The sequence below is a fragment of the Schistocerca cancellata genome, chromosome 1 (assembly GCF_023864275.1).
Source record: "Schistocerca cancellata isolate TAMUIC-IGC-003103 chromosome 1, iqSchCanc2.1, whole genome shotgun sequence".
Taxonomy (NCBI): domain Eukaryota; kingdom Metazoa; phylum Arthropoda; class Insecta; order Orthoptera; family Acrididae; genus Schistocerca; species Schistocerca cancellata.
Genome location: NC_064626.1, coordinates 104274043 through 104562400, shown reverse-complemented (window position 1 = coordinate 104562400; position 288358 = coordinate 104274043). Strand labels below are relative to the sequence as shown.

Here is a 288358-nt window from a genome sequence, read left to right as displayed (position 1 = left end):
CCTCATACTGTATTGACTTAAGAAATATGGGAGGTACATCATGTTGTTTATGTACATTTACATTGTTCGCTCAGTTATTACATATAGCTTTTCTTTATGCACAAAAGCCGCGCAATTTGCATACCACAGAACACGTATCCACTTATACTACAGTGCTATATTATTTGTTTCGTTCAGGAAAATCAAGAGCTGCTGGATGAGATGAGTAAATTACGTGCAGAACTGCATGCAGTACAAGAAAGTGCTATGAACCTAGAAGCTATATTGACTCCTAGTGGGCAGCAAACACTTACTGTGCCCTTGAAAGCAACTGTTCGGAAAGCTGTCACTACGTCACAGGAAATAAGCAGTCTCTACCAGCCACTGCTTGAGGTAATTATGATGAAAATTTTAAGGCAGTCAAATGAAAACGAGGCAGACGGGGAAAAAGTAATCGTCATAACTGTTCATTGTGTGGCGACGATAGCAGAGCGATTGACCGCCAAAAGCATGACTATTGCATAAAGTGTATTATCCGTTCTGTTTTGTTTTCTTTCAATACTGAAGTATGGACGCTCTGTTATGCAGACGTCTCTTGGGTTGTGTTTTCTATATCAGTGTATTTGGTGAGTGATAAAAGTGTCTCACTCTCTATATTGTTGCGAGTGTACTTCGAATGAATAATACACTTCAAGTACCCAAAAGTGCTGACATCAAGCTGAACAGCTTAACTTCAATGCAAAGTCTGATCACACGTCTATGGAGTCCATCGTCCATGATAAAGAAAAGCCTCAGACCTCACAATAGGGATCAACTCCAGCGGCAGCCGTCGAAAACAGTACTCATGTGGGAATCAGGAATATAAAAATTCCACCTTCCTGTCCACCCAACACATAATTGTTGTTAACTCCAGTTGCTGCCATTTTTTCGCTTCCACAGTGTCGATTCAGACATGAAGAAATTTGCTATGGTGATTTCGCAACTGGATCTTAGAGTTAGTGTGCAACTGGTGGATGTGTTTGGCAAACAATCTTTTACTGTTCTTCAGGAAGCTATCTTGGAACTTTTGTACCGCACCCACAATCGTACTCAAAACTCATGGAGAGTGAGAAGTAACTGGTACTTCCCCTCCCAAGTCCTTCACTCCCTTTGCTTGTTGGCAAGACAAGGTCTGCTCTCTAAAGAATCACTGAAGCTTTTTTGGTTGCGACGTTTGCCTCGGCATGTTCGGGCAATATTGTTAGCTTTTCCCTGTTCTTCCCACTGATGAACTAGCACCTAAAGTAGACTTCGTGGCGCTTGCTTATGCAGATCCAAGTTTACATGAAGTGAAATCTGAGGTTCCAAACCAAGCTCTACAGCCTTTATTGTTTAAAAGTGCACTGTTTTTCCACCGGCATCCATTCTGACGCCACAGCCGTCTATGGGCCATCTCATCACTGAACTTGCCCACCTTAATACCAAGTTTCACCGGCATGAAGATGGCGCTCGCCCGTCTTCTAATAAGAGCCAGACGTGTAGATGGAGCTGGTTTCATAAACATTTTGGCAAAGTAGTGTAACGTTATATCAAAGCATATGTCTAGCCAAACTTCCCAGACAAGTGCCAGTAGGAACACATACTTGTCACGGTCAGCAGAAGTGCCTCCAAGCCATACACAACGAAACTGTGGTGATAAAATCACACAGGCTTTTCCTAACAGATAGGGACACTGGAGGCATTTTCTTAGTGTAGTCAGAATCTGGGATTAGTGTTTACTTTAAGTCACAAAAACTGTGCGCTTTTCTAGTGAACAAGTGCCCATCCTCACAGCAGCTAATGGCTTCCACATTGCCAGATTGGGAGCAGTGCATCTGACTTGGGATGTCGGTGGTTAGCTGTAATCCACCTGGATTTGGTTGCTAATGTCAAAGGTGCAATCTTAGACACTCATTCTTTGTGACATTTTTCTGTCATGCTGGATCTAGTGCATCAAATCTTCACAAAGTGCCATGCTCTCCTCATACCTGTAGTGCATCAGGTCATGTTATGAGTGATGCCACCGGGCTCCATCACTCCAAGATGTTTGCGATGACCATGGCAGCCATATCGCAACAGTATTCGTTACCATGTGGAACGCACATACGTGTGGCACACAAGAAAATGCTGACTTATTCTTCCACTGAGATAATAAAACTCAAGGATACTTGTCACTTACCTGTGACATAAATATGTGAAAGACGAGCCCACAGGAATGTTGCACAGGAGTACCTGTGCTAGGTTGTGTGAGAGCAATGGAGCATTACACCAAAAAGTGTCCACTGTGACTGAAGTCTTTGGGACTGCATGCACCACAATTTCTGACCTTCATGGTGCGGGCACTACAAGAGACCCTTGCCCCGTTCTCCCCACCCTCTCCCTCGTCCGCCACTGCACTGGAGGCCGACGACCTCGCATACAGCTGTTACATGAGTATCCTGCACTTACTGACCCAGCACTGGCCCATAAAAACCGCTGCCATGTACACGACATTCCATTCACACGATTGTTGGGCATCCAGTGCCTGCAAAACCACAGTGCCTACCTCCTGATAGAAAGCAAAGCTCAGTCTCAGTGTACTAAAATACTATCAGATAGTTCAGTACCTAGATCTTACATCTCATGGGCTTCTCCTTTGCATATGATCAAGAAGAAAAATGGAGCATGGTGCTTGCGTGATGGCTGTTGGAGTCTCAAGGGCTGTACAATTCGAGATAGATACCCAGTTCCGAATGAAATGGACTCTAACTCAAATGTGGTGGGCTCATGTACCTTCAGTGTTATTGAGTGTGCAAAAGCCTTCTCACAGATACCAGTAGCAAGGAGCATGAAACTTCCATGGGCTCAACGAAATCAATACGATGCCTTTCTACCTCCACAACACAGCACAAACACCAAAGCATTTTATGCCTGAGGTCTTGCAAGACTTGCCATTTACATTTTGTTATTTGCACGATATTCTAATTTTTTCCCAAAGCTTCACACACTGTCGTCATCATGTACAACAGGTTTTCGATAGATTGCAGAGCTGAATCGTGATAAATCTGGAGAAATTCTTTTTTGGCAAGATTACAAGGTCTCAAAAGCTTGAATCACACTCTTTCCAGAAAAATGTAATCCAAGTACTTTCTCTGACACAAGCGTTTAAAGAACTGTGTCCTCAGTTATTACAGGCATGAGATTTTGCATTTAGCAGCACTTCAAGAATTACTCTATCTTTTGCTTGTTTGTAATCACATGTCCGGAGATTGATATGTTCCTTGGACTGTAGCAGGGTTTCGTCCTGTAACTCTATGAAATTGCCACTCGCTAATGCCACCTTACTGGTACATCCTAACCAAGGGGAACCTATGGTTTTAATGTTTTATGCGGATTTCATTGTGCAGTTCACCACCGACGTCCAGCACATTGCTGGCCATGCCAACATTGTAGTTGACTGCCTGTCATGGGATTGTGCATTGCTTACCGCTATCAATTGGACTGCCGTGGCCACCGACCAAGAATCACACATTCTGCCCAGAATGTATACAGGATCCATCATCCATGGTATTGCATCTGGGCCTCCTCCCTCTGCAAGGTTCGAAATGAAAAGTTTGATGTGATACATCTTGCAAGAAGGTAGGCCCCCTCACCCATATTCGATGGCGTCGCCAAATTTCCAGCTTTTACCATGACCTAGCTCATCTGGGCATCAAAGCTACTAAAAAATTGCTTGCTGATAAAGTAGTCTGGCACAGTTGGGAGCATCATTGTCGCCAATGGGCGAGATGTTGTCGAAGCTGCTATGCTACAAAAATATTTGTCTCCTCTTATCCTGTCCCTTCAGGTCATTTTGTTCATATCCACTTGGATAATGCAGTCCCTCCTCCTGCTTCACAGAGTTTCCCTTACAACATAACTGTTATTAGTAGGTTACCACATTGGCCTGAAGCTATCCCAGTTTCGGACATTTCTGCTTCTTCCATTGCTCAGGCTTTGATCATTACATGGTTTTCATGTTTCAGCTTCCCTCACACTATTACTGCAGACCAGGGAAAGCAATTTGAAAGCCAAGTATTTGCAGACTTATTGTGTTTGTGTGGGTGTGACCATGTCTACAGTAAAAGCTACCATCCCAAAAGTAATGGGATAGTAAAGCACCTACACCGCAGTTTAATGGGGGCCCTGGCTTGTCACTATGAATCGTGGTCTGACACCGTCCCCATGATTCTGCAGGCCTACATATTAAAGGAAGATGTTGGTTGCTCCCCCATTTAATTTGTTTATAGCGAAACTCTGAAAGTTCCAGATGATTTATTTTCTCCTTCCTCATCGTCTTTGGCATCTTTGAATTTTTCCTACACAAATTACAATCATATAAGAACGCACATGCGCCTCCACACCCTGTGCGTCATGGTTCAAAGCCCATCATCTGTTACAAAGAGTTGTGTTCATGCTCTTTTGTCTGGGTTTGCGAAGGTTCAATTAAGCCACTGCTCTCCCCTGCATGCAAGGGTCCATTTAAAGTACTGAATCACTCAGACAAAACCTTTGTCTTTCACATTCATGGATGCAAGGAAACAGTTTCCACTGTTTAAAGCCAGCATACGTGAAGGATTTCTCAATTAACAGCGCGAACCCTAAGCAGTCACGAATACAATAGCCTGTTACAGTACCTTCTCCAGCGCCTATCTTCCTTCCAGCAGTCATACTTTCACGAACCAGTAGGCAGATTAAGTGCCACATTTCTCATATCAAAGGACGTACAGCGCATCGACTTGTTTTATGAGTGCTATACCCCCTTCAATCGAAACACATGGTGAGGGGGCCTTCAATCGAAACACATGGTGATGAGGGGGTGGGGGGGGGGGGGGGAGGAGACGATAGTGATGCGATCGACCGCCGAAAGCACGACTATTCCATAAAGTGTATTATCTTTTCTGTTTTTTATTCTTTCGATATTGGAGTATGGACGCTCTGTTACACGAATGTCTCTTGTGTGGTGTTTTCTATATCAGCATAATTAGTGAGTCATAAAAGTGCGTCAGTCTCTATATTGTTATGTGTGTACTTTGTATGACTAGTATACCTCAATATCCATAATACTATGAAACACAATAGTCAATGCCCAACACTGTTGCTTCAGAACCGTGGCTGTACCCGGACATGCACCTCTACATCCAAAGTAAACTGATCGCCAGAAATGTTCCTTCAGGGCTTCAAATACGGAAATCGCGCAGGGAGAGATCGGGACTGTATGGATGATATGTAAGGGCTTCCCAGAAAAACCTTCGCAGCTTAATCGAAGCAATCTTGGTAATATATTGGCCCATTGAATGTTGACAACACTAGCCACTTCTCTTCTATCAGTTCATTTATTATTATACTTAATCAGCTCTATATTACTGCGATCAGCTAACCGCACATCTATTTCCCTTTTTATACCCGGCTTGTATTAGTTTATATCTTTTGAAGTAGGTAATGAAATCTAGATTAGTATCTTGTTTGGAGTATTCGCCTCTTATTTTAATATGATATCTTGATCCCTTCTGTTAATCCACTTGTTTGTTTTTTAAGATAGCGAAACATATTTGTTTCTTGGGAAACGCAATTTAAAATATGCTTAGGTCCTAAGTGTGGCCATAAACTTTTCTTATTTTTCATTGGTATCATTACAGCTACCACATTTTCAGTTTCAAAATTCCTTACAACGTGTCTCATTCCATGGACCATTTAGTCTCCTGTAGTACTCCTACACACGTAGCAATTTATCAGCCGACCGTGTGCAATGGCTTCCCAGCAATTTTTCTTGAATGATGATTTCTTTGTGTATGACTAGATACCGCCATCCGACAGTTAACCCCCCTCCCCCTCCCACAGGCATCGACACTTCACCCCGCAAAATGTGACGTGTGTTGCCTGTCTGACCAATTATCCGAGTGACGATCATCTGCTGTCTGTGCACACGAAAGTAGATGCTGCTTAAAATAACCATTGTGGCAGACAGCGAGTGTGATGTCAGAGTTTCTAGAGAGGCATTTTCTGTTTCTTTCATTATCATTATTTATTACGGCTATGTGAGATAATAAAGTTAACTTGGATATCAGTCATTTTATTTTTCAATCTATTTTGAATTACTTCGACATATATCCCCATGTCATTGCAAATAAATTGTCCTGCTGGAGGAACATCCGAAATAATTGTGCTGATACAACAGCACTGAATCTGAGATTCTCTTAACATCTTCCAGTGGCTAAAAATCGTAAAATAGCTAACAGCCTCTTGTCATACACTACACTCTCTCTTATGACTGCGTTCCTTTTTGTTAAGAACGATTTCACGATGTCTAGCAGCTCTGAAAAACAATTTTCATCGATTCTTAAAAATTAAGAAAATCTTCAGTTCACACCTACAATAATAGAGTGTAGGTGAATATCTTCTCATTGTGTAAACCACTTCTCTTCCCACAGCTTTCTCTCGTCTTCTCTCGGCCTAGTTACCTCTAAAACAGCCAAGACAAATCCCACTTTTTGTTTCTGTGTCACAAAGAGCGACATCTCATACAACATCACCTCAATGAGTTTACTATAACCAATTCGTCGCCAGCGGTAGGAGCAGGTCAGCACTGCAATCTAATAAACTGTACATCGGATGCACGTTCTATTACTTTCAAAATCTCATCCTTAAAATTTGCACACACTTTATTTTTATTAATATTCACATTTTTTCGAGTAGCCACATTAACTCGTACTTTTACGCTGTTTGCCATTTTGAACTACATATTTCTTGAGCATCTCATTTGTCCTTCATGACTGTGAATAGTGAGTGTCTTTTTTTCATTAGGCCTTCTCTGTTATAAGTATTCATTGTAAAAACGTAAACGTTTGTTCTGTTTACTTACAGCTGGTAAAATTACAGATGCTCTTCCAAAATCTCAAAATCCCGGTACACTAGCTTTTATTATTTTTCATTATTGGTAGCAATACTCTGGTTTTTTCAGTTTAGAATGTGGCCTAGAAGTCTGTGCATTCCTTCGACCATAAATATAATAGACTGGCCCTGACGTCATTTTCGTGGCTCCAACATCTCTGGGCTGAAGTCACGTGTATGTCGGCAAAATATGGTTGTTTCGTGTTGAGCTTATGGCTGTACGCAGCGTTTTGTTGGGGAAATGGCATTACATTTCACGTGTAAGTGTTTCTATGATAGTGCAGATGCGTTTATTGAAATCTGCTGAAGTGACTTTTATATGTTTTTTACACTTGAAATAGAGTATCACGTAAATTAAAGTGTTGAAAGTGATGCCTGTAAAGTCAGACTCATATTGCATTTTGGAAAGTATCTGTGATAATTCGGTTACAGAAGTAAGTATAATCGTTTCTCGTTCCTACTCGTAGGTTCCGTAAGGATGAAAACCGAAGGCAGCTTTGGATACAGGCCCTGAAACGGAAAAACTTTAAGCCATTTGCTCGAAGCACTTCGCGGAGAAGTGTTTTGATAGGTTAGTTATTATTTACAATGTATATCCATAATTTGTATTTACAGTGTCTGCCATTTTTAAACCTAGGCTCCAAAATTATTTTCTGAAACTGCAAAGTCTCACCTTTCATCTAAAATATCATTTTTTTTAAACTGATAGTTTAAACTTTTGTAAAAATAGTGGGAACTTAACCTTTGAAGTGCACCTAAAATTGATACTCTAAAATGGACCTGCTCCTAAGTAAACAATTTTGACACCTATAGTTGACATAATTCCCATAGCCCATTTTCTTTTATAAGTGACTAGAGCTCGAAACGTGGCGAATACAATGTTTAAAGTTTTGACACGAGCCCACTGTTACTGTTTAAAAGAATTTTAACGACATTTTACTATAATTGATAGTTTACAGCAATTTCGTCCCGCTGCCCACCAGAGTGGCGTTCGATGTATTTGTTAGATTTTATAAATGGTACTTTGAATAAATCCAGGTCAAATGTAGTTCTGGCATAATTTTTCACAAATAAAAAAGTAGTTTTTGTTGGAAGCGTTTGGCAGTCAATTGAGAAATGTGGGGAAAATCCGATACAAACATAGGATGGCAGACCGCTGATTTGAAATCCCGCCACGTTTTGCCAACAGTCACGTGGTTTATGTTGGAGCCACACTAGCCCCATAGCTTCTGCACAACAAGGCCAGTCTACTAGTATCTATGGTCGAAGGTGCATTCACAGTTTCATCACTTTATCAATCACTTACATTGTGACCAGTAGACAGTAAAGAATAACTGACATCACACAAAGAGTTGAGAGTCATAACAATTTTCATAAAAATTCTTTTAGTAGAAATCCTGCCAAAAAATGGGAAGCAAGTGTTAAATATAAATTTAACCTTCGGAAATATAAACGATATTTTAAAGGAATATTAACAGCACTGCAACAGGAAAGAAATATCAGTTCACCAGGAATGGAAACAGTACTGGTAATGGATGGAGCAGAGCTGGGATCCACAAAATTTAAAAACACACACACACACACACACACAAATGAATATCTATTGTTTAAAAAGGACTAATGGTAAACTGCAGGGATTATCCCGATATAGAGTTTGGACTAGTTTTGGCCTTCTTCCAGCGCCTGTTCACCTCGGCAATTTTCGTTCTTATGTCGTTTTTCTAAAGACAAATGAATATTTACAAACTCTCGGAGCCAGAGATTCAATCATGTTTCTTTCTCTTTGAATACATGTCACACAGGCTTCCTTCGCACCTACTTCACTGGACAGTCAAATAGCTGTCTCTCATTGCTTAATTACGTTACAGAAATAGTATTTTAATGAGATGCAATCGTACTGAACAACTATTCATGACTTCTCATTTCATGTTGCAGGAGCGCGATACTGCTATAGCACTACTCAAGGAGCGTTTGTACACACTAATGAAACAAGTTTCTGCTGATGAAAGAGCTTCATACATAAAAGAGATGAAGAGACGAAAGACTTTATTTTTCTAGTGGTTCGTGTGATGCAGTGAAGAACTGTAATTTGCTATTGTAAAGAGGCTGTTATCAGTCTGTTACTAATCCACTGAGATCACTTATGGAAGGTAACCTTAACCTTTTATAAATAATATATTATGCAGAAACCTTAAGGAAGAATATATCAAATATTTTACACAGAACATTTTTCTTAATTTGGGTACTACTATGAAAGTGCTGGCGTAACTCCATTTCAGTCAGGATATTTTAGTATCTCTGTGACGCTTTCCCATGGGCCAGGAAAACCTCTGACCATTCATGCAGCTCTTCTCTGTATACATTCGATATCCCAAGTTAGTCTCATTTGGTATTGCTCCCATAGAGTAGAGACATGCTCTGAGATGTGTCACGTGGCTGTTTTGTAAGTAAGATTCACTGTCTTCCTCTAGTATTCTAGTAACAAACCAAAGACTGCTTCTTATTTTACCTACTGGTAGGGTCCGTTTCATCCATTTCATATCCCCCACGAACTGTTACGCCCAGGTGTTAATATGAGTTGAATTCTGTTTGGTTCCTGTTAATTTAATTTTGTACAAAGGTTGTACTGTAATGAACTGGGTAGTTACATTTAAAGTGCAGTTACTCACGGAGGTCTGGTGTGGGCTGTAATTGTCGTATGACAGCGAAATTCGGTAGATATGCTAATGCGTTAAAACAGAACGGATTGACGCTGGAAATTAGTTCCAGTTGTGGTCATTAGTTGCAAATCTGGCGTTGTACACTGTTTGTATAACTGTATGTCATGTGACAACCTACAGCGTGAGTAAAGAGTATGGCTATCAAGAAGAGAGGCCGTGCACTGATAGTGAACGTTATGTTATGTAAACGGCAGCAATTACAGCACTGCATTGCGAGCATATCACCAACTGAAAGGTCTGAGGAGAGGCTCCATGTCAATAAATGCTTTAAAGAAGATGATAATGAAATTTTAAAACACCGGTCAGCTTGGTGTGATGCCTGGAGGAGGAAGGGATCCTATCCTGATGGAAGACATTGATGAAGTTGCTGTTGCTGTAACTGATCATGCAGTGTTAGTGTTAGTGCTCGTGCAGTTTTACGAGATTTGTCCGTCTCACAGTCAATAATACAGAAAATTTTGCGGTTTATTTTACGTTGCTACCTGTACAAGATCTAGACGGTGTGGTTACTAAAACCTTATGATCTGCAGCAACATTCTGAATTTGGTATCGGTTTCTGGTACAGATTGAAGTTGATGACATGAGGTTGGGTAATATTCTATGGAGTGACGAAGCACATTTTACCCTACAGTGTGCAGTGAATACACAGAACTGTTGAATTTGTTTTCCTGTTAAACAGTTTGTTGTTCATAAAGAGCTATTGTACTCCTCATATGTTACTGTGTGGTGTGGATTCACGAGCAGCTTTGTTCTCGTTCTATTTTTTACTGAAGATTATACACCCAGAGGGTCTCTCATCATGTGATTCCTGTTGTGGTAGAGCACGAGTGTGTGGAAACTACTGGTTTCATTCGAGATGGAGCAACACCTCATGTTTCTCTTTCACTGAGGGATCTGTTTAATGCAACCTCCCAGGTGCATGGCCTGCTAGATCACCTGATATGAAGCCATTTAACCTTTGGCTCTGGTGATATTTAAAAGATCGCATATACCAGGGACACATTCATTCTATACTTCATCTGAAGGTTAGTATACAGGAACACATTGCTCAGATTCCATAGAAACTGCTGTGGGCAACTATTGATCACATTGTTTTACGGTTGCAGCATCTCATCGACATCTCTGGTATTCATATTGAACAAATAATGTAAGTGGGGTTAACAATAAAATCAATCCTCACTTCTCTGACCTTTTGTGACCACTCCTCATTCTTAATCCATTACATGTGAAAACAGTTGGTTCTGCATTAATACTCTATAATATCTACCAAGTATCACTCCCATATGCTAATTGCAGCCTCTGTGAGTGGGTGTACATTAATTGTAACTGATCAGTAGAACAAGACAATTAATACAGTACTACATGGGCAAATGTATAAGAAAAATAAAAGATATTGCGAACAATATAAAAACAAGACACACACTATGACATACAAGGTTTCAATAAAACTACAATACAGCAGAGAATATAAATACAGGTATAAGGTATGCAATATTACACACACTAACATACAAAGTACCCCAGTTACAATACAGATATAATACATCTTTTACAAAACCAATAGCTCCAAAAATTCATTCAAATTACATTTTGTCTGGTTATGAGAAATTATTTCAATTCCTTCTTGAATACATGGGGTTGTCAATGTCCTATTTTGTATTCACTCAAAGCTTACTGTAAATTCTTACTTCAGCGTGGATGACTCCTTTTTTGTAGTATTTGAGAGCTAGTAAGTATATGTAAAGGCTTTGCTTCTACCTTGTGCCGTGTTTCTGAATATCACAGTTAGTTTGGAATAGTTTTTTGTTGTTGGTTACAAATATCATCAAGTGGATGTACTGACTTGTGAGTGTCAATATCCCAAGCATTTTGAATAGGTGATACACGATCCAAGTTCAGTGACTCCAACTGTGACTCACTGATATTGCAGTCATATGATACCACATCTTTTTCATTCTGTGAAGTGCAAAATTTTACATTTCTGAACATTTTAAGGAGGTGGCTTGTCTTTGTATTACATCTGATCAAGACCTGACTGAATATCTGTGGAACTTTCTCAGACAATTTTGCATCGTATATAAGCAGATCATCTGCAAAATTTGATGTTAGTATTAACATTGTATGCAAGTTTATTAATATAAAACTTAACATTAAGGATCTCAACGCACTACCCTGGGAACACCTGAAGTTATTTTTACATCTGTTGATGATTTTCCCTCCTAGGTACCATGCTGTGCCCTTCCTGCTAAGAAATTATCAATCAAGTCACAAACTTCATTTGATACTCCATACAGTCGTACTTTCGATAATAAGTGCAAGTGTGGTACCCAATCACCTATTTTTCAGAGGTAAAGAGCTTTTGCATTTTCCTACCTGCTTGGATCCCTTGTTTTCAGGATATCTTCTGATAAAAGCACAAGTTTATTTCACATTACCAACATTTTCAGAATCCATGCTGCTTAGCGTGGCGGTGGTTATTCCATTCAAGATACCTTGTTACAACTGAGCTCAGAATGAATTCTAAGATTTTGTAACAGGTGGTTGTCAAGGATATTAGATGGTAGATTTTCGGAACACTCCTGCTACTTTTCTTGTTGACAGGTATGATTTATGGATGGTCAACTACTGCTTTATACTTGAACCACAGTTCTTCTACATGCTCCCACCGAAAGTTAAATTTTTCAATTTCCTCCTTGAAATAAAACGCTACAGCTTCTTTACCTAGTTTGTGAACAAACAAATCTTTATGCTTGGTTTAGTTGCCATTTTTTACTTTATCAACCATTGTTGCTACATTGTCTAATATTCACAGACACCAGTTTCAATGTGAACATTCTCAGGTAGGTCAGATCTGTTTGTTGTCATTACATCCAACATATTTCCATCATGAGTGGGCTTCCAGAAATTTGTTACAGGTAGTTTTCAGAAAGGGCTTTTACTATTGTTGTGCAGGATGTATTGTCACACCAACCATTTACAAAACTGTGTTTATCCCAATCAATTATTGGATGACTAAAGTCCCCACCAATGATAAAAGTGTGACTGGTAAACATATGTGCTAGAAAACTAAAGGTTTCTCTAAAGTTTTCGGTTACATGTGGGGATGAGTTGCTTGGTAAACAGAAAGATGCAATTATAATCTTATGCCTATCCTTGATACTTGTGAGTCTTGTCCATACAATCTAGCATGAAGCTTCATTTTCTGTCTCAATGGAATTGTGTTTATTGTCTGCAGAAACAAATCACCAACTCCATTACCCACTAGCCTATTCCTCGCCCAAATACCTCATAGCTCCATTTTAATTTTGCTATCAAAACATAAGAAGCTTGTTAAATAAGAAATGAGCTTCACCTGTCAATGTGGGACATTTAAAATCTACGGTATTTCTACAGATATGCTATTTATAAAATAGAAAAGTAATGTCTTATGGCATGACTGGCTGGAAGATACCAAAGGATAGATACAGCTGTCTTACTGGAAAGGTTTTTACCTGTCCTTTACAGCTGCAGGTGCCTTTCCTACACAAGGTATGAGAACTGAGTTTGTAAGAGTATGTCTTAAGTGTAGTTGAGCATATGGGTGTGAGTTTTATATGCTTTATATTACAGAACAGCATATGGAAATCATAGGAATTGAATAGATTCACCTAGATGTAATATAACAGTATGTGAAATATGAGGAAAGGGAAAGTTGAAATATCACAAGAAGTGGAATAAAGTCCCAGGCCGTAGACCTCACAACCAGTGAACATTGCATCGAATACTTTGAGTGCTGCACTTTATGAACAGACTGAATAACACAGGATAGCAGTTTTTATATCCTACAGGTTCCCAACAAGAAATTTTTGAACTTCATTATGCAATTATAGGGTTACAAGCAAGATTTAATAGAAATACCTGGGAATTGTTTGTAAGTGGAGAATTCAACATAGACATCATCTCAGATAGTTTGATGAAGAGCACGTTACTAACATCTAGCTTTAATTTTACCAGCACAGCAAACATTCCCGATAAGAACAGAAGCACATAGAGCAACAATGATTATAATTTTTTTCTAAATCCAATTGTCTTTAATTAAACAGATACAAGTCTCATAATAAATGGTTTATCTGACAGTGATGGTCAAGTGGTAGCAATAAAACATTCCCATCAATCAGGCTAAACTAAGAAAGGAAAAGGAAAATTGTACTAAATTGTAAATGTAGCCTCAGTTACAGTATTCAGAGAGAATTTATAGGGCAAAGATTGGGAAGAAGTTTACCAGAAACAGAGAAATGTAATTCTTTCATAAAAAATATCACTGCAACACAATTTTCCTTGACAGCATGTTAGAGGAAGCGTCAGCTGAGAAAATGGAGTCTAACATTTGGATCAAGATCCACATCTATTCTGGAAACCAGCGTTAAGTGCAAGGCAGATGCTATGTCTCATTGTACCAGCTATTAGAGCTTATTCTGATTCCATTAATGTTGGACTGGGGGAAGAATGGTTGCTTAAATCCTTCTGTGCTTGCTGTAAGTAGTCTAATCTTATCTTCATAATACCTATTGGAACAATGCATAATGGTTGTAGTATTTTTTTATATTCATCACTTAAAGTTAGTTCTACAAACTTTCAAAGTAGGCTTCCTTCGGATATATTTTCAGAAGGTGGCACCCCACAGCTCATAAATAGTTGAAGATTGTCCTGATTACTGCCAAGAGTTGCTCATAAAATTTCTCTGTTTAAGAACCAATTTCGTTCTGTACATCATCATCAGGTTCATAAAAGCATTTACAACACATATTAGGTGTTGTAATATCATCGGAGTCAGATAATAAAATAAAATCCATGAATTCCTTACTGTTGCCATGTCATAATATAAGTTACATTGTCAATTATAAACTGTGCCAGACAGTGCTCTAATTCATGCTACATCAACTGTCAGCATTATCACTGGAGAGTAGGACTGAAGATATTCTACATGGAATTACTGTGATTCCTTGGTAGGCAGCAGTTCTGTCGCTTTTCTCCAGTCAAGATGAATGCAAACCAGGGATCTAGTTAGGCTGGTACCTACAGGCACCCAATACTAGTAGATACAGAATTCCCAAAATAGAGTGCCAGAAGTTCTAAAACCTGCAACTCTATGGTGGTATGGACCAGCTCTTAAAATACCAAGTCTAGATTTATTAATAATTTCATACATTCACTGAATCTTTCAGGTAATGGAAAACAATCTCATACAATACACTTAATAATGAATGAGACGAACATTGAAGAAAGATATTTCTTTTTTCTGCATATTACAGTGGACTAGAAAAAAATGTGCTTCAACAATGAGTTAGTTCATCTGACATTAACCGCTGTCGTCTTCTTGCTCCTATCCAAGTTAAATTTAAATGATAGCTTTCTGCTTAACACTGAAACAAAGTTTTAATTTGTGTTTTATGATAAGGAGACTAACTGCACCTGTAATTAGATTATGTCTGAAACAGAATTTCGACTGCGATACCATTAGTTACTGTGACTTGCTAGGAAGAAGACATTATGTATCCTGGGCATACATTTCAGAAAGAAAATGCCTGCCCACACATTGTGAGAGTTTCTACACTTGTCTTTGTGCTTGCCGAATTCTGCTTTGGCCAGAAAGGTCGTTTGATCTCTCAGCAACGTAGAACGTTTGGAAGATTGAGGGCAGGTCCTTTCAACCATATCGGGATTTTGAGCGTTTAAAGCACCAATTGGACATAAGTTGACATGATATCGTTCAGGAGTACAACCAACAACTGTATCAATCAATGTTAGGCTGAATAAGTGCTTGTGTAATGGTTGGAGGAGGACTGATCTGTTACTGACTTGCTCAATTTGTGTACCTCTTTCTCCTATATAAACCATCAATTTTTTTCTGAAATGTAATCATTTCTTTCTCTGTACCCATACATCGCATCTACTTATTCCTCTCCCATTCAGATAATTTCTCTATGGTACATCATTCATTTTTTTGTCTTAGTGTTTATGTTCAGAAGCAAATTTTATTCCTAACAATCCTCAGGGCTTCACATTTGGATGAATGGGTGCACTGAAAGATATATTGCTATGGATGTGAGAAAAAATAAAATAATAATAAGAATAAGAAAATTAGTGAACATAAATCACGTAAATCACAGATACCTGCATCAGAAACAGTAGAATTAAGCAAAAAGCAATAATTAGAACAAGGGCTTACAAAAGTCCAATATATTAGAGCCCTTACACTGATATCCCAGTTGATATAGTTTTCTGTGGATGGCACTGACAACTGTCAAACTGTTTTTAGATATGATTGAACTGGTAATTGGAACATATTTTAATTTTACTACTGCCCTTCTTTAAAAAAACTTAACTTCTTTGTAATGAGTGAAGAATATTTAAAGTAATGCCTTATATGTTTTTGATGTGATGGTGCACCAACAATGATAAGCAGAAACAATGGTGTTGGGGAACAACTTAAACATTTTTTTCTCTCTATTATAATATGGGGTTGCAGCAAACAGAAACTATAGCTAGCTGTTAATGATTTCATCAGAGAAGTCCATGGAATAAATTACTTCCAAATTTGTGTAGAAAAACTGTATGCTTTATACAATTAGTCTCCTAAGAACCCAAGGGAACTAATCACCTATGCAAAAGTTTTGGAGCAATGCATGTTGCATATTGACAAAATTTTCACAATTTTTTAAAAGCTGTTTGGGAATAATTTTCACATGATTGAGAATAATGTTATGAGAAAGAGCCGGATATTCTGATTTACAGACATATTTAGGAAGTGCAGAGTTTGTAGAAGGTATAGGTACAGTGTTGAACGCTTTTATAGAATTAGCTGAGCTTCCATGCGACCTTCAAAAGGGGGAATTAAAACTACAAACAGCAGATAAACTGATAAAAAGAACTGTTAGAGTGTTTCAGTCAAAATTCTGGCCATAATGCCAAAGTAACTAACAGTATAACTAAATTAAGTAAATTCAAACCTGTGCTCTGTCAAGATCAAATGAAATACAAACCATTCATGCAGAACAGTTTTTCAGGCGTCTTGCTGACAATTTAGAATCAAGATCGTTAGCTACTCTGTCTTCTTACAGTGGAATGAATAAGATTTTTCAGAATAGTTGTGGCTATGACGATCTCCTCTGTGAGCTAACAACGTCCATTTGCATGGCCTGAGAAGCTAGATATAATGTATGAAGAAGAAAGTATAATTAATTTTTAGAACAATTTAGAATCTCAAATAATAGGAAAATTGTAAGAGCTTTCAGGACATAAAAGGAAGATGAAAATATTGAAAGGAAGCCTTGTGATATAAGGCCACTGCTTTGTGCTTCAAACACTATCGCTATATCAATAGTGGAGTGTGAACACTTACTTCGTTCCATGAATGAGATTGTAACCCCTTTATGAAATGCCCATTTGGTGGACCATGTGCCAGATTTCATGTTCATTACTGTAACTGAACCTCCTCCTTCTGAATTCAACTCACTGCCACATGTGAAATCATGGCTGGCAACTGGGAGGAGATCAGCAGACTGTTTCCTGTCATAAAAGGAAAATGACTACAGAGCAGCATACCTTCACGCCTGTCTGGAAAAGTATGAAGGATTAGGTAAGTACCAGAAGTTATAATTTTCCGAACAAAGGGCTGATGCAAGCCTTACAGGACAGTGCCAAAATAATGTCTTCAATCTTTTTCTCTGTCACTTCTTCATTCAGGCCCTACCATGTTATAGAAAGGAGCAACATGGCGACAGATTCTGTCGACAGTTTGCAAAACGTCATAAACATGGCAGCAGCAGATGTATAAATCATCTGTTCCTGATTGTTCTAAGGACACCTTTGCTGCAAAATGGAATCACAACAGTAGTTTTGTCATTTGCTGCAGACAAAGAAAACCCATGACAGCTTTCTGATTCTACATTCAATCTTACATAACAGAACTATGTGTTGTAGTACTGATATATTATAGGGGTGTACATTTATACTTAACCTATTACCTCAAGCAAATTAGCCAAAAAAATGAAATACGCTATCATATCAAAAGTATCTAGACACCTATTACTGGATATTAAATGCCATGACCCTACAGTGATGATGTAGCTGGAGAAGACGTGATACTCCTATGTGGAAGACCTAGCTGATAAACAGGGGAGTCCTCACTGGCTAACTGGTGTGCTTGAACAAAATGAAATAGCTCTATAGGATCATACATACTCTCTACAGTTAACAACCGAAATCGTAAATTGGGGCTTGTTCAAACTAATATTAATTACTTTTGAAAGTCAAAAATAGAAAGGCCTTTTAGCAAAAAATACCACCATCCTGAACAAAAGGACAGACAGCGAGGAATCAGAGCATCTGTAATCACTCAAATGCACACTGACACACAAAAAGAAGATTCAACATAAGCAAAGAAAAAACATAGCAACACACAAATAACTTCTCTATTTAGGAATGCAAAACTGAAGATTTTCTTACATGAATTAAACAAACAAAAAATTTAAATAGCATGGCTCTGAAAAAATGAGAAACATAATAGAAGACATTTCAAATCACAAAGATACAGATTAATAATGGGAAACCAGAATAGAGGGTCATGAAGCAATGTCCCCAATTTAACAGGATGTGTGGTGAATACAAAAATAATAAATTCAATAATTGAATGTCAAGCAATGTCACCAAGAAATGCAACTCGAAATTTTAAAACAATGGATGAAAGTTACACAAAAATAAATGCTCATCATCGTATGAATGAAAAAATTTATGACAAAAGCAAAGGAAGAAGTAAATAAATTTTGGGACCTTCTTGATCACACTGGGACCAGAATAAACAAAAAGTATGCAAAAACCTTATTGAGAGGCTCAGTGCCCAGATGGGAAAAAGAAAGGAAATATAAAGATATAATTGAAAAACGGCGTCAACATAACTTTACAAATAACAATGGATTTTAAACTCTGCAAAGGACACAACTTGATGTCTGAATCAACATCCTTGAAGAGGAAGCCAAATAAGCTTAAAAACTGGAAACATCCATATTGGAGGATAGAAGGCTGGCAGTTACACCATGCCTATATAGACAAAAATGTTCATAAGGGATTTACAACGTTATAAAGTACTGAGAGAAATAGAAACAGCCTTATGCCACTACAGATTTAACATTAAAATCACATTCACTTTGTTTCAGAAAAACAGTGCAAAAACCAGCAAATCAAATAGGAGCTTTGACCCACATCAGCTAATTAGAAACAAAAATATCAACGAATAATACATCATTTAATAAATGATCAAGAAGAAATGGTACCAAATCTCACAAAACAATCAAGAACCAAGCTCTGTTGAACCTACACAGAAAATATACATGATAGACACTGAAATGTTACAAATTTCATGAAGAAAGACACCAAGCATGGTTAAAGACACAAACACACAAAACAGAAGAAAATGCCAACAACTTCAAAATTAAAGGAAAAAATATGCATGAAAAATTACGAAAATCAAGAAAGGATTAAATACATATGTTATAAACTCCGTAGACAATTACCACAAAACCAGTTCCAGTAACCACAAAGAAATCTTTGAGAAACAGCTAAAACAGTATGAGCCCATTACACTAAAACTTAAAAATGAAGATGGAAGAATGGTACACAGTGAAAAAGAAGGTGCTTAAATCATGGCAAAAGCAGCTAATAAAATTCTGAACTGCAAATAACCCAAAGAATCGATTTAAATACACCAATAAAAATAAAAACAAACAAGAGCCTCCAACTTCTGTGGAGGTGGAAAAAGCACTCAGACTACAAACAATTATAAGGCAGGTAGAGAAGATCAGGTGTTTGTTGAAATGTGGAAACATTCAAGAACTTCTTACACATGATATCAAAAAAATCTAGATAACTGAACAATTTCTTGAATTTTGGACCATTCACATATCCATCCACTACATGAGAAGGGGGTAGAAGCAATGCAGAGTACACTCTCCTAGACTGTACATACACGATTTTACCCAAGATTATATGTGGAAGAATCAAGGAACAACTAGAACAGGAGTTAGGGGAACACAAGGAAAGTTTCAAAGCATAGAGAAGCTACGCATATTAGATCAGTAGTTAGAAATGCTTTACGACATACTACAGGAAATATAACAAATATCTGGCATCAACATATGTAGACCTCAAGAGGGCATGTAATTGTATTCACAGACCCTCAGCATAAAAAATTCTAAGGAATCTAGGACATCATCAAAACTAATTTAACTAATAGAACTAACTCTAACCAAAACCAAATCAAAAGTAAAGTTGAGAGAAAAAAATTCTAAACCATTCCTCATAAATAGAGGTTCAGGACAATGTGAGTACTGTCACCCCTTCTATTCAGTTGTAGAATGGGATATATAATGAGAGAATGGTACAAGGATAACCCAAAGAACATAAGAAATGCAACTGTGAAAAATAATATGAGTTTAAACTTCTTGGGATTTGCTAATGACCTCACTCTCCTAGCCAACAATGTTCGAGAAACCAGACAATGAGATAAATCACTACAAGAAATAGCACAGAAAACCGACCTTAGAATATCATTTGAAAAAACAGTGGTTGCTTAACTGATCCACCGCTAGTAAACAAAATTACAATATAAGTACAGAGAATCGAAACTGTTGATAAATTTAAATTTTTATGTATAATATTAATATACAACTTAAACAAGAAATTAATATGGCGAAACAGAAAAAATTAAACACAGCAAATAACACTACCAAAATCACATGCAACAATAAAAGCCTATCGACAGCTACAAAATTAAAACTTTATAAAACAGTTACAAAGTTACAAACAGCATTTGTAGTTGAAACTTTTTTCAGAACAACTATTACAGCAGAAACAGACTGAATACTAAAGAGATAAAGAAAAAGAATTACAAGTGTAAGTAACCTATATCAAAGTAATGGGTCTGGAGAATGGTTTCAAATGAAACAGAATATAGAAATAGAACCAGTAATGAGCATGATCAGGAAGAAACACATCTGACACTTTGGGCATCTGATGAGAACACTAGACAACAGACAAAAAAAAGAATAATCCAAAAATTGTGGGCTAGTAACACAAACACTAAATGGGTTATAGAAGTTAAGGAAAATATATGAATAAGAGAAATATAAGAGAACTCAACACAAAAAAAATCAGGCAAACAAAATCCTACAAGACACAAAAACTGGACTACTAACGAAGGTCAATAAAAGAACTACAGGATGGGATGTAATGTAGCACAGCAGGGCAGCATATAATGAACAGAACACTACCATGTGTTTAGGAGATTGTGATGCTATTATGCAATCTTTACAAGAAGTTATGTTCATGCAGAACTTTCAGTTGGATTTCCTTACACTTACTTCATCTATGAAAACTAATAATTTAACAATGAAATTCGGAGCTTGATATACAAATCAAATCGATTTTGGAAGGACTGTCTTGCAAACTCTAAACATGTTACACTAAATGTAAACACACATTCTGGCTATTATTTGTATGAAAAAGAGACTATAAAGCAGTAGTAATGATGAAAGAACTCAATGCAAAAATCATGTCACTATCAAAAGTCATGTTGTTATTATGAAGTAATTAAGAGATGCAGTCGATCTACTGTTAACAGTGCATATTTCATAAAATTTCGAAATTAAAACCAATTGATTTCAATATAATTGTTATATCAAACTTGTTGCCATCAACTATCAAATGAAATTCTGTAATCAGTATTATGAAAATAAAATAATCCCAATTGTTGGTTTAATTATGTACTTCAAACAGTACATAGAAACTTGTTGAATGTAAGCATCACTTACAACAGCTATGTTACATCAGTCTTGGATCAGTTTTACATCAGTCCTGGATGAGATTTTGTGATGAGGTATCTATATTTTGTTGTAGAAATAAATATTAATAGAAGTAGGGAGAAAATTAAGGTAAAAGGGTACATCATTAAACCAGAAAAGAGTAAATTTGCTGTGAAAGAGACAAAATTTCGTGGCAACAATGTCACTAAGGATGGAATTTTGTGTGATACTGATGTGACATTAGGCATAGCAAAGTTCCCCGCCCCTGAGTCAGAGAAAAAGTTAAAAACATATTTTGGGCTACTTAATTTTTATAGAAAATACATAAGAAAATCCAATCACAAAGAAAGCAGGTGTTGACAGGTGTGAAAATTACCAAACTATCAGTTTAATAAGTCATAGCTGCAAAATACTGACAAGAATTCTTTACAGACGAATGGAAAAACTGGTAGCAGCTGACATCAGGGAAGATCAGTTTGGATTCCGTAGAGATATTGGAACATTTGAGCCAATACTGGCCCTACGACTTATCTTAGAAAATAGATTAAGGAAAGGCAAACCTACATTTGTAGCATTTGCAGACTTACAGAAACCTTTTGGCAATGTTGACGGGAATACTCTCTTTTAAATTCTGAAGGTGGCAGGGATAAAATACAGGGAGCGAAAGGCTATTTACAATTTGGACAGAAACCAGATGGCAGTTATAAGATTTGAGGGGCATGAAAGGGAAGCAGTGGTTGGGAATGGAGTAAGACAGGGTTGTAGCCTATCCCCGATGTTATTCAATCTGTATATTGAGCAAGCAATAAAGGAAACAAAAGGAAAGTTTGGAGTAGGTATTAAAATCCATGGAGAAGAAATAAAGACTTATGACATTGGTATTCTGTCAGAGACAGCAAAGGACTTGGAAGAGCAGTTGAACGGAATGGACAGTGTCTTGAAAGGAGTGTATAAGATGAACATCAACAAAATCAAAATGAGGATAATGGAATGTAGTCGAACTAAGTCGGGGGATGCTGAGGGAATTAGATTAGGAAAGGAGACACTTAAAGTAGTAAAAGAGTTTTGCTATTTGGGGAGCAAAATAACTGATGATGGTCGAAGTAGAGAGGTTATAAAATGTAGACTTGCAATGGCAAGGAAAGCGTTTCTGAAGAAGAGAAATTTGTTAACATCGAGTATAGATTTAAGTGTCATGAAGTCGTTTCTGAAAGTATTTGTATGGAGTGTAGCCATGTATGGAAGTGAAACATTGACGATAAATAGTTTAGACAAGAAGAGAATAGAAGCATTCGAAATGTGGTGCTACAGAAGAATGCTGAAGATTAGATGGGTAGATCACATAACTAATGAGGAGGTATTGAATAGGATTGGGGAGAAGAGGTGTTAGTGGCACAACTTGGTTAGAAGAAGGGATCGGTTGGTAGGATGTGTTCTGAGGCATCAAGAGATCACCCATTTAGTACTGCAGAGCAGCGTGGAGGGGGACCAAGAGATGAATACACTAAGCAGATTCAGAAGGATGTAGGTTGCAGAAGGTACTGGGAGATGAAGAAGCTTGCACAGGACAGAGTAGTATGTAGAGCTGCATCACGCCAGTCTCAGGACTGAAGACCACAACAAGACCAACAACAGAAGAAAACACAGGCATTGAATGCACAATCTTTTAGAGGAGGATGTATTATGAATATGGTGTAATGAGCAGCAAAAAGCTTTTGATAAAGTAAAAAGACAGTTTATTTTATTTTATTTTTATTTATTTACGTCCTGAATCTTTGTGGTACATATACCATACCTTAGATGGTGGACAAAATGATATTACATTAATATACTGTTACACTGGTGTATACATTACATTTATAAATTGTTACATTTTTATATTGCTATATTGTTACATTACATTTTATATTGTTACAACCAACTTATTTTTCAAGATACTGTGTTACTGAGTAAAAACAGTTTTCCAAGAGATATGATGTTACAGATTTTTTAAAGCTATGGATTTTGTTTATTGCCTTTAGGTTACTTGTCAGCTTATTGAACAAATGTGAACCTGAGTGATATACACCTTTCTTGCACAGTGTGGTATAACAGTGATGTCTGTGTATGTCACTATTTGCCCTTGTATGGTGTTCATGTACAGATTTATTTTGAATAAATACATTTCCATTTTTAGCATGTTTTTTTAGGAATATTACAACTTCTAGTATATAGATACATGGTAGGGGTAGAATCCCCAGTTCTTTAAAGAATGGTTTGCATGATTTTCGGGTGTTGGCATTTTTCATTACCCTCACAATCTTTTTTTGCTTCATGAATGTGGTTATGCAATGAGGAGAATTTCCCCAGAATATGATGCCATATCTTAATAGGGAGTGTATGCAAGTGTAATACACTGCTCTAACTGTTTCAGGACTTGTGTTGTTCCATATAATCCTCATTGCATAAGTCATTTTGGATAGTTTAGAATTTAATGAAGTGATGTAGGAATTCCATTTAAGATTGTCTTGTAAGTGGATGCCAAGAAATTTTGCTTCAGTGACACTGTTAATTCTTTGGTTTTCCATTGACATGTTTGGTTTTAATGGGTTTTTATTTCGTTGTGTATGGAAGTGTAAGACGACTGTTTTTTGAGGGTTTATCAGTAATTTATTCCTCATAAACCACTCTGAGACATTTTCACTTGTGACTTAAGCATTTAAACTTAGAGCCATTTCATTTTCACCTTCAATTAATATGCTTGTGTCATCTGCAAATAGCACTGGTTCGGAGTGTTGAACGTGTAGGGGGAAGTCATTTATGAAAATTAGGAAGAGAAAGGGACCTAAAATTGAGCCTTGTGGTACACCGTGGGTTAATGTGGAAGGTTTCGATTGATAAGCTTGGAGTTCGTTTTTTCCCATGTGTTTTACCTGAGAGCGATTTTCTAGGTAGGATTTCAATCACTCGTGTGGCAGGCCTCTTACACCATACCACTCTAACTTTCTTAGGAGAATTTCATGGTCTATTAGATCAACTGCTTTTGTTAAATCCAGGAAAATCCCCGAAACATTTTTGTGATTATCCACTGAATTTAAAATACGATTTATGAGGCTAAAAGTGGCTGTTTCAGTACTGCACTGAGGCCTGAAGCCATGCTGACATCCTGAAATCATATTTTTTTGTTAAAGAAATCAGTTAGTTGTAGCAGAACTAGTTTTTCAATGATTTTTGAAAAACTTGATAGGAGTGACACAGGCCTATAGTTGACCATCTGCTGCCGATCGCCCTTTTTGTAAAGGGGTACAACTTTTGCAGTTTTTAACTGTTGTGGGAAAATACCTCTTGATAGTGAAGAATTGCATATATCTAGCAGTGGTGCGAGTATCTGTTCAGCTGATTCTTTTATAATATAGTCTGGCACATCGTCGACTCCGGCTGAATATTTATTTTTTAATGACTTTATACTGTTTAACAGTTCTTCCCTACTTATTGGACGGAGGAACATGGACGTATTTGTTACGCTATTTCCAGAAATTTCCTGTAATATTTTGTTTGATGTTTTTCCCATTTGTTCCTTCGCTAACTCACGAGCAATATTGGTGTAGTAAGAATTGAAGCGGTTAGCAATTAATTTTGGATCAGTGATCTTGCTGCCCGCCTGTGACAATACAATATTTTTGTGTGTTTCCACCTTTCCAGTAAGTCTCTGTACCATATTCCACATTGTCTTAGCTGTGTTTGATGATTCCATAATAAGTTTGTCATTTTCCTTTAATTTTGCTTCCCTTATTACACGACTCAGAGTTAACTTGTATTTTTTGAAGTGGTGAGCAAATTCAGGGCTGCTATCTGTTTTTGATAGTGCAAAAAGTTCTCTTTTTCTTCTACATGATACTTTGATCCCTGATGTAATCCAAGTTTTGGGTTTGCTGGGGCCTTTACAAATTATTTTCTTTTTTGGAAATGCAATTCCGAAACAATGTCTGTAAATTTCCATGAAATTATCCAGCTTTTCATCTGTGTTGTAACTATTGTAGATTTTATTCCACGAGTGGGTACTTAGCATATGTTTGAAGTGCTCAATATTTTCCATGCTGAATTTTCTCTTGTAGATAACACATCCATTCCTAGACAAATCAACACTTCCGCATATGGCAAGTAGCTGTGCATTGTGGTCACTGTAGCTGGTATTAGAGTTTTCTGAGGTGTGCATGTCAGTGTTTACAAAGATAGTTGCGTGATAGCAGAATTTTGCAAGAACATATCTGGCACTACCATTTTGTTTTATGGCCAAAAGTAGTAATAGTGGAATGGGAGATCATTTATCTCAAGAGAAAATAGTACAGGGTAGAATAGAACTTCATTCTACAGCATTTGCATGCAGAACACTAGAAAAACAGGAAAAGGATTATTCAGTGACTTGAGAAGAAGCTTTTAACAGTACATTGGGCTGTTGCCAAGTTCAGAAATTGTTTACTGGGACACAAAATCATTGTATATTCTGATCACAAAGCTTTAAGTTATCTGCTGTAATGTATGTTGTATCACTATTGAATCACAAGATGGACATTTCTCTTGAAACAGTTTGATTATTTAATTAAATACGTAAATGGGGAGTAAAATTTTAATGCAGATACGTTATCTAGATTACCAATGGAGGGGGGGGGGGATGTGAAGAGAGTAGGAATCAAGGAGAGAGAGATTTCAGAATTATATGTATGAAAGGGATAAAAAATGAAAAAGAGATTAGGAGAATTTGTAACACAATAAGGAGAAACCAAAACCATGATGAGAATTCGAAGCTTGTAAGAAATTATTTTTCAGAAAGTAAGGAAAATAACCCCCCCATGAACCATGGACCTTGCCATTGGTGGGGCGGCTTGCATACCTTAACTATACAGATAGCCGTACCGTAGGTGCAGCCAAAGTGGAGGGGTATCTGTTGAGAGGCCAGACAAACATGTGGTTCCTGAAGAGGGGCAGCAGCCTTTTCAGTAGTTGCAGGGGCAACAGTCTGGATGATTGACTGATCTGGTCTTGTAACACTAACCAATATAGCTTTGCTGTTCTGGTACTGAAAACAGCTGAAAGCAATGGGAAACTACAGCTGTAATTTTTCCCGAGGGCATGCAGCTTTACTGTACGATTAAATGATGATGGCATCCTCTTGGGTAAAATATTCTGGAGGTAAAATAGTCCCCCATTCGGATCTCTGGGCGGGGACTACTCAAGAGGACGTCATTATCAGAAGAAAGAAAACTGGCATTCTGCGGATTGGAGTGTGGAATGTCAGATTCCTTAATCGAGCAAGTAGGTTAGAAAATTTAAAAAGGGAAATGGATAGGTAGAAGTTAGATATAGTGGGAATTAGTGAAGTTCAGTGGCAGGAGGAACAAGACTTTTGGTCAGGTGAATACAGGGTTATAAATAGGGGCAATGCAGGGCTAGGTTTAATAATGAATAAAAAAATAGGAGTGTGCATTAGCTACTACAAACAGCACAGTGAACGCATTATTGTGGCCAAGATAGACACGAAGCCCACACCTAATACAGTAGTACAAGTTTATATGCCAACTAGCTCTGCATACGACGAAGAAATTGATGAAATGTATGATGAGATAAAAGCAATTATTCAGGTAGTGAAGAGAGACGAAAATTTAATAGTCATGGGTGACTGGAATTCGACAGTAGGAAAAGCTAGAGAAGGAAATGTAGTAGGTGAATATGGATTGGGGCTAAGAAATGAAAGAGGAAGCCACCTGGTAGAATTTTGCACAGAGCATAACTTAATCATAGCTAACACTTGGTTCAAGAATCATGAAAGAAGGTTGTATACATGGAATAACCCTGGAGATACTAGAAGGTTTCAAATAGATTATATAATGAAAAGACAGAGATTTAGAAACCAGGTTTTAAATTGTAAGACATTTCCAGGGGCAGATGTGGACTCTGACCACAATCTATTGTTTATGAACTGTAGATTAAAACTAAAGAAACTGCAAAAAGGTGGGAATTTAAGGAGATGGGACCTGGATAAACTGAAAGAACCAGAGGTTGTACAGAGTTTCAGGGAGAGCATAAGGGAACAATTGACAGGAATGGAGGAAAGAAATACAGTAGAAGAAGAATGGGTAGCTTTGAAGGATGAAATAGTGAAGGCAGCAGAGGATCAAATAGGTAAAAAGAAGAGGGGTAGTAGAAACCCTTGGGTAACAGAAGATATACTGAATTTAATTGATGAAAGGAGAAAATATAAAAATGCAGTAAATGAAGTAGGCAAAAAGGAATACAAACATCTCAAAAATGAGATCGACAGGAAGTGCAAAATGGCTAAGCAGGGATGGCTAGAGCACAAATGTAAGGATGTAGAGGCTTATCTCACAAGGGGTAAGATATATACTGCCTACAGGAAAATTAAAGAGACCTTTGGAGAAAGGAGAACAACTTGCATGAATATCAAGAGCTTTGATGGAAACACAGTTCTAAGCAAAGAAGGGAAATGAGAAAGGTGGAAAGAGTGTATAGAGGGTCTATACAAGGGCGATGTACTTGAGGTCAATATTATGGAAATGGAAGAGGATGTAGATGAAGATGAAATGGGAGATATGATACTGCATGAAGAGTTTGACAGAGCACTGAATGACCTGAGTGGAAACAAGGCCCCCGGAGTAGACAACATTCCTTTGGAACTACCGACAGCCTTGGTAGAGCCAGTCTTGACAAAACTCTACCGTCTGGTGAGCAAGGTGTATGAGACAGGTGAAATACCCTCAGACCTCAAAAGAATATAATAATTCCAAACCCAAAGAAAGCAGGTGTTGACAGATGTGAAAATTACCGAACTATCAGTTTAATAAGTCACTTCTGCAAAATACTAACAAGAATTATTTACAGACGAATGGAAAAACTGATAGAAGCTGACCTTGGCGAAGATCAGTTTGGATTCCGTAGGAATGTTGGAACACGTGAGGCAATACTGACCTTACGACTTATCTTAGAAGAAAGATTAAGGAAAGGCAAACCTACGTTTCTAGCAATTGTAGACTTAGAGAAAGCTTTTGACAATGTTGATTGGAATACTCTCTTTCAAATTCTGAAGGTGGCAGGGGTAAAATACAGGGAGCGAAAGGCTATTTACAATTTGTACAGAAACCAGATGTCAGTTATAAGAGTCGAGGGGTATGAAAGGGTAGCAGTAGTTGGGAAGGGAGTGAGATAGGGTTGTAGCTTTAACGAAATTTTTTACTGTGTATAATTTCGTTAAAGAATTTTTATTTTTATTTTAAGTTAATTTTCTTTACCTTACTTTCTTTGCGTGCGAACTTTGTTGTAGAACCTCTCTCTTATTTACGTGTGGTAATAAAAATTTTCACTTTCAAAAGAATTACGTACATTTACAAATTACGTGAACTCATATTAACTGATTAAGAATATTTGGTTGAAAATTAAATTCTTTACATCATTCGGCCTTGGCACACATTTTCTAAATGCAGTGGATTTTTTTTTTGTTTGTTAAAATATTTTTTACTGATTTCTTTCCCGGCGTTAGCTTTTGAACACAAGATTATCACTATTAGCAGAAAATGGTTAATTATTACCAAGCCAACATTTAATTATCACTGATCAAACCTACTTTGCTATACATTAAAGTTATTTGAAAGAACCAAAATTGTTAAATTTCAATGTTAACTATCCGTCTAAGAATGCACAAATGTGTAACTACTTTTTTTTTTAAATCTCAGTCAGTCTCTGGATCGCTGTAAAAGAAGAACATTCTCTTAGTTCACTGTTAATGTTTATCTATCTGTTCCCGATTTACGGGTTTGGCTGATTTTTCCTTTAGCGGAACAATTTTTTAAATGTGCCGCCGCTGCAAATCGACCGGTCGCGGCACAGCCCAGCAACACCGCTAAACAATGCTGAAAACTCTTTAAAGACATATTATAGATGACATGGGCAAGCTAATTTACATTAATAAGACACACTTTTTATAAATACTGATATATTTAGATCAAGCAATAATTCAACTCACATTAGTTCGCAATTTCTCCTTCAATGGCGGCTAAATCTAGATACAGACAAATGACGTCTACCCAATCACCAAATACATCGATACAGCTTCCTACCGCTTTCAGCTCTAAACGAGGAAGACCAAAGAATACATAGTGCATTGTGCTTTTATAGTATTGCTGACTATTAACATTTCTTTGTAATTTCACGACATTATTTCCCTCTGGCTGAATTTCACATCTCTGTTATCTCAGATATTGACACATTATTACATATTTACACATTTAATATAGAAATATTACCATCCTAAATACAGAGAGAATATTACTACAAAAAATATTACAATAATAACAAATGTCTTTTACGTAAAATTCAATAATATTTTTTGTTAAATAATTACATTATATACAAATTGCTCAGAGTGGCGTATATGGTACAAATAAATTTCAGTTTGTTAATGTGTGAGTTTGCCAGGGAACGTTACATTGCCCCCTGGCAGCATTTGGCAAAGAGTTTCTATACTTTGACACAATGGTGCCAGTAACGTTCTTAACAATTATGTATTTTTATGGAATGGCTCTTTTAATTAGTCCCAGGGTTATATATGTTCATGGCTCCCCCATTTGGGCGAAGGCAGACAGAAAACCTGGGCAAAACTGTGCCGGAGCCCAGCCATCCCAGTTGGTTCATGATTAATCTTGTCTCTTTAGCAGTCATTCTTTTGAACTGATTTAACAGTTTGTCATCAACGGTTACATAATATCACTGTCACATACAGTTCAACGATATACCGCAAGGTCACTTGTCCTAGGATATATCACTTAGTTTTTTGAAATCATTTAGCACAGCATCGCTTTTTATAATGTTCCCACTACCTACATGTCACAAATCCATCTCCTACACTTGTTAGTGTTCATTTTCTCTTATCAGTTCACAGGTATACATAATAAATGTTCAATGTTTATCAAAAATGGAGTCATTGATATGTTATGCAGTTTGTGTAAATATTTTGAAAAATGACAACAATTCTGTAGTCGGTGAGCGGTGTGGAATGATTGTTGAGCGGCGCTCGGCGCGGCGCGTCGGCTCCGTGTAGGTCACCGCCCCCGGTGTTGACAGCTACGACGCGGAGGGGCGTGGCTGTCTGGTCTGCTACGGGCTGCTGCGGCCGCTGCATGGCTGATGTAGCCGGATGCGCGTTGGATATCAGCTCGCCCGTGTGACGTCTTCTTGCAGTGCTCCAGCAAACATGCAACAAGTTCACAAACAGTGTACTATCCTTATGGGCATTATTCCTGCTGTGGGAAAGAACGCACACAGTTATTGGCAGTTATTATTCAGTAGGCCTTCACTAGTCTGGTTTGCACAATGTTTCGTTGTCACAGTAACACGTTTTATGGGCACACAATATTTTTCACCATGTCATGACTTGTCATTAGTCACACGCAAGTTTGACCTTAGGACAAAATGTATCTCTGTAGTCAATGCGCTTTTCTGGCGTCCCTTGACACACAAAGAATTAAAGTTTGACACTAACTTGGTCCACCGTCCGTTATCGGCTCACTGTTCGTGTCGTGCTAGTTCCTTGTCCACTTGCACACACGGCGATAATACAGTTTTTTATTACTTATACACAACAACTTCGTGACGTATTGCTGCAGGTTTAACAGTCACTGTCTGTCTCTGCCACACAATACTGCACTTTTGTTTAAGTTCCTTTATTTTTATTTACAATGTCCGCTGTGCAATTTTTGTAACAGCACATTCGTAACTCTTTACCAAGGTGTGTGATATTTGCGTACATGGTAACAAATATTAAAATTTCGTATTAGTTTGCCCAAAAATCATCTATATTCGTGTTCGAGTAGATTTTATTTGTGCATTCCAGTCGGATTCAGGCATATTGTTCAATAACTCCTTTGAAATCATGTCACACTTTACTATCAAGGTCCTATGTAACTACAGTGTAGTCTCTGTAGGTTAAAATTGACTTGGACTGTATCTGGCTAGTTCCCTTTCTTTTTTCTTACTGATTGAATCTGCACATGCTTCAATTGAAGCTTCTCTGTGCGTAACTTTGCGTTACTTAAATTTGCAATAAGTTTGCCTCCCATGGTGCCCTCGGGTCACTACTGGGTGCATTATTCTCTCTGATAACATTGGTTAGATAATAAAGTTCTCAGGGCCTCATATTATTGATATTATTCTGGGTTCGAATCTGTCAATCTGAGAGCTACACATATATACATACATACATATATAATAGAAAAGATTGTGCCAAGAAATAATTCAATTGTGACACACATATAGAAAATTATGCAGTACACTAACTAATCATTACTAAAATGTTCCTCTTGACTGAACTCTGTCATAGCTTAACACTACAAATAATTGCACTAATCAGATTATCTGTGCAGACATTTAGAGCATGTTTTAGATAACACAAATTAAAAGAAGACATAACACAAATATTCATACACACATGAGAAAGTCAATCATATTCTTATAACTAAATACTTCTACACTAGTACATTGTGTCTACAGATCACACATCATTAATGTTCATTATTTACAAAAGAATGGTGTCCTCATAGGACTATTAGTCTTTTACTGTATGAATATTTTTACATCCTTACGCGGATACAGTCCTCGTACTCTCCCTGAGTGGGGGTCTGCTAAGAGACAGCTACACTCATGTGGCACACTTACTACTCTAAAAGGTCCATTGTACACCAATTGCCACTTGCTATTCTGTTTCAAGGATGCCGAGGACTTAGGATGATTGCATAAGAGTACCAAGTCCCCAACACTAAATTTTTGGTTATTCGTCACATGTCGATTATATTTTTCTTTCCTGTTCTGAGCGCACCTGGTAAGGTTGCACCCTGCTTTTCTTATCTTCTCTTCCTTAGGCTCAGGAATGACTGGGACCTTAGGCAAAGGTGCCAGCCACTCATTCAGAACTCTATTATTATTCATTATAATCTCGTTTGGTGGATACCCCGTAGAAGCATGCGGGGTTGCGTTGTGAATTTCCACAAATTTAGGTATCAGATCTGGCCATCTTGTGTGCTTATATGCAATGTATAACCTGAAAAATTTATTTAACTCTCCAAATGTTCTCTCTACTAAACTTGCTTGTGGGTGAAAACGGGAAATTAGTATGTGCTTTATATCTTGTTCATGTAAATAGTTTTTCCAGGTATGGCCTGTAAAATAGGAAGCATTATCCGATATTATCGCTTCAGGCTTACCCACTTGTGTAAAATATTCTTTCCCTAACCATTTAACTATTCCACGAGCAGTGGCTGATTTAAGGCAGTATATTTTTAAGTATTTAGAGAAAAGGTCATACACCGCTAAAATGTACTTTAATCCACCCCTGGCTCGTGGGTAGGGTCCTGCTATGTCTATAGATACTAACTGAAGTGGCCGATGAGACACTATAGGGTGCAGTTCAAACCTTGTGGACTTATTTTGAAACTTAGCTTTTTGGCACAGAGGACAAGTCCTGATAATGGTGCGAGTCTTCTGGCTTATTCCCTTAAAGTAACAGAATCTGGATAAAATCCTTAATTTTGCCTATCCCAGCGTGACCCCATGCTAAATGCGTGTGCCACACTACAGCTGGGATAGCCTGTTGCGGTATACACACGACTCCATGGTCATTTGACACACCCGTTTTATAATACAGAATATCATCTATTATTTTGAAATTCTGAACACTTTTAAGATTGGTTCCTTCTTTAATGTTGCTAATGATATCTCGCCAAATCGGATCAGTTTCCTGCAATATAGACATATTCTTACACATATGTAAAAAGTCCCTCCTATGTACCTTATCTTGTACTAAGAGTATTCGATATTCCTCCGATTGTTCCAAAATCTTAGACATTGAGGATTGCCCTAGTGGAAGCCTCGACAAGGCGTCGGCTACAACATTATCTTGTCCTTTTAGGCACATAATCTTAATTTTATATTCCTGCAATGCTAACCTCCATCTTAGCAAGCGGGTATGGTATAATTTGCAAGACATTAAATAGCTCAGAACCTGGTGGTCACTGAATACTTTGACTTCTTTACCATAGATGTAATAATTGAATTTCTTTACCTCCCAAACCACTGCAAGAGCCTCTAATTCGGTAGCGGAATATGCTCTCTCACAGCTGTTTAGTGTGCGGCTGGCACATTGATTGTTGTGGGGTCGTTGCTCCCGTCCCACTGAAATAGACAAGCACCCAGACCGTATGAACACGAATCTGTCGCCATGCAAAAATCTTTTGTCATGTCTGGGTGTCGCAGTATGTTTGCATTCACCAAGGCGTTTTTGATAGCGTCAAATGCGCGTTGACATTCTTCTGTCCACACCCAGTGCGCATTTTTACGCAACAGGCTCAATAAAGATTCGTTATTCCTTAATTGGTTTGGAACAAACCGTCTAAAAAAGGATGAAAGACCTATATACGCCTTGAGTTGTCTCTTAGTTCTCGGACTAGGAAACCCACGAATTGCGTCAAGTTTTTTGCTGTCAGGTTTGATGCCTTGTGGTGTTATTATGTGACCTAGAAATTTAATCTGATTACGTCCTAATTTGGATTTCTCAAGATTCGCTGTTACTCCCGCTTGCTTAAAGCTTTCTAAGACTCTACTCAGTAGTTCTACGTGCTCCTCCCAGGTGGCAGTAGCAATCACCAGATCGTCTACATACACTGTTACCCTTTGCAGCAAATCCGGGCCTAAAACCGCGTCGAGGGCTGTTATGAAAACTCCTGCACTTACATTTAAGCCGAAAGGTAGTACCCTAAATTGGTAGCTCCTTCCCCCAAATATAAATGCAGTATACACTCGACTCGGGTGTGAGCAGGATTTGCCAGAATGAACTTTTCATATCAATAGATGTCAAATATTGCACTCCATGGAATTTTTGAATTTGCTCATCTAAGTTTTCCGGATGAGTCCTGACAGGTACAATAATTTCGTTTATGTCTCTCGCATCTAATACTAACCGTGCCTGTCCGTCTGCTTTTGCTACCGCCACCAAAGGACTACTATAAGGGGACAGAGACGGTTCTATTATTCCCCACTCGATCAGTTTTCATATCTCTTTAGCTACTACTTCCTTCTTGGACCAAGGAATGGAGTATGAGGCTCGACAGTAGGTTTTGTGAGGTTTCACCTCGATATTGTACTGATATCCCTTAACAATTCCTGGTCGTTCTGAAAATACATCTGCATATTTAGATAATAACTGTACCAAATCCTGCTGTTGCATTGAATTCAAATTTTCGGACTGTGATACTTTATTCACAAGTGCGTCCACATTTGCTTTTAATTGATCACTTTGTACGTCTGGATAATAGAGATTTTGTCCTATAGAATGATTGTCTAAATGTAGTATCCACTTATTCCTACATTTTATGTTAATAGTATTACAATTAGGCACAGGTACCTCTTCAGATCTGAGCATGGACAATTCTATCCTCCTACCAGCGTTCATCAAACTTAATTTTCCCCGAGAAAGGTCGATTACTGCGTCCCTTTCTCTCAAAAAATCTACCCCCAAAATGCAGGCTACCTTTTCCCTTTACTACCAGGAATGAGCACGCTATGGCTTCTTCCCCTAAATACATCTCTACCCGCACTTGGAGTTTAATTATTTGTCGCTGTGCACTTATGGCTCCAGTGACTTTACAATTATTCACGGGAAAAGTCAGCATACGCTTTTCTTTCCCCAGTACTCTGAATAAGTCCATACTCATGACACTGACAGTAGCATCTGTATCTACGATTGCTTGCACATCAATATTGTCAATTTTGATCTCTATTATCGCTTGTACTTTGTCTTTGTGCTCCTTTATGCACGTGGATGGTTCAGTTATCAATTCATGTCCCATCTGTACCCCGTCATTATACCTAAGGATACAGATTCCCGATGTTTTGTTCTGTGTCGTGCTGCTCTCACTCCAAACCTCAGCCGACGATGGAGAGCGTATCTCGGCTGAATCTAGTTTGTTGGATTATTGCTGGTGGATAGGTGTGGCTGCTCTGTGTCACTGACCTCTACTATGTGTAAGTTGTGTTGCGTAGGCCGCCACGGTTGCGCAATTGGCGCATTTTGTGGTGGCGGTCGGTTATTGTCATATCTTTCACTGTTTTGCCGGTCCGGACTGGGCCTCTGGTTCTGTGGCCAAGTTCGGTTTGCATCATTATAAGTATTAGTGTTCCACGGCCGCCTGGCATTTTTCCATCTACTATTGCTTGGTGGGCCTGTTTCATATCGGTCATCTGACCTCCTTTTCCGGTCATTATTCACCGGCGGACTATTGCCGTTCCGGTCTCTACCTCTATTCCCGTTTTGTACATAATCTTGTCTCCTATTGTTACCTCCGCCGTTTCCATTACTTGGTGGAGGCGTGTTATTTCGACCATTTCTGTAACCGTTTCCGTTACTTCTAGCCTGTTCAGAGGCTGCCTTAACATCCTCCTGAATCAGGTCAATTGAGTCCAGAACAGACAAGAAATGTTCCATATCGTTTTCGGGCACGTGTATAAGTTTTTCCTTTACGTGTATCGGCAAGTGTGATCTCAAAAGTCTGATCAAATCCCGGGATGAAATCTGCTCATCCCAATAACGGGTCTTATTAATGTACTTCTCAAAATATTTTCGCAAATTGCCTAATCGTGGAGAATACGGCTCTGGATTATATACCTCCTTCCATAATCTCTCCTGAATACATGTTGACCAATATTTGGCCAAGAATGCCTTTTCAAATTGCTCATATGTATCGCAACTGTCAGCTGCTTCGGTTGCCCATAATGCAGCATCTCCTTGTATGTAAGACATAACGAACTGTATTTTCTGTGTATGACTCCAAACGCTAGGCAAAATGTTTCTAAATCCCTTGATAAACACTACAGGGTGAACAGATTTCTTCTCCGTTGTAAAGATCTGAAACTGTCGGTTTCTAATCAGACTTTCTTCAATCACTACTTTGGAATGACATTTATTTGATTCGCTTACATTGGTTGCCTGTTCTGTCTCGCAGTCGCAATTTTTTACTGCTGTATTTATATGCCTATCATTGTTGGACCTGGCTGGCGTGACACACTCCTGCGCGTCGCCGTGCAGCAAGCTGATCTCCAGCTCGGCAAGACGACGGCTGACATTCCGCTGCCATAGCGGAATGTCAGTGTGCACCGCCTTTTTAAGGTCCTTTATTTCCGCATTGGAGCCCGTGTCTTTGGCTTCAATCGCGGCGTGCACTTGTTCGGACACTTTGTGCTCAATTACTTGATTTGTGTCAATCTCTAATTGTTCCACCCTGTTGGTCAGTACACTGATTTCCTCTACGATACTGGCGTTAGCCACTTGGATACTATCTACTCTTTCGCTTAGTTCTTTCACCGCTGTGGGTAAGGTTTCATAGTTTTGCTTCATACTAACAATCTCACTTTGCATAGCTTCTAAAGATTGCATTAACTGCAAGTCTCTCTCATGCAGGCGTCGATCACGTTCTCTTTCGCGTTCTGCTTGCATACGTGCAAATTCAGCTACCAATCTCTGGTCACGCTCTGCTTGTTCAGCATCACGTTCTCTTTCACGCTCTGCTTGTTTAGCATCACGTTCTCTTTCGCGTTCTGCTTGCATACGTACAAATTCAGCTTGGAAATTGAGCATGCGCTCGAACATAACTCTTAATGATTGCACTTCTGACACCTCACCACTCTCTGGTCCATGTCCAATGCTTGCGGGTGGCACAGTATTTCCGCTATCAACTGAATCACTGGCTGGCAGTGGCAACATTTCTTGCTCTTCTCCCCCAGATTCTCACATTGTACCTCCTGAACTACGTCACTAACATTACTTTGTGTCCCACTTTCTAACTCGGTATCACTACTTACTAACTGTTGTTCATTATCCATGTTGATATCCTTCTGACTACGCATCTAACCATAGTAAACAAGAGAAATAAAATCTGAACTAAATATCCTAACACTCAGGTTTCACTGACATAATCACACAAGAAATGGTCATTTGTTAAAACACACTTATTATATACTACAATGACTAACTACTCAAATGTCCTGTTATTTTAAAACAAAGCACTAACAACAAGCACACCACTAATGATCCGAGAACACCGCACTGAGGCTACTTTACTACCCACAGGACAACTACACTGTAGCTTTACCTTTTGGTGATCTATCTTGGGTGCAGCTGCCCCCTGGTATTGTGGTAGGTAATTAATTTTTCGCTATAATGCACTCTCTTCTTCAGCTTGCCTCTGGGTATATAGTGTTCTCATGCAAAAATAATCATATACAGGTATTACCACACAATATTGGTTATGCAATACATACAATACATGGAAAAATTATTAAATGTTCTCCAACAAAGTTCGACTATAATAATTCCCTAGTTATCTCATGGGTATTTAGTGGCCACTGCATATTCGAGCCCCACGTTGGGCGCCAATTTTACGAAATTTTACTGTTGCTAAATTTCGTTAAGGAATTTTTATTTACTTTTAATAGTTAATTTTCTTTACCTTACTTTCTTTGCGTGCGAACTTTGTTGTAGAACCTCTCTCTTATTTACGTGTGGTAATAAAAATTTTCACTTTCAAAAGAATTACGTACATTTACAAATTACGTGAACTCATATTAACTGATTAAGAATATTTGGTTGAAAATTAAATTCTTTACATCATTCGGCCTTGGCACACATTTTCTAAATGCAGTGGATTTTTTTTTGTTTGTTAAAATATTTTTTACTGAATTCTTTCCCGGCGTTAGCTTTTGAACACAAGATTATCACTATTAGCAGAAAATGGTTAATTATTACCAAGCCAACATTTAACTATCACTGATCAAACCTACTTCGCTATACATTAAAGTTATTTGAAAGAACCAAACTTGTTAAATTTCAATGTTAACTATCCATCTAAGAATGCACAAATGTGTAACTACTTTTTTTTTTAAATCTCAGTCAGTCTCTGGATCGCTGTAAAAGAAGAACATTCTCTTAGTTCACTGTTAATGTTTATCTATCTGTTCCCGATTTACGGGTTTGGCTGATTTTTCCTTTAGCGGAACAATTTTTTAAATGTGCCGCCGCTGCAAATCGATCGGTCGCGGCACAGCCCAGCAACACCGCTAAACAATGCTGAAAACTCTTTAAAGACATATTATAGATGACATGGGCAAGCTAATTTACATTAATAAGACACACTTTTTATAAATACTGATATATTTAGATCAAGCAATAATTCAACTCACATTAGTTCGCAATTTCTCCTTCAATGGCGGCTAAATCTAGATACAGACAAATGACGTCTACCCAATCACCAAATACATCGATACAGCTTCCTACCGCTTTCAGCTCTAAACGAGGAAGACCAAAGAATACATAGTGCATTGTGCTTTTATAGTATTGCTGACTATTAACATTTCTTTGTAATTTCACGACATTATTTCCCTCTGGCTGAATTTCACATCTCTGTTATCTCAGATATTGACACATTATTACATATTTACATATTTAATATAGAAATATTACCATCCTAAATACAGAGAGAATATTACTACAAAAAATATTACAATAATAACAAATGTCTTTTACGTAAAATTCAATAATATTTTTTGTTAAATAATTACATTATATACAAATTGCTCAGAGTGGCATATATGGTACAAATAAATTTCAGTTTGTTAATGTGTGAGTTTGCCAGGGAACTTAGAGAAAGCTTTTGACAATGTTGATTGGAATACTCTCTTTCAAATTCTGAAGGTGGCAGGGGTAAAATACAGGGAGCGAAAGGCTATTTACAATTTGTACAGAAACCAGATGTCAGTTATAAGAGTCGAGGGGTATGAAAGGGTAGCAGTAGTTGGGAAGGGAGTGAGACAGGGTTGTAGCCTATCACCGATGTTATTCAATCTGTATATTGAGCAAGCAATAAAGGAAACAAAAGGAAACTTTGGAGTAGGTATTAAAATCCATGGAGAAGAAATAAGGACTTTGATGTTCGCCGATGATTTTGTAATTCTGTCAGAGACAGCAAAGGACTTGGAAGAGCAGTTGAACGGAATGGACAGTGTCTTGAAAGGAGGATATAAGATGAACATCAACAGAGGCGAAATGAAGATAATGGAATGTAGTCGAATTAAGTCGGGTGATGCTGAGGGAATTAGATCAGGAAATGAGACACTTAAAGTAGTAAAGGAGTTTTGCTATTTGGGGAGCAAAATAACTGATAATGGTCGAAGTAGAGAGGTTATTAAATGTAGACTTGCAATGGCAAGGAAAGCGTTTCTCAAGAAGAGAAATTTGTTAACATCAAGTATACATTTAAGTCGTTTCTGAAAGTATTTGTATGGGGTGTAGCCATGTATGGAAGTGAAACATGGATGATAAATAGTTTAGACAAGAAGAGAATAGAAGGTTTTGAAATGTGGTGCTACAGAAGAATTCTGAAGATTAGATGGATATATCACATAACTAATGAGGAGGTACTGAATAGAATTGGGGAGAACAGGAGCTTGTGTCACAACTTGACTAGAAGAACGGATCGGTTGGTACGACATGTTCTGAGAATTCGAGGGATCACCAATTTAGTATTGGAGGACAGCGTGGAGGGTAAAAATCGTAGAGGGAGACCAAGAGATGAATACACTAAGCAGATTCAGAAGGATGTAGACTGCAGGAGAGATGAAGAAGCTTGTACAGGATAGAGTAGCATGGAGAGTTGCATCAAACCAGTCTCAGGACTGAAGACATCAACAACAACAAAGAAAATAAATGGTGGGGCAATATTATAAATTTTACATAGGAATGTTACATAGGGGATATAGTCCAGATAGTGATAAATGGAAGTTGTGTCGGTTAGAACAGTATATAGATAGTGTGATGAAGTATGTACATGAATGTTTTGGAGGCTATGGAGCCTTGGAATGTACCCAAAACATTCAAGGAAATTTATATGTTTATGACCCAACCAGAAATCTGAAACATTGTAGCCACTTATGACAGATGTCAATGTGTCAAGGTACGTAAGCTTAATAATAGAGGACATAGGCAGAATACTATTCTTGAAAACAAGATTGAAGTGGTAAGAGCTCACGGTTTTTGATAGTTGACAAAAACGAAAGGTCAGAGTTACATTTTTGTTACAATAGACTTATTTTCTGAATTAATAAAATTATACCATAAAAACAAAGCAACTAGTAAAAACATAATACAAAAGAAATTAAGAAAGACTACTTTGAAATGTAGGAACACCAGTGGCATTTATTTCTGATAATCGAGCTCAGTTTACTTCTAACAGAAGGAAAATTTTTGTAGAGAAAAAAAATATAAAGCATATTTAATCTCGGCAACCTTCCACTGAGCAACTAAACTGAAAGATATGCGAGGGTGACGGAAAGATTATGTAGGGGTTATTACAGCAAAGAGCATTCAACCTAGATTGAATAAATAAGTAGTTTTGAAGACATTTTAAATACTTTGTAACATTCATCAACAGGCTTTTCATCTTATGAGATCATATATAAGAAGAAACCTGATAAATTAATAAATAACAGAGTTCCCTAGCTCCAAAAATCTTCTTGCACAAGAAACAGAAGAGAGAGTCAGGAAAAATGTGGAGGAATATTGTAATATTAGAGGAAAAGAAACATGACTGGAGATTAAAAGTAATACAGTTTAAGACAGGTAAACTTGTGAAGATTAATGAAATGTAAATGGCAATCAGTGGGAAAATTGAGAAATAATGGGCCATTTGAAATACTAGAGAACTCACATCCAATGGCTTACAGGCTAATTTATCCGAAATCGAGAAAATTATTTGGGCTAAGAAATATTATATAATTAAAATCATATCATCTTGGAACCTAAGTGATAAATACGTTATGTCACTGCGAAAGACTTCTAAACTAATGTTACTCAGATAAAGATAATTTTGTATTCTTTTGTAGAGCCAAAGTAAATCTTCACAGGGATGCATCATCTGTATCTACCAAGTGTATGGCAAACACTTGGTCCCTAGCCAACTTTGCCTTGTTTCAATAATTCCAGTTTAAAGTGTCACATTTTTCTTTATTCTGTGTTTCATTCTGTCCTGTATGATACACACCTTTTTCTTGCTTCATACAGTGATAATACACTCGTCATGTGTAATTTACCTTATTATGCCACCACTATGAATGAAATAGGAAATAATGTAATTATAGTATGTTATCATGAACTATGTCACAAGTATTTTGAATCATGTCAGCTACATGATTGTCAACAATACTTATATGACTTATGTTATACTGATATATATATTTGAAATGGAAAATTAGACCGCAGCTCAGCTCTTCTTACAGTGTTATGTGGAAGACAGTCAAGAATAAATTTTCAGATTCAACACACAATTGTCTATTAGTAAACTTACATGAACATCAGTTATTACTGAGGAAAAAGGGATTTGAAGCTTTCAACATAAAGTATATAATAATTTAGCATCTGAGAATTGATTATGTATAGGTATGGAGATAATAAAACGATTACCTAAATGAAGACTGTACTATTTGCCAGTTTCTAAACACTGATCACTTGCAAATGTATCTATGTTCATTGTAACCATAACCAATGATATTATTTATGCTTCATTATGCTATATTGTACAAATGTTGATTGTCATATACACATATATATGAGTTATTGCTACATCATTCTAATATCATGCTGAATATGATGGGATTACTATGTTACCTTAGCACAAATTTATTGATGTGTCTTCTAGGCTCTGCATTGTTGATTGAAATTATATTTAGCACAAAGGGCCTCAAAAGTAAACTCTCATCAGGAATGACGAAATTCCAGATTATATCATTTAGGAATTCATAAATAAAATAGCTGTCCCACTCTCTAATGTGTACAATTCATCGTTGATGACAGATACATTTCCTGATTGTTTGAAAATGGTAAAAGTATCCCAGTCTTTAAGAAATTGGAAAAAATAATGTGGAAAATTATAGTTCTGTATCATTGTTACCTCTGTCTGGTAAACTTCTGGAGAGATTAGTTTATCAGATTAATTAATCTTCTGAGAAGGAAGCAAATGCTCTCTGATATTCAGTATGGTTTCAGTAAATATAAATCCACAGCAACTGCTATATGTGAGTAGATACATTCCACCCTAGATGCTCTAGACAAAAAATAAAAAGCAGTGGCATCTTTCTAGATTTGTCAAAGACATTCGATGTTGGAGACTAAAAAATTGTACAAGGCAAACTGCAGTCATATAGCATCAGGGGCACCCCTCTAAAATGATTCAGCTCATGTCTCACAAATGGGAAACAAAAAGTAACAATAAAGCACAATGATCAAGGACTTATCAAAACTATCATGACTGTAGTACATATGCTTTGGGGATATGTTTTGGAGATTAGTTTCAAATGGACTGACCTACAGAGAGTGCACTGAAAGGGTCTGATCTTAATGACAACCATCTAAAACTGGCGATATATGCATCATATAGTGATGATGCGTAAAAGTCACAATATATATATATATATATATATATATATATATATATATATATACACTCACTATAAAAGCCAGAATGTGATAGATCGGTGAATTTGATATAACGCTGTTTGTGATAGGATTAATGTGTTACCTTAGTAATGATTTAGTCCCCATGTCTTCTAGGTTTTACATTGCATTGCTCACTCACTTAATTATATTAAGCACAAAGAGCCTCAAAAAAAACTCTCATCTGGAGTCACCAAAATATGTTTACTACGACTGTGACAGATTTGTATTAACACTTCGTTAAATGAAAGAGTTGCTGAGCCCCCCCAAACAAAATGTTGAAATTGCAAAACATATCAAAATGTACTACTCTGACTGTAGCGAGAGTGGCCAAGATTCAATTCTTCGACTGATTCTCTTTCTTCTTTATATAAATGACTTACTGTTGAACATCAGTGCCACTATCAGTACAATTTTTGCCAGATCGGCATATACACAGACACAAGCAGACATTTTTTTTGGCCTTTACAAATGTCTGCTTGTGTCTGTGTATATGTGGATGGATATGTGTGTGTGTGTGCGAGTGTATACCTGTCCTTTTTTCCTCCTAAGGTAAGTCTTTCCACTCCCGGGATTGGAATGACTCCTTACCCTCTCCCTTAAAACCCACATCCTTTCGTCTTTCCCTCTCCTCCCATCTTTCCTGACGAAGCAACCGTTTGTTGCGAAAGCTTGAATTTTGTGTGTATGTTTGTGTTTATTTGTGTGTCTATCGACCTGCCAGCGCTTTTGTTTGGTAAGTCTCATCATCTTTCTTTTTAGATATGATAATTGTGTGCTATACGTTAAGTGTGTATGTGTGTGTGTGTGTGTGTGTGTGTGTGTGTGTGTGTGTGTGCGTGTGTAATATCCTTCCAGTAAGATTTAACCCATAAATATGCCAATCAGGTTCTTGTTGTGTATGTGTGTGAGAGGGATAGTAAACAAAAATAAAATTGTAATAATAAATAAGTAAAATTATGCTTTGTAAATTTTTGAAAATAGGTGTGTAATATCATGTTATGCAAATTTTCATCACATCTGTTCATATCATAGAAATCATCATATCATACTATGAATTGTCCAATATTAAATGTATCTTTTTCGCAGCACCATGTACAGTGCTTACTAAAGATTGATTAAGAGGACAAATAAATAAATATACTGAAGAGCCAAAAAACCTGGTACATCTGCCTAATATCGTGTAGGGCCCCCATGAGCACACAGAATTGCTGCAACACAATGTGGCATGGACTCGACTAATGTCTGAAGTAGTGCTGGAGGGAATTGACACCATGAATCCTGCAGGGGTGTCCATAAATCCATTAACGGTACGAGGTGGTGGAGTTCTCTTCTGAACAGCATGACACAAGGCAGCCCAGATATGCTCAACAATGTTCATGTCTGGCGACCAGCGGAAGTTTTAAACTCAGAAGTGTGATTCTGGAGCCACTCTGTAGCAGTTCTGGACGTGTGGGATGTCGCATTTTAGAAAAGTGTAGTAAGTTCCTTTGAGACCAAACTGCTGAGGTCACTGGTCCCTTGGATTACTCACTACTTGATCTAACTTAAACTAACTTATGCTAAGGACAACACACATACCCAGTCCCAAATGAGGACTCAAAACTCCAATGGCGGCAGCCACATGAACCGTGGCAAGACGCCTTAGACCCCACGGCTATCCCATGCAGTGATGTCGCATTGCCCTGCTGGAATTGCCCAAGTACATTGGAATGCACAATGGATGCAGGTAATCAGACAGGATGCTTATGTATGAGTCACCTGTCAGAACCATATCTAGATGTATCAGGGTCCCACATTGCTCCAACTGCACACATCCCACACTATTACAGAGCTTCCACCAACTTGAACAGTCCACTGTTGACATGCAAGGTCCATCGATTCATGATGTTGCCTCCAAATGTCCACACATCCATCCACACAACAAAAATTGAAACGAGATGTACCTGATCAGGCAATTTGTTTCCAGTCATCAACAGTCCAACGTGAATGTTGACAGGCCCAGGTGAAGTGTAAGGCTATGTGTCGTGCACTCATCAAGGGTTCATGAGTGGGCCTTCAGCTCTGAAAGCCCATATCAATGATATTTCGTTGGATGGTTCGCATGCTGACACTTGATGATGGCCCATCAGTGAAATCTGCAGCAATTTCCAGAAGGGGTGCACTTCTGTCACAATGAATGATTCTCTTCAGTCATCGTTGACTCCATTCTTAAGGGATCTTTTTGTGGTTGCAGCGATGTCAGAAATTTGATGTTTTACCAGATTCCTGATATTCACGATACACTCGTGAAATGGTCGTATTAGAAAATCCCCACTTCATCACTAACACGGAGATGTTGTGTCCCATCTCTCATGTACTGACTATAACTCCTTGTTCAAACACACTTAAATCTTGATAACTGATCTAACAACTGCGCCAGCCACTTGTTTTATATAGGCATTGCCAACCTCAGTGCTGTATTCTGCCTGTTTACGTATCTCTGTACTTGAATACTCATGCCTATATCAGTTTCTTTGACGCTTCACTGTATAACCTATGATACATTACACTCACTGTAACTACATGACTTGTAATTTTAGGTACATTAACTACACTTAAACCTCATATTGTACCCAGTATGATATCAAGCTATCTGAATAATGAAAAGACTAACTGGCCAAGAATTGTCGTCTGGCCATGCATCATCTGAGCAAGAAATTGTAAACATGTATATTGTAACCAAATAAGCAATCTAACCCCAGTAAACATAAATGCTACCAATTAACCTGTAGCATAGTGCTCTAAACTCTCTTGTACACATAATACCACATTTGTAAATTCCAAAAAATGGAATCAAATATTTTTACTCACTACATATATATTTCACTCAATATATAAAATTACAAACTATAAATATACACTAAAACAAACAATGGATCTACTTTAATATAATTCTGAAATTTCTTGTCAAATATAGACATACCATTTTTAGTATCATTATGTTAACACTATTTAATGATTTAACAAAACAATTATATCCATTCTAATCAATACTACATTTAATTAGCCTTTTATCTAGTAAACTTTAGCTTCACCTGCACAACATGCATCCCAATGCAAGAACAGTCATACTAGTTGCTAAGATTCTGCATAAAGTTTGAAGAAAAAATGCCATTCTTGGGAGTTAGCATATTGTTCCTCATTCAGTTTCAAGACAAATGTTTATCTAGCAAAATCAGATCTGGTGCATTTTGGAAACACATGTATGAAAACAAGGAGCTGGCAACACTGTCATATCATGCAGTGCACTGGAATGTGCAGAGGAACATATACATGCCGTTCTACCATACCATCCACCATAGTTCACTGATCAGTCTCCTGGCATATCATACCCACGTCTGTCATGGAGCTATATCTCGAATCCTCATCAGGTTCCTTTTTTATTTTTTAGCTGTCTGTCCCCTAGTTCTCCTCATTTATAAGCAGGACATCATTTTGTCACATGACAATAACTCATCACGTCATGGTGGGATCTGATTAAACTGCTTGCTTGTTTCTAGTAAAAGGACAGTGTACAACCATAACTCGTCCTGTCTAGTTCATCTATGGCAGCTTCTCTGGCACTACACAAATGATGAATATGTTGATATGCTTTTGATGCTGGATGCATCCGATATAACAAGCTGCTGCTGCTGCTGCTGCTCATGCATCTGCTGCACAGTACCCTCCAAGATGCCATCCCAATGAGAATGTCATCTTTGGGAAACTGGTAATCTTCGTCCACAGGTAATGGACAGAGGTCATCCAAGGACTAGAGATACTCCACAAACAGAGGACATGATACTTGAAACCATTGACCAATCACTTGTAACACTGTAAAGCAGTTCTCAAAGACTGGTTGTAGACGTATTTGTCGATGAACAACTGCGCCCATATCATTACACATTAACTCGACAGCAGCGGCCAGAAGACCACATTCAACGAGTAGTTTTGTGAGTGGCTTTTGAATTGAGTGGAAGATAACGAACATTTTATAAATAACCCGATATGGACTGACGAATCTAGCTGCAATTGTGAAGGTATTTTCAACCTCCACAACCGCCATTATTAATCAGAACGCAACCCACACCTCACCCATGCAAGTGGCTATTAGTCATGCTTTGACATCGACCTGTGGGCTGGAATTATGGGAAGAGTGCTTCTGGGCCCTTACCTATTGCCAGGCGCTCTGAATGCACCATGAATCGTACATTTATTTGCAATGGTTTGCTGACACACTAGAAAAAATTCCACTTTGTGTTCGGTGACGGTTATTGTTTCATCATGATGGTGCATCGCCACACTTTGGAATGAATGCATGTAAGTGTTTAAATGAAGCGTCCACGTTCTCAGGACCTTAATCGACTAAATTTTTATTTGCGGGGACACTTAAAGGAACACTTCTATAGTACTGAAAGCTCTTGTGCATACCACTGCGGCAATGGTGGATGTAGGTGTGTTGCGTAGGAGCCAGCAAAATGTGATCCAGCAAAGTGTTTGCAATTGCAACATGGTAGCTTTGAACATCTTCTGTAAAGTGGACATTGCTTGTACTCGTACAGCTCTGTGAAGATAAGACTGGACGTCAAATATACAGAATGGGATTATTGTGCATAGGATAATGTGTAATCTAGTGTAACCTACCTATTGTGTTTCTTGTACCTAAAAAATAGTTCAAATGGCTCTAAGCACTATGGGACTTAACAGCTGAGGTCAACAGTCTCCTAGATTTACAACTACTTAAACCTAGCTAACCTAAGGGCATCACACACACCCATGCCTGAGGCAGGATTCGAACCTGCAACCGTAGCAGCAGGGCGGTTCCGTACTGCATCGCCTAGAACCTCTCGGCCACAGCGGCTGGCTTTTGTACCTCATTGGATGCAGAGGATCTTACTGTATCCACTATTATTTTCTGTTGGCTTTATTGGTATCATGGATGAAACAAAGTGGTTGTGAATGTCTGTAAGAAGTTCATGTTACATCTTAATGGTTAATAAAGGTAACAGTTACAGAAAGAATTAGACAAGATACTAGCCTGTGGAGGTGTAAACTGGATACAATTGATATTTTAACTAAAAAAAGTTTACCGCGAAAGTGACTTGAACATCAGCGAGTCCATATATCAATTCCCCACAGCATTGCCTCATCTCACTGAGTCCATGCTACCTGATCTTGGCCACAATGTGCGCAGTTGCAGCATTATGAGAGCCTTGCTTTTTAAATCGCATTTCTATTGAACGTATTGACAGGACTAGGTTTTGCTAGGTGTGCTTTTGTCTTGAACTGGGATGAGGAATGGCATGCCAACTGCCAAGAGTGGCATCTTTTCTTAACCCTGTATATGAACAAGTTGCACCATCTGAAACATAAATGGTGTAATGATGTACTTACACTGTGGAAACAAAATGCGATACCGTCTAACTTAGAACTGTAGTCGATATTTCCCCGTTAAGTTTAGAATAGAATGGGAAGTTAATGATTGTGATTTGATCTTGACACAGCTAACCTGACTCTTAATCGGCTTCCTGAATTAACGTGATGCAACAAGTGCTGATATCTGATGCCTGACCTATTGATTGCTGAAGTTAATTCAAGATGTCCTCAGGAAACTGAAGGGGCCTACCTGTTGCTTGAACACCTCTGCACTGCTATGTAATTCCTGATGCTTACGCTAAAAGTACCCTTAATTTAGCTTAGATGGATAACACTGGATGACTCTGTCCACACCTGAGAAATGGTGCATAATTGCAGTTAGTAAAAGGCAAAATTAAATCAAAAAATAACTGGCTGAGATGTGGCTCACAAAAATATGAACTCTAAACAACACGATGATGGAAAGGGAGACAGGGATGCATGTTCCAATATGGAGTTACGAGAATACTGGCTTGGGTTTGACAAATAGCACAACCAATTTATTGAGCTCAGTTCATTATTACAAGCAACCAAATAACATGAAAAAGAATAATCATTGTTTAAGTATAACTTGGAAATCCAACATTTAATAGTTATCTCCTTGTAGTCCAAACAGTTGGGGAAACTTAAATTAGCTCCCCCTCCCCCCCCCAAACAAAAATGAAATATCTGAGTCATGCATATTTGAAAATGAAAACTAAATCTTGTGCATTATGAGAAATACCAATTTCAATGAAACTAGAAACACAATTATTCAGTCTTTGTGGAGGCACATAGAAATTAACCAGAATACCAAAATTTAGCATGTGCTGTGCATGAGAAACATTGTAAATAGATCATTTTGTCTCACCCGTTTAGTCTACATGGATGCGGGTAACGCTAATACACACATCAAATGCGGCTAGTCAAGCTTTGAAAACATACTAAATCCAACATAAATACAATATACGACACATGTGGTACATGAAAAACACTTTAGTCCACGTAGATGCTCGGAATACTAACGTAACTGCGAGGGATGTTCAATAAGTAATGCACAAAATGCGAAATTTGTTGTGGTACGCCGTGGAATCTTCCCATTTCAGCCTCTATAATTTCACGAAGTTTCGATAGGTTATGGAAGTGCATTCCAAGCAGAGACTAGACTTTGAGCTTCTTTTGGTGGAAAACAAAAGCATCGCAGATATTGACACTGTCTTGTCAAATGCCTACGGAATAATGGCAGTGCACAAATGCACAGCGAATCATTGGGCGAGGCATGTGTCTTCATCACAGCAAGGTTGTGTAAACGTGTCTGATTTCCCGTGTGCTGGCCAGCCGCACACAGCTGCCAATCTGGGACTGTTGAAACACACCAACACTCGAATTCGTCGCACGAAAAATAAAATGAACTTCCCATTTTCCATGACAACGCAAAGCCTCACACTATCTGCACACCCGAGAGTAGCACACGGAACTTCATTGAGCAGTTCTTCCTCGTCCACCCTACAACCCACGTTTCGCACGTTCCGACTTCTGGCCCAATGAAGGCTGCACTCATTGTGAAGCAGTCAGGACATGGATTGTGGGGAGGGTACTTATCGAGCAAGACGTTGACTTCGACGTCGACCAGTAGAGAGGTATCATGTGCTCTTACTGGCCATACCAGTAAGATGGTATAAGGACATCGCATAGAACGTAGAGTATATTGAAAAATTAGCTAAAAGATAGGGTAATCCCGAATAAAGAATTGGAATCCTGAATAAAATCAACTGCTTTCAGAAAAAATGTGTTGCACTACTTGTTTCAGATCCCTTGTACATACTTTGGCACATATAAAAAACAGCTAAGTATACATAATATAAGGTTAACTCAACATTGTCTCCCATGCTACACAAGTTCATTTTACACTACCTTACATAAAAGTGTAGAGTATTTTTAGGCTACACTTAACAGTATATGGAAAAAGCGGTATTTGGTTCTGAAGTATATAAAATTTCATATTAAGGAACAATGTTTTGTGATTTTCTTACGCCACTAAGTGGCATCATCGAATTAATTCCAGATCAAGGCAACTGAAACAGGCATAAAGCGCCCATTATACAGAAACAGAAGTCCTGAAGTTCTATCGGTGGAAAAATTGTGACTATAAACATAGTTTGGTGATATATAACCCCTGCAATGACCCCATACCATATGTCATTAATTATTTAAAACTAAGTTTACGCCTCTGACCGGATATTGCCTGTATATTTTATACGCATAAGAATGGTAAGTTTAAACCTCTGGATCTCAGAAACGGATAACGCTACCAAAAAAAAGTTTCAGAGTTCCCTAAGAACATCACCTTAAGAATACATGGTAAAAATTTAGACGATTTGCCATGAATAGAAAATATAGAAGTGGCCATGCCCACAGCTGGTACTTTTGGTGCTCAAAGGTCATGGTCTTTCAGATGTATCTCGATACCTGATAAAAGTTTTCTAATTTCTCGATAAGTATCTAATGAATGGCAAGTTAATATTTGAGCCCCTTCCTACCATTAGTTACGTAGATAACTGCCGCTGACGGTGCACAAACGACTAAATTCCAGGTTTTGCGATTTTCTGCATAATTATGGTAGCTCTGAACCTCTAGATCTCAGTAATGGGTAATGATATCTTAAACGTTTTCGAAGTTTCATCATAAAATCATCTCACCTATGGTAAGAATTTAGACGATTTGCTACGAGAAGAAAATACAGAAGCGGCCATCCCCGCAATTGGTACTTCTGGTACCCAAAAATCATGGCTTTTCGGGGTTTTCTCAGGAACCGCTAAAAAACAAATCACGCTTTTATAACCCTAGACCACATCTGATGCAAAAAAACCAACCTATTTTCCCTGGTTTGGAAGAAGTGTGTCATGTTTAAATTTTGACCCTGTACTGTAGGGCAACAACAGTATATCATTCTTCCGATAGGTATACAAATGGGCAGTAGGCCAAGGGTTATCCAAAATACTTGACCCCTTACCTATGTGATCAAAAGAGTCCAAGATACGAAAAATCGTATTTTCGCCCAGGGGCTCTTTCTGGAATATATTTTTTCTATGCACTGTTGTGCAAGGACAGATGTTAAATAAATAATATTATACATAAATGTCTATGAAATGTGAACAATAGATTAGAATTTATCACCATTCCACCTCCTCAACCTATATAGGCCCTACAATTACCTTCTACGGCGGGACGGTACGTAACGTAGCTGAATGTGACAGTATAAAACGAGCAGAACAATCCCATGTACCGGGTGATCAAAAAGTCAGTATAAATTTGAAAACCGAATAAATCACGGAATAATGTAGATAGAGAGGTACAAATTGACACACATGCTTGGAATGACATGTAGTTTTATTAGAACTAAAAAAATACAAAAAATGTTCGACAGATGGCGCTTCATCTGATCAGAATATCAATAATTAGCATAACAAAGTAAGACAAAGCAAAGGTGATGTTTCCAGAATGAGATTTTCACTCTGCAGCGGAGTGTGCGCTGATATGAAACTTCCTGGCAGATTAAAACTGTGTGCCCGACCGAGACTCGAACTCGGGACCTTTGCCTTTCGCGGGCAAGCGCTCTACCATCTGAGCTATCGAAGCACGACTCACGCCCGGTACTCACAGCTTTACTTCTGCCAGTATCTCGTCTCCTACCTTCCAAACTTTACAGAAGCTCTCCTGCGAACCTTGCAGAACTAGCACTCCTGAAAGAAAGGATATAGCGGAGACATGGCTTAGCCACAGCCTGGGGGATGTTTCCAGAATGAGATATTCACTCTGCAGCGGAGTGTGCGCTGATATGAAACTTCCTGGCAGATTAAAACTGTGTGCCCGACCGAGACTCGAACTCGGGACCTTTGCCTTTCGCGGGCAAGCGCTCTACCATCTGAGCTACCGAAGCACGACTCACGCCCGGTACTCACAGCTTTACTTCTGCCAGTATCTCGTCTCCTACCTTCCAAACTTTACAGAAGCTCTCCTGCGAACCTTGCAGAACTAGCACTCCTGAAAGAAAGGATATAGCGGAGACATGGCTTAGCCACAGCCTGGGGGATGTTTCCAGAATGAGATTTTCACTCTGCAGCGGAGTGTGCGCTGATATGAAACTTCCTGGCAGATTAAAACTGTGTGCCCGACCGAGACTCGAACTCGGGACCTTTGCCTTTCACGGGCAAGCGCTCTACCATCTGAGCTGGTGCTGTATCAGGGCAATCGGCGAGGGCAGCGAGGAATTCCCTCTCGCTGAAAGGAGCATTGTATTCTTCAGAACGACACGTGCGGAACGATAACGGCGTCTGCTCGGCTCGCTCCTTTAGAGAGCGAATGGTGGGGGGATAAGTTGCAGTCGCAGAGCTCTGAGCAAAGTGCGCAGCAAGGTGTTCAGCAATGGCGGCAGCGTCCGTGCAGACAGCGCCGTCCAAGGAGAGCTCAGGGACACCCATAGGGGTCTGGTATCCGTAAATCCGCCGGATCCGGGACCACACGAGCGAGGGGGAGATACGGGAGCCCAGGGATGAGACGTACCTCTCCCAGCACTCCTGCTTACGCCGTGCAATAAGACGACGGGCGAAGGCACGGAGCCTCTTAAAGGCGATGAGGGTCTCCAGAGACGGGTGCCGCCTATGACGCTGAAGAGCCCGCCTACGGTCACGAATAGCCTCAGCAATCTCCGGCGACCACCAGGGGACAGCCTTCCTCCGAGGGAGGCCAGAAGAACGGGGGATGGAAGCCTCGGCCGCTGAAATGATGGACGTGGTTAAAACACGGACCACCTCGTCAATGTCACCCTGTGGAGGAGACTCAATGGTTGCAGCGGAAGTAAAAGCCGGCCAGTCAGCCCTGTGGAGAGCCCAGCGGGGCAGGCGCCCAGAAGAATGACACTGGGGCAGTGACAAATAGATGGTAAAATGGTCACTACCACACAGGTCAGGATGCACTCTCCAGTGGAGGGATGGGACAAGTCCAGGGCTGCAAATAGAGAGATCGATGGCCGAGAACGAGCCATGGGCCACACTGAAATGCGTGGGAGCACCGGTGTTCAAGAGGCTAAGGTCAAGCTGAGCCAACACATGCTCCATGGCCCGACCGCGGTCATCGGAAACAGTCCCACCCCATAGAGGGTTGTGGGCATTGAAATCGCCCAGCAGCAAAAAAGGTGGCGGCAGTTGGGCTATCAGAGCAGCCAGGACATGCTGCGCGACAGCACCATCAGGTGGAAGGTAAATACTGCAGACGGTAATAGCCTGTGGCGTCCACACCCGAACAGCGACAGCCTCTAAAGCTGTATGTAGAGGTACAAACTCGCTGTGAAGAGAGTTAAGGACATATATGCAGACGCCACCAGACACCCGTGCATAAGCTGCCCGGTTCTTAAAATAACCCCGATAGCCACGGAGGGCGGGGGTTCGCATTGCTGGAAACCAAGTTTCCTGCAGAGGAATGCAAAGGAAAGGATGACGGCTGATAAGTTGGTGGAGCTCAGCTACATGGTGGAAGAAACCTCTGCAGTTCCACTGGAGGATGGTATTAGCCATGGATGGGAAAGGCGTGAAGGGACTGGGGAGGCAGATTACGCCTCCGGGGCCCCTGCTGCTACTGAGTCACCACCCGGACAACAGCTATCTATTGCATCCGAGGAACTGGCGAGATCCATGTCCTCAGCGGACGCCAGAATCTCCACCTCGTCCTCAGACGCAGAGCTTGTAGGAAGTGGTGGAATGGGTGCCACCGCAATGTCGGTAGCCTTGGGGAGTTTCTTCTTCTTCTGCTTCTCGCGCTGTGCCTGTGGTGGTTCAGGCTGGGAGGGCGTCACTGGGTCAGTCTCAGGAACAGATGACGACCGTGTGTCCTGACGACCAGGGACTGGCGGTTGTTTAAGCCACTTGCGGCTTTCGGCCTTGGTACCGGTCGGAACTTGGGAAGGGAGGTCCTCAAGGGACCCCTTCCTTATGAGAGTAGCCGAAGAAGTCTTACGCTTCTCCGGCGGGGAAGGGGGAACTGATGTCCCCGATGGGTGGGGGGTGTTGCTCCTGAAGTAGATGGAGCAGGAGCAACAGTGGGTTTAGTGCCCCCCACCATCAAGGGGGCAGGTGTGGGACTTCGACTCTGAGAGCTGACTGGAGCGGATGGAACTGTAGAAGGAGTGACAGTTGCGGCATAAGAAGCTGTCATGCGCACTGGATGAAGCTGATCATATTTCCGCTTCGCCTCAGTGTATGTCAGGCGGTCGAGAGTCTTGATTTCCATGATCTTCCGCTCCCTCTGCAGAATCGGACAGTCTGGCGAGCAAGGCGGATGGTGCGCACCACAGTTCACACAGATTGGAGGCGGGGCACAGGGATGATCAGGATGGGATGGTCGACCGCAATCGCGACAGACGAGGTCGGAAGCACAGCGTGAAGACATATGGCCGAACTTCCAACACTTGAAGCACCGCATCGGGGGAGGGATATAAGGCTTGACATCACAACGGTACACCATCACCTTGACCTTCTCAGGTAACGTGTCACCCTCGAAGGCCAAGATGAAGGCACCGGTGGCAACTTGACGATCCCTCGGACCCCGGTGGACGCGCCGCACGAAATGGACACCGCGGCGCTCCAAGTTGGCGCGCAGCTCGTCATCGGACTGTAAAAGGAGATCCCTGTGGAAGATAATGCCCTGGACCATATTCAGACTTTTATGGGGCGTGATAGTGACGGAGACATCCCCCAGCTTATTACAAGCGAGCAAGGCCCGCGACTGGGCTGAGGATGCCGTTTTTATCAACACCGATCCGGACCGCATCTTGGACAAGCCCTCCACCTCCCCAAACTTGTCCTCTAAATGTTCTACAAAGAACTGAGGCTTCACGGACATAAAAGATTCCCCATCAGCTCTGGTACAGACAAGATATCTGGGCGAATACGTCTCACTTTCATGCAATGCCTTTCGTTCCTCCCATGGTGTGGCGAGGGAGGGGAACGATTTGGGGTCATACACATTAGCCTTAAAGTGAGCTTTAGAACGCTTAGAGACTGCTGACGGCTGGCCGCCAGCGAGAGATGATGTACCACGCTTCATTGCGGGTCATCCGCCCTGATGCCACCTACTCCGACCAAGGGCCCTCCCCACGGGCGCCACCCAGCCACAGCAAAGGCCACCTGGCAGGATGGCAATTGCCGGGAGTCCCGATGCCCCAGGGAGATGGGCACCTACTCCTTGGCATACGTGGGGAGTTAACGGCGCAGGCATCAGTAGAGCGATCCCTGTGTTGTCAGGGGGCTACAACCAAGAGGGTACATGGCGGCCCCACCACAACGGACTGGCTACCGTGCTGGATGTTAGGTGACATGTGGTCCATGGGCGTCGTCAGTGCAGAAAATGGCCCTGCACAGTGCTTGGCAGAAAGTGCATGCAGGAGCGTATCCATGCCCAAGCGATGGAGAGCGGGCAGGACTGCAATGCAACGACGAATAATATGGCGAAAGTTCTCAACACAACATGGACACAATGCACCAAGTAAGGCGCCCTTCCCCAATCGGCTCGCTCTTCGGAAAAATTTTGAGATATGGAGATCAAACCCGACAGGGGACCATCACATAAGGCCGAAACGTTTGAAACTCCTTTTAGTCGCCTCTTACGACAGGCAGGAATACCGCGGGCCTATTCTAACCCCCGAACCCGGTACTCACAGCTTTACTTCTGCCAGTATCTCGTCTCCTACCTTCCAAACTTTACAGAAGCTCTCCTGCGAACCTTGCAGAACTAGCACTCCTGAAAGAAAGGATATAGCGGAGACATGGCTTAGCCACAGCCTGGGGGATGTTTCCAGAATGAGATTTTCCCTCTGCAGCGGTAGCTCAGATGGCAGAGCGCTTGCCCGTGAAAGGCAAAGGTCTCGAGTTCGAGTCTCGGTCGGGCACACAGTTTTAATCTGCCAGGAAGTTTCATATCAGCGCACACTCCGCTGCAGAGCGAAAATCTCATTCTGGAAACATCCCCCAGGCTGTGGCTAAGCCATGTCTCCGCTATATCCTTTCTTTCAGGAGTGCTAGTTCTGCAAGGTTCGCAGGAGAGCTTCTGTAAAGTTTGGAAGGTAGGAGACGAGATACTGGCAGAAGTAAAGCTGTGAGTACTGGGCGTGAGTCGTGCTTCGGTAGCTCAGATGGTAGAGCGCTTGCCCGCGAAAGGCAAAGGTCCCAAGTTCGAGTCTCGGTCGGGCACACAGTTTTAATCTGCCAGGAAGTTTCATATCAGCGCACACTCCGCTGCAGAGTGAAAATCTCATTCTGGAAACATCCTCCAGGCTGTGGCTAAGCCATGTCTCCGCTATATCCTTTCTTTCAGGAGTGCTAATTCTGCAAGGTTCGCAGGAGAGCTTCTGTAAAGTTTGGAAGGTAGGAGACGAGATACTGGCAGAAGTAAAGCTGTGAGTACCGGGCGTGAGTCGTGCTTCGGTAGCTCAGATGGTAGAGCGCTTGCCCGCGAAAGGCAAAGGTCCCGAGTTCGAGTCTCGGTCGGGCACACAGTTTTAATCTGCCAGGAAGTTTCATATCAGCGCACACTCCGCTGCAGAGTGAAAATCTCATTCTGGAAACATCCCCCAGGCTGTGGCTAAGCCATGTCTCCGCTATATCCTTTCTTTCAGGAGTGCTAGTTCTGCAAGGTTCGCAGGAGAGCTTCTGTAAAGTTTGGAAGGTAGGAGACGAGATACTGGCAGAAGTAAAGCTGTGAGTACCGGGCGTGAGTCGTGCTTCGGTAGCTCAGATGGTAGAGCGCTTGCCCGCGAAAGGCAAAGGTCCCGAGTTCGAGTCTCGGTCGGGCACACAGTTTTAATCTGCCAGGAAGTTTCATATCAGCGCACACTCCGCTGCAGAGTGAAAATCTCATTCTGGAAACATCCCCCAGGCTGTGGCTAAGCCATGTCTCCGCTATATCCTTTCTTTCAGGAGTGCTAGTTCTGCAAGGTTCGCAGGAGAGCTTCTGTAAAGTTTGGAAGGTAGGAGACGAGATACTGGCAGAAGTAAAGCTGTGAGTACCGGGCGTGAGTCGTGCTTCGGTAGCTCAGATGGTAGAGCGCTTGCCCGCGAAAGGCAAAGGTCCCGAGTTCGAGTCTCGGTCGGGCACACAGTTTTAATCTGCCAGGAAGTTTCAAAGGTGATGTTCTTTACAGGAAATGTTTAATATGTCCACAATCTTTCCTCAACAATAGCTGTAGTCGGGGGATAATGTTGTGAACAGCACTGTAAAGCATGTCCGGAGTTATGCTGAGGCATTGGCGTCGGATGTTGTCTTTCCGCATCCCTAGAGATGTCGGTCGATCACGATACACTTGCGACTTCAGGTAACCCCAAAGGGACTGAGGTCTGGGGACCTGGAAGGCCAAGCATGACGAAAGTGGCGGCTGAGCACACGCGCGCAAGAGATCTTTCACGCGTCTAGCAATATGGGGTGGAGCGCCATCCTGCATAAACATCGTACCTTCCAGCAGGTGTTTATCAGCCATGCTGGGGATGATGCGATTCTGTTACATGTTGGCGTACTTCTCACCCGTCACGGTAGCAGTTACAAAACCAGAATCACGCATTTCCTCGAAGAAAAAAGGCTCGATAACGGTAGATGTGGTAAATCCAACCCATACCGTGACTTTCTCGTCGTGCAATGCAATTTCCACGACAGTTCTAGGATTTTCTGTAGCCCAAATTCTGCAGTTGTGGGCCTTGACAGATCCTCGGAGCTGAAATGAGCTTCGTCCGTCACAACACGTTACTCAACCAAACGTCATCTTCCGCCATCTTTTGAAACGCCCACACCGCAAATCCCCTCCGCTTCACTAAGTCGCATGGTAACAGTTCATGATGCCGACGGATTTTGTACGGATAGCATCGGAGGGTACGCCTCAGTGCCAACCAAACAGTAGTATATGGAATGCCGGTGGCGACGTGCGACTGCACGAGCGCTGACTTCCCCATGCATAGACGAACCCGCTACATTTTCCATTTCTTCCTCAACTGTTTCAGCAGCATTACGCCTTATGCTCGGTCGGCCACTACGGGGTCTATCGTCTAAACAACCCGTGGCTTCGAACTTCGAAATGATTCTCGCCACAGGTGCATTTGTCAACGGACCTTTACCCGTTCGAATCCCCTTCCTATGGCGATAGGATCGTAACGCTGAACTAGCACATTCCCCATTCTGATAGTGCAACTTCACTAAAAGCGCCTTTTCAACTAACGTCAACATGCTGCGACTGCTGGCGCATCTGATTCTGTCTCTCATTACAGCTCATTTTATACACGTTGTCATTCGGTCACTGACGTTTTGCTGTCCAGCGCACTCTGTCGGACATTTTGTGAACTTTTTTTTTTTTTTTTGTTCTAATAAAACCCCATGTCTTTCCAAGCATGTGTGTCAATTTTTACCTCTATCTACATTATTCTGTGGTTTATTAAATTTTCAAATTTATACTGACTTTTTGATCACCTGGTATTTCAAAGGTAGCGTTATTAATACGCAATCCTTCTGGAAAGTCATATACATGCAGAACTTTCAGTTATATCGTTATATGGTCCATAAAAACTAAGTTATGATGGCAAGTGCATAATACACAAATCAAATCGATTTATCGAATGATTGTACTGCAAACTCAAAACACGTTAGACCAAATGAAACACATGCCAAGAATAATATTTGTACGAACAGGATACAAAAATGCAGTTGTAGTGATGGAAGAACTCAGTGTAGAGATACTGAAATCATGTGAGCGTCAAAGGTCATAGTGTGATTACTGAGTAATTAAGTGACGTGAACAATCCATTGTTAACAATGAATATTTCATGAAATTCCGACGCGAAAATCAGTGTTTCAACATACTTATTACATGAAACTTGTTGCCACCATCTGTCAAACTAAATTCTATAATCAGTACTATGAAAGCACATGAATTTCAGTTGTTAGTTTTACCGTGTACAATTCGAACAACACATACAGATTTTTGTAATTGTGTTGTATAATCACCATTCGCAGTAGGCATGTTACGTCAGTCTTAGCTCAGTTTTACGTCAGTCCTGGGTGAGATTTTGTGACGAGAAATCTGTGTTTGTCTTGTAGAAATAAACAATGAGCAAATGTATAAAGTTATTAAATGAGACTTGGAACCAGCAGTGAAAAGCCACGTCACAACCAGGCCACCAAGTTAGTCGCAGCTGGCAGGGCGATTGCATGGTCAACGACTGAGCAACGCTTCTGTGATGGCAAACGATACTTGTCACCGTCGTGTGACACAGTCTGTGAGAGTATTCCCGACTACATCTCGGTATTACCAACACTTTTCAGACAGTTCGACAGGATACACTAATCGAAGTAAACAGCAGAATCAGCGTGGAGAAGCAGTACTTAAGGACGCACCAGCCATCCCACTATCATCGAACGGCTGGGCAGTGATGTAGTGTCGAGCCTGTGTTACTCCCTACCGCGCAAATGATGCAGACGCTGGGACACGAACCACTGCCTGCAACCTAAGCAGCTGGATACCACGGACAGCCCCACAGTTGGCTGCCATCCAAAGAGTACAACAGGAGGTTCCAACCATTTCTGCCCTCTTCAGGTTTCCAACAGAAGACCACTATTCCTGTAGCCCAGGAGCGTGAAGCAGCCCAACATCCACGTAACTGCTGCCACCAGACACACTCACTATGGCCAGGAAACATGGAAACCTGGCGACACAGTACCAACCACTCAGCAGTGGAAAGTCCAATCAGCAGCCGGAGGCAACCGCTTTGGGGGAGACAACGTCTTATTCTCTATATCGCCCACTAATGATTGTTATCAATCCTCAATGAAGAAGTCATTGTAATCATCGGGCGTTTTTCAGCTGTCCAACATTCGTCTTCAGCAGAGAATTCTAGCCCACACTGGGTATACTGACACCTGGGTTGGTAGAGACGAGAGCAACATGGAGGGGCGAGTTCCAGCTCAGGACGCCATTCAGCAGTTAATAAATAAAGTAGCTCAGTTACAGGCGAAATTATAGCAACTAAAGGAGGAAAGGAAGGAACAGATATTTCCCAATACCGCTATACCTGGTACCAATACCGTTGCATAGGTTGCACAATTTTCAGATAAATCAGGGGAGGACATCTTTACTTTTCTCAATGATTTGGATATGTCTGCTATATTGGGAAATTCAGTAATGAGCAATTGTTGAGTGCAGTATGTGATGTGCCAGAAAAAGGAAGGGTTGGTAGACAGATATAGGAGGAAGAATACATTGAGATACTATCGTGAGCAACTTAACAGTGTGTTTCAAAAGTGTGGGGTAACAATACCGAGTTTTGTATATTGTCTTAGCAAAATTAATGTCAATACATATGAGCTCACGGAATATGATAATACTAACGAAAGGATCTTGCAGCAAGCTGAGAACAGAGCACTTGACTCGTTTTAGGCAGGATACAGTCATAAATGCCTCGAGGAGCTCGGATGGAATGTCCAAAGACTCTACACAAACCAGGAGAAACAGAATCAGAGCTAGCCAGAATTGATGTGGTCATCAAGCGTCGGAAAAATTTATATTTAATACACATGATACATGTTTTAGATGTGGACATACAGGGCGTATGAAGCGTATCCACAGAAAATGTCAGTGCTGAATGTGCAGGTGTTTGGACATTCTGAGCAGAGTTGTAAGGGTAGAAATTCGCGTAGGAATGGAAGTCTGTTAAACGCTTCCATTAAGAGTTAGCACAAATGTGAATTGTATTAGATACTGGACCTCAGTTAACTGTAGCAAGTAAGGGCATACTTGGTATAAAGTGAAATCCATTACATTGTTCATTACGCGTCATTGATGGGTGTCTTGTAGATTCCTTCTGTTGAGCAATAATAGGTTTCCCGTTAAGGGAAGGTAATTTCTGGGTAGATGAAGTTCTTTATAGTAGAAATGGATGGACCTTCATCCCATCCTGGCTCTGAGGCGGGAATACCATTACTGTCACAAGCTCATCTCTTGGCAAGGACAGCCACCTAAACCGTGTACAAGGTCCCTTAATGGCAACTCATGGGATATCATACCGAAAGGTACTAGAAAGATAATCTGCTTGATGTAGGACCTATATGCCAGTGAATACTTTGTGGATTGTTGATCCTTTACCTTACAGAATTAGAAAAGTGGAAGGTTTTACCATGTCGTAATTTTCCCTATTAACAGGAAATTAAAGGTAGCAGAGTAGAGCCTTTCTGTAGTAATAACTTTAACCTTGAGGAGAGACAGATATCCAAGAGCAATAGCTACTTTGGAAGTACTAGACAAAGACGAACTGAACAGGGGTTTCACACTAAATCACATGACACAAGGAGTAAGAAATAAAATAGCACATCTAGAGGGACATGGTAAGGAGGACATGGAAAGACTTTTAGAAGAATACACTTGGTTGTTGGAACCTCCTAGCACACTGCCTGCAGCCGGCCGCGGTGGCCGAGCGGTTCTAGGCGCTTCAGTCCGGAACCGCGCGACTACTACGGTCGCAGGTTGGAATCCTGCCTTGGGAATGGATGTGTGTGATGTCCTTAGGTTAGTTAGGTTTAAGTAGTTCTAAGTTCTAAGGGACTGATGACCTCAGATGTTAAGTCCCATAGTGCTAAGAGACATTTGAACCATTTGAACACTACCTGCCAAGCCCCTAGCTCAATATCAAATTCCCATTGGAACTGAAGCCCCTTTTGATAAAAAACCATATCGTGTTTCTCAAACCTTACAGCCTGTCATAGACGACTTTATAAGTCAACTGCTGTAAGACCGGATCATAAAAACAAGTAATAGCCCCTGGTCAGCACCTGTCGTCATCGTACCAAAAGTGTCACCAGATGGCAGCAAAGCGTATCGGTTTGTTACAACTACACTACTTTAATAAAAAACAATGTCAGATACCTACCTGACACCAAATTAAATAGTCTGGGTTAGACAACTATAGACCTATGAAATGGATACCATAAATTAGAGGTAGCGCCTGAATATTGTCCAAAGAAAGCATTCTCCTTCTGCTCATTATCAATACTGTAACATTCCTTTTGGGCTGAGAAATGCACCAACTACTTTACAGCGATTATTAGATAGTTCATTGCTAAGATTAAAACCAAAACAATGTGTCATCCAGTCAGATGATACAATTTATATTCCAAAGATAACCAGGAGCAATAGCCTGTTTATGTGAAGTTTTCGATAATCTACAAGAAGCACAGTTAACTAATAGACTGAAAAAGTGCCATTTTGTTTTACAAGAAGTTCCACCTTACTTGGACCAGATTATCTGCTGCAGTGGTATTTGCATTGATCTGCGAATCGTTGTAGTAAAAAAGCTCCTGATTTCTTACTATTAAGGAATTGCATTCATATTTAATATTTTTATTGCAAACGTGTCCCAAAATTCAATGAAATTGCAACATCCCTAACATAAATGTTAAAGAAAGGAATAACGTTTCGTTGGTCACCGGATTGTGAAGCAGCATTTTTAATAGTGAAAGATTTATTTACATCCAATCCAGTTCTTGCCTTTCCAGATTTTCAGAAACACTTCAGATTGTCCTGCGACTCCAGCAGTTTTGTCCTAGGTTGCGTTTAGAGTCACAGTGTCTGCTGTATTTGTGGTAGAGCAACTGCAGGCGACACAACCAACACACCGACATTCGCCCACACGCGCCCCCTCGCAAAAGTACCGTTAGGCCAAAGCACGACAACGATGTGGCGCCGAAGGGCGCGCTGGTCAGAAAGTGAGACACCAGTGCGAGCTAGCAGCTGTTACTCGACGGGCGTTTGCATCGTTCTGCGATCTCGCCAGCCGCTGTCCACGTGGGTCGACCACAACGCGTGCTCCCCACCGTCGCAATTCGGAAAGTCACCACTCATTAGCTACGTTTCTCGCACCCACGAATTAAACGGCATCTGTGAGACAAGATTACATTTGCGCGCTCAGCCGGACACATGTCCTTTGTCTTCGGTGGCTTCAAGTCTGTACTGCGCGCTCGATCACTGAGGAGTGTATACCATAGTCTAACATAACAGTCGCGACAGTCACTGCTCACTGCTGTAAAAGTTGTTACCGTTTGACTGATGGAGCGACACTAGCCCTCCAAGCGGCGAGTATGGTGAACATCAGACGCGTCGTAAGCAAAATGTTTGTTTTGCGTCCATTTCCTACGTAATTTACGAAATATTCGAGTTATTTTCTTGCCTCCAAGGGTTTGTGTAGTATCAGAAGGCATATATCTTTCTAAAAATTGTTCTAAAATAAGAACAAGTATGGACAAAATCCATGAATCGAGTGGCAAGCAACAACACATTCGTGAAGAAACACTTGTGACGTTGGACAGAATTGCATCTTACCTCGTTGATATCAAAAGAATATAAACACACATATTCACACGTAAGAAGCACAGACATGTACCTCTACATGAAAAAGCGGTCAACAGCTCTTTATCGTTCTGTAGGCCTACTGTGTTTATCATGGTAGCCTGTTGCCACAAGTACGACCTTCATCTTTATATTATTCTAAGTGGTACAAGCAACTGCAAAATAGTGGGTGAAATATGCTGAAAACATTATAATGAGCTGATTATATTACATTTCACGCAAAACCAAATATCTGAATAATTTTCAAACAATCTGTCATTGAACAAGGTGCTAACAAAATAATGTCATCACATGAAGGAAGCAAGGAAAATTAAGTGACTAACAACAGAAGTGGATGAAATACATACCAGACATCACGCTTTTGTAAGACACGAATAACTGCACTTAATAACCACTTCATCGTCAAAGCAGGTCTGTGTTGACGATTCACACGAATCTGGCTGCTTTTGTCATAGGACTGTTTTACAGCTTTAGATGGATTGTCGAATCTTTGTGGCAGTTTCCTCTTCATTATCAGTTGATGTGGCTTATTTGGGATGTCAAACAGTGTGGGTACTGCATTCCACTCGAGTTTATTATTGTCTACGTTCATGAACTGGTTATGTTCGAAATGTAGAGAACAAAACCTAATATTATTATTAAGTTAAACTGGGTCTTTTTTCATAAGGTCTTCTCGTCTGTTGTTAACTAGCCATTTTCTCCTCGTAAAACGAAACATTAATCATTAATACACATGTAGTTTTCAAGTGAATCCTGACGATACACTTTAGTAACATGATGGTATATACCTCTCAGGATCCTAAGGAAACCTAAAAAAAGACAGCTGTGGTGTCTTCTTCCTGTTGTTGCTGCAATTTATTGCGCTACAAACGCTCCCGTCTGTAAAAACCATTGTAGAAATCAAAATAAACAACCGGTATTCGCTTTCACGATCGCGCCCAACTCACAGTTTTAAGTTACTGGCCGCTTGGGGCGCTGCTGGCGCGGTAGGCAACAAAATCGAGGCGAAGTGTCGCGAATGTTACGTTAGACTGTGATGTATACCCTGCAGAATCAGTGGTCGAGCCGTCCACCGCGACCACGAGATCGCCCACGCCGACATTTCCATTGTAATTATTATAACTTTTCAGTGTGTGCCTACTGTTGTGAATAAATGTGTTGTGAATAACCACGTGTATTTAATTACCGTCGCCTGTGTCTACAGCTTGGACTTAGTGTGTGGGCGCGGCAGTGAGCCGGTCCATAGTGTGATAGTTTTGAAAGCAGCAAAGAACCACCCCTTGCTCGTTTCGTATTTATTGGTTTGAAATTCAGCTCGATAGGTGTGTTGCTGTTTCTTCCTATTTGCTTGTTTCTGCTCACATACTGTTCCATACTTGTCTATTTTGTCTTGTTTGGTACTTTCACTTCAAGACAGCCCCTTTTACCTATTCTTACAGTCCAGTGCAGTTGTTTTTCATCTGTTCTTTCACTTCAGAACAGTTGTTTTTTACCTGTCCATTTGTTTATGGTTTATTAATGCTCTTGGTTTTTCTATTTTCGCCATGTGTATGAAACAGGCAATCCTACTGCAAATATGAATCTTTCCTGCTCTGTTTAAAGGTAGACTGTGAGCTGTATATTTGTTGCATTCCAGTCGTTCGATTTCGAAATTCATGCGTAGTCTCTTTCTACACACATTTGTAGCAGTATAGATATTTTCTGACATGAAGCGATTCACAGACTTGATTTTTCCATTCAGGTCTTGGAGGTCATGTCTAAGAGGTACTGGATGAATTGAATGTACATTTTGTTTCTTGTTTTCCATATGAGTTCCAGAGAATCCGTCATGTTCCTCTGAAATGTTTTCAGAGGTTTTCCAGTGTCATTTGAGCCACCAGTAACATTTACTGTGTCATTCACTGAGTATTTCTCAGTTAATTTGACCGCATTTTTAACAACTTCCTTGGTTTATACACTATGTTCTATAATACAGGGTTACCCAAAAGACCGTTAACATGTGAAAATTCAATACTTCACGAAATAATGTAAGCAGAGAGCTGAAAATTGACACACACGTCTGAAATGACGTGGGGTTTTATTGAAACCAAAAAAAGTTCACAAAATGACCAATAGATGGCACTTCAAGAGATACAAAAGCAATAATTATTATAACAACTGATTTTTAGCGAAAACAATGTTCTTCATAACAATGCTCTATATGTCGACCTTCAACAATCAACAATACCTGTAGTTGAGGGATAATGTTATCAACAGCACTGTACATCAAATAAGTAGGATGGTGAAAAATTGCCATTGACTGTTGTTTTTCAGCATCCCTATTGGTTTCGGACGATCACGGTTGACTTGCGACTTCACGTAATTTAGCAACCAATAATCACACGGATTGAGGTTTGGGGACCTGGAACGTGAAGCAATATGGACGTGGGAGCTCAGCAAGCGATTCTCGCCAAATGATGTGTGCAACACGTCTTTCATAGATGTAGCAATACGAGGTTGGGTGCCATCCCCCATAAAAGTCGTACCTTCCAGCAGGTGTTTATAAGCCAGGCTACAGGTGACCACACTCTCTCTTTCACAACATTTTATACACGTTTCTCATGCAGTGTCACTAACTTGTTTCTCCCCAACGCCATCTGTTGGCGATTTTTTGCACTCGTTTTTGGTTTCAATAAAACGTCACGTCACCTTTTATTCTCTGTCTACGTTATTCCATGAATTAGGGCGTTTTCAAACGTATGGGATTTTTATGTCACCCTGTACGTTCCACAATGAAATGATTACCTAATTTATACTTTAGTAATATCCTAGAAAGTCTTTCTAGCTATCACTTTGTCTCCTCGATTATTTGTTGTCAATGCACTACATTTTTCTTTTTCAATTGTCATCTGATGTTTTAGTTCAGGATCGCCACAGATATTATTTTGCACTTAAAATTTATTTGTGTTGAAATTGTTTGTCAGTATCTTCAATAGTAGTTATTGTATGAATACAGCCGACCGATGTGGCCGAGCGGTTCTAGACGCTTCAGTCCGGAACCGCAATGCTGCTACGGTCGCAGGTTCGAATCCTGCCTTGGGCATGAATGTGTGTGGTGTCCTTAGGTTAGTTAGGTTTAAGTAGTTCTAAGTCTAGGTGACTGATGAACTCAGATGTTAAGCCCCCTAGTGCTTAGAGCCATTTTTGGAATGAATATGCACACATTGTACATGTACTCCAAGCTCACCCATCTTATAGGCGAGGTGTGTTCAATAAGCAATATGTAGTGCGACAGACAACAGATTCTTTCTTCTTCTTCTTCTCTTTTTTTCTTTTCTTTCGCAAGTTTCGATTCGAAAAAATGCGGACTTTGTTGTGGAACATCGTGGAATATTCCAGCTTCAGCCCCTATAGTTTCATGAAGTTCCAATAGTTAGCGGCCCTATAGGTAGCCTTCAAAACGGTGTCTTATAACTGAGGTGCGTTCCGAACAGAGAGCTGTCACTGAGGGATTTTTTTTTTTTTTTTGTGGAAAACCGGAGCATCACAGATATCCATAGGCACTTGCAGAATGTCTATGGGGGCCTGGCAGTGAAAAAAAAAGTATGGTGAGTCGTTGGGCGAGCTATCTGTCATCATCCCATCAAGGCCGCGCAGACCTTGTTTGATGTTCCCGATGTCAGCTGACCACACACAGCTGTGAATCCTGCAATGTTGGAATGTGTGGACACACTCATTCGAGGTGATCGGCAGATCACAATGAAACACCTCAATGCACAGTTGGACATCTCTGTTGGTAGTCGTGACACACTTGTCTAGCATTTGCGGAGTGTGCCCGCTGGGTTCCTTGCAGCCTAACAGTAGACTATAAAGAGCAACAAGGACCATCTGTGAAGAAATATTGCACATTACTAGGCTCACTGTGACAATATTTTGTCGAACATCGTCACAGGCGGAATGATGTGTTCATTACTTCAAAACAGCAATCCCTGGAGTGGTGCCACACCGCCTCTCCTGCGATGAAAAAGTTTGGAAACAAAATGGCAATCCATGATGTAGTGTCACACCACCTCTCCTCTGAAGAAAAAGTTCAAGGCTACACCCTCAGCCTGTAAAGTCTACCGAGACTTCCCCCATTGTGCAACGAGCAACTTTGACATGTATTGTGCTTCCCTCAGGAAATGGAAGCAACGAGTTCGTATGCTCGTCGCCGGGCCGGCCGCTGTGGCCAAGCTGTTCTAGGCGCTTCAGTTCGGAATCGCGCTGCTGCTATGGTCGCAGATTCGAATCCTGCCTCGGACATGGATGTGTGTGCTGTCCTTAGGTTAGTTAGGTTTAAGTCGTTCTAAGTTCTAGGGGACTGATGACCTCAGATGTTAAGTCCCATAGAGGTTAGAGCAATTTAAACGATGCTCGTCGCCACAAAAATGCAAACGAACTTCTCCTTCTCCATGCCAACGCAAGCTGTCCAAGAGGAGTTTACAAAACCTTATTGAACTGTTCTTCCTCATCCACCCTACTGCCTGGATCTTGCACCTTCTAACTTTCATCTGTTGAACAAGTGAAGGGTGTCTTCCGCAGGAAGCAGTACATGTATGATGGGGAGTTTATTGACGCATCACAGCGTTGGCTCTGATATCGACCAGACGAGTGGTACCATGCGGGCATACTGGTGCTCCCAGTAAGGTGGAACAAGGCCATTCCACTGAACAGACACCTTGTTGAAAACTAAGTTTTTGCAGCCAAAAGAGTGGGGAATAATATGGTGTACTGGAACTCTGAACAAAACCAACATGTGTTTCACTACTTATTGAATGCTCCCCCCCCCCCCCCCCCAACGTCTTCTGAGACTAAAGCGTGTATTAGCTGGCCACAATTATGACCTGTTATTATGAGGACACTCGTCAGGTTGCAAGGGCATGCTAATGCTACAAAGAATAGCAGTCAGGATCATCACTCCAAGCAAAACACTGGAGCACTGCAAGCCTATATTCAACCGATTAGGTATAATGACTATTTTCAGCCAGCACATCTTTTTATGCCTCATCAGTGTAAAGGAGGTTACTGGTGAGCTTACCTGTCCACCTGATAGTGGACCTGATAAAGTCAGGTGTGGCATTCACATGGCCTGGAATAGTGATCAATTTCGTTAGTTGGCTCTTGGCTTCAGTCGAGAATACATGCACATGTGTGCCATGCCTTTGTTCTACTGAAACTAAAGAAAGTTGATATTGGTTTGGTAGCTTAGTGGAAAGCAGAATTTGGCACTCTGCAGCCACGTTCAGTTGTAGTCGCCATCAGACTGCAGACTTCTTGCCATAGTAATTTGCAGATGTTCGTCACCAGCTGTGCAACGTACTGTTAGTTGGCGCTGATTGCATTATCGTCTGCTTTGTCGCTGAGCTATGCTTTTGCTATCTATAGTTTGTTGCGCTATTTTCATTGTGATTTTCTCGAAAATGACTGATGATGTTGGCCCATTGTGGAGATTACCTTCTGCTCAAATTTGGGTAAGAAAGATTGCTGTCAGGGGCTGGTGGAGGTTCAAAACACAGGCTTGTGTTACCTGCACTGCGTACTTCCAGTATAAGGAAGCAGAGATTGTACTCCCTCCATACCCCACCATTCCTTGCAGCAAATCGTACACTCTCCGCACTCCCTGCACCCCCTCTCCCCCAGAGAAATGCCAAGTTACAGTCCGCAAGTAACAGATACTCCTCGTAAGAAAGAGAATGATGTGGACCAAAACTATGTTACTGAAACAAAAATAATTTAGTATTATGACGTTATCGAGAGAGTGGATACCGACGGTTTTCGTTAATTATCTAAGAATGGACTAGACAGATTCAGAACACTGCTACGCTTGGTGGTTCCATTGATTTGAAAGCAGATCGGTGTCATGCTGAAGAAAGTCTGGTGGCAACTTCAAGGTTTTTGACTGCTGCGAGAGACTATGCAGATCTTAAATACAGTGCTACAATCTCTCAACAGCTACTTTCAGAAGAAATCCCTGAAACATGTGAATCACTATGCAAAATTCTGAGGAAAAACGTTTAGGTAAAGAAAACACTTTCTGAGAATGTAAATTGTTTACGTACTTAGAATTTGTTTCATGTAAAAAAGCATTTTGATGTCGCCAGTATTCTCAAATACAAAGAACTGACTCACTACATATGCATTGCTTTCAGATTCTTGATCTTCTGTTTTACATTGCGCACCATAAATGTATATATTTGAAATAACTGAGGGCACTGTGTGTTGCAAATACAGCTGGAACAACGGTGTCTGTACTTGTTTGGTGATGACGATGAAGGCGACAGTGATGGTACGGAATGATACCACTAAAATTTGCAATCGATGATTCATAAAGTGTGATTTCCTAATTTTCCATAAAAAATTACATCAGATATTAATTTTTCTGCAATACTGTTCATTCTCGTAGCTGTGGGCCAACAACCCGCACATATATCTCAGATTCTTTTGTCAGTTGAAAGTAATGACTGTGCCGTCTTGATTATACAGGGTGTTTCAAAAATGACCGGTATATTTGAAACGGCAATAAAAACTAAACGAGCAGCGATAGAAATACACCGTTTGTTGCAATATGCTTGGGACAACAGTACATTTTCAGGCAGACAAACTTTCAAAATTACAGTAGTTACAATTTTCAACAACAGATGGCGCTGCGGTCTGGGAAACTCTATAGTACGATATTTTCCACATATCCACCATGCGTAGCAATAATATGGCGTAGTCTCTGAATGAAATTACCCGAAACCTTCGATAACGTGTCTGGCGGAATGGCTTCACATGCAGATGAGATGTACTGCTTCAGCTGTTCAATTGTTTCTGGATTCTGGCGGTACACCTGGTCTTTCAAGTGTCCCCACAGAAAGAAGTCACAGGGGTTCATGTCTAGCGAATAGGGAGGCCAATCCACGCCGCCTCCTGTATGTTTCGGATAGCCCAAAGCAATCACACGATCATCGAAATATTCATTCAGGAAATTAAAGACGTCGGCCATGCGATGTGGCCGGTCACCATCTTGCATAAACCACGAGGTGTTCGCAGTGTCGTCTAAGGCAGTTTGTACCGCCACAAATTCACGAAGAATGTCCAGATAGCGTGATGCAGTAATCGTTTCGGATCTGAAAAATGGGCCAATGATTCCTTTGGAAGAAATGGCGGCCCAGACCAGTACTTTTTGAGGATGCAGGGACGATGGGACTGCAACATGGGGCTTTTCGGTTCCCCATATGCTCCAGTTCTGTTTATTGACGAAGCCGTCCAGGTAAAAATAAGTTTCGTCAGTAAACCAAATGCTGCCCACATGCATATCGCCGTCATCAATCCTGTGCACTATATCGTTAGCAAATGTCTCTCGTGCAGCAATGGTAGCGGCGCTGAGGGGTTGCCGCATTTGAATTTTGTATGGATAGAGGTGTAAACTCTGGCGCATGAGACGATACGTGGACGTTGGCGTCATTTGGACCGCAGCTGCAACACAGCGAACGGAAACCTGAGGCCGCTGTCGGATCGCCTGCTGCACTAGCTGCGCGTTGCCCTCTGTGGTTGCCGTACGCGGTCGCCCTACCTTTCCAGCACGTTCATCCGTCACGTTCCCAGTCCGTTGAAATTTTTCAAACAGATCGTTTATTGTATCGCTTTTCGGTCCTTTGGTTACATTAAACCTCCGTTGAAAACTTCGTCTTGTTGCAACAACACTGTGTTCTAGGCGGTGGAATTCCAACACCAGAAAAATCCTCTGTTCTAAGGAATAAACCATGTTGTCTACAGCACATTTGCACGTTGTGAACAGCACACGCTTACAGCAGAAACACGACGTACAGAATGGCGCACCCACAGACTGCGTTGTCTTCTATATCTTTCACATCTCTTGCAGCGCCATCTGTTGTTGAAAATTGTAACTACTGTAATTTCGAAAGTTTGTCCACCTGAAAATGTACTGTTGTCCCAAGCATATTGCAACAAACGATGTATTTCTATTGCTGCTCGTTTAGTTTTTATTGCCGTTTCAAATATACCGGTCATTTTTTAAACACCCTGTATATTCGTAGCATGTCTTTTCTTGCGTGTAACGCTGCGTTTTTCCTTCATCTGTGTTTTTAGTTCTCTCTAGGGATTTGTAAGGTCTGATTTCTGATATAATTGTTGTTATACTGCTTATCAGAAGTATCATACAAACATTTGATGTTCTAAGAACGCCATAATGACTTGTCACTGAACAGCAACAGTGAGGATTATGTTGCACGTATGAACGACATTCTCGCGGTAAAGACCAAAATGCAACTCACGAGCGTTATCATACAACATTGCTACAGACTGTCAGATACAGTCAGGCTATTGGTTGGTCAGGTGGCGCGGCCACCTAACAAGGAACCGGCAAGAGGTCAATCAGCCAACACAGCTATGCATGACGTGACAATGAGCCTGGCCTGACCAAACCCACCCCACCGCCTGTCCAAATCAGATCGTCTGTAGGCCGTTTGAAAGCTAACCAAGCAGCTTTCACCAAGGAGCAAGAAATACCGGTACATAATTATGACACCCACATCAAGAGAAACATTGAAATACCAAACTGTCGAGTGTGTGGAACACAAGATAGTTTTCCAAGGGTTGCTTTGAAAATGTCCAACACACTGCCTCAAGAATTGCAATATTTGCGGTCAGGATTATTCACAAGAAAAACAGCACAGGACTTGAAAGACCAACCATTCTACTCTATTGGAGAATTTGTCAACAGTGATCAAAGTAAGTAGACAAAATAATGTTGTTTTCTTCTATTATACATGTCCTTATTGCAAATAATTTTCTTTATATGTTGTATGAAAAATTGCAAAAACTCGTATGTACACAGGTAATCTTGAAGTAGTTCATACAGTCATGACTGGTAAACGATGCACATATAGTAATAAAGTAATAACAAATAGCATGTTTTTATCTGCATCATAACTCAAATTTTCCACTGTTACTTGTACACAATGATTTGCTAGTGCTACTAAATCCCTTGTTTTAAGCAACATGACACTGTTTTCTTCTTGCAGAACTTTTATAAATTCATCCTTGTGTATCATTTTACACCAGTCATCAGGAAAAGGCGATGTTTCTAGCGGAATTTTCGGCATACTTTGCTCCATCAGTGGTTCACATTTTACTGCTTCAAGTTTATTAATATCTTTTCTCTTTTCTAATATTTCAGACCTTTTCTGTTGGGTCCTGTTACTTGCATGTATATTGAACTGAAAATGTGAAATTCTATCTTTGACAAAACGAAAAAAAACAACAGAATAAACGGTTACATTCATAGAAATGAAAGATAATGAAAGTCTGTCAGCACTAGTTACAATTTATTCAGAAAGAGATAGCACACTATAATGAGTTCCTTTTTACTGCATGTGCTCTGCTTCTTCATTGAAACAAGTAAAAAGTTTCACACAGCAGCATGTATCTCGATTAGTGGTTATGTCATAGATAATGAAATAATAAAACCAGCGCTGACTATAGTTCTCCCCAGAATAAACATTTTATTCACCTGCATTTCAGTACATGAAAATGGTGACAGAACAGCTCACTACAAGTATTCAAGACTTGCTATGCCAGTATGTGAAGATCTAATAAAATTTATTTCATCTCCTTTTATAAGAAGGAGGTCACCGAGGAAAAAAGTGCGGATTTAAACTGAGCACAGCGCATCTCTGGTGTAGCAGGCATATACGTCTAGACCAAAGACAAAATTTTCTTTGTAAAGTATCAGTTTTAAATATTTTTTCATTGAAACGCTACAAAACTCCGAATGGTGAAAGAAATTTTTACTTGTAAACGTTTCTGCTCTAACATTCTAACGACTTAAAGTGTGAGTGTGGATGTGGGTTATATCGTTTTAATCCCCCAAACCACCTTCCACTTCTTTACGAGATGACTTACTTGGAAATTGCAGCCAATCTTCTTTACTGACTAGCCGGCTGCTGGAAACTCTCTTGGCTTTTTTCGGTCGAATAACGCTAGGTACAGAAATTTTTAGACTCATTCTACTTACGAAATAAGTAGACATACAAACTTTACTTTTCGTCAATTAACGATGTATTTTCCCTCGATACACAATGAAACTCTCACTTTCCACATAAATATGTAACTTCCTGTAAGTCTCTCGTACAACCGAATGTCAGAAACAAATTGATTTACAGTTAAACGAAGGTTGGCCTAGATACCATAACTATAATTAACATGGATCAGAACATAAGTCTTGCCTATAGCAAGGTTACATAAAGAGTTTTCAAGAGTTCTTTTTCAACTGACCGTGTTTTAATAACAATAGTCAATGACACAATAAGCACAGAGCTGCATATGAGCTCCATGGTTCTTCCTTACACAGTCACTGAAACATCTATGGATTGCCCGACAGGTACTTGTTGGTGCCGTTCGTCCGCCGTGTCTACTTTCTTCCTGTGACTGATTTTAAACCTGCACACACAAACATGTGAGGCACAGTAGGTAGGATTAGGACTCTACCATCTCACACTCATATCCAGAATATCGTGTGTTCGAGATGGTAGAAGACTGAGTGGTTCTAGAATTTGCAACTGAAATTCTCGAATCACTACACTGCCACCATTCCAGTTTCATTTGCTTTCTCCACATTACCAGTTTTAAAAATAAAAATTATTTCTCTTTAAAGTATGTTGTGGCAGAAGGCTTCACTCACCTTTGAATTACAGAGGAGTTTTTATTTATAATACATTTTTACTTTTGAAGATGGAATATTATGCTTCTTTGGTGAAATAAGTTGCCTGTGTAGGAAGGAATAAGGTAAGAGTTATGTTTCGGTTTAAAACTGAATAAATCTATGTCAATAAAAAATACAGTATTCAAGTGAAGCTTTATAAAGGGTCTTTCACTTCTTTTGAAAATTTGAAAACTAAAAAAACACTCGATGTATGAAAGTAAATCGTGCTCTATTTTGAAGATCAGACATTGCAGTTCTGTTCTGAACAAAACATCATGGAAATGTCCATCACGGCTTTGAACACATTGTCACACATGATGACTCCAAATGTTAATCATATTCCCCCTACATTAATGGCTTCAACCATTGAGTCAATACCTTTGTACGGATGCAGGCCAAAATCCTATCGCAATATTCCTCAAGTTCATGTCTCAGATAGCTGCTACCATTGAGATCAAATTCAGCTCTTCCTCAATGCGGTATACTGTTACTGGATTATTGTCGTCACTTCACTCTTTATGTTGTCTTCTTGGTGGCCTCTGGTTGTGTAGAGTGAAATCTTGCTCAAACTCGGCCACACAAAAACATATATTAGAAACTGAAAACTACAATTTTAAAAATTATCATTCTTAATCAACAATGCTGTCTATATAGTATAGAAAATTTGTGTTGTGGTGTAAAGAATTCAGTTGAAATATGTGTAAAGAGATGATTCAGTACACTGTAGTTCAGTAATACAGACTACTGCACCTTTCATTCATGGCCCATGGGAAACGAGAAGCAAACCGCAAGCAGAGCCTTTATCTCATGTTAAAGGTGACTAGTATTAGTCCTATAGAAAAAGTTCTGCATAGAGTGTTGATTTACAGATGGGACTTTCAGCTTACTAATTAAATGGACAGGGTCAGACACAGCATAATACATAGGATTTTAACAGATGAGAATGTGAACATACATGATTACAAAAAGTACATTATACATAAACATCATTAGTATGGATCACAGATAGGTTTGATCGACATAAATTACGAAGTTTTGAAGTTGGACAGAATTGTCAACGTAAACTTAAATACATTCATTCCTTGTAGGTCAGAAGCATTTAAACATTTTTTAAATGTGGAGCTTTATCTCAAGCTAAGTCAGTCAGCCAAGGCTTGTTTGTTTGTGTATCTGGTTTAGGAAAGAGCCCTTTATAGAGATCTCATGTCCACTATCTTGAAATCGCCATCCAGGACTTCAGACAGCAGCATTCATGTAACAATTTTACTACAAAAATTCCAAAAACACGACACATAATTGTATCCCTGAATTCAAGACTCACAAAAAATATTAGTCTGAGCAGTCACTATTGATGGAGGCAGAGGCACAAAGATTTTATAACAAACATTATTAAGACCATGTAACACTCTGGAGGGAGCAGCGTAAATAGATACTGTGCTTTCCAGTGGTTCCTGTATATTTTCTGTATATTTTTTTTCACAAAGTTCGACAGCTGACATGATAGACGTATCATGATTCTAACCACACGTTTGTAAGTGTTACATACTCTTCAAGCACAAGATACAGCGTCTTTGAAGTCTGTTGCACATATTTATTTAAATTTCTGTATTAACGCAGCTCCGGTGTCCATTTCACCCAGTTTGTCAGCAATAGTACTGTCTGGGACTATCTAATTTCCAGTTCAATAGCAGTTGCATTCTTAGTATCGTAATATTTTTTCCAAATGTTAATGTGGTTTTTTTGTGGATGTTCCGCTTGACACTACCAAGATTCATACTCTTGGAGATGCCAGCACTCATCACACATGTACAGTCATAGGTCTTCCACGAACCGTTCATGTTGCTGACTAAAGGTAAGTGACTTATTACAAAAACTTTTAAGCATACATTGCTCTTAGTTTCTGTCCACATAACATGAGTTATGCTGACTTCCGATTCACAAGCGTTCTATTCAGTTAATGCTCAGTTTGTGTGTATTAGCATTCTGTGAAACATGTCAGATTAACTTGCACTGCATCCAAGCAAAGCCACATATTTGAGACTGCAGCCCCCCGAACCACACGGGAAACTCAGGCTTCTTGAATGACTGTCTAAAAATAGTGCAAAGTGTTATCATAATGACTAACAACTAAACTAAGCTAGTGTACAGCATCCCTTCTTCATCAAAATTGTACCATTTTCACACATTGGTCTAGCAATTCCGTGAAAAGAACATTACTTTTGCTTTATTGAAGCACTCACGGTGTGCATTTGTGTACCAGAACTTGTTCCTTATCTATAAAGGGAAACACACACACACCGAAGCTCAGCATTTTCTGTCATAATATCATGTGTCTCAGAGCGACTGAAATATCATCGTCAAGGGCAAGAACTCTAAGTACATGCTAACCAAACACAAGTCAATGTAAATAAACTTCAGTGTTTAAAATTCAGCTAATTGCTTTCATATACATAGGTCTCTGCTGAGCTTTACTTCTGGCTTATCAATTTGTAACGAACATAAACACAAAGAAAGAACCTCGATGCTTATATCCTATCATTTGTTGTTGTTGTGGTCTTCAGTCCTGAGACTGGTTTGATGCAGCTCTCCATGCTACTCTATCTTGTGCAAGCTTCTTCATCTCCCAGTACCTACTGCAACCTACATCCTTCTGAATCTGCTTAGTGTATTCATCTCTTGGTCTCCCCCTACGATTTTTACCCTCCACGCTGCCCTCCAATACGAAATTGCTGATCCCTTGATGCCTCAGAACATGTCCTACCAACCGATCCCTTCTTCTGGTCAAGTTGTGGCACAAACTTCTCTTCTCCCCAATCCTATTCAATACTTCCTCATTAGTTATGTGATCTACCCATCTAATCTTCAGCATTCTTCTGTAGCACCACATTTCGAAAGCTTCTATTCTCTTCTTGTCCAAATTATTTATCGTCCATATTTCACTTCCATCCTATCATTTATCGAATAAAAAACAGAAAATGACTTCCTTGCATCCACTGCAAACCATAATTTGATATAAGTAGAATTCCTATGCCAACGCCCTTGCCGCTGTGATAACATCAGTTCTCATCAGATCACTGAAGTTAAGCACTGTTGGTTAGGCTAACACTTGGATGGGTGACAATCCAGTCTGCGCAGCGCTGTTGACAAGGTCAGCCATAATGAGGCAAACTGAGGAGCTACTTGATTGAGAACTAGCGGCTCCAGCCTCATAAATTGACATAAGGCTGGGAAAGCACAGTGCTGACCACATGCCAATCCATATCCGCATCCAGTGACTCATGTGGGCTGATGATGACATGGCTGCCAGTCTGCCAGTTAGGCTTTCGTGGTGTGTTCAGACGGAGTTTAGTTACAGTTACAGCAAAAAGGATTACACACATATATGCACATATGTTGACATTTCTGTTAGTATTCTCGCATTCACTAAATATTGCTGCTAACCGCTAAAATTGACACCAAGTCACAAAAGAGACTTAGGCTTACACAAACTTGTATGCTTTCACATAAAATTTCTCTTATTGTTTCATCTTGACCAGAAATTTTTTCTCGTTGCCATATACACACATCAAAAAAAGTTTTTCATCACCTCGGTTCCGAGAGTTCTGGAGCCTGTACAGAAAATTGTAATAGAGATCAACATAAACATCATTTCCGCCCTTTTTATTTCTCATGAAAACCACAGATTGCATGTCGTACCACCATACAGTCAGCCCTTCAGAAGTGGTGGTCCAGATTGCTGTACACACTGGTATCTCTAATACCCAGTAGCATGTCCTCTTGCATTGATGCATGCCTGTATTCGTTGTGGCATACTCTCCAGAAGTTCATCAAGGCACTGTTGATCCAGATTGTCCCCTGGTTGGAACTGATCGGCTGTCGGACCCCCTCCGGCTAATAGGCGCTATTCATGCCTGGTTGTCTGCATGTTTGGGTGGGTTTAGTGACATCTCTGAACAGTCAAAGGGACTGTGTCTGTGATACAATACCCACAGTCAACGTCTATCTTCAGGAGTTCTGGAAACCAAGGAGACAAAAAACTTTTCTGATTTGTGTATACATATCAGACGTTCTTGTTAGGTCACAAGATAAATATTGATTAAGAATTGTATCCCACAAGGCAATCCATGTTACAATTTACATTCAGTCTGTTCTGGCGGAACAACAAGTGCCGGCACGATGATGAAGAACGGAAGAGCAAAGAGGGCTGTGCGACGGCGTCAGACGATAGTTCGCTGACTAGGACGACACCATGACTGGAACGGCGTCTGCATGAAGAGAATATAAGCGCCGCGCCGCCTAGCTTGGGGGCATTGGGAGAAGAGCCGACATACAAACGCAACGGCAGTGACTTATGAACTGAGTTGTTTTTGCATGCATTGACATTAATTATTTGCATGTCACCATTTGCTTGCGACACAGGTTTGTGAATACGCAAAGTTAAGTATTATTAATTTAATTTACTGTAATAAACTCCGTTAATATGATTTGTTTGAATTGTCGTCTAGCGACCCGCAAAAACAGCCTCATAGGCACCCTGTATTTCAGGATGATTATAATTAAAGTTAACCTTTCAGACCGCTGTAGAAATAACAGAATTGGTCAGAATGACGTCAAATTAAAACGGAATATTATCGGAGAAGGGGAAACGTATGACAGAAGAAAAAAAATAGTGTGAAAATTGATCAATAGGTGGGGCCGTATGTGTCAGAATATGGAAATGAAAGCAGCTGTCATGCGCATGATGCATTGAAGTTGGTATAAACACGCCAGGTAGATGGCTTTTCCTCCTTTCGCGTCTGAGACGTTCTGTATGACTGTCTCAATGCAGTATCGCGCTTTGCTTGTAAAGCTGTATTATAAGAATGATGACTGTGCACACGTCGCTCTGCAAAAGTTCCGGACACTGAAGGGTTTGAAAAAAGGCGTTGGTCCGATGACTGCCGTGATCTGGAGATAATGATTCGGATATTCGAAAATACGGATTCTTTTGATGTGCAGCCTGGTAGAGGGAGGAAACGAATTGATTCAATGTCAGTGGAAGCAGTGGCCACAGAAGTGCAGTAGGAGACGAGTGGTGATGTGCACACGTGTAGTGCATGGAGAATTTCCCGAACATTGAACATTCCCGTGAGTATGGTGAGTAAAATCCAAAGAAACATCCTTCTCTGATATCCATCAAAATTACCCAAGTGCACGAGTTGCTGCCTGTCGACCTGCCAGCAATAGAGACCTTTGCTTTAGAATTTCTTGCTCGCATGGAAGTGGATAATGATTGGCCAGGGAAAATTTTGTGGACAGATGAAGCCCACTTCCATCTAACAGGATATGTCAATACAGAGAACTGTCGAATATGGGCAACGGAAAATCCACACGCAAATCACCCAGTACCACTTCATCCTGAAAAGTCGCTGTGTGGTGTGGGTTTATCGCATCATTTATCGTAGGGCCTTATTTTTTCGAAGACATAGGTGCTTCCAGTACCGTTACCTGTACCGTCACTGGTAAGTGCTATGAGTGTCTTTTGTGCAACCACTTCATTTCAACTCTACAAAAACGTGGATGTGTGGGTGGGATTATTTTTATACAAGATGACGCACCTCCGCGCGTTGCAAATCCAGTTAAGCAGCTGCTGAGGCGCCATTTCGGAAATGCTAGAATTATCAGCCACCATTTCCCTACAGCCTGGCCATCCCGATCACCTGATCTTAATCCGTGTGACTTCTGACTGTGGGACTATCTGAAAGATGGGATTCCTAGGCACCACATATTAGACGAGTGGGAAGGATCCTACACAGTCAATACATTTGAATCTTCCTGGCAGATTAAAACTGTGTGCCCGACCGAGACTCGAACTTCGGGACCTTTGCCTTTCTGAGCTACCGAAGCACGACTCACGCCTGGTACTCACAGCTTTACTTCTGCCAGTACCTCATCTCCTACCTTCCAAACTTTACAGAAGCTCTCCTGCGAACCTTGCAGAACTAGCACTCCCGAAAGAAAGGATATTGCGGAGACATGGCTTAGCCACAGCCTAGGGGATGGTTCCAGAATGATTCAGTCAATACATTTATATACTCTTACAGAAAAGGCACACCAAAGAAGATGTCAATTCGACAACAAGACCTCTAAGGCACAGAAATTTTGTATGAGAGACAAAGTGCTTGTAACAAACCACAAAAAATCTTTTCTCATCAGAAATAAAAAACTGGCAATTATCGTGTAGTGGTTAATTTGTCATTGGGAGAACACCTCACTTTAATGCATATTTACTATGTTTTCCCAGACCTCTAAAGATAAACTCTCTCTATTCTCATCCGGTTGTGAAAAAAATATTTTCAATGATTATTTTCTTAGTATAGGTATAGTCGATAAAAATACACACAATACTACTTTGATAAAGTGTACCAACGAAAACATGAATTCTGAAATATGGTATATATTGATACCTAGTATACAGGGTGTTACAAAAGGGTATGGCCAAACTTTCAGGAAACATTCCTCACACACAAATAAAGAAAAGATGTTATGTGGACATGTGTCCAGAAAAGCTTAATTTCCATGTTAGTGCTCATTATATTACTTCTCTTCAAATCACATTAATCATGGAATGGAAACACACAGCAACAGAACGTACCAGCGTGACTTCAAACACTTTGTTACAGGGAATGTTCAAAATGTCCTCCGTTAGCGAGGATACATGCATCCACCCTCTGTCGCATGGAATCCCTGATGCGCTGATGCAGCCCTGGAGAATGGCGTATTGTATCACAGTCGTCCACAATACGAGCACGAAGAGTCTGTACATTTGGTACCGGGGTTGCGTAAACAAGAGCTTTCAAATGCCCCCATAAATGAAAGTCAAGAGGGTTGAGGTCAGGAGAGCGTGGAGGCCATGGAATTGGTCCGCCTCTACCAATCCATCGGTCACCGAATCTGTTGTCGAGAAGTGTACGAACACTTCGACTGAAATGTGCAGGAGCTCCATCGTGCGTGAACCACACGTTGTGTCGTACTTGTAAAGGCACATGTTCTAGCAGCATAGGTAGAGTATCCCGTATGAAATCATGATAATGTGCTCCATTGAGCGTAGGTGGAAGAACATGGGGACCAATCAAGACATCACAAACACTGCCTGTCAAACCTTCACAGAAAATGTGTGTTGATGACGTGATTGGACAATTGCTTGCGGATTCTCGTCAGCCGGCCGCAGTGGCCAAGCGGTTCTAGGCGCTACAGTACGGAACCGAACGACCGCTACGGTCGCAGGTTCGAATCCTGCCTCGGGCATGGATGTGTGTGATGTCCTTAGGTTAGCTAGGTTTAAGTAGTTCTAATTTCTAGGGGACTGATGACCTCAGAAGTTAAGTCCCTTAGTGCTCAGAGCCATTTGAACCATTTTTTTTATTCTCGTCAGCCCACACATGTTGATTGTGAAAATTTACAATTTGATCACTTTGGAATGAAGCCTCATCCGTAAAGAGAACATTTCCACTGAAATGAGGATTGACACATTGTTGGATGAACCATTCGCAGAAGTGTATCCGTGGAGGCCAATCAGCTGCTGATAGTGCCTACACACACTGTACATGGTACGGAAACAACTGGTTCTCCCGTAGCACTCTCCATACAGTGACGTTGTCAACGTTACCTTGTACAGCAGCAACTTCTCTGACGCTGACATTATGGTTATCGTCAACTGCACGAAGAATTCCCTCGTCCACTGCAGGTGTCCTCGTCGTTCTAGGTCTTCCCCAGTCACGAGTCATAGGCTAGAATGTTCCGTGCTCCCTAAGACGCCGATCAACTGCTTCGAACGTCTTCCTGTCGGGACACCTTCGTTCTGAAAATCTGTCTCGATACAAATGTACTGCACCATGGATATACATCAAATCCATACATCAAATGGGAATCTGCCAACGCCGCATTTGTAAACATTGCACTCACTGCAAAACCACGTTCGTGATGAACACTAACCTGTTGATGTGATTGATGCTAGTACTGTAGAGCAATGAGTTGAATGGCAGCACAAGCACTGAAGTCAACATTACCTTCCTTCAATTGGGCCAACTGGCGGTGAATCGAGGAAGTACAGTACATACTGACCTTTTTGTAACACCCTGTATACTAGGTATCAATATATGCCATATTTCAGAATTCATGTTTTCGTTGGCACACTTTATCAAAGTAGTATTGTGTGTGTTTTTATCGACTATACCTATACTAAGAAAACAATCATTGAAAATATTTTTTTCACAACCAGATGAGAATAGAGAGAGTTTACCTTTAGAGGTCTGGGAAAACATAGTAAATATGCATTAAAGTGAGGTATTCTCCCAATGACAAATTAACCACTACACAATAATTGCCAGTTTTTTATTTCTGGTGAGAAAAGATTTTTTTGGTTTGTTACAAGCACTTTGTCTCTCATACAACATTTCTGTGCCTTAGAGGGCTTGTTGTCAAATTGATATCTTCTTTGGTGTGCCTTTTCTGTAAGAGTGACCATAGCCTGATGTACATTCTCCAAGCAAGAATTTTCATTCTGGTAGTGGGTTTACATAATTATTATCCTCAGATTCAGTGACTCAAATGACATGCTGTATGTAACCACTTGTAACAAGCTGTTCATGGTTTCTTCAAATAGTACAAAATAGCTCACCCAGTTACTTTGCCTGTTGGAAAGTACATTCTGATAGATCTATTAAATTCTGTTAAGATTCTCTCAACGGGGTTATCTCCCAGACGGTATTGTGATAATAATACTTGCTCAACTCCCCATTCCTGCAGGAAACGTTTCCAGCATGCATTAGTAAAGTTATTTGAATTGTCTGAATGAACTGAAAGTGGGATGCCAAATTTCAGAGTATCATCCAGTATAATTCTTTTGATTATTGGAGCACTTGTAAAATTCTTAAAATAATAGTACTTCATGTACATTGAGAATATGTCGTAGAGAGCAACTATATACTTTACTCCTCCATGACCACTCAGAAATTGCTCACATACATCTATAGCCACTTTCTAAAGGCTTTTCAGAAAGTATAGGATTTAATCCTTCTTTACAGAATTTCTCTGATGGCTTCGCTTTCTGACAAAAACACAATTCTTAATAAGCTGTTGCATCTCCCATCTCATATTTGAAAGCTAACAGTAAGTGCCAATCTTTTTTGGATACTTTTCTATACTGAAAGGATCCCACATATGGTGCACACACACACACACACACACACACACACACACACACACACAACATGTTCAGTTTGCGGATTTTACTGATAAAACAATATGTCCTTTTGTGTGTCCTCTAATGGACACAAAGCTTTACAGTGGCGTTCTGTGGAAATTATTTTCTGACATACTACCACACAGGATCAGCATTTTGTGATCGAGCCAGGTTATTGTAGTATTTTCTACATCTACATCTACATCCATACTCCTCAAGCCACCTGACGGTGTGTGGCGGAGGGTACCTTGAGTACCTCTATCAGTTCTCCCTTCTATTCCAGTCTCGTATTGTTCGTGGAAAGAAGGATTGTCGGTATGCTTCTGTGTCGGCTCTAATCTCTCTGATTTTATCCTCATGGTCTCTTTGCGAGATATATGTAGGAGGGAGTAATATACTGCTTGACTGCTTGACTTCAACAAAAGCCCATACCGAGCTACTGAGTGTCTCTTCTGCAGAGTCTTCCACTGGAGTTTATCTATCATATCTGTAACGCTTTCGTGATTACTAAATGACCCTGTAACAAAGCGTGCTGCTCTCTGTTGGATCTTCTCTATCTCTTCTATCAACCCTATCTGGTACGGATCCCACACTGCTGAGCAGTATTCAAGTAGTGGGTGAACAAGCGTACTGTAACCTACTTCCTTTGTTTTTGGGTTGCATTTCGTTAGGATTCTTCCAATGAATCTCAGTCTGGCATCTGCTTTACCAACGATCAACTTTATATGATCATTCCATTTTAAATCACTCCTAATGCGTACCCCAGATAATTTATGGAATTAACAGCTTCCAGTTGCTGACCTGCTATATTGTAGCTAAATGATATGGGATCTTTCTTTCTATGTATTCGCAGCACATTACACTTGTCTACATTGAGATTCAATTGCCATTCCCTGCATCATGCGTCAATTCCCTGCAGACCCTCCTGCATTTCAGTACAATTTTCCATTGTAACAACCTCTCAATATGCCACAGCATCATCTGCAAAAAGCCTCAGTGAACTTCCGATGTCATCCACAAGATCATTTATGTATATTGTGAGTTACATGCTTCATTAGCGTAACTTCAAAATCAGATGTTTTCTCACTACTATACTATAACTTTTCCAGGCCTGCTGTGTGCATGAGAAAGCCTTTATGTCTAAAATTTCAAAACTAGATTCTCTTGTAGGGCGAAGAGCCACCTGACCAGCCTGGCATGTAGCAGTTTGCAACATAATAAGAAGCTAAGCACATTGTGGTCACAATACATCTTTGTGTGTTTTCCAGCTAAGTAGTAATGAAACTTCTTACACGGCACACTGTCACAAGTGTCTCCATCAGACTAGTAGAATAAGCCTATTGTCCGCCCCCGGTAACTGAGTGGTCAGCGCGACAGACTGTCACTCCTAAAGGCCCGGATTCAATTCCCGGCTGGGTCGGAGATTTTCTCCGCTCAGGGACTGGGTGTTGTGTTGTCCTAATCATTATCAGTTCATCCCCATCGACGCGCAAGTCGCCGAAGTGGCGTCAGATCGAAAGACTTGCACCAGGCGAGCGGTCTACTCGACGGGAGGCCCTCGTCACACATCATCATCATCAATAAGCCTATTCCCAGTCAGACAAAATGTGACTCAGGAACCCAGTAGTACAAATTATAGTCTTGCCCTCTATGTTTCTAATTTGAAGTATACACACACCAAGCCACACATTCAAAACAACTATCAATAAACAGAATACCAGATATATATATATATATATATATATATATATATATATATATATATATATATATATATATAGGTGAACGAAAATATTTGAGGGCATTTCAATCTGTTACATGACAAGAGAGATGCTGTAAAACGGCCCACAGATAATAATGTACCATGTACTGACAAATTTGATATATTTCTGAGAAGTTCACTAGAGGTATTCAGTGAATTATTCCACCTAGAATCTGGCACAGAAAAGTAGAAACTAAATTAAACGTGATGGCTCCAGGCTTAAAAATTTCTAGTGCGAGAAAACGAGAGTTACATAAAGAGATGAACACAATAAAAACCCTGGTTTTAATAACTGTGTGAGACATTACAAAGTTATATTTAAAATGTTGTTGAAACTGCCAAAAGATTGTCAAATGATAAGTTCATTTTAGGACATAAGAATAAGTCTAAGGCAGTATGGCCTCTTATTAATTCTGATACAGGTTTAGCAGTTGACCACAAGGAACTTTCAAGAATGAAACAAAACAGCAGTGCTGTTGTAAACCCTGTTCAGACATCTCAATTCTTCAATACATTTCTCACAAATGTAGCAAAATCTAATGTAGATTCGATTACTTATCAAAACACACTACATTTCTTTGTCTTGGACTGGAATAGTTACCCCTTTGCGACATTTAGTAAAGTTTCAGCCAAAGATGTAAAAATGCTGTTTTCTCCTTAAAAAACAAAAACACTGCTGGGAGGGACCAGCTAGCCAGCAAAGTATTTAAATTTGAGTATGATAAAATATCACACCTTCCGCCTTAAATAATCAATCAACCATTGGAACAAGCCAACATCCCTAATGTACTTAAGTACACAGAGGTAAAATAATAACAGAAAAAGGGATCAAAAGACGATATGGGATATTACTGTCCTATCTCTATCCTCTCAGTCTTACCCACATAAACTTTATGAGAAAACATGGTATTATTCTCAATAATTAAAATGGATTCCAAAAGAGAAAAGAATGAAATTGATGAATTCATTGAAAAAACTGCTACTCATGCAGCGTCACGCCCACCTTATTGGATATTATTACTTAAATAGGCAACATCAATAGACATTGTAACTAACACCCAGTTGATGAAAACTTTCATTCAGGTAAATATAATAACTCAGCCTGACCATTTCAGACTTCTCTTCTAGAAGGGACACTACTCGAAATTTGAATTAATTTTCTGCAAGCTCAGAAGTGGAGAGACGCCAAAGTTCAATCACTTGCAAAACATCAGTTTCACAAAAGTTACATGACTTTTCCAAAGTTGACACTTGGTGTATTATCTTTGTTCTTGCCTTTAAATATCGATAGCTGATTCATTATGAATTGCAATAACTGTAGTAATTTCAGAAAAACTCAATCATGAAGAAAAAACAGTGTTCTTCTAATGAAATCAGATTCAAAAGCAAATAACTTTCTTCCTCACAAATACTCACTTTAACAGATAAATAAACCACTTCTCACTTTCAGCAATGTGTTTTATTTGAATGTAGTCTTTACAATAACATTGATGTTGATTGTAAGCAGTCAGGACAAGGACAAGAGCTGAACTATCTACCATTGCAGTTTCTTTTCCAACATTTATCATTCGTTCTTTTGTGTGTTACAAACGATTAAACACATTCATTTTATTTGAATCAGAGTCCAATAACGCATATCGACAGGATCTTCTTCTGCATCATGACCCTCACATGGTGAAGACCAGCATTTAGCTCTCTGCTTGGTGGCTGCATTGAAGATGCTGCCATCAACATGTTACTGCTCTCTCCCACAACATCAAACAGATATAAAACAATCCATTGAAATATACAATTCCTGTTTCACAAACACAAAAAATAACATTGACAATAATCTTACTAAATATCTAATGTTATATAGTTAGAATACTCCAACGTAGAATCTCCTGGAAACTGAGCGATGGGAGACATGGTGTAAGTGTCTTGATATTTGGTCACATTAAAATCCCTGGAGAAAAGCAATAAAGTAGCAGGTATCTGCTGCAGACTTTCAAAAGCATTTGATTCAGTCAATCACTCCATGCTGCTTCATAAGCTAGACAGGTATGGTATCTGACGAAGTGTTCTGCTGTGGCTTGTGTCTTATTTGACAAACAGGAAGCAAAGGACAATCATAATATCTAATACCATAAATTATGCATCTCAATGTAATACAGTTTAACAAGGAGTCCCTCAGGGCTCAAGCATGGGACCAATCTTGTTTCTCTTTTACCTAAGTGATTTACCTCTCAATATCACTGTTCAACCAGTCATGTTTGCTGATGAAACTTCAGAACTTACTGAATGATTGAATGCAAGAGAAAATTTGGGTGTCTTCATTTCCATACTAAACACCTCGATGGTTGGTTGAAATAAAATATTCCTTAACTTGAATTTGAAAGATACTGTTTAAAAGCATACAACCAAAAATCAGTTACATTATCATCACACACAAGTATCAAGTTATGGAAGAAGCTCATCCATCAATTTCGTGTGACTAAACTTGGACAAAAATCTAAGCTATGGATTTGCAGTTAACATAGTATCTGGGGTAACAGACATAAACAGTATGAAAGTAATATATCACAGTTAATTGGAACCCATAATTAGATACAGTATAATTTCTTATGGTATTCCAGATGTGTCAAGAACCTTGCTACTTCAAAAAAGAATAATCAGAAACAGCGTGCTTTCCCCTCAAAACATCTAGTCACCCTTTGCTCATGAACCTAAGCATATGTCCCTCAACTGTATATATTTGAGACTTTCATCATTTTACACAGTAGACCTGAGGTAACTGTAGAAAACTATTTCAAACGTATGTATAACACCAGACACAAAGAAAATTTCATACTTCCAAAACACAGCTTAAAACTCTACCACAGACCCCATGTACATGAGAATGAAAATCTACAATAAATCCAATGGTTTCGAGATACAGACCAAAGAGACATGTTCATTTAAAGGAAAACTATGTGATCTCCCAGTGGACACATTTTACTACTTTAAGGAGAAATTAATGCATTATGAGATGATAATCTGAACAGTGTGACTATGCCATATCATAATGTTGTATATCGTATTGCATTCATAAAATAATGTCTGGGAAATTTATACACTAAGTACTGGCCCATCATAGGAAAAATTGTCCAATTATATTACTATGTTCAATATAAAACTGTGCTTCTAAAAATGCGTTAGAGAATCACGTAACTACCGTATTTTATCGCGTAATTCACCCTTCTTTTCCTCCACAAACTTTCTTTAAAACACTAGAGAGGGAATGATGCGAGTAGTAGAGTGATGCTTATAGGAATTCATAGAGGAAAGGAAACGATGTGTTAGATAGATAAAAGTTATATTTATGGTAATTTGTGAAAAAAGTGCTACCTACCGGTATTTATTTTCAATTAACACAAAAGAGCTGGATTCATACTACATACATGCCCATAATGAAGAGTAGCAATGTGTTGTTTCATTGTCTCTTTCCTGGCACTCGCTTCCATCACTATCATCACTATTTTCAGACTCAGAAAACATATCTTCTCCTTCGTTTTCATTATTCCACAACAAGTCGTCCTCAGAACCATCAACAGCACAAGATATTCAAGTTTTTTTAAAACTCTTCTTAACAGCATTGAAACTAATTTTTCCCATGCACGGATTATCCACTCGCACGTTGCCGGTATTGGTGACTTCTTTAACTTGCCTCCTGGAGTCAGCCATTAAGATCCCACCGCCATCCAATGTGAATACAGGCATCCAAGATGCTCTTTGAAAGATCTGTTGATGCTAACTACTAAAGGTCAAGGAATGGACGTTAAACCTCCAGGGATGGTGACAGGATAGGATTTCATCCGTTTAATTTTCTTCTTTACAGCTTACACAAGGTGACCCTGGATACTGTCTAGGACAAGAAGGGACTTCTTTTGTAATAATGCCCATGGTCATCTTTCCCAGACTTCCTACAACCAACCCATCATCAAATCAGCTGTCATCCAACCCGTTTCCTAAACTCGTAAGTGAATTCCATGTGAGGTAGTCTCCTTTGTTAATGTCTTACTTTTAAACATGGCATACGGTGGAAGTTTATTGCTGTCTGCTGTAATGGACATCATCACTGTGCATCTTAGTTTTTCTGCCCCAGTCGTCTTCAAAGCACATTTATTGAGCCAGTTGGAGCAACGATGGCGTTGTGTGACATATCAAAAAACACTGGCGTCTGGTCAGCGTTACCAGCCTGAGAGAGCAAATAGTTATATTGTTGTCGCACTTGTATTACGTAACGATGGAACTCGATCTACGTCTACAACTACATCCATACTCCGCAAGAAACCTGACGGTGTGTGCCGGAGGGTACCATGAGTATGTCTATCGGTTCTCCCTTCTATTCCAGTCTCGTATTGTTTGTGGAAAGAAAGATTGTCGGTATGCCTCTGTGTGGACTCTAATCTATCTGATTTTGTCCTCATGGTCTCCTCGCGAGATATACGTAGGAGGGAGCAATATACCGCCTGTCTCCTCGGTCAAGGTACGTTCTCGAAACTTCCACAAAAGCCCATACCGAGCTACTGAGTGTATCTCTTGCAGAGTCTTCCACTGGAGTTTATCTGACATCTCCATAACGCTTTCGCGATTACTAAATGATCCTGTAAAGAAGCGCGCCGCTCTCAATTGGACCTTCTCTATCTCTTCTACCAACCCTATCTGGTATGGATCCCCCAACCAGTGAGCAGTATTCAAGCAGTGGGCGTACAAGTCTACTGTAACCTACTTCCTTTGTTTTCGGACTGCATTTCCTTACTTTATCTATGCAGTCTCGAGATTAACGCTGGCACAAACATATTCTCCTTCGTAGACTGAGATTTTGCTGTGTCATTAAATGTATCATCCAATCAATGCTTGCTTTAAAATCCTTCCTGTCAATGTTGAGCGTGGCAGCTATCTTGTGAACTTTGTTCTGAATCATTTCGCAAGAGACAGCACAAACATCATTTGTAAGTTCATTGACATAAGCTATTACGCCAATATCAATTTCGGGATATTTTCCAGTTTTAAGCCCATGGAAAGATTTGGAACATGTCTTTGCAGACATCAGTTTATCTTTTTGTCACCGCCAGTACCGTATTAAATTAGGATCAATGGAGAAATGTCTTCCCACAGCTTTCACTCCAGTTTTAAAGGTGTAAGATAACACATTTAACTTAAATTTCGCTGCATAGTTTGAATATTTCGATATTACAATGACTTGTAACAAACTGACCTAGAAATACGTCTGCAAGTTCACTTTTCTAAATTTATAGTATTTTGTGACAGTGGAAATATTTTTATGCAGAGTACCACTGTATCCATTGTTGTCCATTGTCAAGTCATTTGAAGGCTGCTCCAGTAAGAACTAACTAGCAGAGGGATTTATGTGTGATATTAATGAAATAATTGTTTAATGGTGAAAAATCGTACAAGAGGGTAATTTGCAAGGGGGGAAACTTATACAATAAAATGTGGTATATAAACCACACTACAAAAATTGACATGTCTCCTGTACAGCATGAGCAGATGCTCTATAAAACATATGCTATGAGTTAAATAAAATAGAAACGCCAAGAAAAGCTATATGTTATCAAACGCCATCGGACGATATTGCTACCAGTACAATATGAGTATTTCTTACTCAAGTATAAAAAAGCTTCTCTGTTTAATAACTGGTTAAATATGAAATGATGATAAAATCATACCTATCCAAGGAACATTTATTGTTGTTTTCTTCTCCTCAGGGCTGAAAGATCAGCCACTGCACTTATTTTAGATGGGCTGTTTAAAAATCTTATGGTATTATTAAATGTCCCACAAATGTTTTCTCTTTATGTCAAAACTTAAATGTTTGAAGACTGACTTAACCCCAACACCATGTAATTTATTGAGAAATCGTCATATCAAATCTAAATGATAATGCACTTTTTGTGACACTATAAGAAGGCAGTCAACCAACGAAGTCCCCCTTCCTAATAACTCAGGTGCAGGTACAGTATCTAATGCCACATTTGATATTACAGTACTTAAATTCAGACCGAATGTCAATAGTTTGAACTTATAGGTTCTGGCAGTGTAGATGGAAACACTGTATTTTTCTGGAATCTCTTGAGAAAGCAATCTGTCAAGAAGAGATACAGAGATTTGTGATTGTTAGGAATCGTATACTGTTAAAACTATGAATCAGATACTCAATGTTTTCCAATTGCAGTATGACAGGAACTACAATCTTATCAAATGCTTGTCATCCAGTAATAAATGTACATTGCCTCCACGTTTTGACACAGCGAGGAGCAAACTACAGTACAGATTTTTTGACTGTTCTTTAATGTCCCAATATAATATTTTCCATATTTCTCACCTACGATATGGAGTATGGGGTGTATCTACATATTTTATAGGGAAATAAGAGTACATCAAGCTAACATTCATAACCACGAATTATTCCAGATTTCTCTTCAAACTCTTGTATGTGTTTTAGTAGAACACTTTCAGTTCAGATTTCTGCCTATCATTTAAAGAAATAAAAAAATTCTGGCTGCTGCTATATGCACTGTGGTGCTATGAACCTTCAATAGCATACAGTTTCATCATTAATCTCTAACAAAGGGAAAGCAGGTTAATATTTAGATAGCAAGATAAAAAAAGAACTCCTATTAATATCGTGCCTTCACATTTAAACTACTGTGAACTTATCAACTGAATCCCACTTAACATACCAGCTTACAAATTACGATATAAAGCAATTTGTTAAATGACTAGTGGACTGAAACACCATAATGCCACACAGTTGCACATACAGTTCACAAGGTCACCAAAGGCAAATACATTCAGCAAATGTGGAAGGAACATAATAACTACCCCGTAAGTAAATGCTGTTCAAAATAACAACTATGTACAAGTCACTCCAGGGGCTTAAGATACGTCCCACTATTGAACCAAAAGCTCCAAACATAGCAGTCTTCATCCATTATTCAGAATAGAGCTCAAGACACTGATCTCACATGAAGAAAGCTGAGTACAATCACAGTTCAGTATCCTGTACTTTGTAGCCATAGAACACATTTTGTCCCTACATTTATTAAGACAACAGCCACAATAAGAACTGGATTTCAAAACATATTACTCCAGCTTTAAATGAAATTAATCATCAGTCAAACTAATATAACCAAAAGCTTCTTCCTTCCATACTTGGCCATTCTCATCATCTCCAGCACAAACTTTCGTCACTACTACATGAAGTTTCACTTGTCACCTTCAAAGCCAAGTTGCACAACAGTCTGCTGCAAAAACTCCTCCTTCCGCAAACCTACTCCCACAGTCTCAATACACAGTACACTGGCCAGATCCCACTAGACACACACACACACACACACACACACACACACACACACACACACCACAGCCACTGTGCGTTTCCTGCTCCATTATGTGGGCAACGATCACCATCAGTTATCAGTAGATGATACCCAAAACACTTCCCTTCTGACTGTAGAATCAGTGGTAGAACCAAAATGTGCACGAAACTGCCACACTCTCCACCCTCCTTTTAGTCTTATAATGTATGGAATTATAAGATTCAATGGAAAATGATATATGGAACCCTTCCAAAATGTGTACCTCTTCTATTAGATATTGCTTAAACTAAAATTAGCTATCTAATTAACTAAAAATACACATAAACATACTCTCATTATCTACTCATAAATTTGTAACAACACATTCATGTATCAGTTATATCCTTTACAACTAAGCCACCCCTAGGGTCCAAGGACTGAAGAGTAAGCGTTTACATACTTCGTTCCCAGAGCCTTAAGGCCACTTCTACTTTACTTCATTTAATTGTGCACCAGATCAACTGGAGAAGGATGGACCTTCTTTTGCTGCTCAGAAGTTGGGTCTTGTACCAATAATGTGACAGAAGTTAAAAAAATTCACGTCTTCTGAAGTCCCCAGGACCCCAGCCAATAATTTGCCAGTGTCCTTGTCAGCCACCTTGCTCATGGCTCAGAAATTCTTAATCATTGAAAGATCACCAATCTTGAATTGGCTCAGCTGTCACCCTCTATTGTTCTGTTCGGCCTCCTGGACATGAGCTCTACAAATGTTATTATTTTATCACACTTTCAGTTATCAATTAACTGAGTTGGAGTAAGTTTCTCCAGTACCAAATTGTTGATTCATCGTAAAATTGTCAAATGATAAGTGAACTTAAACACAAGAAGCAATCAAGCAGAAGTAGCCTTGTGTACCTCATGCTTTACAGAATTAAAAACCATCATCAGACAACACAGGAACTTATCTCACCTTGTGTGATCATGACCATGATACACAATTAACGATCCCCTAAGATTCCTATTAGTTCATTCCATACAGTTAGTGTTTATGTACTAAGGACTAATGGTACAATGTTGGATTCCCATTCCAGTGCAACAGCACTTAAAGACATTATCCCATTATCTGTGACAGTGGCCCAACCCAGTACAAAAATATTAAAAATATTTTTTGTAATTCTCTTATAGCCAACTGACTGGTTGCTACCATCGTTGGAAAAAACGTTGCCAACCAAAAATATCCATTAACACTAAGTATTATATATTTAAATTGTGTCCTAGTTCACAAAAGGAGACCTACAACGTCAATGTATATTTTCTCAAAGGGTCTTTTGACTGGTCTGGATGCCAGAAACCTAGTCACTATGGTCTGGGGAGCCATTGTTACAGCACAGATCTTACACAATTGGCCTCTATCCCTGGTCTCCACATCCATACTTTTATCAACTAATTTATCGTGAATACTCTCCCAGATCTTAAATATTATCACATGACCTCCACATGATGACATTGAAAATACTCAAAAATGTAGGCCACTACCTCACTCTAATAATAACAACAACAACAATAATAATAATAATAATAACATCAACAGATATGAAGAAAGTAAATTGGAAAAAGAAAACACTACATGGTAAGCACCCGTATCATCTAACACAGCCACACATCAATCAAGACGCATCCAGCACATGGCTAAGAACGGGCAATATATACAGTGAGATGGAAGGATTCATGATTGCAATACAGGATCAAACAATAAACACCAGATATTACAGCAAGCATATTATTAAAGATCCCAATACCACAACAGATAAATGCAGACTTTGCAAGCAACAAATAGAAACAGTAGATCATATCACAAGTGGATGTACAATACTAGCAAATACAGAATACCCCAGAAGACATGACAATGTAGCAAAAATAATACATCAACAACTTGCCATAAAACATAAACTAATAAAACAACACATTCCCACATACAAGTATGCACCACAAAATGTACTGGAGAATGATGAATACAAATTATACTGGAACAGACCATTATAACAGATAAAACAACACCACATAACAAACCTGACATCATACTCACCAATAAAAAGAAGAAATTAACACAACTAATCGAAATATCCATACCCAATACAACAAATATACAGAAGAGAACAGGAGAAAAAAATTGAAAAATACATCCAACTGGCTAAGGAAGTCAAGGACATGTGGCATCAGGATAAAGTTGACATTATACCGATTATACTATCAACTACAGGAGTCATACCACACAATATCCACCAGTAAATCAATGCAATACAGCTACATCCAAATGTATATATACAACTACAGAAATCCGTAATTATTGATACGTGTTCAATAACCCGAAAGTTCCTAAATACAATGTAACATATACCATACAGTTAAAAGGAAGTCACGCTTGATGAAGGTCCACGTCACTTTCCATTTTTAACCAGATCTAAGGTCTGAGAAAAATAGAAGTAATAATAATAATACTTATTCAACATTGAATAATCAAATACAATCCCCAGAAATAATACAGTTTCAGGACATCATACAGATTATTCTTCTGAATATGTCAGTTTATAAATTACAAACTAAACATTTGTTTGTATTAATAAATTTTATATTTTGATGGATTTTACATTTGGTAGTATACAATCACAATATTACAAATATTGTTTTTATCAACATTATATTAGTTGTAGATTACTTAAAACTATGAGCTTGACATACTTATGAAGCACTTTTCATACAGATATAATACTCGTCTAGGGAATAAAAAGGGTTTTCAATTAGAATTCTTTTTAGCTGATCTTTTAATTTGTTAGTAGGAAGGGTTGTGAGACTTTTTGATAGGGCACTGGCTAGCTTCAGCCCCGCATGATGTGCATTTTTTCATATAAAGCTGTTCTGTGGCTATTTACATGGTATTTGAACTTTTACCTTGTATCGTACTGGTGCAGGTCACAGTTGAAATTTGGATTTATTGTTTTCACAAGCAATATAACTTTCAAGATGTATACACCTATAAAGGTAGGCACACCTAATTTTTGGAACAGATTCCGACATGATTCTCGAGATTTGGCACCGCAAATAATTCTTATAACATTTTTCTGTAGTATTTATAATGTGCTTAGGTTGGCTTGAGTTGTTGCACACCATATTTCTACAGCATAGTTTAAGTTTGATGAGAATAGGGCATGATAAGCAGTTTTTAGTACACACATGTCCTTACAATATTTGCTAATTATTTTTATAGCAAAGACATTCTTCAACAGCTTACATGCTAAGGAATCAATATGCATGTCCCATTTAAGGCTGTCCTGGACTGTAATTCCCAATAACTTTGTCCATTTTTCCTTTTTTACAATGTCATTTCCTATAGATAATTTCGTGTCAAAGTCTATTTGTTTCCTTGTGTTAAATTCCATCATTGCAGTCTTTGAAGCACTTACATTTAGATAGCTTTCATTAAAATACTTGACTATTTCATTAGTTACACTGTTGCACAGTACCTCCAGACTCTCATAGTCTTTGTGTTTACACACTATTGATGTGTCATCTGCATACAATGTTTTTGTACAGTTAGGAGAACAATACTTCATATCATTAACATAAATCAAGAAAAGATGGGGTCCCAAGACAGAATCTTGAGGCACTCCATATTTGATATCAGTAATTTCAGATTTGTAAGACCCACTCTTTATTTTAAGCAAGACAAATTTTTTCTATTGCTCATATACGATTTTATTAGCTGATAGCCAGTTCCTCTGATACCCAGGTTCCACAGCTTGTCATGTAATATGGTCATGTTGACACAATCAAAAGCTTTTTCCCGGTCAAGGAACACTCCAGTTACATACTCCTTGCACTCTATGGCCGTTATTATTTTGTCTATTAATTGTGCTGCTGCTACTGATGTTGACTTGTTTTTCATAAAGCCATTCTTATTTTTAAAATATTAAATTGTGTTGACTCAGGAATGTCATTATTGAAGTATAAATAACTTTCTCAACTACCTTAGAAAATGCAGATAAGATTGAGATGGGGCAGTAGTTCTCAATTTTAGATTTATCACCTTTCTTGTAAATCAGGGTTACTTGGGCTGTCTTTAGACTATCTGGGAAAGAACCTGATGCAATAACATCATTTACTGCTGTGGCCATGGCATCAGATATGTGGTCTATGCATATTTTCAGTGTACTGATAGACAATCCATCATAGCCTGCTGATTTTGTATTTTTTAATGACATTACTATGTTTTTGACTTCCTTACTATTGGTTGGGGCCAAGTATATGCTTTGTTTGATTGGAATGCCCCTATATCTATGTTGAAGATTCTTAAAATGGTCATTCACAGATTTTCCAACAAAAAAAGTACTCATTAAAAACATTTGCAATCTGACATTGACATTTCATGATATGCTCTTTATATTTTATAGTAAAATCACCTGTTGATCTGTCCTTACAATCCTTAAAGCTATTTATTACTTTCCACACAGCTAAACCTGTGTTTGTACAGTTTCTTAACATTGTGGCTACATATTTACTTTTAGTTTCTAGCAGAAGATCTTTATAGTAATCCTGATAGTTCTTAAATTCTACCTTTAGTCTATTATTATTGTTATTATTTATCATTGCATATTGGAAAAGTCTAAGTTTCTCTCTTGCTGTTTTTACTTCATGATTTATCCAGTTATTTTTTTGTATCTTTTTGCAGTCATTTACTGTAAAGGTCATTTCTGGGCATGACATTGAAGCAATAATAAAAATCTGACGAAAAATCACTGAAGGTAATGCTATTTTTTTCACCCCATTGTAAACTTTTCAGCAAACTGTTGAAATTTTTAACATCGTTGTCATTGATGATTCTTTTTGTCACATATTGTTTCTCTTTTCTATTGACATGAAGATTTTCAGCTTCTATCAATAGCTGTATTGCATGGTGGTCAGAAATGGCAAGCTTCAGAACTGATGCACTGCATGTAAAGTGGGACATGTTAGTTATTAAGTTGTCAATGCATGATTTTACACTATTGACCTCTCTAGTGGCCTCGTTTATCACACATGTTAAGTTAAATTGAGCTAGTATTAGCATTAGTTTTTTTAGCTACAGAGTCATTGGACAGCAAGTCAGTGTTTATATGTCCAGTTAGTATTATGTTAACCCAGCCATTTTTATTGCAGTGTTTATTGTCAATGTCAACAAGGAGGTCATTAAGAAAATCAAAGAAACAATCTAGGCTACCAGATGGATGTCTGTATAGGGCTATAATAATTAAGTTCTCTTTCCCTCACTTATAATTAATTTCTGATAGTTCTATTACACCCTCAATGCTGAAAGCACTTACATCTATTACACTATATTTACTACCACTGGCTGCAAAGATAACTACCCCACCACCACGTCTCTCTTTTCTACTGAAGACAGAGCAAAAGATCATGGAAAGTGGCTTACATACACTAATTAGCTCATCTCTGTACCAATGTTCACTTATAACTAAAACATCAGGGTTATCAATTGCTGCAATGGTATCCAACTCGTTGTGCTTATTGCCAAGACTTTGAAAGTTCTGCTGAATTAATTTGAAAGTGAGTTTGGATTGTTGAACGCTTGATGGACGTGTCACCCTACCAGACTGGTTGTTTTTAAGAGTACAAGGGTTCTGCTGTCTGGTATTAGGGCTAAGTTTCTCCTGCTGGACCATACAGAGAGATTTAGAGTTACCAGACTGTCCAGCAGTGTTTAGAAGTTTCCCTGGCTTGTCAGCTCTACCTCTTTGTGTGGCAAGTCCTGTTTGGGTGGGTTGTGCCATTCCATAGCAATGCACTTATTTACACTGCTTTGTGTGATGTTTCGTCTGATTTCATCAATAATTAATTTACTCACAATTTTTTTACCTCTCTTATTCATGTGCATACCATGAGTTGTGTGCAGGTTTCTATCTAGGTTACTGACATTTACCAAAGACATATTGCGAAATTTGTTACATATTGTTTTAAGCCTAACATTTGTTTTATGCACTTCCAAGTTCACAATAGACTGGTCCATGATCATGTCTCCGCGGAATGTTCACGACAATTACTTTGGTGCCAGTCAACTTGCCGAGTGTTGCTTTCATGTGCCTGATAGCGTCATTTGCTTCATTTTTATCCACATGATTTGTAACACCAATGATAACGACATAATCATTTACTGAGAACGATTCACTATCTTGCACACACGGCTTCAGTACAGCAGAAATAGGTGCACCAGGTTGAATGTGAGCCACAGCTGTGAAGTCGTCTTGGATATTCGCGATGTCTTGGGCTGTTTCACGACCATGACTGTCTCCATATATAAGAATCCGGCCCTACTTGTACTTCTCGCTTCTTCTACTACCGGTTTGGAACAGTTTCTTGCATACACTTTCGTGGATTACACTGTCATTTCTTTCACGGATTTCACTGTCGTTACACTGAACATTTTGTTTATGTTCACTCACTAGGTTAGCATTAATACACGAGTTTGGGACTTGGCGTTTTTTGAAATATCACTGGCAATTTTTTTACCGTTTCAACGGTTGTTTTTAGTTTGCACGGATTTCAATGCTGCAACTTCCGCTATCGGTATTTCGTCAAGAATCTGATACCTGTTTTGAGTTACGATAGTCGGAAAGCATTCCTTGGTTTTTGACTTAGGCCTACTGTCGTTCAACAGGCGCTGCCGATCAATTTCGTTCACCTTTTTATGTAGTAATGTAACCTCAGCTTTTAAATACTGAAATTCACTTATTAAATCTTCCACTAATGCTGAGAATTGTCACTTTCAGACACATCTTTTTGCGTTTGTAATTTTGCCTGAGTTTTTAAGGCAGCACTGAATACAGTTCCAGCTTGTCGTAAATTCGTTGTTTTCTTTCACTGATTAGTCAATTTTTGAAATGAATTGTTGCATTCGTTGCATGTGATTCCAGTTTTCAACAGTTTTTCGCACTTTCTATACTTTTTATTAACTAAAGAAGTGTTTTTACACGAGCTAAGAACCGTTTCACTACTACTTGCCGCCATCTTACTGGGACAACAGTCTTAGGCTTCTTATCATGTGGGCAGTACAACATACAACCCTGTTTTTTAACATCTATGTTTTGACTGTATGGCATTCTCTAGACTTCTTTCGACTTTTAATGTGAGGGCGCTGTTGGATACCAAAGAATAAAGTGGAGAATTCATTGAGCATAAGGTTGATGGGCTTATTGTGATGGTCTGCTCATCACCCTTTCTCTTCGGGCAGGCTGCTTCTCAGTACCAAATGCATTAAATACCTCATATTTAAAAGCCAAGGTTCGGGTTACCGAACAAGCTATCCAGCCAGTTTTCCACAGTCTACCTAAAACCCATGTTCGTGTTTCGTTGTTGGTTTCAAACATAAATTCACTAAGCTTGATGTAATACTTAAGATTTTCTAAACTGAACAACACTACTAGGACCTCCAACTCGTAGACTGAGTACTTATACTCTAGCTCACTAGGAGCCCTAGAGGCACCCTTCCTGGTTTTCCTAGATAAAATTTTCCAGATGCCTAACATGGATGTATTTGTCTGCACTATAAAAGCCTTGTTGAAGTCACGTAATGCTCACACAGGTGCTGTACTAAAAGATTCCTTCAGTACCATAAACTATGCTTCCCGGGAATCTCATGACTCAAATTTGTGTCCCATTATTCTCAACAGCTTCAGCAAAGCAATCTTATGAGCAAATTTGGGAATAAAATTCCTAAATAAATTTTCCATCTCCACAAACCTCATCACTACCATCATATTCTTGGGTGTGGGAACTGCTAAAACAGCCCTTACTCCATCCAGATCTGCAGTTACTCCTCGTTGGGAAAATATATGTTTCTGAAGTGGAATAATTGGGCACTCAAACTTCAGTTTCTCTGGGTTCACTGTCAGTCTTTACTCCCACAATCTTCTCAAAGCCTCTTTCAAATGCTGTAAGTGTTCTTGCGGGTTACGACTATAAATAATTATATTGTCAAGACAATGATATAGAAACATAACTTCTCCATAAGTTTTACATAGAACTGCGGGCCTGGTGAGCAGGCCAAAGGATATGCAAGTGAATTCAAATAATGGTGATAAATTATGTTAGACACCTGGAAGTCTCTGCTAATGGAATCTGTTTGCACACCTTGATTAAATCCAGTGTCGTAAAAATGCAAAATAACACTAAACCAACGAAAACAGGAGTGTAAGTTGCGGTGTGGCCTCCTTCAAAAGACAACTTTTGGCTTAATTCCCTGAAATCGATTACAGGATGACCCATTTGGTTTTGGAACTAAGGAAACAATGGCCACATAGAGTGAGCTAAATGAACGAATAACTCCTGGTCTTAAATTTTCCCACAATAGCCTTAAGCTTTTTCATATCAGGAGGTGGTAAAGGGTTTTTGAACAGTACATTAATACTGACTTCTCTTTTATATTCACTCAAGGATATTATAGCTCACATCATCTTAGAAGGCGGCACTATGTCAGCCGTTCTGCACATCCCCCACCATTAACTGCTAGTAGCCAATAAGATTCATTCTCTTTCCGAGCGCCCAGCCGCGAGTTCCAAACTGGACTGCGAGACTCTCTGTCCCACGTGCTGCACTGTTGCCATATTTTGCGACAATACAGTTTCATTCACAGAGTGACCAAATTATTTATTCAGATGCCGATGTTACTTCCTAGTAGCAGTACAACTGCGAACGTGTATCTTTAAACGTTTCAGTGTGATTTCCAAATGAAAATGTCATGTGACGACAATAAACGTGAAGTTCCTCACCAGCAGCTTTAATTAATTTTTGTGCCTATGGAGTATCGTCTCAGTCGTGCGACTGGTTCGTGATTTCGTGTCAGAAAGATCACTATGTAGTAATCGACGGAAAAATCACCGAGTAAAACAGAAGTGACAGAAGTTAAATCTGGCGTTTGCAAGGAAGTGTTATAGGCGCTCCTCTGTTCCTGATCTAATAAGAGATTTAGGAGACAATTGGAGCAGCCCTCTTAGACTGTTTGCAGATGATGCCGTGATTTACCGTCTAATAAAGTCATTAGTGATAAAACAAATTAGGAAACGACTTAGACAAGATATTTGTATGGTGAGAAAAGTGCCAACTGATTCTAAATAATAAAAAGTCTGGAGTCATCCGCATGATTACTGAAAGGAATTCGCTAAATTCGGTTTACAGGATGAAACACACGATTCTAAATGCTGTAGATTCAACTAAACACTTACGGATTACAATTATGAATAACTTAAAATGCAACTATCACATGGATAAAGCAAATATGGAAAGCGAACCTAAGACTGTGATTTATTGGTAGAACATGTAGAAAATGCAACAGGACGTCTAAATATACTACTTACACTATGCTTTTTCACCTTCTTCTGGAGTACCGCTGTCAGGTGTGGAATCCACAGCAGATAGAATTGATGGAAAAAGTATTAAGAAGGGCAGCTCGTTTGGTATTTTCGCGAAATAGGGGATAGACTGCCATGGATATGAAACACAGACTGGGGTGGCAATCATCAAAAGAAAGGCGTTTTTTGCTGTGGCAGGAATTTCTTATGAAATTTCTATCGCCAACTCCAACGCGCAGGTCACCGAAGTGGTGTCAACTCGAAATACGTGCACTCAGCGAATGGTCTACCCAATGGGAGGCCCTAGACACACGAAATTTATTTATTTATCGCCAACTTTCTCCTCAGAGATTGAAAATGCTTTGTTGGCACCCACCTACAATGGGAGGAATGTTCATCATTACAAAATAAGAGAAATTAGAGTTCACAAGGAAAGCATTCATGTTTCCTGCTGGCTGTTTAAGAGGGGATCGGTAGGGAAACAGCTTCAAGCTGGTTCTATGAACGTTCTGCCAGGCTTTTAATTGTGAATTGCAGAGTAATCATGTAGATGTAGATGTTTCATAAGCATTCGAGGAGGTTTATGTCCAATGTTTATAACTTCTTCAAATTTGAATCTGAAACCGATACTTCTGTTTTTGACATTTTCAGGACACACGAACGAACTGCAGAGGCCCATGTCGACAAGAGAAAGGTACAGAGAATAGGAAACAAATGTGTTGGAGCTGTAGTAAACTCAAAAAACTTTGTTTTCGTGGAGTCTGAAAATCATCAATATCGCAAGAAACCTGTAACACAAACAGAAAGATTTGACAACGATGTTTTAAAGTGCTCCATGTTTTTACATGTATAGAAGTAGGGAATATCCAACATCACAAAAACATAATTACATGACATAATTTCAAAATAGAATAAAGTGGAATACTGTACCAGTAACGCAAAATGTATCTGAAGATTCATGAGAGAATTTCAAGAAAAATTAAACTGGGAGGATATATCAAGTGATCAAGCGTTTTCCGAAGATTTTATAATAGAATTTAAACATAAAGTCGATTGGAATACCACTTTGAAATATCAAAATTTATCAAAATCATTCATTCAAAAAATAATAACAATTTTGGAAATAATGGAGAAACCTGGAGGCAACGACTTTTCTGCATATTTAATGGATTATAATTATCAATCTGTGAAAACAATATATAATCATATGTTTTATAAAGAATGTACTGATAGTCGGTTAACAGGCCAATCTTCTTGTCCAATATATATAATTGTTATGAAAAGAATATAATTAAAATTTACAGGCAGGATGCTCAAAATACATTTTTATTCTATTTGTATCTGATGATGTTTAATTATATCATTAATCAATTGTGCTTGTGTGTATCCATCCAAAATATTGAAATAGTTATGAGAACAAATTCTCTTTCTACTTTGACATAAAATTATTGAATTGAGGTTATAACAAGGTCTTAACATTTCTTCACAATTTGGGTGCCTATTTTCAATTCTGTATAACTACCTTTGTAAATTTTGTCATTGTGTTCTAATGAGATAACATATATATTCACATTTTTCACCAAATAGTCTTAAAAGAACGAAAGTTGGTCTCAAATTACGTTCCTTAGTTTGTTATACTACATGTGGTAAATACCTACCTATTTCTCTGTTTTTTCTTGTACTGTTTCTGAAGTACTGTCCATCTGTTCAGTTAAATGTTCTGTCTTCACCTCCAATTTTAATTTCATCATCTTTGACTTTGTTTAAATTTTCCAGTTGAGTTATTTTATCCTGATACATTTCCTTCATGTCATTTTTATTCTTATATTCTCAGGCTCATAGATTTTCATATCTTTTACAATATTTTCTATAGCATTTTGCTTTATAGCATCAAAGGTATTGATATCCCAAAACATTAGCAACTTGATTTTCATAAAACCAAGGATCATTCTGTTTATCAATTATCACAAATACTTCCCTGCCATTATACGCAAGCCAGTCAGTGTGGCTATGCAGTTCTATGCGCTTCAGTCTGGAACTGTGTGACGGCTACGGTCGCAGATTCGAATCCTGCCTCGGGCATAGAGGTGTGTGATGTCCTTAGGTTAGTTAGCTTTAAGTAGTTCTAAGTTCTAGGGAACTGGTGACCACAGATGTTAAGTCCCATAGTTCTCAGAGCCATTAGAACCATTATACGCAAGCCTGTTGCAGCTGATGTATAAAAATGCTTCAATTTAATAGAAAAACCTTTTTATTAGAAATATCATCTAGATCCGTCATATCTAATATTTGAAATGTATATAAATGAAGGTATTTCTGTTATTGTTGTTAGCGAAAATAGTGGTAGCAGCGCCAGATGAAAAGAATAGAACAATAAAATACTTGAAATATTTTGTTATTTGGATATTCCACTGACAGCTGAAACAACTGGTGTGAGTGCTGATGTATTCAGAGAAAATAATGTTATTTCAATTAACACTTAAACTCGAGTTAAATGAAGACACTTTAAATTTTATGAATGGTATAAAATTTGCATCTGGTAGTTATAGATCTAGTATGTTTAGACGAAATTTAGAAAGATGTAAAACGCCACTACAAAGGAGCGAACAGAAAAGTATTAGAAGTATCGTTATGTTCATGGCAAAACTATATTGATATTCAGTTTGTTTGTGATAGCAATAATACAAATATTTTAATTACAAGTAAAACACGAATACATACATATGAAACATAGGGAATCCAGTGCCCAAAAGAGGTAGATGGAGAAGATAATGTGTTAGGTCATGCTTTCTTTCCCAATATGAATGACGATCCAGTACAGATGGATATGGATAAGGATGAGAAGTGGTACTTGGAGATTCATGCGTACATGCTAAACTACCAAACAAATCTACACACCTGGAAATGGAAAAAAGAACACATTGACACCGGTGTGTCAGACCCACCATACTTGCTCCGGACACTGCGAGAGGGCTGTACAAGCAATGATCACATGCACGGCACAGCGGACACACCAGGAACCGCGGTGTTGGCCGTCGAATGGCGCTAGTTGCGCAGCATTTGTGCACCGCCGCCGTCAGTGTCAGCCAGTTTGCCGTGGCATACGGAGCTCCATCGCAGTCTTTAACACTGGTAGCATGCCGCGACAGCGTGGACGTGAACCGTATGTGCAGTTGACGGACTTTGAGCGAGGGCGTATAGTGGGCATGCGGGAGGCCGGGTGGACGTACCACCGAATTGCTCAACACGTGGGGCGTGAGGTCTCCACAGTACATCGATGTTGTCGCCAGTGGTCGGCGGAAGGTGCACGTGCCCGTCGACCTGGGACCGGACCGCAGCGACGCACGGATGCACGCCAAGACCGTAGGATCCTACGCAGTGCCGTAGGGGACCGCACCGCCACTTCCCAGCAAATTAGGGACACTGTTGCTCCTGGGGTATCGGCGAGGACCATTCGCAACCGTCTCCATGAAGCTGGGCTACGGTCCCGCACACCGTTAGGCCGTCTTCCGCTCACGCCCCAACATCGTGCAGCCCGCCTCCAGTGGTGTCGCGACAGGCGTGAATGGAGGGACGAATGGAGACGTGTCGTCTTCAGCGATGAGAGTCGCTTCTGCCTTGGTGCCAATGATGGTCGCATGCGTGTTTGGCGCCGTGCAGGTGAGCGCCACAATCAGGACTGCATACGACCGAGGCACACAGGGCCAACACCCGGCATCATGGAGTGGGGAGCGATCTCCTACACTGGCCGTACACCACTGGTGATCGTCGAGGGGACACTGAATAGTGCACGGTACATCCAAACCGTCATCGAACCCATCGTTCTACCATTCCTAGACCGGCAAGGGAACTTGCTGTTCCAACAGGACAATGCACGTCCGCATGTATCCCGTGCCACCCAACGTGCTCTAGAAGGTGTAAGTCAACTACCCTGGTCAGCAAGATCTCCGTATCTGTCCCCCATTGAGCATGTTTGGGACTGGATGAAGCGTCGTCTCACGCGGTCTGCACGTCCAGCACGAACGCTGGTCCAACTGAGGCGCCAGGTGGAAATGGCATGGCAAGCCGTTCCACAGGACTACATCCAGCATCTCTACGATCGTCTCCATGGGAGAATAGCAGCCTGCATTGCTGCGAAAGGTGGATATACACTGTACTAGTGCCGACATTGTGCATGCTCTGTTGCCTGTGTCTATGTGCCTGTGGTTCTGTCAGTGTGATCATGTGATGTATCTGACCCCAGGAATGTGTCAATAAAGTTTCCCCTTCCTGGGACAATGAATTCACGGTGTTCTTATTTCAATTTCCAGGAGTGTATATGAAGTTTTAGCTCATGAAATTTGTCACGAATTAGGATTCCAACATTCATACGTTTATGGAGCAATAATGTATCCTTCTTATGATGATTGAAATTTAGAATTATCGCAAGATGGTATCGATGCTATTCAATGCCTTTATGGTGAAAAATATCGATGCAGTCTCATCAAGTAGCATTAACACACCCATATATTCCAAAAAGAATGCCAGTTGTTTCATTGTGTCCGGTGAAGAAGTTCAATTAGTTATTATTTGAGAATGGAATTTTATATACTTTTTATCAGAGGTGGGTTTGGATTGGTAATGATATTAAATCACAATTAATAACTATTTGGTGAAGACTTTTACCACAAGATTTACATAAACTAAATGCAATATATCAAAGACCAAGTGACAAAGTTGTGTTATTTAGTGACATAATGATACATGTGATAAATGTTCATTCATTACAATCAATCCCAGATTAATGAGTCACTATCTAGAACAGAAACATTCGTGTAGAACACGTGCATTCCTTAATGATTTTTTCCATGCAGAGGTGAACGAAAATAGTTTCAAAAATAAAATGCTTGCCATTATCCATAATGTCTGACTATTGAAAAACTGGGAAATCAGTTGATTGCTATACTTCACAAAAATTCACAAAGGATGACTATAGGACAATATGTAGACAATGTCCAAATGATTATCACAGAAGAATGTATAGTAGGAAACAAATACCTTATGAATGAGGTTAAAACTTTTCGGTTTATTATAATGTTTATCATTTGAAACACATTATAGGTGATGAACTTTCAAAGATGTTGTTACTGATGGATAAAGATTAACAACAAACTGAATGTGATGACACAAGACAAGATGTACCGTTTGTCAAGAAATTAAAGATCTTGATCGTTTGTATTCAAATCGATTGTCTAAGGACAAACATTCAAAACATGTAAGAAATGTATTCTGCAATGTATGGAAAATAAAAAAATCTAGTGTTAATAATCAGGATTATCATGCTTCAGATTCGACCCCAATTAATTTTGTTTCAACCCTTTAAATTTTTATTTCTATTAAAAAGATACTAAAATGGAGCAATTTTCGATTGTTCAACTTTTCGGTTATTATATAAGAAATAGTTTGACTGGATAAAGTATATTAAATAAAGTCCAGAATGAAATTTTCGCTCCACAGCTTTGCTCTGTTATGAAATTTCCTGGCATATTAAAATTGTATGGCGGACTGAGACTCGGACTTGAGACTTCTACCTTTTGTGGGCAAGTTCTCTACCGTCTGAGCTACCAAAGTACAAATTACGACCCATCCTCACAGCTTTAATTCCGCCAGTACCTCGTCTCCTGTCTTCCAAATTTCACAGTTTTAATCTGCCAGGAAGTTTTAAATAAAACTAATCTAATTACATGTATTATAGATATAAGTAAAATTCTTGGAAACAGTTTCCTTATTCTACAATTAGAAATCATGATGAAATTCTTCAAAATAATGGAACTTAACTAGTAAAAGAAAGACTTTCTTTTTCTACTAATGTATTGAGAAATCAAGAGACAAAACAACAGTTATATAGTTAATAAAGCATTTGCTGACATACTGCAGACTATAAATTTCGAAAATACTCAAAACATAATTGACCCTAATTTTTTCTTGAGTTCATTGGAGCCAAAAATTATGAAAATAGTAAACACTATCTAAAAATTCATCAAGGACTGAAAGTATATTTTAAATTCTTTTCTGAGTACAAAACGCAGACAGGTTGAAACTTTATGGAATTTAGATTTCAAAGGCAGAACTATAGAAGAGAGAGAATTAATTAAAAATTTAAGAGTGGTAAACAAAGTATTTTATCAAATATGTCGAATTTTTATGTGTGACCATCAGGTTGGCCATTAAACAAAATTTTGGGTCGAAATTAAGAATTAACAGATATGTTCATTACGGGACTCATATTAACCTTCTGCAAACAATAAAACATAAGAAAGCTTGTATTAATATGAAAAATAATGAACAAAAATGTTTTCTATAAGCTATACGATCTGCTTTGTTTCCTGTAGTTAAAAATGTGGATAGAGTCACAAAATATAGAAATGTTGGTCTTGATACTGATCAGAAACTTGAAATTTTTGAATTACTTGTAATGGTTGATAACATTCCAAAAATTGAAACTAAAATTAATGTATCTATTAATTTTTTCATTTGATGAAAAATTTCAAGTACATCCATTAAAAGTTACGAAATGTAAGAAAGAGAAACCTGTAAATCTCCTTTATTTCGAAAATCGTGAAAATTCACACAACATGATCTGTATCTTAAAAATGGTGATTTATTACTGGTTGACATGTGCGAAAATTTTAGAGAAACCTGCATAAAAGCATACCAAGTGGATCCATCTTGGTATTTTCCTGCACCTGCTTTGTCATGGGATGGATTTCTAAAAATGACTGGGCAACCACTTGAATTATTACACGATTGCGATATGATTCTAATGGTAGGAAAAGCAATAAGAAGTCGCATATCCCATCGCTGTAAAAGATGAGTTAAGGTGAATAATAAATATATGAAAAATTATGATGTAAAAAAGATACAAATAACTTAGTATATTTAGATGCAAACAGTTTGTATGGTTATGCTACGTGTCAACATTTATCATATGATGGACTTGAATGGAGTGATCCAAATTTATTTGATTCCAAACAAAGAAGTGAGATGTCAGACCTTTCTAAAACTAGGTACATATTTGGATTAGATCTAGAATATCCTAAGGAACTGGATGATTGACATAAAGACAAACCATTAGCTCCTAAAAGTAAAATTGTACCTGGATTTATAGAAATTAAATTGTTGAGTACTTTGGATGATAAGAAAATTATGTAATTCACTATAGAAATCTTGAATAGTATGTTACTAGGAATGACAATAACAAAAATACACAGTGTTTTAAAATTTAAGCAACCTGATTATTTGAAAAATGTATAGATTTGAATACAGAAATAAGGATCGAAACAAAGACTGACTTGACGAGAGTTGACTGAAAAGTAATGCCTCCACCTACATAACTCTTCAACAGTTGGCAGTATTGGTATGTGGCAGGAACTGGCTTGTTTCGTAGCCTCTTATCCACAGCTGAAGTTGCCAGGAAGCCTTATCATTGAACAGCTGTGTTATTACAGAGTAAAGTATGGAACCAAATGCAACGTGCAGTCATTGAATTCTTGACAGTAGAAGGTGCACCCCGAAGGAGATTCATCAGAGAATGAAAGCAGTTTATGGTGATTGTGTTGATGTAAGTACTGTGCATCGTTGGGCGAGTAAGTTTAAAGAAGTTCAGGTGGAAACATCTGACCTGCATGACAAATAAAGACATAGACGTCCTATGACAGCAACCTCCGAGTTTCCCAAGGAGAATGTTGGCAGATTGGTTCAGTACGATCATCATATCAGTGACAGAGAAACTGCAAACGTGTGAGTCACATTATTGCTTTACTTGGCTATCAGAAGTTCTGTGCACAATGCTGGCTCCTGTAAGCACACATACTTGAAATTTGCCAAGAACTCCTCTCGTGTTACGAGAATGACAGTGACACCTTTCTCCATCCAATTGTGACAGGAGACGAAACATGGGTACAACAGTACGACCCGGAGACGAAACGTTAGTCTATGGGATATCGACACAAAGACTTGCCCATAAAAAGAAATTCAAGATGCAGCCCTCAGGTGGAGAAATCATGGCCACAGTGGTCTGGGACGCAGTTGGTGTTGTCCATGATGTTTTTCTTGATCGTGGAACAACAATAAATTCAGAGCGTTACCTAACAATGCTGCAAATTCTGTAATGACAGCTAACAAGGAACTGAAAGGAAAACGGAAATGTTTTCCTGCGACATGACAATACCAAACCACACACTTCACTTGCCACCACAGCAGAACTTCACAGACTGAATCTCACCACCGTATGGCATCAACCATGCAGTCCAGATTCAGCACTGACTGACTTTCATCTGTTCCTGATAATAAAGGACAATTTGTGGACACATCATTGTGCTTCTGATGAAGACGTTGAGAGAACTGTGAGACTGTGATTGCGGAAACAGAGTGTCGACTTCTTCCATGATGGCTTCAGAAAACTTGTTCATCATTGGCAGAAATGTATCCAATTGGCTGGTGATTATGTGGAATAGTGAATATTGGTAATAAAAGGTCACATTCTAATGACTGTTTCTGTGTTTGATTTATTAAAATATCCCCATTCAAACCCAATTAACGAAGGTGAAGGCATTATTTTTCATTCACTCCTCATAAAAAAGAGTTCTAACAATTGATTAATAATTCAGTATTAGGAAAAAAGATGGAAAATATTACAAACAGAGTGAATATAACATTAGTTTCAGAGGGAAATAACGTGAAAACCTTGTAGAAAGCCAAACTTCACTGGAAGAACAATATTTAATAAAGATCCTGTGGCAATTCACATGAAAAGACTAATTATGTTCAATAAACCAGTTTACATCTGTATGAGTACAACTGATTTATCAGAGGAACTGATGTATGATTTTAACTATGTAGTTATGAAGCGTAAGTATGGTGAAAATTTTGAGCTTTCCTATAGAAATAGAAACTGTTATAACTTCAACATACAGGTTAAAGATTTCTATGTAGATGTGAAATCAAAAATTAACAAATCTGATAATAGTGATTATGCAACAGATAATATATACAATACTGCGCAAGTATCAAGCAAGTTTTAGGAAAAATGATTGATGAAAGCAATGGAACCATAATGGAAAAATTTTGAGGTTTGAGGGCAATAATGTATGCTTATAAAGTTGGTGACGCAGATGAGAAAAAATGAAAGGGAGTCAAGAAATGTATTCTTAAAAATAACATGAGCTCTGAAGATTATAAAATTTTGTAGTTTAATAATATCGAGAAATGCAGAACTGTGAATTTAATATGAAGCTTTAAAATTTATTCAGTCAAGGTAAATAAAAACGTATTGAGTCCTCATGATGACAACTGGAGAATAAAATAGATGCATTGCCTTATGGCCATTATCAGCTGCTGCAGTCGCCTTCTTCATTGTCAACAAAATCTTTTTCTTCATCTTTAAAAAGTGAATACTACAATTTATGTTTATTACATACCATTTCTGTTACCTCTTCAATAGTATAACCCTTACAGGTTTTCATTGTTGTTTTCTGAGTTTCCCATTTATAACATATAAAATTTAATATTTGTTAACAAAATTTTTTTAATATACATGGAGTCCCTACTCGAAAAGCTCAATAATGCAAGCAATTGTAATAAGTTTTAAAAAATAGTGAGCTAGAGGTAAATGTTTTGTTTAATGTTAGTGGATATGAATATTTCACTACTAGATATGGAGAAAAAAATTGTGTGGAGCTTAATAACACATTTAAGATTCTTTTGCCAAACAAGTATTTGAAATTTATAACTAAATGGGATTTTAAATTTCTTAGGATTGATAGCTTAAGCTGAGATACAATGGAATGAGGAAATTTAAAAACAATGGTAATGAATTTCATGATCTAGAATTTTTAGTGCAATATCCTTGAAAATTTTTACTTTATTTACTTTATTAGAAGAGAAAAGTATACATGGAAAATTAGGGTGAGCAAGCATCCCCCCAGAAATATTCAAAAACATAAAAAACAAAAAATAAATAAAGTAAAATAAGTAATAAAATAAAAATATAATATTATGTTATACATAAAAATTGGTCATTCTCTATGTATTTAATTGTTTATTTTTCTTAGGGTTAAGATTACTGAGTGGAATGATTCGAAAAAGATACAATTATTTTGTAGGTTCTGGGCTGTGTTTCCTGTCAAAAATCGACATTAATCACAAAACTCTGAGGAAATCAAAAAAGTTTTTTGCGACTTACGGAGAATTTTTTCTTAGATAAAATGAGCTAGAAACTACAAAAGCATTCTACTTTTCTTGTTATGTATCTCACGAGTCTTATTACCCTTATTGCCATTCCTTTTATCAATTCTACCTTTTGCACACTTCCAGCACTGAGTGCTTTGACCACAGTTCTTACTAATGTGACAGTGCTTGTCACAATTAAAGCATTTAATCTGCCTACATACATATCAGTAGAAGCAGCAATCTGATTTCTTATAGCATCCTTTGACTAACTTACCTCCTGCTATTATCAGCATAAGGTGTTGCTTCGATAGGTCTTGCCAATTTATCCAGAGTGTGGAAATCATGGAAAACTTCTTCAAACATGATGTGCTGTTGATCACCTAACCTTAACCAACTTAAAATGTGTTGTACTACTTTGCTTCAGTATGTACTAAACACAAAGCCCCCACACTTCCTGTTCCCTATTAACATAATCAACTAGTATTTCATTATTACCTTCTTCCCTACTATAGCTCACGTGACTTAATTCATTCAGTGCTCTAGGTGGAATTAGATGCTCCATCAAATTCTTCTGCAAATCAGTAAAACGGGAAATACAACTAGCTGCTTTTCGAACAAACTGTACTAAACTTCCTTTTACCTTGAACACCATTACAAGTGCCAACTGATGATCAGGAATAACCAATACTACACCATTCTTCTGTAATCCACCATGTAATATAATTGCTCAAACACTGGCAGAACTGACCCAACCCCACATCTTGCTTGTTCCTGTAACAAGTCCTCCAATAGGTTAGACAGTTTTCAAAATAGCAGTGTTGGATAAACTGATCTTTCCTCATCATCTTGCTGATGCTCATACTCTCCTTCATCCATAATTTTCTAATTAGCTATTGACAACCCGGGATTGGTCAGTTTAGATTTAAGTTCAGCACCACCCTGCCTAAATCACTCACACAGTTTCAGTAATGTTACAGATGTGTTTTCATTCATCTAACTTGACTATTTCTATAACTGAGTGTCAAAGCATTCAGCCTCTCCTCACAATTCCCTCACCACCACGCCACATCTAAACATGAGGAGGGGGAAGAGGAGAAAATAGTGAACATGCCGTATTTAAATGGCAGCACAGCAGTACTGAATGAGACTTGGTTTTATATTTCACAATTCTCAACAAACATAGATCAGAAACAAAATAAGTTTTCAGTATTAATTAATTATTTTTGGTACATTGAAGACATATGATTTTTACGAGTATTTGGTACATACTGTCAGCATACACACAGACATAGACGGTTTTACAGAGTTCTGCACACAAGTTTAATAATCGAGAAAATATCTTTCACACAAATACCTTGATCATAAAATTTTAGCACTTTTGCAAGCTCATTATGGAGACTTGAAACATCTATCTAAGGAAAGCAATATTGACGTCCTGGGCAGTTTTAACTTAAAAAGATGTGTCATTGAAACTGGAATTACTTTGCAGGTCTTCACATGCACAGGGTGCTTTCAGCGTAAATGGTAAATGGTCTCGAAAACAGCTCGAAAACAGATATAAGACCAACAGTGTCCTCAAAAACTTTGTAAAACTATAGTTGTATTCTTTCAAGGCCACAATGAATTCTTCATACCTCACACTTTATTTAACGCCAGCAAGCTTAGGGATCTGGACTCTCTTTATCAGCATATATCCCTTCTATAACACTATTTTCTTTTTAAATGCATCCCCATCAAATTGGAAGTAAGCTACTTTGCAATGTTTTCTTGTGGGCTGTGTGCAGTCTGCAATACATTCCAGATGTTGTAATTTTCTTTCCTACACTCCTTCTTCTTTCATAAATTCGACAATAGCAATTTTAAATCGAAAATTCGTCCCAGGCATGCTCCTTGACTTAACCAACATACTTTACAGTAATAAATGAATCTCCTCAATCTTCTTTCGATTCCATTGGAAACTGTGGCAACTGACAATGTAATAATGGGTGCGACTAAAGAATTTTAATGTTCATACTACCATTCTTTCAAATGTTCCATGCCTGCAAATTTAGCGCAAAGTACTTCTTGATGTACGGAAAAATGAATTCCACCTATCAATCGTTTTAATATTTTGCTCATACATTGTAATCTAAATGTTTAAATTGTCTCTGCATGGTACTGTAATATTCGATGCATTAATGTTTAAATTAATGAAATTTTGTCCAACATCTCAGGTATAAGATGTATAACTCAAAGAATTAGGACTGTAAATAAACAAAAAAAAAAAGGATTCAGATAAACTCCTCCATTTTATGGTCTCTTGGAGTAAAATGCAAAGACAAAACAATCACGTCTGTATTCATTGGTGTACTTGGACAACTGACTGAAATGAGCGAAAACACTCGCCTATGTGACTGACTTGTCCTCGCCCCCACGCCCCATTGCAGCAAAGAATATATATATATATATATATATATATATATATATATATATATATATATATGTATACGTCACTTCCCACAGAGCTCTACATCTGCAGTGCACTTGATTTATCAATTCTGTATAGTTTCAATAGAAAGAAAATTAAATATATTGCTTTTAAAATCTCTGACACAGTTTTATTATGGGTTGAGGGGTCTCCAGAATTTTTTCTTGGAAAGAGGTCGTGCATTCAAAAAAGATGAAAAACTCTGCCATAGATGGTTGATCTCTACACCTCCCACGCACTAATTTTTCATCACCCTCCTGATGCACGTAGTCAGTCATTAGCAGCTAATATTTTCCCATCATAACTGTTAACACAACACTTTCAAAATACCCTTACTGAAGACTGAACCTGTGACCGCATACTGAAGGTATTCCTCATTACTGGTTTACAGGTTAATACACCCTATTAAAAGTAGTTCATTTTCATGTTTCTGTCTAAAGGTTAACTTGCTTTGCATTTGTAGGAGATGAATAAGGAAACTGTAATGCTACTGAAAGCTTTTTGTTGTCCATCGTACATGGCATGGTCAAATTTTGTTCATATCTCTTTATGTGGAGGCCACAGTGGAGCTGTTGGAGCATGTCTGGCCTTCTTGGAATTAGTGGAGGTCCTACCAGAGTCTGAGCTTTTAAAGATATTAATAGCAGTGGTTCGTTACATACCTGACAATATTTTTGATTATCTTGGTAAATTTGGAAACTATTACATGTTTACTGATATTCTATTCAAATGAGCTTGTGTCTAATAATTGTTTCCTTGTTTTGCATTGTAATGTTAACACAGAAAAAATTTATTGATCTGAAATGTCTTCAGGTTGATGTCATTTGTGTATTTGACAATAAATATGCACTGAAAAGTGCAACACATATATAATTCAGCCTAGCGCACCCTACTATCTCCCTTTATTAGGCTTTTGATATTTGGCAGTTCTGTTTTGTTATTCATTTAAGGGAGAAGGGGATAGGTGGGGCTCAGTTGGTTGCAGAGTTTGGTTGTTTGGGTTATTTGGTTACAGGCTGACATTACTGGAATTTTATAATTTTTAGATGTTTTGTTTTGGCACAGAAGCCAGAAATGTAGATGAGTTGGTTTGTCTGTGAAAGGAGAAACTAGTCCAAGAATTACAAATTGAGTCTTGAAAGGGTGAAAGGAAATAGCAGTGAAATAATAAAATAATTAATGGAAGTTCTGGATGACCTGATCGTAAACCTGCCTATAGATTCAGGGTAGGTAAGTTCTGCTGTCACCGTCTGTTGTGCTGCTACAAAATTTCGAGCTCACAGAAATTTATAAATAGCAGGGCCAGCCACACCATTCCTACACCCACCCCCAGCCCCATCTGACCAAAGCCAATTGCACTACGTAAAAAAATGGCAAGAATTCAAATTTTCGTAGGAAATTCAAAGTTCTGGCGTCAAATTCAAAAAATAACCCAAGTGTGTTAGTACGTTTCATGTGGGAGTAGGGCTGTTGTCCTAAATATGAATTGGTGAGAAATTCAAAGTCATGTATTGTCATGTTGGCTGACTTGGAATACTTGCCCTTGCTGTACGGCATCCTTAGCTAAGACTCAGAATAAGAGCACCAGCCTAATTATGACATCACAGTTCAAGACAGCTGATCTCAAATACAAGGTGACTGAGGTATACAGACTCAGCTTTGTAACATCAAAATCCAGCTCTGTGCTATTGGAATATTTGTAGAACAAAGTGGAATTTCAGTATGTTGTCGTGGACCTGAGATATTGGAGTAAGCTGGCTCAGAGCTAGAATACTGTCTGTGTCTCTATGATGTCACAATCCAGCTTAGACCTACTGGTCTATTTAAAACAGTGTACAATACTGGTATATTGCCCCAAAGCTGGAATACTGGTGCAGCTCTATGACGTCAAAAGCCAAGATGATAGGACAAAGGGCAGTAACTTGCCCGTAGAAACATTTACGGCTCTTTATAGTAGTCAGCTCGCTGTGTAATTCCATCTTGCCTGCCCCTTACATAAACAAATATTTATGTTTGCCAGTACGTATGTCATACAGCATCATAAGTTAAAGTTCAAACTGTATGCTGTGTAGTAGCAACAATTATATCTTTATTTAAACAAACACGAAGGACAGGAGGGGAAGGCTCTCTGCCTCTACATCAGCAATGCACAACTATGCTGCATAGCTCTAACGTTTCCCTGCTCCTCCCCCCCCCCCCCCTCTGACATACTCCCTGAATTTAAAGTTCATACTGTAACTGATAAGTAGGAACACTTGTGTCTTTATTTAAACAAATACCTTGGCAGGGAGAGAATTCTGCAATCGCGAAGTTCATGATCACTGGATTGGTCAAGAAGTCTGCCACCATCCCATCCGCAGTATCCCTGCTAAAAGCCAAGTCGCCCTGGAATTGTGCGACCATGCACTAGTGACAGCTCTGTTCAGAGAGACACCACACGTACACCACTGATTCGGTAACTCAACGCAGAATGGGCTATAGAACTTATAATTCTCAATATGCTGTTGTGACGGTGCTGCAGCCAGAGCCTGTATGACTGGAGTTAAGGTGATGGGAATCATGACAAATGCAGGAACGATACTTATACTGTACCTTAACCCAAGTGACAGGAAATCAAAATTAAAAATCCACTTACCCCAAGTTTAAAGTGATGGGAATGCTGCTGACCATCAAACTATGAACCACTCATCCTAACTTTAAAGGTGAATAGCCTACTTATGCAGCCTCTTTAATTGTCAAACAGTCAACCACTTTCAGATATAGTTAGGGAGAAACGAATAGGAGAGATATTCACTTGCATTTTTATTTATTTATCCCATACAGCGCCATGCCGACCGATGTCCGACTAGTGTATGTTGGCTCATGTCATCTCCACTTCATGTTGCTGTGCATTGCTGGGCCATGCTGGGCTGGAACATGTGACACTGCAAAGACATCCTCTCAGGCTGACAGGGTCATCACCAGTATTGCTTGGAGCACACAGTGTGACATCAAACAGCCCCTGAATTCAGCACTACATAAAGGCTCCTTTTTCGTATGTATGCAGAACGTAAGTGAACTGGCCAGCATTAAGCCTATAGCCAGCTAAGGCAGTGTGTCCATACCACAGTCCACATGTTTTGTGATGTATTCCTAAGACTACAAGATCTTACACTTAAACATAGTCTAATTTTAGAGCAGAACTGCATCCTGTTGTGTTAGATGAACGTGATGATACAGTTCTGGCATTCCATAGGTGGAGTAGCCTATGTGTTCTCTGTACACTGCTGCCAACACATGGTCTCTGCACACTGCTGTCACCACCACACCACAGTCAGCGTGCACAGCACCGTCCTGGTCTCAGCACCATCATGCAATGTACTGTTCAGGGAGTTGGATGCTTTAACTTACAAGAGGAGACTAGTAGGCACCATCTCATACAGTGAGAAATACAAGCCATTCACCTTGCCACAAATGGCTGACTGGGTCATACTGCTGCAGCTGTATCACATCAGAATCTGAAATGAGGGATGCAGCTTTTTTCAAACCGACAACAGGCATCATGCATACAACAAATCACTGAATATTCATTTCAGTTTTTTGTGAAATCAACGAATAACATATCGAACAGTGACATTTCCATCTAGAGACGCGTTAATCCCCCTTTTCAGGTGACATCTCGGAACTTTATTTAACACCGACCAGAAGTTCCAACACATATTGACAGTATAGTCGAAGGCTAGTTTAAGATTTATCCTCTATTCCCATTTCCGCTTCTGATCCACATCCACAACACAACACACATTTTTATGAATATTGGTGCCAGTGATATAACAGCTTGTTCATCTTTCCAAGAAATTTAAGTGTTCCATCCGCTTCTCCTGTAGGTGCCCTCCCTTAGATGGCCTACACATGTCATCTAGTGTGCCACGCTGCTAACAATCCAATGTAGGAAATATATTTCTAGTGCCTGGCATGCATTCAGCACCCAAGTTCCACGCCCTATGGTCACAAACTATAGACAGGTATTAGAACGAATCACATCTCACATAATAACCTCGAAAATAGGAAAAAGCACGACTCGAACAGAGGCATACAACTGTTTTGCCATCGTTGAACTATCGTCACTTGATGCTATCATATGCTTTTACGCGAACAACGTTAGACACCAACTGCAGAAGGATGGGGCTGAGGCCTAAGATCATCAGTCAATATGTTATACATCTACAACTACGTACAACTCCCACAAGCCATTGTATGGTGCATGACAAAGTGTTATTTCCTCACCTGTTCCACTCACACATAGAGCAAGGGAGAAATGACTGTCTAGATGCCTCCATATAAGCCATAATTTCTCATACCATTTCTTCCTGGTCTTTCTGCAATATGTATATTGGTGGCAACAGAATAGTTCTTCAATCAGCTTTATATGCTGGTTCTCTAAATTTTCTCAATAGTGTTCCTTGAAAAAGACGTCTTCTTCGCTCCAGGAATTCCCATTTGAGTTCACAAAGCATGTTTGTAATACTGCTATAGTCAGAGTCTACTAGCAATGAATCTAATATTGTTGGATAGAACAGGACAGGAACGTTTATGAATCTAAACACACACAGCACATGGAGATTGCCAAGCCATGCACGCTGACCGCTGCAAAACCCAGCATCATAACCAAAACTGTTTCGTCATGCTTCTGTGTGATAGCTTGGCTCGAGGGATGCTGCCAGCTACGTCGCCTTCATTGGTGCACAAGACACAGGCAGACGTCAGATACTCCTTCACCATCCAACAAACGAAGCGTGTGCCATAATCACATTTCAGAGCTGTGGCTAGCATTCTGTGAGAGCTGAAAATGAACTCGTTGACAGAAATAGTGGGGTACTGGACAGCAGCGTTTGACATTCCAGCTTCAGTATGCTGCAGTAACGTCAAGAAGGAGAACAGAACAGAACACTAAATTACCACATTATCTCTCACACATGCAATAACTGTCAAGCAAATGGCTTGAAAAACGTACTGGCAAAACCTCCCAAAAACTATAAGTGTTTTATATTCTATATAGGACATCCAAAAAATGCATCAGATTTCTCAAGGTTTTGTCTTCTGAATTTTGACGATGAATTAACGCCATTCAACGCCATCCAATAGTCCTTAGGTCCATAACTTAAAGTAAAATCAATAGAGCAGTACTGCATTGTTCTGCAGGACACATAAAACTTCTGTCATGCCTCCTGTAAAGTTATTTGATACAGCATTTTACAGTATGATATTTCCTAAAAGCAGACCATGGTCGCATCATGGTAGAACTGCGGTGCTGACAGATGTAGTGCTATTAATAACCCCATGCCACAGCAGTCCAGACAGCTCTATCTGGAAACTGTATTATCGAGTACCATTCTGTGACTTGGAAAGTCTTGGTATTTGATCCATTGTCAGTCTTGATTTTTATCCGTTGCTTACCATTTCTTACGATTATTTTAATGTTTGTTTGTGTAGAACAAACAATGTAGTTATAATTCGTACCATGGTGTCATCTCCTTCTTTAGTCAGACACTTTATAAATTCGGAATGCTGCCTGTAGAGCTATGAATAATGTCAACCTCTGTGGAGTGGAGTTCTAAATAGTCTACATGCAAGTTAACCACTACAACAAACGAACTGTTGTTAAATACAATTACTACACCAGTTCTAAAACTCGGCAAGCTGCTTCCCAGCTACTAGATCCGCATTGCGCTCTTCTTATAACCAGGTGGACACATCACAGAGCATTGTTACCCAGTGAAAATTACACAGAAGCACGTGACATAGAATGCATTACAAATACTGTTTCTTAGCGCGAAAAATATCTAGCAGCACAATGGAGTTGCAAATAGCAGATTAATAATATGCTCCTTCAGTCATGACACTTTACTATAAACCGAGGCCGCTAAAGGCTGCAGTAATATCACAACACAGATACAGAACTGGATAGCGATCCTCTGTGCTGGAAAGCATGAAATGTAACTTTGTGGGAAGCTGTTTTCATCAATACACCTCTGCCTAACATTATTTATAGTGCACAAACCTTCCATTGCCATAATCGTCTGAACTACTTTTCAGAGAAGACGTACAGGCTGGAGATACATATCCATCGAGATGTATATGTCTGCTGAAAACACCAGAGCAAGCAGCGATGAATGATGTTAGAAGGCAAAGTCATCCCATACTAGTGAAAGTGGCTGATGCAGACTTCTGATTCTGGAAGGCGTACCCACACTGCACACGTGAGGACGGTTGTCACACATGCCAGCAGAATTGAATCGTAAGTGGGTAAATCTTACATAAGGCTGGAAGAAATCTTTAGGTGTGATCTGCAACACACAAATCGTTTTGTGCAGTGCACGGATCGAGTTTGAGGCATTCTGAACCATATTATTCGGAATACTCCGAGTCTTTACTCGAGGGACATATAAGTAATAGGATACAGTTGACTATAGTCACCCTCTTCTCTGGAATATGATTTCACAACAGTTAGGCACACACTGGATCCTGCAACTTCCTGTTCGTCTGGTGTCGTTAATAGGGCGTAATAGCGAAACTAATGTACTTAAACGAGGACATCACGAATCTACTGGAAGTGTGTAGAGGGCAGCGCAGCGCTCCTTCCTGTCACAAACACCTTGTGTGGTTTTGTTAGATACATGATATTCCGCTTATACATAATCGTGATTCATCATGTCATGTGATATAGGCAGTCTTCAATTTCTTGGTAGAATGATGAGTTCCACCGACTCAGCAACTTGGCATGCTGCTCATAGCACGACTTGACATTTTGACTGGTTTAATTTCTGAAGTTTAATTAATCTTACTTGAGAAGCCCTCATCATAAGAGCCAGCATAGGAGTAATACCATCGATAATGAAATAATATTATCGGTGTGTACTGCAGTAGAAAAAGTTTTATTCTCTTAAATCCCGGTAAACAATATTGCGACTTAATCGTTTGTAGTAAATATTCCCATCTTACTACGCCAGTACTTGAAGATCTAACACATTTCCTTCTTTTGTTACGTCATCAGACAGGTACCCTCCCTTTAACATACTCTTTATACTTATCTGCTCTCTCTCTCTTCTCTGTTCAACAGTGAAGTTAATGATGCAGTCTTTATGTTGAAAACTTTGATTTTAATTTCACCAAGAACTACTTTGAATTTTCTGTACGTTCAATCAGCCCTCCTGACGACCATTTCTTTTTTGGTATATTCAAGTCTTCCCAACAGAAATTTCACCTAGACTTCTGCACAATTCCTTTTCACTTTGTTCTTAAGTGTCTTATATTGCTGTGTTCCTTCATTCCTTAAACATTTTAGTACTTCTTTCTGTAGTCGACCAACCAAAGTATTTCTTCTGTGACCCAAGATTTCTTTGGAACTACCTTCCTGGCACCTACATTTACCTATCCAATTGTGATTGCCCTTTTTAGACATGTTCATTTCACCTCAACTGAACTGCCTATTGTTGTATTCATGTAGTAGTATTTAGAGTCTTACAGGAATTCAAATGCATCTTACCTTAACTCAGTATTTCAGTATCCCACTTTATTCACATTTATACCTCCTGACGATTTTCTTATGTGCATTCTACCCTTCATCAATAATGAAGTTTGATGGAGACTATACCTACTCCTGGGTTCCCTTATAGTCCAGTATCATGTTTTAGAATCTCTGTCATGTTTGATTTAATCCAGCTGGAATCTTCTCATATCTCCAAGCCTTTTCCAAACATACCTCATTCTCTTGTTCTTCTCAACACTGTGTTTGCTGTTAATACGAAAAATTTACTGCAGAACTCAACTAGCATTTTTCCTCTCTCATTGCTACTACCTGAGCCCATATACACCAGAAACTCCCTCTATTCCTTTCTCTTCGGTATTCCAGTCATCCATGATCATGAGATTTGCATCTCCCTTTGCATACTGAATTACACTTTCAGTATTCATCATGTATACTCTCTCTATCTTTTCATCTTCTGCTTGTGACAATAGCATGTATACCTCAACTGTTGCTGTTGGTGTGGTTTGCTGTTGATTCTGATGAGAATAATCCTATCACTAAACCTTTCATTGCAACACTCTTCCTTACATTTCATATTCCTGGCGAATTCTAGTCCCATTTCACCATTTCTGGTGCTGTTGAAATTACCCTTTATTCGTCTGTCAGGAAATTCTTATCATCTTTCCATTTAACTTCATTGATCCCTACAATATATAGACTAATCCTCATCATTTCCATTTTCAGATTTTCAATCTTCCTTACCATATTTAGTTTTCTGACATCCCACTCTCCAACTCATAAAATTCTGCCCTGTAGTTAGCTATTCAATCATTTTCTCGTCCCTTTCCTCTTGGCAGTCCTCTCCTTCAGATCCTAATGTGTGATTAATCAGTAAACCTTGGTAGTCAAGATATCATGGTGATACTTTTTCAGTTACTGGTCACATGTTCTGCAGGTATGCATTATGTGTCTTTAATATCGTGTTTTCGATTGCTTTCTGCATTTTAATGTCGTTGATCATTGTTGATCCATATTTCAGGTGAGATCCCAGTCAGTGTTCTTAAGAAATGTATAAACAACAGAAAACCTCATTAACAGTCTATGAATCTTACCGACTGGATGCTTCCACGAACACCTGAAACAAACAAAGGTTATACCAGTACTAAAAAATTGTGATACAGAAAATGTAGAAAATCACATACCAATTTCTTTGCTGTTTTGCATTTCCTGCACAATAAAACCCAAATGAAAAATTGAGTAATGAAGTTCCTAAATTAATACAACCTTCTCTCCAGTGAACAAATCCGTTTCAGGCCCACAAGAGGTAAACAGTCAGCTGTAGCACAGTTTATTTAAGTCATACTCGAATCACTAAGGAAGGCGGAGAATGCAACAGGCACTTTGTTTGATCTATCAAAAGCATGTGATGTAGTTGACCACAGAATTTTTTTACACAAATTAGAACTACTAGGAATAACAGGTATAGTGAAGAACTGATGTAAGTAACTGGGAAACAAAGTGCAAAGAGTTGAAACCTCACACATCCCTAAAAGACTAGTAGTAAAACACTTACCAGATCCGAAATATATTAATATAGGCGTCCTCCAGGGAAATGTATTGTGCCCAATCCTCTTCCTTGTATATATATATATATATATATATATATATATATATATATATATATATATATATATATATATATGAATGCTCTCCTTCAGAGTGTCAGGTATGGAGAAAAAATACTATTTGCTGATGACATCACCATGGTGATTACAGAAAAATCCAATGGAGCTCTGAGAGAAGTTCAAAACTGGTCATTAAAGAACAGAGTAACTTTAAATGTGAAAAAAGACAAATCGTATAAATATCTGATGCAGTAAATTGAGCAACTGGGACCAAATTCTTGGGGATGACTGTAGACTGTCAATTGAAATGGACAGAACATGTGAGAATTTTGGCAAAGAGGCTATTCTTAGCTTGTCATGTCCTGTGTATCCTTGCACCAGTGCACAATACTTCATGCCACAAAGTGGCCTACTTTGAATATAAGCATTCAATCCCCAGTTGTGGGATAATATTTTGGGGACCAAGAGCTGGGAACATACATACTATTTTCAAGACACAGAAAAGAGCTATAGAAATAGTAACAAATAGTAGTAACAGGGCACACTGTATAGAATTATTGAAAAACTAGAAATTCTGGTACTTCTGATAGAATAAAGCTATCAAAACATAATGTATACGAGAAAAATCTTAATCTGAACACCACAAACAGCACAATACATGTCCATGGAATCAAATCCAGATACTGTTTACATCTAAATAGAAGAAACAAGTCAAAACTCAAAATAGTGCATTATACCATGGAATAAAATTGTACTATAGACTGCCACAAGAAAGAGATAGATTTGATTAAATAGTTGGTTTACGTTGCGGTGATTATCGGCCTTTTATGTTACAAATACAGCAGTAGCAAACTGGCATGAGTAATAAAATTTATAGGTAAATAAAATTAACCGAAAAACCACATATCTCTGAAAATATTTGTCACGAGGCTTGAATAGGAAAATTTCTTCTTAAGGCCCGTCCACACGCAACGATCTGTCTGCGCAAATGTCTGCGCACATCACATCTGCGCAGACAGATCGTTGCGTGTGGTCACAAGATTTGTACCAACCTGAGGTGTGTGCAAATCTGGAAGTTGGAGTTGGAGGTTTGAGCGAAACCTCTCAAATTTGTGGGTTCAAACCACATCTGCGCAGACAAGTTGGAGAGTGTGGACAGCAGATCGCCGCAAATCTGGCGCGAAACAGCTGTTTGCTCAGTCTAGTGTTTGTATTTGTGCGCACAGATTATTAAAATGGCTGATACTCGTCAGTGTTCTCGAGAGTTTGTTAGTGAATTCATTTAAATATATAGAAAACACCATGTTTGTGGAAGATTAAAAGTAAAGAATATAGTGACTGAGACGAAAAGACAGCACCATACAATGCTCTAATTGAAAAATTGCGGGCAGTTGACGCCCCGGCAAACAGAAGTAATAAAAAAAAATTCGTTGCGAACTGTTTACCGAAAAGAGTTATCCAAAGTTCAGTAATCTAGAAGATCTGGTGTAGGAGTGGATCAAGTATACCAGCCAACATTATGGTATTTTGATCTGCTTGACTTTCTTAAGGATCGCCCCGGAAATCTCGCAGTAAATTTATGTGAGAAAACTGCTTTCGCCTTAGCAGCCACTGTCTACACCATTTTGACCGCTTTCTCTGTTTCCTGCGGTTGGTCTGAATGTTTTTTGCAACACAAGAGAACTTCATCTATTTCTATATTTCAAAATAACTGAATTAAATTTTTTACGTTTACGGGTAGCGTAGTCGCTTGCCATTGATACTTCTTTTCTACACCGACAGATGGCGGGCGAGTAGTAGATTGAGGTTTGTGTCGTGTGAACACACCACATTTGCAGCGATCTTTTGCATGTACAGACATCTGCGCAGATGTCTGCGCAGACAGATCGTTACGTGTAGACCGGGCTTTACTCTTTGGTAGCGTCTACGTTCTAGTGGAATATCTTCCACTGACAGATAAGTTGTGTCTGCTGGCGTAGCCTGTTGTCATACAATGTTTACATTTGTAGGGAATTGTCATTAGAAATGGATACAAATAATCAGGATAGCAGTTCACAACGAATTGAACTTTTTCTCCAGGAAATTGAGGGCACTGATGAATACTGGGGATCAACATTTAGGTAAATTGTGTTTGTGTTTCTGTGGTAGGGGTTATACAGTATAAGGTTTATAAACGCTATGTCATGAAGCAAGGTGCTAATTGTTTAGAGAGCTGATTTTCACGTCACTGTAAATCAGTTAGACACCGTCTCTCTACTTCGTCTGTATTTGAAGGAAGGCGAAGAAACGTATCGCGTACCTTCGTTCTTTATCAACAGTCTACAGGTATTTCAGATGTCATGGATCCATTAGCACGCATATCTCACACCAGCGTCGATATGCAGCCGAAACACGAGCATCTCTTGTATGAATTGGAAACAACGGATACTAGTAGTGTCGGACTGGTAATAAGGTAATGTTTGGAAAAGAAATTTAATTGTGAAAACACTGGACCAGTGGATAAAATTTATTTAGAAACAGCTTGCAGTGCATGAGCTTCATTGATACCCTGCCATTTCGGGTATGTGTGAAATGCACGAAGTGAATGACATTTTTCTGCTTCTTTTGAGATAATGGATCTACTCCATAGGACAGTCAGTATATGTTGTTAGTAACGCCATGTAGTGATGACGTATTTTGATCGTAAGTAGTGGATACGTGTGTAGTAATTAGTTCATAGAATTTCAAAGGATAGTTTGTAAATAAATTGTTGAAAAATGTTGAATTATAGCCTTCTAGGTAGCAAAATTTCGTAGGTTTGCTGTATTATATTTTTCATACAGAGGAATTTAGTGTAAGTTTGGTGGACTTACTTCATCAGCATATTTATAGAAACAGTTGGTGATTATGCCTAGTACATTGCACTTCCTTCCTTACATGAAATGTCTTGTGTTAAATACCAAGGGTTGCAGTAGTGCCAGTGTACCAAGTAAGATGCACAGTTGATTTGCGTTCTTGAGGATGGTAAGTGAAATCCCCATCTGGCCATCCAGATATAGATTTTCCATGGTCTTTCTGAACCTCTGAGGCAAATTCCGGGACTTTTCAATTGAAATAGACATTGTCAAATTCTTTCCACATCATTACCCAATCTAAGCTTAATCCTTGTGTCTGCTAACCTCATTTATTGGAAGTTAAACCTGCATCTTCTTTTGTTCTTACATATAAGCCTAACTTTGTATTCTATTGTAAATAGGTATAATTCCAAAGATGTTTTAGGTATAAATGTTTTTAGGGCTGTTAATTATTCTGAAAAGTGGGAGACATTGTGTGTCTTCAGAGCAAATTCCTGATGGCGAGAACAGTTTTGCTGTTAAAAATATCCTGTCATTTTTGTGGATTAATGTCAAATGATAACTGGAAACATAATGTAGAACTTTTGTACCAGATATGGGCAGAGTGAAATGGTGCAGCAGTTAAGGCACTGACCTAGTAGAGGATTCCAGTCCCTGTAAGGCAAGCCAGATTTACGCAATTGCTTTAAGTCACTTAAGGTGGGTGCTGCAGTGACTCCTTTGAAAATTAAATCGTCAGTTTCCTCCCTTATTGTTGTGCAGTGTAAGGCTGTGCTCCATGCCTAATGATCATTTTTGTTGACAGGTATAGGATTCTGCCTGACCCCTCGCCCCGCCCCATGTGCCCTGTCTCTTCCACACCTCTGTTACTCTTCTTGTTCTCTCCTCCTATAATGTCATACTGTATAGTAGAGTAGAAAGCAGAACCCTCTAATACAGTCATCTACTATTGGTAAAACTGTATGATTAAAATTGAAACGTCTCAATTTTTGTTTGTATTTCAGCAGCACTCTCCAGCTTGAGACTGAATGCAGGCTTATGTTTGTACATTAAGATTTTTCTTATTTTACGCACATTTAAAATGCTGCAGGGTTTAGTGCCTCAAAAATGTTTTGCACCAACTTGCTCTCATAATTTACCAGCTAAACTATCTTGTTTGATAATGCATGAAAACCATAGTTCTGTAAGCATACTGTTTTTTTCTCAATGACCTATGGGGTTATGTGGTATATAGTACCTTGCTTTACTCTGAACTCTGTGTATCATTATTGTAGGCTGCTAGATTGTCATTCTGAGGAACTTTGAACCTGCTGATACCATTCAACATGAGGCTGTGCTTTTTTTTTTAAATTGAATTATTCCAATTTTAATGAGTGTTATAATGGATCATACTTCAGTCTCATTTAGTTCTGTTTTCACCTTACCTAAAATATGGTATTACACATTCAGCTACTGCAGCCACCAACGGATATCAAACATGCAGTCATAAACATGTAATATTAGCAATTTCAAGTGCAGAAGTAATGATGAAAAGATCCAAGTGAAATGCGCTAAAACTATTTCCAAGTGTGGACCGATGGCCTTTGTAGTCTGGTCCCTTCAACCCCCACAAACCAACCAACCTATTGCCAGGTGTTGAGTAAATACATAATGTCTGTGTAATTGAACCATGTGTCTACAGTAACATTAACTTACTGAAAAGGTATTCTCTTGGACATCTGTGACTCTCATATGGCTTCCATTTCTACATCCATACTCTGCATATCATTATGAAGTGATTGGCAGAAGGTACTTCATATTGTACCTGTTATTAGGATGTCTTCCTATTCCATTCATATATGGTATGCAGGAAGAATGATTGCATAAATGCTTCTCTGTGCACTGTAATTAGTCTGACCTTGGCTTTGCAATCACTATGGGAGGAACACATAGGGAATTGTAGTGTATTCCAAGATTCATCACATAAAGGAGGGTCTTGAAACTTGTTAGTATGTTTTCACAGAATAATTTGCCTCTGTCTTCAAGCACTGGCTAGTTATTTTGGCATCTTCACAATATTCTCCTGTTTGTTGACATCCCTATGAGCATTCATTCTGCCCTTCTTTGAATATGTTCAGTATCCACTGTTGGTCCTATTTGGTCTGAAGTTGATGACTCTCCATCCAAGATAACATGCTACATTACCCTATGAAGAAATCCTCAATCCAGTCACAAATTTTGCTTATTAATAACCATAACCTCAAGAGGACGTCGTTATCAGGAAAAAGAAAACTGGCGCTCTACGGATCGGAGCGTGGAATGTCAGATCCCTTAATCGGGCAGATAGGTTAGAAAATTTAAAAACAGAAATGGATATGTTAAAGTTAGCTATAGTGGGAATTAGTGAAGTTTGGTGGCAGGAGGAACAAGACTTTTGGCCAGGTGAATACCGGGTTATAAATACAAAATCAAATAGGGGTAATGCAGGAGTAGGTTTAATAATGAATAAAAAAATAGGAGTGCGGGTAAGCTACTACAAACAGCATAGTGAACGCATTATTCTGGCCAAGGTAGACACGAAGCCCACGCCTACTACAGTAGTACAAGTTTATATGCCAACTAGCTCTGCAGATGATGAAGAAATTGATGAAATGTATGATGAGGTAAAAGAAATTATTCAGGTAGTGAAGGGAGATGAAAATTTAATAGTCATGGGTGACTGGAATTCGACAGTAGGAAAAGGAAGAGAAGGAAACATAGTAGGTGAATATGGATTGGGAGGAAGGAAAGGCCAGAGGAAGCCGCCTGGTAGAATTTTGCACATAGCATAACTTAATTGGTTCAAGAATCATGAAAGAAGGTTGTATATATGGAAGAACTCTGGAGATACCAGAAGGTTTCAGATAGATTATATAATGGTAAGACAGAGATTTAGGAACCAGATTTTAAATTGTAAGACATTTCCAGGGGCAGATGTGGACTCTGACCACAATCTATTGGTTATGACCTGTAAATTAAAACTGTAGAAACTGCAAAAAGGTGGGATTTGAGGAGATGGGACCTGGATAAACTGAAAGAACCAGAGGTTATACAGAGTTTCAGGGAGAGCATAAGGGAACAATTGACAGGAATGGGGGAAAGAAATACAGTAGAAGAATGGTTAGCTTTGAGGAATGAAATAGTGAAGGCAGCAGAGGATCAAGTAGGTAAAAAGACGAGGGCTAGTAGAAATTCTTGGGTAACAAAGGAGATACTTAATTTAATTGATGAAAGGAGAAAATGCAGTAAGTGAAGCAGGCAAAAAGGAATACAAACGTCTCAAAAATGAGATCGACAGGAAGTGCAAAATGTCTAAGCAGGGATGGCTCGAGGACAAATGTAAGGATATAGAGGCTTATCTCACAAGGGGTAAGATAGATACTGCCTACAGATAGATTAAAGAGACCTTTGGAGAAAAGAGAACTACTTGCATGAATATCAAGAGCTCAGATGGAAACCCAGTTCTAAGCAAAGAAGGGAAAGCAGAAAGATGGAAGGAGTATATAGAGGGTCTATACAGGGGCGATGTGCTTGAGGACAATATTATGGAAATGGAAGAGGAGGTAGATGAAGATGAAATGGGAGATATGATACTGCGTGAAGAGTGCGACAGAGCACTGAAAGACCTGAGTCGAAACAAGGCCCCAGGAGTAGACTACATTCCATTGGAACTACTGACAGCCTTGGGAGAGCCAGTCCTGACAAAACTCTACCATCTGGTGAGCAAGATGTATGAGACAGGCGAAATTCCCTCAGACTTCAAGAAGAATATAATACTTCCAATCCCAAAGAAAGCAGGCGTTGATAGATGTGAAAATTACCGAACTATCAGTTTAGTAAGTCACAGCTGCAAAATACTAATGCGAATTCTTTACAGACGAATGGAAAAAAATTGGTAAAAGCCGGCCTCGGGGAAGATCAGCTTGGATTCCGTAGAAATATTGGAACACGTGAGGCAATACTAACCTTACGACTTATCTTAAAAGAAAGATTAAGGAAAGGCAAACCTAAGTTTCTAGCAGTTGTAGACTTAGAGAAAGCTTTTGACAATGTTGACTGGAATACTCTCTTTCAAATTCTGAAGGTGGCAGGGGTAAGATACAGGGAGCAAAAGGCTATTTACAATTTGTACAGAAAGCAGATGGTAGTTATAAGAGTTGAGGGACATGAAAGGGAAGCAGTGGGTGGGAAGGGAGTGAGACAGGGTTGTAGCCTCTCCCCGATGCTATTCAACCTGTATATTGAGCAAGCAGTAAAGGAAACAAAAGAAAAATTCAGAGTAGGTATTAAAATCCATTGAGAAGAAATAAAAACTTTGAGGTTCACCGATGACATTGTAATTCTCTCAGATTCAGCAAAGGACTTGGAAGAGCAGTTGAACGAAATGGACAGTGTCTTGAAAGGAGGGTATAAGGTGAACATCAACAAAAGCAAAACAAGGATAATGGAATGTAGTCGAATTAAGTTGGGTGATGCTGAGGGAATTAGACTAGGACATGAGACACTTAAAGTAGTAAAGGAGTTTTGCTATTTGGGGAGCAAAGTAACTGATGATGGTCGAAGTAGAGAGGATATAAAATGTAGACTGTCAATGGCAAGGAAAGCGTTTCTGAAGAAGAGAAATTTGTTAACATCAAGTATAGATTTAAGTGTCAGGAAGTCGTTTCTGAAAGTATTTGTATGGGTTGTAGCCATGTATGGAAGTGAAACATGGATGATAAATAGTTTAGACAAGAAGAGAACAGAAGCTTTCAAAATGTGGTGCTACAGAAGAATGGTGAAGATTAGATGGGTAGATCACGTAACTAATGAGGAGGTATTGAATAGAATTTGGGAGAAGAGGAGTTTGTGGCACAAATTGACCAGAAGAAGGGATCGGTTGGTAGGACATGGTCTGAGGCATCAAGGGGCCACCAATTTAGTACTGGAGGGCAGCATGGAGGGTAAAAATCGTAGAGGGAGACCTAGAGATGAATACACCAAGCAGATTCAGAAGGATGTAGGCTGCCGTAGGTACTGGGAGATGAAGCAGCTTGCACAGGATAGAGTAGCATGGAGAGCTGCATCAAACCAGTCTCAGGACTGAAGACCACAACAACAATAATAACCATGTGTGTAGTACTGAGTCAAATACTTTTCCAAAGTCAAGAAATAATGCATCTGCCAGATAGCCTTGATCTGTGGGTTTCTGGATGTCATGTGAGTTGGGTTTCGTATTACCAATGTTTTCAGAATCCTTGTTGGGTGACATGGAGGAGGTCATTCTATTTAAGATACATCATAACATAATATATTCTAAGACTGGGCAACAGATGACTGTCAGAGATATAGGATGGCAATTTTGTGGATCACTTCTGCTACCCTTCTTGTTGATGGTGTCACCTGTACTTTCTCCCACAGTTCCAGGAATCTTTAGTCTATTGCCATTAAAAGACAGATGAAGTCGGCTCCAAGTTCTATATAGAATCTGATAGGACTCCATTGAGCCCTGAAGCATTGTTCAGTAATTTTAGTAACTTTAGCTCTTTCTCAATGGCACTTGCAGTAATGTCTGTGCCATTCTTTTTGCAGTGGTGCAAGAATCAAACTATGACATTTCTCCTGAATTGTCCTTTCTATAGGAACATTCAAAAACTGAGGTAAGAATTTCTGATTTTACTCTGCTATACTCAGTGTCAGTACTTGTGTGTTAGGGCATTAATTTTGGTGCCGCTGGCTACCATTACCGACGACCATAATTTCTTTGGGTTATGTGAGAGCCATTTTGTTAAGATTGTGTTGTGAAGGCATTATGCACAGCCCTCTTGACAGGCAAAACCATTTCATTTAGCATTTTCTATTATAATCATACTCTGTGGTTTACATCTATTGTGTTGTAGTCACTGCTTCTTTATAAGTTTCTTTACAGAGACTGTATGCCTTGAGGGTTCTGTCCATCATGAACTGTTATACTAGGGTCCATATGTATCCAGTAAGCCTGCTTGGTCAACTGTTCTTAAGATAGCCAAAGCTCCGGTACATGCTCCATCCCACTACATTTTTCAAGTGCCTCATTGAGATATGATTTAATTTACTGAAAATATAAAGCTTCGTGCGTGTCACAGTTTCTCTTTGTATTTTTATAACAGTAGTTGCTTCATGCCAGTTTCAGCATGGATATCACCGAAGATCTGTTGTAGACAATTTTCAGGAAAAACAATAGCATTGTATTGCAGGATGTCCTGTCTTGCCCATCTATAATTATCCCCATATATTAAAAAAAAGGTCCCGAGTTTGAGTCTCGGTCCGACACACAGTTTGAATCTGCCAGGAAGTTTCATACCAGTGCACACTCCACTGCAGAGTAAAAATCTCATTCTGGAAACATCCCTCAGGCTGTGGCTAAGCCATTTCTCTGCAATATCCTTTCTTTCAGGAGTGCTAGTTCTGCAAGGTTCGCCGGAGAGCTTCTGTAAAGTTTGGAAAGTAGGAGACGAGGTACTGGCAGAAGTAAAGCTGTGAGGACGGGGCATGAGTCGTGCTTGGGTAGCTCAGATGGTAGAGCACTCGCCCGCTAGAGGCTAAGGTCCCGAGTTCGAGTCTCGGCCCAGCACACAGTTTTAATCTGTGAGGAAGTTTCGTATCAGCACATACTCTGATGCAGAGTGAAAATCTCATTCTTTCGTCCCCATATACTGTTGTATGATTACAAGTCTCCTCCAGTGGTGACAATATGTTTGGAGAACAAGTGTACTAACAAACTTAGGGTTTCTCTAAAGTTTCAGGATACATCTGGGGCTGAGTTTTATGCCCACCCATGATACTAAAACGGTCTCACATGCTGCTTCAATTTCTGCCTTGGTGAATTTAAGTTCCTTGTCTACTGTAACAAATGTTCCATCTCAATTCCGCACTAAACTATCTTTTCGATGTTCACTTAGATTTGCTTAAAGAAGCTCACTACTATCACTTTTGGGTTTTAAACAGCTTTGTGTCCCTAACATTATGTAAGTTCGACTGTTTTTAGGAGTACTTCAAACTCTGGCACCCCTGTCAATGCTTCAGCAATTGATCACTAGGATTTTGATAGTCTCATCATTGGAGGCATAATTTATATTTTGAGCTCTTGTACATCTCTCGTTTTCTGGGCTGGATGTAGAGTCGTGAATCTAAAACAAAACCTAATGTGAACCCCACTCACAGTCAGTTAGGTTGATAGCAGCCTCTGACAGGTATTGCACACCTAACACCTTTACGGTGACCCTACAGTTATCATCAGTTAGGTGCAAGGCCCGGAAGTTGCAGTCTAGCTGGCACAGAACCTTCAAAGCCTGTAGTTCAAACCTTCCACTCAACTTGGAACCAGGGGCCACAGTCAATTCAAGGGAGGACAATGCTATTGTGAACTTCACTGAAACTTTGCAAGCAATGCTTGTCTTCTCAACTTTCTCTGTCAGTCACTAGAATGATCCAAGTGTTATCTCAAAGTCAACAGGTGTCATTTGCTTCAATACGTGCTACAGTCACCATTTGGTTGGTACTTATAACTCAATGGCTATGAGAACAGCCTCTTCGGCATATTGAATTAGACCTCCAGGCATACACGCTGATTGCACGAGGTAATCCTCCCCAGCCCTTCTGCTAATTCCCTAAGTGGTGCCATTATTTGCTGTATATTTTAACTGTCGGTGATTAATAGCTCTCTACACTTTTGTATATGCTTCCCCTATACATGGGACATAGCATGTTGTCTGACAGTTAAAGTCTGTCTCACTGGCTCAATTTCAATAGAAATAAGAATAACTTTCACAAAGATTTATAGTTGCATACTTTGGTTCAGAAAGATGTCCACTGTTCAGCAATACACATTTTCAATAATATGTCAGTTGCCGTAAAAGTTTAACCAATAATAAAGTTCAGTTTGAGAAGAATCTAAAGGATTTATCGATGGCTCCTACTCCATTGATGAATTCGTTAGTAAAACTGACAGATGTATGTGTGTTATTGGTAATATCATATAATGTGAATATTGCGTACAATCTGACTTCTGTACAAATCTACATCTACGTTTATACTCCGCAAGCCACCCAACGGTGTGTGGCGGAGGGCACTTTACGTGCCACTGTCATTACCTCTCTTTTCTGTTCCAGTCGCGTATTGTTCGCGGGAAGAAGACTGTCTGAAAGCCTCCATGCACGCTCGAATCTCTCTAATTTTACATTCGTGATCTCCTCGGGAGGTATAAGTAGGGGGAAGCAATATATTCGATTCCTCATCCAGAAACGCACCCTCTCGAAACCTGTCGAGCAAGCTACACCGCGATGCAGAGTGCCTCTCTTGCAGAGTCTGCCACTTGAGTTTGCTAAACATATCCATAATGCTATCACGGTTACCAAATAACCGTGTGACGAAACGCGCCGCTCTTCTTTGGATCTTCTCTATCTCCTCCGTCAACTCGACCTGGTACGGATCTCACACTGATGAGCAATACTAAAGTATAGGTTGAACGAGTGTTTTGTAAGCCACCTCCTTTGTTGATGGATTACATTTTCTAAGGACTCTCCCGATGAATCTCAACCTGGTACCCGCCTTACCAATAATTAATTTTATATGATCATTCCACTTCAAATCGTTCCGCACGCATACGCCCAGATATTTTACAGAAGTAACTACTACCAGTGTTTGTTCCACTATCATATAATCATACAATAAAGGATCCTTCTTTCTATGTATTCGCAATACATTACATTTGTCTATGTTAAGGGTCAGTTGCCACTCCCTGCACCAAGTGCCTATCTGCTGCAGATCTTCCTGCATTTCGCTACAATTTTCTAATGCTGCAACTTCTCTGTATACTACAGCATCATCCGCGAAAAGCCGCATGGAACTTCCGACACTATCTACTAGGTCATTTATATATATTGTGAAAAGCAATGGTTCCATAACACTCCCCTGTGGCACGCCAGAGGTTACTTTAACATATGTAGACGTCTCTCCATTGATAACAACATGCTGTATTCTGTTTGCTAAAAACTCTTCAATCCAGCCACACAGCTGGTCTGATATTCTGTAGGCTCTTACTTTGTTTATCAGGCGACAGTGCGGAACTGTATCGAACGCCTTCCGGAAGTCAAGTAAAATAGCATCTACCTGGGAGCCTGTATCTAATATTTTCTGGGTCTCATGAACAAATAAAGCGAGTTGGGTCTCACACAATCGCTGTTTCCGGAATCCATGTTGATTCCTACAGAGTAGATTCTGGGTTTCCAAATACGACATGATACGCGAGCAAAAAACGTGTTCTAAAATTCTACAACAGATCGACGTCAGAGATATAGGTCTATAGTTTTGCGCATCTGCTTGATGACCCTTCTTGAAGACTGGGACTACCTGTGCTCTTTTCCAATCATTTGGAACCTTCCGTTCCTCTAGAGACTTGCGGTACACGGCTGTTAGAAGGAGGGCCAAGTTCTTTCGCGTACTCTGTGTAGAATCGAATTGGTATCCCGTCAGGTTCAGTGGGCTTTCTTCTGTTGAGTGATTCCAGTTGCTTTTCTGTTCCTTGGACACTTATTTCGATGTCAGCCATTTTTTCGTTTGTGCGAGGATTGAGAAAAGGAACTGCAGTGTGATCTTCCTCTGTGAAACAGCTTTGGAAAAAGGTGTTTAGTATTTCAGCTTTACGCGTGTCATCCTCTGTTTCAGTGCCATCATCATCCCAGAGTGTCTGGATATGCTGTTTCGATCCACTTACTGATTTAACGTAAAACCAGAACTTCCTAGGATTTTCTGTCAAGTCGGTACATAGAATTTTACTTTCGAATTCACTGAACGCTTCACGCGTAGCCCTCCTTACGCTAACTTTGACATTGTTTAGCTTCTGTTTGTCTGAGAGGTTTTGGCTGTGTTTACACTTGGAGTGAAGCTCTCTTTGCTTTCGCAGTAGTTACCTAACTTTGTTGTTGAACCACGGTGGGTTTTTCCCATCCCTCACAGTTTTACTTGGCACGTACCTGTCTAAAACGCATTTTACGATTGCCTTGAACTTTTTCCATAAACACTCAACATTGTCAGTGTCGAAACAGAAATTTTTGTTTTGATCTGTTAGGTAGTCTGAAATCTGCCTTCTATTACTCTTGCTAAACGGATAAACCTTCCCTCCTTTTTTTATATTCCTATTAACTTCCATATTCAGGGATGCTGCAACGGCCTTATGATCACTGGTTCCCTGCTCTGCACTTAACAGAGTCGAAAAGTTCGGGTCTGTTTGTTATCAGTAGGTCCAAGATGTTATCTCCACGAGTCGGTTCTCTGTTTAATTGCTTGAGGTAATTTTCGGATAGTGCATTCAGTATAATGTCACTCGATGCTCTGCCCCTACCACCCGTCCTAAACATCTGAGTGTCCTAGTCTATATCTGGTAAATTGAAATCTCCACCTAAGACTATAACATGGTGAGAAAATTTATGTGAAATGTATTCCAAATTTCCTCTCAGTTGTTCTGTCACTAATGCTGCTGAGTCATGAGGTTGGTAAAAGGAGCCAACTATTAACCTAGCTCGGTTGTTGAGTGTAACCTCCACCCACAATAATTCACAGGAACTATCCACTTCTACTTCACTACAGGATAAACTACTACTAACAGCGACAAACACGCCACCACCGGTTGCATGCAATCTATCCTTTCTAAACACCGTCTGTGCCTTTGTAAAAACTTCGGCGGAATTTATCTCTGGCTGCAGCCAGCTTTCTGTACCTATAACGATTTCAGCTTCGGTGCTTTCTGTCAGCGCTTGAAGTTCCGGTACTTTACCATTGCAGCTTCGACAGTTTACAATTACAATACCGATAGCTGCTCGGCCCCCGCTTGTCCTGACTTTGCCCCGCACCCTTTGAGGCTGCTGCCCTTTCTGTACTTGCCCGAGGCCATCTAACCTAAAAAACTGCCCAGTCCACACCACACAACCCCTGCTACCTGTGTAGCCGCTTGCTGCGTGTAGTGGACTCCTGACCTATCCAGCGGAACCCGAAACCCCACCACCCTATGGCGGAAGTCGAGGAATCTGCACCCCACACGGTCGCAGAACCGTCTCAGCCTCTGATTCAGACCCTCCACTCGGCTCTGTACCAAAGGTCCACAGTCAGTCCTGTCGACGATGCTGCAGATGGTGAGCTCTGCTTTCATCCCGCTAGCGACACTGGCAGTCTTCACCAAATCAGATAGCCACCGGAAGCCAGAGAGGATTTCTTCCGATCCATAGTGACACACATCATTGGTGCCGACATGAGCGACCACGTGCAGATGGGTGCACCCTGTACCCTTCGTGCCATCCGGAAGGACCATTTCCACATCTGGAATGACTCCCCCCCGGTATGCACACGGATTGCACATTGGTTTTCTTCCCCTCTCTTGCTGCCATATCCCTAAATTTTGTGCACACTAACATGAGCATTGTAAATAAGTGCTGTAAAATGTTTTTTGTTTTATTTATTTAGTTTTATAATCGATGATGCTTGGCTACAATAGCCTAAGAATTATCATACGCATCTAATTGTATTGATCATTGACTAATTCCACATCCACAAGGGCAATTTCATTTGAGATGTGTTGAAAGTATATTAGCATATCTGTTCTTATTTTGTAAATATTTATTGTGTATTCTTGTTTTTTGGCATCTACCACATCCCAGATGATGTCCTCACTATGGATCAACCAGAATGAAAAATAAGTGTAATCTAATCCAGTGGAATACACCATCTCTCACTTGTTGCTTAGGGGGCATGGTGTCATACTGTGTGTTCTTCCTGGTTCCAGTCTCTCCTGACAGGGCCCTTAGACCTACCACTGACACACAACTCACACTGGAGCAAACAAATAGTGAGAGATCCTTCCTTCCTGTAGAGGATACTGGATTCACAGGAGAGAACAGTATCTGATGTGCCCATGTGTTTGATACATGTCACTTGGTACTTCTAACCCCCTCCCCTTTTCCCAACATACACATTCACAGCAGATTCTGATCACGTGACAGTTGCCAGACCAATTTCCAGGTGCTTGTCAACATCAGCTAACTCATCATGTGCCCCAGACAGTACTCACAGTGGGGTTTCATTGAGGCTAGTGCATTATTGTACAGAACAGTAAACTTAGCTAGCTGGAATGTCCCATATTCGGAGGATAAATGTCTTATTGCATATATAAACTTGACATAGCGGTAATTCCAAGAGAGACATAGACGTGTTGTGAAAGAGAATGCAACTAGAAAGTGAAATGTGTTATGAATTGTGAAAGCTCTGATGGGAATGGTCAATCAATTCAGAGTCCAATATTAAGATGGAGATGCCAGCTCCCGCTCCTATTTACTTTAGGCCTGGTTTTGATTGAGCCCATCAGAATTAGCAGTAGCTATGAAATGACTCATGTATCTTAATCTAGTTCACCTAGTTTCTGGGAGATAGCCACCTTTCTGTGTTGGCACGACAGTGAGGAAGCTACTCATGCAGAGGAACAGGGATAATAAAATAGAACTTATGTCTTGAATGCAGTATCCTGCGCAAAACATTCTCTGCAACACTTGCTGACATACAGTCACTTATTTCCTCACTCAGATCATACTGTTGGTACGCTGTTTTCTTATTCCACTGCCCTCAGTTTCCATCAGGACATAAGTGTGGTATTAATTTTAGACTTTTGTGCTGCTGGTGTTATCAGTTATGTTTTATTGCTATTCACTCTATTAATAATCTATTAAATTTACTTGTAAATACAGTCAACCATAATCATTGCCATCTCAAATTACTCTGCAGAATGTATGTAGTTCGTGTCACATCCTGGCCTTACCATCTGTTAATCTCTTCTGTTCTAGCCTTCTACCTATTTCCAAACCGTTGCTCAGACATAGAATCAACTGATAATTAATTAGGCATGAGACTATGTCTTTCATGTCATTATCTCACATGATTGAGGCATTCATACTGATTTTCTTGATTAAACATAGCTTGTCATAGAAGCAAAGAAAGCTGTAGCAGAGGTAGTAAATAAATTAACAGTCATTGATTACTGATTTTCTTGATTAAACATAGCTTGTCATAGAAGCAAAGAAAGCTGTAGCAGAGGTAGTAAATAAATTAACAGTCATGAAGGATCTTGATGTGAACTCACCATAGTTAAAGATACTGATTTTAGATCTTCCAGCTCCTCTTATAAGACTGTGGGTCAGGAAGCCAATTAGATGGCTACATTACTAGTAGGAGAGACATTTCCAGTTTTCTGTCATTCGAACAGTCTCTGGAAGACATAAAATCACTTCACATAAATTGTGTGTTGACTGGTTGCAGCTGATATTTGTGTGGATGCAGTCAGAGATAAAGGGAAGCATTTCCACTGTACAGGAAGGAAGTGATACAACCTTATCTTAAACTCAGTGCCACAGTACAGTGCACGCTTGTTTGTTGCACAGTGAAGAGAAGATTGAACAAAATGAAATGTTTTATCATAAATCTGAGCTTTACAGTTTTTAATTTGTGTGAAAAACAAACAGCTTGTATCTTACTGCTTGTGTCTTACTAGAATACATCCAGTATGTCAAGTAACACATATTTTGATGATGAACCAAATGTGACCTTCATTCGGAACAGCTTTGAAGAAAATTTTGAAAAATTTCCTTTTGGTGTGGAAGTACTGTAAGTTAAACATCTTTTACATTGATATCAATGAAGTAATGTGTAGACACTTTTTGAAAGAAGATGACATTGGGGGCAATGTTCTGGCACAGAAACTGATTACTAAGAACAATTTATTTGGAGCTGACCAAATAATTTTGGTGCTTAATGCACATATTATCTAATCACAATATTCTAATGTGTCATGAAGACCTAGTGTTTATTAGATTTTCATGAAATGAATTTAGGAAATATTTTGTTGTTTTAATAATAAAGTCTAAAGAAGAGGGTGGATGATTTGGATCCTTGTAGTCAAGCTTGGTAGTTGTGGACATGAAAATAGGTCTTATGAAATTTATCCTATGGTGAGGCTCAGTGTGAATCTGTGTCGCCCCTCGCCATACTTAATCTTCATAAGATAGTTGATAAATATGCATGAGTTTCCTTTGCAACATGTTTGCAGTGGAAAATACCTTCTTGCTCTCAGGTTTCAATCCCAAAATCTCATCTGGATTGAGCTTGAGACAACTGTGAGTAGTTATGGCGACAATTTGCTGAAAATCTTCACTATCTCACAGATCTTCAATAAGAGGTATTCAAAATAATGTAGTGGGTTTACTTGAATATTTTATCAATTGAGATCTCCACTTTGTCATAGATTTTTTTGTATCACTCTCTTTTACACCAATAACACAGTTCATTGAAATGCTAGTAGGTCATACCTCATCATAGCAGACTCTTCAGGTTTTCTTCTCCTTCCTTCATTATTTTTCAATGCCAAATGAATAGTGTGTTGACTCTTTTGATTTACTTTTCTCTGCTTCAACCAAGGTTCAAAAAATTATCAGCCCTGAAGTTCTGATGATCAGGTCAAACCAAAGTTCTGTCATCACAGAATATGCAAAAAATGGAGATGCCTTATTTGGGTGCAGTCTCGTGTCAGTCACTTTCTTGGAACATGTACATCATATAGATGACAATCATAATCTTTACTATATCAATTACAAGACATAAAGATAGATAGTAAAATAACATTCAGTCTTTGTGCAGATGAACTCAAAGACAGTTTGAAAATGCTGAATGAGGGAATGTTAACACACACTTTTTTTTTTGGTCAAAATCTGAAGGACATGTGGTTTCCTTTGATGTGGTTTCGATCATCAGCTGTGACTAGGGAACAAAAATTGAAGAAATTATGCCAGATTGAGCATTCACACTGTTTGTGTCATTTTTTTAAAATTTTGCTCATGCTTACCTTACAGTCTCAGAGACAGAGAACATTATTTAAAGCAATAGTAAGATGTTGAAGGAGGCAGTCTTTGTATATCATCCCTGGTAATCGCTGTATAGATAAGCTATATGATACAGTGTTCTTGATTTGTTTGAGAAATTTATTGAAGTTGTAGCACTGTTACTGCAATAATCTTTACCATACATGTAGTTAGGCCACAAGAAAAGGCATCTTCATTTGGTTTTCATTGTATTTATATTTATTTGCGTATTTCAGTAGAAGTTAACAGTAAGACAGTTAATTATATCATTGGAAAATTCATTCAATGAAACTAATAAATTCTGAGATAGAATTGCTGACAAGTACTTACCTTCAACAGGCTAAAGGGCTAGTATTGTCAATAGACATGTTTCACACTAGAGACAGTTGTTTCGTGTATGTCTTAGTGAAGAAATATGATCCTTCTTCATTCTTTCCAGAATTGATGTTTATGATCCCATATTGTAAATGAGTCGTAATACACCATCAGTAATGAGTTCTGCAGCTCTTTGTAATAGCTATAAGCAGTTGACTGTGACGTCCTGAAAGAACAGCAAAAATAATTCACAGATCATAAAAAATGAAGATTAGAATATTTTTGGCAAAACACATTAAACACATTGTTGAAAAAAGTAAAACAGTGATGTATGTGTTGATAGATTTGCAAGACAGGAAATACAATCAGACCTAGGTGGGAACTTGATAAGTAAAAAATTGTATCCACATCTGAAAAATTATCTCACTGAACTCAGTATTAGATGGTCACTGGCAATAACAGACTTAAGAATGTTTTCTCTGTAGGACAACATTAGAAATAATCTAGCTGTAAGAAAAAAAGTTTTGTGAAATCTGTGTAAAGAAATTCTACTCCTTCCTCTTAGCATTCAAAGCACTTCACAGTATTGAATAACAATATTTTCTGTCATTTATGGTGTTGTTCTAGATAGTTTTTGTCTGTGCGTTATAGTAGAGAATTATTTCTGTGTGAATACTCCGCAACTGTTGCCATATGGACTATTTTATGGTCGGGTTTTGCGTAGATGCTGGTAATTTTATTATGCAGGGCTAAACTGAATTCCTGTCTTTGTAAACCCACTTTTTTACTATGAATGTTAGTCAGCTTTATGTTGTTTATATGGAGCTCAGTTTATATCTTTCTTCTTCCTGTAAATATTAGTGTATTTTATATGTTCCTTTCCTCAGCTTATAATTTTGTACTTTACATTTGCCTGATGTAGATGGAAATATAGAGAATCATCTTGTTTGGTAAGAAGCTGTAGACAGTTTTCAATTATTAACAAGTTATTTTATTTTCATGTTGAGAAGAACTTTGGATGCACATTTGACAATTCTCTCTCCTTTTGTGTCTCATGTAGAATGTGCATTTTGAAAAAAACTGAGACTGTATTCCTCAAGTTATGTTACAGTACTGAATGTTTTCTCACCACATTGTTTTAAGTTATACTGAGTCAAATTCATTATCATCCATTATCAACCAGATATTGAAAGATAATTTGTACTACTGAAGTTGTGTTTCTCCAAAATACTGGAAAGGGATGAAAATCTACCTTCTGTGAATCAGAGCATACCTATAAGCCAGACAGTTTATTAATGGTTGCAATTATGTTTCAGGGCAATTTATGACGGAGATGAACATCAGAAATTTATGGAGCGCCTTGACGCTCGCATCAAGAATCATGACAAAGACATAGAACGAATGTGTAACTACCATTACCAGGGTTTCATTGATTCAATTCGTGAATTGTTACAAGTACGGTCACAAGCAAAGAAGCTACATGTAAGTCATTGAAATCATTTTCCTTGAATGAATTGAAACGGAGTACTCATCACTATGAATAAAGTGAAAAAGTTCGTCATAGTACAAAGAAATGACTATGCGAAAGAGATTTTTCTACCTTTGTCTGCCATGGGCTTAGATATTCATATTTGTCTAAATAATTTCAAAATATATACTCTCCATTTTTGACACTTGTTACACATTATAAGTTATTTATATAACAACTTTTACTACAAAGAGCTTTTTATATTGTATGTAACCTCAATGTAGTAATAATAGTATGAGAAGAAAATTTTCTGCTCACCATATGCAGTCTCAGGCAATTGAAAGCACACTGTGAGCAGCAGCACCATGGCATGATTGGAGTGACGACTAGGTGGAGGTAAGGAGGAAGCTGGGGCGGGGGGGGGGGGGGATAATATAGTGGGGATGGCAGACAGGGAAGTACTGCAGGTTAGACGGTAGGCAGGGGAGAGGTGGGTCGGGGAAAGGAGCAGAAAAGGAGAGAAATAAAGAGACTGGGTGTGGTGGTGGAATGACGGCTGTGTAGTGCTAGAATGGGAATGGGGAAGGGGCTGGATGGGTGAGGATAGTGACTAATGAAGGTTGAGACCAGGAGAGTTATGGGAATGTAAGATGTATTGCAGGGAAAGTTCCCACCTGCCCAATTCAGAAAAGCTGATGATGATGGGAAGGGTCCATATGGATGGCTTGAAGCAGTCATTAAAATTAAGGATGTTGTGTGGGTCAGCGTGCCTCGAGAACAGGATGGTCCACTTGTTTCTTGGCCACAGTTTGTCTGTGGCCATTCATGTGGACAGACAGCTTGTTGGTTTTTATCCCAACATAGAATGCACCACAGTGATTGCAGCTTAGCTTGTAGACCACATGACTTGTTTCACAGGTAGCCCTGCCTTTGATGGGATAGGTGATGTTAGTGACGAGACTGGAGTAGGTGGTGATGGGAGTATGTATGGGACAGGTCTTGCATCTAGGTCTATTACAGGGGTATGAGCCGTGAGGTAAGGAACCGGGAGCAGGGATTGTGTAAGGATTGACGAGTATATTGTGTAGGTGCGGTGGATGGCAGAATACCACTGTGGGAGGAGTGGGAAGGATAGTGGGCAGGACGTTTCTCATTTCTGGACATGACGAAAGGTAATCGAAACCTTGCTGGAGAATTTAATTCAATTGCTCCAGTCCTGGGTGGTACTGAGATACGAAGGGAATGCTCCGCTATGGCCGGACGGTGGGACTTTGTGAGGTGGTGGGAGACTGAAAAGATAAGGCGTGGAAGACTTGTTTTTGTACAAGGCTGAGAAGATAATTATGGTCAGTGAAGACTTCAGTGAGACCCCTGGTATATTTTGAAAGGGACTGCTTGTCACTGTAGATGCGACGACCACAGGTGTCTAGGCTGTATGGAAGGGCCTTCTTGGTATGGAACGGGTAGCAGCTGTCGAAGTGGAGGTATTTATTGCTGGTAGTTAGTAGGTTTGATATGGATGGAAGTACTGATGTAGCCATCTGTGAGGTGGAGGTCAACATCTAGGAAGGTGGCTTGCTGGGTTGAGTAGTCCATTTAAAGCAAATGGCGGAGAAGTTGAGATTCTGGAGGGGTGTGGATAGGGTGTCCTCACCTTCGATCCAGATAGCAAAGATGTCATCAATGAATCTGAATCAGGTGAGAGGTTTAGGATTCTGGGTTTTTAGGAAGGTTGCCTCTGGATGGTCCATGAATAGGTTCCCCTGTGGGTCTGGAGGTTAGAATAGGCCCGAGGTGTTCCTGCCTGTCGTAAGAGGTGGCTAAAAGGAGTCTCGCACATTTTGGCCTTTATGTGATGATCCCCTGCAGGGGTTGACCTCCATTTTTCAAAATTTTCCCGAAGAGCAAGCCAATTGGGGAAAGTTGCCTTACATGGTGCATAGTATCCATCATGTGCCGAGACATATCATCCTTCGTCAGCATGGATCTGCACTTCTGCTCATTCTCCAACAGTTGGGCGAGGTCACCCTCCTGGGTGCGTATTTTTCCATCAACGGTGCAGTATCGGTTTCTACACTCCCAATGATAATGGACTTGTTTGCTTGGTTGCACCTGATATCCAGCATGGTAGCCAGTCCATTGTGGTGGGGCCGCCATGTACCCTGTTGGTTGTAGCCCCTGGACCACACAGGGAATGATCTGCTGATGCCTGCGCCATTAACTCCCCATGTATGCCGAGGAGTAGATGCCCGGCCCCCCGGGGGATCGGGACTCCTGGCAATGACCATCCTGCCAGGTGGCCTTTGCTGTGGCTGGGTGGCACCCATGGGGAGCGCCCCTCATCGGAGTGGGTGGCATCAGGGCGGATGACGTGCAATAAAGCGTACCACATCATCACTTGCTGGTGATCAAACGCCAGCAGTCTCTAAGTGTTCCCGGGCTCAATTCAACGTACTGAAGTATGACCCCAAATCATTCCCCTCCCTGGCCACACCATGGGAGGAACGTCAGACTAATGATGGCAGTGGCTTTTATTTTCCCGAGCACCTTGTATGTTCAAGAGCTGATGGGGAATCTTTCATGACGATGAATTGTCAGTTTTTTGTTGAGCATTTAGAGGATAAGTTTGGGGAGGTGGAGGGCTTGTCCAAAATGCGCTCTGAGTCAGTATTGATCAAAACAGCATCCTCTGCCCAGTCACGGGTGTTACTCGCTTCTGACAAGCTCGGCCATGTTTCTGTAACCTTCATGCCCATAGGTTAAATGTGGTCCAGGGTATCATATTTCACAGGGACCTTCTTTTGCAGTCTGACGATGAGCTGCACGCCAATTTAGAGCAACAAGATGTCCATTTTGTCTGGTGCGTCCACTGGGGTCTGAGGGATAATCAGGTTGCCACCAGTGCCTTCATCTTGGCTATCATGGGTGATACATTACATGAGAAGATCAAAGTGATGGTCTACCACTGTGATGTAAAGCTCCGAATCCCTCCCCCAATGCGGTACTTTAAATGCTGAAAGTTCAGCCATATGTCTTCCCACTGTACTTTCAGTGTCACCTGTCAGGATTGTGGACGTCCTTCACATCCCAATACTCCTTGTGCCCCACCTCCCATCTGTGTCAACTGTGGAGAGATCCATTCGCCTTGCTCACCTGACTGCAGGATTCTCCAGAAAGAAAGGAAAATCAAGGAGTACAAGACCCTGGACCAACTGACTTACACTGAGGCTAAGAGGAAATTTGAATGGCTACATCCTGTACGCATGACATCGTCTTACGCCACCGATACGACAGTTCTAGCCCCATCAGCTCCGCCAACCCCAGTCACCTCTCAGATCCAGACGACTACACCTGCCGCCTTGATTGTGGTGTGCACTTCCCTCCCTGGTGCTCCTGCACCACCTACTTCGGGAACAACACCCCCCCCCCCCCCCCCCAAACGCTCAGGGTATCAGTCCCCATTTCTGCGCTGGAGAAGCACAAGTCTTCTTCGGCTCCTCGTGCTAGGAAGGGGTTCCTTGGGTCACTCCCTTCCCAAGTTTCTGCTAGTGCGAAAGATGAACCCGCTAGTGGCTGAAGAGCCGAAAAGTAGCTGGTCATAGGGCTTCACGCTCATGCTCAGTCACAGGCACTGAATCAGTGAGGTCCTCCCAGCCAGGGAAACCCAAGGATCAGTGAGAGAAATCCAAAAAGAAGATCCTCAAGACCAAAGGAATTGTGGTGGCACCCACACCACCATTACCTACAAACTCTGTGTCTGCAGATGAGGTGGAGATTCTGGTGTCCTCTGAGGACCTACATCTTGCCGAACCCTGAGGCACAATGGATATAGAATGCTCAGGCAATAAGTCGGTGGCAGCAGGTGGGTCACTGCCCAGCATAAACTGCCTCATTGAATGTTCCATGCCTTCCCAGTCTCACGATGACATTATCCTCCAGTGGAATTGCGGCAGTTTTATCCACCACCTACTTGAGCTACAGCAACTGTTAAGCTTTACACCTGATTTCTGCATTGCCCTCCAGGAAACCTGGTTCCTGGCAATGCGGACCGCTACCCTCTGCAGCTATAAGGGATATTACAGGAACCGTAGCAGCTATAATCAAGTGTCAGGTGGAATTTGTGTTTATGTCCTAAACTTGGTCTGTAGTGAAGCTGTGCCCCTTCAAACCCCTCTTGAAGCTGTGGCTGTCAGAATATGGACAACACAGGAAATAACAGTCTGCAGTGAATATCTTTCTCTAGAGGGTGCGTTACCGCTGGATGTATTAGCTGCACTGACTGATCAGCTCCCTGAACCTTTTCTAATTTTGGGAGATCTTAATGCCCATAACCCCTTGTGGGGTGACACCATGCTTACTGGCTTAGGCAGAGATGTTGAAACTTTACTGTCTCAGTTCAACCTCTGCCTCTTAAATACTGGGGCCACCGCACATTTCAGTGAGGCTCATGGTAGTTACTCGGCCATCGATTTATCAATTTGCAGCCCTGTACTTTTCCATCTATCAACTGGAGAGCACATGACGACCTGTGTGGTAGTGACCACTTCCCCATCTTCCTCTCACTGCCCCTGCGTCAGGCCCACGGACTCCTGCAGGGAGCCATCCACAAGGTGCAGTCATGGGCTCTAGCCCACGGTTTCCAGTCACCTTCATCAGCTTAAGCAGAAGTGCTGGCAGCACCTCAATACCCTCCACTGTGTGAGCAACACCAACTGGGGTGAAGATCTCTTTATGCTGCTGCAGCTCTACAGAGCCCTTGTTCAATCCCACCTTGACTTGACTTATCTCAGAAACGTTTTTTGCATGGTCTATTTTGCTCGAGTGCTTTGCACATAGAAAAGAGCGATAAAAGTTCGTCTTTCTGAGGGCAATTTCGTCTTTCTGAGCGCGCGAGCGCGCGCGGTCACTGTCTCCAGGCACCAAGGCCCAACTGAACATGCATCTGATATGAGCAGCAATCTAGCTGGGATAGATAGTGGGGATACACAGTGGGGGTAAGGAAGATGCATAGGGCAGCATGGGGGAGGGATTGTGGTGTAGGAGTCATTCATGTGAGGCATTCCATATCGGCATCGTGTTCAAAAAATGGGTGATAGTGCTTGCCGCATCCATGGTATTTGATAGGCCACATGTCGCCCCCATGTCATAATAAATGGTGTGCATGTCAGGGAGCTCAGTCATTGTGACTGGGTATGGATTTGCTGCTCCCAGGTTCCTGAGCTGGGGTTCGGTAAGTGCCACAAGTCCCCTGTAACCATAAACTCTGGGCGTGCTTCATCAACCACTGTGTGATGTGGTGACGGAAAATTGTGTGTTATGGAATGGGGATATTGGCTTAACTGCCTGGATCCTGAGTATGATGCAAACCTGTGAGAAAAAAATAAAATAAATTAATTAATTTGCTACACCTAAGCTGTAAAAGGCTTACCTAGGCAAGTGGATCTTTGTGTGAATGGATGAATGATTCCCTAGCATCTCATGGGACCAAAATGTCTCACAACAACAACTAACTTGAAACTCCCAGTGTGGATGGTTTTCCCACCCACTCCATAAAGAGATCTTGGTTGGACAGCCCAATTGATACATCTATTTCTGATGGATCACAGTAACAGAACAATGGTGATGCATCATAATGTCGTCATTATTATCAAGAGGAAAGTGGACACATTCAAGATGATAACCCCGTTCAATAACCAAGAGAATTTGGAGGAATCTGCTGTTGCCCATAAGTCTATTAAAAGTTTATGGAAAGGTATCCTGTTAATAGAGACAATGACATTCAGTCAAGTGCCTAACTTACTGCACAGCACCAAACTTGAGGAATATTGTGTAGCAGTTGAAATGCGTAACACCCTCAGTTACAGCAGAGGGAACATACCAAGTAGTGACCTTATGTATCTAGACCCCAATGAATTTTTGGCAGAATGACAAAGCAAAAGTAGAATTAATGTGAGAAACATGTTGAAACAAGTGGGTGGTGAATCAGAAAAAAACATTTGTTTTCATATTCACCTCTACTTCATCTGCAATACATAAAGGCTGGATGGATTCATGCATGCATCTTTGAGCCTGTCCGTATGTCTTTAGTCTGATGCACTGCTTTCAGTACCAGAGATTTGGACACCCTGTTCCTGCATTCAAAGGGAAGTCAACCTGTGGAGGATGTGGTTGAAGATGCTCATGGTCCAGACTGACTGTGGACCCAACCATCTTATGTTAACTACTCCAATGCAGATGCATTGTAGGCAAAGGAATGTACTGTCTGTGTACAGCAACAGAAGATTCAGGAACTTCAGGACATCAAATGGTTACCAAACTTGGAGGTTAAAAAAAAAATAAAAAAAAAAAAAAATCTTCAAGGCTATGCAGCATCGAACATTCACAATCTCTTTCTCTACCATCTTGAAGCAATAAGTTTGTAAGTCTGATGCCTCAATGCAGACACCAGTATATGTGCTAGAACATCTATGTTCATACAGCAGTGGCCAAGTCTGATGCTTTGAGGCAAAGTCCATCTGTGATTGTAGATGCATCTCGAGGTGCTGCTACATTTATTCACTTGGCTGACCACAAGCATTGGATACAAAGGGAAAGCAAATGACTACCTGCCCAAAAATGAAATCTTGTCATGAGACATTGATATCTGTGTTTTAACCACACTCCTCACAGGAAGAGAAACCATTGAACTGGAAGACCAGACCAGACTATATCAACACTTTAAACATAGTGCTTCACTAACATTTGATGGGGAAGAATGTGTGATGGATCTGGAAATACATTTAGACGATCTACCAAGTCCATCTACTCCTCCTCCCAACATTTTTAACTCCCATCCTAGGCTACAGAATTTGGCAAGAGTTGAACACAGTGGTTAAAATGACTCCCATCCTTCTGTGGAATGTTAATAGTTCTAGGACACATTCAGATGAACTAAAACTGCTAGAATAAGAAAAGCTTATATTTGTATGTTTTCAGGGAATGCTGTTAAAAGCCATGGGTAATCCTTTGTTACTATTACATGGTCTTCACAACAAGGATAACCTGTGTGAACAATGAACCAAGCAAAGGGTGGTATAGCTGTGTTCATCAATGGAACATGTCACTACTTTCACATTCCCTCATCACTGAGCTACAAGGGGGTGCAGTAGCAGTATATATGCCATCTCACCTTATAGTATGTTCTGTCAACATAGCACGACAGGAACCCCTTTACAGCATGGCACTAATCTCATGCAAAATTTCCCCACCCATTCCTGTTACTTGGTGACATCAGTACATACCATGTGCCCCAGGGCCCTTTTAGCCCAAAGGTCTGGTAATTGAGAGGCTCCTAGTGGTAGAGGACATCTGCATACTTAATATTGGGGAAATGACGTACTGCTGCACAGCCACTGGGCCATTCTCCATTATAAATCTCTACCTACATTCTTCTGCTCTCACAAATGCTGTTACATGGGAAGTGGCCAATGATTACACTTGTGATCACTTTCCTGTCTTGCTTCATATAGCTATGACTGCAATGCTTTAACAGAGATCACCTAAGTAGATGTTGGCCTGAGTGAACTGGCTGAACATAGACAGAGACTGTAAAGTTTAGTGCATCAGTGTGTGGCCTGTCAAGATGATATTAACCCCTACCATGTCAGTGCATCTTTTGGCACTTCACCTGCCTAAAGATTTGAACATGCTCGCATAGATACTGTTCGACCAATACCACTATATGAAGGAAACACCTACTGTCTAAACTGCCATGGACCACTTCACCTTTTGGTTGGAAGTTTTTCCTGTGGTTGACACCACTGTTGAAACTATTGCAAACACCTTCTTAAATGGATGGATCACACGTTTTAGAGTGCCTCTGTGTATCACCACTGACCAAAGCAGGCTATCTACAAAATTCTCATTAATTTGTTTTGAGTCAGAGCATATGTACTAGCGTTGCACTTTATAAATAGCTTTTGAAACAGAAAATTATTCTTTCCAAATGATATGAAGCAATTATTTGCAACAAAATGGTGACTTTGAAATACAATTGAAAGGGATCCTCCACTCACATTGTGATATATTCCAGTAAGTGTATGCTCAAATCCAAGAAGTTAAATTAGTTTTGTAATGCTAAAAAAAGTCATGTTGGCTTGATAATAATTTCTGTGCCTGAATTCTACAACTATTCATAGCATGATAACTATAGCATGGTAACTATAAAGGTAACAGAGTTTCATCTAGGTCTCTCTCTTCCAAAATTGGTGGAGTTGCTGCACAACCACTATGAATATGTGGAGAAAAATGCTGTCCTTGCAGCCACCTGTGTGCTGTCTGTAAAGTTTTCATTTTGTGCTTACTGTGTGCATATCATCTCATAAGATAAGGGCATAGTGACTAATGCAGCTCAAAAGTAATTTATTATTTCTTTTATAAGATGTCTACCAGTCCTCAATGGTAAACATTTTTCACATTACTAAAGTATTATGTGTAAAATTCAAACTAGTATTTTTCTGCCTTCCAGCTTCAGTACTGATTGTGCACATTATTGTGCTATAGGCAGGCTTGGATGGACTGACTTGATCAATTGGTGGAGGGGGAAGATAATTTTGCATAATGGGGGATGTGATTTAACTGGTGAAATACTGAGAAAAGTGCCTAATTTTTTGTCTCAAATTAGGAGGGTCATTTAATAAGTAATGCCCCACATTTATTTTTCTCAGAAATATTTATTGCTAAGAGTCAGAATTTTTCTTTGTAGTCTCCATCACATTCTATGGCTGTACGCCAACATTGTGGAAGAACATGTATTCCCTGCTGGTAAAACGTCTTGTCCTGTAGGCACAGCCATATTTTCACTGCATGACTAACACTCTCATCATCTTCAAAGTGTGTTTCTCCTAGAGAATCTTTAAGTGCCCCAAAGAGATGGAAGTCCGAGGGCGCCAGGTCTGGACTGTAGGGTGGATGAGGCAATGACATCCAACCCAATGTGGCGATGTGTTCCCTGGTTCTCAGACTTTTGTGGGTGTGCATTATCATGTTGGAGCAAGATTTCCGCTGGATTCTTGTCCGACCAAACATGTCGGAAATGGTTCTTGAGTTTATTCAGAGTCTTCACGTATGCCTGTGAATTGATGGTTGACCCTCTTGGCATCACATCCACGAGAATGACGCCATCACAATCCCAGAAGATTGTCACCTTGACTTTTCCAGCAGAGGGGGTTGTCTTGAATTTCTTCTTTTGTGGTGAATGAGGATGATGCCACTCCATGCACTGCCTTTTTATTTGTGGTGCAAAGTGGTGCAACCAGCTTTTGTCCTGTGTAACAATCCATGACAGAAAGGCCTCTCCATTGGTTTCAAAATTCTCCAGCAATTCAGATGAAATGGCCGTTCTTTGAATCTTGTGGTCTGCTGTGAGCATTAATTGAACGAATCGTAAGCACCTCCTTGAATATCCGAGAGTCTCGTTCATTGAAGACCCACTTCCAATGCTGACAACTGTAGAGCCAATTGTTGAGTTGTGATGCACCAAACGGCACAAATAATGACATCCGCACGGTTCAGCATGTCTGGAGCAGTGGCTGTGACAGGTCGTCCCAAGCATGACTGATCTGTTTCTGCATTACCTGAGGCTATAACTTTCTTTACCCATCGCCCTCCTGTAATCCTATCAATTGCAGCATCGCCATATATTGCACGCAAACATTAATGGATGTTCGTCATCGTTTCTTTTTCTGCATACAAGAATTCAATAAAAGCACGCTGCTTGTAACGTGAGTCATACGTAGATGCCATTTTGATGCTGTACTACGGGTCTGCCAACTGTCAGAATGGTTTGAAACTTCACCAGCACCCAGAACAATCATCAAGTGTAAAGCACTAACAAGGACATTTGTCTGTGTATATTAATGGCTTTTTAAAAATTTGTGGGGCATTACTTATTGAAACAACCCTTGTACTTTTGACCCATTAAAGACAAATATGAGGGCCATCCAGAAAGTAAAGAATTTCTTGCCATACCAAGATATTCTTTAATAATAATTCAGAGACTGAATATACATGTTTTGGCACATACTTTGTCTATTTTTCCACATTGTCACCTTTGACATTAAGGCACTAGTTGTACTTGGCATATGCCCTCTTCGAACAATATGTTTGCATGGCAATTCGACCAGGTCATGACAGCATCCTCCAGCTCTTCATTATTTGTGAAGCATTTACCTGGAAGGAGCTCCTTCAGTTTTGGAAAGGGGAAAAAGTCTGATGGTGCCATGTTGGGAGTGTAGGGAGGTCACTTGAACACATCCCACCAGAATTTCTCATGCAGTAAGTCTTTCTCTGCCAGGCAGTATGCAGACTTGCCTTATTGTGCAACAGAACAATTCCATGTGAAAGATTGTCTCCTTGGTAGTTATGGATGGCGTGATGAAGACTTTCAAGGGTAGCACAATATGCATCACTATTGACTGTTGTGTTGCAGGCCATAAAATCGGCAAGTAGGACCACTTCACTTTCACAGAATACAGAAGCCATCAGCTTCTGATATGATACAATCTGTTTGAACTTGCATGGCTTCTGTAATGACTGAGAATGACGCCACTCCATATACTGCAGTGTATGTGGTGAACAATCAGGCTGAGTGGATTATTGAGAGATTAAAGGATTTTTCAAAAGTTTTGTTTCAGTTCATTTTTGTTCATGTGGCCCTGGTACTGCATCTTATGGGGGAACAGTGGTTAGGACTGGGCTGGTGCAGCACTGAATGTTTGTAGATATGCACCTACCCACTCTCGGTTCACGTGGCTAGCACTCCTGTAGTGGCTACCGCTGAGCAGGGGATGCTATTGCAAAGATACTGCTGTCAGAGGGACACATTGAGGTGCCCCTCTTCCAATCAGAGGTCTAAACATGGTACCAAGGGGTTGCAGTGCAGGCTGGTGAGTGTGCACCAGTACCAAGGGGTCACTGTCTTGTTTACCAGCTCTTCTCTCAACCAGACATTTTTCCTAGTTTCTCTTCTTGGGCGTCTTCCTCTCAGTCTGGCTGCAGCAGCATCCTGTTGAAGCAGATCACATCACCTTTGTATCACCTAGCAGTAAGATTTGGAGCCAATAAACTAGTAGTAACAGCAAGTTGCCTGGTTATGGATTTTTCTTGAGAATTTCCCTGACAGACCCAGATGTGCCTACATCCCACCTCATCCTAACTTAGCTGTACCTGCACGGTCACTTCATTGTGGAAATGTTAAGAAGAACCTATGATTCATCTGGTCAATGAATGTGTTGCCATCCTTTCGCAACACTTCAAGATCATTAATGCAGCTCCCGTTCTTCTTGTTTTCAGGTCATCCTTTGCATGTGTGGCACCCACCATGCACGGATTTTGTGGTACCCTAAGTGCACAATTGAATGGGACACTTTGTGACTTTGTTCACATGTCTCTAATTGTGAATCAGGGTTTCTCTCAAATGATGTGATCCACCTTCTGTTTCAGTGCATCTGTGATGATGATGGAGGGTTGCCCTGATCTCTCTTTGTTGTGATAAACTGTTCTCCCATTCTGAACCATTTCTCCCATTCTGAACCATTATGGCTTGGAAATTGGCTGCATTCATTACACTTTAGTCATAAATGGTAACAAGTCTGGTGAATGCCACAGGGCCTAACATTTGCCTCCTGCTGAAAATGAATAACATATCACATATCAAAGTTGATGGGATTCACCATCAGCACAGCCACAGTCACAACTATCTCTGCACTTACAACGTGATGAGGTCTAACTTACAACCACATGTGGCAGCTGATTGCGTCACACTGAACACCAGAAACCAGTATTGGACAGTATGCAGAAGTGTTCTTTGCACTTTGGATGACACTCATAACAGTCTATTTTCAAGCTGCTGTGGTACAGGCACCATTGTGCTGTGTCGACCCTGTTGGAGGGTGGGGGAGCAGGTTGTCAGATCAACTGTTCCAGTTTGCCTCACTCTGGTCATGTAGGTTCACTACCAGGGAGCAGGAGCAAATTCAGCAGTGCTCATATTGCAGCCAGAGTCACTCACTGATCTTGTGTAAAGTACAGTGGTGTTCCAAATCCAAGTCCAGTAGACAGGGTGAATGTTGAACCTAAAGTCCTTAGTAATGGTACAGTGTATAAACAGCTCACTGTGGCTTGGGAGCAGTGTGTTCTTGCTGGACAGCCATCTCAGATGGCAGTTCTTTGCCAGTAGGTTGTGCTAACAACCTGCCCATCAGCAGCTTCTGGAGATGATGATGTCATCTGCTGAATGAACTCTGGCTTCCATCATTTGGCTGGCAGTGTCTTGTGTCAGCAGTCACTAAGCGGGTCTGCGGCTGGTAGGGTTCTAGTTCGACCTTTGATGCAATTGGTGCCATATTGGGTACCATACAGCAAACAGTCACACTGAATTGTGTTGACTGAACTTGATCTCTATACCAGTGGGCGGTGACTGATTGATGATGCTTCTGCAGACCACACGGCAGTAGCCCACTGTACTGCAGCTGCTGACCTGATGATTTTTTATGGCTGACTGGGTGCTTTTTATATTTGCTGTGGCTCAGCATGTCTCACTAGTTACCCTGTCATATTGTGAAAGTGGTGTGTCAGATTTTGGTAATGAAGCAGGTTGCTGAATGGGTGGTAGTACTGCAACAAACTGAGGCCAGATGAGGTGGCATAATGTTGAAACAGCTGCATGCATTAATGTAGTTTGATTTTACTTTATAATGTGAAGCAAGGGAAGCGAGCTAGAAGTGTACATGTGTGTCTCACTGTACCTCACCATTCCTTAAGAAGTCCGCCGCTCGTGGTCTCGCGGTAGCGTTCTCGCTTCCCGAGCACGGGGTCCCGGGTTCGATTCCCGGCGGGGTCAGGGATTTTCACCTGCCTCGAGATGACTGGGTGTTTGTGTTGTCCTCATCATTTCATCATCATCCAGGAAAGTGGCGCAATTGGACTGAGCAGAGATTGGGTAATTGTACGGGCGCTGATAACCACGCTGTTGAGCGCCCCACAAACCAAACATCATCATCATCATTCCTTAAGAAAACGTATGTGGATTCAGCAGAATTTGACCTACACTGTAAATTTACAAAACAGTATCTTTGAAATTGAAAACCTTGATTAGTTAGTATACCGTGTCCTGTTGAACCAACACAACTACAGTTAAATACAGTATGATACAAGTTATGAGGTGTGTGTAATGGGAGTTTTTGTTTTTCGTAAAGAATCTTTATTTATTCATCAACATCAATTTTGTCTCCTTCAAAGCAATCCCTCCTCAGAAATAAAGCACTTGTGCCAGCGCCTTTTCCAATCTGGGAAGCATTTCAGGGACTTACTTTTCATTATAGTGTTCATCTCCTTCACCAATTCTGTTTTTGTCTCATCAGTGCTGCCAAAATTACATTTTTCGTGGTTCTCTTCAGCTTCAGGAATATAAAAAAGTCACAGGGCACCATATCTAGCAAGTATGGTGTCTGAGGCAACATAATGGTTTTGTTTTTTGCCAAACAATCATGAAGGAGCAGTGAGGTGTAAGTGGGAGTATTATTGTGATGCAATTTTCACAAGTGGTTTTGCCATAGTTGTGGTCATTTTCTTCGTATTGTTTCAAGCAAACTGTGCATAACTTGCAGGTAGTGTTCCTTATTGACTGTTGAGCATAAGGTAGGAACTCATGATGTACTATCCCATTGTAATCAAAGGAAACAGCGAGAAGAACCTTCACATGTATTCAAACTTGTCAAATTTGTTTCAGTCATGACTCTTCAGGCATTTTCCATTGAGACTATTGGGCCTTGATTTTGATGTCATGCCAGTATACTCTCGTTTCATCACCTGTTATAACCTTCTCTGTAAGCTCTGTATAATTGTTGACTTCATACAGTAATTGCTGACTGAGGTCTACGTGATATCATTTGTGGCCAAAATTTAACTATTTCAGGACAAACTTTGCTACTACATGTTCCATGCCCAAAACATAGGAAAAATTGGTTGGCTTAAGCCAAAGGATATTCCAGCATCATCATGATGGTGATATGGTAATTTTACAGAATTGTTTTTTTTGCTTCTGCCACTTTGTCATCAGTAACTGATGTCCTGGAGTGTCCATAGCGGTCATTGTCTTCAACATCTTCTTGACCCTGTTTCAAATGTTATACCAGTCATAAACCCTTTTCTTACTCATAGTAGATTTGTCAAAAGCCACAGTCAACATTTTGAATGTGTTGCTGGGCTTTATTCCCTTTATGAAGCAAAATTTAATACAAAATCTTTGATCGATCTTTTGAAAAAGTTAAAGTTCAGTAAGCATGTGAAAACACGTATAACCATTTTGACTGCCAACAATAAACTACATAATCCAAAATGCAAACATACATCAGGAACATATGTACTGAAAAGATAAAAATTTTTGAAAGATGGATGTGTAAAGTCTGAAAAATTAAAAAATTCCCATTACTTTTTGATCATATGTCATATATAGATATCTGTATATGCATTTCAGACACAGTGCTAATTACAATGAAATGAACACCCTTAGCTGCTTACAGGCATTGACATACGTCAACGGGGAAAGATGAAAATGTGTGCCCCGACCGGGACCCGAACCTGGGATCTTCTGCTTACATGGCAGACGCTCTATATATCTGAGCCACTGAGGACACAGAGGATAGCGGGACTGCAGGGATTTATCTCTGGCACACCTCCCGCGAAACCCACATTCTCAACGTATTGTCCCGCACTACATTCGTAGTGCCCCCCGCCCATTATACTCATTACTTGTGGCGCGTTGCCGATTCCCTCAAGAGTTCGGGCACTGTTTGTGCATTCGCACAGAAGAAGAAGATGGCCAAGTGGCCGGTGAGCCTTAACTATATGTATACTAAGATGGATATATATACTAAGATGGTATACCATCGGTGACCAAGCAGCTCATTAGAATGAAAGTACAATGAAATGAACACCCTTGGCTGCTTACAGTATATATACAGTGCTAATTGTCGTTTTGGGCCAAGGGGTCTCCCTTAATTATTTTTGCTTAGCTTTTCAGTGTGTAACTGATTTTAGGAAAACCTATGCTAAAGTAGAATAAATGGTAATTTATATAAAAGTGTACATCATAGAGATAATATTTGAACCTTACTTATAGCGAATCTCATAGCTTCTCTTCGACAACGTGATTATATATAAGAAAAAGAATATATGCGAGAGAAACAATTTGTCTAATGGTTTTAAATGTGTGTGTGTGTGTGTGTGTGTGTGTGTGTGTGTGTGTGTGTGTGTGTAAATGTTTATTAAAACATTGTGTAAAAATTCAAAGTAAATCAGTCAAGAATATTTAGAGATATTTGGTAACAACATTTTTCCTCTCTCTCTCTCTCTCTCTCTCTCTCTCTCTCTCTATATATATATATATATATATATATATATATATATAGAAGGAAACATTCCACAAAGGAAAAATATACTTAAAAACAAAGATGATGTGACTTACCAAATGAAAGTGCTGGCAGGTCGACAGACACACAAACGAACACAAACATACACACATACACGTATATGTGTGGATGGATATGTGTGTGTGTGCGAGTGTATACCCGTCCTTTTTTCCCCCTAAGGTAAGTCTTTCCACTCCCGGGACTGGAATGACTCCTTACCCTCTCCCTTAAAACCCACATCCTTTCGTCTTTCCCTCTCCTTCCCTCTTTCCTGATGAGGCAACAGTTTGTTGCGAAAGCTTGAATTTTGTGTGTATGTTTGTGTTCGTTTGTGTGTCTGTCGACCTGCCAGCACTTTCATTTGGTAAGTCACATCATCTTTGTTTTTAAGTATATATATATATATATATATATATATATATATATATATATATATATATATATATATATATATATATATATATATATATACAAGGATGATGTGACTTACCAAATGAAAGTGCTGGCAGGTCGACAGACACGCAAACGAACACAAACATACACACAAAATTCAAGCTTTTGCAACAAAGATAACTCTTTGTCTGGTCTTTAAATATGTCTGCTTGTGTCTGTATATGTGTGGATGGATATGTGTGTGTGTGTGCGAGTGTATACCCGTCCTTTTTTTCCCCCTAAGGTAAGTCTTTCCGCTCCCGGGACTGGAATGACTCCTTACCCTCTCCCTTAAAACCCACATCTTTTCGTCTTTCCCTCTCCTTCCCTCTTTCCTGATACACAAAGATAAATTTTGTTACAAAAGATGTTGTTTAACTTCCTTCATTTTGTAGATCTATCAAGTTCTAGATTGTTCTCCTCAGCAGAAATGAAACTGAAAGTGCTGGAACTTCTGGAAATTAATCCTAAATGTGCGGAGAACATTATTTTGCATTTTTTTACACATTTTTAAAATTTTGTTCTGTTTCAATAACTGAAAATCACAACTCAGAGAACTGAGCACTAAACTCTTTTATAGTTAATGCTTTTGTTGTCTATTTCTAATGTTTTTTCATTTATTCATTTAGAGTGAAGTTGAGCAATTGGACAAAGACCTCCAAGAATCAGCAAAGAATATAGTTGAGAAAGGAGAAGAACTAGTGAAAGCTAGGAAAGTTGAAAGTAACATTGCAGCAGCCATAGAAAATCTCTCTCTGTGCCTGCCTGTTTTAACTGCATATTCAGAACTCCAAAAGAAAATGAAGGAGAAGAGGTAAGTGCTTTAAAATAACATGTAAGAAGCAGTTTGTGAATGAAGACATTTTTAATTGAAATGGAAAGCTGATAATGGAGTGAATTTGTCACTGGTTTGCTGCTGGCTGTTAATTACTACACACCTATTTTTGTGCCTTTTGCTGTTTTCATCTTCCTGAAGTAAAATAGATATTCTAGATATTTCATGCAAGGATTACTTTTGTGTGTGTGTGTGTGTGTGTGTGTGTGTGTGTGTGTGTATTTTACTTCATGAAAAGGCCTTTTGGCTGAAGGCTCACATGTATAACAGTCTCCTGGTTGTGTCTGTCTCTGACTCAACATTTCCTCTGTATAGTAAGTAGCGATCTGTCCTTTTCATAATATGGTCAGAAGAAATCCATTTGGCTGAAAGCTAAAATGTATAGCAGTCCTTTTGTTATGTCTATCTGTGACTCAGTATGTCCTTTATACAGTGTTGATGATTGTCGATGAAGGTACGAGCCTACGGTCTAAGTTCCCAAATATGTGAGTTGGTCAAAGACTTCTTAATTAATAGAACCCAGTATGTGGTCCTTGATGGCGAGTATTCATCAAAGACAAGGATATCATCAGGAGTGCCCAAGGGAAGTGTGGTAGGACCACTTTTATTATCTTTATACATAGGTGCCCTGATGAATATGGTCAGCAGCAATTTATGGCTGTTGGCTGCTGATGCTTTGTTGTACAAGAAGGTGTCATGATTGAGTGACTTTAGGAATATACAAGATGACTTAGACAAAAGTTCTATTTGGTTTGATGAATGACAGCTTGCTGTAAATGTAGAAAAATCTAATTTAATGCTGATGACTAGGAAAAATAGCCCTGTAACATTTGAATACAACATTAGTATGGTACAGCTTGACAATCACTTTGATTAAATATCTATGTGTAACATTGCAAAGCAGTATGAAATGGAATGAGCACATCAGGTTGGTTGTAGGAAAGGTGAATACTCGATTTAATTTTATTTGGAGAATTTTCGGAAAGTGTAGTTTATCCATAAAGTAGACAGCATATAGAATCCTAGTGTGACCCATTCTTCGGTGCTGCTTGAGTGTATGGGATCCCCACCAGGTCAGATTAAAGCAAGACATCAAAGCATTTCAGAGACAGGCTGCTAGATTTGTTACTGATAGGTGCGATCAGCACACAAGTATTACGGAGATGCTTTGTGAACTCAAATGGGAATACTCTTTGTGCAATGCACTGTTGCGGAAATTTAGAAAACTGACATTTGAGGCCAACTGCAGAACAATTCAACTGTTGACAATGTACGTTTTGCATAAGGGCCATGAATCTTGTACGAAGGCTTTTAGACAATCATTTTTTGCTTGCTTTATTTGTGAGTGGAACAGGAGAGGAAATAACTAGTAGTGGTACAAGGTACCCTCTGCCGTGCACCATATGGTGGTTTGTGGAGTACGTATGTAGATATAGCAATCTATCTTTTTCATTATATTGTTGTTATTCCATCCTGGACTTTTCATTGTTCAATGATCTACACACATATAGATATTTAATTGAAGTAAGCAAAATTGTCCACAACTCAAAGGTTGGTTTCAACACTACAGTGCTTTACTAGCCGTGGTTGTGTTACTGGTGGTATGCCATTCCCATCCTTCAACCTTTGAACCGACTTAGCCAGTCAGTATGATGGGACTCCAAATTAAGGTGCAATTTTGCACTTTGCACAGTAACAAATCGATGTCAGAAGTGAAAGAAGAGATGAGTGACACAAAATTCATGGGATCTCATCCTGGGATCAAACCCTGGACATTTTGACTTGTAATTTGGTAAATACCAACTGTACCATACAGATATTTAATTAATAGAAGTTGTATGATAACTTCCAAACCAGTGAAGTATGGAGAACTATTCACTAAAGAAGCCATTTTAATTGATGAAACAACAGAAATATTATTGAAATATCTGTAATTAATGTTTTTTTTCTTTGTTCCATTGTCAAAGAAAGAGCATTGGCCGTATGGTATTGGTAATAAAAGTATATACTTCCAAATTATGCATTAACAACATTGAATGTACTATAGTAACAAGTGGCTTCCATTGTAGAATAAGAAAGGGAAGGAAATTTTGTAATCATTAATTAGATTGAAAACACAGTTCACTCTTTGGAGTGAACACTGCTCCTCTGAGTAATTTTTAAGCCCATAAGTGTAAATGATTAATAGAATACTCCATTCATGGCCTTTTTATATTCCTTAAAAAATGGCAAAACTGTCACATTAGTGATACAAAACATTTAAGTCTCAAGTGATGTATCGAACACAGCGTGAAGCTAAAAATAGCAGTGACTTACCACAAGAACAAATCTTGACCAGATTTGACAGTCTCCTCCATGTACTAGTATCCTACAAAAAAGAGCCTTCTTAGTCTTCATATTATCTTGATTTTCATCCACTTCCTGCATTTTTCATCTGTGCTGCCAGACTGAACTTGTTTCTATGCAATTTTGCCATCAGTTTGCACAATAGTAGGACTGTTGTGATTATTGAGGCTGTCAAAGTTACTATTTATTGATTTGTTTATTTTGAGTTCCTTAGCTCCTTATGTGAATGTGTCACTGAAGGTAGAAAGAGTCTATTTTTACAAATTATTGTTTAGTACACAAGTATGACTGCAGTCGTGTGTGTGTGTGCAAGTTGCATTTGTGTGTGTTTGTGTGTGTGTGTGTCTGTGTGTGTGTGTGAGTGTGTGTGTGTGTGTGTGTGTGTGTGTGTATTGTCAACAAAGACCTTAATCTGCGACTCAGCATCACCACTGCATGGTGAGTGACAACTCTCCTTCTCTAATATTGTTACATTCCTTCCTGGATATTCCATTGTTTGATTTAATGTATAATAGTTCAACATGTATGCTACCATATATTTCTTCACTGAGAAACATACAGAAATATGTATATTTGAGTTTAAGTTACATTGTACATAAACAAAGAATGACGAATCCAACATATTGACCTTATAAATAGGTTTAAGCACACTAAAGAGCTGAAATGTACTTTAAAAATTTCAAAGGTATTCATGCATTTACATGACATACTTTCTCCATAGGCGAAATACAATTGTTTAAATTTGCATACAGATATTTCACCTCATAGTTCACTTCTTAAAATTACAGACTACCTAATAACCTTCACATACACTGATCAGCCAGATCATTATGACCACTGACCTACTATTGATATAAACCCATCCAGGTGAAAGCAGTGCTAGCCAGACAAAACTGCAAGTGATATCAGTGAACATGCTGTCAGTGTATAGAATGGGGAAGGTGCACGATCTATCTGAGTTTGACGAGGATAGATTGTGAAGGCCCAGAGGCTCGGCATGAGCATTTCAGAAACTGCACCCTTGTCAGGTGTTCAAGGAGTGTTGTGGTGAATGTCTTCAGCATATAATGAAACCGAGCCCTGGGCAGACCACCCCTCAGTACTGATCTCGTTCATCATAGGGTGGTAAGACGGGATAGGCAGTGAACTGTAGCAGAACAAACATCAGACTTTAATGTTGGGCAGAGTACAACTGTATCTGAACACAAAGTGCACTGAACGCTCGTAATGGAGGACCTCCACAGCCAACAACCCATGCAAGTGCCAATGTTAACATCACAACTAAGACTGAAATGGGCATGTGACCATTGGCACTGTATATTGGCACAGTGGCAGAGCATTGCATGATGTGATGAATCTCGACACCTTTTTCATCATGCCAATGGAAGTGTGTGAATCCATTGTCTTCCTGAGGAACAGCTCCTAGACATTGTACTGCGAGATGGAGACAAGCTGGTGGTGGCTCCATTATGCTCTAGGGAACATTCCCATGGGCATCCATGGGTCCAGTAGCACTGGTTGTAATTTTTTGCTCTTTCATTCTCATTTAAATCTTTAAATTGTTTCTGCATGGAGCTGGTGCAAGGAACCGTGATGGTCAAAGGGTATTGTACACTGGTTGCGGACCTCCTACAACCCTTCATAACGATCATGTTTTCAACAAGATAATGCACCATGTCACAATGCCAGGAATATGATGGAGTGGTTGGCAGAAAACAGTGGTGAGTTTGTTTATGTGCTGGCTGCCCAACTTACCAGATCTAAACCTGATCGAACACATTTGGACGTGATTGAACATTGTGTCTGTACTTGTATGAAAACCACCAGCTCCAGACATCAACAAGGTGTGGTGGCAGTTGTACGTCATCACCTGCTGTGGAGGCTTGCCTGCTCTTTGGACATTACAGCTTGGAAGTGCCTTCTAGGTCAAGGATCAGACATGTGCAAGAAAGTAAACAATAAAACAACTGAAAAAAAACTCATTGTAATAATTGTCCCTTGTTCAATTCCTAATGTCAAAGCAAAACAAATGTATCAGTATTGTGAAAAGGAAAGATGCTACTTGCCATATAGTGGAGATGCTGAGTCATTGATAGGCACAACAAAAAGACTGTTGCAATATAAGCTTTTGGCCAACAAGGCCTTTGTTGAAAATAGATTATGTCCAAGCGCGCGCGCACACACACACACACACACACACACACACACACACACACACACACAAATGCAACTCACACATTCATGACTGCAGCTTCTGGCAGTTGCGGCCACACTGCGAGCAACAGCAGCAGTGTGTGATGGGACTGGCAACTGGGTGGGGTAAGAAGGAGGTTGCTTCGGGGAGGGAGAGGGATAGCAGGGTAGGGGACAGTGAAGTGCTGCTGAGGAGCGCTCAAGGACAAGGTGGAGAGAGGGTAGGGCAGCTAGGTGCAGTCGGAAGGTTAGATCGAGGGCAGGGAAGAGGTGGGAAAGGGGGGCAGTGTTAAAGGCGAGAACTAAAAAGACTGGGTGTGTTGGTGGAATGAGAACTTTGTAGTGCTGGAATGGGACTAGGGAAGGGGCTGGATGGGTCAGAAAAATGACTAAAGAAGGTTGAGGCCAGGAGGGTTACGGGAACATAGAATATATTGCAGGGAGAGTTCCCACCTGTGCAGTTCAGAAAAGCTGGTGTTGGTGGGAAGGATCCATATGGCACGGGCTGTGAAGCAGTCATTGAAATGAAGAATGTTGTGTTGGGCAGCATGCTCAGCAACAGGGTGATCCCCTTGTTTCTTGGCCACAGTTTGTCAGTAGCCATTCGTGCAGACAGACAGCTTGATGGTTGTCATGCCCACATAGAATGTAGCACAGTGGTTGCAGCTTAGCTTGTAGATTATGTGACTAATTACACATGTAGTCCTACCTCTGATAGGTGATGTTTGTGACCTAACTGGAGTAGATAGTGGCAGGAGGATTTATGAGACTGGTCTTGCATCTAGATCTATTACAGGGGTATGAGCCATGAGGTAAGGGGTTGGGAGCAGGGATTGTGTAGGGATGGACAAATAAATTACAAGGGCTCGTTGGATGGTGTAATATCACTGTGGGAGGGGTGGGAAGAATAGTGGATACTCCACTGTCCACCGAACCTACACTACATACTCATCCATATCTACACATCCCCCTGCAGGCCTGGGGGTTAGAATAGGCCTGAGGTATTCCTGCCTGCCTTAAGAGGCGACTAAAAGGAGTCTCACATCTTTTGGGCTTTATCTGATGGTCCCCTATATGGTTTGACCTTCATTTTTCAAATTTTTCCTGAAGAGCCAGCCAATTGGGAAAGGGCACCTTCCTTGGTGCATCGTGTCCATTGTGCATTGAGATCTTGAGCCCACTTTCTCGTTGTCACGCTCATCATCCATCTCTTGGGTGAGGACACCTTCCTGAGTGCGTTTTTCTCCACCCACTAGGCAGTGGCGTTTTCTGCGCCAACGATGACCATGGAATTCTTTGCATCTCATATCCAGCATGGTAGCCAGTCCATTGTGGTGGAGCCGACATGTACCCTGTTGGTTGTAGCCCCCTGCCAACACAGGGATCAATCTGCTGATGCCTGTGCCGCTAACTCCCCATGTATGCCAAGGAGTAGATGCCCGTCATCATGGGGCATCGGGACTCCCGGCAATGGCCATCCTGCCTGGTGGTCTTTCCTGTAGCTAGATGGCGCCCATGGGGAGGGCCCCTGGTCTGAGTAGGTGGCATCAGGGCAGATGACGCGCAATAAAGCGTACCATGTCATCACTTGCTGGTGGTCAAATGCCAGCAGTCTCTAAGCATTCAAAGTCTCAGTACAATGCAAGGAAGTATGATCCTAAATCGTTCCCCTCCCTGCCTATGCAATGGGAGGAATGCCAGGCTAAGGATAGCAGTGAACCTTACTCACCCTGGTACCTCATATGTACGAGATCTGATGGAGACTCCTTTCTCAATGAAGGCTCAGTTTTTTGTAGAGCATTTAGAGGACAAGTTTCAGGAGGTATTGGGCTTGTCCAAAATGCGGTCAGGGTCGGTCTTAATAAATACGGCATTCTCTGCTCAGTCATGGGCATTACTTGCTTGTGACAAGCTGGGGGTGTTTCCATCACCATCACATCCCATAAGGGCTTAAATATGGTCCAGGGTATTATATTTCACAGGGACCTTCTTTTGCAATCTGACCACGAGCTGCATGCCAACTTAGGGTGACGAGGAGCTCATTTCATCCGGCGCATCCATCGGGATCCGAGGGATGATCAAGTTGCCACCAGTGCATTCATCTTGGCCTTCAAGGGTGACACATTACCCGAGAAGGTCAAGGTGATGGTCTGTTGCTGTGATGTCAAACCATATATCCCTCCCCCAATGTGATGCTTTAAGTGCTGGAAGTTTGGCCATATGTCCTCCCACTGTACCTCCAACATCACATGTCAAGATTGTGGACATCCATCCCATCCCAATACTCCATGTGCCCCACTTCCCATCAGTGTCAACTGCGGAGAGCATCATTCACCTAGCCTTCCAGACTGCAGGATTTTACAGAAAGATGGGAAAATCATGGAATAAAAGATCCTGGACCGACTGACGTACACTGAGGCTTAAGAGGACATTTGAGCACCTACATCCTGTGGCTATGACCTTCTCTTATGCCGCCGCTATGAGAACTGTTGTAACCCCATCAGTTCTGTGAGATCCAGTTGGCTCTCAAAGCTGGAAGACTACATCTCCCCCCTTGATGGTGGGGGGAACTTCCCTCCCTGTTGCTCCCGCACCACGTACTTCGGGAACACTGTCCCCCCAACCATTGGGGACACCAGTCCCTACTTCTCAGACAGAGAAGCATAATCTTCTTTGGCTCCTCTCAGTCGGAAGGGGTCCCTTGGGTCACTCCCTTCCCAGGTTTCTGCTAGTGTGAAAGATGACACCCGCCAGTGGATGAAGTGCCATAAAGCAGCTGGTCATAGGGCTTCACAATCATCCTCAGCCCTGGAGATTGAAACAGTGAAGCCCTCCCAGCCAGAGAAACGCTAAGATCAGCGAGAGAAATCCAGAAACAAAACCCCCAAGACTAAGGGAGTCGGGGTGGCATCCACTCCACCGCTGCCTACGACCTCCGCGTCTGAGGTGAAGATTCTGGTATCCACTGAGGACCTAGATCTCACCAGACCCTCAGACACAATGGATGTAGCGTGTTCAGGAAATAAGTCAGTGGCAGCAGGTGACCCTGAGGTGTAAACTGCCTCATTGAGTGTTTCATGCCTCCCCAGTCTCATGATCACATCATCCTCCCCCCCCTGCGGGTTCGGGGGTTAGAATAGGCCCGCGGTATTCCTGCCTGTCGTAAGAGGCGACTAAAAGGAGTCTCACATGTTTTGGCCTTATGTGATGGTCCCCTCTCGGGTTTGACCTCCATCTTTCTAAATTATTCCGAAGAGCGAGCCAATTGGGGAAGGGCGCCTTACATGGTGCACTGTATCCGTCGTGCAATTAGACCTTTAGCCGTCTTTCTCGTCGTTGCAATGGTGTCCCGCTCGTTTTCGATCTCTTGGGCGATTACCACACTGCACTCTGCAGTGTTTCTTTTAACTGCGACGACGACCTTGGCCATTTTTGCACCTAAGATCCAGCACGGTAGCCAGTCCGTTGTGGTGGGGCCGCCATGTACCCTCTTGGTTGTAGCCCCCTGACAACACAGGGATCGCTCTACTGATGCCTGCGCCGTTAACTCCCCACGTATGCCAAGGAGTAGATGCCCATCGCCCCGGGGCATCGGGACTCCCGGCAATGGCCATCCTGCCAGGTGGCCTTTGCTGTGGCTGGGTGGCGCCCGTGGGGAGGGCCCTTGGTCGGAGTAGGTGGCATCAGGGCGGATGACCCGCAATGAAGCGTGGTACATCATCTCTCGCTGGTGGGCCACCACCAGCAGTCTCTAAGCGATCGAGGTCTAACCTCAACGGCAGGAAATACGATCCACGATCATTTCCCTCCCTGGCCACTCCATGGGAGGAACGTATGGCAAAAGAAGGCAGTGGAGACTATTCACCCCGGTTCCTTGTGTGTACGCGAGTTGATGGGGAATCGTTTATGTCAACCAAGCCCCAGTTTTTTGTGGAGCATTTAGAGGACAAGTTCGGGGAGGTGGAGGGCTTGTCCAAGATGCGCTCTGGTTCTGTGCTCATCAAAACGGCATCCTCTGCCCAGTCACGGAGGTTGCTCAATTGTGACAAGTTGGGGGATGTTTCAGTTAACATCACGCCGCATAAGAGTCTGAACATGGTCCAGGGTATTATATTCCACAGGGATCTTCTTCTGCAGTCCGACGATGAATTACGCGCCAACCTCGAACGACGAGGTGTTCACTTCGTCCGGCGCGTCCATCGGGGTCCGAGGGATAATCAGGTAGCCACCGGTGCCTTCATCTTGGCCTTTGAGGGTGATGTCTTACCCGAAAAGGTTAAGGTGATGGTTTACCGTTGTGATGTGAAGCCATATATCCCTCCTCCGATGCGGTGTTTTAAATGCTGGAAGTTCGGGCACATGTCATCTCGCTGTACTTCCAGCATCACGTGTCGGGATTGTGGACGTCCTTTGCATCCTGATACTCCATGTGCCCCGCCTCCTATCTGTGTTAACTGCGGAGAACACCATTCCCCCTGCTCGCCGGACTGTAGGATCTTCCAGAAAGAAAGGAAGATAATGGAATATAAGACCCTGGACCGCCTGTCCTACACCGAGGCAAGGCGGAAATTTGAGCGGCTACATCCTGTGCCAATGCCAACTAGTTATGCCGCTGCTGCAACACCAGTTCGATCTCAGTTCGGTCAGCATTCACCGGCCCCCTTGGTTGTGGGGGGCACTTCACTCCCTGTTGCTCCTGCTCCATCTACTTCAGGAGCAACACCACCCCAACCACCGGGGACATCTGTTCCCCCTTCACAGCCGGAGAAGTGTGAGCCTTCTTCGGCTCTTCTCGCTCGGAAGGGGTCCCTTGGGGCCCTCCCATCCCAGGCTTTGCCCAGTGCCAAAGCGGACACCCGCAAGGTTGTCAAACAGCCACCGGTCGCTGGTCGTAGGGCGTCACGGTCGTCTTCAGTCCCAGAGACTGACCCAGTGAGGCCCTCCCAGCCAGAACCACCTAAGGCTCAGCGCGCAAAGCTGTCGAAGAAAAAGGCTCCCAAGCATCCTGAAATTGCGGTGGCACCTGTCCCACCGCAACCTTCTCCCTCTGCGTCCGAAGATGAGGTGGAGATCCTGGCGTCCGCTGAGGACATGGATCTCGCCAGTCCCTCGGATGCAATAGATAGCTGTTGTCCAGGTGGTGACTCCGTAGCAGCAGGGGCCCCGGAGGCGTAATCTGCCTCCCCAGTCCCTTCACGCCTTTCCCATCCATGGCTAATACCATCCTCCAGTGGAACTGCAGCGGTTTCTTCCACCATCTAGCTGAGCTCCGCCAACTTCTCAGCCGTCATCCTTTCCTTTGCATTGCTCTGCAGGAAACTTGGTTTCCAGCAATGCGAACCCCCGCCCTCCGTGGCTATCGGGGTTATTTTAAGAACCGAGCAGCTTATGAAAGGGTGTCTGGTGGCGTCTGCATCTATGTCCTTAACTCTCTTCACAGCGAGTTTGTACCTCTACAAACAGCTTTAGAGGCTGTCGCTGTTCGGGTGTGGACGCCACAGGCTATCACCGTCTGCAGTATTTACCTTCCACCTGATGGTGTTGTCGCCCAGCATGTCCTGGCTGCTCTGATAGCCGAACTGCCGCCACCTTTTTTGCTGCTGGGTGATTTCAATGCCCACAACCCTCTATGGGGTGGGACTGTCTCCGATGTTCGCGGTCGGGCCGTGGAGCATGTGTTGGCTCAGCTCGACCTTAGCCTCCTGAACACCGGTGCTCCCACGCATTTCAGTGTGGCCCATGGCTCGTTCTCGGCCATCGATCTCTCTATTTGCAGCCCTGGCCTTGTCCCATCCCTCCACTGGAGAGTGCACCCTGACCTGTGTGGTAGTGACCATTTTCCCATCTATTTGTCACTGCCCCAGTGTCATTCTTCTGGGCGCTTGCCCCGCTGGGCTCTCCACAGGGCTGACTGGCCAGCTTTTACTTCCGCTGCAACCATTGAGTCTCCCCCACAGGGTGACATTGACGAGGTGGTTCGTGTTTTAACCACGTCCATCCTTTCAGCGGCCGAGGCTTCCATCCCCCGTTCTTCTGGCCTCCCTCGGAGGAAGGCTGTCCCCTGGTGGTCGCCGGAGATTGCTGAGGCTATTCGTGACCGTAGGCGGGCTCTCCAGCGTCATAGGCGGCACCCGTCTTTGGAGACCCTCATTGCCTTTAAGAGGCTCCGTGCCTTCGCCCGCCGTCTTATTGCACGGCGCAAGCAGGAGTGCTGGGAGCGGTATGTTTCCTCCTTGGGCTCCCGTGTTTCCCCCTCGCTCGTGTGGTCCCGGATACGGCGGATTTATGGACACCAGACCCCTACGGGTGTCCCTGGGATCTCTTTGGACGGCGCTGTGTGCACGGACGCTGCCGCCATTGCTGAACACCTTGCTGCGCACTTCGCTACGAGCTCTGCGACTGCAACTTATCCCCCCGCCTTTCGCTCTCTCAAGGAGCGGGCCGAGCAGACGCCATTATCGTTCCACACGCGTCGTTCTGAAACTTACAATGCTCCTTTCAGCGAGAGGGAATTCCTCGCTGCCCTCGCCGATTGCCCTGATACAGCACCAGGACCGGACTGCATCCACGCACAGATGCTGAAGCATCTCTCCAGGGACTGCCAGAGACACATTCTCGCGATATTTAATCGCATTTGGAGCGAAGGCGTGTTCCCGTCGCAATGGCGAGAGGGTGTTATTGTCCCCATCTTGAAGCCCGGTGCGGACCCACTGGCGGTGGACAGCTATCGTCCCATTACCCTCACCAACGTTTTGTGCAAATTGCTCGAACGTATGGTGGGGCGGCGTTTGTGTTGGGTCCTTGAGTCGCGCGGTCTCCTCGCTCCATCCCAGGGTGGCTTCCGTCGGGGCCGGTCTGCAGTGGACAATTTGGTGCGGCTGGAATCTGCTGTCCGTATGGCCTTTGCCCGACGTCAGCATCTCGTTGCTGTGTTTTTCGATCTGCGGAAGGCGTATGACACCACATGGAGGCATCACATCCTCGCCACATTGCATGAGTGGGGTCTTCGTGGTCGGCTCCCGGCTTTTCTTCAAAGCTTTTTATTGCGCCGCTCTTTCCGGGTGCAAGTCGGTGCCACCTCTAGTCCCTCTTACATACAGGAAAATGGGGTCCCACAGGGCTCGGTGTTGAGTGTCTCCTTATTTTTAGTGGCCATTAATGGTCTGGCTGCAGCAGTGGGGTCGTCGGTGTCTCCTTCTTTGTATGCCGACGACTTCTGCATCTCATTTAGCTCCACGACTACGGGAGTCGCCGAACGCAGGCTGCAAGTCGCCGTTCGCAAGGCAGCATCATGGGCTCTGACTCACGGTTTTCAGTTCTCTGCACCCAAGACTCGAGTTATGCACTTCTGCAGGCGTCGGACGGTCCACCCTCATCCTGAACTTTACCTCGACGGCCACCTGCTTGAAGTGGTGGACACTTGCCGCTTCTTGGGACTCGTGTTTGATGCCCGACTCACATGGGTTCCTCATGTTACCCAGCTGAAGCAAAAATGCTGGCGGCACCTCAACGCCCTCCGCTGCCTTAGCCACACGTCTTGGGGTGCAGATCGCTGCACGCTGCTGCGGTTGTACAGGGCCCTTGTGCAGTCCCGGCTTGATTATGGGAGCCTGGCCTATGGGTCTGCGTCCCCCTCAGTGTTGAAGTTGTTAGACCCCATACACCACTGTGGGGTTAGGCTTGCCACTGGCGCTTTTCGCACCAGCCCCGTGGATAGTCTACTGGTGGAGGCCGGGGTTCCCCCGCTGCGAATTCGCCGCCATCGTCTGCTCGTCGACTATGCTGTTCACGTTCGTTGCTCGCCAGATCATCCCAATCGTCGCCTGCTTTTCCCTGCTATGGTCCTCCATCTGCCCGAACGGCGACCTAGGTCTGGGCTTTCCGTCGCTGTCCGCGTTCAGTCCCTGCTGTCGGAATTGGGTTCATTCCCTCTTCCGCCTCCCTTCCGGGTCCGTGCACCTACGCCTCCCTGGTGTTTGTCCCGGCCATCCGTCCGTCTGGATTTGGCACAGGGACCTAAGGACTCGGTTCCGCCTATGGCCCTCCGTCGCCGTTTTCTTGCTCTCCTCGCCTCATTTTCGGACTGTGAGACTGTCTACACTGATGGTTCCCTGGTTGATGGTCGCACTGCCTACTCTTTTGCTCATGCTGCTCATGTTGAGCAGCGCTCCTTGCCGGCTGGCTGCAGTGTTTTTACTGCAGAGCTGGTGGCCATATTGCGCGCTCTTGAGCATATGCGTTTCTGCTCAGGTAGGTCCGTCGTCATCTGCAGTGACTCCCTGAGCAGCCTTCAGGCCATCGACCGCTGCTATCCCTCCTCTCCTCTGGTGTCCTCCATTCAGGAGACTGTTTCCGCCATTGCCCGTTCTGGTCGTTCGGTGGTCCTGGTTTGGACGCCCGGTCATGTTGGTATCCCAGGGAACGAACGTGTAGACAGGCTGGCCAAAGGGGCGATCGACGCCCCGGCTTTGGAGGTCGGCCTTACGGCTCGCGACCAGCAGATGGTGTTGCGCCGTAAGCTGATTGGGGTGTGGGCTGCTGAGTGGCATGGCATGACAGCCCCGAATAAACTGTGGGCTGTCAAGGGGACGACCGATGTGTGGCGTTCCTCCCTGCGGGCTTCTCGCAGGGACTCGGTAGTCCTGTGTCGGCTGCGCATCGGCCATACATACCTGACGCACGGCCATCTGTTGCGTCAGGAGGATCCCCCCTTGTGTCGGTGTGGGTCCCGGCTGACGGTCGGCCACATTTTGCTGGAGTGTCCTCGACTGCGCACACTCCGGCAATCTTTTAATCTCCCGGGCACTTTGGCTTTGATTTTATCTGACGATGCCTCCATGGCTGATGCCGTTTTAAATTTTATCCGTGGTAGTCCGTTTTATGGTTCAATTTAGGGAGGTCCTGCACCTTTCCTTTTCTGTGTCTTTTGTTCTTGTGTCTGTTGCTGTTCTGGTGTGCCGTGAGATGGTTGGCTCTTTCCCTTTTTTGTTCTCGTGGTCAGTCAACCAGTCTCCGGCCGTCTTCCTTTCTTCTGTTTCTTTCTGTCTGGTGTTCCTCTGTCCTGTTCTTGTCTGTAATGTTTGTTGCTCCATTTGTGTTCTTTTAGCGCCTGGGGGGACGTCTCCTCCCCCTTTGGTTTTTACCTGCTCCGTGGATTTTCGGCTTGCCTGATTTTGGAATGGGGGACTGATGACCTTCGCTGTTTAGTCCCCCTTAAACATCCCAACAACCACCACCACATCATCCTCCAGTGGAATTGTTTCAGTTTTTTCCACCACCTGGCTGAGCTATGGCAACTGTTAGGGTTTACACCTGATGTCTGCATTGCCCTCCAGGAAACCTGGTTCCTGGCATTGTGGACCCTTGCCCATCATGGCTACAGGGGATATTACAAGAAGCATAGCGAATATAATAGTGTGTCAGGTGGAGTTTGCGTTTATGTCCTGAACTCGGTATGTGGTGAACCTGTGCTCCTTCAAACTCCTCTTGAAGCTGTGGCTGTCAGAATACAGACAACGCAGGAAATAACTGTCTGCAACGTATACAGGGTGTTACAAAAAGATACGGCCAAACTTTCAGGAGACATTCGTCACATACAAATAACAAAAAGATGTTATGTGGACATGTGTCTGGAAACGCTTAATTTCCATGTTAGAGCTCATTTTAGTTTCGTCAGTATGTACTGTACTTCCTCAATTCACCACCAGTTGGCCCAATTGAAGGAAGGTAATGTTGACTTGCTCTACAGTACTAGCATCAAGCACATCAGTATGTAGCATCAACAGGTTAGTGTTCATCACGAATGTGGTTTTGCAGTCAGTGCAGTGTTTACAAATGCGGAGTTGGAAGATGCCCATTTGATGTATGGATTAGCGCGGGGCAATAGCCGTGGCGCGGTACGTTTGTATCGATACAGATTTCCAGAACGAAGGTGTCCCGACAGGAAGACGTTCGAAGCAATTGATCGACGTCTTAGGGAGCATGGAACATTCCAGCCTATGACTCGTGACTGGGGAAGACCTAGAACGATGTGGACACCTGCAATGGACAAGGCAATTCTTCGTGCAGTTGACGATAACCCTAATGTCAGCGTCAGAGAAGTTGCTGCTGTACAAGGTAACATTGACCACGTCACTGTATGGAGAGTGCTACGGGAGAACCAGTTGTTTCCGTACCATGTACAGCGTGTGCAGGCATTATCTGTAGCTGATTGGCCTCCACGGGTACACTTCTGCGAATGGTTCATCCGACAATGTGTCAATCCTCATTTCAGTGGAAATGTTCTCTTTACGGATGAGGCTTCATTCCAACATGATCAAATTGTAAATTTTCACAATCAACATGTGTGGGCTGACGAGAATCCGCACGCAATTGTGCAATCACGTCATCAACACAGATTTTCTGTGAATGTTTGGGCAGGCGTTGTTGGTGATGTTGTGATTGGGCCCCATGTTCTTCCACCTACGCTCAATGGAGCACGTTATCATGATTTCATACGGGATACTCTACCTGTGCTGCTAGAACATGTGCCTTTACAAGTACGACATAACATGTGGTTCATGCACGATGGAGCTCCTGCACATTTCAGTCGAAGTGTTCGTACACTTCTCGACAACAGATTCGGTGACCGATGGATTGGTAGAGGCGGACCAATTCCATGGCCTCCACGCTCTCCTGACCTCAACCCTCTTGACTTTCATTTATGGGGGCGTTTGAAAGCTGTTGTCTACGCAACCCCGGTACCAAATGTAGAGACTCTCGTGCTCGTATTGTGGACGGCTGTGATACAATCCGCCATTCTCTAGGGCTGCATCAGTGCATCAGGGATTCCATGCGACGGAGGGTGGATGCATGTATCCTTGCTAACGGAGGATATTTTGAACATTTCCTGTAACAAAGTGTTTGAAGTCACGCTGGTACGTTCTGTTGCTGTGTGTTTCCGTTCCATGATTAATGTGATTTTGAAGAGAAGTAATAAAATGAGCTCTAAAATGGAAAGTAAGTCTTTCCGGACACATGTCCACATAACATATTTTCTTTCTTTGTGTGTGAGGAATGTTTCCTGAAAGTTTGGCCGTACCTTTTTGTAACACCCTGTATATCCCTCCATATGGTGCGGTACCCTTGAACATATTGGCTGCGCTGATTGATGAACTCCCTAAACCTTTCCTACTTTTGGGAGATTGTAACGCCCATAACCCGTTGTGGGGTGGCACCATGCTTACAGGCCGTGGTAGAGATGTCGAAAATTCACTGTCCCAACTCGACCTCAGCCTCTTAAATACTGGGGCTGCCACACATTTCAGTTTGGCTCATGGTAGTTACTTGGCCATGGATTTATTGTTTTGCAGCCCAGGATTTCTCCCATCTATCGACTGGAGAGTACATGATGACCTGTGCGGTAGTGACCACTTCCCCATTTTCCTGTAACTTCCCCGGCGTCATGCCCACAGATGCCTACCCAGATGGGCTTTAGACAAGGCAGACTGGGTAGCATTCACCTCTGCTGCCACCACTGAATCTACCCCACATGGTGTAATCAATGTTGTGATTGAGCAGATAACTGCAACGATAGTTTCTGTGGTGGAAAATGCGATCACTCATTCTCTAGAATGCCCCTGGCGAAAGACAGTCCCTTGGTGGTTGCCGGAAGCCGCTGAGGCAATTAAAGAGCGTGTGCGAGCTCTACAGCATCATAAGTGGCACCCTTCCCTAGACCGCCTAACAGCCTTTAAGCAGCTCCGTGTCCATGTTTTCCAGCTTATAAAAAGACAGAATCAGGATTGTTGGGAGAGGTATGTGTCGATCATTGGGTGCCATACGTCACCTTCCCAAGTCTGGATGAAGATCAGACGTCTTTTTGGGTACCACACCCCCAACAGGTTTCCCTAGTATTAACATCAGTGGCATGCTCTCTGCCGACGCAAACGTGATTGCCAAGCACTTTGCTGAGCACTATGCTCGTGCATCTGCATCAGAGAACTACCCCCCAACTATTTGGTCCCTCAAATGGGGGATGGAAAGGAAAGTCCTCTTGTCCACTACATGCCACAGTGAACCCTATAACACCCCATTTAAAGAGTGGGAGCTCCTCAGCACCCTTGCACATTGCACCAATACGGCTCCTGGGCCAGATTGTATCCACAGTCAGATGATTAAACCTCTCTCATCTGCCTACAGGTGATATCTCTGGGTCATCTTCAACCAGATCTGGTGTCTTTCCATCGCAATGGAGGTAGAGCACCAACATTCTGGTGCTAAAACCCGGTAAAAATCCACTTGATGTGGGTAGCTATTGGCAAATCAGCCTCACCAGTGTTCTCTGTAAGCTACTGGAATGTATGGAGCGTCAGTGGTTGGATTGTGTCCTGGAGTCACGTGGCCTACTGGCTCCATGTCAGGGCAGCTTCCGCCAGGGTCACTCTACCACTGATAACCTTGTGTCCCTCTAGTCTGCGATCCGAATAGCCTTTTCCAGATGCCAACACCTGGTTGCTGCCTTTTTTACTTACATAAAGCATACAACACTACCTGGCGACATCGTATCCTTGCTACATTGCATGAGTGGGTTCTCCAGGGCCTGTTCCCGATTTTTATCCAAAACTTCCTTTTGCTCCGTACCTTCCGTGTCCAAGTTGGTGCCTCCCATAGTTCTCCCCATATGCAGGAGAATGGCATTCCGCAGGGCTCTGTATTGAGTGTATCTCTATTTTTAGTGGCCATTAATGGCGTAGCAGCAGCTGTAGGGCCGTCAGTCTCCCCTTGTCTGTATGCGGATGACTTTAGCATTTCGTATTGTTCCTCCAGTACTTGTATTGCTGAGCATCACCTATAGGGAGCCATTCACAAGACGCAGTCATGGGCTCTAGCCTACGGCATCCATTTCTCAGCGAAGTTGTGTCATGCACTTCTGTTGGCATTGTACTGTTCATCCGGAACCTGAACTTTATCTTAATGATGATCCACTCTCTGTAGTGGAAACTTGTTGATTCTTAGGACTGGTTTTCAGTGTCCGATTGACTTGGCTACCTCACCTTTGTCAGCTTCAGCAGAAGTGCTGGCAGCACCTCAATGCTCGATGCTGCCTGAGCAACACCAACTGGGGTGCAGATCGTTCTTGCTGCTGCAGCTCTACAGAGCCCTTGTTCAATCCTGCTTTGAGTATGAGAGTCTGGTTTATGGTTTGGCGGCACCCTCAGCATGCGTTTACTTCATCCGGTGCACAACTGTGGCGTTCACCTAGCGATGGGAGCTTTTAAAATGAGTCCAGTCCAGTGACCAGTGTCCTGATGGAGGCTGGAGTCCCTCCATTGCGGATCCGATGTGCACAACTGCTCACCAGTTATGTTGCACACATTTGTAGTTGTCCTGAGCATCCAAAATACTGTCTCCTTTTTCCACCCGTGGCAGTTCATCTCCTGTATTGGCGGCCCAGGTCAGGCCTCCTGATTGCGGTTCACGTGTGATCCCTTCTCTCCGAACTGGAGTCCTTCCCTTTACCAGTTCTACTTGTGGTCCATTCGTGTACACCTCCATGGTGTACACCTCGGCCGAAGCTTCGTCTGGACCTTTTGCATATCCCTAAGGGCTTGGTTAACCCTGCCACTCTCCACTGTCCCTTCCTCTTAATTCTTGATGTGTTCTGGGGCTCTGAAGTTGTTTACACTGATGGCTCAATGGCTGATGGTAATTTTGGCTTTGCCTTTGTCGACAGAGGCTATATTGAACAGCATTCCTTGCCTGCTGGCTGCAGTGTATTCACTCCAGAGCTTGTGGCCGTATCTCGTGCACTTCACTACATCTGTTCGTGTTCTGGTGAGTTGTTTATTCTCTTTTCTGACTTCCTGAGCAGCTTACAAGCTATTGACCGTTGCTAGCCTCGCCATCCTTTGGTAGTGACCATCCAAGAGTCCATCTCTGCCAGAGAATAGTCCAGTCGTTCAGTGGTGTTTGTGTGGACCCCGGGACACATCGGACTGCCAGAAAACAAACTTGCTGACAGGCTGGCCAAACAGGCTACGCAGAAACTGTTCCTGGAGATGGGCATCTCTGAAACTGACCTGCATTCTGTCTTACGTCGCAAGGTTTTTCACCTTTGGGAGACGGAGTGGCATAACAGTATGCACAGCAAACTGTGTGTCATTAAGGAGACTACGAATGTATGGAAGTCTTCCCTGTGGGCTTCTCACAGGGAATCAGTTGTTCTTTGTCTGCTCCACATTGGCCATACATGGCTCACACATTTACCACGTCAGCGTTGCTGTGGCTCCTGAATGACAGTCGTCCACCCTTGCTGGACTGCCCACTTTTAGCCACTCTGAAGCGGACTTCTAACTTTTTCAGCACCCTACCTTTGGTGTTGGGCAACATTGCTTCAACAGCAGCTTTAGTTTTGCGTTTTATTCGTGAGGGTGGGTTTTATCAATTGATCTGAGTTTTAGCGCATGTCCTTTGTCCCTCTGTGTCCTCCACCCTAGGGCTTTTAGGGTGGAGGTTTTAATGTGTTGCAGAGTGGTTGACTTCTCCTTTTTTATTCTCTTGGTCAGCCAGCCATGGTAATTGCTTTATTGTTATTGATCTCTTCTCCCTATTTCTTGCCTCTCTCAGTGGTTTTCTTGTCCTGTTTTGTCCATGGTAGCATTTGTTGTCCTTCTGTCATTCTTTTGGTTCTTCCTTTCTCCTGTTATTGTGCCATACATCACCTTTGTTTTCTTCTTTCACTTGGCTAATTGTTCTGCTGGGAACAAGGGACTGATGACCTCACAGTTTGGTCCCTTTCCCCCTTTATAAACCAACCAACCATTCCTACACAATCCCTGCTCCCAGCTCCTTATCTCTTGGCTCATATCCCTGTAGCAGATGTAGATGCAAGACCTGTCACATACATCCTCCCACCGCCACCTACTCCATTTCAGTCACAAACATAACGTATCAAAGGTAGGGCTACCTCTGAAACTAGTTATGCAATCTACAAGCTAAGCTGCAACCATTGTGCTGCATTCTATGTGGGCATGACAACCATCAGGCTGTCCACATGAATGACCACTGACAAACTGTGGCCCAGAACGAAGTGGACCACCCTGTTGCTGAATACACTGTCCAACAGAACATTCATCATTTCAGTGACTGCTTCACAGCCTGTGCCATATGTATCCTTCCCACCAACGCCAGCTTTTTTGAATTGCACAAGTGGGAACTCTTCCTGCAATATATCCCACATTCCTGTAACCCTCCTGACCTCAAACTTTGTTAGTCATTTTTCTGATCCATCCAGCTCCATCCCTATTCCAACACTACACAGCCCTCATTCCACCAACACACCTAGTCTTTTAGTTCTCTCCTTTGCCGCTACCCCCCTTCCCACCTCTCCCCTGCCCTCCATCTAATCTCCCAACTGCACTTAGCTGCCCTACCCTCTCTCCATCTCGTCCTTGCATGCTCCCCAGCAGCACTTCACTGTCCCCCAACCCCACCCTGCTATCCTTCCCTCTCCCTGACCCAGAATCCTCCTTATCCCCACCCAGTTGCCGCTCCCGTCATGCACTGCTGCTGTTGCTTGCAGTGTGGCTTCAGCTACTAGAGGCTCGCTCTGTGTGTGTGTGTGTGTGTGTGTGTGTGTGTGTGTGTGTGTGTGTGTGTGTGTGTTTATTTGTTGGGCGAAAGCTCGAATTGTGACAATGCCTACCTGCAATTCGGCATCTCTGCAGTGTGGTGAGTACCAACTTTCCATTTCACAATATTGTTACATTCCATCCTGGATTGGCCATTTTCAAAACAAATGTATATTTTCATAGTTTGTCATGAGCTAGGGGTTCCCATCATTGTAATTGAAGCTGTATGCCAAAACTGAAGAGTTAATGCTAAGCTGTTTACGTCATTTAGTAGCTTGGGCAAATTAAAGTACTCTTTCAGCATCTGTGCATCGTAAAGAGAAGAAGTAGTCCAGCAGCATTGCATCTTGGTATTCCATGGCAGGATTACAAAAGTAATTAACTTTAATAATGGTGACCGGAAATTAGGGTAAAATTGACATACACACATCAAAGTGACAGAACATATGTGCAGTGTAACCAGCAATTAAACTCTCAACAAAGAAACACTTTAAACACCCTTCTTCACTATACTCTTCTTTTTAGATCCTAGTGACTATCATGTTTCTTCCAGGTGTTGTAATTATGATATGAACTACTGATTTTGAGTAAGTTACTATTTATAGTAACAAAGCACATCAGAGAAAATATATTGAGCAGTTGTTGTAATGATCTGAAGATCTCTGAACAGATTTCTGCAAGAGTGCCTAAGATGGATTCCACACACAATTCTTATAGCCCGTTTCTGTGCATGTAACATTATTATTATTATTATTATTATTATTATTATTATTATTACTATTATTACTATTACTACTATTAGCTGTTGATTTCCACAGAATGTTGTACTGCAAGACGTAAGTGGATGAAAATAGATAAACTATACTTTGTTTATTATGCTCATTCCCTACTGTCAAATATGATTCTTAATACAATCATTGCTGTGCTTATTCTTTTGCATAGATCTTGAATATTGTATATCAGCAATATTAGGAAAAAGATAGACTGATACTCACCTTAAAGATGACATGTTGATGGCCAAAGCCTTCATCAGAGAGAAAACAAAAACACACACACACACACGACTGCCATCTCCTGTAGCTCAGACGATAACATGTACCAAATGCTGCACTGCAAAAGTGAAACATTTGAAAAATACAGAATTTATTTATAAATGATGCTGTGACAAGAAGACAACATTAGAGTTGTTTGTGATGGGAATATCTTTGAGTTCTTAGAATAGTGTTTCAGAATGATAGATGTCATCCTGATTTTCCAGGGCAAATCTTCTATAAGAAAGCAAACCAAGTATTACTATTCATAGTTATGCATCTTATACATAGAGCTTTTCTACAAGAATCTGGCTTTATCTACTAGTAACCTTTTACCCATGGCTTTGTCTGCACATACATTGCTCACAAATCATCCTCTGCTCTCTGTGTTCATCTGTTCCTGCTCCCTCCCTCTTTCCATCTCCTCTGGCCCCTCTCTCTGTCCATCTCCTCCTCCCCCTCTTTCTGTCCATCTCCTCCTCCCCACCCCATGTGTCCATCCCCCCCCCCCTGTCCATCTCGTCCTTCCACCTCTCTCTTCACATTTCCTTCTTCACCCTCTCTATCTATCCATCTCCTCCTGTCCTCTCTCTGTTTCCATTTCCTACTGCCACTATCTGTCCATGTCCTCCTCACCCCTTTTTAAGCCCATCTCATCCTCTACCCTCTTGCTACCCATTTTCTTCCCCCTCTTACTGCTCAGCCATACCTATCCGTACATGTAATCTCTGGAATGTGTTCTGATACTACCCGCACAACACATCTGCTGTGTTCTTTTTTGCCATTAAACTCTGATGTTTATGACGAACTTTATCTGAAAACTCTTTTGGCTGCTATGACATAACAGTGTGTGATTGTGTTGATTTTGGATCTAGAATGAGGATTCTCATTTTAAAAATGTTTAGGAGTAGTAGAATGATGCAAGAAGAAATTTTATAGATTGTAAATAAAGTAGTAGTATCTGATGAAACAAAAACTATTAGGCCAACTGTGTTTGAGCATGGAATGGTGAGTCGTAACTCACTTTGACATGTTTATCACCACATTAATTATGAGATATTATAACATATTTGTGTTTGACGATTTTTGGATTGTTGTGAAGGGTAAAGCAGGTTGGTTACAATGTATAAATGCCAACACTAGACAAAATGGAAAATGTGAATGCAAAAGTAAATTGACCAAAACTAAAGCTGAAGTTCAAGACTTTGTCTTACAGTGTTCAAAAGTAAAAACTAACAATACAGATGATGTTTGCTGAGAAGGTGATAACAACAAGGATCCCAGGTCTACAAAAGCATGCACCAATTTTATGCATCCCTCATCAGTGGCTAATAATGCTAGTCCAATGAATGTCTCGATGACTTAATGTGGAATTTTGATGAGCATTTAAAGAGTTACCTACCAGTGAGACGTGATGCACCAGAGAAGCCAAATACTGCAAAGTAGATTTTCGTGTTCATGGAGAAGACATAAGATACATTAGACTGTTCTCTTGTTTTGTTCATCATTAGAATTTGTAACTCTGGTTATAATAAATAGTTTATATGAGAACCGGAAATGTTTTTCCTAGAATATGATGTGTGGATTCTTGAATGAAGTAGAGCATTGGTTGACGTATCTGGCTCATTTTCACTGGCCATCCCAGTTTAAGTTTGTTGTGTTTTTCCTAAGTCACATTAAGGAATGCAACAAAGTCATAGGTGATTGCTTCCTTCTTCCTTGTGCTATGTGAGGTAGTACTCTAGCTCTAATAACACCAATGTTAGTTCCAGTTTTCCTTTCTTGAAGCTGGGCATGCCCATTGAAACGAGCAGCAAGATAATTTTTAATTGCTAGTATGACACTTCAGATGATCTTTTCATTTAAATGAAACATATAATTCAAGAGAGCACTAGTTTTAGTGAGAGAACATCGAGAATGCCATTGTCTTAAAGGTTCCGAGGACAAGTTTGCAGATCACATTAACTCAGTTTGAAATTGATAATTGATTTTTGTGAAAAGTCAGGTTATCTATAATGATCCAGATCTCAGTGCATTCTTGCACTATTTGTACGTAGTTACTATCAGAAAAAAAACATTACTTTCATCATGATTTTTCATCGTTTTTTCACATTTATGACGTGAATTAAAACACAGTTGATATCTGAGAACCTGTATAGGAGCAATGTAGATCCAGCATTTATCACAACCTTTCCATTGCAATAAAGGGTTCCTTTAATATATTATAGTATCTTTTCTTCATCCTCTGAACATGCTGTACATGATATGGACAAGTCACTTCTATCTAAGTGTACAAGATGTAGATAATATAACATGGAAATATATTTTTGTTATAATTGTGTTCTACTATGATGAAAATCATACATTATAAATCATGACTCATCACTTCTGAAAGTCTCCCTCCCTCCCCCTCCCCACCCTTCCCACCACACACACGGGGGGGGGGGGGGGGGGGGGGGGGAGAGAGAGAGAGAGAGAGAGAGAGAGAGAGAGAGAGAGAGAGAGAGAGAGAGAGAGAGAGAGAGAGAGAGAGCGCTGACACAACTTCATTCACACTTCACCCTCATAATTGCACTCATGCAGTTATCATTGCTCTTCATCGAGCTCAGTTCCACTGCTTTCCAGGTGCCAAACTGCATGAAAGAGAAGCAGCAGCAGAAACGTTCTTTGTATTAATGACATAGTAAAATGCATCACTTGTATTCTTAAACATAATGGAAGATTTGTGTCAGTGTGACAAAGTTAAGTATCCCCCCCCCCCCCCAAAAAAAAGGATAATCACAGAATTACAAATTTAAAGCTGTGTGAAATGAAGTGCAGGGTTTTGAGGAGAATATCAAGTTCACTCTGGTTCAGATTCCATGTTAAACTGTTGGTCCCTTCCTACAAATGGCTGGATAAGACAATTCGAAGGTCAGAGGAAGGCAGTGGCATATCACCTTCCTTGGCACCATAAGTAGTAAAGCACATCAGTGTTCAAACTAACCTGCAGCTTGATGACAGCTTTACCTTTTTCACCTAGTTCTTCATATCTCAAACATTATTAAAATACTTTTATCCCATCTGTACATCAATAGTGTAATTTTCTTTTCAAAATTTTCTTTGACTAAATTTTGTTCATCACCAATATTATACTTGTTTCAGATATTACCCTGCATTAAAAACGCTGGAGCAGTTAGAGCATCTTTATCTTCCCCAAGTGGCTAACTATCGTTTCTCTCACCAGATGCGTGAAAATATACCTGTGTGAGTATAATCAGTGCTGTATATGTGCTGCGCTAGGTTGTCGGTATGTACAATTGAAATTCATACTAGAAGCTTTTCTCAGGTTGAGGGAGAATATCAAGGAAGCGTCCATGTCAGACCTGAAAGACTTTCTGGAGAACATCAGAAAGTTTTCTCCAAAGATAGGAGAAGTGGCAATGAAGCATGTAAGTAGTTGAGGTATATGTTTGTTTGCATTTGACTTCAGTATATAATAGAATAAATTATTCTGTTTAATACCAGTTGCTGGCCCCAGAATTATTGAAACATGAGTATCTAAAGACTAGAGCTTTCCTCTTTATGTTGTGCAATTACCTTTACACAGTATGTGCAGAAATTGTTGAATGATGCTTCACAACATTTTGATTGTTTTCTGTGATACCACTATTTCTTATTAGTAGCAGACAAAGTTTCCACCACTGTTGTAATGAACCAGAGTGACTGCCTGGCAGAGGACCACCACCAGTTGTCTAACAGACACCTACAAACTCTGCCAAAGTGACCCATCCCAGAAGTCCAGCATAACGTCCAATCCCTGCTGAAATTGTTAGGCCCTTCCCAGAACCTCTCCCCTGAATCCATTTATCTACTCACTCCAACAACAGCCTGCACACCCTCCTTCTACATGCTCCCCAAAATCCACAAACCTAACAATCCTGGGGGCCCCATTGTGGCTGGTTACAGTGTCCCCACTGAAAGGATCTCGGCACTTGTTGACCAACATCTGCAACCAGTTGTCCAAAACCTAGTCTCCCACATTAAAGATACCAACCAATTCCTGCAATGGCTCTCCATATCCCCTCACCCTTACCTCCTGGGTCCCTACTCATCACTGTAGACACAACCTCCTTATACACTGACATCTCTCATGTCCATGGCCTTGCTGCGATTAAACACTATCTCTCCTAATGCCTTACAGACCCCAAACCCACCACTTCGTTCCTCGTACACCTAACCAACTACATCCTAACCCTTAACTACATCACATTTGAAGGGGAGGTATACAAAAAAATTTGTGCGTCAGCCATGGGCACATGACGGCACCCTCCTATGCCAGCCTCTTCATGGACCACCTAGAGGAAACATACTTAGCTTCCCAAAACCCCAAACCCCTGGTCTGGTTCAGGTTTATTAATGACATCTTTATAATCTGGGCCCAAGGCCAGGTCACCTTATCCTCATTCCTTCACAATCTCAAGACCTTCTCTCCCATCCAATTCAGCTGGTCCTCCTCCACCCATCATGCCAACTTCCTAGATGTCGATCTCATCCTCTAAGATGGCTCCATCCACACCTAGGTCCCAATAAAACCCACCTATCACCAGCAGTACCTGCACTTTGACAGCTGCCACCCCTTCCACACCAAAAAATCCTTCCTATACAACTTAGCCACCTATGGCAGATGCATCTGCAGTGATGAGAACTCCTTCGCTCAGTACGCTGAAGGCCTCGCAAAGGCCTTCGCAGACAGGCAGAACCCTCCAGACAGGCAGAACCCTCCAGACCTAATACACAAACAGATCTCCCTGCCATGTCCCCAGACACATACCTGATGCTCACCTCCACCCCAAGAACCAACCACAAAGAAACACTCCCTTGTCACTCATTGCCACATGGGCTGAAACAACTGAACCACATGCTTCATCAGGGCTTTGAATATCTATCATCATGCCCTGAAATGAGGGGCATCCTACCCAAGATATTCCCATCTCCTCCCAAAGTGGTGATCTGCCACCCAGCCAACCTCAACAACATCCTGGTCCATCCCAATGCCACTCCCACCCCCAATCCCCTGCCAAAGGAATCATAACTTTATAGAAGACTCAGATGCCGGACCTGCCCAATCCACCCACTCAGCACTACCTACTCCAGTCCCATCGCAAGCTTATCGTACCGCATCAGAGGAGGGGCCACATGTGAAAGGAGTCATGTTATATACCAGCTCTGCTTCAACCAATGCACAGCATTTTACATTGGTATGACAACCAACTAGCTGTCAACCAGAATGAATGGCCACTGCCAATCTGTTGCCAAAAACAAGATGGACTACCCAGTGGCACAACATGCAAGATTGCAGTGGCTGCTTCATCACCTGTGCCATCTGGATCCTCTCCAACACCACCAGTTTTTCTGAGCTGCACAGATGGGAGCTATCCTTACAGAACATCCTTCGCTCCCATAACCTCCCTGGCCTAAACCTAAGGTAACGCACTATCCCCCCACTCCCCACCCAATAGTGTGTGTGTGGGGGGGGGGGGGGGGGGAGGGGGAGGGGGTGAGTGAGTGGGCGGGTGCAAAAGGAATAAAAGGAATTCCATTCTGAAAGCTAGCAAAGATTTTACCCAACTGGGGACTAGGTTTTGTATTGTCGTCACCATCATCATCATCATCATCATCATCATCATTACTGTCAAAATCATTGTGTAAGTTGCTGAAGTGGCATCAAATAAAAAGACTTGCTCTAGGTGGCTGAACAACCCTGATGGGTCTCCTGACCAATGATGCTGTACAATCATTTCATTTCAATGTTCCCTCAGTTCAGTCACTGAGTGTTTTCATCTTGGCTCACTCACTGTCCATTCCAGTTGTTAGACATTCCATATTCACAACATTTATGTATCATTCTTTAGTCATTTTAGTTTTCAACATTATTCTTCCAAAATATGTTTCATTATTAAAGTCTATATCAGTAATGAAAATAGTGACTAACTTATTCTTTCATCCTCATGATTTGTTTCTGTTCCTTAATGTGTGTACATTACTGTTTTTCTAGGTCACTAAATCTAAAATCGATATTTTTATAAAGTTTTTCAGTACTGTAATTAATAGTTCTATGGTTGAATGTTGGACTTCTAGTTCGGGTGTTCAGGGATTGGTGCCCTGCTTGGTCTAAGAATTGATTCCTGGCATTTGATATGAGAGTACTGCTGTTCTAACCATCCAGAGGTTTGTGAATGCAAATGTGAAAATGCCAAATTTGCCATATTTGTGACCATATGTTGAGTTGTAAGTGTTTCAGTAACTGCCTGTTGAGCCAATTATCAATCCAGGAAAAGGTAAGAAATTAATCAGCTCCATTAGGGAAAAACCTGTAAAGAGAAAGTGTAGAGGTATTACATGCACCAAACAGGAATGTTTCCCTATCTAACTGATGTTGGTTTTGGAACAAGTGCGAAGGAGGAAAAACAAAAAATGTTGGTGTAAGGAGACTTTGACTGAATGTGAGGAATAAATCACTCAGAAATGCTTACTGAAAGCAGTATAAGTCTACCGTATCTTGCCGAATGGAATGATATGCAGTGGTGTGAACCAGGTGAAACAATTACCTGAATATACATACTTATTTTCTGATTCACTTTTTACATTTCACATTTTTCGACTTAAAGTTTCTCATTTGCGCTATTCAGTCCAGTCTCTCTATGTTGCAAAATTAACTTTCTCACATTAGAGAAAACATAATTAAACAATGGAAAAACCAGGATGTAATGTAACAATATTATGAAAGGGACAGCTGCTGGCTTCAGCAGCCAAAGACTGTGGTCATGCCTGTGTGAGTTGCATTTGCATGAATCTGTGTGTGTGTGTGTGTGTGTGTGTGTGTGTGTGTGTGTGTGTGTGTGTGTGTGTGTTTTTTTTTGCGCGTGCGTTCCCAACAAAGGCTGTGTTGGCTGAAAGCTCAGTTTTTAACAGTCCTTTTGTTTTGTCTATATGCAATTCAGCTTATCCGCTATGTGGTGAATAGCAACTATCCTTTTCAGAAAACACAAACTTTCACTGTGCAAACTGGTTTCAGCTCTGTCTAGGGCCATTTTAAGGCACAAGTGACGCAAGGCACCACTTGGAGCACCAAGCTGAGAGTGGCCCCAGAGTCGCTACAACTATATTTTTAAAAGTGTTGGGAATCCAGTGTATCAATATTTAAAAAAATATCATTCTTGGATCTCGATATATCAAAAGAAAGTAGTGATATGTCGATGGGACAAATATCAATATACATGCCTGTAAAAATATCAGCTGCACATTGTAAATATACTGCCGGTTTTAGAGCTGTATCTTTAAGTATTGATATGTTGTTATATATACTGTGCGTCAACAAGCTAGCAGTCCACTTATCCCTTTCAGGCAAGAAATTAAAGGGAAACGATGCACGTTCACACTTGGGGATAACCACTTTGCTAACAATGGTAACAGCATAAAGTGGCACAATGAAAGGTGTCCAGTGGGTACTGTGTTCGGTTTCATCGTGCATCAGATTTGTCTGGAACACTTCATGTCAACCTTCCTGTTTTCCATTTATACCAACACCAGCGACCCAGCAGTTGTAGTGTCAGAGTTGTGTGGTGAAGATAAACGTCACAGTTTGTTGGTTGTGCCGAGTGCAGATTTGCCTCCCATGGAGACAAATATTGTCATTTAGATTTTTGTTCATCACTTTCAGCAGCTATTTTTGAAGAATGCTGATACAAAGAAGTAGCACACTAGTTGTGTTCAATATTTGTTTTTTAACACACTGGTGTGCTACTTCTTCACTTCATAAACCTTGTTATTCCATTCACACCACCAGTTCCCCCTCCCACAGTGTAATCAAACTTCATCTTTTGTATCGTATGTACTTGCTTCACAAAGTCTAAAAGAAAGATTGGACATGGTGAAATTGCAAAAAGTAGTAAGACTCCTTCACACAATGAAAGTAAAATTCCATTCTACTACAATTTCAGAAGAACAACTTCAAATATATACCAATAACTGTGAAAAAAAATCAAATAAAAATATTGGCACTCGATATTGCCATTTTGATATCGATTTATTGGGTGAAAAGGTATAGCCAATATACGAATATATTTTTTGGAAAAAAAATGTCGATATTTTATTAACAGCCCTACTTGGGACACCAAGCTGAAAGCAGAGCCCAACTGCAACATTTGTATACAGTGTATATCACAATTAGCAGTGAAAACTTAAACAAGCGAAAGTGTACAAGGAAAAAGGGGCATGGAAAGGGCACCAAATGATAGGTATGTTGTTATCTTCACTCCTTAAATATCTATTTGAGCAACACTTTCACATGTTTATTAAAAATATGTGAATATGGCAATATGCTGGTTACTTATAGGCGTAACAATATTATGAAAAGTAAAGGTGCCACTAACCTTATAGTGGAGTTGGTGAGTAAAGCCTTCATAATGGGACCTACTGTTTGGTTTGGAAATCTTAGCATGGTGAAAAATGATTTTTATCTTTACTCCTGCATTATTTACATACCACAAAGGACTTTCCATTACCATGTTTAAATCAAAGTTTCCTTATATATTATATTAAATTGTAATTGAAAATTTTGATTTTATTTGTGGAAAGTTGTCCTTAGCTTTGCGAGAAAACCACAAAATAATGTTTGTTTTTCTTACACTTCAAACCAGACAGCTGAACAAATGGGCAGTGATCCAGGCATTGTGGGAAGGAAGAAACGCAAAGCACCAGCACCTCCAAATCCCTTCACAGGTATGGTTTGTAATGCGTGAAGGAAACAATGTAAATTTAATTCAGAAATGGCTGATTACAAAATGAATGTTTTCTGTTTCTCTAAAATATATGTGCTGTATGTCATCTGCCATGGTGTAGCAGTTAAAGCTGCCAATGTGTGGGTTACCAGCTCGATTCCTGGCTCCTGCAATTCTTCATCACTTAAGATTTATAATTACTAGATGGTTCTCAGACATATTTGTTTATGGAAGATTGGAATTTGCTAGAACATTCTGAGTACGTACAATCAGAATCATTCTGTGCTGAGGCAGGCAGTTCCATGTGTGATTTTAAACATTCTTTCAGTGTGAAGAGTTAGTTCTTATTGCAGTCATAAATGGAACTTGATTTCTGATTCTACATGACAGTATTATTAATTATTTTTCTGTTTTAAAGCTGAAAGCTAGCAGCTGATGCTTACTGTGCAATTGGACCATATAAATGCTTCTGTGAAAAGACAGTGTTTCTACAGTATGAAGTGATTCACTTAGACTCCACACTTTCATTTGGGAAAAGTAGGGTTTAAATCTCTTTTCACCTGTCTGTGTTTAGGATATCTGTGATTTTTCTAAATAACTTTACGCATATGCCAAGTTGGCATCATAAACAGGCCAGAGAAACTTTTTTTCCCTCAGTGTTTTACAAATGAGCCTATGCTCTCTTTCTAATTACCTAAATATAATCTACACATTGTCTGCTGCCCGTAGCTGAGTGGTCAGTTTGACAGTATGTCAATCCTAAGGGCCCGGGTTCAATTCCCGGCTCGGCCGGAGATTTTCCCCACTCAGGGATTGGGTGTTGTGTTGTCCTAATCATCATCATTTCATCCCCATTGATGCGCAAGTTGCCGAAGTGGCGTCAAATTGAAAAGGCTTGCACCCGGCGAACAGTCTATCCGACAGGAGGCCCTTGTCACATGACATTTATTTTTATTTTATCAACACATTAATCTCTTACTTTACTATATTCTATTCAGTGTATATTACTGGTAAATAATTACTGGGTTCCTTTAACAGCTTTAAAATTAACTTTTGCCATGAAATGTGGAATGAGCTTTAGTTTTCACTGGGGAGTTCTTAGACATTTCTGAACAATTCGCCAGTTCTTTAAATTAATTACTCCCTATCTATAAATGTTATACACTTTTAATTGAAAGTACTTGGATAAACAGTGAGTAAAAATAATAAAACCATTAACTTTTTGTGCATTCTGAAAAGAATTAACACTTTCTCGAAAATGAAAGTAAAACTTTCTCAAAACGGAATCGCATGGAACTAAAATAATTTTCCAAATTGGACAAGTTTCTGGGTTACACAAAACTCTCTAGGCTATATAAAATTTGCCAGGTGTCAAGCAAATAAGTATAAATTTGTAATTATTTACATATTTATTTACCCTCACTTCAGCACAGTAGGTTTTCATTTGTTGTATATTGTACAATAGAGCACTAGCCTATTACACTAACTGAGAAATAATACGGCATTTCTGTATTTTTACTCTGACTTAAAATTTCTTTATTATTATATGTATGTACATGTTATTCCTTTGTGTATTTACTTTAATTTTCACTTTTTTGCCATATACCAAGGAGGGAAACCTCTTTAAATTTCTTGTTAAAATTTTTTTAAGCAATTTTTGGCACTGTGCAATAGTTCCAACAGGTTGGAAGAAATTGTGTGTGCTGTAAATTGCTAACATTGTTCATGCATGCAATAACTTCTTCAGGCATATTAATTTTTCTGAGGACATCATTTTGCTCTTCTTCTTCTGTTTCTTTTTCTTCTTCCTTTATTCCCAATCATCTTCTGTATTGTGAATTCCTATTCAATCTGTTGCTGAAGTAAAATTGGAGTGAGGTGACAGAAAGTCATCACTTTAAATATAGTCTTCTACACTACATGCAATAATATTATGAAAAGAATAGTTGCTACTCACCATATAGTGGAGATGCTGAGTCACAGATTAGGATAACAAAAAGACTGCCAGACAGTGAGCTTTTGGCCGACAAGGTCTTCTTTGGAAATAACACACACACACACACACACACACACACACACACACACACACACACCACACACACACACACACACAGAGTCGACCACAGTCTCTGGCTGCTGAGTCTGGCCTTAGCGAGAGCAAATGCTTTTGGCTTCTTCAACCCTAAGAATAAGAGAATGCATCAATAATCACCTCTAGTGGGATTTGGACCCCGGGTGCATTTGTTGTGTTAGGCTGGTTGAACCTGGCAGGAACCAAGTCAATGTCACATTTAATAACTCGACTTTTGGGTGGTGGATTGCATTGTCTAGGAAAAAAACTTGGTGATTTCTTTTTTCATTAAAGCATTGAAAGAGCCCAGCCATTCTTCCATAACACTACTCACCATCCATACCTTTTTATTGCTTCATCCTCTGACTGGAAGCTTACTGATGCCAATGCTTCGAAACGACATGGTTTTGCACCTTTCAAATCACCAGTGTCTTCTCAATTTTATGTAACATGTTTCCACATGGCAGTACAGGGAGTCTTTCCATGACCCTTTTTCAACCACTGCACTTTTCACCTTGAATTGCTAGAGATTTTGAAGGCAGTGCGCGATAAAACAGTTTGGTTTCATTGGCGCTGAACACGTCTTTTGGGTCATAATTTGTAATTAGGTTGTACAGTATTGTCTTCCATTCTGTTGCTACACTTTCCTGCACATCCTTAGCTTCTCCACACACTTCGTTCCACACGATGTCGTGCCTGGCTTTGAAACTGTCCAGCCATCCTGTGGATGCATGGAACTCCACATTTCCAAGCTTTTTAGAAACTTTTTAGAAACTTTCACTCTGCAACATGGGCCCAGCCAAAGGTAAGTTTTTTGCCCGTGTGCTTATGAACCATTTCCACACTATCCAATTAACTTCTTCGTTTCCCATCTTCTTCGCGTTTCTTTTAGTTTGCCTGTTCCCTTTCATCCATTCATCCCATATTTTATCCTTGTTTCTTAAAGTGCCATAAATTTGTATTTTACCACATTTGAGACACAACGTTATTTCATGCATAGAGAATTTGTCTGTCTCTCTCGCCCTGATTACATTAATATTTTCGTTAAGTGTTAGCGACACATACTTTCTGTTTGACATAATGTTATTGCTTAAAGTGGTACTAGTCAACCGAAACTGGTAGAAAATAATGCAGACAATGCATTCTTCAATGTGCTTGACCTTGTCGGGTAAAACCATTATTTAACGGAACAACACCCATATCTTTCACTGCACAGATTGCAGCAGAGTGTTAGTAGATGCACAGGAATATTCCAGTTTTCACCCACTTACATAATTAATAATGGAAAATGAGAAACACCACCAAACAGAGCACTTGTGAAAATAACATTTCCTTTGATGTACCAACACTGTATGTAAGTGGTTCGTTGTTGAACAGAGCAGTGCAGTTTGATGTTCACATCTGCAGTACCACACCGTAATACAGTAGCAGTGAATAACCTCCATTTCTGTGTTAGACACATTCCGCTTTGTACAAAAAAAATTAACGTATAAAAGTGTAAAGAGCACATCGAACTGAACGTGTGTGGTTGGGCAGATTTCTGAATTATACACATTCCAATTTGATCAAGTTCTACTGTATTAAAGTATAGAAAATGCGCATCTAATTAATAGTCACTGAAAACAAGAAATGTCGGAGCAGATCTAATGCACACAAAATGAAAAGATGGTTTAGTCCTTCCATTTTTGTAGCTTTGAAATAGCTCCTTTACCAGGAGAAGTTTTAATTCAGGAAATGAGGCAAGAAAAAGTAAGATGAAGACCCACTGCTGTGAAGGCAAAAATCACTAAAAAATGGGCTAGGAGTGAGACAAATGCAGGACTAGAGACAATGGACAACAGCCTAGTTTCAGATTTGAGAATGCTAAGAATGAGATGCCATTAATCAAACAGTCAAAGATGATTTGATCAAAGGAAGTGTTCGTCTTGTGTTTACTGCATGGAGAAATCAACCACTTGGAGTGCTAGCATCACTGCAGCTGTCTGACACACAAATTTACATGCTGCGTCACATATATAACGAAATTGATAGAAATAGTCAGCATTCTTCCATGACATTTAATGATGCAGTAAATGCATTAGAAATAATTAAACAATTTGTGATGTGCCACAATGTTTTTAACGAAATAATGACAGAGTTAGCCTGTTTTGATTTGTACAGTGCACGCTATTGCAACGTCAAAGAAAAAACAAGCAAAAATTACAAATTTTTTTACAAAATGACTTTTCTTCTGTGTAGAGGTTTACATTTTTCTTTATATCTTTGTTAAGTATGGTACCTAGTAAGCCGATATAACATTTTGTAGAATGTAACATTTTATTTACTGGATTTTTCATTTGTGTTTACCAATTAATTTGATAGTATGGTGCTATATTTCATATATACGTTTTTCACACTTATACAATTTTTTTTTTTTTTCTGTAGTCCATTGAAAAACATATAAATGAAGTTTTACTGTATTACCTTCCTTGGATTTGCTTTTGTACTCTGATCCTTGATTATGGGTTTACTTCAAGTCAAATGAAGTAACATTTTCACAATGTCATTGAATCATATTCATACAACACATTTTAATTGGACAAACACAAATCCACAAAAAGCTACACTGTTCAGTGTGATTAGCAACATAAATTAAAAAGTGTCAAATTGTGAATGGTTACCAATTTTCTCTATGGAGATACTCAGTGACAGACAGTCAGCATCTGTTCTTGCACATGCTGCATTATCTCTAAACAGCTTGAGACTTATAGCATTCCATGCATCTTTTAATTTTTACATACAACAGAATTTTTAATGAAAATAAAAGACTTCTCAGAAATAAGCCACTCTAATGTCAACCATTCAAATAAAAAAATTAGCTTTACTTCCTCTTGAACATATTAAACATTGTGAACTTTGCAATAAATTTAGCACTTATTGTAATGTAAACTGGGGCTATGTTTTCACCCTCTCAAAAAGTGTATGTTGAAGATATGAGTGTAAAGAAAGGTGTACATAAGGATAACCACAAGTCAGAAGTCTTGAGCAGTGGATAGTAATATAAACTTGAAGCTTGACATTACAACTCAGGTTTCAAACAACTTTTATTTCTCTTCAGAAGGTTATTATGAGTCTTTGATGCAACTGAATTTATTAACGAAAACACCATTGAGAAGATAACAGGTTGTTTGTGGGGATATTTGTGTGTGTTGCTATTGAGGTAATTTTGTTCTGAAAGGATGGCAAATGATGTAAGATATTAATGTCACACTGTAATTGATCTCATGGAAGTGTATATTATAAGTAGGAGAGAAGATCATGACTAAGCATATTGTTAAGGGCAGTAATGTTTAATTTTTGTACTGAATATTCAATTCCTGTTGACTAGAAAGTGAATAATATGTAATCTAGTTGGATAATTTAGAAGTAAAGAGCAGAGTTTTTAAAATGTATTTCAAACTCTGCTAGTTATTTTTTAAAGGGAACCATTTATCAAAAAGTATGTTCAGTGTATATTGCATACTTGAAGCATATTTAGCCTCTGACATTTTGCTAACAAAGAAGTAAATATGAATCATGTTATCTTGTACTTACATACAAATTGCTCACATCACTGCATTCTACTGACACAATTACAACAATTGTTAATCTGTGCATGTAGGCAGCCAAACTCAACATCAAGCAAAAATGATTTTACTGTATCAAATGGTAGTAATACTGTACATTCTTCCTATTATCATCCTAATATGTGCTGAACAACCAGCAATTTGTGAATTTTTTTAAGATCAAGCAACAAAAGTTTTTTTTTTCTTCAATAAAGTTGTACATTAGCTCAGCAGTTAAAATTTTATCAGTGTTATAATTAAACCTTCAGAAGCAAATGTCCTGAAAGAGGCTAGCTAACTTGCTTATTGTCTTGTCCCAGGTGAAGTAGATTATGAACCACCAGCAGAAAGCAGTTATGATGCAGAAGAGGACCTCAGTGCACAGGACCTTATAGATTTCTCACCTGTGTATCGCTGCCTGCATATCTACACAGTCTTAGGATCACGTGATACCTTTGAGACATACTATCGTAAACAGCGGAAGAAGCAAGCACGACTTGTTCTTCAGCCTCCAACTAACATGGTAAGTAAAAACAGTTGTTCAGATTTTCAGTGAAATTGCACTGTTAGTATTTCAGTACATGTTGATGAGTCCTTACAAATATCATAATATTATCACATTTATTTTTCAGTTTTGTCTAAAGTAATAAGGTAACAAGATTGCAGTGCTTCTTCTAAAACATGAGAAGCAGAGAAGTGATTTGGCAGAATGAAAATGAGAGTTTAATGCCCTTTTGACAAGCAGAGCTCAAATTCAATCAGTGGGGGAGGATTAGGAGGGAGGGAAATCAGCCATGTCCATTTGAAAGGAGCTGTCCTTGTACTTGCCATAATTAGTTGAGGAAGCAACTAAAAACATACAGGGGATCTGAACAGCTGCCCTCCCAAATATAAGTCCAGTTTGCTGATCATTACCCACATCACTTGGTAAGAGATTTGGAGCTACGACATTAACATTGCACCAACTAACATAAGGTCTCTTTTTTTCAGAATAGAAAACCACTCAAACCCTGAATTACATAGATTATAATGTTGAATTACATTTCTCGTCAGTTATGTTCAAAATTATCTCCATTTTGTTGACTGTCTACATCATTGTGGTAGTTTTGTTACAATTACCTCAGCTTTCTACTGAGGGAACTTCTTTGTGAAATCAGTCCAATGTACATAAATGTTTGCGAGATGTTACAATTCAACAATTGAAAATCCAGGATAGAATGTAACAATGTTATGGAAAGGATAGTTGCCCCCCCCCCCCCCCCTCTCTCTCTCTCTCTCTCTCTCTCTCTCTCTCTCTCTCTCTCTCTCTCACACACACACACACACACACACACACACACACACACACACACACACACACACAAATGCAGTCTCTGGCTGCTGAACCAAATAATAATTTTCTGTGTGTGGCATTACAGACTAATTTTGTGTAATAATTATCAATAATACCAGTACAGATGTGCTGTTGGTATACATAGATAAGAACATTAGAGTACATTACATTGTACATTGACTTCATGTTGATGCAGAGCTTATGGAACAGGCATTCACTCATCAACAAGGGTATTATTATAATCCCATTACTGGAAGAATGAGCACACCTGCCTCATGCAGAAGGCTTTTGATTCATCATGGAAGTTTATGGGATCAGTAAAAATTGAAAGTAAAATAATATGTAATAAGGGCCAGTCGCACAAATAAATCATTTGGTTTCCTCCAAATATTGAGGGTAGAGAAAGTTTCTAATTTATTTGATTTTTATAAAGTGCAGGAGATAAATATAAAAAAAAATGGAGATGGTCTTTGATCTTGACTCGTAGGCCATTTATGTCATGCTATCATCAGCATCAGTTGAAATGGAGTGCAGTAATAATAACAACTGGTCATTAATTATTAATTGTTTTATTATGGCAAACCTTATTCAGGTGTGTTTCTTAGGCATGTGGAACTGTGGTGCAAAGATCAGAAGCAAAGTGTTTGTGTGGTGCTATGTTTAAAAATACATGACCATACTGTTGTAAAAGAGTATGGTTTTGGGAGATATGTACAGGTATACAGTATGAAGGTACACACTTGATGTGAATTCGTAAATGTGTCACATTAAACATCAACTACAGTGCACAACAAATATCAGTCATGCACTTAATCTGTTGCTGCACATTTTGTTTTGTTTACATACATGATCAAGACAAAAAGACATTACATGTTGTTGTTGTTGGTGGTGGTGGTGGTGGTGGTGGTGGTGGTGGTGGTGGTGGTGGTGGCAGCGGTGGCACCATCATCAGTGTCATCATCAGTCTGATGGCTAGTTTGATGCAGCTCCATACTACTCTATCCTGCACAAGACTCTTGATCTCTGAATAACTACTGCAACCTACATCCTTTTGAAATGGCTCAGTGTATTCATCTCGTGGTCTCCCTCTACAATTTTTGCCCCTGCTTCCAATACTAAACTGGTGACCCCTTGATGTCCCAGAAAGTGTCCTTTAATCGATCCCTTCTTTAAGTCAAGTTGTGCCACATACTTCTTTTGTCACCAATTCTATTCAGTACCTCCTCATTAGTTGCATGATGTACCCATCTAATCTTCAGCATTCTTATTTAGCACCATATTTCAAACATGTCTATTCTCTTCTTGTCTGAACTGTTTATCATCCATGTTTCTGAAAAAGGCTACTTTCCAAATATATTCAGAAAAGACTTCCTAAACTTTTATATTCTGTGTTAATAAATTTTTTTCTTCATGCCATTGCCAGTCTGTTTCATATCTCCTCTATTTTAGTGATCATTGGTTATTTTACCGCCCAAATAGCAAAACTCATCTACTACTTTTAGTGTCTCATTTCCTAAACTAATTCCCTCAGCAAAGCCGTATTTAATTCAACTACATTCTTTTCCCCTTGTTTTGTTTTTGTTGATGTTCTTCTTGTATCCTTTCAAGACTTTGTCCATTCCAGTCAGCTGCTCTTCCAAGTCTTTTGCTGCCTCTGACAGAATGACAATGCCGTTGCCAAATCTCAAAATTTGTATTTGTTCTCTCAGAACTGTACTTCCATCTCCAAATCTTTCTTTGATTACTTTTACTGCTTGCTTAATGTACAGATTAAATAACACTGGAGATAGACTACAGCTCTGCATCACTCCCTTCTCAATCACTGCTTCTCTTTCATGCCCTTTGACTCTTATAATTGTCATCTGGTTTCTGTACAAGTTGCAAATAATCTTTCACTCTCTGTATTTTACCCCCTCAGATTTTCAAAGAGCGTATTCCAGTCAACATTGCTAAAATCTTTCTGTCAATCTACAAATGCTATAAACTCTTCCATGAGGTTGGCTTCTACAATTTTTTCCATTCTTCTGTAAAGGACATTTGTATTTTGCAGCCAAGACTTATTAAACTGATAGTCTCGTAATATTAACATGTCATCACCTGCTTTCTTTGGAATTAGGGGATTATCACATCTTTCGTGAAGTCTGAGGGTATTTTTCTTATCTCGTATATCCTGTGGAATAGTTTTTTTATTGCTGGCTCACCCAAGGATCTCAGCAGTTCTGAGGGACTGTCTTCTGCTCCAAATGCCTAGTTTCAGCTTAGACCTTCCAGTAAACTGTCAAAAACATCTTGCAGTATCGCATGTCCCCTCTTATCTTCATCCTCATCCTTTTGTATAATAGTGACTAAAAGTTCATTTTCCATTGTATAGCCATTCTGTACATTGCATAAACATTTCAGCCTCCTTTTCTTTGCTTGATACTGGTTTTCCATCCAATCTCTTGACATTCATTCAGCTGTTTCTCGTTTCTTCAAAGGCCTCTTTAATTTTCCTACTTGTAGATACAGTGGAACTTCGATTTTACATTCTCCGATTTTATGTTTTTTGGATTTTACACTATAAATTTGTAGCCCCTGTGAAAAATCCATAAGATCAATGCAAAAAAATTCCTGTTTTTACTTTTCTTTCAAGTAAGACTTAGTCATTTCAATGTTCTTACTCAAAATCTCACTTGACTTCATCTCATTTTCTTCCTATTGACATTTGATGTGACTAAACAAGTCATAAGTGACATAAGACATCTGGTTCGCACCATGAGTGATTGCAGAGTTAAGGGAATATTTTACACTGTTGCAAAGAGGGGCAACATGAAAGAGGAAATGCTGACATAATTCTTTATTGGCATTGCCAACACAACTTGCAACATTTAGCTTCACTGTGCAATTATGATGGGTTGAGTATATTTCAGACTACTTTTTGCAGGAACTGATGTAATCATAATGTGGTGGCACTGAAAAGGCAACAAGGAATGAGACTATAGATTAATCAGTCGGTATAGCATCAAGTTGATGTTTATGGCTATGTTAGTGAGAGGAGAATCTCAGTTGTAGCAAGAACTCTTTAGGGAAATATATTTGTGATTGCACAATGTGCAACATATTTGTGACAAGGAAGAGTATGAATGTTATTGCTCATCATTTCAGTTGCAGCGATTTAAGCTGTCCTCATAGTTTCCTGCCTAACCACACACTCATAAATTGCTACATATTCGGAAATAAAAAGCTATATATTTGTGTCACAATATGCATTTCATTGCTGTTCGTTCCATTCACAGGAAAGTAAGCTGTCCTCTTAGGTTTCTGTCTAACCACACACTCGGGAATCATGACAGATAAACAGACAGATATTTATGTCATCTCTAACCAGACAGAAATGTTTAACAGCATTGAATATTGCGGAACATATTGTATTATGATCATAATGAATGTGATAACAACACAAAGTTTAAAAAAAAAATTGCATGCAGCAAGTTGCGAACCTGTGATCTCTAAATCAGCTAACCATGACATTATACATTAAGCTTCAGGTTCCTCATCTGAATTTTGTACTATGCATTAGTTATCATAAAATCTCTTGAGGCCTTACAGCATTGATCTTTATTAATTGACATTTAATGATAAGTGTGACATATTTGTGATATACATTCAATGCACCATTGCTTTGAAGTGCCATACTGTGCACATACGCTTCACACTGTGAGGGAAATGAATATGCACACAGTTCACACAGGGGTCATTCAGAAGTGCTCCTAAAAGTTGATAGTCAAAAACCCACCAGTGACAGTAAAAGTGCAAAAAGTAGTGTGAAGCTGCGTCCACACTGCCACTGGAAACATTTTTTCCTACAGTATTTCAAATCTGTTTCCAACTTCGTTTCTTGCCTCTGTCCAAACTGGCAGTGAACATTTCTCAGTTTATTCACATCGTCTGCAATGCTACTTGTTGCTTTGTTCTCATATTGTCTGTCATGTCATGTCCAGAGGTGAGGAAACTGTAATACATGAGCTGCATTATTAATACTCAAAGATTCACACAAACACAATGACAGACGTCATCATCATTCATTCTTTTTGTAAATTTATTTATCATGATTTGTGGCCTGAAGGCCATAAGCATCTCACAGTGTTGCGTAATTTTACAGAATAAGCTTGCTTTTATTAAAGTATTCCATAATTGGTTTTAAAACTATGATATTAATTTGATGGTAAGTTTGTATAGTAGTTGGTAACAGTTCATAAAATCAGATTAGTTGTTGTAAGAAATTCATTTGTTGGTTTGCATACAGTCGTCATATTTGGTGAGCAAAAACATACCATAGAATAACTGTTGGGAAAAACTTGCTAAGTATGGGATCTGAGTATGGAAGACAGCTCTAGTTTCCATAATTTCATGTATATCTTCTAACAATTTTGAATCTCTGGCAAATATGGTATCACCATTTCTTAAAAAAAGATAGAAATTTCAGCAAAGCAATTACAACCAAACTTTCTTTTTCTTTTCTTTTCTTTTTTTTTTTTTTTCCAACGAGAGCTTCATTCCTGAGCCTTGAGTATTTATTTCACATTTGGAAGCAAGCTATGATAGACAACCTTATTTTGTTTTATATGCAGTCTTTCTCAATATTCTACCAGATGTAGCAGCAGTTTTCTTCAGAACGTCTTGTTTTGTTGTTATTCTTGTACTGCTTGCTTCATATAATCCACAAGCAGATGTCAATCTGGTACAATGATAGCAATTCCAGAGTCCTTGTCCACTGCATTTTTCCCTTGGAAAAACTTAATACAGCAACAGAAAACAATCACTTACACCTAACACCTCTATACAACAAACAGCACAATGTGAAATATAAAAATGTACTTTCACTGTGCAGCGGTCACATGCAGCAGCTGGCTTGAAACATTGTTTCCTTTGATCTCTGCTGACACTGCTGTGGATAGTTGCTTCCATGTTTTGAAAGATGTTTCCAAACAATGGGCATACCAAGTAGCCAGAAAATGTTTCAAAAACATGTTCCAAGCTTAGTGTGTATGCGGCTTGAAGTCTACTAGACCAAATTAAACTGCCATTGGCTGCAGAAGCAGAAAACACACACCAACACATGTTAGATTCTGATGCCTTTCACCATTATTCACAGTTTTTGCTTTAATTCACCATGATATCTTGAAAATTATGTTCTGATGTATAATTTGTGGTCGTAGTATGTCGGAAAATAGCTCAGTTACCTTGTACCCAGATACCAATTTCAAATTTTTTTAATGAGTTTTTACTTGCTGTTACTCATCTGTGAATTTTTAAGAACTGATTAAATTCATTACCACAGATTATTGAATTTTGTACTATTCATTAAATTTCCTTCACTTATATAGATTTTATACAATTGGTGAGGATTATGAGTTTTATTTATATATGTCAATTACAGTTGTTTTTGCTCATATTTTGGAGGTTTTAACATTTTCATCAGTTCTTCATTTTTCTCAGTTTAACGTTTTTTAATTGTGGACCCCACAAAAATGTAAAACAGACGTTGCGCTGTGTCTACACTGTGTGATTAAAAGTATCCGGACACTGCCAAAAACATTGGTTTTTCATATCAGGTGCATTGTGCTGTATAATGTAACATATTATTATTATTATTATTATTATTATTATTATTATTATTTCTTTTCTTTTATAACATTGACATAAAATGAAAGAGGTAAATAAATGCTCTTCTATTTTTTAAATTACTTTAGATTCGTCTGTCTGTGTCTGTATGTGATATTGGGGGAACATATTGCTAGCTCCACAGAGTTAATACTGTTAAAAAGTCCGTTCATCTCTATACGCGATAGCGGGCGGACATATTGCGAGTTCCGTCGAGTCAATATTGTTAAAAAAATGTGTATTGCAACTGTACATTAAAAGTTGTTATCAAGATAGCAAAGTTTATTTGCACAGTTATTTCCTGTTCATTATTCCACCCCACACTGAGAATCCTGCGTCAAGAGGATTGGAGCTAACAAGAAGAATTTGCGTGAGCAGAGGAGAGTTGATCCGGAACCAATATTGCCATACCAATATCCATGCACAATAGCGGTAGCAAAAAAAGGATGTACATAAAATTTATGAATTTTAAATGCTGAATATATGTATTGAATATTGAAGGTCTGTTTATATTAGTGCCAGTTAAAGTTCACCCAGAATGTGAGTATTTCCAAATATTTTTCCATTATTCTTTCAAAATTTTCCTTTTAACTATTTAAGCACCAAATATATATATCACATTCGTATTTTCCCCCTGCCATTATTCAGCTGCCACCTACTGCCAGGTACTACATATCAATGATCTCAGTAATCATTAGACATCATGAGAGAACAAAATGGGGCACTCCGCATAACTCATGGACTTCGAACGTGGTCATGTGATTGGGTGCCACTTGTGTCATATGTCTGTATGCGAGATTTCCACACCAGTAAACATCCCTAGGTCCACTGTTTAAAGATATAGTGAAGTGGAAATGTGAAGGGATACATACAGCACAGAAGTGTACAGGCCGACCTCGCTTGTTGACTGACAGAGACCGCCGACAGTTGAAGATGTCGTGATGTGTAATAGACAGACATCTATCCAGACCATCACACAGGAATTCCAGACTGCATCAGGATCCACTGCAAGTACTATGACAGTTAGGCGGGAGGTGAGAAAACATGGATTTCATGGTTGAGTCGCTGCTCACAAGCCACATATCATGCTGGTAAATGCCAAACAGTGCCTCGCGTGGTGTAAGAAGCGTAAACAGTGGACAACTGAACAGTGGAAAAATGTTGTGTGGAGTGACGAATCATGGTACACAATGTTGCAATACGATAGCAAGGTGTGGGTATGGCGAATGCCCAATAAACATCATCTGCCAGCGTGTGTAGTGCCAACAGTAAAATTCAGAGACTCTGGTGTTATAGTGTGATCATGTTTTTCATGGAGGAGGCTTGCACCCCTTATTATTTTGTGTGGCACTATCATAGCACAGGCCTACATTGATGTTTTAAGCACCTCCTTGCTTCCCGCTGTTGAAGAGCAGTACGAGGATGGCGATTGAATCTTTCAACATAATAGAGCACCTGTTCATAATGCACAGCCTGTGGCGGAGTGGTTACACGACAATAACATCCCTGTAATGGACTGACCTGCACAGAGTCCTAACCCGAATCCTATAGAACACCTTTGGGATGTTTTGGAACGCCGACTTCATGCCAGGCCTCACCAACCAACATCAATACCTCTCCTCAGTGCAGCACTCCATGAAGAATGGGCTGCCATTCCCCACAAAACCTTCCAGCAGCTGATTGAAAGTATGCCTGTGAGAGTGGAATTTGTCATCAAGGATAAGGGTGGGCCAACACCATATTGAATTCCAGCATTACCAATGGAGGGCACCACGAACTTGTAAGTCATTTTTAGCCAGGTGTCCAGATACTTTTGTTCACATAATGTATCTTTAGCCTGTTATAAGTGCTTCTATAGGCTTGTCATCTAATCGGCTTGGTAATTTTAAACTTTCTGTCACTCTCATTATTTAGGCTTTTGTATTTCCTTTCATCTGCTTCATTAGTTGCATTTTTACATTTTCTCCTTCCCTCAGTAAATTCAATATCTCCTTTGATATCCAAGGATTTCTACAAGGCCTTGTCTTTTTACTTATTTTGTTTCTCAGCTTTGTTTACTATTTCATCTCCCAGAGCTACCCATTCATCTTCTGCTGTATTCCTTTCCCCCATTGTAGTCAGTCACTCCCTAATGCTCCCTCTGAAACTGTCAGTAACCTCTGATTCTTTCAACTTATCCAGGTCCCATATCCTTAATTTTCTTTTTGCAATTTTGTCAGTTTTAATCTACAGTTCATTGTGGGCAGAGTCCACATTTTCCCCTGCAAATGTCTTACAGTTCAAAATGTAATTCCAAAATTTGTCTTACCATTATACAATCAATCTTAAACCTTCTGGTGCCCCCAGGTCTCTTCCATGTATATAATATTCGTTCATGATTCTTAAACCAAGTGTTAGTGATTATTAAATTATGCTCTGTACAAAATTCTACCATGCAGCTTCCTCTTTCCTCTCTCCTGGTCCATTTTCACCAACTTTTTTTCCATATGTTCCTTTTCTTACTTTCTAATTCCAGCCTCCACCACAGTTAAATTCATTATTAGACATACTTCTGCATTATCCTTATTTGATTTTGTATTTATAAGCCCATACTCACCTGACCAGAAGTCCTTTCCTCCTGCCATGAAACTTCCCTAATTACCACTATATGTAGCATCAACCTATGTCTGTTTTTACATTTTCTAACCTACTTGCCTGATTAAGGGACCTAATATTCCATGCTCTGACCTGTAGAAAGCCATTTTTGTCTCTCTTGATGAGATGTCTTCTTGAGTAGTTCTCCCCAGAGATCCAAATGGGGGACTATTTTACTGTCAGAATACTATATCTAAGAGGATGCCATCGTCATTTAACAATAAAGTAGAGCTGCATGCCCTTGCGAAAAATTACAGCTGTAGTTTTTCCTTACTTTCAGATGTTCGCAGTACCAGCACAGCAATGCCATGTGGGCTGATGTTACAAGGCCAGACAAGTCAATCATCCAGACTGTTGCTCCTGCAGCCACTGAAAAGGCTGCTGTGGCCCTCTTCAGGAATCACTCTTTAGTCTGCCCCCACCCAACAGATAACCCTCTGTTGTGGTTGCGCAGCAATCTGTATTGTTGAGGCACACAAGCTATTCCACTGTGATGAAGGCCATGGTTCATGGGGAGGATACATTACATATAAAGAGGAAAATGTGTACCTTTTGGTGGGTACATTCAGAAAATTTACTGTTCCATATTCTTTGGTAACTTTCCTATCTTCCCTCAACCATCAACTTTGCCAGAATAGGGTGGCTTGATTGCCTTAACAATATGGATAGACATACTGTAGGTGCAATGGTAATGGAGGGGTATATGTGAAGAAGCCATGCAAACCTGTGCCTCCTAGATATGGGCAGCAGCATTTTCAGTAGTTGCAGGGGCAGCAGTCTGGATGATTGACTGATCCATCCTTATGATATTTAGGCAGCATCACTTTGCTGTGTTGGTACTGCAAAAGACTGAAAGCAAGGGCAAGCTACAGTCATTATTTTCTATGTGGACATGCAGCTCAACTGTGTGACTTAAACTGGCTGTGGAACTGAGTAGTGCCTTTAATCCCAAAACTTTTTTCCATCAGGTCAATGATTATCTGATGAGTGAAACTGGTTATAGTAAATCAGACTGTGTGCAGCCTGATGCCGTTTCATCTGAATATGAATTATAATGGTCGCTATGTCCCCAGCAGGCCATATCTGCATGTGTAAAATGTGGAAGGCTTTATTATCTTATTTTGTTAATGAAATTAAATAAGTGACGATGAAATTCAGTCAGTCTGAAAGATATAATTGTAATTATATGCACATTCCTTTTGCATATTTCAGACTGGTCTGCAGATGATCATTACTTATTGAAACTGATCATTAATTTAAATGAAAACCTCTTAAGTAAAAGACTGGTTTAAATACTACATTTTAGAGGAAATCTTATTGGTCACTTTATGAGCAATCTAAATTTTATTAAGTGCAGCATATACTTAGATTATACTTCATTTTTCTAATGATTAGCTTAAATTGTTTTACAAAACAAAAAAATTACAATGTGTTCTATGTTTCAGATTCAAAGTTCATTAACTAGTACTTTCTTATGTTGTGTGTTTGTCATGTCTTGTCATTTTTTCAATTAATTGAGAACCAAATGGTGCAATATTAATATTTCAGCATGAAACACTTGCCGGATATCGGGCATACATCCATGGAATTGTTGGATTCTTCGTTGTAGAGGATCATGTTTTGAACACAGGGAATGGTCTTGTGAATCGAACGTACCTGGATGAGGTTTGGAATATGGCTCGATCAAAGATAATCAATACTCTGAAAACTCATTCAGTAAGTAAACTTTATTTGTGATTAGTTGTTTCACCACCTGTTTCGTTCCTTTTGTATTCTTGTACAGTTTTTTTATTCATGTTTGGTATATGAAAGAAGTTTCTTCATTGAATTTGATTTGTTAAGGAACAGAAATTAATTTTTATGTTGATCAAATTTTCAGAAACTTTATCATTAAAGAGGTCCTCTTTATTAGCAGCCCCATGAGATTGAAGACCAGCATCCTGTAAGCAGTTCAAATGGTATGCAAACATCCAGGGAAATTGGTCTCATTCTTGAGTTAGACTGCATTTAAAAATTGATGTTCCATACAGGTGTCTTGCTGAGACATTGGCACCTTTCCTAAGCCCACCCCTCAAAGATGGCCAATTACATGTCTTGTGCTACCATTTTATCCACTCCTGAGCACAGCAAGTTTAAATGCCGCACCTGTCTGGTGTTTCACATACATGGGAACCATCATACTAGAAGAGTCCAGGATGCTATCTCTCATGGCCTGCATATGCTGAAACATCCTATCAGTAAATGTTTTTTATATATCCATCTGTGGTACAGTGTGTTACCATGTTCAGTACACCTTGGCTACATTCATGTTACACTTGCAACACTTTATCAAAAATGATACAATAACAAAAGTCCATATTTTATTGAGGGTACGTGAACAATAATTATATCAGCAGAATTCCAGAGCCACAGACGTTGTCATGCAGCTACCTTGTAGCTGTACAGATTTGCTCAGACTTTGTTTATTCAAGGCTAAAGCATCTCATTGTTTCAAATGAATAAAACTACCTTACTTACCCAATTAGGTAAGATAAGGTTTTTCCAAAATTTGTCATTCAGAAAATACAGGGTTGTCTTACATTCAGAGATTAAACTATTGATGCAAAGTTTAACATTTTTACCACGTTTAATAGAGTGTATAAGGATCGTCTTACACTGACGGTTGAAGCTTTGGCTGTTGAGGTCACATGCAGATTTATTTTGAAGAATTCAGAATGGCAGGGCTGGGCAAACAATACTCGCTTTCAACAGACTCAAGATTTCCCAGTATTCTGAAGCACTCAGTACGGTATCAACGCTGTTGAAACAACCACATGACATTTGATTCAAGCACTGCTAGTGAAGGGATAGACGAGAAACTATGGACTAGCCTCTACAACAGTCTTTTGCTCTGCTTAAAACTTGACGATTTTGTGAAAGACAGTGCTATACTCTATCATCTTCCAAACTTTTGTAGCATTTGAACAGGTTTCCATAAAATTTCTCATACGTGTATTGATATTGTGTACAAATATTAATGCTGCATTTTAAGTAAAGGTAACATTCAAAAACAGATATATTGACTTTCAGAAAACATTACTCGATTGTGAACCCAGATCAATACATTATTTGATTATGAGAGATTGTTATGATTTACTAAGTGGGTTGCAAATGAGAAATTCAGTTGCTGTTCTTGTATTAAAATATTGGGTTAAAATTTTACCAGTTTTTAATCAGCCTTAGAACAAGATGGCGTCTTTAAGATGAAACAAGGAGGAAAATTAATCCACATTTAAATTTCCAACAAACAAAAGAAATCACATTCAACTGATTGTCATTGTTGTTGTGAGAATGAATTACAGCGGCAAGACCCATTGTGGAGATAGTACCAACGAACGTCAATATATCACGGGATGAGTGAAATGTACTGAACTGTGACTGCAATCTTTTATTTATATGTTAGTTGCTATTGTAACATATGACTTGAACCCTGGAAGATATTGCAGTCTGCGTTTCACACCTGCTCAAGCATAGCACTAAGGAAGGTGTGAAGAAGGAACAGTGACACCAGCTTGACCGACAATAAGATGAGCACAGGAAGGGGAGTAGTGAGCAGGCAGCAAATTGCATCATATTTTCAACCATGGGAATCTATACCACACATTTTTGCTTTTATACTGCAGTTTGCCTGAATCCATTTATGGTCAGAGTTGAATTGATTTTAAAATTGGACAAACACTTGACAGTAGTATTCATTTCTGCAGGAGGTGTAAGAGTCTGGGTAGTAGCAAGTGGTGCACTTAAATGTTTCGTGCTGTGATCTTGTCAGTGCTCACTGTGACGTGTGATGGCAATGAAATGTGGTGTGTCAGCTGCTGGTTCTATGCAGCCAATGAGAGAGCAACGGGCAGATGATAAGTTTGGAATCAAGAGACATTGTAACATCCTCACGTCAGCACAGAAGTGAAATCCAGTAAGTATTCAGATCGAAACAGCTGTGTTCTCAGGCCCCACCATAACAGCAACCTCAGAAATTGCGACATATTCAGATGAAATAGCCAAATATCATCAACAGTGAAGATGTAAATTTCATGTCCATCTATTAAGATGATGATGATTCAAAAATAGCGATACCAGACAACAGTTTTAGTAAATGAGAAATGTAGGAAAGAAAGTGGACCACAAATTAATGTACACCATATCAACACATTGCAGTGCGTTACAGTGACTGACAAGGTCACTGTCTTCCTCCTGATTTTCATGGTCACTTTTTTTTTCCTTGTGAAGAAGCAGTCACAATTTCAGCATCACTCATGTATTAGAAGCCGGGTTCATATGCAGTGATCTTCTAAGGACCACCCTCCCATGGCCACTAGAAAAATTATGTGTTCCTGATAAGACCAAAAAGAACAAACAGACAGGCAGTCTTAAAACTTTCTTTTGCAAGATTGATTGAAACTACTGTTCTCTACTCTTACCAGGTCCTCTTTCCTTCCTAGTATTAAATTATTTAAATAAATCTGTCCTTTGTTGTTACTTTTGAATACGAAAATTGAATTTCACTTTTTCATCAAAAATAAAGTATTTAGTGCTGTTTATCTTCATTACTGTCTTCTTGGCTGAAAAAGAGTAAATTATTAATTTTGCAGTAATGTGTGGCGTCTCTGGAGTGCAATCGAGCACACCCAAGGTTAAACATCTTCTTAGCAGCCAACGCAAAGAGAATCTGTTCATTCCAAAAGACTGTGTTATTAAACAGGGATCGCACAGTACTACCTAGAATTCAAAATCCTAAGTCTTCTGCTTGCTTGCACTTTGTATCGTAATTACTAGGAAAGGAAAGATGAGCATAATATTCACTTCAGAAATAAGAAAAATTTTACCTTTTAAGATAACAATTATTATTTCATAAAAACGTTCTTCTCAGTGCTCAACTATTAGAGTATATATTCAGCTTCTTACAAGAGCGTATATTGACAAAAATTAATATTTTCTGATATCTCGCAGCAATGTCGGCTGTTGTTTCTTTTTTTAACAGTAGAAGTACACCTCCTTTGAAAATACGTCCTTCCCTAGTCAAGTCTACTATCAGAAAAAAAATCATTAGTAAAGTCACAGAATACATAAGTTTTTTAAAAATCATGGAACGCTAACAAGCCAACGATGTTATTTACAGTGCTGCGCTCTCGCAGGCAAAAGCGATAATTCGGCCTATTTATTACTCAATGTTTTCCATTGCGTCTGTTTCATAATATTCCACAAAACAATTAAAATACAGTCTTGCTCTACCAAATAGACCCCTTTTACAATATTTTACTGCTAAATAAACTGAATATTATTATTGGAAGATGTGTTTCAAGCTGTTACAGCACTCAGTGTTTAGATTTATGCCACAATTTGCATTATACATTATGAAGTACTTCAGCTGCTTATTCAAGTTTTCTTCTTTGATGTCTTCAAAACCATTTAAACCTATTGCCAGATTCATTATTTGTGCAGTTGTTTCTTCATCACCATTACCTTGAAGATCATTGGAAAAGTATATGATCCCACTTCTTGTCACCAATTGTAAATGTATACAGGGTTAGGGAAAGGGAGGAGGTGGTTGTTGCATATGCCTCGTGACGACAGAGTGCAAGAGCTTGAGTGGTCAGGACTAGAGAGTGGGCATCCAGGGCTGCTGTTAAATGACAAAATAGGAAATCAGGTAGAATAAAGAGGATGTATTTCAATTTACGGTGTACAAGGGGTGCGCTTAGAGCCAGGTGTTACTAGGTTTAGGCCAGTCTAGGAGGTTGAAGAATTAATGGAAATGGGCAATGGAAGGGGAAGCGGTTCATTAACTTACATTGGTGGCCGGTCATGAAAAGCAGAGCCAGAGGCGCTCTGCCTTCCAAAAGGACGTCTGTTCTGCTCGAGGTCTGGATTACAAGAGAGAAAAGCAACTGTGTTCTGCACTGCAGAACACTCCAGTGTCCGTACACGTGATCGGTATCCTGCGCATGCTATTGGCTAAACCAATGGCATGAATTTGCTAGCAGTTTCAGCAGAGAGCTCAAGGTATCTCTTGTCAGCAGCTTTAACTGGACAGAACTGCCTCAGTTATGAAAGACAAGCAACTTGTGTCACGTAGTCATGGCCTAAGTTACTCTTAAAGATTTGACTGGGCCTTTGAAATAAATTTTTTAAACCAATTTCCTAGAATATTCCTTGGCTGGCTGCCACCATGTACATCATTTTCTTCTCCATCTGGAAGAATTTTCCTCCATGATTGAAATTGTGTATGTTGTTTGACTTCCTACCAGGTATCAGAAATTCCATCTATTGTGTCTGGATCTATCAACTTTGCATAAATTAGCATTCTCAGTAGACCAGACCGGTAGTATTGTTTTACCGATGCAATTGTGCCCTGATCCATTGACTGTATAATACCATTCACATTCAGAAGTAAAAGCGTATGAGAATCCTCTCATTGGGATGTAAAACAGGTTACAGAGCAATAGAACAATCTTCTGCGGCTTCTATAAATTGCTGAACTTTGGGTACAAAATGCGTGTGGAAGCAGTTCTTGAAAATTTCACTATCCACGCATGCTCTGTTTAAGTTGTAATAATGCAGAGGAATCCTTAGCTGTGATGTCCTTGAAATAGAGAACAATCTATTGACACAATCAACACCGATTAAGAAAACATCGTTCTTGTGAAATGCAGTGTTGTGTACATAGTTCCGCGTAGTCAGCGCGTACACAAGTTTCCCACTAGAGCGCGCCCCACTAAGCACAACAGCGCAGGTGCAGCGCTCGTCCGTCTCCGCACTACGAGATGGACCAAATTCTGCTTAATATGTAACGCAGCCAATGAGGTTGCTGCTAACGTAGAACCTTTTCTCCACATGGAGGTAATGGAATATATACTGTTGATTGCAAAAGTTAAGACAATGACATAAAAAAACAAGGATAATTGTCTTTTTGTTGAAGATTTAAAATACTGTATTATAACGAGTGTACAGACCTCCGATTAGTCAGTCTGCATTAGTCTGCATTTGTCTGAACCAGTGTATTGTCAAGTTTCAGTTTGCACCTAATAAGATTATCATATTCCTGTACATAGTCATGAAGAGAAATGTATAGACACTTTGTCAAGTATCAGAGATATGTGAGATATGTAAGATTGGTTTCCCTTTGAAGAAATGAACATATAATAATCCAACCAATACATAAAACTACAACTGACTGAATTAATTGTTCTCATTTGGCTGTTCCTTTCACTAACCTGCATCTGGAATTTACTGAACAAAATTTTAACAGTGGTTCTTTTTATAGGCCTACTGCACTGATGCTGCTCTGATGCTGAAAATAAAGAACCTGATTATGCTTTTCAGCACCACTCTGAGGGTAAGTGGAATGCAAAGATAATTCTTTGTACTTGAACCATAGTGATTTTGTATGGTAATTCTTCAGTTTTATTTTCATTATGGCACTGACTAGAATGTCACTTGTACATTTCCCATGCTCCACAGAGTTTATTATGAAGGAGAACAATCAAGGGTGTGGGAGCATCACATTGTCTTTCTTACTGGTTTTACCATACTCATATTAGTGTATGTAGCTACAAATACACTGATGTGTAAAACTTCAGGGTGAAAGTTACTTCCACGTGATGTGTCACTGGCAAATAATGTAGCTGGATGAAACTTGGACCATACGTAAAAAATCTGTTACTGTATAATACAGAACGTAACTGAAAGGTGCAATGATACAAACTGAAATGACAATTTTATTTAAAGAAAATACTTACACTAAAGTTACCACAATTCCTTATGGTCCCCTGGTCATTACAAAATGTAGGACGTGGTTCTTAGAAGGGTGTGTCATCACCACAAATGGCAATTCATACTTTGAAATGAGCTCCCATGCTGGTTACAAGGTTGGTAAGGCATTCTTGTGACAGGGCATTCTAATCCTCCACCAGTGCAGTCAGGGTGTATACAACCTGGGACAACTGGGAAATCCGGGAAAAACCCGGGAATTTTTTCATCTGGGAGAAAACTGGGAAAAACTCGGGAATTTTTCGGAATTCCAGGAATTTTTCATTGTTTTAGCTTTCAGTTAAATATTTTTAATGTTGACTGGTAAGAATTGATTCTCTAGCAAAGAATGTTTATGTGTCCTGCTACTGGAGAATGAAACTGCAGCAATAAAATATAAACGAGAGGAAAAAAATAAAACTTTAGTGGCAAAGGAAATGCACCATTTACAACAAAACACCCATTTACTACAAAACACCGTGCACATGTTACATAGTCCGTGGTCATTCTGTGGAAGTAGAGAAAACTTAGTAAGAGGCAATGTCACTTTGGTTCAAATGGCTCTAAGCACTATGGGACTTAACATCTGATGTCATCAGTCCCCTAGACTTAGAACTACTTAAACCTAACTAACCTAAGGACATGACACAAATCCATGCCTGAGGCAGGATACGAACCTGCGACTGTAGCAGCAGCACGGTTCCAGACTGAAGCGCCTAGAACCGCTCGGCCACAGTGGCCGGCGATGTCTCTTTGGAAGCTGGATTGATTTTTGTGCAAACATCAGTCCAGCTTTCAACGTGACATCGCCTCTTAGGAAGTTTTCTCTTCTTCCACAGGATGACCACAGCATTTACGAAAAGACTATGTAACATCAGTATGACCTTATTGTAAAGTTGTTTTTGTAATGCCATTTAGCCTGAAGATGAGGTATTCCCTCGAAACATGTCGCTAAATAAATAAGTAATACAATAGTTGACAAAGTTTGTGACTGGTAGCGGTAATTAAAAAAAATATTTACAAATGAAGTTATTTTTACAAGTTTGCTAAAGAAATTTGGATTTTTTCATTCCACAGTATTGGCTAGTTCCAACTGTTCCTTGAATTTGAAGTGCACGTTATCAACTTCTGCCATGTATGTCATTATGCCATAATAAAGAACGAAAGATGAGTTCGTACAGTACTGGTACTCCAAGAAAATTTACATCCCAAAAATCACTCTGAAAAGCTTAATATCAGATGGGACCTACTTCATTGTGAATCTGGAAAAAACCAATGTGCACTTCAAGCCGAATGATGCATTTTAGTGTGGCTTATGAAATTCCGATGTTCTTGGGAGTATCAAATGTTCAAATGTGTTGTGAAAACTTATGGGACTACGCTGCTAAGATCATCAGTCCCTAAGCTTACACACTACTTAACCTAAATTATCCTAAGGACAAACACACACACACACACACACACACACACACACACACACACACTCCCATGCCCGAGGGAGGACTCGAACCTCCGCCGGGACCAGCCGCGCAATCCATTACTGCAGCGCCTTAGACCGCTCGGCTAATCCCGCGCATCTCTTATGAGTATCCTATGATGTCTGTTTCTTTCATGGTGGAATGTAAGCTCTCTCAGTGCTTTATACATTCAAACATGTGGGCTTCCTACACTACTGCAGCTGCACGCGCAATAATGTCTGTTTTCTGCCCCTCTCTGGCAACCGCTAAATCGAACCTATTTCTAACAGTCTCCGGATAGTATTGCGAATGGTGGTTTGAAAAGCATTACTTTCAAAGTAAATTTCTTTTTAGCCAATATGAATTATGCTACGTGTGAGAAAATGGGATGAATTTCTAAATAACAGAGTGTTTAAAACTGACTTTGAGGACCAGCCACTTACAAGAATTTCGATCCCCGAAGATCAGACATTTGTCATAATTTTAAATTTAATGCCATATTTGTGTGATGTATCTTAAAAGTACAACACACGCAAAAAAGGCCAATATTATATGTGAAAACTTAGCGTTTCTTGTAGCTATGCTATGCATATTAATGTAAACCGTTAACTTTTCCTCTTTGTGTGTTCGTTCTATGTAACAGTGATCTTGCTATTGGCTGACTATAACGTGTATCCTATGCTCTGAATATCTGCTGTCATCGGCTGGCAAGAACACGTGGCATGAGATACGACTGGCTTACAAAAGGACATCGCAATCTCTATTTCAATGCTCTGGAAACTGACGCGCTATGTTTGGTGCAATTCGAATTTATACTTTCGTAATACGAAAATATGCAGTGTATGTGTTGCTGCAAATCAAAGGTCTTTCCAAAACTTCTCTCCTTTCTTTTTTCAGTAAAAGTCTTTCCAAAATTTCTCTGTCCCGTCTTTTTCTTCTTCTCCCCCCCCCCCCCCCCCCCTCTCCCCCGGGAAGTTCTACAACAGTGTATAAAATGTTAACCATTCAAAGGAATGATACGTTTTACAGTTCCAAGAGAAAATCTACGGAAAACCTACTGTCACTTAGCACGGAAAAAGTGTATTTTCGCCCGGGAAAAAGCATATTTTTGAAACAGGATAACCGGGAAACATCCGGGAATAATCCAGGAATTTTTTTTCCTTGTCCCTGTATACACCCTGGCAGTTGACAAATGCTGGATGGGTGTTGGTGCATGTGGACTTGATGCAATGTTTATTACCAATGCATTCCATACGTGCTTCATGGGATTTAAGTCAGGGGGAATGAGCAGACCAATCCATTTGCTGAATATCCATTTTTTCCAAAAGCTCTTCCACGTGTGCTCTTCAATGTGATCATGCATTGTCATCTGTAAAAATGAAGTTGGGTCAAAGAGCACCCCTGAAAAGACATGCATAGAGGAGTTCAGTATTACAATAATGTTGATTGGTTAGTGTATTGTGTTGAAAGATTAGGCAGTCAGTATGCCTATACATTTTCATCCTCCACATTGCAAAATATGTATTACCACCCATGATGATCACATGCCCTGTTAAGAACAAAGTGCCACCTTTTGTAATGCCCAGAAGACTGTCAAAATCTGAAATGAATTCAGTGTCATATTTTGCTTTGAATAAAAGCATTCGTCCCATTGCATTCTCTTTTCAGTTAACTTCTGTACTATACTGTAACAGTTCTTTCTACGTGTGGTCCAAGTTTCTTATAGTTATGTTACTTCCTTCATTAAGTTTTGCACATCAGTTAATATGTAATTACACAACTAAAATCAAAAACACAGTAAAACCAGGAGGGAAACTTCTGCTTTTGAAGTATTTACGTATTCATTTGTTCAGGCAAGTCAGCTGTGTGTCTGATTCAGTACGTGAAATATAAATATTAATACGTAGAACAAAAGTAGTAATGATTACAACAAATTATAAAATTATTATTATTATTATTATTATTATTATTAGTAGTAGTAGTAGTAGTAGTAGTAGTAGTAAAATTTGCAGTGTTGTATTCAACATTATTTTTCTTTTCTTCACACTTGGTGAGTCTAGAACAATGTGATAATTTGTAAAATAGAAGCCATACTATGCAGTTTTTGTAAATGCTTGGATCACAGTAACACACAACAGGAAACAGCAGTCACACTAGCTTTCAAACACTAGATCTTTTTCCTGCAATAATATGCACAAATTCTCACATACACAACTACGCAGACACCCAAATGCACAGTATTGCTGGAAAAAGAGCTAGTGCTCAAAAACCAGTGTGAAGTCTGTTTTCTGTTACATGTTGCTGGATTACCATTTCAAAATACTGCGTATTGGGTTCTAGAGTTGCACAGTTCGAGAGATTTTATTTTGTAATAGCTCAAAGGCCACTATACTTTCACAAGCATGTGTGGGATTTTTTAACAATAACCTTAAGAATTACAATAAGTATGCATTTTACAATAGTCTTTTGATACCATTAATTGTAATTTTTACTCAGGCTGTAATCAACTGCATTTATGTGCTTAGCTTTCCAAAAACTGTGGACAAACGTGGAAACAAGATAAAGATAGCTATGACTACAGTAACATCAGACAATCTCACTTTTATATGAGATAAGTTGAACCAATTTTCACTTGTATATGAGACAAGTTGAACCAATTTGTGTATATATGTTGTGCATCCACAGGACACCATATTAACCATTTCTAAAACTTTTAGATAATAAGTGTGATATTCTTGTACTCTTTAATGAAGTATAAGCTGCAATGAACATTGGTGAGAAGGATTCTGGATTCAAGTACTGATCTGCTCACAGTTTTACTTGTTGCAAATATTCATTACGTTATAAATAAAAAAAACTATTCAGATATTTATTTTATTATTTACCACCTAACTATGTTTCCATTGAAATAGCAAATTTTTTCTCAGTTTAAAAAAATACATACCTTTGCATTGCTGCAATATTCTATTAAAAGTTGTTACATTGTTTTCCTCATCTTATTTGCTCAGTTTCAGAAGACATAAATACATTGCAGTACTGTAATTAGTAACATGTGTGGCTGGAATAAAATTATGATATATAGCTATTCTGCAATGCACTTATAGCACATTTTTGTCAAATATTATGAAACTTCTTTTTAATGTTATTGTTTTGTCTTTCCCCTCAGAATTATGGATATTCTGTGAATCAGTTGTTTGATCTATTACATGAAATTAGAGATCACTACAATGAAGTTTTAATGCAGCGTTGGGTTCAAGTTTTCAGAGAAATTCTCGATGAAGAAAGTTTCCTGCCTATTAAGGTGCGTTTACTATTTGCTTTCTGGAACTGAGGCTTATATTGTGTTTTGTTATCCTGTGAAATTGCACTACAAAGTGGTAACTTCAGTTGATACCTTAAAAATATATATTCCCAGGTGACATCTCAGGAAGAATATGACAGTGTCACAGATTCATTTCCATTTTATGATCAAAACCTTCAACAAGCAGATTTTCCTAAAAGGTTTCCGTTCTCATCCATGGTACCTAAGGTATATCAGCAAGTGAAAGAATTTATCTATGCATGTCTGAAGTTTTCAGAAGATCTCAATTTGAGGTATGTTCTTCATTTTTGATCAAGTCTGTTGTTTTATTCCAAATTGCAAATAAATTCATAAATGATTTGTTATTGCAAGTCACGTTACATTAATGAGAAACGTTCTTGGGTGTAGAAGCACAACTTGAATTATTTATACTTAAGTAAATTTGTTTGAATATCCCTCTAAAGTGCAGTTTCTCACAGTGACAGCTATATTTGTTCAGTTCAGTCTTTGTTTCCAGTACACTTATGAAGTTAATTCCAGGTGTCCTTTCTCTTGTGCTCTCTCTTCCTCCATATTTTTGGCTCCCCCCCCCCCCCCCCCCCCTTAGTTTTTCTATGTCACAGTCTTTTAAATGTCTCTCCTCCCCTGTTTCATATCATTGATAATTGTTTGTCCGTAAGTTAATATTACACTTTGAAACAATTGGTGGTATGCTTTATGCATACACCTGATACACCAAGTGAATATATTCAAATGCAATACGGCATGTTTTGGCAACTCACAGAGCAAGTTGAGGAGAAATTCATGAATCTTTTTGATTCCCTTGTGGGGCGATACCACTTCTCTGACTCGTGGAAAGGAATTATTTAATTTCCTCTTTTGAAACCAGTAAAGAAGCTCTCTTGGCTTGCTATGGCCTAAGTTACTACTTCGAAGCACCATTTGCACAGCTCCTCAATGTAAATTCCACAGACAACTCCCATTTTCACTAGGATCTCCTTTCCCCAACAGTATTTTAAATCTTAAAAAAAAAAGACAATTATCCTTGATTTTTTTAATGTCATTGTCAACTTTTGCAATCAACAGTATATATTCCATTACAATCCTTTCAGATTCATGTTCCTTCAGAATTTCTGCAGTCCCTCTCTTCTTCTACCTTAATGCTGTAACACACTAGCTACAACTGACAGTTGGGAAGCTGGAGGAGTGAGAAGACAACTGCTGTCTTCCACATAGCCACATAGGATTTCTCTAGTGTTCCTCCTCAAAAGTTCAAGGTATAAACATTACCACTTAACAAAATGCAGTCTGGATGAAGCTAATCCTAGCAGCATAGGAAAAATTTGTGGGCTCATGTTTGCAAGTATATTGGGGACTAATACAGCATGAGAATATCCAGTGCTTTGATTACATCTTCAGCAGTGAGATCAAGGCCTTGGAAGAGCAATTGCTGTCTTATGTCTTATCATGCTGTGTTTGTCACTGGAGTCCTGTAAACAGTCAGGCTAATTGCTCAAAGATGATGTCTAATCATAAAACAAGCAGTTTCTTCACAGAGTTATTACTTTAAAAGTGCCAGATCCTTCATTAGTGGATAAGATCAAAATTCAATCATCACACGCAGTGTGAGACCCGAATTTCTCCGGGCATGTACAATGTTCAAGTAACTTAAGGGAATGCGACAATCGCCTATACTTCGATAGGTGCACACACTTTCATTTAAAAGGGTAAACTGCAGCAAGTAAGTACTGTGTAAGGGAATTTAAAACCTGTTTCCAGAGCAGTTCTGGAAAGTTAAAACACGCATGCACACGCAAACTGTAAACACTAGTGCCATCACAAACCAAACGTGGCCACATCAGAAGTTATTGATAGTGAAAATTAATAACCAATGGGTGAGGTAACTTTAACTCTATCCCCCTGTTTTTTTACAAGGGAGAGAACAGGATTCCACGAAGAATTTAAGGAAAAACCTCCATATCTGTCAAACTGTACACCAGGTGAGCGATGATAATACTGAGAAGGCACCAGAGTCTATGACCTTTCTGCATTGCACAGGAAGAATTTCCAATAGAACTGGTTTTATTTTGTGCAAATATGATGTGAAATGTGTTTCTCAAACACCATCTAAGATTAATGTCCTTTTAGTTTCCAGAAAATAAGATACTGGTTTGCATAAGGCCAGTGTCTGCTGTAGTCGTTGCAGTTGTGCCAAGTCATATACTGGCCAGACTGTTAGGACTGTGGAGGAATAGCATACTGTGCATAAGTGTCAAACATACATCATACACCAGCTGAGCCAAGCTGCTATTGTAGATCATTGTCTTGGCACTGGTCATCCTATGGAATATAACAACACAGATATTCTGACATGTTCTACCAGCTATTGAGATAGTGTTATTAAGGAAGTAGTTGAAATTAAATTATCAGGTATCCTTATAAATAGTGATGGAGGTTTTTGCTTTGATTCTGCATGAAATGCTGCTTTCTCCCTTGTCAGAAAACTGAAGGACAAAGTTAATGCTACATCACCTGTTGCTTATTAATTTTCACTGTTGTAAGATTTGGATGGGGGGTTTAAGGGTTTCCTTGCTGTTGGGACTGGTGATACACAAGAGAAGCTGAGTATTGTGCAGTAGATATGTGTGTTCATGGAGCAACAGTATTCACAAAAAACATGACTTTGTTGATTAAGTCCTTTTGTTACTTTTGACAGTTCAGTTCTAATGTTTGTAACTAGGAGTTTAATAAATAGTTCTTCATGAAAATCAAAAACGTTTATCCTATAAATTTTTCGGGATTTTCTGAGATCAACTGAACAAATGGCAATACCACCTAATATACAATGTTTACAATGAACTTACCTAAACACAGTTTCGCACCCAATGATGTAGTGATTTGTAAGAGTGATGATTTTGGATCTGTGATGAAGATTCACATTTTAATTATGATTAGCGGTAGCAGAGCAATGCAAGGAGAAATTTTAAACATGACACAAGGAGAAATAGCTGACAAAGAAAAGAAGAAGAAAATATTTGGAAATGGCAAGGTTAAGTGAAATCAGAAAAGTAAATAAAAATATAAACTCTGTGCCTGTTAAATCTCTATATAAGTTAATTTTTTAAACAGTTACAGATGACAGAAAAAATCATAAACACTTGAGAGAATTTTCTGGTTTTACTTTTCAATCACTAGCTGGTGAATTTGAAGCTAAGAAGTCATTCATTGCAGCATAATTTTCAGAAGCAGAGTTAGAAGCAGTCTGCAATATATAATGCACATAGATAGTGGTATGTTGAGTACATAAAGACAGTATTTCGTTTGAATCTGTAGAGATATCACGGCACTGCAGTGTTGAATCCGTAGATATATCACAGCACTTCACTGAACAGGTATTTGAATGTTGTGCAGGGGCAGTTAAATTTAGTGAAACTAAACTTCTAATTGGTGTTGTTTATAGGTCCCCAAAACTCTGACTTCAGAGCATTTCTGCTCAAGCTAGAGAGGGTTCTTGGTAGGAAGTATCAAAAATTAGTTATGTATAGTGACTTAAATATTTGTGCAAGAAAAAGGATGTTGGAAGATCTCCTAAACTCATATGATTTGATGCAGACTGCTTTTTCCAGCCAGAGTACAGGGGAATAGTAGCACAGCCATAGACAATATTTTTATTCATTCATCATTACTAGATAGGCATTCTGTTAGTAAAAGGATGAATGACCTTTCAGACCATGATGCACAAATTTTAATGCTAAAAGGTTTTTGTACTCAAACAAATGTTGTATGTAATTACAAACTATGTAGAAAGCCAATCCAATGGTAATAGAGAGTTTTTTTTAATCTCCTTAAGGACCAAGAGTGGCAGGATTTTTATTCCGCCGATAACATAGATGACAAACATAATGCTTCCCTTAACGCATTTCTTGTGCTCTTTGAGAGCTGCTTTCCATTAGAATGTTCTAAACGGGTACTAGCAGTAACAGGCAACCTGGGTGGCTGATTAGTGGCATAAGGATATCATGTAGAACAAAGTGGGAATTATATCAAAATGTTAGAAGTAGTCACAACCAAGCTGCAGTAGTCCAGTATTGTAAGGTGCGTAAAAATGTTATTGGGAAGTCAAAGAGTATGTGGTATACAAATAGAATAGCTAATTCACAGGATAAAATTAAAAACATATGATCAGTTGTGAAGGAAGTGCCTGGTCAGCAGCACAAGGTCGACAATATAAAGTCAGTTTGTAGTAAAAATATTTCTGTTCAGTATTTAACAGTAATTTTCTGAGATTGCTGGTGAATTAAATAAAAACTTAGTTTCTACAGTGAATCATATAACTCTCTTGGAAAATGCCTTTCTGATACTGATGTCTGAAATACTCTTCTGTGTTACTGCCGAGGGGAAGATTGAGTCAATAATTAAATCACTGAAGGCTAAGGACTCTCATGGACATGATGGAGTGCCTATCAGAATTTTAAAGTATTATGCTGCATGTGTTAGCCCTTTTTTTAGCCATATTTATAATTTTTCCTTTAAGAATGGTCGGTTTCCTAAATGGTTAAAGTACTCACTAGTAAAGTCACTTTAAAAAGGAAGAAAGGGGTAATGAAGACTATTTTAGACCTATTCCTACGCCATCAGTATTTACGAAAGTAATTGAAAAGCCTGTGTATGTAATAATTGATTATTTTATATCACATAATTTGCTATCAAATGTACAGTTTGGCTTTAGAAGTGGTTTAACAACTGAAAATGCTATATTGTCTTTTCTCTGTGAGGTACTGGATGGATTAAACAAACGGTTTCGAACACTAGGCATCTTTCTTGATTTAACTGAGGCGTTTGATTGTCTTGATCACAAAATATTGCTCCAGAAATTGCACAATTTTGGAGTACAGAGAGTAGTTCACAATTTGTTTACGTCTTGCTTTAACAACAGACAACAAAAGGTCATTATTCACAGTGTCGAGAATGGCTGTGATGTGAGGTGTGAGTGGGGCACAGTCAAATGGGGAGTGCCCCAGGGATCAGTGCTGGACTGCTACTGTTCCTTATTAATATAAATGATATGCCTTCTAGTATTACAGGTAATTCTCAAATATTTATTCTAGCTGATGACACTAGCTTGGTAGTAAAGGATGTTGTATGCAACATTGGCTCTGTTTCAAATTGTGCAGTTCATAACATAAGTTGTTGGCTTGTAGAAAATAAACTAATGCTAAATCACAGTAAAACTCAATTTTTACAGTTTATAACACTCAGTTCACAAAACCCGACATTTTAATTTCACAGAATGGGCATATGATTAGTGAAACTGAAAAGTTAGATGCCCAGATAGATAGTGGAAAACCCACGTTCAGGATCTTATTCAGAGACTTAATACTACCAATTTTACTGTTCAAATGGTATTTCAAGTAAGTGATCGTTGGTCACAAAAAGTAGTCTACTTTGATTATTTTTATTCATTTGTGTTGTATTGTATTATATTTTGGGGTAACTCTTCCCATTCTCAGTGGATAGTTTTGGCTCAGAAATGGGCAGTTTGGGCAGTAAGTGGTGTAAGTTTGTGAATCTTTTGTTGACCCCTGTTCACTAGTTTGGGTATTCTGACATTGGTGTCTCAGTATATATATTATTTGCTATAGTTTCTTGTTAATAACATCAGCTTATTCCCAAGAATTAGCAGCTTTCACTCAGTTAATACAAGGCAGAAATCCAGTCTGTATTTGGACTGCACTTCCTTGACTCTTGTGCAGAGAGGTGTGCAGTATACTGCTGCATCCAATTTCAAGAAGCTACCTCATGACTTCAAAAACCTTAGCAGTAATCCACATGCTTTCGGATCGGAACTGACAGGTTTCCTCATGGGTCGCTCCTATTCTTTTGAGAAGTTCCTTGATGAGTTAAACTGATTACTGTGGTATATTGTTGATTGTGTTTACTTAAACTTATGGTTGTCTTTTTTTGGGTTCATAACTTTTTATTTTATCTGTTATTACTTCTGTGTCATAATTTCATGTACTGACACATTCCATGACCTTAGAACCAGACGTGTAAATAAATAAGTAAATAAAGCTTTTGTATGAGAAATGTCAAAATATGCAGTTAAGCGAATTGAGAAGGTACTAAAACAAGATCATTATATACAAAACTTGACTACAAGGTGAAAAGAGAGATCTTAAATTGTGTAAAATGTCTAATTGTGAATATAAAATCAGCCAAGAAGGAAGGTTACCATCATCCTTTATTCAAAGAAAGTGAACAATCATATACTTATCACATGGATTGTATTGTACTTCTGCAGTCAACACACAAGGATACAACTACCTTCTAAGTATTATTGATTTACCAAATTTACCTGGCTGTATTCTGTGAGACCACAAAAGCAACAGATGCATTTAGTAAGATGGAATTACAGAAAATTAATTTGGGAAATCCTGTTCTAGTAGTTACTAAGACTTGCTTTACTACTTAAAAATTCCAGGAATGCTGCACTACAGAAGGAATTAAATGCATTTTAATAATGACGGGTCTCCTTCAAGCCAGTGGACAGGTTGAGAGACTCAGTTCTACTTTGGCTAAAACCTATACTAGTATTATACATGCGATAGATAGCTTGAATGCTGAGAAAGAACATAGGATACTTTAGAAAGTGTGTAGTGCAGTATATTTATTGATTTGAAGAGTATAATGTGAAATATGGAACAATAATTTCTTTTTTAAAAAGCTATTTACCTTGTGACTTTTGAACATTACCATTTGTTAAAATGCTTTTATTGTTTGATATGTTCTACGTAATGCAATTCAACATAATGATTACAATGTTTATACAATCCTTTACATATTTAATCCATACTTCCGTACTAATATCAGACACAGAACATCACATTATGGCCACTGAGTGTCATGTGCCATTTATATCTTCTTTGGTGCATTAAATTTGCATGAACCGCTTGAGGTCATGCGGTTACCATTAACATTTCATGAATATGGGATCCTGAGTTCAATTCCTGCCCGTGTCAGTTTTTTCTCTGCTTGTGTCTGGATGTGTGCATTGTCATCATCATTATTTTATCAACAACAACATCCAAGTCACCAAAGTGGTGTTGAGTAAAAAGACTTGCACCAAGCTCCTGAACATCCTAACCGGGATCTCCCTGCCAATAAAGTCATACACATATTTGATAACAACTAGATTAGAATGCTCATACAATCCTCATAGTGTTTAATCTGTGCCAATCCGCACCTCCATACTAATATAAATGTGAAAATAACTCTGTCCATTATGTTTTCACAGCTAAGCCATTGAACTGATGTCCATACAATGTGCTTGAACCCTGATGAAAAATATTCACTCTTTGGAAAAGCTATTTACTCTTTCACTTTTTAAACTTTAATATATTTGTGGAAATGCTTCTATTGGTTGATAAGTTCTGCGTAATATGACTCAATATAATCAGTACAAGGTGTATTCAATTCTCAATGTATTTAATCCATAGTTCCATACTAATACCAGGACTATTAATTGCAAAAGTAACTTACTCTGTTGCATTTTCACTACTCTACTGCTGAACTGATTCTGATGGTATTTGGTCAGGACATAGTGAACCATTTGCATCTTTTTGAATAGTATTAACGTTTTTAAATATAGTCTACATAAGTGGCACTCAGACAACACTGGTGCGATGCTTGGCGACTCTTGGTGTTTATAGATTTTTCAGTGATATTGCAAATCTAAAGTTATTATGCACATGGTTTGTGACAGCGAGTTACTACATTACCTGGCATTGCTGGAGAATTTTGGTGGAGATGCAATAATAAATTCAGATGGTAAGCCCAAGAGCCATATTTGAGGCTATTACTATAAGCCTGAAAAACATAAGTCTGATTTAGTGCATAGTTCTAAGAGAGCTCAAGCTGGGAAAGTTACTTGAGTCCTACAAGACTCAGAGCAATATCATGTCTACTGAAACTTGGATGCAGAACGTCAGGCAGCCTTAAGAGCTACAGAGACATTACGACAGTCACAAGCCTGTTGCATTTTACACGCTGAGCATTACTCATCTCTTATATCTTCCAAGACTCTTGAAGACTCTCAACAACAGCATCATTTAATAAAGGCTGTATGAAAAACAGAAATGTACCTTCACTTGTGGGATGTAGGAGGCTTTTGGTGAGGTTGCATTTGATTATGATCTATTAACTTTGTTAATCATAAATTAGTCATCATAAGGGGATGGATAAAAAATGTAGGCACCATAACACATTAGAATGGAAGGGAGATACAGTTGGTATGTGTTGCTGTGGTGGCAAAATCTCATATCCAGTACTAGATGAGCCAGACAAATCCCTAAAAACTCTACTTCTGTGTGAATGTAATGGTTGGAGGCATTTTTTAAATATAATTAGAAAATATCATACATGCTTTCATATTCAACAAACAGCAGAGTAATAGAAACACATTCATTATTTACTGGCACTCCATACGTTTTTGTACATACACACACAGACATCATAAAATTACTGTCTTTCTTACTCGCCATCACTCATCATAACAAAACTACTGACATGGAAGCAAGGCAGCAGGTAACAGCTACTCACTGCTAAGCTTAGCATTGATAGGCCCAATGCATGGTCAGTGTGCCATGAATTTGACAAATGACAGAAGTATTGGGACAAAAACGATAGAAGTTAAGATGCACACACAGGCTGATCTTCACATCACAGAATTGTTAGAAGAAGTAATTATTAATTCATTTGAAGAGAGATGCAGTAAACTGAAGAAAGATGCAAGGAGAAAATTGTGCTAGCTTCATCCAACATCAGAAGAAAGCCATGAAGTATGAAGTTGGTGACCTGGTGGCAGTAAAATGAACACAAACTGGACCAACACTAAAGCTGAAGACCAAGAATTTAGATCCCTGTTGAGTTACAAAAGTTAAAACTAGTGATGCTTATGATGTATGCTGAGAAGGTGATAACCATGAGGCTCCCAGGACTAAAACATGTGGTGAATGTAAGCAGCGCTGGCCAAGTGACTACTCATCTTCAGATTCAAATGATTGTCAGGATGGCTGAATGTGGGTTGGAGGCGGGGGGGGGGGGGGGGGTTTAAGGGTTTGCCTGCTGACGAGACTGGTGACACTCCAGAGAAGCTGAATATTGTACAGAAGTTTCGTGTGTTTATGGAGAATGAATATTCACAGAAAAAATAAGAGTTTGTTGGTTAATTTCTTTTGTTTCTTTTGACAGTTCAGTACTAAAGTTTGTAACTAGGAGATTAATAAATAGTTCTCCAAGAAAATCAGAAAAGTTTTTCCTACACTCTAGATAACTTGTGATGTGATCGTCTTTGACTGTATGATGGCACTAGTGTTTACAGTGTGTGTGTGTGTGTGTGTGTGTGTGTGTGTGTGTGTGTGTTTGATATGTGTGTGTGTGTGTGTGTGTGTGTCTGTGTTTGATATCCTTCCAGAATTGCTCTGCAAACTGAAGTTTTAAACTCCCTTGCTCAGCACTTACTTGCTGCAGTTTTGCTTTTAACATGCCTGGATGTGCACCTGTCCAAATATCAGCCATTGTCAAAAACATTATTTGGCTACGTTCCCATAAACTATCTGAACACAACATGCAGTATAATACAAGGGCATGTATAGTAAAAATCATTTAAATAAGGTTCAATAGATTTCAGCCAGAAAGGATCATACAAGGATATAACTAGGAAGGATCATACAAGGATATAACTATTGTAGATAATGTACAAAGCTTTTGAATATTAATTTTCAAAATGATTATATTACAATTTAATTTCTGAAATCAGTTGCACATTATTGCAAAGTTACATAAAACACTGGTGGAACAATCAAATATTACAGTAAATATAAATTGGCAGATAAAAAAGCCTACTAAGCGGTGGCAGGGAAACACACACACAAAAGGATTTAACTTTCACAAGCTTTTGGAGCAGTGGCTTCTTCTGGAGAAAGAGCTGAAGAGAAAGGAAGAGTTGACATTACATGTAAAGGAATGTAGGTCCTCCACCAAAGCAGCATGGTTAAATGCAGGTTTGGGGCTGAAAGTGAGACCCTTGGATAAGACAGATAATTCGAGAGGGGCGGGGAGATTGCTTTGGATGAAGGGTTAGAACACTGTACTCTTGGACTGGTTCTCGTGATTATGACTCATTACAGGTCTGAGAGGCAGTGGTGAAGGCTGTGGGATGTTAAGGAGGTTGACCAAGCTTGGGGAGCTGCAGAGGGACAGGAAGGGAAACACCACTGCTGAGGTAGCTTAGGAGAAGGTAGCATAGCTTTCTGAGGTGAAGTCTGGCATGTTGTTGCAGTCTGAAGTTGGCTTGGCAGATTGTACCATCCACAGAAACATGAGGGCAGATAACTGCAAGATCTTGTAGAAGGAGAGAAGTCTGGTGGTGTGGAAACTGTCAGTTGAGGCATATAGGTCGCAGATTAGTCAGTTCAGTGTAATATGGTGCTGTATTTGAAACTGTAAAAGATGGTTGTGTAGAGCAGGATTACATCCAGAAACAGGGTCTTTCAGTGTTAGGCCTTTGAGAGTAACTCCAAGGGACAAACAGGTTTCAAGAAACCCTAAATCCCTCCAGTCCTTTTCCTTCACCCCTCTTCCTTCCCCTTCAACTCTTCTGCCAGAAAAAGGAGCCACTGGCTCAGGAGCCACTGGTTCCGAAAGCTTGTGAAAGGTAAATCCTCTTGTGTGTGTGTGTGTGTGTGTGTGTGTGAGTGTTCCTTTGCCACTGCTTGGAGAGTAGATTTTTTTATCTGTCCAGTTATATTGTATTATCAATAGTTGATTATTTTTGTTGTTATATATTACAATAAAATTGACAGTGCTTGCTTGAAAAAATAAGTTAGAGTGAAAGAAAAATCTATCAATTTTGAAATGTAAAAATGAATCAACCAAATTGATGACTAAAATGCATTGCAAAAGGTATCACACGAAGCAAATCCAACATATAAAATCTGTTAAATTAATGATGAAGAACAGTGACAAAGAGTTGTCACAAAAGCAACATAAAACAAATTACCGGTACCGTAATCATGGTAAAAAGATAGAGAAAACTAAGTGGAATGGTGCTTGTCATAACTTCAGTCAGGCAGGAAACAGTACCTCAGCACCTACCCCATGATTTTGTATGGAACAGCCAAAGGAAGAAAACATAGGGGTCAATTTTTATTACCAGTTTGATGAAAGGAAGACTGGGAAATTCCTTATGCAAGAAATATAGATTTAAAGAAAAAATACATTTGTTAACCAAAATGTGCAGTTAGAAAGTTAGGAGACTGAAAAATACATTATTTATGGCATTAAGGGTAATAAAAATTTAGTAGGGGTAAAGTGGGAGTTGGTCTAGTAATGAAAAAGAAAACAGGAATTCAGCTACTGTGAACACCAGAGAGACCACATTATTGTAGTCAAGAGACATGCAAGACCAACACCCATCACAGTAATACTGCTAATGCTACAGATGATGAATTGAGTGAAGAAATGTGTAATGAAGTAAAAGAAATTATTCTCATAGTTAATGGGGACGAAAATTTATTTGTGATGGACTGGAACTTGATAGTAGGAAAAGGAAGAAAAGGAAAAATAGTTGGCAAAAATGAGCTGAAGGAAAGACATGAAAGTGAAAACCATCTGGCAAAATTTTACACAGATCACAGTTTAATCATTGCAATCATGTGGTTTAAAATCTGTGAAAGGGAGTTGTAACCATGGAAGGGACCTGGAGACATGAGACAGTTTTAGACAGATTGTATGAGTATAATTGTTTGACAGATTATGAAACCAGATTTTAAACTGAAAAAAAAAAAAAAATCCAGGAGGAGATGTGGTCCTAACTGTAGTGTATTAGTTATGAACTGCAGATTAAAACTATGGACACTGCAAAAAGCAGGAAATTAAGGAGACGAGACCTCAGAATACAATATAAAATAAATAATACAGGATGGAATGTAAAAACAGTGTGAAAAGGATAGTTGCTACTCACTATACAGCAGAGATTCTGAGCTGCAGATAGGCACAACAAGAAACAAATGGACCACCCTGTTGCTGAGCAAGCTGCCAAACGTGACATCCTTCATTTCAATGACTGCTTCACAGCCTGTGCCATATGGATCCTTCCCACAACACCAGCTTTTCTGAATTGCACAGGTGGGAACTTTCCTTGCAGTATATTGTACATTCCCGTAAACCACCTGGCCTCAACCTTCGTCAGTCATTGTCCTCTCCAGTCCATCCCCTTCTCTGTTCCCATTCCAGCAATACACAGCCCTCATTCCTATGTCACATCCAGTCTTTTTACTTTTCTCCTTTTCCGCTGTCCCCCCCACCTTTCCCTGCGCGCTCACTGGTAGCACGTCACTATTCACCATCCGTACCCTACAATCTCTTCCCCTCCCCAACCGAGCCTCCTCCTTGCCCCCACCCAGTCACCTCTCCCATCATGCACTGCTACTGCTGCTCGGTGTGTGGTGTTTGGCTTCAGTTGCCTGTGACTGCAGTCATGTGTGAGTTGCATTTTTGTGTGTGTGTGTGTGTGTGTGTGTGTGTGTGTGTGTTTGTTTGCAATCTAATATTTGTGACAGTCTTTTCGTTGTGCCTATCTGCGACTCATCATCTCCGCTAAATGGTGAGTAGCAACTTTCCTTTTCATAATATTGTTATATTCCATCATAGATTTTTCATTGTCTGAAAATATAATGTAACTAGGTAGATACAAAAAATCAACTCGCAAACCGGTGGTAGGGGAACACCGAAAGCTTGCAAACTTCAATACCTTTTATATGTGTGTTCTATTGCTGTTGCTTGGTGAGTAGATTTTCATCTATCCAATTACATTATATTTTCAAACAGTTATTGAATTTAATTGACAGATGGAGGAAATAAAAAATTGCAGTATATGAAGCAAGTAAAAGGGAATAAAGGTGTCTAAAAAGTGAGATTGACAGGAAGTCAGGAAGTGCCAAATTGCAAAGCAGTAATGTCCAGAGGAGAAATCCAAATCTATAGAAGCATGCATGGCTAATAGAATAGATGCCATGTGTAGGGAGATTAAAGAAACCTTTGGAGAAAAGAAAAGTAGCTGCATGAACATTGGAGATAACATGGCAAGCCAGCACTGAAATGCGTGTGTGGATAAGGCAGCCTGCCAGGTAGGCCAGTTGCCTGAGGCAACTATTATTATTTGACCCCACTTTCGCAGCTTGCATGTTGATGAGGATGAAATGATAATATAAACAACACAACACCCAGTCACTGAGCAGAGAAAATATCCGACCCAGCAAGGAACTGAACCTGGGCTTCTTGCATGGCATTCTATTGTGTTGACCATTCAGCTATGGAGGCGCACAAGCCAAGAGAACACCAGAATGTGGGAGGAATATTTATAAGGGCTCTATAAAGGAAATAAACTTAAAAATAATGTTATGGAAAGGGGAGAGGAAATAATGAAGCACAGTGTTTCTTGGGTCCGGTGGGAATTTCTTGCGCCATTTAGCAGATAACAGGTACTTGTGGCCCATGTATATTTCATTGTATAATGTGGTGAGGTTATGCTTTAAGATAATTTATATGCTATAATGTCTGTTGATATCGAAGAAAGCACACGGAAATATATAGATGATTATAGACAAAGAGAAGTCATATGGAATGCTGGTTTTAAAGATTATTTGATTAAAAATTTGAGATGTGATGCCCTGAGCATCAAGTGTTAAATAAAAGGTCTCTGATCATATTACTGTAAAGAATAAGGTAAATCTGGAAGTAGGAAAACAGGGAAGATGGAGCCTACAAATTTATGGAAAGTGCATGTGGAAACTGTGGACAAATATTAATGGTATGCTGGCTTTATAGCGTGACAATTGAGGAGCCAGACATCTGAAAAGAGTAAAAGATGGGGTAGGTGGAGATCCTCAACAAACTACCAAAAATGGTAATGGAGGACATTGATGAATACAAAATTGGAAAACACAACCTCCATTCTAGTGGATTCTGTGGTGTACAGCACCCCCCCCCCCCTTCCTCCCCCCTCCAAACTTGTTGAGTCCAAGGATATTAATCTATATGTAACATTTTGAATTGACAGGAGAATATATTGTTCATTGTAGGCTGTAAACATATCTTTTATTTGTTGTGCTAATGGCTAGTTTTGATGAAGGCTTCATTATCAAGCATCTATAAATACGTATCACCTACAGAAGAGTGAAATATGTAACTTGTATGACAATCTAAAAATAAATGACAGTAATAAATTCAGCATAATGTGCCTCCCATTGCTTACATATATAGTAACATTCTTCGCCGTTTTGTATGAAATATGATGTGCAAATCCATTTTTCAGTTCACATGTGGAACACGAATCGATATTAGAATGCCCTGCATTGAACACAGTTGAAAAGATAATGGAAGATATGTGGAAGGTCTATATATGTGTTTAAGACCCTGAGACTGTTACAAAAGTTTTGTGTTTCACTATTTTGTACTTGGTATGTTTTTATAGGTGTTTGATAATGATGCCTTAATCAAAACTGGTCAATAGCACAACAAATAAAAGATAAATTTACATCCTACAACTGACAATGTTTTCTTCCATGAAATAAATTGAGGCTGCAGTCCATCATATAAACAAGATTTTTTGATAGTTGTATAAACAACTTTTGTGAAAAAAAGTACAAATGACGTATTGAAAGTCAAATTAAGCTACACATAACTACTAAGAACCTGCCCAAAATATTTCTCAGTTTCAGGAATAATCAGTGAAGTGCTGTGGTTTGAAATTCAAAATAAGTGTCTCAAATTGGTATATAAGTCACTGGTTGCCAGTTACTGAAATGTGATTGGGAGGCCTATCACTGCAGTTTCCCAAGAAGAAAGTCTAGAATCTCACTGTGACCTCCTGAAATTTGCAAACAAAACATTGCCAGCACTTTATATTTCTTGTACTTCTCTTATTTATATACCGTTTGACCCACAGTCACCTTCGTGTTTTCCTTTTCTGCCATTTTTTATCACATCAAACGCAGCACAAATTGTTGAACAAAGAAGTGGATGAATGGCAGACTGCTTGAATGATGAGGCAATGTTTGGACATGAGAACATGCATGCATGCATATGTGCATTCATTCTACTAATTTCTGTGCATGTGCTTTTGTTTCTGTGTGTCTGCAATTGTGCATGAGGAAAGAGGCATTGTTTCGACATTTCTTAATCCTGTTACCAAAGGCGGGTGCTAATACATGTGAATACCATTGAATCATCAGTAGTCCAAAGAGAATTTTTTCAAAATTATTTTAGACAGTTTTTGCAAGTCACATTCCTTTAGTGTGTTATGTTATCTTCAGTCCAAAGGCTGATTTGAGGCTGGCTTGAGTGGCCGAGCGGTTGTAGGCGCTACAGTCTGGAACCGCACTACCGCTATGGTCGCAGGTTCGAATCCTGCCTCAGGCATGGATATGTGTGATGTCCTTAGGTTAGTTAGGTTTAAGTAGTTCCAAGTTCAAGGGGACTGATGACCTTAGAAGTTAAGTCCCATAGTGCTCAGAGCCACTGATTTGATATGGATCTCCTCATTAGTCTATCCTGTACATGCCCCTTCCTCTCTGCATAACTACTGTTGCCTACATCCGTTTGAACTTGTTAACTGTAGTCAGTCCTTAGTGTCACTCTATGATATTGATCCCTCCCACATTTGTTCCGTCACTAAATCAACTATTCCCTGATGCCTCAGGATGGATCTTATCAAACTATCTATTCTCTTAGTCAAGTTGTGCTCATTTCAATGTGTATATCTTCTTTAGTTACTGAACTTGCCAAATATTCAGCATTCTTCTGTAAAACCATGTTTTAAAAGTTTCTTTTCTCCCCTAGTCTGTGCCGTTTGTACTCCACATTTCACATCCAGGTAAGGCCACACTCCAAACCAATATTTTCAGATAGCTCTTTCTAACATTTAAGTTTATATTCAGTGTTAACTATTACAGTTCTTCAGACCCACTATTGCCAGTCAGCATTGTGTATCATTTCTATCTCAACTAGTATCTGTTACAAAGGGGTGCTGATAAGCCATTGGCTTTGGAAAGGAAAAATGCACTTCTGGGCTTGAAAATATTTATTTACTCAACATATTCCCCCTTCAGTGCAACACATTTATGGCATCTTTATTTCAGCTTCTTTAGCCCAGCTAAAAAACAAAACATTGATTGTGCTGTAAGCCACTCTTCCACAGCCTTTCTCACTTCCACAGTGTTCAGAAATCATCTTCCTCTGAGCTGTTTCTTGAGATTAGGGAACAGATATTAGTCTAAGGGAGGCTAAGTCAGGTGAATATGGTGTATGTGTGAGGATTTCAAACCGAAAATCTGCCAGCTTTTACTGTGTGATGGTCACCTTGTGGGGAGGGGCATGATCGTGCAGAAACAAGATTCCATTTCTCTACTTTCCACGATGTTTGGGACCCATTGTTGGTTCAGTTTGTCAGAAGTTCAACATAGTACTTTCATTCAAACAATTTGTCTGCTTTTATTTGTATTCTGAACTTCTTTGGACATGAAAAACAACTATGTCTCCATTTTTTGGACTGTTCTTTGGTTTCTGGATCATAAATGTATATCCATGTTGACAAGATGATCCAAAATTGCCACAAGATTGTGGTGAAATTGGACCAAAATTTACTGTGAAGCAGCCACTTGGCCATGCTTTTGGTCTGCATTGAGACGTTTGGGAACACATTTGGTTGAGAGTTTTCCCATGTCCAAAGTCTCACAAATAATATGACCCACATATTCTCGAGATATGCGTTGCGATCTCTGCTAACTTTCCTGTTATCCTCCAATAATCTAGGAACGTGGAATGAAGAGCATTCATAGTTGCCAGAACTGTAGTTAGTGCATCTTCAGATTATCTGTAATTAGTAATAAAAATCTTGTTACATAACAGTTTATGCATTATTCATATTTAAAAGCCATTGATATGATGGCATTAAATCAAAGACCACAGTCATCAAATATTAACATAGGAAAGCCTGAAACTCTAAGTTAAAAGTGTAAACTTACAACATTAATAATAATTTAAATCAGCATGATTGCAGGATTAGGAACCAAAAAGAAACTCACCAAACAACAGCTATATGTGGTGCAAAGATAGGTTAGCAAACACAGCCATGAAGCACAGTAGTAAACAAATACTGCTCTAGGCACAGTACGTGCTGAAGCAAATGGGTTGTGCAGTAGATTGGCTTAAGTACGAAACTTAACAAAAGTGCCAGTGGCAGGCAAAATACATACTGACGCGAGTGGGTCATGAAATAGACTGGCTTATCAAAAGTGCCGAGTGGCAGTGCTAATTGTAAACAGGAATTGAAATTAAGTAAATGCTGTACAGAGTCAATTACAATGATGGTACAGAATAAAATATTCTCAAAAATTAAAAATAGATGAACTAGTGGTGACATAGCAAGTAACTACTTCAGTGGAATACTACACATCAAGATGAACCAAAATGTCAATCTAAATGAGTAGGGGGACAAGAAGGGGGAGGGGAATGAGAATGTGATGGGAAAGGATAAGAGATGGTTAACTTATGGGGGGACGGGGGGTGGACAAAGTTAGAAAACAAACGCTTAAAAAACATTGGGGTAATGGGAAAACTGAACACAAAGCTTCGGTGCTAGGAGACAAAGGCAGAAAAAGTGAGGAGCAGACCCAACAGTCACAAACAGAAGAGAGCTGTAAAGAATAACTCTTCTTTTGCCAAACATCTTAGATCTAGTGACCACTGTGAACTGACTCTTAGAGTCTTTCCAGATCCACGGAAAGAATTAACCATTTTGCAACAGATTGAGAGAACCACATTTCGGAATTGGTCAAAAACTTAATCCTTAATGATCAACTGGCCACAAAAAAAACTATATTTTCTATGACACTATGATTTCAAAATTTAGGTAGTTTTATCTCTTCCCTTTTTGACTGTTGAGTCTGCTCTCACTTTTCCTGTCTTGGTCTCATACCATCATGGCTTTGTGTTTGGTTTTCCCATTACTCCAATGTTTTGAGACTGTGTTTTTTAACTTTTTCTTCCAACCCCCTCCCCCCAATATATTTACCATTTTCTATCCTTTCCCCTCTTAATCCCCTTCTCTCCTCTCCGTTCCTCCTTCCCCATTTAGACTGACATTTCAGTCCATCACGATACATGGCAGTTTACTGAAATAGTTACTTTTCATGCCACCGCTAGTTCATCTACCTTTAATTTTTAAGAACTTTTATTCTGTTCCATCATTTTAATTGGCTCTGTTCAGCATGTACTTTATTTCAGTCCCATTTTACAATCATCACTGCCACTCGGCACTTTTGATAAGTTTTGTCCTCAAGTCAATCTACTGCACGACATCGCTTCAGCATGTACTTTGCCTAGAGCAGTATTTGTTTACCATTGTTTTTCATGGCTGCGATCACTAAAATATCTTTGCACCGCATATTGCCATGGTTTGGTGTTTCTTTCTGGTTCCTAATCCTGCACTCATGCTATAGTGAGTTGACTCCTGCTCAATGCAAGTGAGTGTTGGGCGCTAATGACCATAGAAGTTTTGCGCCCTAAAACCACAAACAAACAAAAAAAAATCAATGCAAGTGACTCATTTTACTTCTCTTTACTTCTCATCTTTAAATTAGCTATTCCATTAATCAGTGTTAAATAGGTTCATGAATAAACTGTTTTGAAACAAGATGTTTGTTACTAATTACAGATAATCTGAAGATGCACTAATCTCTTAAAATGCGTCATTAATAAAACACTTGCAACAGACTTTTTTCTGTTGTTGGAACACTGAACCATTTTGCTGTGTTGGGCCAAAATGGAATGGAGTAATGCATTCAGAATTACAGTGCCATCAGGAAACCTAACATTTTATTTTCTTTTCCCTTAACATCAATCCCCATATTATTTTATACCCAAAGGTGTTGGCTGCAACCCTGCCTCCATCACTTCTCAGTTACAGCCTCCTTTTCATGTCCTTTGACTCTCATAACTGTACTTTGGTTTCTGTACAAATTTTAGATAACGTTTTCCTCCTTATGTTTTATCCCTTTTGTCTTCAGAATTTCAGTGACTGTATTTCAGTCAACTTTGTCAAAAGCCTAATTCTAGAAATGCTAAAAAGTACATTAATCTCTTTTCTAACTATCTTTTAGTGTAAGTCATAGAACCAGTATTACTTCATGTGTTCCTGCCTTTCTTGGGAACCAAATTGATGTCCCCCACTTTGTCTGTTACCAGTCATTCTATTCTTCTGTAGATTATTCATGTTGCTATTTCACAAGCATGACTTATTAAACTGATGATGTAGTTGTACTTTCAACTGTCTCTTTGGTATTGGGATCATTGCATTCTTCTTGAAGTCTAAGGGTATTCTGCATGCTTGTATATTCTACATTTCAGGTAGAATGGATTTCTAATGATCTTAGGTTCTGAAGAAATGTCATCTACTCAAAGTGCCTTGCACTGGCTTAGGTGTCAATACTCTGTCAAATTCTTCATGCAGTATCACACCCGCCATTCACATTCATTCATTTCATCTCGCCTTCCCATGATCTTTTTAGATATATGCCTTTGATGTATTGCTTACACTTTTCAGCCTTACCTTCTTTGATTAAAGCTAGCTTGTGATATGAACTCATAATGTTCATACAGCTGTTTTCTTTTTTTCTTTTTCTTTTTTTTCCTCCAAAGGTTTCTTTAATTTGTTTCTGCATGGTACCTGTGAATCATGCACTCTTTAAAACATTACATTTGTCGTCAAGCAGTTGCTGCCTTACAGTTTTACATTTGTAAATGGTTGCAAAAACACACTTGACCTCTTAGCCACAAACAATCCAGAGCTAATAGAGAGCATCATGACTGATACAGGGATTAGTGATCACAAGGTCATTGTAGCTAGGCTCAATACTGTTTCTTCCAAATCCACCAGAAACAAACGCAAAATAATTTTATTTAAAAAAGTGTCACTAGAAGCCTTCCTAAGAGACAATCTCCATTCCTTCTGAACTGACTATGCAAATGTAGACGAGATGTGGCTCAAATTCAAAGATGTAGTAGCAACAGCAATTAACAGATTCATACCTCATAAATTGATAAGGGATGGAACTGATCCCCCATGGTACACAAAACAGATCCGAACGCTGTTGCAGAGGCAATGGAAAAAGCATGTGAAGTTCAGAAGAATGCGAAATCACAAAGATTGGCTAAAATTTGGCACGGACTTTAATGCGAGATGCCTTTAATAGGTTCCACAACGAAACATTGTCTCGAAATTTGGTAGAAAATCCGAAGAAATTCTGGTTGTATGTAAAGTACACAAGCGGCAAGATGCAGTCAATACCTTCGCTGCGCAGTGCCGATGGTACTGTTACCACCGACAGTGCCACTAAAGCGGAGTTATTGAGTGCAGTTTTCCGAAATTCCTTCACCAGGGAAGACGAATGGAATATTCCAGAATTTTAAACATGAACAGCTGCTAGCATGAGTTTCTTAGAAGTAGATACCTTAGGGGTTCCAAAGCAACTCAAATCGCTTGATACGGGCAAGTCTTCAGGTCCAGATTGTATACTGATTAGGTTCCTTTCAGATTACGCTGATACAATAGCTCCCTACTTAGCAATCATATACAACCGCTTGCTCACCGATAGATCTGTACCTACAGATTGGAAAATTGCGCAGGTCGCACCAGTGTTTAAGAAGGGTAGTAGGAGTAATCCATCGAACTACAGACGTATGTCATTGACGTCGGTTTGCAGTAGGGTTTTGGAGCATATACTGTATTCAAACATTATGAATCACCTCGAAGGGAACGATCTATTGATACGTAATCAGCATGGTTTCAGAACACATCGTTCTTGTGCAACACAGCTAGCTCTTTATTCGCACGAAGCAATGGTGGATATCGACAGGGGATCTCAAGTTGATTCCATATTTCTAGATTTCTGGAAAGCTTTTGACACCATTCCTCACAGGTGACTTCTAATCAAGCTGCGGGCCTATGGGGTATCGTCTCAGTTGTGCGACGGGATTCGTGATTTCCTGTCAGGAAGGTCGCAGTTCGTAGTAATAGACGGCAAATGATCGAGTAAAACTGAAGTGATATCAGGTGTTCCCCAGGGAAGCGTCCTGCGACCTCTGTTGTTCCTGATCTATATAAATGACCTGGGTGTCAATCTGAGCAGTTCTCTTAGGTTGTTCGCAGATGATGCTGTCTGGTAAGGTCATCCGAAGACCAGTATCAGTTGCAAAGCGATTTAGAAAAGATTGCTGTATGGTGTGGCAGGTGGCAGTTGATGCTAAATAACGAAAAGTGTAAGGTGATCCACATGAGTTCCAAAAGAAATCCGTTGGAATTTGATTACTCGATAAATAGTACAATTCTCAAGGCTATCAATTCAACTAAGTACCTGGGTGTTAAAATTACGAACAACTTCAGTTGGAAGACCACATAGATAATATTGTGGGGAAGGCGAGCCAAAGGTTGCGTTTCATTGGCAGGACACTTAGAAGATGCGACAAGTCCACTAAAGAGACAGCTTACACTACACTCGTTCGTCCTCTGTTAGAATATTGATGCGCGGTGTGGGATCCTTACCAAGTGAGATTGATGGAGGACATTGAAAGGGTACAAAAAAGGGCAGCTCGTTTTGTATTATCACGTAATAGGGGAGAGAGTGTGGCAGATATGATACGCAATTTGGGATGGAAGTCTTTAAAGCAAACAGATGTTTTTCGTCGCGGCGAGATCTATTTACGAAATTTCAGTCACCAACTTTCTCTTCCGAATGCGAAAATATTTTGTTGAGTTCAGCCTACATAGGTAGGAATGAACATCAAAATAAAATAAGAGAAATCAGAGCTCGAACAGAAAGGTTTAGGTGTTTGTTTTTTCCGCACGTTGTTTGGGAGTGGAATGGTAGAGAGATAGTATGATTGTGGTTCGATGAACCCTTTGCCAAGCACTTATATGTGAATTGCAGAATAATCATGTAGATGTAGATGTTTGCCAGATTCATTTTTAATGTATATATTCCCCTTTGCCCTCTCTGTTTCCTGTATTTTTATGTTTTCTCCTTTCATGAATTATGAGACCACATTGCTAGCCAGTTCGTACCTTCAATAGTACTACCACCAGTCTCATTAAAAAGTACAGAGAAACTATCCTAGTTTTTAGAGCTAGTGGTTCCTTCTTCAGAGAGCATAGACATATAGTTTGGGGAATGTTTAAAAGTAAGAGCAGGTCACTAAGAGCCCAGGATGTGAGGGACCAACTTGTTCTGTTGACAAGGTTTCTACTCATCCAGGTCCTAGGTTCTTAATTTCGAACATTTGTGCAAATTCTTGATCTTTATTCTGTATTTCACATGTAATATGTCATGCATTATGCAAAGTTTCCTATTGGACCTGGTATTTTTCCTCTTTGTTCTCCTGTTTCCTTCACTGTTCCATCTTTTAAAGTTACTCATTCATCATGTATAGTATTTTTTCACCTGTTTCAGTCAGTTGCTCATAACTGTCCCTTTGAAATTCTCAAAAACCCCTGATTGTTTCAACTTAGCCAGGTCCCAGCTCCTTAATTTCTGTAATTTCTTCAGCTTTAATCTGCATTTGCTACCTAATAAATTATGGTCAAAGTCCACATCTGCTGCTGGAAATGATTCAGAGTTTCTGAATCATGGTACTATCATTACACTGAATAATCTATTTGAAACCTTTCAGTGTTTCCAGATCTCTTCCATGTATACAGTCTTCTTTCATGACTCCTGAACCAAATGTTAGGAATGATGAGCTGGTGTTCAATGCAAAATTTTACCAGCTGGCTTTTCCTTTTATTTCTTTGACACAGTCCATGTTTGTTTGCTATTTTCCCTCTCTTCCTTTCTTACTATCAAATTCCTGTTCCCCACCACAATTAAATTTTTGTCTCTTTTTTAACAACTGAATAATTTCTTTTATCTTATCATACATGTTTTTTACAATATCTTCATCTGTAGAGCTGGCTCGTAAGCAGAGAGATGTGTATTATCATAGTTGGTCATGGCTTCATGTCTGTTTTGGCTATGGTGATGTTTCACGTTATTGTTGCAGTAAATCACCTCCTTTGCATCTTGGAAGACCAAGAGTTTTTTCATGCAGTACTATTGAAGTTTCTTAAATGATACAATATTATGAGCCCCAATCAGAATTCAATATTTTGTAAATTTCATTGGTAATTTATATGTTTCAGTGCATGTTGGAGATAGCAATTGATTTGCTTCCTTAACCACTATAATGTATCCATTTTAGCAAATGAACTAGTGATTTCTCTATTGAAGACCCACACACACAATCCTCATAGTTGTTACTAAACAGTCTTACATTCTAGTCTGTTGAGAAAAATTATTGGTCACCTCATTTACATTACAACAAAAAAATTTGACCATTAATAATTACATAATTCTGGAAGTTTTTTCTGCTTTTCACACAGGGTTTTCACAGCTGTAATACTAGGTGTAAGTAGAATTACCAAAATATACTGTAGATACCTTCAACAAAAAACCTGTACTCAGTGATTACAAAAAGCACATCACACTTGTCTGCAAGGAGGGAAACAGAAGTGATCCACAAAACTACTGTCCAGTCTCATTTATGTCTGTCTATTGTAGAATCCAAAAATTGTGAGTTCAAATATAATAAGATATTTTGAACAGAATGGTCTCCTCCATACCTTCAACATGGGTTCCAGAATCATAAATCATGTGAAACTCTACTTGCACTTTCCTCACATTATTTTCTGAAAGAATGGATCAGTGAAATTAGAGAGATGCAGTATTTCTTGAATTCTGAGAGGTGTTCGCTTTGTTACCACACCAACAACTAATAGTGAAATTTGTGACTGAATTTAGGATTTTTTGGTAGGGAGGATGAAGCACGTTATCTTGAACAGAGACTCATTGGCAGAAGTAGAACTATCTCTCGGTGAGTTCCAGGGAAGTGTCACAGGACCCATATTGCTCATGTTGAATACCAGAATGAAAATGTTATGATAGTGACACCAAAAACGGCAAATATGTCCTGAGCTGAGTTAGAGATGTGAAAGAGGGGAACTAGCTTTTGGACTTATTTGGCAGCCTCAGAGACATTTAAATCAAAACTCCTTGACATATACTCACCTTTTTACTTGTTAGTATTAGTAACATGTGCATTTATTGTCGGAAGTGTCCCCTAGTGGGAATGCATGCATCCTAAATGTAATGAAACACATTTGCGTGACATGACAAATGCCATGTTGGATGATATGATTGCATTTGTCACATTTTATGACATGCCATCATCTATCATGTTACTTTACACAATGCGTTATATTACTTTCTGTAATTTCTTCAGCTTTAATCTGCATTTGCTACCTAATAAATTATGGTCAAAGTCCACATCTGCTGCTGGAAACAATTAAAAAAGTGCAAATGTGTCAAGATGTTTCGATTTAAATGCCTTTGAAGCTACTAGGTAAGTCAAAAAAGCTAGTACCCTTTACCTAACTCTGTGCAGGACATATTCACCTTTCTTGCGCTGTGATATGAGCATTTCTGATTCTGGCTTCCAACTTTTACTCAGCCATAATTTTGACATTAGACATGTAAATGCTCAGTCAAATAATGTATCATTCTGTACAGGGCTGGGCATAGTTCTTGCCTGGTAAATGCATTGTTTTGCAAGTCCAAAGATTTATTGATGATTTTAAGCCACTAGGGAATAAAATCTTTAACATATAAATAACAAAATGATAATCAACAGTAATAACTAATTTTTTAAATACATCCAAATGCAGCATTTATAATGCAAGGCATTTGTTCGAAACTCAGTTTCATGTGCAGGTGCATGATTTTTCACATGTACAACCTGAACAATGTAAGATTTTTGCAAACACTTCTTATAATTACCATAAGAGTATATTTTTTTACTATCATCTGTATCACTCTAAACCATCTCAGTATGTGTGATTTTATGTTCAATTTATGTGCAAATTTGGACTGCTATATTGTGGCATTGGATAAATTTTTCACAAAACAATGGGATGACCATTGAGTTCATGTATTCATCTACTTTCTTACAAAATCTGAACACGATTTGTATAGGTTTGAAACATAGAAGTGGCACTTCTCAAAAAGTCCCAGAAAACAAGTTTTTGCATTTAAAACCAAAAGAAAGCAATATCTTTTTCAACTGTAAAACTTATTGAATAAAAAAATTCATTTTGACTTATCCATTTGTCTACCTATGTGCAAACAAATTCATACAAGTTTAAAGTATAGAAGTCGCAGGCTTCAAAAACCTTCCAGAAAACAGTGTTTTTTGCATGTAAAATCCAAATGTAGCAAGATATTTTCAAACAGTTAAAATTTATGTTAGAGCAAGGACCAATGCACCAGAAGACCAAATCTGAACGATAAATCTTGCTCCGGTCCAGAGTTATGTAAGGATGACTGTTTCTGCATGTAAAATCTGAACAAGGATGGTGGTTTTTGCACATAAATTCCAAACAGTGGACATACAAATTGTGCCATTAGCTGAGCATTAATTTCAGCCCAATTAAAATCTTTTGCAAAAGGAATTAATTGATGTGCACAATTTTCCTGGGTGCCAGCTCTGGTTCGTCATTCAAATCTTGCTTAACGTACTGTGAAATAGATGCAGTAAAACAAATATCCAAATAGCTATAGAATTGACCACTGGTCCAGGCTAAACCAAAAACTTTGCACCCCGTGTTAATAGCTTCCACGCTGTAATAATTAATGACCTCTCAGCCAATATTCACATTAGATTCAGTATTTTTTGCAGATGATGCAGTTATCTATAATGAAATACTGTCGACAGTACTAAATTCTAATGTACACAGTACACACTGTCTGCTTACCTTGCTTCAGACAGATGGTCAGCAGAATTGCCTTGCTTCAGACAGATGGTCAGCAGAATGTTTGTGATTGTTGTTGCCATATTTTGCCTCTAAGGTTATATTTGAAAAAAGAGCATTTACGTTACATTACTGGTGCAATTCAGCAATCTGGTGATGATCTAAAGAATGAAACTGGTTGTGATACAGTAAATGTGTGTTAATAGAGCATTGGTGGTTTCCATTAATCATTAATATTAATATTTCAAATTCTCTTTTCCTTCCACTCACATATAGCAGTGCTGTGCTGTATTTAGTTGTTGTGGAATGTCAATATAGTTACAAACTATCATTTACCCTTAATGTTTATGGTTACTGTACAGGGTGCTTTTATCTCTTTTTGTGTGTGTGTGTGTGTGTGTGTGTGTGTGTGTGTGTGTGTGTGTGTGTGTGTGTGTGTGTGTGTTCCTTGTAAATAATCTCTCGCTGTACCTGTACCAAAATAATATTGATGAATAGATATTAAACAAGTAAATGATATGAATATAATAGAGGGAAACATTCCACGTGGGAAATATATATATTTAAAAAGAAAGATGATGAGACTTACCAAACAAAAGCGCTGGCAGGTCGATAGACACACAAACAAACACAAACATACACACAAAATTCCAGCTTTCGCAACCAACGGTCGCCTCGTCAGGAAAGAGGGAAGGAGAAGGAAAGACAAAAGGATATGGGTTTTAAGGGAGAGGGCAAGGAGTCATTCCAATCCCGGGAGCGGAAAGACCCACCTTAGGGGGAAAAAAGGACAGGTATACACTCGCGCACACACACACACATATCCATCCGCATATACACAGACACAAGCAGACATTATGCTTGTGTCTGTGTATATGCGGATGGATATGTGTGTGTGTGCGAGTGTATACCTGTCCTTTTTTCCCCCTAAGGTGGGTCTTTCCGCTCCCGGGATTGGAATGACTCCTTGCCCTCTCCCTTAAAACCCATATCCTTTTGTCTTTCCTTCTCCTTCCCTCTTTCCTGACGAGGCGACCGTTGGTTGCGAAAGCTGGAATTTTGTGTGTATGTTTGTGTTTGTTTGTGTGTCTATCGACCTGCCAGCGCTTTTGTTTGGTAAGTCTCATCATCTTTCTTTTTAAATATATTAAACAAGTAAGATATTTATCATATGAGCAGTGTTTATCTGCTTAATGATTAAAGTATTTTTAACTTACATTTATCTAATTGATCGCAAAGTAGTGTTTGTTATAATTTTATTGCAGCCAGGCAGAAGTGAATGATATGATCCGGAAATCAACAAACCTCCTCCTCACACGGTCATTCAGTGGCTGCTTATCATCACTCTTCCGGAAACCAAGTCTTGCCCTTCTCCAGGTGATTCAGATAATTATTGATACAGGCTATCTTGAAGAGGCAACTGTTTATTTGGAGGAATTTGTCTCTAATATTACAGGGTGAGTAATACTGCAATAACATTTTGTTTGTCTTCCTCCTAGCTGTAGCTATGAATTGTACATTTAATGAAATTGTAGATACTTGCAGTTTTTTAAAATCACTATTCTTCTACACAGTTATCATTAATAAAAGATTGACTGTTGCTATCAAACTAAATTGGAGAGTTTGGTTCAACAGTTACTTATTGTGATAAATCACGGAACTACAGAGTACAATTAAAAGGAGGAGGTTGAATTTTGTATGTACTGAAGATCCATTCTGAAACAGTCAGTTCTATCAAGTTCTGTTGTAGGAGAAATGAATGATAAGTTTGACAAAAATAAAAAAAAATAGCAAACAATGTTTTTGCAAAATTGAAGCATTATTTCTTAACACAATCCGCATTAACTGTGACTTTTACACTGTGGATTCAGATTTATTTATTACCTCAAAAGAAGAAATTTGTTTCCGTTTAGTCATCCACCCATCACGTTCTGCATTTCTTAAGGGGAACTATTGGTCATATAGTACATTGTAGATCAACAAAGGGAAGCAGGTGTTGGAATCTGCATTAATGTAATACTGGAAAGTTCTGGATGTTTTGCGAAGAATGAAAGTAACCTCTTACTGTGGAGACAAGGTGTTGAGTCCTACAAAGCTGTTCCTGTTGTTAAGCTTTTGGACAATGCCGTTTCTATTGCAAACAAAACACACATTTGAAGAACTTTTTTCTAGTTTTTGGAACTATTAATTTCTTCTCCAGGAAGAAAAAAATGAATAGATTGGAGAAGACATGTGGATGAGAGGGACTCACTTGTGGTGAGAACGAGGGTAAAAAAAGACCTACAACATAATGTACAAAGAATTTCTCATTGCTACAGATGCTCGATTGACAAGTCGCTAGATTTTACAGGAGAGACCGTTTGGCGTGGAAGGGATGAGGCTTTCCCAGGTAACCACTGTGATCATCACAAAGTGATGGAGCCTTTATATGGTGGGATGATAAGTCACGGTCTGTTTTAAGATTGCAGATGGTTGTTTTCCATCTGTTGTGATGTTTGAAAATGACCTAAGAAAGGAAGATGGAGGAAGGTTGGAGATAAGGAATTCTAGGGAGTTTAAGGGAGGAGCAGGGAAGGATAATGGAAGGATGGAATTATAAACTGGTAGGAACAAGGCTGAATGTTCACTTTCAGCCATTTTGGTCATAGAGACAAAAAATTGTTTCCACTATCATTAAACTGCTATAAGCTATTTGTGATTGCTCACACTAAAGTTAACAAGCAAGCCACTCCTGTGACAAAAGCTGCTGCTAATAATTCCTCAGCTATATTTAAAGAAAAATGCTGTTTGTTTCCTATTACTTGCTTAATATTTACATGAGCTCATTTATAGCATATATATATTGCAAAACAGTTGTTTCTTTGTTTCAAGGATAATGGTCTGTTTGCGGTGAGCATTGCTTCTTGTAACACTTCTGATTGAAATCTTCAGTCATTGAATCAGTCAGATAATTCTGTAGAAAGCTTTTCACTCTTTTTAGTGGGATAAACTGATGATACAGTGGTCACCTTTGATATTCCAGTATAGAAATTGTCAGTAAATCAGCAAAGTGCAAAATATGTGCATTTCCTTGTGTATTTAAATATGTAAGCTGACTTCTTGTTTTTTCTTTGTGCAGGAGTAGGACCACATATGTCAGATAAATAAACTTGAAGATTGTGTAATCTGATATTTGTGTGTTGTTTTCAAATTATATTTTCAGTGAATGTATGAAACTTTGTTTGTGTGTTGATGAATTACTTACAGTTGAAGGTTTATGAGTGCAGTACAGAAATGAGATTTGTAATAGTATCCTCATTCAGAAAAGTCGGTCCCCTTTAATCTTAATATATATCTGTGTGCTTAAAGACATTTTTTTTCGGATTTTTGGAAGCTTACAGTTTTCATGCTTAGTATATTTGACGGTAAATTAATGACTGTCATAATTGGCAGCAGTATTGGGTTGAGGAAATCATTTTCCCCTTAATTGCAGTGTCAATAGTTTCATGATTACCATAATATTCCCACCTTTATGTGCTCATTGATTGGTTTGTCGTAATAGAAATATAAAAGAAATTCACCATCACAACATAAAATTCTATTATTTGTGAATTTGTTATGTGAGTCATCTGTGAGCATAACTTCGATAAAAACAAAAATCCCAGACACAAACTTCTGAATAGCTCAGGGAATCAATTATATCCCAAGTTTTTCTCTCACTATAAAACAAACCGCTTTCTTGAGCATTGTAGCTTCAGTTTGTAAAGTAACAGATCATGAAAACAAAAAGAAATAAGTGAAATTAGTATCAGGTTTGACCTCGTAATTCAATTAAAATAACTTTGTGATTGATAGATGCCACAAGTGGGGAGCAGAGTTGCTGCCAGCTCGTACATGCCACATGCTCATGTGACTGATGGCTGTACACACACAAAATAAAAATACTCATCAATTGTTACACGATTTAGCTCTCCTTCCCGTCCCTTACCCTCTTGCCCAAAACAGTGAGTATGTGAAGCCCAAGAAACAGCTGTGATTGGCTGACACTCAGCCCCTACTACTCGCATACCTGATACTTTAGTCACAAAATTGTTTCAATTGAAGTACATTTGTTTACTGTTCAGAAACACATTGCACCAACCAGAATTCAGCCTCACTATGAATACTGTACCCAGGCACAGGATCAGTTTGTTGCTGTTCATAAGCAGTTGTAAATTGCCCTGACTAATGTGATGTGATTGGAAGCTGCAACAAGAAGGTGTGCTGGGTAAACTGCTGGAAGTGACATACCTGAATTATCATCTTCCCCTGTGGCAACATATCTTCTCTAGGAACATAGGACCTATCAATATCCGTCAATTACCCTGTGAGTGGCAAGTCAGTGGCAGGTCTTAAAGCCTTCTGTAAAGATGGGAAGGGTACAGGGAAAGCTCCAGGTACTATACTCATCCTCCTCAACAACAGACTTAAGGTCCTGTCTCCTACAACAGAAACTGAAGCTGTGCAATTCACTTCACCTGTAGGAAAGACTTCTGTGTAAGGGGGAGGCAAACACAGTTGGGTAAGGGTTTGTTAAGGTTGGCAATTTCAACATTTGACAGATAATCGTACACTGCAGGAAAATGGTAGGTAGGGTTAAGCAGGATCACCTTGTGCATGCCTGGAGGCCTCATTCGGTATGTTGGAGAGTCTGTTCCAGCAGTCATTGAGAGAGCAATGTGCAGCCAGCAGCAGATTGTGGCCCATAGTAACAAAGAATGCTTGTCATCTGCGCTCTAAGGTCATACTTGGGTCATTCGATTGACCAGAAGGGAAAGTTGAAACTAGCCTTGTCGAAAAAATTTCAGTGAAACTCACAATCCGCAGTATTATCTGCAGAACTGAATGTATCTGCATGGTTGTGAGTCAAGTGGAAGACTTGAAACAGACTTCAAAGGTTCTGTGACAATCTAGCCTGTGAGATTCTTGACTTTTCCCAAAGGTTCGAGAATTTTAGTGTTTCCCTAAATGGATTATGACCACACCACAAACCAGTAGCTGCTACCCATGTATATCAGAAAAATCTCCATCCAATCCAGTCCTATCTAGTTGCCTCACAGATGAGACTATCAAGATCGTAGTGATCAACTGCCATAGCATTCACAACAACGTGGTGGGCTTAAAATGCTCCTAAGAAACATTGCAGTAATTATAATACTAGGTTCATAAAGCTGCCTAAAACTCAAAATTGACAGCAGAGAGGTTTTTGGAGTAAACATAAGTGCATACTGAAAAGATAATCCAACGGGAAATGGAGATGTGCGTTCATCATAGAATGCAAGACATTCAAATACACTGAGATAGAAAATAAAACTGCATGTATGATTGTGCAGAAATTAATAGCAAGAGTGGGAATAAACATGTAATTGGTTCATTCTATCGACCACCAATTTCATCCCCAGATGTAACTGAAATCTTTAAAAGAAAACAACAGCTCACTAGTATGTATGTTCTCCAATCATATTGTCATCAATGGAGGAGACTTTAATCATCGAAGAATCAGTTTGGATAGTTAGATCTTGGGTGTGACAAGACATCCTGCAGAAAAATGCTAGTAAATACTTACTCAGAAAACTTACAACAGATAGTCCGAAGTCCACTCAGGACAAAAATATGTTAGATTTAATGCTGAGGAGACCACCTATACTTGACTCTGAGGATGTCTGCATCGAAATTCTTATCAGTTACCATGAGTCAGTGGCAGAGCTATGGCTAAAACAAATAGCAAGATTGACCTATTCAGTAAAGCACTAAAGTTGACTATTCATCTCCAGGTGATGTGATAAAAAGGATGCCCTTGTCACCAGGGCAGCACGCATTGTTGATGACTGCTGGACAGATAATAACCTGTCAGAAAACAAAGAGGCCCATCCACAACTTGCCCAGATGGAAATTCAACACTTCTAAACTTCAACTTAAATCCATTGCTTCAGATTACAGAAACAATATCTCAAAAAAACTGTCTGGTCATCCAGTCAGCATTAATAATGCAAATCAGGAGTGGAACACACTTAAGATGGTCATGACTGAATCATCTGAGGAAATAATTGGTTTTGTAAAGAAGAATAAGAAGAAGAAGAAAAAAAAACCAGAATGTTTTGATGTAAATAATGAAGAAATTATGCATCTGATCAGTGCCAAAAGGGAAGCTAATTTATTATTTCTTTTCAAGCTCCATCTTCAGTGTGAAGAAAGCAACATTTCATGGAACTTAAAGGAAAATATCAGGCACAAATTAGGGAAATCAAGACTAATAGGTGACAACAAAAAGCTAAAGATCTGGAAAGGTTATCTGATGCTTGTGTGATGCAGAGATCAAGATGATGTACAGCTCAACTCGATTCTCCTTAGGGACACTGAAGACTGATGACTATTTCATCACTTTAACTGATAATGAAAAAATCTGAGAGAATTAGAAGGAACTGTCCCTCAGCAACCCCAACAACTATGGATAGCACTTCCACCACCATATAGAGACTTTAACTAAGCACACAATCAAATAAGATCAAGAAAGGTTCCTGGTCTTGATAATATCCCTCTGGAGTTGATACAAAATCGAGGTATACTCTTGAAGACTAGATTTTTACACTCATCCTCTTAATTTGAGAAAATCAAGACATTGTTGATGACTTGAAGAGTGCTACTATTATCACTATCTTCCAGAAAGGCAATCAAAGTCCATGTGGAAACTACGGTGGTTTGTCACTGTTGTTAATTGCAGGTAAATTTCTAAGAAAAATTATATTGAATTTGTCCCATATTACATCAGACAGAATTTTGTATGAATCTCTGTGTGGATTATGAACCCCCATAGGCATGACAGATGTGAGCTGTGCTAGACAACTCCAGGAAAAATAAAGAGAGCAACAGAAACTGCTATATTTAGTTTACTAAGACCTGAAAAAAGCATTTGATTCAGTATCTAGATCTGCCATGTGGAAGGTTCAAAGTCACTTTGAATGTGTCGAATGCTATGTGGAACTGGTTCAAGCTCTTCATGATGGCATGTCTGGGCAGGTTCTTCAAGGTAACTATGCACCAAGTTCATTCACTCAGGGTTTGAAACAAGACTGTGTGTTTGCTTCAACACTCTTTGCACTGTGTGTGGTTGCTATGTTGTATGAACTATCTGTAAAAATCTTTAGCTTAAATGTAATAACACTGTACCAACACTCATTATTGTGATGGTTTCATTGTTTCAACATTCCAATCACTTCATCTTCAAGCATGCCACATGAATGACACCAAGTGCCACCCATGCATGTATAAGACTACGCACCAATAATCTTATCTGGTTTCGTAGACATCCGAACTTAATGAACATGTGTGCTCTTCATACACAGGACAGCTATTGTCAAATAAAAATCTGTGACTGTTCATTTAACAGTTGCTGTCATGTGAGTGAAGAGCACACGTGCTCATGAAGTTCGAATGTCTACTGAACCAGATAAGATTATTGGTGCCTAGTCTTATACATGCATGAGTGGTACTTGGTGTCATTCATGCAACGTGTCTAAAGACAACATGATTGGAATGTCAAAGCTGGTTGTCCAATTAAACAATGAAAATAATGGCTGCTGCTGCAGCATTAATACATTTCATCGACCAACCACTGTCCACACTCCTGAACCCAAAATGGTGTTACATCTTCAGATTAAGTTTCATTTTGTTGGAGGTCTTTTCAGTCTGGCAAGACTTTGTTCACAACAATGTACCCAAGTTACATGGGTGGCATAACTGCAGTGTGCCTACGACTGCTTGAAAACTGCATGTGGTCACTTTGGTCTTATCATCAATGCAAAAGAAGAAACTAAGATACTCACACAACGTGCCCTAGGATTAACTCTTAGACACAACACTGGAGCAGGTTGATCACTTTTCATATCTTGGAAGCATCTTGTCTAAATGGTGTACCTGCAAACAGGATGTTGGTAAACAAATTGGGCTGTCCAGGTGCATTTGGATGGTTATTGCGCAATGTCTTCATGAATAAAGACCTAAATCTGCATATTAGACTCGTGGAGTACACAGTTGTTGTCATTTCCATGATCCTGTATGACTGTGAAACTTGGACACACTATTGCCATGATGTCAAAAAACTTTTGTGCTTCGACCAACAATGAGATACATCTTCAACATTTAGCAGGATGACCATGTGACCAAAAATGAGCTTCTAATAAAAAGGTGCATCTAAACAACATTCAGGCAACAATCATCTCTCATCAACCTAGACAGTCAGGACATGTTCACTGCATGAGTGATACCAAGTTCCTGCACCATGTTCTTTATGGCTGGCTCTGCCCTGGCAGTAGACCTCATGGAGGCTCTTGCAAGCACGTTAATAGCCAGCTAAAACACATCGTGAATGTGAGTGGTGTAAATATACAAACATGGGAAGAATGTGCCGTGGACCGTTTACTGTGGAGGAACACTACATCCACTGCTGTGGATGAAGAAGAATGCCGCAGACATGAAGAGGCCAAGCGACAAGCACGGAAGCTCCATCAATTACAACTGCACCCTCCTCTAACCATTCAGTGCTATTTGTGTGGATGCATGTTTTTATCTACCTGCCTTGATCAGTGGTATTCAGGATGTTAAGAGAAAATTGTGAGTTGGCTTTCACATGACCAATGTTTTCTGAATCCATACTGGTTAGCACAGAGGAGGTCATTTTGTCCAAGATATCTTGTTATTATGTTTCAGCTCAGAATATGTTCTAAAATTATGTAAAAAATGGATGTCCATAATATTGTATGATAGCTGTGAAGATTCCTTCTGCTACCCTTCTTGTAAGATAGGTGTGACCTATGCTATCTTCCAAACACCCTAGTGTTTTTGCTTGAGGGATCTACAGTTAACTAAGTCATAAATTTTGTGTAGAATTTGAGAGTGATATCTTTGGGTTATAAGGCCTTGTTCAATTTTAGCTGTTGCTCAACATGGCTGTAACTAATATGTTTATCACTCGTTTTTGCAGTGATATGAGAATTCTGAGAATACCTTCATAAAACAACATTTGAAAACAGGATTCTGTATTTATGGGTTTGCTTTGTTACCTCAATTTCAACTCCGGTGTCAGCTATGAGTGTTTGGAAATGTTATGTGCAACAGACCAAAATTTCTTGGAGTTCTATGAGAGGTCTTTCAGTAAGATTATGCTACAGTAGTCATTGAATTGTGATTTTTTTTATACCTGTTGTGCAGTAGTCACTGTTTTTTAGAAGTTTCTTTATTAAGACTGTATACCACAGAGGGTCCCTCCCATCATGAACCATTCTCCTAGGCACATAAAAAATTTCTCCAGTACTTGCTCAAATACTTTTGTAAACTTGAGATACATTTCCTCTACATGATGATGCCCAGAGCTGAAGATTTCAAGTTTTCTCTCAAGATATTACACTACAGCCCCTTTATCTGCTTTCATCAATGCTGGCAACTGAAACTCAATTACAAGTATGCATAACATCTTCCTGCATAGACTAAGCATTTTAACTGAACTTGGGTATGTGTTTCTGATGACTAAACAGACCTGGCATAAAACATGCATCCCTACAAATTGCATTGAATGGTTAGGAGGATGGGGTTGTAATTTACAGAGCTTTCTTGCCTGTTGCTTGGCCTCTGTGGTGTTCTCCTTCAAACAAGATGACAATGGTAGATGTAGTATTCCATCACAGTAAATGGTCCACATCACATTCTTCCCATGTTTGTATACTTATACCAGTTGTCTTCATGACATGTTTTAGCTGGTCATTAAAGTGCTTAAGAGTAGCTCCATGAGGTCTGCCACTAGAGCAGAGTTAACCATAGAGGATTTAGTAGGGAAGCCTGATATCACTCTAGCAGTGAACATGATGTAGGCACCTCAGTTGATGAGTGATGATGGTTGCCTCACTGTTTAGATGTGCTTTGTTTAGAATCACAGCTTTGGCTACCTTGTTCTGCTACCTATTGTTCAAGCTGGATCTCACTTTTTGTTGATGAAAGTGCTTAAGTACTTTGATATCACGCTAATAGTGTGCCCAAGTTTCACATCTGAAAAGTTTTCACTTCATTACCACACCAACAATTAAAAGTAAAATTTGTGACTTGATTCAAGATTTCTTGATAGGAAGTACACAACATATTGCACAATACAGAACAGAGTTAATTTTTTTACTCTTTTCGAAATAGGTAATCCTGATTACATACCTTGTCAGCAGAATGAAAGAAATGACAGAGATAAGAGTATGGACAAGACAGACCGATAGCTTTAGGAGAAATATGAAAATAATTATATGGAACAAGGAAGTCCACCTGAACAGTAATAAGGAGATATACCAAATATGTTATACTATTTCAAACAATGAAAAGTCCAAGGTGGAATAACAACAAATGGAAAGGGAAGACTGCTACTCACCACATAGAGGTGGCATTGAGTCACAGACAGGTACAGTGAAAAAGAATGCTAGAAATATTTCACTTTTGAATAAGGTCCTTCTTCAGAAGGAGAAAACTCACACACATTCACACAACAACTCTCACACACATGGCCACCACCCCCATTTACTAAGGGCCAAGACGGACTAGTCTGGGGAAGGACTTTGTGTGAAAGCTGAAATATTTCTAGCATTCCATTTCACAATGCAACACCTTCTCTTTGTATTGAGTAGCAACATATCCTTTCCATATTTTTTAAAGGACATCATATTTTTTATTGACTGTAGAAATTATTTATTTCACAATTGTAGTTTCAGCCTTAACGCCATTATCTTGTGTTACTGCAAAATATTTTGGTTCAGTATGTCAGATTTTTAAAATCCTTTGACATGTATACATGCTGTTATCAGAAGCAAACCTTTTCAAACTGTGGAGTGTGATCATTCACTCTACATCCTTGCTCCAAGACTGCCAGTGTGTCTGCCATTTGTCCACCCTGCCCACCTGAAATGTTGCCTAACCCATTACTCCCACATGGGTAAGCAAGCTGGAACTGTCTACAGAAACTGAAGATGACCACAGAACCAAGGTGGAAAGTATCATTCACACCAAAATGAGCTACAATATGCAGCCAGTTGCATCCACTGTGTTCAGTAGCTTCTGGCAGAGCCTCTTCCATGTCTTGAACAAGAACTCTAGGCAAACATACCGACTGCACACTAGCTGGTATTTCCCTGAGGAGCTTCATTGCCTGCCTGTGTTGAAGCTCCCAATGACCAACTGTCCACCTTCAGTGCTTACCCAGATTAGGCAGGAAAGTCTACCACTGTCCCAAAACATGAGGAATCCCTTGCTGGCTTAGATGTGTAATCGTCATCGCAAGCAGCATCCATTGTACATTGATAAGGTGTAAGGGAACAGCTGCATAGCCAGTTACAAATTTGCATTCTGCCCAGAGATACATCACCCTTCCACAGTCTGCTACTCACCCTTGAGTAAGAGCAGATCAGTTAGATGTTGGCATCTGAAGACACAGTGACTGAGGTAATTCCAGTGACATAGGAGATGTTATAGATGTAATTGCAGGTGGCTCAACATCTTTGCAGTTCAGGGCAGCAGCCTGAAGCCCGCAGCCATTGCTTCTATTTGTTCCCTAACAGTGGCCAGTTCATCTGGTGTCTGCACACAATAAGCACAGTTGATATCTATTTCCCACTCTGTAAAACTGTATAAAACACAAAAAACATCTACTGACCAATGCAAACCAAGAAACTGCAAGCAGATCACAGCGAGAGGACAAACTGTCTGACAGAAGACAGTGTATATCTACTGTTAAAATTATGGGAGAAACAGCATATAAAAAAATGAAATATATGCTACAGTCAATGAAACAAGATCCCTGGCAGAAAAATTAAATCTATGGAAGAGTCTATGAAGCAAGATCCCTGGCAGTTGGCAGCCCTGTTGCCAACTTTCAGCTGCGAATCACAAATGGCTACAGGCAAAACAAGGCTCTGTGAATGTCCCTTACCTCATTGTGTATCTAAAAGAAATATTTTATCAGTGCTTAATATTCATCTCTAACTGTATCTGTGAAATGTGAGCCACCAAGAATCAACTGTATGTGTTAGACAGTTTGAACAAAATCATTACTAGAATCATGCTTACTGACAGTCATGCTGCACAACAAAATTTTTCACTGTTTTGTAGAAACTGGTCTGATTCATCAGTTCCCTTTCCCATAAAGTAACACATACGGTCCACTCACATTAATTTCACCACTACTTACGTTTGACTCCAATGTGCAATAACCATTCATAGACAGCAGGTGGCAGCATTAGCAGTAGAGGGCAGTTTAGGGCAGCAGCCTGAAGCCTTCAGCCATTGCTTCTATTTGTTCCCTAACAGTGGCCAGTTCATCTGGTGTCTGCACACAATAAGCACAGTTCATATCTATTTCCCACTCTGTAAAACTGTATAAAACACAAAAAATATCTACTGACCAATGCAAACACAGACTAACAAAGAAACTGCAAGCAGATCTCAGCAAGAGAACAAACTGTCTGACAGAAGACAGTGTATATCTACTGTTAAAATTATGGGAGAAACAGCATATAAAAAAATGAAATATTGCTACAGTCAATGAAACAAGATCCCTGGCATAAAAATGAAATATATGGTAGAGTCTATGAAGCAAGATCCCTGGCATTTGGCAGCACTGTTACCAAGTTTCAGCTGCAAATTTCAAATGGCTACAGGCGAAACAATTCTTCTATAGAGCTATGACAACACTGACGCGTGTATACATAATCACGTTACCTGATTGGTTTAGGTATGTGCACAACACTGCCAAGTGCACTACATCTCCTGGGGATCTTCTTCTGCTGACTCTGCTATAGCTATGGAGTCCTTTAGATGGTGGTGAAGGCAGTGTTACTAAGTATTGTCACACAAATGAAAAGTGCAAGGTACTGTGTTAGCAGTAACTCACTGAATGCAGGCAGATGCACAGCACACAAACAAGTGCACATCTTATAGCACATTGTCATGAATTTTATACATTATTTCTTCAAGAAGATCTCTATTGGGCTTCTAGGATAATGCACAATATTGCTTGTATTGCTACTACAACCATATTTACATTCATTATTCATAATAAATAGTCCTGAATACAGGTGCAAAGGCTCTGTGAATCATTACTAGAATCATGCTTACTGACAGTCATGCTGCACAACAAAATTTTCACTGTTTTGTAGAACCTGGTCTGATTCATCAGTTCACTCTCCCATAAAGTAACACATATGGTCCACTCACTTTAATTTCACCATGACTTATGTTTGACTCCAATGTGCAATAACCATTCATAGACAGCAGGTGGCAGCATTAGCAGTGGAGGGTATATAAAAAGTGTCAGCAAACATGGGAAACAGTCATCGTCATAATATGGAAATGGAGCGATATATCTGACCTTACAAAAGGCATGACATTGGTATTCAGGCCAAGGGCTGGTTTTGTAAACTGCTCACTTGCTGTCATGGTTAAAGTACACCAAGCAAGGCAAAACGGCACTATCCAAAACCAGCATTAAGGCAACTGTGGTACACCAGGGGCCATAGATGACAGGGATGAATGACAGCTTTGGCAAATAGACTGTTGAGCAACTGACCAACCAGATGAACCAAGGGATTGCAAACAGCATCTCTTCAATGATCTGTCAACGAACATTGATGCAGATGGGCTTTCACAGCAGTTGCTTAGTTCATGCAAATATGCTGACAGCTGTACAGCGATGACAAAGGCTAGAACTTGCATGCCAACACCATAACTGGACATACACTGAGTGGCAATAGGTATCCTTTTCAGAAGCATCACATTTTGTGCATCATTGAACAGGTGGCTGTCTTTGTGTACGGAGTGAACCATCTTCAAGCAAACACCTTGCAATAATTGTTGGAAGGCTCCAGGCCAGAGGAGGGAGAATTATGCTCTGGGGAATGTTTTCATGGCATTCTCTTGGTGATTTTGTCATTCTGGAGGGTACAGTGGGTCAACAAAGGTATGCTCTTATCCTTGGGGACCACATCCACGTCAACATGCAGTTTGTTTTTCCTTAATGTGATGGCACCTAACAGTAGGACAATGCCAAGTGTCACACAGCTTGCAGTGTATGTGCGTGATTCATAGACCACAGGGATGACTTTACCGTATTCCTCTTGACACCAAACACACTGGATTTTAACCCATTTGAGAATATCTGGGGCTACCTCGATCGGGCTGTTTATGACGTGGATCCTCAAGTAAGAAACCCAGCACAGTTGGCCACATCCCTGTTGGTACCTTCCAGAACCTCACTCTCTCTCTTCCTGCACCTCTTGCAGCAATCCACTCTGCAAAAGGTGGTCATTCAGGCATTTGACAAGTGGTCACTTTAATGTGATTGGTTTACTGAAAATAAACAAAAATCAAGTGTTGGTAACTTTACAGTGAAATGTGGCTCTCTGAACAATTTATGTATCAGTAAAGTGCTGTAGATATAAAGAATTAAGCAATCACTAGCTAATGGTCTGAGAAGGGTTGAAGCACTGATGGGAGATTTCCTAGGAAAATTACTGCTTCGATAATGTGGGTAACACAAAAGTGCACTAAGACAAGATAATAACAGATTTTGGTTAATCTACAGTTACATTTGTACTCTCCTAAACACTGTGAAGTGCATATCAGAGGGTACTTCCCATTGAGCCAGTTTTTAGGGGTTCTTCCCATTCCATTCATGTATAGAGAGCAAATGGAATGACTTTAAATGCAACAATGCACACTATAATTAATCTAATCTTATCAATGGCTACAGGAACATTATATAGTAGGGGGTTGAAGTATATTTCTAGATTCATTATTTAAAGCTGGTTGTTGAAACTTTGTTAGTAGGTGTTCATGGGATAGTTTGCATCTCTCTTGAAGTGTTTGCCAGTTCAGTTTTTTCAGCATCTCCATGACCATGAGTCAAACCTTTGACCATTCATGCTGTCATAATCTGTATCTGTTCAACATCTGCTGTCGGTTCTATCTCACAAACATGATTGAATTGTGATAGGATGGGTTGCAGAAGTGTTTTTTTTTAGCAATCTCCATTGTACACTGATTGCGTTTCTGTAGCAGTCTGCCAATGAACTGAAGCCTGCTGCCTGCTGCCTGCTTTACCTGTGACTTATGGACGTATGTGATCGTTCCATTTCATATTCCTCCAAATTTCACACTCACACTTCGGTATTTGTATGAGCTGACTGATTCCAGTTGTGACATGTTGATATAGTCACAGGATACTGATGGCAAGCTGTATCCCATACCTTATGATTCTGCCACACAAACTAAAAACAGAAACTGCTGTTGTTGACATAGGGTGTTCTACCACTCACAGATAAAGGCAAGAGTACCAGTGTGTTAGGAATGAGACAAGGCTATCAACACCCTTGGAAGAGTAATAATGGGAAAGAATGGTGCAATGGTTTTATTTAGTATCATGGAGGAACGTGTATAATAAGGACTTTATATTATTATTAAAGACTTCATATTATAAAAGGATGGATTGATATTCATCTTATAGAGGAGACCTTGAATCACAGGTAGCCACAACGAAAAGTCTGTTATGCATATATGCTTTCCATAATAGAAAATACACATACGCAAGTGCAACTCACATGCACTGCCTCGTGCCGCATTTGACCGAAGGATAAATGTATAGCAGTATTTTCATTGTGCCTTTTTGCGACTCAATGGTCCCTCTATATTGTGAGTAGCATCCTATCCTTTTCATAATATTATTGTAATTCCATCCTGGAAAGACTAATAATTTGTTACTGAATATCAGTGACACTTTAATATAGTATTAAATTATGATTAAAGTTGCAGCAATTGTTTAAAAAGATTGATTCTGCATGTAAAATAATGATTAAAATGTATTAGGAATAGGATAGATTGCTATTCACTGTAAAGATGACCCAGTGAGTTCCAAACAGGCACAACGACAAAACTGTTACACATGTAGCTATCAGCCAAAGCCTTTCTCACCAAAGAAAACACACACACATTCACGCAGGCAAGCACACCACATGCACACTCGGCTGCTGCCACCAGCAGCTCCAACCTGAGGTGGTACCATGGATAAAGTATGAAAAGAATAGTTTTCTGCTCATCATGTAGAGGATTCCAGTTGGAATTGCTGGTGGTGGCAGCCGAATGCGCGTGAGGTGTGCTTACCTGTGTGAATGTGTGTATGTTTTCCATGCTGAGGAAGGGTTTGGCTGATAGTTACATAGATAAGTCTTTTCATTGTGCCTTTGGCATCTCAATGGTTCATCTTTATGATGAGTGCCAATCTATCCTATTCCTAATATTGTTGTTATTCCAACCTGGAGTTTCCATTGTTTGAGTAAAATGTGTAACAGTCAAAAGTGCTTTTCCTTGACACTGATCAAGAGTATCAGGCATTCTTAACATAGCTCAAATTATAAAAGTGTAGTACAGTTGAGATTTTGGTCTTTTTTTCTTTACAAAGATTAATAATATTTACAGTCTTTTTATTTTGCAGATGTGGAAAAGAAGCACATCTTAGTACTCGCGCTTCTCAAGGCACACAAGGGCAGGCAACTATGTTCCGTGTTGCACGTGATGATGCCGAACGACAGATATGTGAAAAACTGAAGCAGAAGCTGGATGAATTTCTGGAGCTGGAGAATTATGATTGGATGTTAGTGGAGCCCCGTGGTCATGCTTCTAGCTTCATCACTGATCTGATTGCCTTTCTAAACAGTATTTTCCAATCCTTCACTAATCTGCCTGTAAGTGTACGTTGTAATACCCAGGTGTTTTGACCCATGCTTTGTTTCAAGGCATGCATAGTTTTACTGGTAATAAGGTTTTCAACCAATTAAAGCAATAAACTATTTTATATGGTTAGGTTTTTGAGAGATTTTTCAAAATGTACATGTCCTAAGAAACAAGACAATCCAGTAGCAATTAATGTTAAAGGAACCTGCAGTCTTGTTTACATGTCTGCATAAATCAGATCTAAGTGCTCCAGAAGCATTACGTCTTCAGTGTAAACATCAGGATTGTTTTGGTGCAAAAGTCACATCTGGTTACATAAAACCATGGTGAAATTTATGGAAGTAGGCAGCAAAAGGAAAATGGTGCAGCAGCTGGATTTACATTGTTTGTTCTTATGGTGCCATCAGTGTCACTGCTGATGTTGTTGGTCCACAATTCATTCAGCTGTGGCAACGGTTGAATGGCTGGCTGGTGTGGCCGTGCAGTTCTAGGTGCTTCAGTCTGGAACCATGTGACCGCTATGGTCGCAGGTTTGAATCCTGCCTCGGGCATGGATGTGTGTGATGTCCTTAGGTTAGTTAGGTTTAAGTAGTTCTAAGTTCTAGGGGACTGATGACCACAGATGTTAAGTCCCATAGTGCTCAGAGCCATTTGAACCATTTGAACTGTTGAATGCAAGCAACTCTAGATGCAGTCATTAGACTTTTCTAACATTGACCTGCAACCTGTGGAATTGTGCTTGCTGTGGAATCACTGTAGCTTGTCAGTTCAAATCTGATCACCAGCAAACATTTGTTACTTAGTATTTATCATTTCTAGAAAGTGCTTGGGACTTCTTGTGTTTATAATGTTTACACATTCCTAACAGCAATCTGTGTTCAGAAGGTACTTCTGTTCTGTCTGCATTGGTGTTCATAATAAGTGTGCTTTCAATACTAAGTGTTGTGCTTCGTGGATGACTGTGCTTTCCGATTTGGATGTGCTTATGATTAGGTCATGAGATTGTGGTGGTGATGCCATGTACCTCCAGACATATACATCACAATGGCTCCAATGAGGCAACATAAAAGTCGTCACCTACACAGACAGGAACCAGAATACATCGTTCCCATGTTTCATATTTGGCAAACCAACAGATTCCAAAACAGCACTAAGTTGGCTGCACATCAAGCGTCCATCATTGTTTTCTGGAGACACTGGCCAGGACCCAACAAAATAGCCAGATGTGTTCAACCACGTCACCAAATATAACAGACTGTATGACATGATGATGCGTACTTTTATGTGGATGGCACAATACAACATTGGTCCAAGGAGAGCGAATAGTAGATCGGTGTCTAGGACAGATTGCAGGCTGATCTGAAGAAAACATTTGTTGACAATCAGCAGCTTAGTCAACATAGTTGAAGAACAATTTAAAAACAGGGCCCAGTACCTTGGGGAAACGACAGTCTTTTGGTCCTATGCCACATTGTGAATCCGATGACAGGAATTGACAGAATCTTACACTTGGTAAAATGGTACACAGAAGACATGTGCCAAGCTCTTCTGGTAAAGTATGTCACAACATCAGAGGAATTCATGAAGTGGTGCTAGCACATTGAGAAAATGCAAAAGAAAAGAGGTGTGACTGAATCTTGAATATGGTTCCTATGGCAGTTGTGGGGGACCACTATGGACAACAATTACCAAGATGTAAGGAGACCTTATTGATGTCATCATTGACAGTCAACCTGCCTGGGTGCTAGTACTTGTGGGCTCCAAATAATGTTGAATGCTTATCAATGCCAGCTAAAGAAGATTATGTTCCAGTATACAAAAGGGATAGCACTGAAAGTCACAAATGGAAGATATGTGCAACTGACTGGAACATTTGTTGCAAGGTTAGCTGTCAGTGAAAGAACACAGCCATTTAAATTTGTTGTTTTAACAGAATGTAGTTATAATGTTATTCTCAGATGGGACTTGTCGTAGGCATCAAAATCAGTCATAGACTGTAGAAGATCAGAGCTACAAATTGACAAATCTATTTTAACAAGCACACATAACAAATATTACTCTGAGCAGTTGTTTGCTGTTGAAGACATTGTTATTCCACCATCATTAATTAAACCAATTTCCATCATCAATCTAGATACTCAATTCAACTGTGAAGCTTTTGTTGACTGCAAAAAGCTGCTCAGGCTCACAAAATAAATCTCTATACCAGCTACAATCATAGCATTGCAGTTGGTCAAGGAGACCTTTGGATCATTAATTGTCACAACCAGTTACAACATATCCCTAAAGGTATGTGCAAAAGGACAGCTGAACTAGTCCAGGACGAGCAGTTCAGTTCCATCGACAAAGAATCATACTGTACTACCACTACAGACAATGCAGTGGAGGAAGCTACTAGTGAACTGTCAATATGAGCTGACCTGATAGAGCAACAATGTTGGTTGGTGTTAAGTGTTCTGTGCTAATTTTCTGGTACTTTGAAATCCAGAGTGAAGAAAAGACAGACTGAGCACCAATGGTAAAGCACTGTGTCAAGACTGGGCATCATCAACCAATTAGGCAGCACTCTTATAGGGCTTTACTAACTTAATGGCAGATAATCCAGGAGGAGTGGAGGAGGTGCTGCAGGATAACATTATTGAACCTTCTAGTGTCCTTGGTTCTGTCCTGTGATCCTTGTGGAGGACAGCACTTGCTATTTCTGCATCGAGGACTGACAACTGAACACAATCATGAAAAAAAAGTGCACACATTGTTGCACATTGATGACACCCTAGACTGCTTGAAGGGAGCCAAGCATTTCTCAACTATGGACAAGCAGGTAAGCTACTGGCAAATACAGCTTGATGAGGCTGGTGGAGAAGAGACCACTTTCCTAACACTTGATTGCTTCTGTGAGTTCAGAGTTATGCCTTTTGGATTAAGCAATGCTCCAGCCACCTTCTAGTGTATGACGGACAGACAACATGCTTTGACACCTTAAATGGATGATGCCTTTGCTATCTTGATGACGCTGTCATTTTATTGAAGACTTTTATGATGTACATCATTTGCAATCTATATACCAGATCAAACAATGGCAAATCCAGGATGCAATGATGACGGTTTGATGGAAAGGATAGATTGCTGCTCATCATACAGTGGAGATGTTGAGTCGTAGGCAGGTACAACAAATAACTACTTAACACTGAAGCTTTTGGCCAGAAAGCTTTCTTCTGAAACACACACACACACACATTCACGCAAATGCAGCTCACATGCACATGACCACTGTCTGAACATGTGGCAGGGATGGGGAGGGAGAGCAGGGTTCGGCTGGGGCACAGTAAAGTGTTCCCACAAACCATCCCCCACCCATACCCTGCCTCCCCCACCTCCCCACCCCAGCCTCCACCATACCACCAGATTGCTTCTCCCATCATGTGGCGGTTGCTCACAGTCTGGCCTTGGCAGCCAGAGACAGTAGTCCCGTGTGTGTGTGTGTGTGTGTGTGTGTGTGTGTGTGTGTGTGTGTGTGTGTGTTTACATGAATGTGTGTGCGTATATTGTCTATTTCAGAAGGCCTTCTAGCCAAAAGCTTAAGGCTTAAGTGTTTAGTAGTCTTTTTTGTGTGCCTATCTGTGACTCTACATCTCTGCTATGTGATAAGTAGCAAAATATCCTTTCTTCAGAAATAGAAAACCTTCACACATTCACCCAACAACAACAATAAGACAACTGTAACCACTATCTCGGATGCATAGGTCTGATTCAGTCTGCGTCTGACATAAGCAGCAGTTTGATAGTGAGGCTGTTTTTTGGGTACATTATCATATTGATGTACAGAAGTGGATGCAAACACGAAGACATTGACTATCTTTCAAGTAATTCTTTGCCAGAGCACAGCCTCGTGGATGAAATCTCCATCATTGCTGCATTACATGACTTTGCAGTTGAGTAGATGGAATATCCAACACTGCTGAAAACCACATAAGCCTTGAAGGATGAGGGATCAACAAAAGGAGAATTCCATTTAATAAATGGAACATCATATAAAAGGAACTATGAACCAGTAGGGCAGAAATTGTTGATTTTAATCCCAGCTCATCTACAGCCAGCTACCTTGGAGTATTTTCACAACACCCCAATATCTGATCACATGGAATTTGTGAAGACAATAGGTAGCATCAGATGCAGGTATCACTGACCAGATCTCTGCTGATTTAATAAACACATTGTGAGCCATGAAAAGAATGCTAACAACAGAAGTACATGAAACAATTATCTCCAGGGCATCTGACACTGATTCCACTTGCAGCAGTGCCATTTGTCAGATTGGAATTGACCTCATGGGAAGATTACTGAAGTCAGCAAACAGGAATCAATGGCTGGTAGTCCTCACTATCTATCTTACCCTCTAAGCCATCACCAAAGCAGGGTTGACTGCTGAAGCTCCATAAATTGCAAGGTTCTTCATTTTAAAGCAAATAGTTCCCCATGTGGTGATCTCTGATCGTGGATAAGTTTTCCAGTCAAGACTAGTATCAGAGGTAATTTCACATTGCAACATTGCCCACAGGATAAAAACTGCCTACCACCCACCTATGAATGGCCTCACTGAGTGGGTTAATAAGATGTTTGCAGACATGCTCTCATTGTAAGTTGATGTTAGGGAGATTGAGATACAATACTGTCCATAATGATGTGAGGCAAAACATTATGGGCTTTTCTTTCTGCTCCACACTCTTTAGGCTGAAATAACAATGGATTCACTTCCCGTTTCAACTGAGGAATATTCAGTATGACTATTTGACATGCTTCATTACCAGGACCAAAGAAGCAAGACAGCAGGCTCCCATGTGGTCACTGGATACCCAAGAGAATGATCAAGAGCACTATAACACCAAGCACCGGACAATCAGATACAGCCCAAGGGACTTGGTATGGTTTTTACACTCGTGCAGAAAGTAGGACTATTGGAAAAGTTACTAAAATCCTACTTTGGGCAGTATCATGTACTTTGTCACTTGTCAGATGTCACATATGGAGTCAAGGATTGTGACCCTCCTTGTCCTTTGTAGGAAGCCTTACTACAATACTGAGATGCAGATTAATGATAGGGGCTTCTCATTCAAGGAAGCTGAAGGCCCACTCAATGATCTTAAAACTCAAATAGTAGAGGGATACCTTTGGTGCTCATCATAATGAAGAGGATGAGAAAAGGCAACCCAGACATGAGGATCCTCCAGTGCTACTATATGGAGGACCACTGAGAAGATCTAAATCTACTGCACTCTAGTTGGCTCCAGTGACAATTCTGAAACACCAAGTTGCTGTTTCTCCAGGAGAGGGACAAATGCCAAGAGCTGTGGCATAGCGGTTAGTATAACTGGTTAGCATTCTGCAGGTCACCAGTTCATGCTGGACCACTAGCAGTTATTCGTTATTTAGTACTCATAATTTCTGGAAAGTTCTCAAAATTTCTGTGTTTCTATATTGTGCAATATTCAGCATCTGTTTAAATAGGAGCACACTCTGTCCAGGAATTCTGCCTGCATGTTGGTGTGCATAAAAAACGTACTTTTAGAGCTAAGTGTTGTACTTCATTGAGAATCATGCTTTTGGTTTTGGACCTGATTGTCATTCCAATGTGACAATATTTTACATAATTGATTCAAATGGCTTTGAGAACTGCAAGACTGTATGTTCATAAGCCTGCTTTTTACTGTTTCTTGGTGCTTAAGCCACATGTGTGACTAGAGCTGTGTCACAGTTGATACCTGATTCTGGTTTCTTTGTTATGTACTTCATTGCTAACTTTAAGGACACAACAGAATTAAATCGTGTTTCTGTATTATCGATTATTGTGGTTATTACACAGGAAGTTGAAGTTATTCAAAATTCCCAAGTATTGAATACAGTCATGTTCACACCTATAGAATATGGATAAAATTACCAGGATTATTGATTGATTGTAATGTAATGTGAAAAATATATGTATAAGTAAATTCAAACCTGCTTATATATGACAAATAAACTGTGTGCTGGACGGGATATAAACCCAAATCTGTGCCCTTTGTGGAGAGCGAGCCTGTAATTACAGTATCCGAACCAAACTCGCAGACTAATTCAAAGCTTTAATGCTTCACAGATTCCTCCCCTCCTTCCAAATTCTGCTGAGGGTCTCTTGCAGTAATGTGGGACTTGTGTGTAAAGGGGTGTAGGTAGGCTTTGGCTTGTCCATAGACTCAAGATTATTACCGTATTCTCTGCAGAGTATGTATTTATGATATGTAATAATTTAAAACTGAGTGCCAGACTTCTACATAGAGCAAGAGAATTCATTACCAGTAATTTCAGTTTCATTCTTATACCCCCTTGGTGGGGAAGATTGAAACAGTTATGCTGTTGTGATACACCATAAATTATTTCCGTTGTGGAGACAGCATTTTGTAGTTTATTATCATCTTCTTATCACAAATTTAAAAGAGAAATATTGCCTTTATCTTAAACAAGAATAGAAGTATGACAGCTGAGTATCAGGCAGGTATGGGAACATGTTTTCTTCAACAACCCAGCCCACTGTCAGTCTGGAGTGCAATGAGCTCTAAATAAACAGCTGACTGACTTCAGAGCATTCTTTCTATTAATTCTGTTATTCTCTCAGACTGTTTCATATGAACGAATAGAGACAGACAGACAGACATTCTGAAATAGTTAGGTGACACTTTTAGATTAATTCCTTGCATCTGAATGCTGTATACAGGTTTGAAATTAAATGATGAAATTTCACTAGGTGTGCTGTGCTGTGTTCAATATCTGTGAAATGCTTAATGAAAAATGAAAGCAATAATGTTATAGTTACTTTGATTTTGCATTTTTAAGTTCGTTAAGGTGGCATTCTGTCAACCTAAAACTCTCAGAGACCGAATTAATAAAATTAGAGAAACATTAAGATAGTGGCATAGTCTCCCCCATGTGAGTACAGCACACTTCACATTCATACGACCACGTGAGACTGTCAGAAAAGTTCTCCTTTAGGATGTTGCTCAGCTCCCATGTCACATTGGTTTGAATGTCAGTTATGTTGTCAAAATCATTGACCCTTCATATGAATTTCTGCACTTCGTCATTTTGTGGTATGCTCATATTGATAACACAAAGTCTTGTCACCTGTGAATATTGTTCCATAAACTTTCCTGGCATAATAATTTATTGTATTCATATTGGGTCTCCGGCCAAAACATCTCATCATATGGACACAACATTTCGGCGGTCCACCTGGCTGCCATCATCAGGTGAGTAGGCCGGTGCACTGTCTCACCGGAACTGAAGTCAAACATGCGACGGTGGCTCCTTTATGCACCGACCGTGGGTCCAACGTGTGTGCGAGAAAATAACTGCCCTCTAGCCACAGGCACAATAGCGCACCGCTGGCAAAAGCTCATGAAAACGTTTAATTGATATCAAACTCTACTGACAGGTTTTGAAGACCGAGAGAAGGACTGTTGTTTCTTAATGTCAAATAGAACGGGGTTCCAAATCTTACTTAAAGGATACCCCTTATCACTGTTTATAATATTGTCAGATAGCCGGATTTCAATGGCTTCTTTCATTACACAGTCTCAATACCGCGGCGCAGGGGCAACCACTTGTCTCATCGTACAGCATTTTATGTCCTTACGTAAGACAGTGTTCCACCACCGCAGATTTTTCTGGCTGAAATAAACATGTGTGGCAATGATGCTTCACGCAACGATCCTAGACCGTATGAATTGTTTGTCCAATATAGATTTTACTGCAGTGGCAGGGAATCTTGTTGACTCCGGGCTTTCTCAAACCTAAATCATCCTTCACTGAGCCCAGCTCTTAGCTGGCGGATGGAATACACTTTTAATATTAAAATTCTTTAAAATTCCACCTATTTTTGAAGATATGCTCCCCGCAAAAGGTAGGAATGCCACCGACGTGCTTGTATCTTCCATTGGTTCCTGCGAAGGTCCAAACTGCAGACCACGATGGATCTGATTGTCTGTATAACCATTCTGCTTGACTATGGGTTTGAGATGGTCCAGCTCTTGTGTCAAGCTATCTGCATCCGAGATGGTGTAAGCTCTTTTTACCAATGTATGTAGCACCCTGCTGCATTGGTACGATGGATGACAACTTGATGCGTGAAGGTAACAGCCAGTATGTGTGGGCTTACAATAACCACTTCAAGATCCCCTGCCACTGCGGGAAAGTCTATATTGGACAAACAATTCATACAGTCCAGGATCATTGCATGGAGCATCATCGTCACACGCGTTTATTTCAGCCAGAAAAATCTGTGGTGGCGGAACATTGTCTTACGGAAGGACATAAAATTCTGTACGATGAGACACAAGTGGTTGCCCCTGCATTGCAGTATTGGGACTGTGTGGTGAAAGAAGCCATTGAAATCCAGCTATCTGACAATATTAGAAACAGATAGAAGGGGTATCCTTTAAGTAAGAGTTGGAACCCTGTTCTGTTTGCAATCAAGAAACAACAGTCCTTGTCTCAGTCTTCAAAAACTGTCAGGAGAGTTTGATATCAATGTATCGTTTTCACGAGCCTTCACCAACGGTGCACTATTGTGCCTGTGGATAGAGGGCAGTTATTTTTGCGCATGCACGGTGGACTCACAGTCGGTGTATAAAGGAGCCGCCACGAAGTGTTTGACTTCAGTTCCGGTGAGATAGTGCAACAGCCTACTTACCTGAAGACGGTGGCCAGGTGGACCGCCAAAATATTGTGTCCAGATGATGAGATTTTCCGGCTGGAGACCTGATATGAATACAATGGAGCAGTGAATATTGTTTCCAGAAAAGAATAGTCCACATTTTGCATTTCAATCAACTTGCAGCAGGCATCGTTGTTTTTGTTTGGAAATGAAAGGGTGCAGGACACACTTTGCACACACTTTTCTCTTCTTCAAAACATTCTGGATAATGTGTCGAACCCTTGATTTAGAGATATTGCTCCTGTTCACTCACTACGGTCGCAAGTCGAATACTTACGTCCCTGGCCACAACTGACTGGTCAAATGCACATCTGTTGTTCACAGTTGTTAGTTCAAAATGCCACCATAGTTACTGCACTAACATTGCTTACATGCCAGGAATAAAATCAGTCTCTGAACTTTTTGGTTGAATGGCATGTGTTAAAATATATATCTACTACATATGCATGTCACTTGGCTGCAGAAAGCGGCTGTACTGAAACCAAGGGGAGAGCCTCAAATTGCATTTTAGTTTGGATTAATGGAACTAACCAGGATAGAGCATAGTGTCCAGTGCAGATGTTTATACTGTGAAGCTGAAACTGTTAGTACCTGTAAGGCACCAATTTTGATGTATCACTGTGTGTAAAACAAATATGATGCGCTACACACCATCTTACACTACAGACAGTAAACTAAAAGTGTCATGAGTGACACAAAGACTGACTGACTGACTGCTGAATGATGATTTTGACTGGAGACTTGAGGGGTCTGCCAGTATGTAATAAGGATGTAAACTGGTCAGATTGGATACTGGCTCCGAGATGCAGAAGCACACTGACCTGAGATAAGACAGCTGTGAGAACAGTTCTGCCAAGGTGTGTCTAGTGAAATATTAGGGGTCATGACAGCCTCCTCCACTATTGGTCAGGTAGGTGGAGGCAGTGCTACCGTACACGATTTTCTCGCCTCAGCTTAAGAATATTGGGAGTAGTGGATTGAGGCAATGCTTGCACTGGTTTAGTGCCATGGGGCTTACCTACCTACTACTGTGCCTTCATTTTTCTACACATAGTTTGGTTAGACAGACAATAGCATGGACCTTGAAAGCTCAAATGCTTCTGTGCTATAGTATTCCTTGTTCAAGAACAATAAATTGTAGAACTTGCTGGGCCTACATTACTGTTATTGGAAGAGAAGTTATATAACATCAAATGGGATGTAATAAAGAATGACACAGAAAAAAATTAAAACTGGAACATGGGTTTGTCACAGAGGAACTATGCAGGAAGAAAATTTAGGTGAACACTTCCTTGTGGACAAGCAAAGCAAAAACAATGTTACTGATACTGAGGGAATCCCAGACAGGGTAGCAAGATGTACTTTAAAAATATAAAATCAAGCACTTGAATATTTCTGTATATGTAGTTCAAAACACAAATTAGAATTGTAGAAAGTTAATAATGGACATAACATCTCAGAAATAATGCTACATGAGCTATATAAAGCCATTTGAAGTATGAAAAAGAAAAAGCATTTGGAGTAGTCAATGTTTCAGTTCATATGGTTAAAGGCTGAGGTAAAGTACTACAAAAGGAGCTTGTAGAATTGTTTAAAAATGTTTTCAGAGGAAAATTTCCCCCCATGTGAAATAGTGTTGTAATTATTCTACTTCACAAGAAAGGAAATGTAATGTTTGAAATATTTACTAATACACTCCTGGAAATGGAAAAAAGAACACATTGACACCGGTGTGTCAGACCCACCATACTTGCTCCGGACACTGCGAGAGGGCTGTACAAGCAATGATCACACGCACGGCACAGCGGACACACCAGGAACCGCGGTGTTGGCCGTCGAATGGCGCTAGCTGCGCAGCATTTGTGCACCGCCGCCGTCAGTGTCAGCCAGTTTGCCGTGGCATACGGAGCTCCATTGCAGTCTTTAACACTGGTAGCATGCCGCGACAGCACGGACGTGAACCGTATGTGCAGTTGACGGACTTTGAGCGAGGGCGTATAGTGGGCATGCGGGAGGCCGGGTGGACATACCGCCGAATTGCTCAACACGTGGGGTGTGAGGTCTCCACAGTACATCGATGTTGTCGCCAGTGGTCGGCGGAATGTGCACGTGCCCGTCGACCTGGGACCGGACCGCAGCGACACACGGATGCACGCCAAGACCGTAGGATCCTACACAGTGCCGTAGGGGACCGCACCGCCACTTCCCAGCAAATTAGGGACACTGTTGCTTCTGGGGTATCGGGGTGTGAGGTCTCCACAGTACATCGATGTTGTCGCCAGTGGTCGGCGGAATGTGCACGTGCCCGTCGACCTGGGACCGGACCGCAGCGACACACGGATGCACGCCAAGACCGTAGGATCCTACACAGTGCCGTAGGGGACCGCACCGCCACTTCCCAGCAAATTAGGGACACTGTTGCTTCTGGGGTATCGGCGAGGACCATTCGCAACCGTCTCCATGAAGCTGGGCTACGGTCCCGCACACCGTTAGCCCGTCTTCCGCTCACGCCCCAACATCGTGCAGCCCGCCTCCAGTGGTGTCACGACAGGCGTGAATGGAGGGACGAATGGAGACGTGTCGTCTTCAGCGATGAGAGTCGCTTCTGCCTTGGTGCCAATGATGGTCGTATGCGTGTTTGGCGCCGTGCAGGTGAGCGCCACAATCAGGACTGCATACGACCGAGGCACACAGGGCCAACACCTGGCATCATGGTGTGAGGAGCGATCTCCTACACTGGCCGTACACCACTGGTGATCGTCGAGGGGACACTGAATAGTGCACGGTACATCCAAACCGTCATCGAACCCATCGTTCTACCATTCCTAGACCGGCAAGGGAACTTGCTGTTCCAACAGGACAATGCACGTCCGCATGTATCCCGTGCCACCCAACGTGCTCTAGAAGGTGTAAGTCAACTACCCTGGCCAGCAAGATCTCCAGATTTGTCCCCCATTGAGCATGTTTGGGACTGGATGAAGCGTCGTCTCACGCGGTCTGCATGTCCAGCACGAACGCTGGTCCAACTGAGGCGCCAGGTGGAAATGGCATGGCAAGCCGTTCCACAGGACTACATTCAGCATCTCTACGATCGTCTCAATGGGAGAATAGCAGCCTGCATTGCTGCGAAAGGTGGATATACACTGTACTAGTGCCGACATTGTGCATGCTCTGTTGCCTGTGTCTATGTGCCTGTGGTTCTGTCAGTGTGATCATGTGATGTATCTGACTCCAGGAATGTGTCAATAAAGTTTCCCCTTCCTGGGACAATGAATTCACGGTGTTCTTATTTCAATTTCCAGGAGTGTATTATAACTAACTGTGTAGACTTTTTTTTTATTTTAATCAGGCAAAATAACAAGCTGACATTAGAAAAATATATGGTATAGCAGACCACCTGAAGGCATGAACAAAATTATGGAACTGATAGTGCATGAGAAAAGCTGTATTAATTCAACCTATATTAGTATATCGAAGTCTGTTATCCATCAGTACAACTTCTGCTAATGTACAGTTTGACTGACTCCACAATCCTGAAGGCTCTCCTTAATCATGGAATTAACAGAATTAGTGAATTAATTATTCAGTGCTGTAAAGAAAATCAGAATTGAAAAAGGGTTCATATAAGTCAATTTTCTGCAACAAGAAGTATTCTCAGCAGTCCTAGAGGAAGTTTCCATACACTTAACCTGGGAAAATGAAGGAGTATTAGATGATGATGGAATGTACCTGAACCACCTTCACTTTACAGCGTTATTATATGATTTACATTTAATGTAGATAAACTGCAGCATTTAATGGCAGATATAATATTACAAGTTTGATAACAAGACTGGAAATAAATTATAACAACTCTAAAACAATCCATAACCAATGTATCAAAAAGAAAATAATATAAATTAACAATTATATTGGATGAACTGTTGTGATTTTGTGTTTAGGACTATAAAAACAACTGAGTGGGCTGTAAAATAAACAGACATAAGAGTAAGAATGGTGTGGAGTGCCTTTGGCACACTAAGATAAAGTTTCTTTAATGAAACCTCTGATATGTCCGAATGGAAAGCTGACAATCAGTATGTGTTACCAGTTTTGATGTATGTCCATGCATAATGTGGAAACAATTCAGAAACTTAGCATGCATTAGGTGGTGATGATTAGATACACGGGGAGGCTGGAAAATATTTCAGGCAATAGCCTGGAGTGGGAGGCATGATAATGATCAAAACAAAAATGAATGGAGGGTGGCAGGAACCGTAGTCAGACAAGCAGAAATTAAATGGACCAAGAAGTTCTTTCCAGGAGTCCAAGGGATAAGAAGACACAGATATGAAGACTTAATGGGAAGTGAATACATGACATTGGCACATATGGTGGAGCAACATGGATGCTTATAGCGGAAGATAATATGCATGCACATGTTTAGAGGGTATGTTTATTCAATAGTGGATGTCAAATGGTGATACTGAGTATCTCATACGTACAGTTCACATACACACACATAAATGGTGAGCATACTGGAAGCATATTACACTATAAACTTACAAAGTGTTTCTGCAGAGGGACATTTGAAAAGAAATGTTCAGTGTAAAGTGACAGATCTATGAGTGTTTTGTAAAAGGTGGCGGATAACTGGGGTGAAGTGTCTTCTTAATCTGTTGAATGGGAAGTAGTTCATTGTGTGAGCACATGTTCTGTGCAGTAGACACTTAATTGAGTAGACACATATATGGTGTTGGTAGCTAAGATTATAGATAAAAATGATTTTAAACAAGCAACTTCCATCATTTTGTGCTCTCTGTGGCTATTTGTGATCTACTTTCTCTGATTAAAGTTCTGAAATTGGAGTACAATGCATATACTAACATTATCATTTTAATGAAATGTCTGAAAATTTGGTTTATTGGTTCACATTTTGTCACCAAATAATAAGTTATTGTAAGTCAGTTATAAGGTTTTAATTATTACTGTTTTTATTAACTAATTTTTCCAGCCAGAAGTGGCACAAGTGGCTTGCAAATCTGCGTGCGAGCACATAGCAAAATCCATTATGGCTTTTATGCTGAGTGATGATGTCAAGCAGATATCAATGGGTGCACTGCAACAAATAAACTTGGATACAATACAGTGTGAACGTAAGTTACTGTTTTCACCAGAAAATTATAAAGATAATGTTTGTTTGGTGCATAATAATAACTTTAATAAATTACAAGACAAAATTGCCAGCCATTCCCTACGTTCAGGGGGTTTACGTTTAATTCTGCTGATGCAAACGTATAAAAGTAAAAGTGACACACTGTCTAGTTTTTGGAACTAATAGTTCCTTCATTGGTAAGGATAGAGGGATAGGTTAGGGAAGGGTAAAAAGGAAGAGCAAGTCACTCATACTCCAGGGTGAGAGAGACCCACCTGTCACTAGGAAAAGGGTGCACAAAGATGGAGGAGGAGAGATCTATTATCTCAGAAATGGTGCGGCACTTTTATAGTATCTGTTGGCAGAACTAGATATTTTGCTGTATGAAGTTAAGTATTGCCCAGCAATTCTGTCTCATAATTTAGGAGATTTTTATCTTGCAGACGAATCATACCCACAAACAGTACCCTGATCAGCCAGAACATTATGACCACCAACCTATTATTGATATAAACCCTTCCAGGTGATAGCAGTGTCGCATGGCAAGGAATGACTGCTAGTCAAACACACACACAGTGTATGTAGCATCAGTGAGCATGCTGTCCACGTGTAGAATGGGGAAAGTGTGTTATCTCTCTGAGTTTGACTGAGGGCAGATTGTGATGTTCCAGAGGCTTGGTACAAGCATTTCAAAAACTGAACGACTTGTCGAGTGTTTGAGGAGTGCTGTGGTGAGTGGCTTCAATACATGGAGAAACCAAGATGAAACCACGTCCAGACATCGTGGGGTTGAGCAGCCACCCCTCATTACATGTGTCGGACTTCATAGGCCAGGCAGAATGGTAAAACAGGACAGGCAGTGAACAGTGGCAGAACTAACATCACACTGGACAGAGTACAAGTGTGTCTGAACACACAGAACGCCGAACACACTTAACAGTGGGCCTCCACAGCTGATGACCCATGAAAGTGCCAATGTTAACTCGACGGCATCGGCAACTACGACTGAAATGGGCATGTGATGATCAGCACTGGATGTTGGCACAGTGGCAGAGTACTGCATGGTCTGATGAATCCCAATACCTTCTTCATCACACTGTTAGGAGGGCACAGATTCATCGTCTTCCGGGTAACAGCTCCTTGACATCTTCAAAGGGGGTGGAAATTAGCTGGTGGCAGCTCCATTTTGCTCTGGGGAACATTCGCATGGGCATCCATGGGTCCATTGGAGCTGGTGCAAGACACCATGATGGCCAAGGAGTATCATGCATTGTCTCACCCCTTCATGACGATCATGTTTCGCAACAGTAGTGGCATTTTTCAACAAGATAATACTCCATGTCACAAGACCAAGTGTGTGACGGAGCGGTTCGAGGAATACAGAGGTGAGTTCCAATTGATGTGCTGGCCCCCCAACTTGACAGATCTGAACCTGATTGAACAAGTCTGAAACATGATTGAACATGGCAACAGAAGTCATCGCCCCCTCCCCAAAATTTATGGGAATTATGTCACTTGTGTATTTAGATTGGGTGCCAACACCCTCCAGCGACTTACCAAGGCCACATTGCTTCCATGCCACAATGCGTCTCTGCTGTTATCCATGCCGAAGGTGGACATACTAACTTGTAGGTAGGTGGTAATAATGTTATGGCTGATCAGTGTAAAAAGATATAATGATTTGATATTTAGGAGAGAGAGAGAGAAAAACTGTTGTGTGGTTTTATTAAGTATTTTTGCATTTGAAGGGTATAACAAGGGATGCCATATGTCTTCAGCGTTGGGTGATAGTTGCAGTAACTCCACAGTATAATTTTATGACACAGTATTATGCTTAATAATGCAGCATACCTCATTACATAATATATAAGCACAGTCATCTGTATTTTGAGATCTGTTTGTGCTTAATTCTGGATGAAAGATTTTGTACATTTTATTAAAAAGAATATTTGTATTGAAGTTGTGCAAACTTACCTGCAGCAGCAACATATAGTGTGCCAGAATGCAGGCACTTCACTCATAGCTACATGATGTGTTTCCTTAAAATGGCAACATGTGTAGCATAATGGTGTCCATGGTGCTCAGAATTTGTCAGTTTTTGAGGAAGCTTGTGTGGTTAATTAGTGTGACCGTACCATCAAAATACACAGTGATACAAATTGTGTAGTATACTGCATTTACTCATATATGGAAATGTTACCATATATGCTTATAGTGATGTTTGATTGTGCATTTCATGTAATTTTGAAACAGTGTACGCCAAGCTACCTCTCCATGCTTATTTTTAGACCTGAAGATTTTATCATTGGCGGAAAGTAATAACTTGATAATGAACATTTGTGGTCCATGACTGGATTTATAATAGAATAAATACTTCCTCAATTTCTGGAGAACCGTACTGCGACTATGTTGGAACTTCCTGTTCTTTTTAACTCCTTACATACAGTAATCATGCTAATTGGCACTCGTGAGCGAGTCCTTCTGCTCATTTCATGTGAATTTTTTACAACCACCATCTCCACCTGTACATGAGGTCAGCCTCACCTTGGTTTAGCTGTTGTTGCTTCTTCTTGTTTCCACTTCACTGTCACATCAACGACAGTACACCTGCACAGCTCTAGAAAGGTCAATATGTCCTCGATGGATTTGTTACTTAGATGACATCCAATGACTAGTCTGTGTTCGAAGGTACACAGCTCTGCTGACTGACCCATCCTACTGTTATCGCTTCTCTGCTGACAACACAATATTCATCATGTTCTTGTACACTGGCAGGTCTGTCTATTGTGACATCTAGTTGTCAGTTCCACATATGTAAAGGCGTCCAGATACATTTTTTCAGACAGTATGTTATCATCTGTATTCTCTCTGTTGTGTAATCTATTTTACTTGTCCTAATTTTAAAACTGAAAGTATACGTATATAGGATGTGGTTTTCCAATGTAGGTTCCAATGTATGTTATTATTAGGGCCCGGATTTTAATTACCTAAAAACCAGTGAAATATGCAAGCATTTATGACCTAAAACGTACATAAATATGACCTTAAAAATAAAATATGACTTAATAGAAGTTTATTTAAAGCATTCTTGTTTGTTTATTTAATTTTTTATTCACCATAAAGTAATACAAAATTCACTTCTCAAAATATTGTAAGTATAGTTCTTTCTGTCTGTAGGGTTTCTGGCTAATTTGCACCTATTTTTGGAATGTCTGAATATTTTACTTTCTAAACACAAGTACAGTGAAAATATCATCTATCGAAACAGTAAAACAATGTTTTTATTTTTATATAGTATTTAAAGTGTTTCACATTATTTAATACCGTTTCACATTATTAATACCGTATGTCAATCTTCAGTACCTGCAAAGTTGCACTGGATCACAAGGTGCATTTTCAGGTTTTCCATTGTCAAAGATCTACAGTTGTCACTGAGGATAGTTTTGTACCTGGAAAAGCTCCTCTCCACAAGACATCACTGGAGCACTTTTGAAGGCAGCCAGGTCACTGGAGTTCAGCTTTGTTTCAGTATCTTCAAATGTTGCGGCATTCCCTGAAAGATTGTCACTAATTTTACACAGTGTAGAATATCTAGGATTCAGTTGGAGAACACTTTGCAATTTGGTTCCACTCTGCACATGTTGCACAATACTCAGGGCCTCACATAGCTGAGTGCCAACAGCTTCCAGTCGTTTGATGGCTTTTGATATCACTTAAAAATTGGCGTTGATGTATGCCAAGTTTCGAGACAACTATCTGTAAAAACTTCTTTCACAATTTTGATAGCACTTGATTCATCGCTAGCAAGCTCACAGAAGATTGTCTTTATTTGGGTGTAGTTGGTGCAGTAATAGTCAGCAGCATTAAGCCAAAAACTCCATTGTGTAAGAACAGGTTTAGGTGGGAGAGGCATTGAAGGTGCTTGTTCCTTGAATTTCTGCACCCATAGCGGAGCCTTCACATAGATTTTCTTACCACAGGAAATTAATTTGTCCATGTCAGGGTAACTTGATCGCATCTCTTTGGCAACTCTGTGCAATGTGCAAGGCATGCGGCGTACACCATACTGGGGTAGAGAATCTGAAGCCCTTTCGCTGCTTTAGCCATATATGAAGCACCATCTGTTACAAGCAGCAAAACATTGTCTCTTTTCACTCCATCCAGCCACAGTAGCTTTTGAGAGTTGTCAAACAAAATAGCAGTCATCGAATTGTTTACGCTACTGAGAGCTTCACACGTTAGTAGGAACGTATCTCCAGGGTCATCAACTTTTAGAACACTAACAACAACATTTGCAATATATTGCCCACTAATATCCATAGTTTCATTTATCGACAGCCAGATCTTTTGCTCAGCAATAGCAATTCGTATTTTGTTGAGCACATAATTGTAGCATACGGATTCGTCTGGAACTGGATGTGTTGTGTACTTCTCGAAGAACCATCTGAAGTGTAGATTCTTCAGCTTTTCCAATGGGATGTTGCAGGACACCATCATCTCACACAAATCCTTGCAGAATGATTGCACGGTTGACGATTGACCTGTCTGTTCAAATAACAGCATTTGTCTACTGTTATTTTCAGCACTTCACTTCACACAGCTGCTGTGTTTATCGGTATTACAGTGTTGTTGCACATTAAAGCGCTTCTCTGCAATAACTTTAATTTCACACAGTTTACAAAATAATATTTTCCCATCAGTACTAAAGAACTTCTCTCCAAATTCTCGAACATATCCTCGCAACTTCACGCTGTCGGAGCACTTTGCTTTAGGCATGATGAACAAGGCAAAAGCTGTATTCAAACTGGTTACTGGGAACACCTGTGCGACTGCGATGATTATTACGGAAGAAGCCGCCTTTGTTGGCTCTGAGAGCGTATTGTCGACTCTGCGCTACAATGTTTTATGTTCTCGAAAAAACTGTTGTGGTACACTGATTTTCTGCTACAGTCCTGAGAAATAAAGCTGTGTACAAATTTATCTGTTTATCTTTCATAATAGTACGTTAAATATTGTCTCGTGAGCAACATATTCATTTTCTTATTTGTGTGTCCTGTAAGATACGAGAAAAATGGTGTATGCATTTTTGGCAAAAGTTGACGGAAATATGACCTATTATATTAAAAGTTAGCTGCAATATGACCTATTACTAAAATCTGTTGAAATATGACTTTATATGCACAATCAAAATACATTTTTCGACACTAAAATGCCTAGATTTATGTATAAATTGTTCTAAAATTCACCCTATAGTTCAGAAAAAAATATGACTTGTCATTAAAATCTGGGCCCTAGTTGTTGTTGTACTAAAATTCAGTAACATCTTATTTATTACACTTACTTTTTATTTATAGTGATTTCTATTAATTGATATGTCTTTGCAATGCTTTTCAAAACAGGAAAATTCACCAATACTTTATTATTTATATATTTTTGTGAATAATATGTTGTCTCAACTGTTGTGAAGTATATTAGAACAATGTTAAGGTAGATAAGTTGGTGAACTATGTGCTCTGTCCAGAGAGAGATGAAAGAAATCTTCCACAGGAATGTTCTGTCCATCGGTCTTGCTTGCCTTTGTCCCATACCACATCCTTCAGCTGGTCTCTCTAGAATTGACAGTACTGCTGCATGTCTCATATAGGAATCAATGATTACATTTTATACTCTCTTTAAACATTGCTACATATATTGTCAGTGAACATTATGATAAAAAATTTGCCCTCATGAAACACATACTTGCTCAGAAGTCTTCATTAAATATTCAATACACAATAAAATGAACATGATAGGTGGGACTGGCAGAATGATGCTATTGGCTGTCACATATCAATGTAGAAAAGTTTTCTACAAAACAAGGAGCTCACAGTGTGACAGCACAGTTGTACAACTGAAGCAATCCCTTGGGGGAAGAAGCCAGCAGCAGAGCCAGAGTGTATGGGAGCACTGACAGGGTATTGTCTCCAATAACTTTGATGACTTCCAGAGCCATCATCAATAAATCATACAAAGTACATTTCCATTCTCTGCTGCATGTCACCATCACTGATTTTCATTTATGCACAGCACTTCAGACACTATTAATTATGGATTTGGTTGTTCATAAATGAAAAAAGCCAGATCCTTTTTGTGTTAATGTTATATCTCTTATAGCTTACAGAATTCCCAAGGAATTTCTACAACTTTACGATTTTGTAGACATTAGCATTTTGTCACTTCAGATCAGTTTTAATATGCTGTCTTTGTCTCATTTGCCATAGGCATAAACATTGTCACCTTGTAATGTTATTATTCTGTTTACACTCCCAAAACGAGATGAGATCACTGAGTACAGTGGTTGCTATGGTAGTAAAAATTTCGATTGCATTATATCTCAGTAATAACTTTAAAGTGCCTCTGGAGCTAACAGTATACATTACCTCCAAAGAAACTGTTTTTAAAAAAGATCTGTACAAGATTTTCATTCTGAAAATGTACTCACTTGATGTAAGAGTTGCCGCAAGAAGAAAACCACTAAGTCCTATGAATGTAAATGTGTCAGAGTGATGACAAGACTAAGTAGTTATGTGCAGTGAATAAAAAAGATACCTTGTTCCAAAGCAAACAAAATAATTAAGCGGTGGTGGTACACATAATTTTGAATGTTGTCACATTTGTCATAGCTTTTCCACAAGCTTGAATGGAAAAGGACAAATATTTTTAATATCTCCTTCACTAAAAGTCTCTAAAGCAAAGATACATCAACAAAAAATGAAAAATGAACACATTTGAAGAGGTAATGAAAAAATGATATATTTTTATGAAATTTGAGATAAATTTTTTTTTTCAAAATATCTCAGGCAATGGGAAACTTGAAGAGGAAAGAAAGATTTAGAAAAGGCCAGAATGTAACAAGGAGCTTATAATGTTAATATGAGATTATGGAGCCAACAAAAAGATCCAGTAACATCCGCAATGGCTGCATTTGTGGAACTGTTAGATGTCAAGTACTGTAAAAAGAGTAAAAGATTTCAAATAGAATATTCAAAGGAGGAAACCTGGAAAACTTTCTTCATTAATAATTAAAGGAGCTGTGATAAATATTATTTGAATTGTACACAATTAATTATTGCTGTGGTAATGGAAGCCACTGAATATAAAAACAATAGCCTAAGATTGGAGCATTTCAGATGGCTTTTTGTTTTGTTAAACCAGTGTAAAGTAGGATATGAACTGAGTGGGAGCAATGGGTTGATTAAGAAAGTACTGATATTTGGCAACAGCTTGGGCTCAACATTGTGATCTACACTTTAGTAAATGATGTCAACAGACACTGTGTCATATCTTTCACCAAGATGAACACAAATTGTTGTTGTGTAACTGATTTAGTGTTTCTTATTAATGAAGCCTCCTACTGATATAAATGCAGAGCAATTTTAAAAAGCAAACAAGAGAAACATAGTAATCCATTTGACAATTTCCTCTTACAAAAGCATTCTCTATTTTGTAATGTGTCCATTTCATAGTGTGTGCATTCTGTAATATGACTACAGAATCACATTAAATAAATTGCAGATTCTGAGGTAAAGTATCTTTTACACAGAATTTGCAGCATCAGAACCTGTTCCTGGTCTGGAAGAGGGTGCTCTGCTGCAGTACTTTGGAGATTTACGGCAACTTCTTGATCTCTTTATGTCATGGGATTGGCCTACATACTTTCATGACTACGGTCAAGAGAACAGCAAATATCAACGCGTCAGTCCAAACACAGCAGTACTTTTGCTTGAGAAGTAAGTATTTGCATAAGGCTCATTAAATAAAATGATTATATTCATTCATAACACAAATTCTTATGGTACTGCAGGTTGCGCGAGGCAGACAAGAAGAATGTATTTTCTGTCCTGAAAAAAAGTGAACGGGACAAGAAGAAACTTTTGGAAACTGTCCTGCGTCAACTGAGGCAGTTGGCACAAACAACAGCCACAGCAACAGTGACTGGTGTAGCAGCCTCTCCCACAATGGCAACATCAGCAGCTGCTGCTGCCTCTTCACCAGCTCCCCCAGTTCTAACATGAGCTGAGGAAAAGAGCCATATGAGTCTGGTTATGTTTGTATTATTCAAGCAACAGAAATGGCATTGAAAGGATTTTATGTGAGTTCTGCATATTTGTGCTGCTACTTCAGGGTATATGTTGATATTTAAAGTATATATAGACCACCGCCTCTGCTGCTGTAGCTGGGGTGGTGATTTACATATATTTTAAACATATTGAGTGTGAACAAAGTTGCTTCTCTGGATAAAGGATCCAGGTGGAGTTTCAGTTCCTTTCGAGAACTGAGTGTGCCAGATTTGTAAGGAATGTGGTAACATTTTCCTGATAAATAGACTTCCTGTGTGTTGTAATTTTTATTACTTTTGTTGTTGCACTGACTCCCTTCTACTGAGATCATTGCGATAACTTTTGTGCTTGTAGAAAATAAACCCTTACCAGTTACAATAAAGCTTCTATAGCCACTAAGACCCCTCCGATGTGAACAGTGAGTAAATTAGGAGAGCTGTATTGTGACTGTGTGTCCTCATAAATGGGTCTACCTTGCAATTATTCTTTAGAGTTTATATAAGCCTTTCTGGTTGCTGGTGACATACTCCACAATAATGGTGCAATGCATTGCTTGAAGCAGTGCCTCTGGAAGCATGGAGAGGAGTCTTAAGGGCAGAAATATTTTGAAACTGAAGCAGAGATATGAATTATATTTAAGAAACTACTTCAGTATTGCTAAATATGAACATAGGCTAACAACTTGCAGTAGATAAGACAATGCATCCTATGATTATTTTAAAAGAAAACGAAAGTTAAATGAAAAAAAGGAAAACAATTTGAGGAACTGGGAAAAAAACATAACACACTGTGTATCCACTTTTCTGTAGCCCTAAATATGCTTAAGAGACATTTCACGTGAGTCAGTTTCCAAAATATTAATTCTGGGAGGGAAAAACCCAATTGGTAAGGTAGACAACAAGCAAATCCAATTTGTTACTTGCTGAATGTGCTGGATAGCAGCTTGCCACTGTACTATAGTTCATCCTTATATAAAAGAATATTCATTGTCATGTCAAGATCAGGGCTAATATCAAAGATATGTAAGAACGTATACCCTGCAATTGTTTCCAGACCACAACTTTCAGTCTCCTGTCATTGTAACCAACGTTTAGAACAAATATTCATTTGACATTTGCAGGAAACACTGTTAAAATTGGTTGTCAGGAAATGCCATCAGTTTACTGTTAGTGTAGATTCTGTAGATTAGACAGAACAAAACTGTTTGTTTTCTAGGACAGACACATGAACTTGCTACTTAATTCTTTGAAGGGAGTTTCATGTTAGCCCTTGTCATTAACTTTAATTTTTGTGACATTAATCAGTTAAATACTGTCATCACAAGTGTTCTATTATTTTAGTCTCATCTGTTAAAGATGTTAATGAAATTCAAACCCTCTAGGCTGATTTTGGTTTTCCATGGTGCTGTACATATTGTTTCTCTCTTTTGTGAAGTGTGGCACATTTGTATGTGCTTTTCCATTTCAGTTCCAGAACACAGCATAAAAATGTGAAACCCATTGTGTTGTACTATTTTATGTTGACATTCACGTTATTGCTTTGGTTTTTGTAACAGGTTAATTTTTTTTTCAACTATTATATTTGAAACCACAGGATTTGAAATCCAACTCCCCAAACTCCCCACTTTTTATATATTATCACCAACTGAAGGAAGAGTGTATAAAGGAAAAATTCAGTTCAATATTTAAATTAACTGTAATTAAATTTCAAAAACATCTCTGCAACTGAATAAAAAATTCTGTGAATCAATCTGACTAGTCTCCATTTCATATCTCTAGGTTACTCCATGAAACAGCAACAAACTCCATGTTTGATTTTATTAGTTGTAATGACTGCCTCTTGGAGACAAACACTGTCTTGAAAGAATGAATAACAATTATAACCAGGATTCATAGAAACTTACCAGTCAATATTACTGCTAGCAGTCTCTGTAATACTTGTTTACAAATCTTGGCAGACAGTTGTGGCCAAATAACAGCTCATGTCCATAAAATGTTAATACGTACATTATGGTCAGGCTTTTTTACTTAACTATATTCACAGATGTAACTTCAGATATTGTTTGAAAATGAAGACAGTTACAATGGAACTGAGAGAGATTGTAGTATTAAAGTGTTGTGTTGGTTATCTTGAGGACTGTAGTTGGAATTCCAATCTGCACACCACACAGAAGGAATTCTGTTTTGCAATTTATACAGATTATTTTCAGCAAATGCCCAGACATGTCTGAAAGAACAGACACAATGCATCCATATAATTGATTCGCCTCGATGGGCAGTGAGTCCACAACCTCTAGTGGGGATGCACAGGGACTGCAGGTAGGTGGCACTAAGTGGGAATGTGAGTCAGTCGGGGAGCATGCCAGGACACTCCCTACATTTGCAACAAACACTGCATCCAGGTGGTGTAGTCAATGCGGCTGCCTAATAGCTGGAGATCCGGTTCGAGTCCCAGTCCTGCACACATTTTCACTCGTAGTCACTGATATCATTAGTTCATTCCATTTCCTTTTCTTTTCCCCCTTTTATTTACATAAGAAGTTAGTTCTGAGCCTGTAATAGCCCCATAAGTCATACCTGTATTCCTTACAGGTGTTTTGGAGTATTACTTTATCCACAGTTAACTGCTCTGTGCAAGTCCTTAAATAACGCAAAAAATAAGAAACACTCTGTATTAGTTACATAGAATATTCTTTAATTTGTGTCTTGCCTTAATTTATTATTTTATACTGTCAGACCAGACAAGGGAACATATAGCCTTTTCAGGTAGATACAATGCAACTGATAACTTCCAGCTGGGAGCAGTGAATATGAATTACCACTTTATCTGGGATCCATTACGTTTGATAAAGCTTTTGACTCTGTTACAACAAAAACTCAACTAATAGCACTTGATAAACACGATTCAACCTGTGTCACTACAGTGAGAATTATAAACATCTGTGCTATAGCTTCCATTAGACTTCATCATTATAGTGACAGATTTTAGGAAGAGGTGTCATGCAAGATTTCTTATCAACAAAATTTTTCTCATCAGCCCTAAAGGAAGTTTTCATATCCTTAAACTGCAAAATGAAGTAACATATTAATGGCAAATATTCCAACTTCATCAACAAATGGAAGAACTTCAAACAGCAAACTTCTAAATCAGTTACAATAGGACTGAAGTAATGTATAACCAACGTGTCAAAAAGAAAATAATCTATATAATACCATGGAGTTATATAACCAGTAGATTTGTTTTTAGGGTGCACGGCTAAGAAAATAAACACAAGAGCAAAGATGGTGTGGAATGCTCTTGGTAAATAAAATAAAGTTTTCAAAACTAAGTTTCCAATGTTTTTTAAATGGAAAGTTAAAAGTTACTGTGTATTATCAGTCTGCAGTTATGAACAGACAAGGACAGTGAATGCAAGTAGCGATTGTCTCAGTGAGCAATGGAGACGTGTGTGCAGAGTATTGTTAGGAGAGAGGAAAAATATTAAATTGAAGCAAGAAATGATTAAGACTCTAACTTGGTTTAAATGGAGGTAGATGTAACATGTAGCTAGGTCCATAACTGGATTGAACACACAGCTTCTTGATTTCAACATGTAAAAAAGAACAGTATGTGAATTTAATAGAAGGTGGGTAGACAATGTTAAAAAACACACAACAGTAACATGGATGTGTATATCTCAAAACTATAATGCATGGAGATGCTTGCATGCGGCTTTTATCCTGCAGTGATGCAGCAGGTAGACATTTTGTGACATTAGATATTGAGCATCAGTGACAGAGAGGAGCGCAAAGGTCATCTTGTCAGGGATGACAGGAGGCAAGCGACACTTTGTGGGTGGTGGAATGGGTTCTCTCCTTGGCTCAGTGGGTGTGGTGTGAGTGATACATTGACACATAAGACCCGTTAAACAAACACAGTAATACATTGTGTTTTAACTTGCTCAATTCCTCACACAGCGGTGCTGTGCAAAGTCATAGCATGCAGATTCCAGTGACCACTGATGTGGCGATGGCTTGTGTAGCAGCGGAGCACCAGGCGGCATTTTCTCCATTCAGTACTGTACCCATGACACGCTGCGGCAACAGCGTGGTCTTCTTCTTGTGAATTCACTCATTGGCACATTAACAAACAACTGTGGCATGACACAGAGTGCTCTGACCCAAAATCAAACCAATGACCTCAAGTTTGGCATCTTCTGATAGAGTTCATCAACCATTAGGTTCATAGGTGACCCATTTGGTGAGACCGCAGTCCCTTCATCCTCACCAGCCACCTGAGTAAGTACCGTACAAACTTCTTTCTGGTAACATCTGGGATGGTATCTTCTGCGTTGACCTATTGGCAGAGTCCTGACATCTTCTACAGTCAAGCAGCATAGCGGCTAAGTTGTTGTAGCGAAGTATGGCATCCACTGACTAACCATCAGTCCATCCATCCAGACGACTTTTCTTCATCTCGTCTTTCTCCCCTTAAAGGACCACCTCATGTCCGTTTGTTGGAGGTGTTTATTCAGTGTTTTGCCAATGTCGCGAAGTTTCTAAGGTGGAGACTGACGCTTCAGTCATTGATCAATGCTTCTCACGTTGGGCAGAAACATGACCAATGTCAACATCATAACTTTCCTTGTTTTACTTCTATGCTGGCATTGCCATGTTGTCCTCCATCGTCAGATAACGTCATGCACATGACTTCAGTATGATGAGTTCCTGGAGCATTGACCACTGGTGTGCGAACTGTGCTGGTCGTTGTTCTCCTTGGAAGCATTGCCCATCCCAGTCATTGATCTGTCGAAGTGCTGACTGCTGCTGTGCAAACTCCACTGGTCATAAGCCTCCTTGTTTGACTGCTGCCGCTTCTGAATATTGTGGCTTAACATGTCGAAGTCCCTAAAATGTTCACTTAACCTTATGTATTTTTCTGTCGGATCTCTGCTTTGACAACCTGAAAGAATATAATTATTATAAAGAGTGGATGTCAAATGGATGATGATGAGAACCATGAAGATAGAACCACTGTTACATTGCCATATCATTGAGGAATAAATCATTATCTTGGGTGAGTAACAATCAAATACATTCGACAACAAGAATAAAAAATTTCTAACAACTAACAATGGGTAGGAATTATAGAAGGTAAAGGATTAGGTCCACTATCAGGTACCATCATAGAATTTGCCTGGAATGGAAAACTTTTAAAAAGTGGAATGTTTTACATTCACTATATCTTGTCATAATGACAATGAAATCTATTCATGGAATCCTTACAAGGGAACCTCCCCATCGCACCCCCCTCAGTGGATAGGCCTTGAAAAACTGAACACAGATCAATCAAGAAAACAGGAAGAAGTTGTGTGGAACTATTAAAAAAATAAGCAAAATATACAAACTGAGTAGTGTATGTGCAAGATAGGCAACACAAGGACAGTGTGAGATCAGGAGTGCCATGGACCCGTGGTTAGCATGAGCAGCTGTGGAAAAGGAGGTCCTCGGTTCAAGTCTCCCACGAGTGAAAAGT

The 288358-nt window shown here is 39.8% G+C and overlaps 1 protein-coding gene across 3 annotated transcripts; it reads left to right on the top strand.

The window, feature by feature from the left end:
• Positions 1-126075: 126075 nt before the first annotated feature.
• Positions 126076-284443, top strand: LOC126166427 (exocyst complex component 6B). 3 transcript variants are annotated; one of them, XM_049920404.1, is made up of 16 exons: positions 126076-126253; positions 143529-143694; positions 160191-160375; positions 184722-184823; positions 184906-185008; positions 190259-190340; positions 196315-196517; positions 207153-207320; positions 212905-212976; positions 218013-218147; positions 218262-218440; positions 245370-245561; positions 260630-260879; positions 274605-274746; positions 282328-282514; positions 282589-284443. In XM_049920404.1, exons 1-16 carry the CDS (start codon positions 126159-126161, stop codon positions 282797-282799), a joined length of 2472 nt encoding a protein of 823 aa, XP_049776361.1. In that variant the 5' UTR covers positions 126076-126158; the 3' UTR covers positions 282800-284443. The 3 variants fall into 3 exon arrangements, with proteins under 3 accessions (XP_049776361.1, XP_049776358.1, XP_049776360.1); XM_049920401.1 differs by lacking the exon at positions 126076-126253 and adding an exon at positions 126307-126585; XM_049920403.1 differs by lacking the exon at positions 126076-126253 and adding an exon at positions 140399-140647.
• The last annotated feature ends 3915 nt before the right edge of the window (positions 284444-288358 follow it).

What these genes read in the sequence shown, in the direction of transcription:
- LOC126166427 (XM_049920401.1), top strand. Translation starts at nt 126,473, where the DNA reads ATGGATCCATTAGCACGCATATCTCACACCAGCGTCGATATGCAGCCG. An exon ending in CACAAGCAAAGAAGCTACAT is followed by an intron (nt 143,695 to 160,190) that starts GTAAGTCATTGA and finishes TTATTCATTTAG; the next exon opens with AGTGAAGTTGAGCAATTGGA. An exon ending in TTCAGCCTCCAACTAACATG is followed by an intron (nt 196,518 to 207,152) that starts GTAAGTAAAAAC and finishes TTAATATTTCAG; the next exon opens with CATGAAACACTTGCCGGATA.